Raw genomic sequence first — 288,358 nt, 5'->3', positions numbered from 1 at the left:
AATAGAGTCATTAAAAATGTCATCATACTTTTCTACTTTTGGGGTTTCTACTGACTTTACCCGCTTTATAACCTGATACTACTTGGGTTTGTGTGGCAAGGGTTTGGTAGCAGGGGAGCTATGAAGCTGGCTTCTGTGAGAAGTGCTAGAATCTTCTCCTATGTACAATAGAGTCAATACCAGCTGGCTTCAAGAAGAATCTGCCACTGGCCAAGGCTGAGCCCATCAACAATGGTGGTAGCACCTCAGGGAAAACATATTTAAGAAGGGGAAAAAAATCTGAGCTACAGCAGCCAGGGGAGAGAAGTGAGAATATGTGAGAGAAACAACTCTGCAGACACCCAGGTCAGTGAAGAAGGAGGGGGAAGAGGTGCTCCAGGCACTGGAGAAGACATTGCCCTGCAGCCCATGGTGAAGACCATGGTGAGGCAGGCTGTCCCCTGAGGTCCGTGGAGGTTAACAGTAGAGCAGATATCCACCTGCAGCCCATGGAGGACCCCGTGCCAGAGCAGGTGGATGCCTGAAGGAGGCTGTGACCTCATGGGAAGCTGGAGCTGGAGCAGGCTCCTGGTAGGACCTGTGGAGAGAGGAGCCCACGCTGGAGCCAGTTTGCTGGCAGTACTTGTAACTGCATGGGAGACCCATGCTGGAGCAGTCTGTTCCTGAAGGACTGCACCTTGTGGAAAGAACCCATGCTGGAGCAGTTCATGAAGAACTGCAGTCCATGTGAGGACTCTCAATGGAGAAGTTTGTGGAGGACTGTTTCCCCGGGGAGGGACCTCACATTGGAGCAGGGGAAGTCCTCCACTGGAGGAAGATGTGGCAGCAGAAACAATGTGTGATGAACTGACAGCAACCCTCATTCCCCAACCCCCTGTGCTGCTTTGTGGGAGGAGGTAGAGAATTTGGGAGTGACGTTGAGCCCAGGAGGAAGGGAGGGGTGGGGAAAAGGTGTTTTAGGATTTAGGTTTTATTTCTCATTCTACTACTCTGAATTGAATGGTAATAAAATTAAACTAATTTTCCCAAATCAAGCCTGTTTTGGCCATGATGATAATTGGTGAATGATCTTCGTGTCCTTATCACGACCCATAAGCCTTTCGTTACATTTTCTCTCCCCTGTCCAGCTGAGGAGGGGGAGTGATAGAGCAGCTTTGGTGGGCACCTGGTGTCCACCACAATGTCATAATACTTTTTAACTTCTGGAATTTCTACCTGCTTTCCCCAGTTCATAACATGATATTACATTATAATTATTCTAGGCATAAAAAGACTTGAAGATTTTTTTTCTCCATTTTCCCAGCTGTTAGTAGAATGTTAGGCTTTTCCTCAGTTATATTTTTTCTACTGATCAATCTAATAGGTAAAGCATGGGCATCTACTTTGAAGAGTGAAATCCTTCAAAGGATTTGAATGATAAAAAAGAAACCCAAATACTGAACTGATAAATATATAGCCCACCTGGCATTTCCTATTAGCATTGCCTTCTGCTGTGTTGTGCCTCCATATTCCAGAAGGCTGCATTGTTTCAGTTTCATAATGTAATTTTGGAGGGACACAATTCCAAGTCAGTGGGACATGAGCACCTAAGAAAATTATAACCCATTCAAGAGCTTTAGAAAAACCTATTCTGAAATGGAAAGGTGCCCTACCGGGAATACCAGAGACCCTCCTGGAAAATGGCATCTTCCTACAGGTTTCCAAGTCATTCTGTCAGCAAACAAATAACATCTCTAGCCTTTGTGAAAATAAAGTATTGCAAATGTTAGTCTACCTTAGCTTCAGTGTAGTATTAGGAGAATGAGTGAGAACCAAAGAATGAGGAGAGGATAGAAATAAATCATGGAGAAACCACATAAACCTCTTTTTTTTTTGAAGAGAGGTTTCTGAAACAGAGACAGAAAATGCATAGCAGCACTCCTGAGGTTCTCAGCTGGGTGTGACATTAGTTTTCCTCCTTTTGTGTTCAGGTTTCTTTTCTACTGATAACAGATTAGGTTTTTCAGAAGATAGGCATTGGTAAAATTATATGACTTTTTATCCAGATATTTTAGTATTTAAATTTATTTCTTAACTCTGGAAATTTTGCTTTAAAAATGGGTAGTGGATGCTTGATGTCTGACCTGTGGGGGTAAGTATAGAGAGATACAGTATTATTTGGAAAAAGATTTCAGTAATACTGAAGGATCTTTCAGCTGGAAGAAATTGGAGGACATGCCAATTATTTCTTTGCTATCTTTGTAAATCCTGTCTGTCCATTTATTTTTCAAGGATAAAAGGGAATCCATTGTAGGATCCTACCTGGGCTTAGTGAAATAATTATTAATTGTGGTATCAGCAGGTTCAACGTTCATCTGGAGAGAAAACATTTTCATCCTTAGTCTGCTTGATCTGAAATATCAGACGGTGCCCTGTCCTGTCACCACTAGTCAGTTTTGTGTGTGCATTGCTCAGCGAAACTGTCTTTCCATTTTATTAAACTTTTTTATTGCTTAATTATCCCAGAACCTCTCACCTATTGTTCTTTTCTAACTTTTGGGTTAATTCAGTGCTCATGAATGTGAAAAGCTACAGATACTTCTCTGTGCCGGGTATGGGGCAAATAGATACCATGAAAACATCCCCATGCATCTCTGCTAATGCATGGCTGTTCTGTTCCATTGCCTTCCTTTTGTCAATTAGACACTGCTAACTAGTAACTAGACGTAGGATGTAAACAAACATAAGGCCACATCATTATTCCCTTGCTCAGTTTTACTGAGGCTAATTGCTCTTTCAAGTCTTTAACAATTTTGCCTGGATAAAGATTGGGTTAAGTGAGATTCGATCTTCTGGAACTAAGAATAATGGAAGTAAAATTACTTCCATATGCAAACAAAGTAGAGATTGAATTCAGACTTTTACAAAATAGTGTTGGAATTTTTATTTTCCAGTCTTCCTTCCAGTCTTGCCTCATGAAGGACTGTTGAACAAATTCAGTTCTGATTCCTCATTACAGACTCTTCTCTTATTACCAGCACTCCTCTTTGCGTGTACATTCAGAGGACACCAACACCTCTTCTCTGTACACGCGGAGTTCCACTGGTCTGTTCTTTTTGCCCTCTTTTCTTTCTTTGGGTATTTGCCCCCTTCTCCGCCTGTCTCATTTATTCTCATGCTTCCAAGCTGCCCTGTTTCTGAGATCATGCAAACAAAAATATAAATCACGTAGGCTATTTCTCTGAGATGATTGCTGTTGTGATCCTCTGCATATTCTTCTTCAGGTTCCAAACCACAGAGACCTAGAAAACAAAAATTGTATTTCACATTCAGCATGTGATCATAAAAGTGGGTACCTGCACTGTGTGGGCTTTAGAAGTAGATGGATGCCCATTTTGACTTTCCATAACCTTAACAAAAAGATCAGCAGCCTGTCCCAGTGGCATCTTTCAGTGTTGTACATTCTTTTTAAGTGCACAGTCTCAATTGAGAGGCTTTGCAAGTGTGAAGTATTTCCAAATTGCTTAGTCCCCTGTGTCCACCGAGGTTCGCTTATTTTAGCGACTAAACAAAAAAGTTTGAGTCCTCCCCTAATAGACATCTCTATGTCCCCTGTGTCCACCGAGGTTCGCTTCTTTTAGCGATTTGAGTCAAAAAAATTGAGTCCTCCCCTAACAGACATCTCTATGTTAGATCACGTGTGCATGACAAGACATCTCCCAACTTCTATAAAGCCTCATTAAAGCTTCAGCTGCAATGGCTAATGCCAACACCCATTTGTCTAGCAAGCCAATTTACTGTAAACATGGGAGTAACACTGCTCTTGTTGCTTTCTTGCTCTCCAGCAATACACAGTATGAGTACACAATCTGGTTCCAGTTTGGTGAACTTGTGTGTGCAGCTTTGTGTAAAAAGTCCCCTTCTTAGATAACACATGTATTCCCTGAGCCCTAAGATTACAGTAGATATTGCTTGTGCATCTTGGGGTGTGAGAATGGGATATTTGTTTGGCAGAAGTTCATACTCTAAAGTATAAATCAGCAAAAGTTTTCATGAAGTGGCCCTTGTTTTGCTATTCGAGTCTAAACATAAAATGCCATAGGAAGAGCTGTGATGCAACTGTACCCATTAAAATACAAATGCAAGTTTTTCCTTATTTACAGAAAGAGAAAGATTAGTTTTCAGCTTCTATTTGGATATGTTGGAAAGATACAAGCATTATTCTCATCAGATTATATATGTATTTAAAAGATACAGATCACCTTATTGGGTGTTGAATAAGGATTAAGGAAATTCCAAAGATATAGCAATTAAAAATTAATTTAAAAATAAAAATTCAGAAAAAAAGTGGAAAAATGGTCATGTTGTTTTTAAGTATTGTAATCAGAAGCACAAGTTGTGAAGAAACTCAATTTACAAAATGTTATCGGTCCGAATTATTTCGGAACACAAATGTTAATCCAGCTAGCGTCCACAGTACCATGCTGTTATTCAAACTGTTCTTACTATTTGGTAAACTTGGTCAGTTATACTCAGATGTGAACTAGGTTTGACATCCATGTTTCAAAATTGCTTCTCCAATTTCATACATTTGTCTTAGTTGTTTAAAATTACGTTGGGACCAGTTTGCCACTTCACTTGTGAGCATATATATTCAGAAGTAGATTCATTTTCTTATTTGTTATTCATCTCTGATTGCTCACATTTAGGTGGCCACATTCCTTTATGAAGTAGCTGGTTTTCCTGGATAATACAGGTAAAAATATTGGAAAAAGGTGACATTCAGATCTGTCTTCATCAGTATTTCTTTATGATATTTCTGGATATGAATGTGCTGCTTCGATATTTTTACCCAAGAGTCCTTCAGGCACTGTCCATTAGCTTGGACAGAGCTGGACACTAACCGTTGTTGCTTTAGAAACTGATTGTTAATCAAATGCTTTAAAATGCAATTCATTTGTTTCCACATTGAGTAAAGAATATCCTGTCCATTTCTTTTGTATGTTGATCTTGTGGAAACTTTTGTGTTCATTTAGATAGCCCTCTTTTCTTGCCCATGGCCTGTTCACTCAGTTGTAGTGAATTTCTTCTTTAATGATAAGAAATAAAAATGGCTTACTCCAGAGCAAGGGGCAAGAACAGAAATTAGAGAAATGTAAGGATGTTGTATTCCATTTGATTTTTATGATAGAGTCTCTGATTCTTTGGGGGTGATTGCTCAATTTATACTTTTACAAGAGCCGAAATCAAGTGATTACTTTGAAAATATGTCTTGACAGACACGGCTGTGCAAAATGCAGTCTCCATCATTTCCTCACACTTATTATCTGTAGTTTGTTCTCTTCAGAAGAAAAAAAAAAATCTTCTGTTTAGGTAATGATATTTTTTTTACCTCTGATCTTTTTTTCAAGCAGAGACGGACAAATAGAAAATGGATCTATCTGTAGTTACCAACTTCCATCTCATGAAGCTCAATGATACAGAGCAGTCTATATGGTACGAAATTTTCTAGTTTGTCCAGAACATAACAGCTACTATAAAACACTTAACAACTTCTGAGACATTTTTGAAATTTCTTAAAATCATTTTATTATTTGGTTAAAATTAGCAATTTTAGTAGTACTTCCTTCTCCTTGTATTGCAACATACTTTCCATTAAAGCCTTATTGTTGCCGTCATGTTGGTATTTTCTGGTCACAGAACTAATTACAAGATAGAGGTATTCTTCCTTCATCCAATAACTTGCAAGAAAAAGTGATTTAAAGAGAGACACTTAGCATAGAAAACTCATAAACTTCCACCTAAATAAGCAGGTAGAGAACAGCAGATGGTTTTAGATTGCATTTGTAAATGGTGCAGTGTTATAGACTAATCAATACAGTTAATGTTAATTGTAATGCACTTTTGTCAAAATGATGCTTTTTCTTAAAGTTAATTTCTGATTTATTTCATTTTCCATAGAGTAATTCTGCAAACCTGGTGTCTTTTACATTTCATGCCTGCTAATGGAAAGCTGCATTCATTTGGGTATTAATCTGGCTCAAGTACATTAAAACTGATTTTGACATGCTTGATGGAGAAGTATATCAGATATTTACAAAAGATTTGTTTTTCACTTTTTCATGGTATTGCATTAAGTTACTTGGCTTGGTGTAAACCAAGCAATGTTTAAGAACTTTCAAAGTCTGAAGTTCTTGAAATTCTAATCTCATGCACTTGTACAGTCACATAATGCTGTTGGCTTTGGAAGCTTAACTGTTGAATTAGAAAGCAAATTGGATTTTTTGCTATAGAAAATAGCATGAATTTTTTTGCCATTTGATTTCTGAAATGCTTTAATTTAAAATATGTGTTTCTAATGTGTTGTTTAAGCTTTCTCATAAGATCTTTCGGACAGAAGCACTGCTGTATTTTCATTGTGTACAGTACCTGGGAGAGTGGAACATTTTTCAACATGAGAGTGCTGCCACAATATCAACTGTAGCTGTTCTGTGAAGTAAAATGGTTGCTTATTAAATAGGTCAGTTTATCCCACTCTGCTCTTCTGGTGTCTCAAATGCCATTTTGTAGGCCATTTTTTGTTCATAATACAATACAGTACAAAACATAGTAATATTATAAAGAGGCTCACATGAAAGACAAAAACCAAAAAAGCCAAAAAAAAAGGCAAAAAAATCCCCAAGACAACTGTCATAATGCAAGCAAAATGTAATTAACTCATTGAAAATATTAAAGACCTATTATGCTTATCAAGTATCAATGTTTTCCTCCATCCACAACACTGACTGTATACCTATGCAGCACATACAGAAAGTGAGTTTAAAAAAAAAACCCAAATGCAGTTAGTCTGGACCTATATCAGTCTAATGCTTGGCCCATTGATTTAGCACACCTGTATTTTATAACCACACTTTTATTTACATCTGCTCAGGCAGCTTTCCCACTATTAAAGTCTAACATTTCACAATCTGTATAGCAGCACATTTATTTTTTTCTGATAAATACTTGTTCAGAACACTTCCTTTTCTGTCCGTTTTTCTTGGAAGAAAATAGTATTATGCAAGTGCCTACATTCATACAGCGGTGACAGAAATAGAGAACATTGCTCTGACTTCAACATACTCCCTGAAAAATGAACTGAAAATACTCTCTTTGTGAGACTGCCAGTCTGACTTTTTACTGTTGCTTGTGCAAACAGTGGCTCTGACCAAGGAAGGCTCTTTCTCATACCCCCATCATCAGTCTGAAATCGTCTCATTAGCCTAATGAGGGCAAAGATGGGCAAGAGTTAACAGAGCTGATTTGATCACCAGGCATTAGAGTTGCTCTTGCCTGGACAGTGGTGGACAAATACAGATTGTGTACTGACAGGCAGGTCATCTCCGGATTTCAAGATGAAGGAAAAGAAAGGTTCTGTTCAGATTTTCACCTGACTTTTTAACACTGCGGCTCTCTGTGTTCCCTTCTGAAATCTTTTTTAATACATTCTGATACTATTTAGATTAAAAATGTCATTCACATTTGGATACAGCTAAACCTCCAGTGTCCCTTTCTGCCAGTGTTCAGTTATCACAAACATGGCTCTATTGACTAGGATGAAATAGGACTTTCTTATATTACTAGGATTATTGTTAAAATGACCCTCTGCTATTACTGGAATTGCTCCCCTTTGAAGTACTGAGAGATACAGTATAAAAGTTTCTGAATAGTTGAAATCTACAGTACATTAATAAGTAATTTTTCTCTCACTTGGGCTAGACCAGACATTTTAAGCCAGAGAGGGGCTATTGCATCCCACACCAGGGCTTCTGGGCAGGCGAAGATGTAGGGAATGACAGATGTCGAGTGAGGTGCAATAATCCTGAGACACTGTTTGCTTGGAAAGCTTCCAGATTAGTCTTACTTTTTTAAAGCCTCAGATCATCAAACTTGAGACCTGGGCTAAACAGAGCTTGCTTCTCTCTCAGCCAGTAAGTATGAGTTGTTCTTTTTTTCTGCCAAGGCAGTGACTGAGTGTCAGACTGCCCTTTAGGCTCCTGCAGCTGAGGAACATGGTGTGAAACTGTTATGTCTCCCTGACGTGGTCTCTGACACAGGAGAGGAGTACCCCTGACCCTCTCCACCTCCCTGTGAGGGGAGACAGCGGTGCGGGAAGGGGAGGTGGGGAAGGAGCTGGCTATGAAAACTTGACCCAAGTCCTCTATATTTGAAAGGCTTTGCTGAAAATCTTGGTGGGTCTGGATGGAAGGAGATTAAGTGCCAGATTTGAAAAGCTGGGTCAGAACTGCATCTACAAATCCCACTCTTTTTTTTTTTTTTTTTTTTTTTTGTTACTTCAGGCCTGATTTTACTGAAGGTGGGGAGGCAAAGGGGGTTGTAATGCCCTTGGACACAGAGTGTGTTATCAGTTATACAGCTGTACACCCATTCACATTCTGCCAGGCCTGTATTTTCTCCCTTGCCCATCTCTGTATGTGTCAAAACTAGTGACTCAAAGGTACAGATCAAAACTCATTACAGATATGTTGATTCCAGTCTCAGTTTTCCCACTGCTGGTAAGTTAGATATTCACAGGCCACTCTATGCCAGTGTATTCCTATGTAAAGTATATATTTTCCATGAACTTTTCTGGAATGGGGACAAATCCTGAGCACACTGGCTTGAAGTCAGAGACAATGTTACCACCAAGAATTTATGACTTCCTAATAAAAAAGTTGATTTCTGTGCTTTTTCTCAAGAAGATACTTTCCGAAGCATTTCAGGATTCAACAGAGATTAAATTAATCTAAATATGATAGCATGTAATAGAGGATTAGACTATCTCAGTGATGCAACTTCACAGCAGTCATTTCTTTTCAGACTCTTTAGGATTTTTCAAAATCCCTGAAATGTCTGCATTTTAAAATAATTTTCTGAAAGGAGTAAAGCAAACACATAGGACATCAGTGGCTTTAAATCTTTATATGAATCTTTGTCTACTGTCTGATCATGGTGGTATGGTGACAAGCTGCTTCATTTTTGCCCAAGTAATTAAATATTATTTCAGCCTTTTTGAGCTCAAGCTAATGATAGAGGATTGTATCCAGGACGAGAGCCTGTGTAGGAGCCTGTCAGAGATGTTTTGCTTTTTTCAAGAATATACAAGCACTCAGTTCACAGAAACATGCTAACTAACCCTTTTTTCCCAGCAGCAGCTTGTTACAGAGAAGTTTTGCCCGCAGTGCAGAAGCACTCACATGATGCTCATACCTGCTACTGTTCCTATTCTGGCCAAACTGGTCCACGGCTGCAAAATCCTCATGCAGATATTTTCTACGAAGGTTCCCTGAGGAAAGTGGGTAGGGAGACTTTTGACAGCGTCAGCCTCCTCTATTGTTCCTTCATGGATATATATGTCTCTCACAGTTGGAATTTCAGAGCTCAAAAATAAAGTAATAGTAGGAGAAACTGATGTTAATCTCCATAGGCCCCATTAGCTCAACAACTTGCTTAGTCTCTAATGTGTGATAGCAGGGTGCAAGAGGGGTTGCTATAGTGTCAGCTTGGCTTCCTGTGTATCTTTTAGTCTTAGCAGCTATGCAGAAATGCCAACATAACTCAAAAGTAATTGTTGTGCTGTGATAATCAGAATTGCTGCACTTTGTCAGCTCATTAGGAAGGCAAATATATATCATTTACAAAGGAACTTTTTGGCTGATGATTAAAGTACAGGACTGGAAGTCAGTTACCTAAATTCATTTTTCCATCTCTGTAGTGTTTGGGAGCTTTTCTATGTCTTCTTTTATGTCTCTTTATTTGTATGAAAACTTTGATTAGCCATATTGTGCCTCAGTTTCCTCTCAGGTACCAGGAAGATAATATGTTGGAAGTTTTTTATTGACAAATTTAATGTTTTTCAGGGACTTTGAGGTGTTCAGATAAAAGGGTCTCTTGAAGTGCAAATTACAGAGGCAAGCATGGCTGAGGTGGAAGTGCCCTATTCCTATTTTGGTGTCAGCAGCTGCCAATCTTTTAACTGATTTTTTGTGAAAGCCTGTCTGGCAGCACTGGCTAATGTTCTGTTTCATTTAATTTATGTGGACAGAACCTTGTTTTGCTGGGAAGCCATTGAATTGTTTCCTTTTCCCCACTAGAAATTTTATTTTCATGGAGTGTTTAAAGAAGTCTATAAGTGGGACATATAATACATATTGTATCTGAGCAGTATTGATATTTATTGAGGTGATTTTACTGCATGGAGGCAAATTTCACTAGTTAATGTTTCAGCTCTAATGCTTAAAGTGCTAAGGCTATACGTAGCTATCCTTCAGTCAAAAGTCATTGTCTGTAAAGATGACCTCAAGACATACAGTTAAGGTGTCTTTGTCCCTCCTGAGCCTCAGCTGTCACCTTCGTTGTGTGAGAACCTCTTTTTCCTTTCACAAGAGAGGTTTAGGAAGGGAGTTGTCCAGCGATTCCCTCTTTTGTACTTAGCCATCGTGAGTTCAGCCTGCTGTTTGCAGCTCCACACACACACTGCGGGAACGAGAGAAGAGAAGCCACTTGGCAATCAGATACTTCACATCATCCTCTGCCCTCATGCTGGCTTCTGTTTAATTGGTAAATTCCTCTGGTATTACCCCAACACAAATGAAAAAGTATATGCCTACAATAACTCTTAGAAAACTGAAAAAGGCAGATATTTTAAGGGGAAGGTCTTCATTAGTCTTCATGAACGAACTCCTCATTTTTAAAGCTTAAACAGCATTAGAGGTAAAAAAGACTTTATCAACCAAAAGGGACTTCACACCAGGGCAGATGATATGTAAATTAGTTTTAGCACGTTTTATCAGAGGCTTTTTTATCATTTCTGGATGATGTCAGGAGAGGTTGGCAACTGGGGAAAGCTATTAATCTTGCATTGTTTTCATTGTACCATATCCGTTTCTGAAAAATTACCTTTCATTTAGGTGCATTACTTTGAAGAAATAATTACAATTTATTAACCAAAACAGTGTACCCATACAGTCTTCTAGCTATAAACCAAACACGTTTATAGATTCTGCAGGGATGAGTTCAACTACATGGACTGTATGTTTCTTCTAGCTAGAGGTGCCCACCTTGTAGGAATAAGTCAGTAGGCTGTCCCCCAAGTTCACTGTCATATTTGGAAGGCAGTAAGTAATATTTACAGTTTTAATTTTAAACTGATATTGAATATCACTGACTATAATAGTTTCTGTCAGTAACAATGTCTCACAGAATGCAGCTAGTGATTTCCTACTAATTAACATAAAACCTTGCACTCTTTTACTTTTGTACCCCTAGAATTTATCAGGGAGGTGTTCAGTTCCCAGGAATCTGCCTTAACCTCTAAAAATGAGGGGGGCTAGGCATCCAAGAACTCTTGAAAATCACTGTATTTCAAAGCAAGCAGGGACAAAAGTAGCTTTATCAGCAGCGGAGATAAGGAAGCCTGGTTTCCAAAGGAATTTTGTCTTCCAGTTGATTTATTTGATCTAATTCAGCTGAAGCTTTTAGCTTGCTGGAACATTCTTAGTGTGCTTTTTTTCACTGCAGAAATTTGTTGCTGTTGAGTAATATCTGCAGCTTCTCCCTTGGAGGAGAGGGAACAGTCGTGGAGATCCTTCTGCAGTTGCTTACTTACTTTTGATAGTAAGGTTCTGCTGAAATACATGTCTATATACAAGAATTGTAAGGGGAAGGACAGAAAGATGTGCATGTATACTTGCACACATTTTGATCCTAAACACCCTGTAATCTAAGGAATCCAGGCTAAAAATTAAATCTGCAGCATTAACAAAAAGTATTCTATAGCAACAATAAGGTCGATTTGATGGGAATACGTTTCATGTGTTCCTTGCAATCTCTGCTGAAAAGCTTTAAATTGGTCTGGATAGGAAGCGCTTCCACCTTCCATTGCCCTTCCTTGCCTTGAGAGCACACAAGACCACAGAATAGATTTGTTCAAACTCTCCCATTTTACCAGGCCTTGTTCAGAGCCGAAAAGTGAAAGAGTCTGTTGTTACTCTGCTTTGTTTTTGCAAACTCTTGTAGGGAAAGTCAGAACTGTTATGAAATTCATTATAATCACAAGTGTCAGTGTGTGTGGAGTAGCTGTGGAAACTGTTGAGTCCTCTAGGGGATGTTTATTTCAGTTGTTTCATTTGTTCTAGCTATTTAGATTGTCCCTTGTCTGGATTTCGTTCTCTATTTGCTGCACCTTCAAAGCAAATATATATCTCAGAGTCTGAACAGCTGACAGCTCTCTTGGGCTTAACAGAAGAAACATATTTTTCTCCCCCCACCCCCCACCCTGTGAAGAACTTAAATGCAGTGATACGCTCTCTTGGGCTTTCGTGTTTCTAACTATATATAAACAAACCAGATGCAAGTTCTTTAGAGCAGGGTTTCTGTCATTTTGCATTTGTCTGTAAAGCACCTTAGTATTTATCTTTGGAACTAAACAAACAATTCAGTCTTATATCTGATAAAGCACAGCAAATAATAATGATTAATCAAAAAAATGGTAATCTTCAGTCTAGCTTTAAGAAATATCTCCAGCTGTCTCAGGATTACTAAAACCTGTTTCTTCTTTCCATGTAAATGAGTTGTTTACAGATAGTAAATTTAAATCACCCATGATTTTCATACAATTTTTGTAGGTTTTTTTAATGTCCTGTTTTAGAATGATCCCGGGTATTCTTGTAACCCCAGTGAGTAGGTGGATTTTTTCTTTTTAGTCAGTGAGATATTTATTTTAACAGTGTGTTCTGATACCTTTCTGGGATTCATAGGATTTTATGTTTAATTATACTGTTCAGTTACAAGGATTTCCTTGAGGACTTCTCTCTTCAGGCAATAAACACAGTCCTTCAGTGTTTCCTTACTAGCCCCTGAAAGTAATAAGAAGGAATGCTACCTGATTTTTATTTTTACCAAGCTGTTACATGACCATATCTCCCTCCAGTACATCAGCAAAAGGTTGCAAGGACTGCAGGATCCTGAAATTCATACACCTAAAAAGAAAATTTAGCTCAGTTTGTAAGTGACAGCTTGGTCTTGCTCTTATAATATTCTCTAATAAAAACGCCATGTGCTTCTGAACATGAAAGTGACGTAACCAGAGACAAAATTTGCATTTATAAAGCTTTAGTTGGACATCATTTCCGCCTTTCACCTGACAGCTCCATATCATGTGAATATGTCATAGAATCATAGAATCATCTAGGTTGGAAAAGACCCTTAGGATCATCAAGTCCAACCACCTTCCCTACTCTACAAAGTTCTCCCCTATACCATATCCCCCAACACCACATCTAAGTGACTCTTAAACTCATCCAAGGATGGTGACTCAACCACCTCCCTGGGCAGCCCGTTCCAGTGTCTGATCACTCTCACTGTGAAGAATTTCTTCCTAATGTGCAGTCTAAACCTACCCTGTTGGAGCTTGAAGCCATTCCCTCTTGATCTATCGCTATTTGCTTGTGAGAAGAGACCAGCACCAACCTCTCTACAATGTCTACAATGTCAATGAGTGATGAGGTCACCCCTCAGTCTCCTCTTCCTCAAACTAAACAGTCCCAGCTCCCTCAGTCGCTCTTCATACGGTTTATGCTCCAAGCCCTTCACCAGCTTCATTGCCCTCCTCTGCACCCACTCCAGCACCTCGATATCTCTTTGTACTGACGTGCCCAAAACTGGACACAATACTCAAGGTGTGGCCTCACCAGTGCTGAATACAGGGGGACAATCACCTCCCTACTTCTGCTGGTCACACTATTTCTAATACAAGCCAGGATGCCATTGGCTTTCTTGGCCACCTGGGCACACTGCCGGCTCATATTCAGCCGCTTGTCAATTAGAACCCCCAAGTCCATTTCCGCCAGGCAGCTTTCCAGCCACACTTCCCCAAGCCTGCACTGATGCATGGGGTTGTTGTGGCCCAACAACCCCATGCATCGGTGCATGTCCTTACAGGTGGATACACTAATGCTATTCACAGTCCGATATGTATCTGTGATAAACTGAGAACAAGGCTACTTCTGCCAGCCCAATATCTGAGGGCAGAACCAAATCTCTCAGTGACTGGTACCAAACAACACAGTATAACCTCAGGGTCACATCAAGCACCCTGACTACAAGGGATAAATTTCAATTTTCATTTCCAGCTAGTAGATTCAAAATCAGCCTTGTAAGGTATATAATTCCTTATAATTCCTCTAGTAGAGGTGTCCCTGCCAATGGCAGGGGGGTTGGAACTCGATGATCTTTAAGGTACCTTCCAACTCTAACCATTCTATGATTCTATGATAATTCTTGAGATACTGTCTCTTTTGTTAGATGTTTCTCCCAGACAGATACAACTACTGTTCTAAGACACACAGCCCTCAAAAATACAGTCTTTCTGTAAGTAAAATCAGGAAAGATTCCTCTATTGGTTAAACATCCAAGTCCAGTTGTTAGGAAGAAAGACAGGAGTAGTCATAACTTCTCCTTTATTGATAAATGCTGAGCAGCATAGCTCATAGCATATTCTCATCAATATGCCAATCGATCAAGTCATATATTTTGAATGTTTTTTTCTTAGCCAATTCCATTTTTAAGCAGAAGTTTTAATTTACTTTAATACCCAGAGCTGGTTGGTTTGTTGTTTATATTGAACACTATTTCATCCTGGTATCTGCCTTGACAAGTAAAAATGATTGCTATGAAATGGCCAGTTTACCTGCCTTAGAGAGATGAGTCAGAAAACACAGCCAAGTTTACATGTAAACTTTCATTTTCCAAGTATTAATATCCCCTGATTTAGGTGACCCTAAGATAAAAATCATCTAGAACGGAGATTGATATCCAAGGGCCTGTGTTGGTTGTTATCAGGTGAAGTTTGCCAGGCTCTGTCATGTTTAGAGCATTGCTTGACTGAAGGCTGCAAATTTGAATGAATCTGGACACACAAATGAAAAGAAGATGCTTATTTCTTTGCTGGCAGTGGCTGGCAAAGCTGGCTGCATCCCAGCATGCGAGTAGATTTTAATGTGGATTATCAAACACAGGTATTTTTCAGGTAAGAATGTTTAATTTTCTGCTTGAGGACAGTTCTTCAGTTTCCAAGCTGCTGTCCCCTGGTTTAGCATGACAGGTAGGGTGTACAGGCTCCTACTTAAATTTGTAACCTCTGCGCTTGTTGTCCAGGTCTGCATTGCCTATGGAGTTCATAAGCAAGGCTATAGCTATGTAGGTGGTTGTCCAGTCTGGCAGCCCAAGGAGCTCCTGATGAATCTGGGGGTCACCCTCTCTCACCAACCTGCCTTCCTCACGGTGGGACCACATGAGCTTGCTTGTACCAAGCCCAGTCCTGTGCCCACCTCCCCCACTGCCTCCTGACAGCCCCAAGGTGTGAGGTGCAGCTAAGGCAGCCTGGCAAAACAAGCTGAGATGTGTAGAAATTGAGTCTCACTCTCTTTCTCTCTCTCTGTCTTGGTACAGGACACAGTGCTGACCCTTAGTTTAAGTACTGCTGATGGGATCCCTAGCCATTTCCATCACAGGATTGTCTTGGTGAGACCAAGCTGCAGAAGCGCAAGTCAGAAACAAGGCACGAACCAAGAGTGGGATGATGAGAGGTCCACTGCTGTGCCTTGCTCTTTGGACCTCTTTTTATTCCTCTGTTTTTATTTGAGTCCGTTAGCTGGAACTTTTGTGTGTGCTCCTGGGAAGAAGAAAGGGAAAGCATAGACTGCAAAATCTTAGATAGTGGCCTTTCTCAGAAACACTTTTTAAAGTATTTTTTTGAGAACCCCAAGGTGGCAAAATTCAGCTTTGCCTACAGAGCTGAGAAGTCTTGAACCAGGCATTCCGACTGATAAAATCCATAGTTTCTGGCAAGCAAGCAGAGTAGGTTAGTTAGTATTTACATTTCTTTTCAAGCTGTTCAGTTTGCTCCTGCAGGTCATAGGAAAAAAATCTTTATAACAATCTCATTGATTTGCACTTCTAAATCCTGTTCTCAGAAGTAATTTAGGAACAAAATGACATTAACTGCCAAGGAGACTTATAATTCAAAATGTCTGCCCCTTTTGAAAATGGACTTTAGCTTCTAAATCTGGTACATTTTGGAAATCTAAACTAGGCAGAACAGAGTACAAGATATTTTTGGAGAAAGATGAGATTTGAAAGGCTACTAGATAAATGTATTGATAAATATGTAGGGTAAATATCCAAGAACATTTTACTTTTTCTTATAGCTGTCTGTGGACATACTTTCATTTTTTTGAAAGAGAACAGAAAGTAAGTGTTCATCAAGTAAATAATAACCAATGCTCTGGACCCTTAAATGTTGAAAGGGAAAAAAATCATCTGTTACTGAAAATGTTTATCAGCAATTAGTTCTGAGCACTTTTTCTGCTGTGTGTATGTCTCTGCTACAGCTATTGAAATGATGCCCACACAGGGTCTATGGAAATAACAACTAACCATCAGCTGCAGAGAGGACTTTTTCTTAAGGAAAAATTAGTTTTCTTTTTATTCTTTTCTTTTAACTCAAAGACTCTGGAAAAATATGGGGAAGAGATGTGTCTCTTCATCTTCTCTGCATACTTTTCAGCAGTTTCCACAATTTTTTAAGACTTTTTACTAAAAAATTACATTACAAGCCAAATGCTGCTTTTCGTAACAAATTCAGCAACAAAGACTCACAAAGTGAAATCCTTCTTTGTCCTGCATTACCTATAGTGTGTGCACTAGCGTGTCTGTTATCAGTACAGTGCACTATGCGACTGCAAACAGTAATACAATCAGGTTTTCATTTATATTAATGTGACTAAGCTCTGTGTTTGATCATGTTAAAAGATACGCACTTTCCAAATGTAATTCCCATATATTAATATATTACCTACAAAAGGCCATTGTGTATGTAGTGTGACTCACATGAGGATTCTGAATGAAAATTTATCAGTGAGATTGGTAAATATTCTCATTTAGTTTTAGATTAGAAGATTTTTTTTAAAAAGCAGAATTCACATGATATCTGTAAATTACCATCAGCAGCAGATTTCCTATCAGCATCTCAAGACAAAAGTCATCATTATTTATAAAACCAAATCCCACAGTCCTGCTCAGGAATACATCCATTATCATTGAGTGAAAACTGAACTTTGCATTTCTGCTATGGAGAAATCGCCTTCTTTGAGAATGGGGAACTTCAGCAAAATAAAATCCAGATCTCAACATTGTGACCCATCATGATCTCTGTATTACAATTAGGGCTGCAACAGTAATTGATTTTCCAGTGGCTGATATTCATAAAGCTCAAAGTAATGAACAGGCTTTTCCCCAGTAAAGCAGTGGTTAGAAAACATTCTCAAAATGCAGAAACCCTGACTCAGTTTCTTCCTTTGATTGGAGGAATTTGAACTTTCGTTTCCCAAAGAGGTCCATTTTGTATTTGTTTTTAATTGAACATGAACTGGAATAAAGACTTAGATGCAAGTACTCAGGTGCTGAGATGTCCTATTCTCTGTTATCACAACGTTGTGTTTTTCCTCACCAGGCAATTTTTTTGTAAAGTATCGGCACTGGCTTCAAAGCCCTTCAAAGAAAGGAAGGAATTTAACCTGAGCCTAACCACATCCTAAATAATTGGACTCCCCACTGAGCTATGAAGTAGAAGGGGATTATATGCACATACTTATTGCCATCTAGCTCTCCTGAGAACATAGGAAATTGCATTCTTCTGGACACTTCCTTATGATTTCTTTTCACATAGTACAGATGCTAAATGAGTAGTAATTGGAGCCCTGTTAGTAAATTGGAGCTCTGGAACATTTACTTAAAAAAATGCATCTGAATAGCAGTTTTTATTAATGTCACTTGGCAGAGAATGAAAAGATACTGATTTGATTGCTTATCAATATCCTGTAAACCTCCATTTACAGGTAGAGATTATCCTGCCTGTCTAGACAGAGTTAAAGGTTTTAAGAGGTAAAACTAGAAGAACAGAGAAAGCTACAGGAGATGGAAAAACCACAGTTTCTCTCTGCAGGAGTTATTTAGTGAGGAATGGTTTCACTAGACTGGGGAATTTTTGTCTGCCAGGCTAGACCTGGTTTCGGAGGAGATAATGAAACCTTAAAGATGGCAGGTTTTACCAGGAATGAAGATGAATAATAAGTTGTTACCAGCAGCCAGATAGGAGTGTCTGACAAAGAAAGGGATGCATAAACTGAAGGAAGCAGATTGCATGTATGGGCCCGAGTGGAATATATCAAAGCTTCAAGGAAAATTTACTTTGAGGGAGGGGGGTAATATCCAGAGAAGGTTATTTTATTTTTAACTCTCTGCTCTGCGTGTGTGCACCTTTGAAAAAGGGAGTGCTTTGTTCTGAAAAAGCCATTCTGAAAAAGCTTCCGTCAGCTCAGTAGTCACAAGTCCCTGAAGGAAGATGGGTTCACAGATGCCAGATGCACTTGTCATGCTACCAGAGTGGAGAAATGGGAATGTCTGGCCAGTGATCCATTTCAGGTTTCATCTTTTGAGAGAGTGGCCCGGTCACTGACTGCATGAAAGAAAGATGGAAATAGTCCAAAGTGAAGCTCTCCCAAACATGATGATATTCAGTGTTGTCCGGTGACCATTTTTAGCTGGTAACAAAGACAGCTGAAGAAATCTCTGTCCCCAGGCACTTGTTCTACAGCTTACTAGCCCATCAGTTTTGCAAGTCTTACTTTTACTGGAGCTGCACCATAGCCTGGAGCAGCAAAACCACCAGGCTTAGAAGAAACCAACCAGCCTGGACTGGGAACTTCTTTAAATCTCAACCACCAGGTCAGCATGGCCACTCAGACACACTTCGGCATTACAAAGAGGGAGACAGACTCCACTGTTAAGCTCTGAGGGAACAGCTACAGATGGGGAATGGGGTGGGCACCCTTTCAGCCCACTTGCCCAGTGTGGTTTACACCCCGCTGTGACCCTCCCATTGCTAACAGTGCACACTGGAGCTGGCCAGGTAGTGCAAATTGTTGCATGTGTTTCTGAGTTAGAGTATCTATTGGTTGATGGTTTTTCATAGATTTGGGAAGATATGGTTAAATGAGCATGGGATCAATGTGGACGCAACTTAGAATTGTCAAGAGAGTGAAGTTTTCTTTTCTATAATTTTCTTTTCCTGATTTTTTGCCTGTGTACCACAAATCAGCGTTCATTTACAGAAAAGCTCAGAACAAGGTTAGCTTTGAGGTAATTAGAATCTTATTCTTATCCACGGGTAGGGGAATGACCTGGGATGTACCTCTTATATTATATGAAGTACAACATAAAACCACTGAAGCAATATCAGATGGCTCTTTGACAACATATTATGTGGTGCCACTGCATTACTGAAAAACTACTGTCATTTTTTAAGGGGAATATTGTGGTGCAGTTTTCCATGAGATACTGATTAATATGCTATTGAGTCTATAAATAAGGTGCCAACCAATGACAGTTGTGACAGCATTTCTGCACTTTGCTAGGATGGGACCGAGATCAGTAACTCGGTTCACATAGGCCAGTTATCTACTATCTAACAGTAATGAATGGTGAAAGGCAGGATATGAGTTGCTATTTAGAGAGAAAGTGTTCAGAAAAAAAGGACAAGATGAGAATTTCCTCATACAACTTTAGCCATGTTACAAACATACTTAGACAGAAAAATGAGAGAAGTGTCTAAGTGCAAAACAAGCAATAAATCCAAAGATAATAAAAAGCAGTGACTGACAGTCCAAGGCCACACATTGCTTTTCACCACGTGTACAAAAACAAAAACCCACAGAGAAAAAGAACCCCAAACAACCCTCTGATCTTTGGTTTAGGCTTAAGGTAGTTAGTCCTGTAGGCTGTGTCTTTTCTTATTCAAGTCCATTTTTGGTCCAACTTCAACTGATTTACAATTGAGCACATAAATAACAGCATAAACCTTTTTTTTTTTTTTTTTCCCCTGTGTTCTCTATCAGATTCTAACTGTGAAGTATCTTTATGGACCTCTCAGAAGTTTGTAGTGTGGGTATAGTGAAGCTGCAGTAGAAACAGTGGTGGAATGACAGGACCCATTTAACGAATGAAGACCCTGGGATCCTCTGCTTTGGGAATAACTCAAACACATGGGTTTGGGTAGGCACCTCTCTGTGTGCAGTCTGTAATTTCTAAACTCTGTTTTTCCTAGGAGATTAGTGAAAGTCCATGCAGCCTTTTTGTCCCCACTAAAAGTGACGGAATCAGGTAGTTTCCTTAAAATTACAGCATATAGTAGAAAATCTAAAGCCAATGGAGACTATAAGCAAAACAAATCTCATACAAATTATTGACATAGACTCTTAAAATAATAATATTTTCAGTATCCCAGGCAGTGGTTTGCAGCAACTGGTATGTGTTTTTATGGCAGCTGTGTAGCCTAACCAACACTAGTTTATAAAAAGACTTATTTATATTTCAACAGTCTATATCAATAATTTGTGTGACATTTATTTTGCTCAAAGTTTTGCCCTGAGCCTTCTCTTCTCCAGTCTGATCATCCTTAGCTCTCTCAGCCTCTCCTCATATGACAGATGCTCAAGTCCCTTAATCACTTCCATGGCCCTTCACTGAACTCACTCCAGCACATCTCTCTCAGTCTTGTAGTGGGGAGCCCAGTACTTGACCCAGGACACCAGGGCTGGACAGAGGGGGAGGATCACCTCTCTCTATCTGCTGCCAGTGGTCTTCTTGCCACGGGGGCCATCTTTGGTTTCCTTGTTACTTAAAAAAACCCACCCTTTCCTTTGACACGTCTTTAAGAAAAATTACATTTTATGCAACTATCAGGAACAATAACTGTAAACTGTAATGGAATGTAGACACAGCATACTAATTTAGGAATTGTCATACTGGTATTGACACTGATTGATTTTTGGCACCTGTGTGTCTGGAGGATAGTCTGCATTACATAGCAGCCAGTACCAAATGCTTGTAGGATACCAAATGCTGGTAGGATATCATATGGTTCCTAATATGTTTTCAGAAGATCATCCTTGACAGGTCATCCCTGAAACTTTAAATTCCACCTTTTTATTTTTGTTTGGTTTTGCTGCTTGACCTTGTAGCTGGACAATTTTATTAATAGGATTATAGGTAGACTTCCTTTAATTTTGCTGGTTTATTAATCTTAAGAGTGTCCTGTGACAATCCATTCCACAGGCTGGTCACACTTTTGTTTTGCTTACTCGATCAATCTGTTCTTTATTCAAATTTGGATTTGCTGTCTCTCAGTGTATCTGGATGTCATTTTAGTCTTATCCTGAGAAAAGAAGAAAGAAGATAGCAATTATATTTCTTTGCACTATTCATTATTTACACTCTTTACTATTTCTTGCATCTCTTATGTTTTAAATGTTTTTACATTAAAAATCCTATTCTCTTTTTGAGATTTTTTTTCCTGTACAAATCATTCTTGTTGACATAAGGGCTTTGTTTTTGCAAATGATGTCAGCAGAATCATTTTATGGCATTTTAGCTTTGTGCTTAATGGTTGTATATCAAAGTATATAATCACTTATGTCTGATGATTGACTGATTACTGTTTTCTGCTGCAAACATGCACACAGCTATCTCTCCTTGCATTTCACCTCGCCGGTGAAATTTGGGGTGATTTTTTCTTTTGTTAAAGAAATACAAAAACTGTTTTCCTGCCTTTTTTTTTTTTATTTCTTACCTTTCCTAAGCAAAAATCCCATTCTGCTCTTCGTGATTTCCTTGCTGTTTACCAGAGCGACATCAATTAAAAAGATCAGGCATTATGAAAAGTCATTATTGCTTAAAGACTTTAAAAATCCATGCTTTTGTGACTCCCTTGTTACCTATTTTCATATAACCTCTTCCAAATTCGCTAAGCTGATACGAATTGAGATAAATTAGATCATTTGTAGCCTAGTCTTTACTGCCAAATTCAGATCAGTAGCCTCTGTACTTCATTGTCCAGAGCATGACATTGTATGTCAAATTCTCTTGGAGGATGAAATCTCAGATTTGCTCTCAGTTCAGACAGTTATTTTGCTTTCCCGGCAGAGGTAGTAGTCATTGCTTTCCTCATTTTCTCTCCACGATTGTCAACAATTAACTCCCATTTCTGTCCAGTGCTTTCTGTGCTGGAGAAAATGCCAGCAGGTTTGATTGCAGTGTTGCTTACCTCTTTCCATAATTTAAAAAATACATAGTTGAGAATATGCCTGCAGATGCTGCCAGCTAGGGTTCTTTGTTTCATGATGATGGCAAGTTACATCACTGTGCTCACGTTTCTCGTTTACAAAGAAGGTGGGAATTCATTTGTCTTAAATGACAATCTTGTTGAAATCTTGTTGAAATATTACCTTGATTTATTTTGTGCCAAATAATAATTTCCAATTTGAGCATCTAATGAGATGCACATAGGGGAGAACATTTTTACTTGTGTGGACTATGGTTGACTCAATATTGAAATAAATGTGTGACTCTTTAGTCTTTAGACTTTACTTTTGAACTTATCATAGAATCATAGAATCGTCTAGGTTGGAAGGGACCTTTAAGATCATCTAGTCCAACCATCAACCCAACCCTGATTAAAAAAAAAAAAAAAAAAAAACACAAAACCATACAAAAGGACCCCACACATTACTAAACTATGTCTCTAAACACTACGTCAACCCGTCTTTTGAATACCTCCAGGGATGGTGCCTCAACTACTTCCCTGGGCAGCCCATTTCAATGCTTGATAACCCTTTCAGTGTAAAAATCCTTCCTAATACCCAGTCTGAACCTCCCCTGGTGCAGCTTGAGGCCATTTCCTCTTGTCCTATCACCTGTGACTTGGGAGAAGAGACTGAACCCCACCTCTCTACAACCTCCTTTCAGGTAGTTGTAGAGAGTGATAAGGTCTCCCCTCAGCCTCCTTTTCTCTAGGCTAAACAATCCCAGCTCCCTCAGTCTTTCCTCACAAGGCTTACTCTCCAGACCCCTCACCAGCTTCGTTGCCCTTCTCTGGACCCGCTCCAGCACCTCAATGTCTTTTTTGTGGTAAGGGGCCCAAAACTGGACACAGTACTTGAGGTGCTGCCTCACCAGTGCCGAGTACAGGGGGACAATCACCTCCCAAGTCCTACTCACCATGCTGTTCCTGATACAGGCCAAGATGCTGTTGGTCTTCTTGGCCACCTGGGCACACTGCTGGCTCATCTACACTGATGTCTTAATTTACATCATCTACTTAATCTACAATCACTGCTGACTTAATCTGCATTTTTTCTTCTTTTTAGAAATATGTACATTGTAGAGTTCAGTTCTGCCCCTAGTACTCTTTAGAAAAGTAACAATTCTCCAATGAAAAGTGGAGCTTCAGTAGATCAAAATTCATTTGAATTTTTATCTGAACTTTCCAAACTACAGTGGTTTTGAATAGAATCTGCTTTCAAAAATGCCCCCAAGTTTGGCTTTGTAACAGTTGACAAGGTTTTGAACAGGAGAAAAAAAGCTCTTGTACATTAATTTGTCTTCTGAAACCTGGCAAATGTAGATTTGGAGAGCAAGGCAGCAACTACATTAGGCGTCCTGGCAAGCTGCTGGGTATACTTATTACTTTGGAAAACTGGGTAACTTCCATCTCAGTCAAGGATTTGGGAGAATGACAAAGCTGCCATTGTTTACCAAGACCTGGTCCTGGGCTCTGTTTGCACAAGATTTCATCGACCTGATTAAAATGGTGAGTCTGGTTTTTACTTGCAAGATTCCAGCCTGCTTCCAAGCACCACAGGTTCTCCAGGGAATAGGTGTGAATGGATCATCTGTGGTTTGAAAGGATGTTAAAAATTAATTGATAGAAAAACTTCCATGAGTTGTCTTGCAGTGTGTGTTGAGCAGCTGTTTTAAGGTAGGTGGATCATAGCTGCCGAGGCCACAGTTTAGATGTGGGTCATGTTTGAGGGACTAAAGTGCAGCTACTAGTAGGCTTTTGCATTAAGTACCGGTCCACACACAAAAAATGAAGGATTTAAGCACACAATTTGAATCACAAAATCACCAACAATCATGGAAACCAGCTGTTCCACTACAAGCCAGCTGCAGTTCACTGGCCACATAAGCAGAGTCAGTGAAGGAGGTGGAGGAAGTATTCACATTGTGCTGGAGCTAACCTGGTTTACAGAAGTGTTAGCACGGCTACAGTACTGAAGCATACTGTGTGGCTGTATTCATATAAACAATAAACAAAATAAAATTTTATTTTAAAATTACTTTAAAAATAAAATTATGATTGTATTTCTGTGTATTTCTTTTTTTTTTTTTCAGCCTTTGGAGTGTGTTTAGGACATGATTCAAGCTTGTCTTCATACACACAGACTGTAAACCTGTTCTCTACTTAAGTTAGGTTTGAAGCACTGAAAAATCATGAAAGACGATTCAGGACTCTGTAGCCCTCTACAGACCAGAGTCATAAAATGCCACTCTTTGTGATGTAAATTCTCAGAATTACCTTTTCTGGGAATAGGAGTATGCAGCTGTCATTTGTTTATCACCTTGAATTCAGGAGAAGGTGGACAAGAACCTCAACCAAGTCACCCGAAAAAAACCCTCCAAAAGTTAGGCATGGTTAATCATTCACAGCTAACTGTGGTGCACAACTTATGCCTTCAGAAATCAACAAGTAGGACGTACTCAGGAAATAGATAAACCTCATTCTAACCTTCAATCAGCAGATCTAGTGCCTTTTGCAATCCTGACTGAACAGAAATCAAACTACAAGAGGTGCTGAGAACACCCCACCAGTGACTAAACCTCTGGGGGAAATTACATTTCCTCGTGTTGAGTTGAGTTTAGAGTCTCAGCACCTCACCAACTCCTTGGAAGTGAGAACTTTGTGCAGAAACTTAGTACTCCTGTCATAATGGTCTCCTCCCCTGCCTGCAGAGAGGGGTGCTGATATTGAATCCTGACCAAGGAGGGTGTGAGAACTTGGTCTGCACTGGACTGACAGACACAGTTTCTCACTGTCGTCTCCTCTGCTGTCTCCTATCTCTTTACTTTTTTTTTTCCTGTAGTTGCTGTGGACTGAGCAGTGGGTGACAGCACTTTGTCTCTCTCTTTTCCTGTCTCTGTCCTTTACTTTCTGTGACTGACACCCAGGAGGATGTTGTGAGGACTAACAGGAAACAGAGGTGGGGCTGTCCTACCAGCAGCAGCAGAGGAACATCCATCGAGACTGAGAAAATACAGAAAAAGTAATAGCCTAGATTGTGACAGTTTCTGCATTATCCTGGCTGCAGCATTCAGAGAATTTCAGTGAGATCATTTCTTCTGTGAAATGAAAAGGGGGATCCTCCTCTAGCTTGTAAGCTATCACCGCAGATACACCAACTCCGCATTGAAATATATTGTGCAGGGCCAAACAGACCTCACTAGTGACTAGTGGTCAGTAAGGAAAAGCACTGTGAAAATGACTGGCATAAAGGAAATATTGTAAAACAGATTCATCTGTGCTACTTAGGAATAATAGTATTTTTTCACAGTAGCTGCTGGAGGGGAGTGCGATCTGTGCAGTTCTGCTTTGGTAGCAACACTGGAACAGAGACAGCATTGGAAGACTTAAGCTTTACAATGTCTGTTCACAGCACACCAACCTGATGCAAATAGAGAAAATGGGAAGAATGGCTGACAAGAATTCATGCTTCTGAGGAGATCATCCACTGCAGATTTTGAAAACAAAATTAATTGTCAAAAACTGGACATGTTGGGGAGGGAGGGGAAATCTTTTGAACCCTTTCTGGAGCCAAATTGCAAGAGGAATAAATCAGATGACTTTGAGGAAAATGAAATGCATGTTTTGTGTTGCTCGGGGAAGATGGAAGTGAGGCATTACCACGTACCAGTGGAGCTGAACGATCTCCACAGCAGATGTGAGCTGCTATGATCTGTGAAGATGCACTGTAACAGTGCAGATCAGGACTGAAAAACTCTAGTAAATAAGCACCCTCCACTCTATATATATATTAGAAGACCTGGTGATACGTGCTAAGTTCTGTGCTTTCCCCTGTGTAATAAAAGAAGGCAAAAGAGAAACATATCCATCTTGTTATTGCGAGGGGAAAGGCAGAGATCAGTTGCAAGAATGAGAGCTGAACTGGGATCTTGTTTGCATCCGCAGTTTGGAAACAGCCAGTGCCAGCTTATCCATTCGTTCAAGCAGAGTTATGGATCTCACAGGGCGTAAAATGTAGAGTGTATATCCAGGAGGAGACTTAGCCACAAGACCAATTATTTTTGTCCTCAGGGTAAAAACAACCTGAAGACCAATTTAGACCAGCTGGGAAATAGGCTATCACTTCCCTGGTGTGGTTGAGCGGATGGCATTTTGGTATAAAAATGTGTGTACTGTTAATTGGCCGTGAGTGCCTTCATTTAACAAGGACCCTCTCAGGGTACCACATGTAATAAATCAGCTAGGCAGGACCACAGAGGAAGTTGGAAGGGTTGGACAGGTACAAAACTCCTGGAGGTGTTTTTGTCAGTCCTGTGGAGTGCCACATGGTAAATTACCGAGATAAATATAAGTAAGGGTGTTAATTCTCCTGCTCTGAGGAAGGGTCCAGCATACCTAGATCATCTTGCACCGATGTTTGTCTAACATTTGTCTTCAAAAATCCTTGATGAAGGGTGTCATGCCTGGGGGTGAATGTGTAGCTGTTGCCCACTCATTGCCTGATATATTTTGTCTCAAAGTGTGACAACTGGCAGCACAAGCATCCTGTGCTGGCTCCCTGCAATGTGTATTCACCAGCCTCTGAACGTCTTCAGGACTCAGATCTCTGCAAACTGCCTTAGACTGATCTGTCATTTCCATAGAGGCAGTGCATCCCACTTTAACAGCTCTGCCGTGGTTCGTCCCATGACATCCAGCTTGTCCCATGAAACTAGGCTGTCTTTTTAATGAAACGAATTATAAATGTAATTATCCAGGCTTCATATGTCAGAGGAATAGATACAAAGGCTGGGAAAAAAAAAAAAAAAAAGATTACAAGTGAAGTAAATTTCAGCTTAACAATGAGATATTTCCCTTGTTGCACTACTGAATCAGGATGTAGACGGCCTCCCATTTCCCCACATTTTAGCAGAAGACCATTGTGTTTCAGGATCTGCTGCTTCTGTGCTCCAGAGAGTCATACATGTTTTTAAAATGCATGGTGCATTGCCAGAGTGTTTGTTGTGTGTATGTTTGGTTGTGCCAGCGCCATGCAGCACATTGTCAGGTTTTTGTTCTTGAAAAGGTACCACAGGTACAGATATTCTCTTGAATTGTCTCTAAAGGAAGGCTGTACCCTCACCTACTCCAGTGTGAGGGCACAGTGGGAACTCCACAGCTTCTGTCATAACCTAATGATTTGGTGATACTCAAATCCACTTTTGTGCCGTGAACTGAGTGCATTGCATCCTGTCGTTCCTTTTGGTGAATTTGGACAATGACTGGCATTTCTCTTTGTGTGTGTGTGCGTGTGTGTGTGTATAAGAACATAAAGTATATACACACATGACAAGTGTGGGTGTGTGTGAATATCTCTATAAATATATACACATACATATATATATGTTATTTTCCCTCTATCTTTTCTCTTGGACAGAGAGTCTTTTAACCCTTCCTCGCAGATCTTACATTTCCAGAAGTGTTGTCTCAGTTGTTTCAGCTGTCTGTTTTTCCACTGACTATTCTGTATTCTTCCCACCTCTCTCTTGAAGTGTGCATAGTGATCTAGGTGGAGTGTGGTCACACAGGGTACAATAGTTTGTGTGCTGTTACATAAGGACACTGTAGAGAGGTTGGTGCTGGTCTCTTCGCACAGGTAATTAATGACAGAACAAGAGGGAATGGCCTCAAGCTCCAGCAGGGTAGGTTTAGACTGAACATTAGGAAAGAATTTTTCACAGAAAGAGTGGTCGGGCATTGGAATAGGCTGCCCAGGGAGGTGGTTGAGTCACCATCCCTGGATGTGTTTAAGAGACGTTTAGATGTGGTGTTGGGGGATATGATATAGGGAAGAACTTTGTAGAGTAGGGTAGATGGTTGGACTCGATGATCCCAAGGGTCTCTTCCAACCTAGACGATTCTATGATTCTATAAAGGTTATTGTGGATATATCCCAAAATGCAAAAAGGGGCAAAACACGATGATAATTTGTCAACTGAAATTAGGATTGCTTGACAGTACACTGCTGGATTAATCAAGGTCTCCACATTTTTATTGTTACATTAATCCTTTTAAGTACTTCCCTTTGTTGTTTATTGAATAGCATCATGCTTATTTCATACTATGTCTCCAATTCACAGAGTAATTTAAGACTTTAATCCTATTATCCCAAATACTTGCAAGTCCTCATGGCCAGGTACTTTCTGTACATTTTCCAAATGTAATCTCTTCTGTAATCCACCAATTCAAAATAAACCTGGTAAAGTACAGGATCCATATCAGGTCCTTCTGGATCTGGTGTAAAATATTCTCCCCATTTTAGCAGTGAATTACTTACAGCTACTCACTGGGTGAGGCCATTTTGAACACCTAAGTAGCTGCCACATAGCAATTTCATTTAGATAAAATTACGTGGGGTTTGGTAAGAAAAACAAAACAAAAAAAAAAAAAACAAAACAAAAACAAAAACAAAAAAAAAACAACCAAAATAACCAAAAAGCCTGGATTAAAGTCAAAAGCTCCAGTAAAGTCAGAGTGTCTTGAAAGACCTGGCTACCCTTTCTGATCCACTGGATCCCATCAGAGAAATGACATGGGTCTGCCACAGTTAATTCTTCACAGCTCTATGCTGGCTGTTCACCCCAGCCTCGACACTAAGGCCAGTGTCTTAAGTGGTCATAAGACCACTTCTTATGGTCCAGGAGACTGTTGTAAGTGGCCTGGAGCTGGTCCACAGTTGGCATCTGCTTCTAAGGGAGTCACATTAGTTTGTTGTCCTCTTCCCCACCATCCAGCCTGCCAGGTGTCAGATCAGACCTACCCGCAGCATGAATATGTCTAAGGAGGTAACAAGAGTCAGGAATGCTGCTTTCAGTGCTTGTAAATTCTTATGCAGTAATTTGTTCTTGTGTGTTCCCATACATAAAAATTATACTAATTAATCTGGGTTCCCCAAGCTCTCTTTATTTAACCAGACAGGCATATATTTACCTTCCTCTTGATCACTTGAACCTTCCTTGTATCCACAACTTCTTGAAGACCATGAAGAGGGTAGAAAGGCTTTGCAGAGGGATCTGGACAGGCTGGATCAATTGGCCAAGGTCAGTTGTATGAGGTTCAACAAAGCCAAGCGCCAGGTCCTGCACTTGGGTCACAACAACCCCATGCAGCGCTACAGGCTTGGGGAAGAGTGGCTGGAGAGCTGCCTGGCAGAAAAAGACCTGCAGGTGTTGGTCAACAGCCGGCTGAACATGAGCCAGCAGTGTGCCCAGGTGGCCAAGAAGGCCAACATCCTGGCCTGTATCAGGAACAGCGCGGTGAGTGCTGCCATCCAGAGAGACCTGGACAGGCTGGAGAGCTAGGCAAGGAAGAACCTCATGAGGTTCAACAGGGAAAAGTGTAGGGTCCTGCACCTGGGGAAGAAGAATGTCAGGCACCAATACAGGTTAGGTGTGGACCTGCTGGAGACAAGTTCCAAAGAGAAAGATCTGGGGGTCCTGGTAGACAGCAAAATGACAACGAGCAAGCAGTGTGCTCTTGTGGCCAGGAAGGCCAACAGAATCCTGGGCTGCATAGGGAAGAGTGTGGCCAGTAGGTCGAGGGAAGTCATTCTGCCCCTCTACTCTGCACTGGTGAGGCCACAACTGGAGTATTGTATCCAGTTCTGGGCTCCCCAATTCAAGAGGGACAGGGAACTACTGGAAAGAGTCCAGCTAAGGGCAACCAGGATGATTCAAGGATTGGAGAATCTCCCTTATGAAGAAAGGCTGAGAGAGCTGGGACTCTAGCCTGGAAAAGAGAAGGCTGAGGGGAGATCTTATCAATGCTTATAAGTATCTGAAGGGTGGGTTGAAGGAGGAGGGAACCAGACCCTTTTCAGTGCTTGCCAGTGAGAGGACGAGGGGCAACAGGCACAAGTTGGAACATAGGAGGTTCTACTCGAATATGAGGAAGAATTTCTTCACGGTGAGGGTGACAGAGCCCTGGAACAGGCTGCCCAGGGAGGTTGTGGAGTCCCCTTCTTTGGAGATTTTCAAGACCCGCCTGGATGCAGTCCTGAGTAACATGCTCTGACATGCTCTGGGCAATCCTGCTTCAGCAGGGGAGTTGGACTAGATGATCTCTATGGTCCCTTCCAACTCTAAAAAATTCAGTGAAATTCAGACTAGGACTCGGGAGGTGATCGTCCCCCTGTACTCAGCACTGGTGAGGCCCCACTTCAAGTACTGGGTCCAATTTTGGATTCCTCACCACAAAAAAGACATTGAGGTGTTGGAGTGGGTCCAGAGAAGGGCAACAAAGCTGGTGAGGGGTCTGGAGAGTAAGTCTTATGAGGAGAGGCTGAGGGAGCTGGGGTTGTTCAGCCTAGAGAAAAGGAGGTGAGGGGAGACCTTCTTGCTCTCTACAACTACCTGAAAGGAGGTTGTAGGGAGGCGGGGTTCAGTCTCTTCTCCCAAGTCACAGGTGATAAGACAAGAGGCAATGGCCCCAAGTTGTGCTAGTGAAGGTTTAGATTGAATAGTAGCAAAAATTTTTACACTGAAAGTGTTGTCAACATTTAAACAGGTTGCCCAGGGAAGTGGTAGAATCATCATCCCTGGAGGTATTTAAAAGATGGGTAGACATGGACCTTAGGGACATGGTTTGGTGATGTTTTTTGTCAGTTAGGTTGATGGTTGGACTAGATTATCTAAAAGGTCCTTTCCAACTTAGGCAATTCTATGATTCTATGATTTTAAGACTCCAGAACCTACAGTTCAGGGTCTGCTTTGAATCACTTCTGCAGTACCTTAGGGGGCATTTCTTGGAGGAATGCTGACAAGAATTCAACTATTTAAGCATTATTTCTTTATTCTGTGCTTCTCCTAGCCTATGTTTCTGTCTCCTTGTAAAACCATTGCTCTAAGTAGCTGATCACACATAATCATTTTTATGAAGACTGATGCAAAAAAGAGATTAAATTTTTCAGACATCTCTGTACCATTAGTTATTGCTCTCCTCTGATTTGAATAATCAGCCTTTATTTTCCTCTGTCTTTTTCACACTTCTATTTTATTTGTAAAACCTTTTCTAGTTTCCTTTTTATGTCCTTTGCTGCTTGTAAACCATTTTGGAAATGACCTTTTCTGATTTTATCCCTGCATGCCTTACTGCTTCCTTAATACCGGTGTGATCAAATAAAGTGGTAGGCTTTTGCCTGTAGTACTACAACTGGAGCGTTACTTCTTGTTACCGTAGGCAAATGTAGGAGTCCAGATCTAAAATCCCATCTCTGTAAGATGTTGAGATGAAAGTCTCAACATCTCCAGGCTCCAGAACAAGCTCCAGCCTGTTTTCAGGAAGCACTAAATGTCATGATGAGTGTGATCTTTAAATGCTTAAAGAAAATTGTTTTGGATCACCTACATTTTTTTTTTATTTCCTACAGACACAATGTGGATTTACCATACTGTAGTTAAAAAAAAAAAAAAAAAAGGGGGGGGAAAAAAGCAGCTTCCTGAGCAATTTTGGAAAGTCAGCTATTAAATATCAAATGGAATAATCTTTACATTATTATTTTCTTAGAGTTGCTGTGAGTTTTTATACATTACTTTTCCAACACATATGACTATAGCACAACTGAAATGCAGCCAGCTCTGCAATGAAGGGCGATAGCCCGGCAGGCTGTTGACGAGGCAGAGAAAATGTTAGTGAAGGACAATGGGGCAATCCTTCTTTTCATGAGAAAAGTGTCAGTCATTCTTTAATGTCCTTGCAGAGCAGACAAGGCCTCATTTTTTACAGTCCCGTATTATCATAATGGCTCTCTGTTATACAGTGAGTAGTCGCTAACAAGGCTTCGCCCCTGCCCTTTCTTTTTAATTACTTCCAGGTTAATGCATCACATTTCATTCAGGTTCATTTGCCCAGGCCACATTTTTCCCTTCTGGATGCCCATTCTGGCCTCTCTGTCCCTCAAACACTGACAATATGAATATCAGTCTCAAAGCAAAAAATATCTCTGCCTATCAGACAACTCTGTAATTTACATTTAGATTTATTTCATTTCTCAGACTCTGCAAGTTACAGAGCTGGGAACATTTTGGCCTGCAAAACCTTTTTCAAATAGCTGAAGCTGCATTCTCATCCTCTTTTCAAACCATCAGACACCAGGTGCTGACCCAGTCCCATTAGCCAATTACTCACACGTCACACAATTAATCTTTCATTGCGATTCGATCAAGTTCATTCCCATCTCCATATTATTCTTTACAATCCCACTGTGTAAAACCTGCACATTTTTGTCACTGTTCATTTTGCCCTGGTCTGCACTGCTTCAGGCTGGGAAATGAAGTGACTGTAAATGTAATTTATAGAATCATTGGCTGTATGGAAACTCTTTTCAGGCTGACCTGATACGACAGGTTGTAATCGTTTCTTTGGAACCACTCTGGTTTGCCAAGTAGACAGGCTTTTTTCTTTAAATATCCAAAATAACAGATTTGTTTGAGCAGGATTAGGTGGTGTTCAGAGCTTTATTGCTGTCTTATCCTTTGTCTCTTTTGTTTCACACAAACCCTTTTTCTTGCAGCCTTCTGCTCATACTGAGCTTTGGAGAGAAAAGGAAGGGAATACTAGCTGGCAAAAATTAGGTACGGAAATTGAAATCTCCACCCTCACCTTCAGGTATTTGAACTGAATTCAGTAAAAGCCTTTGCCGTAGCTGGGGCGCAGGAGCATGTGCTGCCTCTTCTGACAGAAATAGACCTCTCTGTTCCCGTTTCCCTCCCAGTGTTCACATGCCATGGGCAGGGATCGGCATATTACATCTTCTCAGTGCAGGGTGGTCAAGTATCATGGTTTCGTTCCAGAGAAAGAATAGCATGTGGGCCACACATCTCCGTGTTAGCGCTGGCAGATCGGCTTAGGTGTCAGAGGATTACTCTGACTACGGTGTCACGAAGGAGGAGGATAAAAGTCCTGTTTTCTCAGGTGGACAAAAACATTAAAGGGCAAGAAGGGATCTTAAGAGATTGCTTACTTAATCCATCACCCTGCCATAAGGCAGGTTCAACTCTAATTATGGAAATCCTGATAGATTCTTGACTAAGCAGTTAAAAGACGTGCAATGTGGGGACTGCACATCCTCTGCCAAGGAGGGGTGCATACAGTGGAAGCAGAACGTAGAGTGGAATCACTGCCCTTCTCCATATGGCTAGAAATTTTCTTTATTTTCTGAATCACTGTCATTTCAGTTTGTTTGTGACTTTCATCCTGACCATCAAAGGCACCAAGAACAGACTATTCCCTTTCTCTTCGTGATCCTTTTCCCAACTTTATTTTGTATCTCCCTCCATTTTTCTTTAAGCCAACAGCCCCAAATCTTTCAGTCTTTCCTTCTAGGTCATGTTGTCTAGTTGTCTGATTATTCTCCTTGTTCTTCTCAGGATTTGTGCCTTGATTCATTATTGAAATACAGTGCTGGAAAAGTGAACACAGCTTTCCAGGGATGTTTTACCAGGGCTAAATAAAAAGACTTGGTTACTTTAAGAGTGTGTCATGCTGTACAAGTTTCTATAAGCCCCAGTATGATGATTACCTTTTTTTCAGACAGTGTACTGTTGTTCACTTGTGCTTCCTTTAATTCTACAAAAATCCTCACTTCTTTTTTTTCGAGGTAAGTAGCTACAGTTGTTTCTTCTTTTTTTTTTTTTTTTTTTCCTATTTGCACAACAGATTATTTCTGCCTACAACAGAACACATTCTTCTAACCAGCTTCATAACCATTTGGGACTGCTTTTGTGTAGTCCATGTTTTCCTGCAAGATATGGAACATAGTGTGAAATGACATCTGGATGCCAGGATACATGACGTTATAAAGTATTACTCTATGGCTTCTCCCTCATGTATGTTAGGCACCATGATCTTTCTTCCCTAGCCTTTTCGCAACTCCTGAACCCTTAGGAGTTCTCAAGGACAGTCATTGAAGGAATTGGAATAAAATTCCTGACATCCAGCTGATTTGAAACTTTTTAACTTCCTTATGCCTTTAAAGATCCCGAGCCTATGTTTCCCTGTTCAAAAATGAGATCTTGTCCCTTACCCGCACCTATGAACTGTGACACAGCCATTTGATCACAGTTTCTCTTTTTAGTGAAGGCATGCAAGAAAATTATTAAAGAGCTTTTCCTGAAGCTGTCTCTTGATAGCTTTCCTATTCCATTGAATATCAGACCAACACCTTTTGTGCTAACTCCAGTATTCTTACAAACCAATTTCTTGCTGTCTTCCATGTTCCTTGCGTGTTGAATCTCATGTTGCATTGCTGCTTTTCTTCTCTATTTTTTTTTCTTGTGCCTTCAGTGTTTTTCTTTTTGTCCTTAGAAGTCTGGCTTAGATTTGTCACACTGTAAAATCTTTCTGGCTCTCAAATCTAACTTACTCATATTTGTATCTGATAACCTTTCCTCTACAGATTTGTATCTATCCCCATGGTTTGTTTGCTTTGTTTTGTTTTGGTGGGGTGCTTTTTTAGGAACTGCCATCTTTATCTCTTATTTGCTTTGTATCAGATCCACAGATGATTTTACCATGCAGATCTCTGAATTCATTGAAGTCTCACTTCCAGAACTCTAATATTTTGTTTTGTTATTATTCTTCTGCTGGAAAGCATTATCCGCCAAATTTTGTTATGCCAATTCAGTTACCAACTTGATAGTGTATCTAGCTTTCCATCATCTCCTGTTTACTTGCATTAGGGTACAGTAACTGAATAGCTCTGGGAACTGATTTAACATTGTCCTTTACATAGAATCATAGAATAGAATCATAAAATCGGTAGAGTTGGAAGCGACCTTAAAAATCATCGAGTTCCAACCCCCCTGCCATGGGCAGGGACACCTCCCACTAGAGCAGGTTGCTCAAAGCCCCATCCAGCCTGGCCTTGAACACTTCCAGGGATGGGGCATCCACAACTTCCCTGGGCAACCTGTTCCAGTGTTCACCACCCTCGCAGTAAAGAATTTCTTCCTCCTATCTAATCTGAATCTCCCCTCTTTCAGATTAAAACCATTGCCCCTCATCCTATCGCTACTTTCCCTGATAAAGAGTCCCTCCCCATTTCTCCTGTAGGCTCCCTTCAGGTATTGGAAGGCTGCTATAAGGTCTCCCTGGAGCCTTCTCTTCTCCAGGCTGAACAATCCCGACTCTCTCAGCCTGTCAATCCTTTCCCAACTGCTCACAGATGAGAAAACCAGTACTCCAGTATCACCTCCAAAAGCTTACTCTGTTTTTACCTGAAACACAATTCTTGTTAGAGACAACTGGCACATGCGCATTTTTCCAACCACGCTCTAGTTCCTTGTAGTCACTTTTGGTCTGCCATGGTCATTCCTGTCAGTATTATTAATACCATACAGATGAGCAGCACAGGGTAGCAGTTAGTGTTAGCTTCCACTGGATGCCATGTCTGGTTGACAGATATGTTCCTCTGTTGCCCTTAGGAAAGAGGCAGCAATCACCACCGTTGCTCTTTTGATATTTTTTCTGGAAATGATGATGAATTACCAAGCCTTTGGAGTGCGCGGTTCTTCCTAAACTGCCAGTGAGATTGGCGTGATACCTTCAACAGGAGAATTAGGGCCAGCACATGGCGCCAGTAGGAGTCAGGTTCAAAATAAACAAAAGGAGATGCAGTGGGGGAGTAAAAGGGCTGAGTTCATCGCCAAAGGACGCTGTGTACCGGAGATATTTACCTGACTGGGCAAACAGTAGAAAGAGAGACCAGCTGGGTGCTAGACATGTTTACAGAAACGGATTGTTTCCATAGCACGTAACTCTTCCTGCAGTGGAGTATGTAGCCCGCTAGACATAGGTAAGTCCCTGCATTCTGCTGCTGCAGGGAACAGGGATGGTTTGTTACTGTTGCTTTGTTCCCATAACAGTATTCCAGTTGTCTCTGGAAAATCTCCTGGGTTTTTTGTTAACTGCTGGAATAAATGTTTTCTGCCTTCAGTAATACAATGATCTTTGCTTTGTCTCATTGCTTTTTTGTCTTGATGCCATGTGTCTGCAGCAATCTTGGAGGATTTTGCATTTTACTTTTCCCACTATTAAAAAAAACAAACCCAAAACTGTACCTACACTAGGCTATCTGATAGCAGCTGTGCCTTTCAGAGACCCCAAAGTGACACTCTTTAGCCTTTTGGAACATGACATTAGACGATCCCCCTTTGCTCTCCCTGAGACGGTGCAAATCTGCCACGAAGCCAGAGGCTCTCAGTGTGTTTCTGTGCCTATGATCTATGAAGCATCTTGGAATACTGTGGCAGGGGATTATGCAGTTCTGCATGTCGATATAATTAGGTGAGATAAAGGTGAAACTGGGAGGTCACCATTCTGAGATGTCCTTGTTTTTGCAGGATGAAAAATTATGTTCATAGGCTTTTCTGAGATAAAGTCTCTAAAATCACAGATAGCAAATCCTTTGCTATGTAACACTCAAGCTTTATCTTCATTTTATTTTTATAAAGAACATAGAGTCGTATTATAAAACTGTAAGATGGAGTTCAAGGAGTTGTTCTTGTCATCAAAAGCCTGAGCTGAAAATACTGCCTTGCATTGTACATTTTACATATATTATATTTCAGAGAGAATTTTCATAGCTGTAGAATATGAGATCGCAAACAGGTTTATACAGGTGACTGCATGCGGGTGCAAAGCCAAGACATTTGCAGAAGTTGCTTATTACAAGTATAATCCAGGCCACAAATAGCAGCTGTACCAGACAAAGGCTGATTCAAGGCACAGACGTGTACAGGAGGAAGAGCAAAAGAAGAAATCTCTTTGCCATGTGATTGCTTCAAAGTTTGTGCTGCTGTTTTTTTTCAACCTGCAGTGCCTGCTGCTTTGTTGATGGATTGGTTTTAAGTGAATCGTTGTTTTGTCATAAGCTTAACAAGTGAAGGTTGGTGGATGGGTCGAAGGTGGGCATTTAATTTCAAGAGCTAAACTGAGCAGAAAATCCATGAGACAACAGACAACACCATAGCACTAAGGTCCAGATTAAAACATACTTTCTATTGGATTGTGGTTAGGGCTTCAGCCTTCAGGTTGTATATCCAGCATATTGTCAACTGCAAGGCCCTAGGAAAGAGAATTGTCCAGGTATTTTGTTTTTAAGGTTCTGGAAGGAAAAAAAAGGTTGTGCTAATACCATTCAAGCAGAGAATTTTCTGGCAAGGGGACTCAGTTCAGCTCCTCCTATTGAGAGCGGGAGAGGCAGCTGCTGTTTCAAGTCTGGCAAGAAAGAACAAAGCACGTGAAGTTCGTGACACGCTGCTGAGCAGGGGCTCCATCTTCCCTTTATTCTAGATTCAGGTAGCACACTGGTTTCTCTAATCATTTGCAAATGTTCAGATTCATCTGCCCACATCTGAGCTGGTCCCCTCAGGCTCTCTTTCTAGTCAAAGGAGGGAATAGGTATGGCTGCAGACTGGTTTCTCTCTTCCCAACGTATGCAGTCGAAAGAGTTCAAATTGGCCTGTTCTGTACAGGAGGAAAACCAGGATGAGTGATAAAGAAAAGCGGGGATGAATGACAATCTCTGTTGGGGTTTTTTACATCAGAAACATCTGAAGTTAGGTGAGATGAAGCCTGTACAAGAGATTGTGTATTGTTCCAGGCAAAAAAGACCTTCCTTTCACTTTTGTTATTATCAAGAGCAATTTGTATAAAATGCATTTTGCCCTCCGTTATAGCTGGATTGTGTGCTGGGACCCTAGATTTCAGTGGCAGTGCCCTCCTGCAGCCCTCAGTCTGATGTTGCTAACAATAAGTATCTTCTGTCGTGCATGACATCTCCCAGGGAAGCATTGAGAGGTGTCATATCACAGACTTCTGGGCCTCATTTTTATATAATTAACTGGTTTGCCACCTGAAATGTTGTAATTAAGCTTTCACGTGTAAAGCAGGAGCATATGCCACTGTCAAACGAACTTGAATGAGCCAAGTCAGGCATTTCATGTTAATTTAACTTTACTGTGATTAACTTTCTTCCACTTGTTAGTGGTGACCATACACACAAACTACCAGTGGTGACTATTGCTTGCAAACAAACTTGACAGGTTTCTTGGTAAGGTTACATATTGCGCCGTGCACTAACAACTTGACATATGCTAAAGGTAGGAGTTAGTTCTGTCCAGCATGACAGTGATACGGAGAAAATTCCACTCAGAGATTTCTTACTCCTAGTCAGTAATGTATGTCTGAGTTAGCTTTGGATGTGCAGAAGATGTGCGCTAACATACTTTGATTTTATAAGAATGCTAGAACTGTTTCAGAGTGTGAGTTCCAAGTTCACAAAGTATCTAACCCTAATAGTACTCTATAAGAGGTCATGGCATGGGTCGAGGCATTGGCCTGTGGTCACCCATACTAAATAATTATTAAACTGTTCCCGACACAAGTTTGACCCATAGCAACATGTTCATGCACAGTTCATGGGGCCACACAACAGGCGACATGGAAACCATGTGTTCTGGGACATGGCCCTCAAACTGCTTGCCCATTGCTTTGTCCCTCTGTTGGTTCAGGCACTAACTGGAATGCTGCCTTGTAGACCATGTGTCTTCTGTTGAAGGACATGGACCTGTTAGAGCAGTTCTGGAGGAGGGCTGCAAAGACGATCAGAGGGCTGGAGAACCTCTCCTACAAGGAAAGACTGAGAGAGTAGGGGTTGCTCAGCCTGCAGAAGAGAATACTTCGGGGAGACCTTATAGCAGTTTTCCAGTAGCTGAAGGGCACTTACAAGAAAGCTGGACTTTTCACAAGGGCATGTAGTGATAGGATGAGGGGTAATGGGTTCAAACTGAAAGAGGGGAGATGTAGATTACATATTAGGAAGAAATTCTTTACTGTGAGGGTGGTGAGACACGAGAACAGGTTGCCCGGAGAAGTTGTGGATGCCCCATCCCTGGAAGTGTTCAAGGTCAGGTTGGATGGGGCTTTGAGCAACCTGCTCTAGTGGGAGGTGTCCCTGCCCATGATTTTTAAGGTCCCTTCCAACCTAAACCATTCTATGATTCTATGACTTAATGGCTGTGGCTGATTTATGGAAAATAAGAACTGTAGATGAGACTCATCCTGACTCTTGCTTGACATCCGTTCTTTTCTTTGAGAAACCAGTGTGATGGCAACACATAACTGTTATGTGAAATATGATTGCAGAATCATTTTTGTTGGTTAAAATTTGAGGCAGAAACTCAACTCGTCTCTTCAGCATCATATTTATTGGGCTGGCAACTAGAAAATAATAATTATACTTACAAACTGCACAGATTGGAGCTGGAAGCAATGAGACAATAAAGACCCACAGTACCAGCTGTATAGCTGCCTCCAGGCTAGAGCCACACTTTGAGTCATCCCATTTAGGAGCTGTCTTCAACAGTCACTGAAGTCAACAGGAGCCTCTGATTTCTTCTCAGTGGGTGCTGGATCAGATTGCTATAGTCTCCTTTTAAAATCTAAGAACAAGGGGGCAAAAGGCAAGTTTAGTGAGTTACACTGTATGGATAAAATAATACCACTTTAAGAGGAACCATTGCCTTTGGAAGAACATTAAATCTGCAGGGGGATAAGAGTTCAGGGCACTGCAATTACTACATAATAGTAAAATTTCATCAGCAAGCAAGGACAAAGCTTATTTCTGGGGTACTGCTTGATGTGCAGCATGGGCAAGATTTATAAAAAACAAATCCATGGTTGGAAAATGGACATTGTTTAGAAATAAAAACATAACCATTAACAGTGCAGTTTGCATGCAAGGTGCTTGAAGTTAAAAAGGTATTATACAACTCATCTAAAACTTTACAGTGACATGAGATACATTTGCTGTATACACGGACAATTTTTATTTCGTTCTGGTGACTTGCGCAACACGCCAATCATTTGGCAAAAAATTGCCCAAAAGTTCAGTTAGATGAATTGGTTAGTTACGAGCATTACCTATTCCTTTCTCAAGGCAAGTCACAGAGGGGTCAGGTTGTTCTGCCAGGAAAACGTCCTAAGAGGAATATTTTATTTTACCTTTGTCAGCACATTGGAGAGGATTTTACTCCAGTCACCTTTGTATATTTTATTCATTAGGGCATGATCCTGAAAGGCTACGGTAACCCTCTGCTCGGAATGATTTTGTGCAGTCTGAGGATGATGAGTACTTGTGAGGACATGGAGGGGACCTCATAGGATTAGGTCCTTATTTTGGCCATCTGTGTTCATATATTGGACTTCTTTTCTGAGCTGAAAAATGGGACAGGTTAATTCTTTGAGACAAGGTGCTGAAACTGTGCTAATCAAAGCATCCTAGTAGAAGGTGCAGGATGAACACTGAATCCTCTTGGTTTCATCAAATTAAAAGCAACTTTAATTTTATTTTAATATAGATTTGTGTATTTAGTATTATAGATATTGGAGAGGGAAAGGGAAGCAATGATCCTGCACAGCCTTTCTCAGGAAGGGCTTAATTTGTTCTTCCTGCTGGTCTTGATGCTCTACCTAAGTGCTATTCAATTAAAACTGCTTTTTAGTTTTTGGAAAGATTTACTGTAGTGCAGTCTTTATGAGAAAAATAAAAACTTCTCATCCCTTTTGTGGGGGATTTGGTTATCAAGGAATAGAAAATTGTATTCTGGAGCTGAAGTTAATGAGAGCTCATTCTGTTCCTCGTGGACCAGAGTGCTGGATGTTCCCTGCAGAGGGGACAGGGAGAAAACTGGCCCTTCTCCGTCATCACCCCGAGGCTTCAGCAGTTAATCTGTAGCAGGGGTTTGTAGGTTGGAACCTGTCACTCTTCAAGTGAAAAAAAAAATTCTGTTTCTACTTCAGTTACTCTTGCCTCTGGTTCTCCACAGTGTCAGTGCATTCAAGGATCGGTATGAAGATAGGACTCTATAGTTATCTTACTGTGATGCCGCAGCACGAAATGGCGAGGTGCCACCAGCTGCGCGGCAGGATCGTATTTTTTTCTGTCTAAGCATTTTTAATGCAGTGCCCAGGCACCTTGGAGATGAATTCATCATAATCAATTCCACTTTTAAAGGGGTGGAAAGCTCTTATCCAATTTTTCATTTCAAACCCCTTTTTGTGGTTCCTCTACCTCAGTGGTTGTCTTCCAGGAGGAATGTTGATGGGTTGTGCTCCCAAGATTCATTACTGAAGAAGTTGTGTGCAAAATTGATGGGTCTTGCATTATACTACCAAGGTGACTTGTTTGACTGGACTGCTTTGCTTTCCTATCCTCTCCATTAGCAGAAAGTAGTCATCATTAGTAAAAAATCCGATCAACAGACTGCATAATTGCCATTTCTGTCTTACTTAATGGAAAGGTTCTTGTTGCACTGCTTGTTTTCAAGTGTGTGCAACAACCTTCACATTAAAATGCCACAAATTAACCAGAGCTTTTACAAAAGCCATTTTTTTTGCTAACGGTTATAGACTGCAAAGTTTATATGGCTTGCTTTGGACTGAAAATTTCAATTAGAGGCTGAACTATATATAACAAAGCAGCCTAAATAATTGAGGATTTAAACACCTTCTGAATGTGTAGCCTGCACGGAGTCATCAGACTTGGAGAGCTGATGTGATAGCTGTCTTTAGGAGCCATCAGGAGTATGCACACGTTCTGCTGCCATTTTGGCACCTGAACATTTTAGAAGACAAGTCTTTTTTATTATTCTTAATGTATGGCTGTGAAAGTGTGGGGTTTTTTATTGTGATCTCATGATTTCAGCCCACATTTCCTGGCCATGGCCCTTGGGGCTTTCTCCACAGCCTGAAACACCAGGAGGGCAGACTGCCGTCTGTGCTTCCTTCTCTGTGTCGGCCACTCTAGCTACCAAGAGAGGTATGACCATTTTGTGGCCTCCTCTCTCTCCTCATGCTCTTCCTTCAGGTATCAAAGTGAATGGTAGCGGGACTGACACTTGGATTTAAGATGATAAAAACATTCTTAGGTTTTATGGGGGCTCATATGTATCTCTGTCAGTCTTTTCCTTCTCTTTATTCATTTGAGAGCGTTGAGAACCAACAGCCCAACAGCATTGCTATTCTGAGGATATTCTGATATATGTCTTCGAATAGACAAGACACCTGTGGCCATACCAACCCTGGATCACCCACCATCATTTCCTTCGTGACCTTTAAAGATGTCAGATGAGACTGGTTTCCCCCCCCTCCCCCCCCCCCCCCCAGTTGCTTCATTCTGCTCTAGCTGCAATTTCAGGTCCCAGAAGTGAAATCAGGCAGCACATTAATCAACTCTGCTTCCCAATCTCTGCGCTTCTGTCTTTCCATAGTTTATTTTTCTGGCTAACATAACACAGATTTTAAAATAGGGGTATATCACCCCCTCGAAATACATAGAAACTCTGGTACCAGCAGCGGAATAAGCTCATTTAGAGGAACTTTTTTCTTTTGGTGGAGTGAAATACCTTATCTGCCTCTGTCTGGATTACATCCAAGCCTTGTGCCTCCTGCAGTATACAGAAGACTGACGTCGCATGCAAGTCATCTGCCCCGTGTATTTTTGGTAGGTTGTCGGAAAATATTTCCCTTACTAATTCTTCAGCGTAGGCCGTTGCACGGATCGCAACAAGAAAAAAGCTGCATTGCTGAAATAAAAGGACAGAGGGGTTTTAAAATGTACTCAGGTAACGTATGAAACTTCACGGCTCTCTCCGTAACTGGGAGGGAGAGAAAAAGCATACCTGGACCACCTCTTGTTAATTCTTCACCGGTGTCGTAAGAGTGAGGAGAATGCTTTATCAGCGCGGTTTTCCAGTGAGATGCACGGCCCCGATCCGAATACTGCACTTCAGGTGTAAAACACACAATAGGGCAAGGTAGAAAGTATATTTGGAAAGGAAGAAAATGTTCTCGCTTCATGTGGCAAAATAATTTAAACCAAATTGATTAATCGGTGGCATAGTTCCTTTAATAGCAGAAGGTAATTTTAGAATTTCTTACATATAGGAATTTTGGCATAAAGTTAGACTGAAAAACTGACAAAACCTGCAATTCATCTACTTCTTTTTACTTCACGAATGAGCCAAACAGTTCCTCAAACTTTCAAGCGAAGTTATTTTTCTGCTGCGCTTCGGTTGTGTAAAACCCACACATCCCATTAAAAAAAAAAAAATAGGAAATGGTAGAGTAAGGCTTTATTTTGCTCTGGAGAAAACAACATTTTCATGTAATTGCTTTTTTTCTGAGCTCTTTCGCTTGACCCTGGTTGCTTATTATAATGTTTTAGGTGCCATAGCTTAGGGTTTATCGACCCCTGCTTGTTGCCCATTTGTTTTATAGTTACCGAGTATTGTAAGGCTTGGGAAGATTAGTGTAAAAATTATAATTTGGTCCTGCTCATTAGAAATGGACGTGGAAAAAGCCTTAGCAGCAAATGTCGTCTTTTCCGGCTTTTATTATAAAAGCCTAAAGGGCTGCAGTACCTCAAGCTGCTCAGCATTAACCCCTTCAGTTCTGGAAACTGTGATTTTGGCTGGGCCAGGCTGAGGGTCGGTCATACAAGGTGAAATGAGGAAAATAGTGTGTGGGAGGAAAACTGTTTATAACAAGTGCAGCTGAGAGGTGTTTTTTTTTCAACATGTGGCCCTTCAGTCTCCTAAGCAGTAGTGTTGTCATAGTTAATGGGGAAGCAAAAGTAACTACAATTTCTTCAGGGTACTGGTCCTTTACGGAAGTGCCCGATTCGGAGCTGTATCCCATCCGGCGGCAGCCACCACCTCCCGGTGCTGTTGTACTATTTTGTAATGAAGTTGCTACCATCATTTTTCCTTCTGGGTTTCCACAGACTAGTCTATTACCCGCGGCCCGTAAGCCAGGTGTCCAGCTTGGCTGCATGAAGCTGATCGCAAACATCCATCTCCTGATAAGGTCACAACATTAGAATATTACATATGAATTTAGACCACCGCCACGAATAAGGACGGTGTATGTATGAAGTAAAAATCGATGCAGTAATCAAAATTTTTATTCTGAGTGAAAGGGAAAGTCATCCAAAATGCATGTGAAGAATGAAGAAGATGTGAAAGACCTTTACAGGAGTTTTACCCGGATAAGAAAAGCCATGGGTGTTTGTGGCTTCTGCCTGCTGCTCAGGTAGAGAAGCAGTGGAAGGCATCCCGCAAGATAACTTCAAGTGTTTTTATCTGAACAGCCGTGTTTGAGGAAATCGGGAAGCTCTTTTTATAAGGATTTAATCTTCAAGTGTGAATTACAGAAAGAGAGGGTTTTGCACAGTATGCGAGACCTTCTTCAATACCTACCACAAGCTCAGCCTCTCAGTTCGAGGAATAGACTTGATAGTTACTAAAAAAATGGCTTACTAGCCATTAACTAGCCCACACCACTAAAGGTCTACCCCACGTATTTTTTAGATTGAATTAACTTTACATTTTAGATGGAATAAATGAATTAATTTTTAAATTTAGTTAGTGATTCACTCCATATAATTTAGAAGCTGATTTTTATACTTCGATACAAACATAAAAGCATGGAAATAGAATACAGACATAATACTTCCGAAGTTATTTTTTACTTGAACTCATTGGGCAATACGAGCATTTTTTGCTCTCAAAAAATGTCATGTGTATTTGTTTGCTTCTAAGGGAAGTTAAAGAAAGAGGAAATGTAGAAAGAAAACTTACTGTGTACTTCAACCAGACTTGTGTACTTGAACTCTGAATACATCAAATTATGATGGTACAAAGAAATACTGAAGAGGAAAAAAATTACACACTGTATTTACATGGATTTTAAGAAGTTGTATAGCCCTTTTATTCTCCTAGTTATACAAAAGAAACTGTGAATTAACTTGATGGTTGCTTGAAAGGATTAATTCAGAAACACAATCTCTGAGAAGGACTAAAAGCCATGGAATACATTTCTTAAAGCTTCTCAAGCTGTAAGAAAAGGTAGCTTTAGATCTATAATTTTAAATGTAAATATTTATTTTTAAATCGGAAGATGCTAGGCTGCTAGCCGCATTTACTTCATGGAAAATTTCAGCAGATGGATAGTTTTGTAACTTTTCTTTGCTTGATAAGCTCCACAGTAGCGCCCTGAACTGTCAGTTTTCCGTTGTGGACTGTTACCCACTAATTCAAAAGAACAAGTTTACTGCATTCAGGAAAATGAATTTGTACTTCCACCTTCGCTGGGTCGGTCATCCTGATGGTGTTGCAGAGCCAGTTCTCCGCTCCCAGCCCTTTTACTGTAGCATATCCTCAGCAACTGAAGACACCCAGTGAATGCTTAATTATTTCATTTTTTTTCCTTCAACATACATTTTCTTTGTGTTTGAAACACCATTTTATTTAGTCGAGCGTAATGTACTTTGCGGATAGTTATTTTTACTGCACCCTGTAAACAGAGGTAGTAAGTCCTAACAGTGGAGGTGCAGAAGACTTTAGAGGAGCAACTACTAGTAGCTGTATTTTCTAGTTATCCACTAAAGATGCATCGAGCCCCAATTCTATGGTTACTCTATGCAAATTCAAGATACCAAAGACGGCCCTGTACGACAGCTTTGCACGTTGTTTACAAGGAGAGCTGAGGAAACGGCTGTCTGATGGGCTTTCTCCGTATCTTTCCCTGACTTCCGTTTATACCTCTTATTTTTTTCGGCTAAGGCAGGAAACGTAATTCGAGTGTATAATGACAGTTACAACAGCCCTAGAAACATGAGATTGATTCCCACGACGGCTGAAAAACCCTCCACGCAGTATGTATAAACAGGCCCAGTTTCCGAGTTCTAATTAACTTTATTAATGTTTAGTGCAGGAAGTACGAAGGCAACTTAAACAAGGATATAAAAAGCACTGGAGCATTGAAACACCGGTTTCATGTAACTGACTCTTATTGAAAGACATATTTTTCAGCATTTTGTAAAGAAAAATAGAGTAATTTGGAAGAAAGATATTAGATACCTAATACACACTCTTATAATAAGGAAGCTTTAAGGAATGGAGCAAAGATACTAATAGTAGCTTCCTACTCGGTAACACAGGTAGCGATTCTTTATGATGTGCAATTAATAAATACAATAGCAAACACGTAACAATGTACAATGACAGTGAGATAACAGAGATGCAATTATGTGCAAGATTCCTATTGTGCCAGCAAATAAGACTTTATGGGCTACTGGAAAATGAGTTTGTGAAAAACCAATTGTAAAAATCTTTTCCATTATATGTTCCTTTTATAGAAACATATTAACTCACATGTGAAAAGATAAAAAATTACACTGGTATATAACTGTGAAGACATTTTCCCCCACTATGGACACAATTGCAAACCCTGCAATCACAGAAATTGTATATATTATTTTGGTATAATAATCAAAACTAAGCTTAACAGCAGCAATATATTAATCACACATAAAATATATTATTTGCATAGATTTTTTGTTTACTGTCCATGGATTTCCTTTTATTCACCAGGCTTTGGTGCTCTTTGATGAACTCAAAGTGGAACATGGCTGACTTATACGATACATACTTCCTATAACTGTAATTGCAAAGGATGCTATAACAATACTTTTTAGGTGCTAAAGTCTCTTAAGTATAGCAATAGCAGTAGGAAATATAAGAATATCCTTTCTGTTATTTACTGACCCTTATTCCCAGGCGTGATGATTTAACATTATTTAAAAGATATTCCTATTTTGAGCTGCTCTCAAAGCATGTGGTCAGCAGTTTGTCCACTAAAAGGATTGTGCCTTGGCATAATTTATATCTCTTTCTTCTGATATTTTTTGCATGCTCAGTAGGTAAAAACATATAACAAAAATCACCTTGCAGTTATGCAAAACTATAGCATAATTTTGTAGAGTCTTGCAAACAAACAGTTTAGAAATAAAGTATTCATCCATAGAGAAGTTGGGAACTCAGAAGTACGTAATGTCAATAATAGAAAATTAGTGTATCTTTAGAGATGTAGGCTATTAGAGCCTGTTTTTAAGCTTTGATTTAATCCTTTATATGATTATTCTATAGTGCTCGCAGTCTTGCCAGGAGAGCTTCTACTTCTGGAATGGCTTCTCCCTTAGAAGGAGACGCGATACGATCTATTTTCTTTTCTTTGTTGCCTTCTCCATGACAGGCTTCCTTTCTCCCAACAGCCTTGTTCCATGCCATAGAAGAACTTGTTTCCACATCATAAGTAACTTCTTTGGTGGCTGGGTTTCTTGTCAAGTTTAAACTGATACTGTGGTGCGAACATGACTTCTCTAGTTGTCCTTTCTGGTTCTCTGCAGAAGATAAAACAAATAAACCTTGTTTTACTATTAAAATACTCAGTTTCAATATTTTGTAATATAAAAAGACCTCTTGATCAGACAAAATTTTACATGCAGATGATGTACTAGAAGGAGTAATGAATACCAAGGAGGCAAGACAAAAAATATTATCACTTCAAAGGCAGTAGGCTTGGTCCCTTGGAAATGATATAGACTTTACATGATTTCATTAGATTAGCATCCATATTTCCTACAAAATCACACATAGAACCTGACAGCATCCTCCTTTCTTGCTGGAGTCAAAAGAGAAAACAGAGTACTCAGCACTTCTCAGTGTCTTCCAAAGTTTTATCTGGGTAATTACATTTTCTACTTTTTTTTTAATTGTTCAAATTTTAAAATTTATTTAAAAATCTATTTCAATTTAATTATCCATTGTAATAATTTTTCTTGCCTTTGTGATCTTTTAGGCAGCTAAGTAATTTTCAGAATTTGCATAACTTGCTACTTTTTGATGAACGTCACTGGCATTGACTGTCACAAGAAGTTCCACTCAGTTAATATCCAGGAGCTTTGCTGGATTGATGTGTATTAATAGACAGATTTCTTTTTTTGTTCCCCCCCCAAATCGAGTGACTGCTCTCAAAACCAGCATATGAGTGGTCCTTCTCATAGATCTCAAACTTTTTAAAAACAGGCGTACTCAATATTCATGTAACCTTGAGCAAAGCTTGAAAACGGCTTCAACAAACTTGACATGACATTTAAAGTTTTTTGGTTATTCGCTGAAAGATGTTCCATCATCCCAATAGTAATGACTTTGGAGCACAGGCAGTCACTCATGACAGTGTGTTTTATGTGAGTGCTGAAAATTCCTACCGAAAACAGCTTGTACATTAAAAGGCAGCTGCTGAAGATATTTACTGCACTGTCATTCCCTGACCAGGGGCTCTCGGTGATGGATGAGGATTTTACACACTTTCTTGGACAATCTCAGCAAATTTTCTAAGTACGATCACCTTTTGGCAAGTGGAGGAAAATAAATACCTTCTTTCTATCATCTTCTAAATCAGATAAACAATTCTTAATTAAAAATTGATAATAGCCAAATTTTGCACTTAGATGAAAAATGTAATTTCTATTTTATACTGTGGAAAATAATTTGACCCTGAAGATGCAGCAGCACACATTTCAGTTTTCCTGAATCACAGGAGGCCAAAGATTGGGTATGAACACATCTTTATAATTGCATATAATAAACCCATCATACATAATTAAAATAACCCTGGAACGTACACTTTTAAATATCCTGTTCTATTTAAATGTTTATATTTATTGATTCTGAGCACATATTTGCAGGCTGATAAAAGCACGCTACCTATACCAATACACAAAATACTAGCTGCACCATAGCCCTTTTTGTTCACATTCAGTTTAGGGGCAGTGGGAAAAATACTTTGTGTTTTGAAAATCAATACATTTTTTTTAAAGTAGGGAAAAACCTATTGTCATATAATCAGAGATTAAGTATAGATGTTGGACTTTAAAAAGGCAGAAATAAATTAGGCACTGAAAGTAAGCTTCCCAAGTCTACCAACACTCAAATATTAATGACTTTGCAGTTCAGTGGAGTCTTTACCCCAAAATACTCAAGCATGAGGAATTAATTAGGTATAATGAATGAGACTGAATAACAGAGGTGGTGAACACTTATGAACTGAGGCCTCAAAGTAAAATCCAGCAATATTTTCCCCACTGTGCGAGGGGCAGAATAAAGTGCCATAGAGTGAGATTTAGAACAGCAAATAGTCTAAGCAGGGAACTGCTGCAAGTAAGGTATGAAGAAGCAGTAGATGTTGGGATCTATCTAAACTCTTGTCCCGCTTTGAAACTGGGAAACTGATTCAGCCTTCCAGAAATGTGTGTCCCATAACTTGCTGCCTACAATTTGGAATTGTTGTGTGGGGACAGTGACCGAATAAAGCTGACTACAGCTGTGTCTTTTTCCTCCCCTTAAAACAGCAGCAATCAGTTGATATTTGTGACTTTCGAGGCGTAGACTAATAAGTGAAGCATTCAACTTGAAGGATCTGAGTCCTTCCCTTCGGTCAGAGGGGTCCTGCAACAACAGGAAACGGGATTAGGGAAGTGCCTTCATCACTGGCCAGTTTATGTGAGTAGTCCTTGTTTCATCTGTTGTAACTCCTGTGCAGGGAAGATGCCACGATTCACTGGAAAAATCACAAAGTGCCACGTTCTGAATACATAACACTTTAGTGATTAGAGGCACTTCCTAAGTAACGAGAACACTTTGGTCTCAGCTATGCTACAAAAAATACTGAGCAGCTAATGTCAATTAAAAATAAAAAAGATTTGAACATACATATTTTATCTAAATCCATTTTCATCATCTTGGAGTTGTTGCTTCAGCTGCTTCCTAAATCAGGTGGCATCTTTACCATGTATCTTCTTTCAATCAAGGAGGAAGGTCTCCATCTAGCATTGCTATGCCGAAGTGGATGTCCAGCATTAGCAGATATGCAGGTGGGCAGTTCCCTGCTTATCGTAAACTGGCTGTTGTGAATCCCATTCCGAAACACTGAGCTTTGCTAGGCCTGGCTCAGAAAGCACACGTATTACTCACAGTGCTAGATTTTACTTTATTAAATATGCACCTAAAGAATTAACTGCTGTAACACTTGAGATATATATGCTGCTGGTGGCATTTTTCTTATCAGAGTGAAAGATCACTTCCATTTAAGTCAAAGTTTAAAATTAGTTAGGTACCAGCAAGGTAAAAAGGAGAAAGTCTCACTAATTCCTTAGAAATATTAATGACTACCCTGTCATTATTATTTTTTTTTTTAATAAAGCAGGAATTAACTTGTGTTAACTTCAAACTCCTAAACCACCCTGCACTGCTTCATACACTGATTCAAAGCTTGCATGTGTTGGTGATTTGGTACCCTATCCGTTCCACGGTCACGTCTTTAGACTGTTACTGCACCTCTCTCGAATCCTGTGCTATAGTGGTAAACCTGAAGAATCACAGAATGATATGGGGTTGGAAGGGACCTCTGGAGATCATCTAGTCCAACCCCCCTGCCAAAGCAGGTCCACCTAGAGAAGGTTACACAGGAACGTGTCCAGTGCAGAACGTGAAGTGCATTTTCAACCTATAGCTGTTGTGGTAGGTGGTTTAACAAAGCCAGTGCACCTTGCATAGAAATTAAAAACTGTTAGAAGCAGTTTTAAACCAGTTATAAGAGGGAATTTCCTCTGTTTCTGAAGGCAATATTTGATATGGCTGCCTGCAACAGCAAGAAGATGGCTTAGCGATATTGGTCACTGCTTTAATCCCACGTTTCTATGACAAGGGTACCCACAGAAAATCTACAAATCATATAGATAGAAACAGCATTTTCTAAACTACTTTGAACATTACATCATGGACACACATAAATTTGGTTTGTGCTTTTGGGAGTGAACTATATTCGAAACAAATTGCAGAATAAAATACATACATTTACACACACACACCTTGGATCAACTACAATTTTAAATAATTTAATATTATAAAGTCACTAAAGGTTACAAGAAAACTACTAATGGAAAGCCACTTCTACATGTAGTCTAGCTAGGGAGAAAGCTTACATTTCTGGAGATGCACTATTTGTCCACCTACTGTAGCAAGGTGTACCTTCCGGCAGTAAGCAAGACAGAAAGAAATCAGACATTAAAAACCACTGGATAAAGACAGAACTCATTAATTTGCTGTATACATTTGAAGTAGTTGAGTCAAGTTTCTAACATTTGGTCACTTTTAGCAATCAAATACTGTCATTCACCTGTATCATAACAATCATTACACAGATGAAAAAAAGCAAAAACTTTGAATTCATATTTAACTTTTCTAAACGTGGGGGTGTGAAGACATTTACTCATAACAGTTTTGACTTTCCTGCTACTGAATGCTTCCAGGCACAGGTTAGGCAGAGCTCGCACTGCACATACTAAAGTCTCAGTGTCCGGGTTCCATGACATTTAAATCTTTTTCTTTCCCTTGCTCAGTATCTAACTCTTGTGGGTCCTTCAGACATATTAAAATTCCATTTTCGCAGATACGAATTTCCTGAACATTGCTGTTAATCAAAAACATTTCAAAATCATATTCACATAACCTAGAGCCAAATAGCTACTATCATCTAGACACAAGTCTTTTAAAATTACTTTGATTAACAGCAATGCTCAGGAAATTCAGTTGACAGAAAATTGTGCTTAATAGCTTTCCATAGTTTAAACGGTGTCCTAGCAGAGAATAACTTATAATGATATGCTTATAATCTATTAAAGGCTACATTCTTTATATTCAGAAAAAGGAAATTGTGCACTACCATGTGAACAAAAAAAAAAATCAGTAGTATGAGACCTGCCTGCTGTGAACCTGGGGAAGTAAAATATGATCAGTTGGAGATTTTTAAATCCTGCATAATATTGTTATATATTACCTTTAACAGAGAGCAAAAATGATTTCAAGAGGCTCACTAAAGTACAGATACAGATTTTTTTTTAAATGACTAATAAATATTTTTTCAAAAAGGGCTTTGAAAAGCTTTATTTCATTGCACAGTTTCTTAATAAAAGTCTTGATAATAAGGACATATTTAGTTTCTATGTAAATACTTGTACACCCATTGAAAAATAAAGTTGCAAATACAATAAGGAGAACTGCATTACATGGCATTATACGCTTGTATTACAGTCATACATCTCAATGTGGAGCATGACAAAACTGTAACATAAGAAAGAACAATTGCAGTTACAACCTCATTACATCTTTTACCGAGTTAACAGTGAAAAATGCTCAAAACCCCCATGGAATATTGCCGATCTCTCAGGCTTGAGTTCCGTGTGTTACATCGTATTCCTGAAGCGGTGTCTATGCTAAGATTTTTCTTAAGCCCATGCATACTCACCAATCTTACCACCCATGCAAATTATTTTTACATTATGAGTCATGACTTGCCTGTGCTAGAAGATATTACGAGGGCGTGCCCCTGTGCCAAATGCTTTTGGCTTGGTAAAAGTTAATGTCCCTGTCCGTAATCCTCATCACCGGCTCCCCAGGGGAGAGCCAAAGTTTGCCTCTGGTTGCCTACACCCGATGCATGGAAGTGAAAATCCGATGTGCTGATTCTGGATGCAGCTGTTCAGCATTCCCACAAGCTGGAATGCTTGCAGCAGTCCAGCCTCCATGTCTGGAAGTCCTGTCCATCTTCCACAAATTACATTGACGACACCATCGAGCGTGTCCCAATGCAACCTTACCAAGTGTGTTTAGACCATGGTCACATTCCATGGGCCTTGTGAGGCTATCAGTGCATACCCCCATATGCTCCATCTAAATAAACAGAAGCCCTTGAGAAGTTTTTCTGGAGATGTTCCTAAAGGGTTCTCTTGCCAATACCAAAGTATAAAGCATTGCTGGTGCTTTGCTGAAGATATAAGGAAAACAGAGAAACAGTTTCTAAGCATGAACTACTTTTTCTGATGTAAACTGAGCAATACTGGTTTATGGTTCAGCTGGTTGAGATATACTTAGATAGACTCTTGTTTCGAAAGGCTGTATATGGCCACTGCTGGCAGATATTTTGAGGACCTCTGTTTTTAAGTTCAGAACAAGGTAGAGGTTCTGAATTCCCACTTCAGCCGCATCTAGCTTCAGCTCCAAAGTGGACAGGTGTATTGGGTGTAGGTAGCAAAGTATTGGTAGCAGAGGGGCTGCAGGGGTGGCCTCTGTGAGGAGAAACCAGGGGTTGCCCCTGGACATATCCAGTTCCAGATGGCTCCAAAGGATCCACCACAGGGCACGGCTGAGCCCATCACCCCCTTGTGCCATTCGTTCACTCACTGATGGGACTGATTTCTTAGTTTTGTTTCCCAATACCCAAATCAGTAGTCACACACGCACACACATATATATATATAAATTGGCAATAAATTAATTTTCCCCAAGTTGAGATTATTTTGCCCTTGGCAGTAACAGGTAAGCAATCTCCCTGTCTTTATCGTGACCCATGAGCTTTCCTGCTCCTGTTCTTCCTATTCCGCCCCCATCCCTCCCCGCCCCGCACCAAAGCGGGGACTGAATGCGCAGCTGGGTTGGAGTTTGGCTGCCACCTGAGGCCAACCCACCACAACAGCTTAGAGATAAGAGGATTCCACCTGTCTTTTGGCATTCCCTATTTTAATTTTCCAATTAAAAAAACCCACAAATTCTGAAAATTGTCATTTTGAATTTACAGATTCCAAACTCTTGGCTTTTTACGAAACGTCAAGAGGAAAATTGTTAATTCTTGTTTTCCTCTCAAGTAGGATATGAGACTCTTGTTTCCTGCACTGACCCCCCATTCCTATTAGAGCTTAAGATAATGGACAGTTGTGGGCCCCCATTTTTTTCAGGCACCCTTCTTTCCTTAATGTCATTCATACAGCCCAAAGTTGGCCCTCTGAAATTCATTCCCAGACTTTGGCATTGGTGTTAAGATATCACAACACCTAATTATCTTTCCTGAAAGCCTGCCTTCCCACCCAAAAGCAGAATTTAGACATAATATGAAAGACTGCTATAGCTAGAAGGTCCACGTCTATCACATAACATCACTCATAAAAAAATGGGATAGCCCCTTGCTAGATAGTGTAATGGAAAATACTTAAAATACTTTTAGTGTCACTTTTTATTAGTTTCATATTTTTCAACATTTTCTGTGACTGACAAAGGTAGGATTGGAGAATGTCCCTGAAATGTTAAAGGAGTACTGTGTGTTGTTACGATTTATTTCAGTTATACCCTGCGGCCCCAGCCCTAACACCTAAAGGAGCAGTAGCTGTACTCGAACGATCTTTGCTTGATAAGTACTTTCTTACACCCTAGTATTTCATGCTAAATGCCCACAACTTGACAAATCTACAAAGCAGACAATAATTAATGAGGCATGGAAAAGTGTTACTGATTTTTGAAACATTTTAAAAATATTTTTATGCACATTTCATTTAATAGTTGCTGCACTTCTTGAGTGTTGTGTTAAAAAGGTGTGAAACACAAGGTATAAACACTAATCAGAAAGCTCAATTTAGATGAGAAAGTTTTCAGAAGCAGTGAATGTAGGTTTTTTTGTTCTTTTCAAAGGCAAGAAGAGAGTATGTCAGCACTAAGTGAGGCTAGCATAGAGAAATTATAGAAACTAAATTTCCAAGAAAATCAATTACAAACTGTGTGCAAACCAATTTGTGGCAAGAGAAACTATGCTGGACCAGCTCTCTTTTACATGGCCCTAAAGCAAAGCCTTTAAAAATTCTTTTAATCCCTTACCTACCTGCATCTTCTCAAAGACTACTTTAAGTTGATCACTCCATTCAATCTTTTTCCTATCTTTTCCAAATGTACTTTGCATTTGCATTGAGTTGGGACCAATTTCTCTGTTTAAACTAATATATTCTCACCTTTAATATGGCAATGACTTTTGTTACAAGAAATGCAACTTTAAGTTACTGGGATTTAAATGAAAGACTTGAGTGCCTGTCATGATGAAAAGAGAACAAAAGTGTGGATCAGACAACTGACAGAAATCACCCAAGGTTTTATGTGAGAGAAACAACCTGGGAAGGTGTCTGACGGCTAATTCAGACTTAGGAGTTTGGCATCCTCCCCTATTTCACTCTGAATTACAGTGGATCTTGTGTCTTCTCATGCATCTTTCCCTAGAGGAAGGCACATTTGGGAGTTCCTAGGAAACTACGAAATGGAAACTTCCAAAATAGAAATGTACTTTGTGGCCATTATTGATTTTTAGAGCACATGGTTTGAATCATTCTTAAAAAAAAATAAATGTGTAAGTCTCTTAATTTCAAAATGGATAAATAATTTGGTACAATTTTAATATTAATAAATAATAAATTAATCTTCTTAATTACATTAGGATGAAGGGGGTAAAAAGATAAATCTTGATCTACGTGGATACTCAGTGGCAGTGGGTCTTCAGGCAGTGGCCAGAAATGTTATGCAGCCAAGGTATTTATGGGATTTCTCCCAAGGCACAAACAGGATAAACATCAGCTTTTTCTCTTCTTTAAGTCAGGAAATGATCAGGAAATTACAATGATTTAGACTACTTAAAATTCCTGAAATGTGGTTTATTACTTTTTTTTTTCACTTTGTTCACAAGTATATTGTAGCTTGCTGTTTCAAATCCTCTTCAGAGTTAAGAGAGAGTCAAAAATGATGACTGTGTAAGTTAGTGATCTGTGACAAGATACACAGAGGTCCATAGTCTAAAGCTATCCTCTGTTCAGCTGATGATAATTTATGTAGATCCCACATACTAAACTGTCACTGATGCCTTTGAGCAGTAGACACATTTAGTTTCCAAACCTGTCTGCACAGTATCTACCTATAGATGAATACTGCTTTCAAGATACACTTTGATAAAGAATTTCAGGAATATGCACACAGACTGCTGCCATCAAAGGAAAGCCACTGGCAGCTGCAATGGGTAATGATAAGTAGTATGTTGGTGAAAATAACCAAAATGGAAAAGAAACACAATTTGCAAAAAAGAAAAAAAAAAACCACAGTAGGAAACCTCCTGCCTCTGGAAAATAAACCCCCTCAACAAATCCAAACAACAAAGCAAGTCTTAAAGACTGACCTCATATGTAAAGAGATTCCACTTACTGCGGTTCTAAATAAAACTGTTGTTTCTGTTAAGCATTTACTATTTAGCATAAACATTTAAAACCCCCTACATAACTATGTCTAGTAATTGCCTTAAGAGCTTAACACTATATTATTTCTTGTCCACTATTCCTGATATTCATAGAACGGTTAGAGTTGGAAAGGACCCTAAAGATCATCAAGTTCCAACCCCCCTGCCATGGGCAGGGACACCTCCCACTAGAGCAGGTTGCTCAAAGCACCATCCAGCCTGGCCTTAAACACCTCCAGGGATGGGGCATCCATAACTCCTCTGGGCAACCTGTTCCAGTGCCTCACCACCCTTACAGTAATGAATTTCTTTCTGGTATCTAATTTAAATCTCCCCTCTTTCAGATTAAAACCATTACCCCTTGTCCTGTCACTACACTTCCTGACAGAGTCCCTCGCCATCTCTCCTGTAGGCTCCCTTCAGATATTGGAAGGCTGCTATAAAGTCTCCCTGGAGCCTTCCCTTCTCCAGGCTGAACAACCCCAGCTCTCTCAGCCTGTCTTCATAGGGGAGGAGCTCCATCCCTCTGATCATCTTCATGGCCCTCCGCTGGACCCGTTCCAACAGGTCCATGTCCTTCCTGTGTTGAGGACTCCAGAGCTGGAGTGTTTATAAGCTGTTCCGTAACTATTCTAATAACTGCTACAAACCCATACAATTTTTATTTCCTATTTTTAGCCCAAACTTCTATTCCTAGGTTTATATCTGCTATCAGAGCATTGATAAGTTGAATTGCCTGAAGGTAGAGCACAAATATTTTGTAACGTCAGATCAAACCAATGTGGGAAACTTTTTGGAAAGCAACGGACACGTTGAACTCATGAGCTTATGAACTTTGTGTAACAGAAGAGATACCGAAATATGGAACGAGCTACTACAGTCCGAAGGTCAACATGAAGGAGGAAATCACACGCTGATACTGAAACTGCTACTCCTCAACAGATGCTGAATGTGTGTTAGTAAAAGATTGACTTGGCATAAACAGTAACATAGTGTAGATACTAAGTTACAGCTGTATTTAACCAATAATAGTTTGCGTGTATAAGTTTAGAAGCCAATGAGCACAGAACACGGAGCTAACCCACGTTGTAGTAAAGTATATAATGGTTTAAGTGTTTTAATTAAACGGCTTCAGCATGATCATATTGGTCTGTGTCTGAGTCCCTGCTTCAGCACGATCATATTGGTCTGCGTCTAACTCCCACTGCAAACCAATGGGGAAAAAAATTGTCCTTCCTCATCACAGAGACTTGTTTTTAGGAAAACAGCTTTAAAAGGAAGGGAGCCTGATAGCCTATGGTGTTCTTGCAATGCTGTTGGATAATAGTGAACAGACAGCCCGAGCTGGACAGTGACTAGTGATCTGTGAGGGCAAGAAATAGCAGTTGAGTAGAAACTTAATTTTCTCACATATCTTTAACGGGTACCGGAACGATGTCCTGGGGCAGTTCTTGCCCTCACAGATCATAGTCACTGTCACAGTGGGCTGTCGTTCACTATTATCCAAAAGATTGCAAGAACACCATAGAGCTCTCAGGCTCCTTTCATTTTAAAATGTTTTTAAAACAAGTCTCTGGAGGGAAGTAGGGCAACAGAGAGCACTGCATGCTGTTGTTGCTATGGTAGGTAAGAATGTAGTGATTTACTAACCTGGAAAAGTATTTATGAGAACTCCAAATCCTAAGTAGATCGAAAAAAGATTTACACAACATTGATGTCAGCTTAAAGATATCCGTCCTTCTTTATAGCATGGGTGCTCCTCAACAGGACAGAAGCAGTCCTGATTGTGAAGTTTAACTTGTGTAAACTAACATCCAAGATTGCCTCCAGGAATATACTGGAGATGGGATGAAGCCAAATCATCTTAGTTCATGTAAGTTTACTTGTTCAAGCTTTATTATTACGGCCCTTTCTTTCCTCCGACAAAGCTCTGCAGAAAGCAGTGCAAAGCGTGCTATCAAGGAGGCTGAAACTGTGTAGCAGTAAACAGTGTTTTCAAGAAGATCCTCACACAAAACTAAATACTGGGAAACAAAGGCAGAGGAAAAGTGATTCATCTTCCCCTTGCTCTGCAAGACTGCATATATATTCCTTTGACAATTCTTCTCTCTCTCTTTATATGAAGCTCTAATTAATGCTATGTGCTTTCACTTAATTATTTCCTCTCTTTGGGATGGACTGTAATTGGGCCTTGCTCATGTGTGGAGAGAGACGGGATATAAAAAAAAAAAATGTTTTTAGTCTGCACGTGATCCAGCCATATGTGTATTTGACACCAACAACTGTACTTTGCAAGTGTGACAAATTGCTTCGAAAAGGGACCAGGATTTCAACTGAGTCTAAAAGAGGAATTTCTTTTTTAAAGACTGATATTACTGACTATTCCAAATATCACTGAATTATCATACGAGACAAATTTGAAACACATTGTCATGTGTAATTAATCCAGTTGTGAATTCAAAATGCTGTGTTTAACATTATTAATGGTATGCATTTTTCACATGATTAACATATTTACTGCCCTATATTCTGACAGTTAAGACTCTCAGCAGCCACTTTGGTATGTAAAAACATCAGAAGCCAACTATAGCATTTCCAGTTTCCTCTGTTCCTAATCAATTGCATGCAATTACTATTTAGTGATAACCAGCTAACAGAAGTTAATCTTGCTATGTAAGAGAGGATTTTTTTAATTTCAAGAAATCTAAGACAAAACACATCTTTGCACTTAACAGAAGAAACCTCTCTCTCATTTACAGAGGAACTTAGAGAGAAAATTTGTGGAATATGAAAAAAATCAGAGAGACTGAAAACCCAAACCCTTTACACTCCCTGTGAAATCAAGGCAGAAGGCAGCAAGACCTCCCAAGCCACTGAAACAAAGAATTCTTACACACAGACTTGGTTTTCCTTTGTCTGTTCTGACTTATGAAGCAGCCTTGCAAATGTGTTTAGCTCAAAAAGGTGATATTAAAAAAAGTTGGTTAGAGATCATCACCGTATATTAATTATGCAAAAGAAGCCAAACCAAATCTAATCAGAAAGAGCAGACTCCAAACAGGAAAAAATCTTTTTTTTTTTTTTTTGACAGAGACAGTTAAGAAAACATTTATGGTAATGCCAGAGCATCTGCTGATTACAGTCAAAGCTGCAGGATGCCAGCATTAAATCACTGAACCGTCTTGACAGCTTCTGGGTACTCGAGTTCAATTCTAATAATAATTTGCTGCGAAATTTATCCAAATCTGAAAATTAGCCAGAAAATGTTTACAAAGAGTATAGATAAGAGTAAATAAAGCAGACACAAATTGATTTGCATCTGAAAAAACATACCTAAAATAGATGTACAGCATTCAGACATTCCAGAGCTGCATGTAAATTGGTAAATCTCTAAAAAAGACTAACCACTTTAAGAACAGAATATAATTTTATCAACCAATTTCTCTTGATTGTGACCTATCACCTTTTTTTTTGTTTAGAATTGTTAGCGTGCTTGTTTGTTTAATATAAACACAGATTAGCCATTTCAAGAAGGCCTGCACCATTTAAAATCAATTTTTAATTCCTGACACCTGAGGATTCTACACAGAACAATATACTTCATTGTAAAGCTTTAATTGATGCATCTATGTGCTACAGAGGGTGATTACTTGAATAATAAGAGACGTGTGATCTGGTTGCTAAGCAAATGTGAGTAAGAGAAAAAGCCCAAGAAACGACGTAACAATGAATCAAGGTGTGATGACAGGATAATTATTCTATGAACTGTCATGTTGAAGGACTTGCAGAACATTGACCTGCACATGATCACACATCAGAAGATTGCCTGAGGGGTAATTAAAATAATAATATACAAGTCCAGTCAGTCACAAAGAGAAAAATATATGCTTAACGTATTTCTCTGTAGCACACATGGTCAAATGCATTCTCATGTTAAATGTAAATGCTTGAACAGTGCAAGGATTCAGAGGACAACAGATTACAGCAAAGACCACTGAAGTTTATCTGAATTAGCATTAATGCTTTTCTTTCTTCAGTTACTCTGGGCATTCAACTAAATATTATTCATACTATGACACAATTAAAGCATAAAAAACCTGTGAACTGACTGTCTGAAGGAAGTTGGAAATAAATTTAATCCTTTCAAAATATGTTTAAGGTTTTAATGTAATACATTAAAAAAGAATTACTGTTGGGTAACAAGTACTGTTGTGGTGGGTTGACCCTGCACAACAGCCAAACATCCATCCAGCCTCTAGCTCACTCGCCTTTTCCATGGGGTGAGGAGAAAATAGAAGGAAGGTGAGAAGACTCATGGATAGAGACAAAGACAGCTTAATACGCACAGCAAAAGCTCTGCGTGCTAGCAAAGCAAAATAAGGAGTTCATTCACTATTTTCCACTGGCAGGCAGATGTCCAGCCACCTTCTGGAAAGCAGGGGCTCAGAAGCTTGCTTGGTAAGACAAACGCCGTAACCACGAACATTCCCCCATCCTCCCCCATCCATTGCTGAGCGTGACAACATATGGTACAGAGCACCAGTTTGGGTGAGCTGGGCCGGTTATGTTGCCTCTCAACCTTTTCCCACCCCCAGCCTCCTTGCTCGTGTGTTTTGGGGGTGGAGGGAGAGAAGCCTTAATGCTATACAAGCACTGCTCAACAACAGCCAAAACACTGCTGTGGGATCACCGCTGTTTCTGTCCCTAATACAAAGCACAGCGCCCTGTGGGCTGCCATGAAGAAAGTGAACTCCATCTCAGGCACAGCCAGTAAAACTGCAGATATTGTAACGACTCTGTACCTAGTTGCCATTGTATATCTAAATTGGATGAACTCTTTTCCCACGACAGAGTTAAGACTTTCAGGGCAGACTTTAACATGATTCCATTTCTCTCTCACAAGCCTAGACTTTATCTCCAGGAACATACCCCAGGTCCCAGCAATGGATTCTGCATATCCTTCTTACGTGTAAACGTGAAGACACACTTGAACTGCCTTCAAACCAGCCATCATCAGCCTTGCTCTTGGCAGAAACATTCTTCCCGCTGTCTGTGCTCTTCAACCTGCTTTTTGGGTGAGCTTTGCCAATAGTGTGGAATCACTGATGGTTTCTTCTTTGCAACTATACTGATTATAGATGCCTACTCAGTGTAGACAAAAAAAACCTCGCAAAACAACCTATTTCCAGAACCAAGCTAGTCTGTGATGGTAACCTCTTGATTACTCAGAAGAAGAATAAATTCAGAAATCTCTCCTGTTATTCCCTATGTAACTGAAGATACTGGAAGACAGACAATTAGGAGAAGTTCTGTGGATACTTTTCAAAAATTTAAGGCTGCTGGGAATATCTGAAAAGATTTTTTTGGAACACAAAGCATACAGTTTACATGTACAAAATTCATACAGACTAGGATGTCCATAGGTTACTCTCACATCATATATAGGCATGATCATAGCACAATTCTAAAAAAGAAAATTCTTTTTCTCCCACCATATTCTAGAGACGCTAAAAACACCTTTTAGGAACCATACTACATAAAATAATTATAATGACACTTCTTCCTAGAACGAATATGTTCTGTAAACAAATTGTTAGCGCATCAATTAAGTTACTCATACTAAATATGCTAGAGTTATATTCTCAAATCTTTTCTAGCATCTTCATTAGTGCTCATTTCAAAAGAGTAATGCTATACTCAAATAGCTTTAAATGCTAAGAAGGAAAACAAATGCTATTGAAAAATCTCCCGATGTTCAGTAGCTCACTGTGGTCCAAATAAAATTTATTAAAATGCAAATCTCAAGCACATTAGTATTAATTTCAAAGTAACATCCTATAGAAGAAATATAATTTTTAGTGGCGTAATAAAATAATACCACTTACAAATCTAGATTCTCAACATTAGCCAGCAGCATTATGAATGACAATTCAGCAGGCTCCAAAGACAGCCGTAAAAATCTTGGAGGAAAAGAAGTAGGATGGATATTTATATATTTTCACTCCAGAAGCATCTTAACTGAGGAAAACTCTGGGGAAGGGAGTGGGGAAGGGAGAATATCCTCTACCTCTAAGACTTCAGCTATTGCCACCAAGAATTTACCTCACGTCTCTTAAAAATGTTTTCTTTTTCTGAGCTTACTAGCCACACAGATTTTTTCCATAAGTTAAGATTAAAATCAGGACAGTTTCAATAAACGGAAGTGAATGTATACATTTAACTCTTTTGTTATCTAAGAGCATACAACTTAAACCAAAGCTTTGATTACATTTGTGTAGGTGCATTTCCCTTTCCTTTAAATTAACAAACATTTTTGTTGTGGTAATGAATGCTCTAAAATATTCTCAGTTAAATTTCAAACCAGAAACTAGATATCTAACTGGGCTTATAATAACTACAGCTATGAAATGTATATAATTCATTGACTGTGGATATGTACCTATTGCAGCTACAGAAATAAAAGCTAGGTCTTTGCTTCAATGTTGTATAGAATTATTTGAAACAAGAGCATGCCTAGCCCTGTGCATCCTTGTGCCTGACCAAAGGCTGTTGAGCCCAAGGTGAGATTCACTGGACCGAATGGATTTGTGCTGGTTGCCTTAGGCTCCCTTCACAGTCAATGAGGAGAAACAAGCACTTCTAAACTGCGCTTCATTTCACCCTGATGTAGGTACTTCAAGCAGGTAAAGAGAGCTTACGGTAACTCACTCAGATGTGAATGCCTGCACTCCAGACATCTAAAGGTAACTTCTGTATCTGGAACCTTCCATTTTTGACTGCAGCAAAGTCTGCATAAAAGGCAGACTTCCTAGTCTGGACAGTGACAGCTAATTGTAGAAATAGTATATTCTCTGCAAGGGAGGACAGGGTGCATTTTCGGTGATTTTAAGGCCTGATAGAGTATCGATCTCACCACCTATTTAACACAAGCTACAGCATTTCACAAAGCTTTTTCTGGCTGCATAAAGAATAGAATTGAAATTAATTATATTCTGGTTGCTACAGTGAACAGCTTGGATATAAACAGGGGAACTTTGTTTTGTATATAACTTACTGACATGAACTGTAGATGTGAATGTTGCCATTATCAAGTACACTGCTCAGCCATTAGTTATCGCAATTTTTTCCTTTTAAAAAAGCCTTCACGTTCACTGACCTTTTTCTTAGGTAGATGTAGATCTTATAGTTGTTTAGGTTCCTATCTTTCACAGATTTGTGATACGCATACTTTTCTGTAGCTTTGCAAGTTTCTGACAAGCTTGAAACATACTCTGGATTTAAAATCAGCCTATAAAAAATAAATGATTCCTACTTCTGTACTGGTGTATGGAATTCTACCCTTCACATGAAAATCATCACTGCTTTGAACTGAAGCTGGCTTAGATTTAGTCCTGGCCATGCAAAACTGATAGACTCCAGTAGCGTACATTCAAACTTAAGAATCTCACATCCACGGAGGACTACGTGTTTTAGCCTTTAGGGATTAAAATATAAATATGGTGTTTTGCCTGACAAGGCAACTCTGTGATTTTTAGATATCACTCAGTCCTGACTGTTATAACAACATATATAAGCAGTTATAAACATATTTCACGCATATATTAAAGACTATTTGCCTCTCACTTGTAAACATGTTAAATATGATGTTAGATTTGAATTATTCCATAAAACATAAAGCTAAAGAATTAGTAAAGAAAAGCATTAAGGTTCCAACATGGGAAAGGTAAAAATAATTATAAAAAACCCACCACATAAAGGTATTTTTGGTATGAAATAAACAAATACATTTACTTAAGGGTCAATGTTTTGAAAAGACATTTCTGATTAGTCTTTTACACTATATTCCATCTTTCATTCAGAAAAAAATAGAACTACGCCCATCAAAATTAAAATAGAAATGCCCTCATCAGATTTCCCTCATCAGATTAGGCATAGCTCCATATTCCTTCATGCATGTAGGAATGACTGTGATACAAAAAGATCCAGCTGAAATGTATTGCAAATTTAGGAAACACCTTTTTTATAGGCAAGTTCATAAACTATTTGTAGGTGGCTGAGGTTGTTTTGTACTGTACTAACTACACAAACTACATAATTTTTGAGTGTAACACAACGTGTGGAATATTGTCTACAGATCCTATGCAGCCACTAGCGCTGTACTTCACTAAAATAAAGTCTTTGTAGAGTACGGTAGCCCCAGTGCAGAATCGTTCTGCCTGACTCCGCAGGACAATAATGGTAAAGAGATTGCACTGTCAAGGGACTAGTCAAGGGAAAAAGGCAATCTTCAGAGCACAATTAAAAGCACATACTTTAGATATCTATTGCCTTCTTTCGATTAGAGAGAGAGCCTAGCTTAGATTAGTTTTAAACAGATAGTGATGGCAGGCAAATCAGATCCCATGTAATTAAGCAGAATATACCTACATCAGACCGTGAACTTTGTTTACCTGCTTTACATATGTCTAAACCTGCCTGAGAACTGCCAGCTGTGAATGGCAATTTCTCACCAATATTCTTTAAAAATGTTTTTTTCAAACAGAAGTGGGCTGAAGTAGCTGAATGGAGTATATGACAGACAGACACCGTTGAGAGTAGCACTGTGGATGATAGCTGGCCGGCTGTAGAGGCTGCACCAATACAACTTCCCAGCCAGAAAGATGGGTAAATCATAGAATTATAGAATCATCTAGGTTGGAAGGGACCTTCAAGATCATCAACCTAACTCTGATAAAAAAAAAAAACAACCCAAAAAAACCACCATCACTAAACCATGTCCCCCAGCACCATATCAACCTGTCTTTTGAACACCTCCAGGGATGGTGCTTCAACCACTTCCCTGGGCAGCCCATTCCAATGCTTGATAACCCTTTCAGTGTAAAAATCCTTCCTAATATCCAGTCTGAACCTCCCCTGGTGCAACTTGAGGCCGTTTCCTCTAGTCCTGTCGCCTGTGACTTGGGAGAAGAGACCGACCCCCACCTCCCTACAACCTCCTTTCAGGTAGTTGTAGAGAGCGAGAAGGTCTCCCCTCAGCCTCCTTTTCTCTAGGCTGAACAACCCCAGCTCCCTCAGCCTCTCCTCATAAGGCTTGTTCTCCAGACCCCTCACCAGCTTCGTTGCCCTTCTCTGGACCCACTCCAGCACCTCAATGTCTTTTTTGTGGTAAATCTTGGAACCGAGAGTCCTCATCTGCCCTGGGAAGACATTTCTGCTGTTCAGAGAATAGCGATTCTTGACTGCTTTAAAGGTGACAGGAACATCATTAGGAGGGGACTGTACTTCTTGTGTTAGTTCAGTAACAACAGACTAGTTTCAACTGCAATTCTGTTTGTAAGGATTTCATTCTTAATCAGGTCATAATGAGAGGATAGCTTGTCTTCTAGACCTAGGAACTTCACCAGTTCTAGTTTCAACCAACCGTTTCCATTTGTAGTTGTCCTGGTTTGAGTAGTTTGCTTTTAAATGGTGCTTATGACTTTTTAAAAAGGACAGATTAGTAAAATACCTAATGGCAATAAAATTACAGTGAGATACAGTTAATTAAATATATATTTATATAAAACTTTGACTATATAGGAATTGGCATTAGTTGATAAAGTGTCTTGGAAAGAATTAATGTAAACAGTTATGACGGATGAGAGTTATGGAAGATCATTTTAGTTGCACCTCAAAGCATATAGGGAAAGGAAGGATAGGGAAAGGCAAGCTATCCAAATTTATGACTATATAAATGTAGGGCTCAGAACAGCACTTAAATTTTGTGCAGACTTATTTGACTTGGAGACATGAAATCCACTAAATAGGAGGTTCCATTACACTAGGGATGCTGAGTACAGTTTAAGAAAGCCTTTACACTTTCCATTTTGAAAAAAAAAAAAAATGTAGAAAAGATGCAAATGAAGAAGTTATACAGCTATGAAAAAAAATCTCTTGATGTTGTGTGCTTTTTGACTGATGCTTTATATTGCTTCTCTTTAAGTCTAATTAAGTGTCCTTTATTATTACCAAAGCATGAGGGTTTTTTTAATTGGGCTGAAATAAGATAAATCTAGGTATAGCATCAGTTAAATATTTTATGCTCAAAAATACATTAATTACTATATATATTAAATTAGAAAGAAAAAATATAAAAAATGCTATTACAGGGTAAAGCAGAATGTTCACTAATGTGAAATCACCATTCTTGGAACTGTGATTTTGTTTAAATGTAAATATTTGAAGGTTAGAAGCTACAATTATAAATGGATTACCAAAGAAAATACAGGCACTATGTAGAGAAAACAATTAGCTTTCTCAGACAGAGTTTAAAGTCTTTTAAAGTCTGAAGTCTTCACGTAAAATGTTTCATTGAATAATTGCCATATTTCAAAAAAATAACAATGAAATACAACAGCTGACTGAAGATAAAAGTTCTCATATTTCATCCTCACAAATTGAAGGAAATCGTATTTTTATCTTTGTAACTACCGTACTAACAGGTTTTATTCCCATTAATAGGAAACATCACATTTGTCCTTGTTTGCAAATTTGGTCGTCAATGTTTAATATCCTGTGTTTGATAATTCTGAATCATTTATTATCCTTTATTATCCTTTTTACCACAGAGAAACTCTAGTTTATAGTAGGATCTATACCATTGCAAGTAAGACTGTGGTAGCTGTATCACAATTCATTGGTAGCCAGAGTTTTCTAACAAAAGAAATTCAGTAGTAGGAGGGAAAATTCCTTATTTAAGACTATAAGGAATACTCTAATAGGCAGTAGCAATTAAAAAGATATGCACTAGTACACCTTTTAGAAACAGGCGTTTGGAAATGTCTAGGGTTAGTTAAAGACATTAGACATCTTCTTGTGGAAAATAACCCTCCAGAGAAATTAAAAAAAACGCAAAACACACCCCGCTCTGGATGATATTGCATATGAAGAATCTTCAATTCTTTGAAGATCAACTTTCATCACTGGCCATGGATCAGTTTACTGTAATTATCACTGTTGTACCTGATAACTTTCTATTCAGAAAAAAAAAAAAACCACCAACAACCCCTTATTCTTTTCATTCTCCCTGCATTTATTGCTCTTAAGGAGTGGTAAGAAAAAATAATTTTCCAAAGTAAACAAAGCCACACATAACCACTTGCTTTCTTTCCCCCCAAAACAACAGTAATGTTGTTTGAATAACTGCTCATTTAAAAATACTTGATTTTTTTTTTTACATATATAGCTTTCAGTTGATTTCAGTTAAAAGAAATACCAGACACTTATTAATGGTGCATTACTATAATATAAAATTAGGGGCAGTTTAAAAACCTGTCGCTTGATGCAGTTACTGTTTCACAACGGGAGGAATAATTTCTTGTAGAGTGACATGTTCCCTTATGTCACTGCTATTCTTCCTTTACAAAAGCTGTTACTTTGATGGAGAGGACAAATGCCTGCCATATATTACTATGCAGTCCATTACAATGGGTTCATTCATATTTATAATACAATCTGTGATGTTGATGCAATCACTTTAGACTTCACTGTTATTTCAAACAAATCCATAACTGAGAAAAAGGCAGGCTGTTGACAGGAGTTAATGTGGGGTTTTCTCTGTTTACAATTGCTTTCTAATCTACTAAATGGCTGTGAAAATTGATGCACTGTTAGAAGTGCTTTTATACACTACTACAGATAAAGGGCTGTTATACTGCAGTAATCTCTGTAATGCTAAATTGAATTTTCGACAGTGGTTTTTTTTTATTTTTCCAATTTGAATGTGACAAGGTAGGCTAGTCAATTTATGGTAAGCTTAATTCCATCAATGCAAAGCATTTTTCCATCTTTATTAATTGAGATGCCTATTATTGCTAGGGAAAAACAAAAAACTAGAGATAAAACTTGTAACTCTCAGAATATGCACTTTGGGAAAAATCTAATGGCCAAAGCATGGGCCAGAGGCACTAAATTTTGTGAGCAAATTTGTGATATATTGAAGCTACACAAGTGAATCCTCATAGTAAAACATAGTAGCACAGCTTGCACAACTGCTCAGCTTGCCATGAAGGTATACAGATTCTACTGAAACATCACAAAATAATAATTAGGATTAGATGATTTGCCAACAAATTACTTTCCAGTGGGATTTTAGGGAAACATGTAAAGATAGTGTTTTAGTTACATGACCAATGAAATCAGAGTCATAAGAAGTCCAAAGAATGTATACATTAGTTTACCAGCCTGAAAAGGAAGTCAATAAGAAAAAAAAAAAAAAGCCTTATAAGCTTCAGATTCCCCTGATAAAGAAGGTGCAAAGAAATACCAAGGCTGATGCTGATATGAAACAGAATTAAAGACTTCGGTACTGTAGAAGAGTGCCCTAAAAAGATTCCTGATACACTTCTCTGAAATGTCTGGTGTCTCATTAAAACCTGAACCTGAGGAATGCAAGACAAAATGTCTTTTTATGTTAATCAAGGAGCTGCTAATTTTCTATATGAATATGAAAATATTAGTAAAAATTAATGAACAGAACTTTTACATGGCTTCCGATAGAAAGAAATCCTTTATATTCAAGACATTTGCATGTCTAGTAACTTTTAAAATTTGCTTGCATCTTTTAATTATACAAGATTTAATAAAGAGGCATAGTTCGCTCAGATAATACAAAAATTTAGGTTGCAGGAAACCTCTCTCGAGGTCATCTGGTTCAAACCCAGTTTCAAAGCGAGATACAGTTGTTAAGTTGGATTATAAATTTTTTCAAAAAAAAAAATAGGCTGTTAGATATAAAGATTCAAACTTCACAATTCAACCCTGGTGACATTTAACCACATCAGCTGAATTCAGTAGTCAAATATAACACAAAAAGCGCCTACACATTTTGTGCAGGACAGTATAATAAGTCTATGCAGAGTAGTAAGTAAAAGTCACTCAAACAGTCTATCAACTAAGGGACACGAATGTGTAGTAACCAGGCTTCATGAACAATAAAGCTCACAGAATATTTTATTGCTCTTGTGTTTTTTTCCTATATGACTTATTTCTTTTCTTGAATGCTCACTTTTTCCCCTGTCCATTTTTAAAATAGAAAAGGCTTAAGAGCTAAATTCTTTTAGAAGATGACAGAATCATAAGAAGGTACTTCGGTAGTTGCTTTAAAATTTACTGGGAACGGTCATCATTTATAGCTATCATTGATTGTTTAAAACTACTGTATTAACTGCAGTTACAAATGGAATTTCTTCCCCTATCAAATTAAGTAATATAATACACAAAAGGGTTCTACAGAAAAGCGATTATTTCACTTGAGCAGGTTTAAGAAAAAGGAAAGTCTGCTGCACACCCGTCATTCTCCAATATTATTTTCTTATATTAGATCAGCTAATACAACCTCTTAGGAACAAAAATGTTCCTTCAGCTCATTAGTGGGCATTTTTTAAATGCTGTTAAGTATCATTTTATCCCAACTTGTAGCTATCTGCAAAACACCACCACAGAAGCCATCTAGTTTAGCAGCCCTGCTCACTTCAGATACTGTCATTCTTCACAGCGATACCACAAAAGCTGTTTATGTTCAAGCCTATCATTTCATTAGAGGTTCTGCTCTGAAAGACTGCATTACACAATATTGCTTTCAAATTTTCAAACATCTAAAACATTCCTCTAAAACTGTATTAGCACAAAAAAAATTATTTTAAAAGATAGCTTTATAATTTGTGAAAATTACAGAAAATCAGGAGTTATGCTATTTGAGACATTAATTCAGATTAAACTCAGCCTTCCTTTGCCTAGAGAAAGTGGTATCTCCTTTGGTTAGTCATAAAATTGAGAAAGTTGATATAGGAAGTGTCCCCTTTGGTGTGTCAAAAAATTTATCACATAGAAGTTCAAAATAGGGCTGAATGAGCTATTCGTAAATATGACTGAAAGGTTTTATGATGTGCAACTCAGTCCAAGATAACGTGCAACATTGCATCCTTTAGATATTTCAAGAATTGTGGAGGTTTTTTTTCTCCCTACAATTAAAACTGATATCGGATTTCTAACTTAGAATCGCTCTGCTTACAAAGACATTTGAATAAAGTCAACAATTACAATTATAGGCGTGCTAAGATGTACTAGTACATCACAGGTTTCCAAGAAGAACAGTGGCCATGAACGTCCCAGTTACAAAGACATGCTGACATTTTAGAAGGCTGACTCATGGCAGAAAAGCAGAAATTAAGTAATAAAAACATCCTGCACAACCTAAGAGAAAAAAGATGATGGAGCATGAATAACCATATGTCTTAAAGACAACACACATTTCGGATAGCAGGCATAATGAAAGTGGTAACAACTGAAGACAGAGTTATTACCAGTATGGAACACTATATGGGGTGTCAGGATTAGCTGGTCATTTAGTGTGTCACAACTTGTAGCATGATTGTGGAAGGCTGGATTTCTTATTTAAGTACAAAAGTGAGGATGACTCAATAGAAAATGTTACTTCTGTGAAAGCACGAGCATCTCCGCTCTGGCAGGCTGATGTGCATGTGACAGCCATACATCTGTAGAACTAGACTAACAGAAGCTCTACCTTACCATGGACTAGAGACCCCTTAATAGGAAACTGTCTTAAGCTGTAACAAACCTGGCTGACTCACAATTTGTGGAAATTAAAATGAGCTACTTTGAATAATGCATATAACACAAAGGATTTACTCACCTGGAGCAGAATTTGAACATATGCAACAAAAATAACCATGGACAATTAGAGAGAAGTTTGGCAGGGTATTTCATGAAGATACCTACTTGTATATCACAGAAATAGAACAAGATTATAAATGAACTATAGTTGCCAAGAAGTTTTGAATTTTCAGTTAACCTGTCAACAAGAAAAGGGTCTTTCATGAACAGTGGTTTCATATAACTCTAAGATCCTGCTTTCTCTAGGAGAAGAGGTGGAAATACAGCAGTCAGGTCATTTGATCCTTCTTTTCACCATAGTTAGGAAAAAAGTTAGTCCTCCAGATGGCACTAAGATAAGATAGGTTGGAAGGGACCTTAAAGATCACCCAGTTCCAACACCCCTACCATGGGCAGGGACACCTGACCAAAATACTACGTAATAGGCAGTAGAAATGAAGATTTACTTTCTCAGAAAAGAATACTTAAATTTTACTTATCCCCTAGATATATCACAAATAAGAATCATCTACAGAATATGAAATTGGACATTGGGGTAGAGAATCATCTCCCATCCCTCTTAAGACTCTGTATGGGTGCATTCACTGAGGAAAGCCTTGCTAGTTAGGGACAAGGGATGATAAAGAATAACCAGGACAGTTAAACAATTATAAGTGTATACATTTTTAAGAATTTTTAAAATAAAGCTAAATTGAAAAAGCATCCTAAAACTGGGAAGGCATCTGCAGATGGCACCCCATCTACTTCATAGTGCTAAGCAGAGGAATGACATTCTTATATAGTCATGTTTCGATATAGGGAACACCATGCAATAGATGAGAAATCTCAGTAAAGTTTCCAAAAAGCTTTCCTTCAGGACTAACATTGACTTTGGTCCATCTATACAAGCAGGATTACAATAAGAGGAGTTATTTTTTGCAAGGACTGATCAGATTTTAGAGAATGACAAAACATTTGGATGGTGACAGCCTTATCCTAACACGTGTAATTCACTGTGGAATCTCAATTATCTTCCTTCTTTTAAAGTACTATTTTTACTTGGCTGCATATTCCCTCTATTTTTATTCTAACATGAAAATGTTAGTAAGAACATCAAATACAGTACTAGCAAACTGATTATGTCATGCAACCAATCAGACTGGAACCTAATCTAAATTTTGCTGCAATCCAGTGTAAGTGGAAACGTCCTCTAAGTACCTGGTTTTTGTACCACTCAAGTTGCCTTTGGAATGTTTGTAGCCAAAACCTGCAACTGTTACCTTATTTTAGCCTTTGTGAAAATCTGAGCTGTGGCAGCACAGCTTTGATAGCTAAATCTGTTTCAGCTTTTAATAAATTACATTTCCTGAAATGCTATTCAATGAAAACATAAAGGAAATGATGATGTATGGGCAAATATAATTAAAATCACAGTAAGATTTCAGTATGTAATATTTGTAATGTTTAAAATTAATGACATTTACCCAATGCTAGTGACAAAACTGTAAAATTGCTTCGTACAAAATGTTTTTTCAGAAAGAAATAAACCAAGTTGTTTTGTAAGTACTCATATCTCTCTGAATTTCTTCTTTAGTAAGAAGAGGGCTTCTCAAGAATATTTTATGCCAGTCAACTCAGTTTCTTAACGTATTATGCTTTATTTTACTTCCACTATTTCCAAAATAAAATATCAGATGAAGCCTGTCTTCTGTGACAGTCATCTTTTTCCCTATGTATCTTGCTTGCACAAAAGAGAAAAAGAAATTAAATACAGCTTTTATAATTTCTATTTCTTGTAATCGTGTCTTAAAGATAAGAAAACGGAAAGAAAAAACCAATCACAAATGTCAGGGCTGTTTTTTTCAGATATACATTGGTAATATTAAAAAAGCCACAGTTTAGAAGCATATAATTTAAGTCCAGATTGCCTGATTTACATTACTGACTCCCTCATCTAGCTTGGTTGAATGCTGAATTTAAATAGAGGTGCTCGAAGTCAGGAGGGACTTACATATGTGCTTATATGCTGTGCTGAATACACACCCCATTGCAGCAAATCACAAGTACAGTATGTTTAACAAGCGTAACATGGCAAGCATATTTATCTAGCCACAGCAAAGCCAAAAATGACATCTCCTCCATGCATTTTTGCATTAGCAGAAATCAGCAGGCAACGATAACCTTACTTACTACCTACTTTTCCTTAGAAAGAACTAGTTAGCACAATAAACCAAAACCAGGGTATTTATTTTGAAGTTGAAAGGAAAAGGTCCAAACTGGCATGCTTTAGCTGTTTGTTAACTGGTTTTCTCCTAATGAATTGCCCTGTTGCTCTGCATCACTCTGATTGCAGTGTAACAGCTTTCATTAGTCATTATAAATACGGCTTTGTGCCACTTTATTTACATTCTTATTGCAAATAGCTGGAACTTCACATTTTAATAAATCAGGGTATTTCTGCACTTGCTGAAAAATAATCTGGTAATGCCTAATACACGGTTTTACCCTAAAGAACCTTAAACCTAAATCTTAAAGGTTTTGGGTTTGTAGGGTTCTTTTTTATACAACTTTGCCACTGGCATAATTCCACCACGGCCAAAATTCTTGCCAATAACAAGGCTAAGGGAATCAGAATTTTTCTGTAATTAGACTTTGCAAACTGGGCTTCTCTTCTGGTAGAACTGTCACAAGGGGAAACTGATATTCAAAGCTTAAAATATGATTATTGCTTGAAAATGAACTAGCACTGTAAATACGCATAAAAATGAGCTTAGGAAAAATCTGAATCACAAATATGAACAATAATAAATATTAATCAGTAATAGGATGGTTTTCATAACATACAACTATTTTCTAGATATTTTCAGTAACTTTTCATTAAAAGGCTTAATTTTCTTCTTAGCAAAAAAGAGGACAATAATTATTATCTAAAGTACTGTTTGATGGTAGAAATTATTTGTAAAATAGGTTTTTATTAACTATGTTATTTTACCCAGGTCAATCTAAAGTTAATGAATTTTGGATATAACTGACCTGCTTTGAATTCTAGTGAGTGATTTAGGTTCAAAAGTCAGTGTGTTTATCATCCAAAAAGTGAAAACTATAATATTTTTTTCCTTTAAATCAAACTGTTTTCCTAAAGTTGAAAACCAAAAGTAACAAAGCCCATATCTACATTGAACAATAACTGTTACAGAGAATATTTGTCACTAGTAATATTCTTCAAACCCATGACTTTGGTACTACTGAAAAATTGTCTGACACTAATTAATATATATGTATAAAAATAATGATGTCAGATACATCTTATACACACACAGATATTACATGTGCATATACATTACATTCAGCTTTTTTGACTCAACAGGCTTTAGTATAGCTATTTATGCCAACACCAGTTTTATTGATGATCTACGCCAATACTTTGGGACAGTGACTCTTCGCAAAACCCCAGCTGGCAACCTAAACTCAGTTACAGAAAGGCATTTCACCTTTTAACTAACTTATTCTGCCAAAGAAAGATTTGTCAAGTGCATTACAAGGATTCCGAAATAATATTTACATACTATAATGGGAAGAAGTACAAAGATGTGAAAAGACATCTATAAATGAGGCTTAGTCAACAAAAAGGAAAAATAAAATATAATAGATCCTTTGAAAGATAATAGTTCCTTTGAAAGAGGAACAATGGTATTTTCAAATTCATTTTTAAACTTCCTAAAATAAGGAATTAAACTTCTTTTGTTCAAATATTAAGATCTTTTCAATGAAAAGGTAAACAAATTCTCCTGTATTTAGCACGTTCCTCTCTGTGTAGCTAAGTTTATATTAATCTCCTCAAATTCAGGCTGTATTCAACATTTCCTGACCCATGCTGCTGTTGAAGATTAACTTTGTACTACGGTTTTCCAGGCTACAAAATTAAAGCAAGTAGAAAACAATTTTAATTTGATGGATGGGATTTTAGGTATACTTAGTTTGTCATCTGGCTGCTTTTCTTCCCAGTTACATGTCGGCAACACAATCCTCAAAGGAACTTCTTTCCCCTCATAACTGGTTACGAACCATACATCACAAGCGTGGCACCTACAATACATCTATGTAACCTCTTTGGCAACATAACTACTTAATTCCACAGCAGAACTTATTCTCAGCACTATTTTTATATTCTATTAAATATTTGAAATGTTTGTCTAACATTAGACTTCCAGACACCATCTACAGACTTTCTCTTGAACGCTAGAATTATTTTCTATCCATTGAAGGTGAACACAGTGCTAACGCTGGTCAGCTGCTGTAGCTGTGAAGCTAGTTAAATGCTCATTTATCAAACTCTCATATTGTAGCTTTAATGGAAAATATTATGTCTTCATCTCGAATGAAATTATCGTGCAGTTATTGCATAATAGATTCCAATACTTTGCACTAATATTGAGATCAGTTTGGCATCACTATACTTATTCTCGAGCATCAGAGGATTACCTACAGCTCAGAAAAATAACTGGAAAACAGCCTCCTGCCATCAATACACCATACATATTCTAGAATACATAGGACAATAAGTGTAGAAAGATGGAAAAAACACATGGATGGCTAAGTTCTTCACTACACTCAGTAAACATGTTGAATGTGATACGCTGAAGAGCATGCTGGGGATAGGTTTATAATATGTTAAAATGAAGGAGAGCTTAAGTGTCTTTTAGTGTGCACATTAATTATTAACTATGAAATGGTCTCAAACTCAAGTCAGCCAAAATGTTCTGCATTTCCCAAATGCCACTAAAAATGCATCTTTTTTCCACTTTTGCTATTTGAAATCTTTTAAAATAATTTAAAAGTATACTATCCATCTTCAATGCTGGTCTAGTGGAAGACTAAGCAGATCAGTATGAACAGCTACCTATCTTAACCACTTAACGTGGGAGATCAGAAATTCTATCAATTTCAGAATACTCAAGAAATCTGAACCAGTGTCAGACAACCTATACATTCTCTTTTCTTAGATGTAATTAAGAAATAAAATAAAATTGTTTTTCTCCAGAAGACTACATTTTTCTTCTTAAAAAAGAACCTTTTCAAGTAATTGGATATAGCACTTTACTCAGTCTTTAAGACCGAAATTATTACTTAGTGCTACTTATTAATAAAAATAGGTTGGAACACCAACATTTTAATTTAGACTAATGCTAGAAATATTTTATATTCTCAAAAAAAAAGCTTCAGAAAAGGAAAAATGAATAGAGGTTTTATTAACACAGCCCACATTACTTTTTGCATAGAAGAAAGTTCCCATAGCAAGAAGTACGAGGAAAAAGCAGGCTCAAAAATATTGGTATATTTTTAAGAAAGCGATATAAAAGTAATGAAATCCCATTATCTCAATGTAGATAAAGTACAGAAAAGGTAGTAAGAAATCAACTTGATTAATTCACAACACCTTCCATGACGTGAAATTCAGAAAGGTAAAGCACAAGCCATGGTAATTGGATAGAATTAGTAAGGATGAATATACGAAGAGAAATGCAATTGTGCAAGGACAAAATAGAAGCATCAGAGCACAGAACGAGCTACAACTAGCAAAGAAAGAAAGAAAAAAACCCATCACTCTATAAGTATAAGGAGGAGGAGACAAATAAAGACTTAGTTCATTACTCAAAAGGGAAGGAAAGCTTTGAGTGGATGAGGCTACCAAAGCCAAAATGTTTAATGGCTTCTTTTACTTCAGTGTTCACTGGAATTATATTTTGAACATAATTAATACCAGTGACAGAGTACTCATGCACAGCTAGCTCTGATATTTTCTAAGAATCCCCTCTGAAAACCTGAGTGAGATAAAATCAGACCCAGGGCATTAGTTAAAATCAAAGCAAATTGCAGCAACACTTGACAATATTTTTAGAAGAGATTTAAGAAAACTGGAATAATGCAAAAGTCGTGACTGCAATAATAACAAAGGAGAGAAGTGTCAAGGAATCGCTCAACACAAGTCAAAATGTCAGGCTGTTTCTAGGAGCCATAAACAGGAGCATCATCTCTTAAACTATGTGAAATCATGCTTTAGTTCTCCCGTTCATCATCTTCAGCTCTTTGTCCAGTTTTAGACTCTGAACTACAAGAAAAAGGCTGACTTTTCCTTTTAGATATCAAGAGACTAATAAAAATCACGACTGTCTGAAAAACCTAATCTACAAGAAAAGACAGAAAAAAAATATTGCGCTGTTTAGTCTACAGACAACAAAATACCAAGGAAAACACAGGACAATAAAGGCACTTCAAAAGGCCACCTAAGCCCCTTTCTTATTCCCAAGATCAATGTTGTCTTCTACAGTGAGATATTCTATTCAGTAATAGTTTTTTGAATATATGGAAAGAAGCAGAAAAAAAGGAACAAAAATGTAAAAAAGAAACAAACATGCTGTTCTTTTTGTCCAATGTGGATGCATTTGTCTAATTTTTTCTTACATAGCTCCATCAAGAATGGTATCTGGATCCTCAAACTGTGTGAAAGTGAAATACATTAAATAAACTCTTAACTATATTTTTTTTTTTACCATTCTTAAATCTAGTGAAAGGAAGAAGAGCTCCCCAGTATCAGAAAAAGTGAATTTATTATTTCTTCTGAGTAATATATTTTGTTTTACTCAGAAACAAGGAAAATCCAGTAATACAGCAAGATCACTAATGAGGTATAAATGGATGTGTTGAAAAAACCCCCAAACAACTGTGGTTTACCTGTCACACAGAACATGAAATTTCACTTAATTCTTGCTAAAGTATCAACGAGAAGATGACAATGTGCTATCAGTTAAATTATGCTTATGAACCAACATTTTAAAGTAAACTTCCTTCTGGCATTCATTCACAGAAATCCCACAGTGAGAATAAATAGAACTGAGAGACAACCCTAAATTTAATTGCTTAAACAACTCTTACTTAAAATTCTTTTCTTCTGTGAAGTTGGACAGATATAAAACAAGGGCATAAGAACACAGTTGAACTGCAGCGTCCTAGTGAAAGTATGATCAAACTATCCTTAAGCCTTATAGTCAACGCAGTCTAAGTTGAAGCATTTGCATTTGTCTGTTTTTTCCTACAGCATCAAGGCTAGGATCTTTTTTGTTTTGTTTTGTTTTTTGTTTTTTTAATTGTAGAACAGACATACACAGTGACATTCGAAGAATTTATAAATACTCCAAATCAACTTGAGCGAAACACAAACAAAATAATATATTAATTTAATTTGCAAATGATTGCTGTAGTCACATTAGAAGTCTGAATGAACTTAAAAACAAGGAAACAAATCAAAACTATGTAAGAATTGTTATCAGAACAAGCTTAAAAATGTATTTATGTGCAAAATAAAGTACAAAATGTACTATTGTGCCAGTCAGGCTCTATCAGAGCTAAGGGTAACTCTTCTCCCTTTTTTCCCTCCCTGCAGTTTTCTTCCTGGCTACTGTATTTCCTTCTAACTACTATATTTAACAACCTGTTTCATTTGGCTTCTAAAATGTAAAGTTCTGTAGTGGTGGCTGTGGAAATTATGAAGAAGTAGCTCAGTGAATGAGCTGCTGAGCTATGCAATAAGCAAATATTCACATAACATTTGGTAGAAGTGAAGGCTTTAATATCAGAATGGTAGTTACACCCAGACATTTAGATCTACAGATCAGGCCATTCCCAACTATTATACTTCAATGTTTAGTTTACTGAATAGTTATTCTTTAAATGTCTGTAACTGATTCATAGTTTAGGATTACCCATCCTAGACTAGAATTGCCAGTCTCAAACTAAAATGACAAATTACTTTTTAACTCCCTCGAATAACCATCAGGATGATCGGGAATGATTATTTTCCCTTTCTGGTAGGTTTTCCCTTAGCTTTTCTCCATGAATTAGGATAGGACTCTTAATTTAAATTATCTATAGATCAGGTGCCTGAGTATCAGCCCTCTTCTCTTTTTTTACTAACCATACAGCACATTCAGACCCTTTTCTAGCAACACACAAATATACATTATATACATTAATCTCATAGCACTATTAGATATCACATCCTACAATACTTTTCTAAAGCTAGTTCTTTTTCTCTGGAATATATCTTCACGCAGAGACAACATGCATTACATTAACATACTGAAACTGATATGGAAGCAGATAATTAATATTATAGTCATATACTTGAAATATTCATTCAGATCCACCTCAAACCACAGAAAATTTGGCACGGCTAGGGCAGTTTTTGAGATCTATACCTATTTATAATGCAATAATGTATATTTTGAAGTGCTACAGGTATTAACACATTATAAGCATACACACATACACGTGCATGCATACAATTGATGAGCGGATGAGTAAAAGTCCATTGGCGGTACTAATAAAATGTCTTAATATAAAACTACTGTGATAGGTGTTGCAATTTTTAGGCTTGCAAAGTTTCAGAACACAGAATCTTAAATAGCATTCTAAGAATGGAAAGTGTTTATAATAACCTCTCTGTTCAGGAAAACAGAAAAAAATATGGTGAAAGGGAAAATCGGAAGGTTTTAGGAAGATAGAGTGATGGAGATTGTTCAGTACCTTGGTAGGATTTAGTTAGGCATCAGTACCTGGTTAAATGTTTTCAACTGCTTTAGAAAAAGGACACAGCCAACTTAGAAATCACATTTGCCCAACTGCAATTCAAAGAAATAAAATAAAGGAAATAATTTCCCTTCTATAAGGGAACATTCTGCATTATTTACTTCTCTTAGCTTACCAATTTTCTCTTTTGCATTGGTCTTTTGCAAAGCAATAATGGACAGAAAACCATGAAAAATATAATAATAAAGCCACAGAAAGTAGAAATGGAATACATAGATTAGGTATAAATGCATACAATTAAAATTTCAAGCTAAAATGCGTCCCCTGAAAACTTCTAACCCAAAGTATTAAGCTGTAAATATATGATCTACTGCAATATAGCACAGCCTTACCCTTCAAGGTAGGTGAATGGGAAGTAAAATTAAAAAACAGAGAACGGGCAAAAAATAAAAATCTTTTTAAATAAAGAAATAAAACTTAACCTAAAGATTCATGGACAATGTTACAAAGGCAAACACTGAAAGGTTTCTTTGCTCCCCTCCCCACCAAGGTGTTAGATAACTTTTAAACACCTTAAAAAGTGATTCGATTTGTCTCAACTTACTGCTAGGTAACAGCATTATATAGCAAATAGCTGTAAAGTTTGTTTGTTCACAGTTGCCTGCATGGGTGCAGTAACGTCCATTTTGTGAAAAGACCGTACCAGCAGGGAGAAAGGTGGCCTGTTTACCATCTCCTGATCAGATCAGAGCAGAGCAGGTCAATATGAACCTTCCGGAGATGGGGCAATCTGCTTCTTTCTTGAGGAACTAATCACGCTCAGCTTTAGCCAAGTTTCTTAATGCAGGATGGAACAAGATGAAGGAGAGAAGCACTTTTTCAGAGGACGCTGAAGACAGGACACAAGTGGGTTCTGAAGTTTTTAAGGTCATCCAGCTCACCCATCAGTTTTGATTTTTCACTACATACATAATTATTTTCTTCTTTTTTATATTCTTATATACTGGGAAGAAAAATAGGGAGCCTTTGGTGTCTTTTGGTGCACTTCCTTCAAAGCTCTACCTGAAGAGCAGTCCCATCATTATATTCTAATCGAAAAACATGCAAGTTCCTGGGGCTTTTGACATGCCAGCTTCAGAAGCAAGAAGCACCTTGGGAAATCTAAGAGGTGATTTGGTCTCAAGCTATATCAAGTCAAAGAACAGTCTGATGAGATATTATGTAAATGTTAATGAAATGCTCTCCGAAATGTTAATGGTCTAATGCAGGTGACCAGAAGGAGAGTCGCTGAATAAGTACACTAAGAAAAATCGGTAGCTACATATTAGCTTCATAACAAGTTGCCAAAGTAGTGAAATTACATTAACGAAAACAAGCTATTCATTTTACCTATCTGTAACTAAGCTCAAATGTCATACCTTATTTAGCTTAGAGGATATGTAAATTTAGATGTTACCTTTTAATGGTTTCATATATATTTAGTATAAATACTGGGTTTGGAAATGATGACTATTATATAGCTCGTGTGCTCAAAGAAGAGAGCGCTCACAATATCAAAGGAAAGATGAGGAATTTCTAGAATTTGTACCCTTAAGGTCAAAGGCTGCAGTATCAGTGTTGTATTCTAGTGGCTTACTCAAATTTTGTTAAGAGGACAAAGGAGTCTAAAACCGCAAGCAGAAAACAAAAATTGTGTATTAGTGGCAGAGAGAAATACCAGTTTAATAACTGAAGTGATTCTTCTGAATTTTTTCTGGGGGAAGGTGGGAGGTAAGGGTTAGAAACTGAGAGCATAATGAGCATACCATGAGTGTGGAGCAGCCAGTTTTAGCTCTAAGTCTCAGTAAGAGTCCTCAGAGAAGTGCCAGCTCTATAATGAGCAAGCATTCTACTCAACTGGGGAACTCAGTGTATTAAACAAATCACAGGATATAAAAATACACTGCTTGTGGAAACAAGCATAAAGAGATCAGCATTAATGATGAAGTGTAGCAGATAAAATAGCGAGACAAGGAGACAGAAGCACCACTAGTTTAGATACATCATTAAGCGCAATCACCTTTGACACAAGCAGTTTTAATATTTCAGTACTCCACCTATGTCAAAACCCGTGAACTTCAGCGTGTTGGAATAGTGTCTTAAAGGTTAAAGCTAATTAACCCAGATTGTCTTCTGCAAGTTCCAGACCTGTTCCTTGTGGGATAGACCTTCCAGGGTTTTTTTTACAGCTTAAATTGATTGGATTTACAGTGTTACTCTCTAATATAAATGTGGCATAAAAGTAGAGAAACAAAATGCATCATTTTCTATCAGTGAGTTGTGTAGGGCTTTCAGACAGTATTTCTCGATTTATTGCAGATGCTCAGTGATCTGAAGGAATTACACCTGTGCTCTCATGCCTTGCTGTGGTTGCATCTAGGTAAAGTGTAAGATGATGAACAGACTGTATGAAGTCCAAATAATTTAGACCCCCAATTCTTCAGAAACTCTTGCTTCTCACAGGTTCACTCAGCTGGAACCTCAAACTTCAAAATTGTTCAAGAATCAAAAATTCACAGAGAAACAACTAAGGTTTTCTGGACATTACAGTACAGAATAATTTGAGATTACCTCAGATTTAAGTCTCAAAAGCCTTATCCAATAGTCCTGTTAGGTCTCCAATAGCCATCATTATCTTTTTGTTTTTAAACACAAAACCCAGACTATTACGAAGGTTCGGAGTATCATAGTGTTACTCTACAGTCACAGAAGGTGTAACTGGGACAGAAACTCTATCAGGGGAAAAGCTTCATCAAAACTCTAAACTGAATGAAATCATGCTGTTCAAGGCAAAGAAAAGGAAAAAAAAAAATCACTTTACCCATGCAAATCCTTTTCAGGTCATAAAACATCTATTAAATTAATGCCACAATATATGATAAACCCATTTTCAGGCTAACCTCAAAATTGTATGCTATCAATAAATTGCATCTCAGTCTGAAAGTTCTGATTTATAAAATGTTTTGACAAACATACACCTTTAAATCATACAACTTTACCTCTGAGGAGTCATGTCACTTCCTTTTCATGTCAATTCTTTGCACTGCTGCATTGCCACAATCTGCGGTGGCCACTAGAGCTCAAGTCAGACGGAGCTATCAAATCAATTATAACAGCCTGCCACTGTCTTACACCGACAACAAATGATTGATAACAAAACCTGCCTACTTTCAGTTCTCATCTGACAGCAACAAAACAGTCCCTGCCTGCTTTTACTGGCATTTGTCATAAATCAATAGCAATTTCATCACTCAGAAAGGTGCTGTCAACTCTACTCAGTCCATCTGGTTTCACTTTACCGTTATAATTTTTAACGCATAAACTATTCAGGAAGGTTAATGTATAAAACTGGTTTCTTTTAGAATCTCCTAGACATTGGCACCAGAGCAACAGTTACAAAATATGAAGCATCAATCATTTTTAAAGATAGGAGGAGGAACCAAGAGAATCATGCTCTGTAATCTCAACAATATATCTACACCTATCTTTGCTGGGAATTCTCTCTTTACTTGGTAATACTATCATCTGATCCAAGAAGAAATTGCTTTTTCTGACCTGTTATTATGGCCTTACAGTAATTATACGTGCAAGTTAGAACAGTGAATCATTTAAATGAAACTCGGACTTTTCAAGCATGAGGTGATAGATAAGCTCTGTATTCTTCCTACCATGCTCAGCTAGGATGTCAATACTATAAAAGAAAGAAGTAAATCTTTAATATTCTACAAACATGAAAAAGAATAATTATAACACTTGAAAAAATCATAAGTAGCTACAAACATAAATTTGTATTATATTATAGAATTCACTGATCTACTAAGTGGCACAATGAATTGTGTGGCAACAGAGATGCTCCGTATCTTAACACATGGATCTGCTTCACAACAAAGTTTCCAGAGCTGATCTGAAAATGATTTTATTACTGTATGAATCGAAATCTTCATTTGCTTAAAGCACTTTCAACTTCATTGCAGTGTGTGAAGCTCTGAACCATGGTAATTATCAGGTTATAGTGTACACTTAAGAAATAAAGGCCTTTCACACACACTTTCCCAGCAAACCACTGTTCAGCTGTTTTTGGGGGCAATGCTGTTTTAGTCGTTTATACTGGCATTTTGGGACACATGCCATGTTATATTTACATTTGGAATATCAATGATATTCTACAGTGGTACTTTATAGTAAAGTTACTATTTGGATTAGTAATACTCGCATTGACTAAAACAAGTCCTTATTGAAATCACATAGAAAGTTTATTTCAGATCCATAATACTAATATTAGGTAGTTAAATCAGCAGAAAAAATGCTCCATTAACCCCTAACTTTTACAGAAGAGAACAGTACAATATGCACTCTTCTGGGGGAGAATATTGATCTATCAACTGATGATTTTATTCTTCTGTATAAAAAGAAAAAAACACTTTCACAGACATTCACAGGAATCCCTATGCTAAACTGTAAAGGATTCATGAAAGAACACAGCAAAATGAGTCCAAGTAACTCAAACTGATTCCTGGCAGTTTTTGGGACATCCAACTTTACCAAAAAAAAAAAAAAAAAAAAAAGTGGGTTGCAAAACAACCAAAACCAAGTCATCTGCACAGGCTGACTGAAAGTCCCTTTTTGATGTTCTTGAGGGCTGCTGCTTTTTTTTATTTCTTTTTTAACAGAATGTCTTTTGGGATCTTCCACCTGTATTTACAGCAAGGCTAAGAGATTATAACCAGTTTCCACATGACTTGCCTCTCTGAGTTTCCTTCCCTAGATACTTAGGATGAGTGGTATCAACTAACAGCCTTCTCTAATATTTTGTTTTTAACAGGTAGACTAAGACATCAAAGAACCCAAGGGTTTTAAAGGAATAAATGACGTAGAAATTTAGAACACCACAGGTATATTAAATAAGGTGCCGCTCTCTTACATTATGGAAAGTAAAAAAAAATTCACCTGCTATCCAAGTGAACACTTATGCCTAAAGTGTGAACTTACCACTGCCAACGTACTACTTGAATCTTTAATGTGTAGCCAGTCCAAAAGAGTAGTTTTGTTTGTGGGGTTTCCCCCCCCACCCCGGTTGTGTTTCACTGTGGCAGGTATATCAAAACCCAGCAATTAATTTCAAGAAACAAGCAGGCTGATGAGGTGATGGAAGATGCTAGCATTACAATTTAAAACCCAAGAAAGAATGATCTCATTTTTTCATAAAATGTATAGACCAGGAAGGACATTTTTGTTTAGGATGCGAGTCTAACCTAAATGCTACCTTATATCCTTCTGTTAGCGTAGGAAAATATGGTAGGCACATTAGAAACATAAGCTGTGCTCTTCAATGCTTATCTTAACCATAACTAATGTCTAAAAGAGAAGAAAAAGAAAAAAATACAAATAAATAAATATCCAGAAAACGACTGGTTAGTACTTGCACACCAGAGCTTAATTCATATTGATGATTATTTGAAAGAAAAATACAAAACACATTTTCCTGAAACTGTAGATGAATTTGTCTTTTTTTTTTCTGCCTAAATTGACGCATCATCCTTTTAAAACAATTTCTCCCATGAAGGACCCAGAAAAGGGCAATGAGAGAGATGATCTGGAAAGATATGAAGCGAAATTAGAACAGTAACTTTCCTCAGACATCACTATGTTCATTTGAATCCTGTAGCAAAACATGAACCTCCAAAAGAAAAGAAAGAAAGGGACAAAAAAAACCTGCATAAAGTAGTAGTATTGGTCCTACGATCTATGGAACTATGACAAACACAGTATCTTTTATTCCCAAGGTATTCAAGGTGCCTTGGGATTGTGTTTCTCCATAGATGGATTAAAAAAATCGTGATTTATTGTGGCATGTTTTCATGGGTTATTACAAAAAGAAGGGTTGTATGAAAGATGTGAAAAGAAAGGCTGCAGGCATGTTTTCTTTTGATTTTACTAGCACATCACCTACATAGAAAACCCTGCACCTCACAAAACAGGCCCACAGATCAATCTAAATCTCCTTAGATTTTATGCCCTGACCTGGGTTATCTAAATTGTAATAACTGAGGCCATAAACCTTGCAGCTTCCCCTAAAAAAGTTAGTTGATGATCCAATGCAGTGGCTGGATGTCTTGATTAACTCTGTCAAAACCATTTCTCATTCAGACTTAAGTTAGACTCTCAGCCCATCGGGACCGTTCCATTACTCATAGATATTCAGAGCATGAACCGGTTGGGAAAAAGAATAGCTAACCTGGTGGTGACTAGGTGACGCATTTATTTTATTTCTAGAAAATTCACAAATATTCTCAAGCAAAAGAAAGAAACTGAATCTGTGTTTCTCATATCCTGGCTAAATGATGAAGTAATCTGGGTGTTGAGCAAAGGCAGTAACATCCATCTCCTCCTTTCTCTATTGCTTTTCTTCCTTTCTCTCAGAAAAGCAAATATTTCACGCCAAATGGAAAGAAATTTCAGTTTTCAGTACAATATAGAAAAATGTACTTTTGGGGTAAAATTTATTTTTTCTCTTTCCCTTTGTCTTCCCACCAGAAAAAAAAAAAAAAAAAAAAGGATAATAGGTATGCACAGCTCCACTCCAGACATTTCTCTCAGGTAATACTTTCACAAACTCCTCACCGAGTAACCCATTCCATAACTCCCCCCGTTCCCCAAATACATCTACAGTGGCAGAAGTGCTTCTTCTTGACGGCAGTCAGCCTGCTGCTCAACGACAGACTCAAGGAAGAGCTACCATGTTTATCTTCAGCCTAGGATTTTTCCTAAATCTTTCAGGGTATCCCATTACAACTTTAACAATAATGCACCTTCCCCCCCTCCAAAAAAAAAAACCAACCCCAAATGTAACCCAACAACCCCCTCATTTTATAGGCAGTTTCAAACATTTTCCTGGAGTTGCAGGAAAGAATTGAGAGAGAATTGGATTGGATGTTATAAATAGATATACGTGCACAGGAAGGAAAGAAAAGCAGCAAGACAAACATGCTGCCTTTTAAGCCAGTTTGTGGTACAACAGTAATACAAAACTCAGTCACCTGAAAATATAGTAACCGGTTTTAACTGTGAACCAATTTCCACCTTTCAGAAACAAACATAAATGATGTCCTTCTTCGATGAAAATTTTCAGGTTTGGATATAATTGGTTATTTTAAGGATTCTTTCTGGTATGTAAAGACACATGGCTTAAAAACTCCATTTAAAGGGAAGGACAACACAGATTTCAAACTACAGATAATGCCCACTTTTGCAGGAAAAAAAATACATGACCGTGCTACTACCATCAAAGTTCATTGCTATGTATTAACAAATAATAGGGACAATTTCATTTTGATGCCATTTTCATGGAAGGCAATTAGAGTGCCTGTGTTACTAGTAAACATGTTCATTCCTACATAAATACTAAAAAAAAAACCCCAAATAACAACTGCATCATCACTAGTTTCCCTGGAGTAGTACCAGTGTTAGTTTGTTTTCCAAATTTGCCTTTTGGGCTGTGTCTGTCACTTCTTTTTGCCAACTGGCAGAAAGAAACACCCACGACCAGAAAGTTTCGCTAAACGTTTAACAGCTTTTGAAACCCGGCAGCAGCCTCTGGCTGGGCCCCTTTTCCGCCGGGAATGAGTACTTTTTGCCAGCCAAAGCTTTGGAGGGTGGCTAACACCCGGCTGGCATCCGCAACCCCCGGGGGGGGGGGGGGGGAGTGGTGGCAATCTGTACTCGCCCCGCGGCCGCTTTTGCCATCGCCATGGCAACCCAGGTTGCCCAGACGACACAGGGGCATCTCGCAGCTGATGCTCCCCACGGATGCTCCACACGGCGGATACACTTGTTCACCCACACTTCACATCTCTCCCCCTTTATTTCCCACCTTAATTCATAAAAAACTCATTTTCTTCATCCTTTCACACACCCCCCTCCCAGCCCACAGTACATCCAGGTCAATTTTAAAAACCAGGAACAACTGAAATACCTTTCTTACTCTTTCCCTTACACTGCCATAAAAACACCTGGAATAGAGCCAGACAAGCAAATGCAAAAAGTCCTGTCCAAATATGCTAATTTTTTTCACAGGTGGTTTACATTCCTTTCACAACAACTGATGGGGAGAAGAAAAGATTTATTCCTAAACAGTGGAGCTGCTATAGCAATGGAGTAAAGGCAGCTATAGGGGTGGGCAATAGTCTGCATGGTTAGCCAAGATAAGAGGAGGCTCTAATTTAATTATCCCAAAGCACATGGAGTTGTTAATTTGAGCTGAATTTGAATTAACTGAAAATATTGTACCAGAAAATAAAACATGTAAATAAAGTGTTTCAGAAGCACTCTTCAAAACTTTTAACCTAAACAAAACAGAGAACTTCACGCTGCTTTCTCCTGTTGGGCCACACATTTAAGTCAGGAAGCTGCTGCGAATTGTTAAACCTTTTAAAATGTTTTAGACTTACTACCTTTTTGATAACGCTTATGAATTTATCAAATGCAAACTCCACTCTGGATAATGGCTATAAATGGTCCTTCAGCTGATACACGTTAATGCAGCTGGGCCAATGAACTGGCTAGTAATTAAATACTCCCCACATGAAACTAGTACACTTGAAGTCTCCAAGCATCAGTTTGGCTATGATGTCAGCTGCCACATCTTTTGACATTGACAGCTTCCTATACACAAGGAAAGAGTAAAAATGAAGATGCTTTACTGACTTCTTTCTACAAAGTAAGTGCTTGCTTTTTTTTTCTCTCTGTTTTTTAACACGCAGTGAATGGCTATTACCTGAGCAGATCACAAAAAAGTGACTATTAAAAGATAAAACAATCTCATTTCTAGTACCACTGTTACTGTGAAATAATTTCTCTATTTCCTTTCATATTCAAAAGTAGCAAAGGAATAGGCACAAACCAATCAATTTCTAAAAACAAACAAGTAAAACTATAAAAAGCTTTTCTTTAAACTAATAGTCTCCTTGCCTCAAGTTCTGCTTATAAGATAATTATTTCTATTCTATTAGAAATCAAACTGTTAGGTCAACTCTGATTTTGATAGAGAAATATGCAAATTTTTATCATAAATGCCAGTGATGGCACATTAATATTTTATATATAATCTTGTTGCTGCTTTGGAAAATAGTCTTATTAACCTGCTTTGAAAAATAACATTGGTTAAACTATTGCATTTCTTGTTTCCTTAAACTGCTGAAAATATTTCTTTTCTACTGATGAATTACAAGTCATATTAATTGGAAAACTAACTTTAAAATAAAGAGTATCCCAGAAAAATCACTGCTTCTGTTTGATTGTTACACTGTGATCCAGTGATTTTCAAGGTTCACTCAATTTTTGGTTACTAATGAATGGAATTTTATTTACAAAAATGTAAAATGAAAACTCGTACAGATACTTCCCATGAATACAAATTACAACAGAACATCTCTCGTGCATTGATCATTAATGAGGTATTATATGCACTCCAATCATAAATCCCAGCGGAAAGTTTAACTGATGGAAGTTCTGTTCTTCAGTTCACTTAATAAGGACTCATTTACTGAGTAAACTGAAAGGTATTTCAACTTTCTTTGGGTGAATTTGTTCACTTCCATGCACCTCTTCTATACAAGTATAAGAACTAATACTAAATCCAACACGGCACTATTCAGGTCATATACCTCAAAGGTAAGAAACTCCTCAAAAGCGATGGGTAAAACATCTGTTGAAGTGTCTGTTACTTTCATTAAAAGAAGGAGGAAGGATTTCAACATGTACTGAAAATGACATAGGTTCAAAGCTCCGCTCTATCTTCTTTGATACACCAAACAAGAACATGTTAAAAGGGCCTGTCAGAGCAGGTCCAGAGGAGGGCCAACAAACATGAGAGCACCACTCCTATGAAGACAGGCTGAGGGAGTTGGGGTTGTTCAGCCTGGAGAAGAGAATCTCTGGAGAGACCTTATAGCGGCTTTCCAGTACCTAAAGGGAGTCTACAGGAAGGGGGCGGGGCGTGGGGGGGACTTTTTACAAGGACATGTAGTGATAGGACAAGGGATAACATTTTTAAACTGGAAGAGGGGAGATTTAGATTAGATATTAGGAAGAAATTCTTTACTCTGAGGATGGGTGAGACACTGGAACCGATTGCCCAGAGAAGTTGTGGATGCCCCATCCCTGGAAGTGTTCAAGGCCAGGCTGGATGGGCCTTTGAGCAACCTGGTCTAGTTGGAAGTGTCCCTGCCCATGGCAGGGGCGTTGGAACTTGATGATCTTTAAGGTCCCTTCCGACTCTGACCATTCTATGACCTGAAATAGCAATTATGATACTTCTAATACTACTTGATGTGAGAACCACCAAACTCTTTTAGTCCCCAAGAGATGCAAGAGAAGTTGATACTACAGAGAAGCACTGCGCTTCAATACAATGAAAAAATTCAAGGGCAATATTATTTTTTAGTGTTTCTAGTTCTTGCCGGTATACCTCACGCAAGGGTATCACCTATACCACTAGTTCCAAAATCTGAAAGTCTTGTTTAGGGCAGCAATACTGCAGTGTTTTCTAAATATAAAGCACCTTGAAGTGGACTTCTCCACTAGCATGCTCATCATATTTCAAGAAAACTATCAGATTATAAAATTTTACTGCACTCAATTTGGTTTTTAAAGGTAGACAATTTGATGGAAAGCAAATTCCACATTAATAACAAAAAAAAAAAAAAAAAGGCTGAAATCTGCAACTGAAGCCAAGAGTGTAAGGCAGTGGAGTGTGCCCTTTACTAATATACACATTGGCAGCTTAAAAAGAGCTTTACAAATCTCATATTTTCCTATTGTTCTCCTTACCTTGTTCAGTTTAGCTTGGACAAAACTAGACCTTGGAAGATTAATTTTAGTCAAACTTTATTTCCATATAAAATGCATTTAGTATTCTTGTTAAAAAGTGTTCTTGACCCAATAAGTTTTCTTATCGCTTGCAGAAATGTATTACTTATTGGAAACATTTAAATACCTTTCACTGTGTCAGTGCAGGCTAAGGGAATAAAGATTTGCAAACTGAAAATATGAAGTCACTCTTTTTTTTTTTTTTTTTTTTAAAAAAAAGGCTAAATAAAAAGCAGAGAAGTGCTAAGCATAGGAGAAAATACCCTGCAACTACTCACTGTACTAGCATTGTAGAGGCACAGATGAAGACAACCTTGTTGGATTCTATGGCGCAATACCAGAGCTAGAAGTTCTTAAACCACATCTTACAGCAATTTCTGAGCAAATCCAGATTCAGAGTGACACAGTTTTGGATGGGAGATTTGAGTGTAAGATGCTTGAACCCCTCCCCACCACCTTTCCCTTGGATCTTTAAAAGGATGTAAACAGTACGACTATTCAATTTAAAAATATTTTATGAAGTGTGGACGGTACATTAAGTTACTGCTGACCTGCCTCTCATTTAGCTTTCTCTTAAGCAAGCTAAAATATAATTTTTAATGCACCCTTTTGTACTTCCAGTTATTAGAAAAATAACAATCAAAAGCATACTGCATTTTGTGTTCTATAGCTTTCCCAGAAAAGATAAGCTGGAGACCCCTTTGCAGCCCTTCTGGTTGCTTAGTTCTTCAACACGCACAATTTCACCAAAGCTTTATGACTAATGAGAGTGTAGAAGATTTCTATAATAAGTAATATTCTCATTTAGGCCACAGTGCATTTTATAGTTTATTGGTACAGGTCAAAAATGTCCTTTTTATTAGGCTAAATCTGCAGTTACAGACTGAAGCAGGAGTAAAATGTTTTATATACTACAGTTAAGTGGTACTGTTGAATGTTCTAATGTACTATAGCACTGATAGATGAGTAAGAAAGATGGGCTTAGAATAAGGAAGCGACAAGATGTGGCTGGGAACAAGAAAAACTATCACTCATACAGCTTCAGAAATAACTAGAAAGAAAGAAAAAAAAAAAGATCAACGAAGGAAGATCAGACACCAAACTAAAAAATTAGGATATAGCTAGTAGTATCCTCAATTCAAGACACTGTCATTAACAGTTTATTTTTTTCAAACTTGTAATAATGAAGACAAACCTTTTTTAAATTGATTGTCATTGGAAAGTGGAAAAGGAAAAAAATAATTCCACTTCAGCATGCTTTGCTTTCTGTCCCACAGGAAGCAACTATTCCAAATAATAAGATTCATATATTTTGACCCACTGAAACAAACCCAACATTTTATAACAGGAGATCTCGCTCCATAACAAGCTTTCAATAAAATGATCTCAGAGCAACTGCTGTGAGGTGGATAAACAGAGACTGGGTAAACTCAGCAGAGAGTAATTGGCTGTGTCCTGTTTCCAGTCCGCGGCTGGCAACAGAGAGAGAACAGACTTAAAGCACCAGGGCAAGCTTGGAGACTGATTAGTCAGGAAGCTATTGCTAAAGGCAGCAAGAGTAGGAGCTATCCCAAGAGCTCTCTCACAGCAGTTTTCTCTGCCCTGTGAGACACAACTGGAAATCCCTTAATGCACTCTGCCCTTCATTTATTTTTGCTACTGGACATTTGAGAGCATTTAAGAACGTTACTTTTTTGAGTAGTTGCCTGATGATGGATCACATAGAATTAAAACGATTTTATATTTCTTCAGGAAAGGGGAAGACTACCATCTACAGTACAATTATAAAACTAGGGATTATATGATAGCAAAGTATTTTTTATTCTGTGCTGAATAGCCAGAACAGTGTTTGCAACTACTTACGCATCAATCCTGATTTACTCTTTATGCTGATATTTTGAACTTATCTTGCATATCAGAAAGGATCCGTAACTTAAAGCCATGTACAGACTCATTTACTTTTAATAAAGCTAGTCTAATGAAACATTAGTACACTTAAAAATATTTTCATTGCAGCTAGCAGTATAATACACAAAAACACACTTATAGGAAAGGGGAAGAGCTCAGTATCAAAGTACTAGAACTTGGAAGTAGGAGAAAGTTGGCTAACCAGACTTAATGCAAATGTCTACATATATGTAATTCTTTAAGAGAATTACCCCAAGCCCCCAGGAACTTGCATCATTCATTGCCTAGAATACAATACACTAACTTAAAGAACAGCTATCCAAGCTATCGATTTATCTTCTGTACTGAGTGTGCTGTGCCATGTTTTATTAACTTTATTATAGATAGAGAATTAAAACATGGAGAAACCTCTTCAGGTCTCTCAGCCTCAAGCACTTTAAATTAGAGGCCTGAACTCATTGAATACTAACGATTTAAATAAGCTAACTCCTATGTAAGATGGGTATGTCCATCTTTCTAGCCAGTATAAGGAGCCTAAGCTCCCTAAATTGTGTATCTGTATTTGCTAGGTATTTTATCTCTTCAAGAGATTAAATGCATACATTAATTTTGGGAGATCAGTTAAAAATGCTTGATACCTGATATCCAGAGTAATTAACATTATAAAGCACTTTACGTGTTTAATGCTTTGATCCTATGGTTTTCACTGCAGTTGTAGGTGTTTGGTACATCTGTAGAGCAGACCCTGTAGATCTCAGCTTAAGAACCAAACAATGTAAACTGGGAAAAAACCCAAACAACCCAAAACCAAAGCCAACAAACGCCCTCCCTGCCAGAATGGTTGAGGACCAGAGGAAAGGATAGGGCACTCTACCACCTTCTAGCATTTCTTTAGATGTAGGTCTCATTTCATCTCATTTTTTAAACACTGACCAAAATTAAATAGAGTCCTCTCCAAGTTCCTCCATCAGCCTAATTGCCCAATTTGGCACCATGTTCCTATGGGTTATCAGCAGGTTTGGAATCACTGGATTGACTCACCCAGTTCTTGAGCTAATGGTGGTGGAGTGAAAAATTAGACATAAGTCTACTTTATCGTGGAAAAGATGGATCAATGAAAATATTTATATTTTAGAATGTAGGAAGAAAAAGTATATTAAATCTCCCTTCTCTGGTAATGACAGCAATAGAAGGCACCCACTGAAAGAAGAATAGGTCCTCAGATAAATTTCTCAAGAGACAGTTCTTATAGGAAGAGAAATCAATTTTGGCACAACAATTAAAGTATTTGAGGAGTAATCTCTATTTGCCAAACTGAGGAAACATGAAAAAAAAAAAAAATGACCAAATATAATTATGACTACAATAAAAAAACAAACAAACCCCCAACCTTATACAAACCTATAAAAGCAACAGAAACCTTTATGTATTAATAGATCCCTGTTTCAGACCCTAGAGAAAACAACTGGAAGATCAATGTAGCCCATCAGTATCCACCTTGAAGACTCATTTCTCTGGCTAACACACCTGTAGTACCTCAAACCACTGCCTCTCAGTTAAGGTACTCAATTCTGATACTAATTTCTTCTGCTGTTAATAACTTCAGTTACCAAACTAAAAGACCAGTAAAATTTAGATGCCAAAGTCAACCTGGGTAATGAAAACTCTCACTCAGCTGCATTTAACCCTGGTCATCCAGATTCCATTATTCCCTCACGGAGAGTATTTAAACCATGTTTTCCGTATCCCTGGAAAGTTTCCTCCTGTTCATCAGCCCCTCTGCTCACAGAGTTTCACTATAAATAACAAATGCTACCAAGTCTAGTGATTCAAACATTCTATACTGAATGGAAAAGGCTGATGATGATTCCTGCCACAAAAATCCATTGACTGGTAAAACCCATACCACGACCCAGAAGCTCTAACCATGAAAATACCAGCCTATCAACTTGTGTTATGTTAAGCAGGCATTTGCCAACAAATAGTTTACATGTGGTTCTGTTAAGCTCTTTTATCCAAGATGTTTATAGCAAAACAGTGGTGATTTCTTTCCATTCTATGTGACAAAAATCTATAATATTAATACAATCTTCTCCATTTCCCACTATTTAGTATTTCCTATTTCCAGTAGTATTTAGTATTTAGTACCTATTCCAGTAGTATTTAGTATTAATTTAGTATTTCCCACTAAACTTATTTTTTAAATAAGCCAAACTGTCAATAAATCGAGTAAAACCAGAGGCATATCCTATTTTCAGATTATTTAAAATGATTTCCCTCTTTCTGTTTTTATGAAAACCAATTATCAGAAAATGCTGTCTTTCTAGCCTGTATAGGTTCCCAAATGGCAGGGAAGAACCCAAGAGACAAAGTGATTACAGATACAAAAATATATAACCTATTAAATTAGTTCATTCAGATTTTAGAAATGGAAAAGAAACCTATGGAAACATTCATTATGACAGTGAATGCTATTTTTCTATGGTTCAAGGGTTGTTAAAATTCTTGGACATAGCTCCTGAAACTGCATAGATTGATTAGGTGCTGTACACAGATATCCAAATTTGTTTCAAAGCCCCAAAACTGGGTTGATACCCAAATTCATTCCTAGCCTAAAAGCTATCCTAGCTATTATTATCCTGCCTCAAGTAGACAAAGTAGTCTGTCCAGAGCTAATTCAAATATCTGTATGTGCACTGTATTGTAAAGTACCGTTACACCTATCTCTTTTCAAATACAAAGAAACAAGCTTAAAGCCTAAGAAACCAGATAAAAAGAAAAAAAACACCCTCTGGAATAATTATTTGCCCATGCTGAAATTCTGCTAAGATTTCATTCCATTTCCCTGTTTATGACACTAAGTATTCTTGATGTTATCTTTTCAATTTCTTATTCTATCATTTTGCTATGCCACAAGGAGAGAGAAAATCAAGGACTGCAAGTTTGAATACAATGTAGAATAAACTCACTCTTAGTTTTTTAAACCTCAGTTTTTAGATTTTTGAAAACCCAAGGCAAATATGGTCAAACTTGTTGGGTCAGATAACAGTTTTCCTTTGATTCCTCTATATGGAGTTAGATAAATATCATGAGACAATAATACATGAGGAAAAACTCTTTCCCCCAATAAAATAAAAAACCTCACCATTACAAATAAGTCTTCTTTTTAAGATATCATGAAAAAATATTGTAACAGAAAGACCCTGCTACTAACAAGGCATAGTTAAAGTCTTTCAAAGAAAGAGTGAGTATATATAAGCAATCCTGTTTTTTGCAAACCTCAAGGAAGTAGAATCTGCTAGGAAATCATACGGACTAAGTAATTTTTCTGTTTGGTTAAAATGATCTTGCTTTAAAAAGTTTGGTGGTTTTTTTTTTTAAACATTACCATGCCAAGAACAAAGGTCAAACTACTTTACAGCGTATGCTGAAAGTGAATAAATTCTTGGTTAGCCTGGTATCTTCCAAAATCCAAATACTCTTTCCTGAAATTACTTAAACTATAGCTTCTCAGCTTGGATTTGTAAGCTACAGCGACATAAGAAAAGAGAAGTTACAGTTCCGACTACTTCACACTACTCCCAATCATTCAGTGTAAGTCTGCCCATCATCTTTTCTTCTGCCATTCATGTGATCGCTGCATTTGCCCCTCATATTTCCTTCCTTTATCACTCATGATCTCTAAGTTTCAGCCACTACGAAAAAGTCTCCTGAGGCTTCTGATTATTTTCCTGGGTGATTGATGTAGATTTTGCCTTAGGCACGTAAGATGGAAATACACAAGACTCATCTATTTTTGGAATGAAACAAAGATGATACTGCATTTATCAAGCTACTTACAGACACAACCACCAGTTCTGGTTCAACTTAAATGCCAATTTCCTTTCAGAGTATTCCAAAACTTGAAAGTAAAAGCTTCCAAGTGTTCCTAGCCCAACAAAGGGAAGAAGTCGCAAGATACCCTTGTTTTCCCTGCATCTATTTAATGTCCTTTATTTGTACCTTTGCAGAACATTGGCTTATAATGAAAAAAAATCAGGCAGAAACATAACTCCAGTATTTCTTTTACACTGTACATTTTTGGTCTGTTGCAACAGCCACTTAGGAAAAAAAAAGAAACTAAATTCTCCCAAAGGAGGAAAAAATCCCCAGAACATGAAGGGAATGCATTCACTTACATTGCAAAGAAAGACGAATTAACAAGTGTGCTTAGAGAATTTCATGAGCAATATTTTGTGCTTTCCTTTACATCTTTTGAATTACCGACTAAACAGCGGTGCATTAACCAGACATCACTTGAGCCACTAAACAGACCCAGGTAAGGGCTGATACGATGTTTGCTTCCATCTCAGGTTTTGTCCCCAGTGGAGTCTTCTAACCAGAGAAAAATAATTTCTAATGTCCATCTGATGAAATTTCCCTACCCAATATTTCACTTTTTTTTAATTTTTAAAGAAAGATAACCCCTTTAAGAATATATATGTATGTAACAATAAAAAGAGAATTACAGTTGCTCTTCAGTCAACAGATACATCATTTATTCTATTTGGATCAGAGTTCTTAAAGCCTTTGAAGAAAGAGGCAGGAGTTCAGATGGTACTTGTTCTTAACATTCAGAAAACAGAAGTGAAAGAGTCTGGTAAATTTATACTTAAAATCTTGTTTAACAAATATGGAAGAGACTTGAAAAGTACTCTGAGAAGTGACAGAATCTCTTTGCTATACACGTCAACTCAGTAATTGTCTTTGAATGGGAAATTCTGTGTGACTAAACAATGAAAAGACAACTACAGGTAAATTGTTGGTAATTTACAGCTCCCTTCACAGTTTTAAGATTGTCCACTGATGCATATTCAGAAGACTGCTTTGAATATATAACTTGCCTGCCGTAGCTTTTGGAAATCTGGTTACCTAGCTAAATGATTATGAAGCTGACATTTAATGTATGTGCAATTATGGAATGTACAGTGTCACTGCTTTCAAATGTCACCTCTTTGCCACAGTTCTTACCTTGCAGAAAATGTCCTTGCCTCCCCTGAGGGAAGCGGTCGTATTCAACTAGTACCAAGGAACACTGGCAAGATATTTACAAAAGCAATTAGCTCTTCTGAGTGCCTAATTTGACATCTTCAAAAGGGTTTCAACTTTAGGAATAAAGTCAAACCTCTAGAGAATAAGCCCCATTATAAGGTCCTCCTTGTCTCAAGGTGGCACCTAAAGTTTTTACTCTTAAAAAGCTTTGGTTCTTTTTCTTGTGTGTATTATGTTCACATATAATTCTTCACAATAAGACACAAAATGGAGGATATGTGCTAAGGTTAGCAGTATGTGTTTGGTTTATACTAAGGGCAAGTTAACAAAGGTTGTTTTTTTTCTGTCTATACTAATATTTTCACAGTACTACCATGCAGTTACTACTAATTTGAAGTACCCCTTTCTATTCTTAGCAGAGCTTGTATCCATTTTGCAGCATCTCAAATTTAAAAATAATTTTAAAATAAATAATTAAACAAATGAGTGTTTTATACCTCTCCTTATGTCAGTCTTAACTATAAAGGTTGATTTTACTGACTTTGTTGGAAAGGCTCTGGAGAAAAAATAAAATCAAAATTTCTCATTTTTCATCCAAAATTCTTCTCACTGGCTGTCATGCCTTCTGAATTGAATACTTTCTCCACACAACATTAAGTTATGAGAAAGGGAGATCACTAGAAAAAGATCCTAAAAACTTTGCATCAAAATTAATCTTATTTCTAGGTATAATGGAATGTAAATTCTCCAGGGTCATCTCTGTGAGAGACTGTATGCGTATACAACTATGGCAATGCAGAAACAGTTCTAAACAAACAAATAAAGATGAGTAAATTCACTTTCCTTGTCCGGATTTTTTTTTTCCATACATGTAAAATTGACTCTTGTGGTCACCGTTTCTTTGAACTCTGCTGTCTGCTCTAGGAAAAAACTCTTTATTATAAACAGCGCAGATGGTTTCAGGGGAATTATTCCTGTTAGAATAAGCAGCAATTGTACTTGACCTATGAAGTCAATATTGAAGTAAAGCTTTGGTCTTAAAATGTGAACAACAGAAATACATTTTGGTTTTTCTTTTTTTAAATAGAAAACCTTTTAAATGTTTTCATTTCATAACAGTGCCTACAGATATTCCAAGTCTTCTGCCAAGGAAACTTGTTTATTGCGTAAAACTTCACAAAGCCTTACAAAAATTTTCTCCACCAGAGGTACAAACACTGATGTTTTTAGATCACATACGGAAAGAAAAATAGGTAAACATACATAGTGCCTTCAAAACAGTACCGAATTGTCTAGGTTGGAAGGGACCTTTAAGATCATCTAGTCCAACCATCAAACTAACTCTGATAAAAAACCATCACTAAACCATGTTACTAAGCACCACGTCAACCCATCTTTTAAATACCTTCAGGGATGGTGCCTCAACCACTTCCCTGGGCAGCCCATTCCAATGCTTAATAACCCTTTCAGTGTAAAAATATTTCCTAATATCCAACCTGAACCTCCCTTGGTGCACCTTGAGGCCACTTCCTCTTGTCCTATCGCCTGTGACTTGGGAGAAGAGACCGACCCCCACCTCCCTACAACCTCCTTTCAGGTAGTTGTAAAGAGTGATAAGGTCCCCCCTCAGCCTCCTTTTCTCTAGGCTGAACAACCCCAGCTCCCTCAGCCTCTTCTCATATGACTTGTTCTCCAGACCCCTCACCAGCTTCGTTGCCCTTCTCTGGACCCGCTCCAGCACCTCAATGTCTTTTTTGTGGTAAGGGGCCCAAAGCATAAGGGTACCTACCATGAAGAACTGGTAGTGCTTAACAATGCATCTTTACTACTAACATGTACTGGGTAAAAAGTTATCTTCACAATTTTCATTGTTTCTCCAGTGTTAGGCATTTCCAAATGTTCACTACACACAAGTTGTGGAAAAGACAGCAACATACACAGACTTAAGGAAAAAAAAAAAAAGGTATACTTCGGTTGAAATGTCAATCATCGTTTGCTGTCATATACAGCAGTGATGAAATAAAATAGTGACCTCTAAGTGGTTGAGCTGTTGATTTCAAGAATTAAGATGAGCCTGAGCTCATTGTCAGCTATGATTGTCAAAAATAAGGTAGCAGAGACACTAATATGAACCTCAGATGACAGTTCTATTATGAATAAGAGATGAAAAAACCCAAGGAACATGAGAAAAGGGTTTTCTTCTGCTTAATTGGGAACAGAATGACATTGCTTGACAACGGTTTTATTTAACAGAGGTGTTTAAAATGCTTCAGGCTAAACGTGACATGAAAATTATTCTATTGTTTATAGATTTCCTGAACAAACAGCTATAGTAATTAAGACTATCTCTTACCATGGAAGTTTGATTTGAATACAGAGACAAGACCTTATTATTACCTCTGCAGGTATAGTCCACAACACAATTATGGATTGCAACAGAAAGATTTCTTTCAGTCTTTGCAGTCACAAAAAGCAAGCTGTATTTTTTTCACTTTCTTTTTATTATACCTTTTCTTTACTCACAGCATTTTGAACACTTGTAAAGAAAAACACTTTCTGCCACATTTGAGATATATGTACTTGCAATTAAAGCTGCATCTTGAATTTGTATTCAGGCATTTCAGATAACATTACCTTGGCTAATGTTACTGCAAATAAATGCGTAGCCATAGCAGCAGAGAACTTGATGCAGGCTGCAAAGCCTGACCAAAAACTTAGTGAATAATGCAGCTTTCTGTGCTGCAGTGGGCTCTGTGCTGCCTTGAATATGCTGCTATGTGTATTTTAACTTAACTACCTTGAAATAAATGTGCCAGCTGCAAATACGCCTTGACTGTTGTTGTAAATAACTGATAAACTCAGATCAGCCATAGCTATTAGCTGCTTGAAATGATCTTCTAATGTGCAAAATCCTGATCATCAAAAATTAAGTGCTTTCTTCTGCTCCATAAATAAAATAAAGAAGCTCCCCTGTTAGATGCTACCGAATCAAAACCTTACCGAACTACAACACTAAAACCGTACTAATACGCCACTTGTGTCATACGGTGCTCCCTATCACAGCAAAAGCATATACCAAAATATTTACTGCAGTTTATGGCTCTTTGAGGTCAAAGCAAACTGTAACCTTAACAAGTAGTTTTGAACATATATGTGATGCAGTTGTGAATTTAAAAATACAAAGCACCATGAATGGAAACAAAGGAAATAAATATACCAGTCATATCTATGTCAACAAAAATCTAGTGAAAATTCTTTATATTGATAGAACATTTCCAAGATCTAGCAATTCTAAATGTATATTATTTCTATTAGTTATGCAGCAGAGCTTTTCCTCAGCAAGAAATTACCTGACTTGATGGGCCTTGTCACAAGCAGAAAGAATACAATTGGCAATTCTGATCACAGAAATAGTGTAGATTTAAACTAGACAAAAACCACACACCATATTAAAAAGAGGCAATCTGTTCAATAAAGAAAGAGCACAGTAGGACTGAAAAATCAAGTAACACACCCAAGAGGTTACTCTGGGATGCAGCATGAGAACCAGTACTCCTTTTTAATCAGCTGAACACTACCAGAGCCTTCTCGGGAGCTCAACAGATCATGAAGAGAAAAATGGCCAACCAATGCCTAGCATTCCACTAAATTTATTATTCTTCCTTTTATTACTTAAGCAGCTTATTTAGTTAAAGGAAACAATTTCAGTTCTCAGTTCTAGAGCTAAGTAGCATTGGCTTGCTCCTCCACATTACCTTGGTTTATAGGGCTTGGCTCAGCCTTACGAGCAAATGATAGCTTGGTACCTTGAGCAATATCGTACTGAGGATGACAATGGCAATGGTTAGAGAGATTTCCTTCCTTCTATTTATATTACAGCTATGGAAAATGTGTGCATTCAAGCAGCTATTCTTTGTAAGACACAGAGTCACTACTCTTTAGTTCCCATCTGTGCTGGGGTCTGATTTGTATTCCACTTTTTTAGAGAAATATCTTTAATCATAAAGACTAAACCAGTTTTTATTCTTTTGCTTGGCTTGGTTTTGTTTGGAAACAGAAGAGATCAGCTAGAACTTGATGGCATCGGCCCACCAGAGATTGCTACAGTCTGAACGATTCAGAGGACAGACATTTCAAGTCATAGCTTGTAATTCTTTTTGACTGCGTGATGAGTCAAAGAAGTTCATCTTAGGTAGGAACCAGTAGTGTGTATTAATAAAATATACCTACTATAAGTGAATCCGTTTGTCTCATTAGAAGCAGCAGTAACCAAACCAGTTAACCCAAACAGCCAGGGCCAGTACAGAAGGAAACAACCAAAGCGCTTGAATTGCTGCTTGAGGACTTTATCGGTCTCCATGTATTTTAATCTAAGAGTAAGCCAGTGGCTTTTTTGCCATACAAAATTTAGCATCCATTTGAAATTTTATGTGGGGAAAAAACAGGAAATCAATGAAAGACAAAGCCAGTACTTCTGTCATATCTCAATGTTTCTAAAGTGAGCTGAAATCACAGACTTCTTGCTTATACGTTGTATATGTAAATAAACCCCTACATACACTATTCATCACTTCTTATACACATATATGTATTAAGAATAGGTTATTGCATATGTATCCATATTAAAGTGCAAGAAAAAATTATATAGAGGATAATACTTAAAAAACCCTGGCCTTATACATTGTTGAACTCAGAAACAGAAAAATTAAATAAACTTTATCAATATAATTCTTGCTTTGACTGGTCACATCATTAAGTTCAATGAGGTTATTATCTAAAAATAAACTTTGATACTCAGTGCCTACTCTGATTTCCCCAATAAAAAATAAATTTTTAAAGCAAATTCATAACTTACCTACACAGATTTTAAATAGCAAAAAACCCAAAAGTTCTCCTCAGAGATGAACTTGGAGCAACCAATGACCACATATTTTTATCAAAAAGCCAATAAGGCTTTGATAACTGAACTCATCATAATCTGCACCAAGTTTAGTGCTCTGTTTGGCTCAAGATAGTAAATTGTAGTATGTAGATACTGTGACAAGTGTCAACAAATCAAAAAAACACTAATGAATTCCTTAAAAGCAAGCTCAGACTTGTATTATCCTGTTCCTGAGTGAACAAAACAAGACAAGTGAAAGAAAAGCTGAATTCATTTTAAAATGTCTTAGAATCAGATCGTCTCAATATGTTCTATGGAAAAACTGTCTTTGGTAAAACCAACAAAAAATCCAAGAGTTTACTTTCACTTTTCTCTCCAAATCAAATGTCTGAATTTTAAACTTCAGTACCCGACTATATCCATCTGATGTACAAATCAGTCCCCAGGTTAGACCAAGATTTTGCAGAATTAAAATCTTGGGGTTTTTTGTTTGTTTGTCTGCTTTTGGTGTTTTGTTTTTAACCTGAAACATAAAACATGGCCCTAATGTTTGTCCAAATGCATTTAGTTTGAAAACTAGAAGCTACACTGTCTGTCCACAGACAGCTGGCTAGCTAGCTAGAATGGGCTGAAAAGAAGCAACATTCAACCTAATTGTTCTTATAAGTGGAAATTTTATAGGATAAATTCACACGTGCTTTGTAGTCATTATTCAAATATCAATGTGTTATGTGCTAGACAAGCACCTGTCAAATATACTTGATTCTTCTCTCAGCCAACTCCTATAAGTGAATTAATTATCTTTGAACTGTCCTTCCAGCTCTATTTTCTTTAAATTTGTATTTAATACTGCCAAATTCTGCTTTTTTTTTTTTTTTTTTTTTTTTGCTATAGACACTCAAGAAAAACATTTAAACAAAAGGTATAATAAATATAATCACTTTGATGGCATCTCCTTTTTAAACTCTGTGGTGCATTTAAATACCAACGGGTAATGCATTCTGATTACAAAACTAAGAAAGAAGATGGTTTTTTTCCTTAAATTTCAATGAAAATTTTTCTTTACTGGCTGTACTACATATATAAAATTTTCATGAGACAGCTGTTTACAAGCCACTGAAACAGCCACTCTGGACTTCTCAAGCTGAATTAAGACACAGCTAATATCATAATATTCTGTAGATTGTCTAACAAACAAAGCTAAAAAGCACCCACGCCCTCTTTGTAACTTTTCACATGCGAGAAAGTCCTACTGATTATGGTGAGATAGTTCGGGAGTTTATGAATAACATATGCATAAGACTCATGCTTAAAATTTGGAGAAATATTTTGCCACTCAGTAACTGATTCATTTAATATTACTTTGCTGATACAACATCACTTTTGATTTATACTTGTAAAAGATCGCTTAAACCATTCTTAGCTATAGTATCAAGAAAACCAAGATAAACAGAATGAATCCAATAAGTTCTCAGATTTGGTATTGCAAACACATTGTAACATTTAAAATGTTCTGCAATCTCTGCTTTCTAGTATAGTTTCATAATCCATTAAAATATCCTTGTATAATTGTTCTTAAGGATTATAAAAGTACTACATTTAAAACCATAACCAAATTGTAAATAAATAAAAAACCCATAAAAGACAGAACTGCTTTGCAAAGTAATCAGTAAGTATAGTTTCAGGATGTAATTTTCAGATGATTCTTAAAAAGCAGGTTCTAATACAGCTTCAGTATTCCACTAACGTAGAAAACTGAAAAAAATCACAGCAGTCTTTTGAAAGGACAGATCAAGTACATAAGCTAAGAAGAGCATGCAATTCATGAATATGGTTCATTACCATGGTTACAAGCTTTCAGCACAGGCCGCTGTGTGGTTGGACTGAGATTTTGTGGTACGTCTGCAAAAGCAAGGAAACAATGGAAATAAAACACACCTTTGAAAGTTACTGTAGTATTGTAACAACATTACTAAGCAGAATCATTTAGAAGTTAGATATTTCTAGGCGTAAACTGACAGTTATATACCAGTGAAATAATTTGATTCACTTATGGGGCAAGATGACTTTTACTTCCCCCATTCAACTATAAACCCTAAAAAGTTAAAGTACCTGTGGCTGTATCAAAAAGTCTTGTCATAATCATAATCAGGCTATGCTAAATTCAGTAAATTAATCTCCCAAGTGCTACTGTCATCAGCAAAGCAGCATGAACATCCCTGAAAGCTGTCATTGTAAGAAAGAATTAAACCCGATAGCATTTAAGTTCTAGAGCACTGGACCTATAAGGCTTTTAACTTTCTCTGGAAAATAAAATGTAAAATAGAATATTCACCTTTAGGTCTTGGTGTCCTTTTCCTTCGGTCTCGAAAAGCTGCACCTGATTGCAAGGCTTCCAATAGGCTATCCATCACTCCAGTCTCCTCACCTTCTGTAAAGGAGAGAGAAGGAACCTTCTAGGTTACCATAGCAATATCAAAACATAAATAATAATAACAATAAACAACAACAATAAAAGTTATTAGTGGTATTATTAAAACTATTTATTTCAGATTTAGATTGGGGTTTTAACATTCATTGGTCTTCTATACCTTGAACTTTTCTTCCATTTATATCACATTTCTCTTTCTCTATACTAAGAATCAAGCACAGTTTTAAGTGAAATGTCATTTCACTCATATTTTCATTTCAGTACCCTTTTGCAACTGCAAATAATCAGATTCATGTCATCTTTCAAGAACTTTCCCTTAAATGATTTGCTATATTAGACAAGAGATCATTTCAGTTATTGTTATAAAAAGTTAAAATTGTTTCTCAGCAGGAAGCTGAGTGAACGATACTGGACTGGATAGGATACAGAATGATATCCATAGGTAGCTTTAATCAAAAGCCATTTTCTCTTCATATTTAATAACCTCTGGCCAATATTAAATAATTAATGTAGGTCAGGAAAATTCTACTCATCGTATTACACATGTATGTATAATATCCCCTGAAAAAATTATGAATGTTACTATGAGATTATAATTAAATGCAAGCATTAAATGCCCTATTTTTATTTCCTCAAATAAACACATCAGAAAATGCTAGATTTTTGAACCTTCTTAACCCCTGTGTCTTTGCTTGGGAGGACAAAGAACACAACTCCAGGGATTTACTATATGATGAAAAATCACCACAGAGGAATAAAGAGTTACACAATAGAAATCTCATTATGCTTCACTGGGCAAAACTCCCTACATCAACACACACCTTGGATACAGTCAGACACATCACACAATTTTGCAGTTATTGCAAAAAGTGAATATATACATCAGGATCTAATCCAGCTGTTGGGGAGAATGAGATGCCATGCCCCTAATTTAAGGAATTCTGAAAGTGCTGGAGTACAAGTAAGAAAGAAAGGCAACCTTCTAGACATGAATATGGGGGGAAATTATTAGGGAAAATGTTGTTTTCCAACACTATTTCTATTTATTTACTGCTTTTAAAGAAATTCTGTCTTTCATTAAGCTTTAGAGAATTCTAGCATCTTTCTAAGGCAAGTGGTTTCAAGGGCAACAATAAGAATTCAGACAAAAAAAGCCCAAAGCTGCAGAGAGGGAGGTCTGCCAAAGTACCGTCAAATCAGCATGGGCCAAACCATGAATATGACGTTCTAGAACCATCATTTTTACTTTCATTATTCTACTGCTAAGTCAAGAGTTGAATCTAATTTAGCTTCTGAGAACCCTATCTTGAATATCATTTAAAAGCAGAAAAGGAAAGCACACCAAAAAGAGGTACAAGACTTTAGGAACCGAGATATGCAAATCATTCTTTAAAAAAAAACATAAAATCATCTATTGTCTCAAAATTAGAGCTTCCCTGTCCACAAGTTAAAGAAAAATGTCCTTCAAATATGACTTACTGTAGGGGGGTTGGACTAGATGACCTTTAAAGGTCCCTTCCAACCCAACACATTCTATGATTCTATGACAGTGGTAATCTCCTCATAAAATAATAAGTCTCTCTCTCTATATATATATATATTAAAAAATTCTATAGAAATACACATATAAACATATGCAAAGCTCACATCAGATGTTCCCTAACATTAACTCAAATTCAAATTAGATTTTAATAAACATTTTTATAATTTTCTCTATTCTTTATTATTTACAGAAGGACCAAAAACTTTCACTTTAAAAACTGGCTTTGTGCAATTTTATTACAAATTGCACATAGTTAGCACTTCTGTTCCTTTTGCTTGCATTTTTACCCCCTCCTTAGTTTCTGCTAATTCTGCATGTATATTTGTGTTTAGAAAGTGAATTTGTCTTAATTTTTTCAATTTCTTAAAAATATCCTCTAAGGATAACCCTCTTCCTTCCCTGTAGTGCTTGATTTACTGCTCTCCCAAGATGCTAGTCCTTCAAACAACAAAACTGTAATCTAAGGAAACCCTTAGAATCATAGAATTGTTTAGGCCAGAAAAGACTCTTAGGATCATCCAGTTCAACCATAAACCTAACACTGCTATGTCCACCACTAAAACATGTCCCTAAGCAGCACATCTACACGTCTTTTAAATACCTCCAGGGATGGTGCCTCAACCACTTCCCCGGGCAGCCCATTCCAACGCTCGACAACACTTTCAGTGTAAAAAAATTTTTCCTAATATGCAATCTAAACCTCCCCTGGCACAACTTCAGGCTGTTGCCTCTCATGCTATCAATTGTAACTGGGGAGAAGAGACCGACACCCACCTTGCTACAACCTCCTTTCAGGTAGCTGTAGAGAGTGATAAGGTCTCCCCTCAGCCTCCTTTTCTCCAGGCTAAACAATCCCAGCTCCCTCAGCCTCTCCTCATAAGACTTGTGCTCTAGACCCTTCACCAGCTTCTTTGCCCTCCTCTGGACCCGCTCCAGCACCTCAGTGTCTTTCTTCTACTGAGGGTCCCAAAACTGGACACAGTACTCGAGGTGAGGCCTCACCAGTGCTGAGTACAGGGGGATGATCACTTTCTTAGTCCTGCTGGCCACACTATTCCTGATACAGGCCAGGATGCTGTTGGCGTTCTTGGCCACCTGGGCACACTGCTGGCTCATGTTCAGCCGACAGTCGACCAACACCCCCAGGTCCTTTTCTGCCAGGCAGCTTGCCGGCCACTCTGCCCCAAGCCTGTAGCGCTGCATGGGGTTGTTGTGACCCAAGTGCAGGACCCCTCACTTGGCCTTGTTGAACCTCATCCCGTTGGCCTCAGCCCATTGATCCAGCCTGTCCAGATCCCTCTGCAGAGCCTTCCTACCCTCAAGCAGATCAACACTCCCACCCAACTTGGTGTTGTCTGCAAATTTATTGAGGGTGCACTCGATCCCCTTGTTGAGATCATTGATAGATATTAAACAGAACTGGCCCGAATACTGAGCCTGGGGGACACCACTTGTGACCGGCCACCACCTGGATTTAACTCCATCCACCGCCACTCTTTGGGCCTGGCCCTCCAGTCAGGTTTTTACCCAGCGAAGTGTAACACTTAGTTGTCTATACTCCGTGTTACCAAACTAGTTAACTTAACAACTTTACACAAAAGAGGTATACACAGAAAGAAATAATGGATAATTAGCAAATATTTTATAATTTTTTGTAATATTTAAGTACATTTTTTTTCTGTACAATACATGGCAGATATAGAATAAATATGAAGACTGAAATACAGATTTTTCTCTTGCTTTGCATTGGGTATAATATGGTTTATTATGCTAAATTTTCCTTTCTTATGACTGATGGACTATCAAAGGTATTAATATGAATTGGAACATACCTGACAAAAAATTACTCAGATTATATACTCAGCTTCCTGTTTTTTTTTTTTTAATTTTGTGGTGGTGGGTTTTGTTGGGTTTTTTTGTCTGTTTAATTGTTTTTTGTTGTTTTTTTTAACTTTCCTTTCTCCATCTAATGTCATGCAATTCTCTAAAACACTCATGTCTGGAATGAAAACACTCAGTGAATAGTTTCAAACCAAAGTGATGCTTGAAGAAATTTTGAGGCCAAGCCATTAGTCACATTAGGGTACATCAATGTTGTTATAAGCATTATAACATGAAAATGTTGTAAGCATTTTGAGTAACAGTAATGCAAAAAAGACTGAATATCACAGTACCCAAAATGATACCATAAGTGTTTACGGAAAAGAGTTCATAAGCTTTGTTTTAGGAAGTAGAAATAACAGAAGGAAAATTTCAATCCTATTTCAGCATGTCATTTCTTTCCTTTTAAGCCTATCCAAGACTATTACAGCTTTCATAGTTATTTCAAAAACTTAATAGTTTTCAGTAGAAAAAAATCCTGGTGCATAATCTGCTATACTATAAAAAGACCATCAAATAAATAAAAAAGAGCTTTTAAATAATGGAATAGAAATACTGCAAAACCACAGCTTTTTGTAGCATAGCTGTAACACATTTATGGGTACTATCTGTTTTTCATACTTGTCTGAAATATACTGTAGTCACAAACTGGATTATAGATTAGTGCTTCCATTGGTATGCAAAACAGTTAACAGAAGAATAAATAGAGAATATAGGAACTTGAATTAATAAACTCCTCTAGTAGTTTTCCTGTATGCTTGGATGTATTGAAAAAAGTTAACCACTGCAAATAAAAGCATTCATAGTTACAATCTATGTGCGCCAAACGTGCAGAAAGCCTGTTTTTCAAACTTCTACATGGTTAGGCTCCAAATTCTGTTTTTTGATGCCTACGCCAACAGTTGACTGCGACACCAGCTGTGAAGCTACACAACTAACTACCATGTCATCACTACTATCCATGTCATCTATAATATTGTCCAAGGTTCTATGACAGAAAGTTTAAGAAATGAAAGTGTACCATGGAGTAGTTTAGAAATCTTTTAAATTGCCCTGGGAGAACTGCATACAACATTGCTACAGTGATAGTATAAGAGTTGCAAATATTGTTCAATATTAATACTTCCTATGGGACCTTTAAATCGGCTTTCACAAGCTGCTGCAGAGTGCTGTCACCAGTCCCAACTGGCTTCCTAATTAGTCAAGTGTATCAATCTTTTGAAATCCTAGACGTAGTAATTCCAGTTGGTTTGCAGATAGCTACACAGCCCACAATAATTCCTTTGAGAAATATACCCTTTTATGATCTAAATGATCTCTTTTCCTTCAATTGCAGAAAGGAGATTTAAATACTTTTTAATATCATACCTAATTAAAACTCATACAACTGTCTTTTAAATACCATCTAAAGCAGAAGTAAACTTGCCAAAATAGCTGGTAAGTTTCGCCCTTGACATTTCAGTGCCAAGTCAGATATAAACTACCTAATTTCATTAATTACATCTTTAAAAATCTTAAGAATATTAGAGACCCTTCTCCTTTAGTGTGCTGAGTACCATAAGCTTTACAGTACAACTTTAATATGTCTTATGATGACAGAAACAGATACTGCAGTAAGTAATGACTCCTGCATTTTATGTACTTATTAAAGGACACATGATATCCACCATAATTCCAAGAGCAGTAGTCCACTGACATGATAGAATCACAAATATCATTAGCAATATGGTATTAAAATAAGAGTGGTGCAACAAGATTACTTTGGAGGAAAAAATGTTTCATTTTTAAAGTTCCCTTGCATCTGTCCAATACAAACTAAAACATCACACTCAACACTAGGACTCCAGAAGTTTACTTTACGAGGAAAAAAACCCATATAATAATATTTCTATTTCGTCTTTCACAGAATCACAGAAAGATATGGGGTTGGAAGGTACCTCTGGAGATCATCTAGTCCAACCCCCCTGCCAGAGCAGGTCCACCTAGAGCAAGTTGCACAGGAACATGTCCAGACGGGTTTTGAACGTCTCTAGAGATGGAGACTCCACCACCTCTCCGGGCAGGCTGTTCCAGTGCTCTGCCACCTTCAAAGCAAAGAAGTTCCTCCTCATGTTTAGATGGAACTTCTTATGTTCAAGTTTGTGCCCATTTCCTCTTGTCCTGTCTTTCAAGGAATCAGTGTTATTCAGCTACTCCTTTCAAAAAAATCTGGTTTTGTTTGGTTTTAGGTTTTTTGGGGTTTTTTTTGTTTGTTTGTTTTGTTTTTAATGAAAGACTAAGGAGCTTCAGAAAATCCAAACCAAGAATTCTTTAGCATGGTTTCTCAAGTCTGTACACTTAAAAGAGATTTATTTACACAGACTTCAACTGTCATTTTCCACTGGGATCTATTTATGGCATTGCAATTGCATACAGCTTTTTGTTACACTACAAGTAACGGAAAGGACCAGCTCCAAAAGCCAACCTTGGAATACTAAGCCTCATCTGAAATTAAAACTGCACAATTTGGACAAATGTATACATTAAAAAAGGACCTTAGTGTTTCACAGCTGCAACAGGAGGAAAAGGGTGCAAAAACTCAAGGGCTACTCATCACATTATCTGAATTAGCAAAGACTTTAATTACCTTTATATCATCTTTGAAGTAACTCCATGGCAACACTCAAGCTTTTATATAATTTAAAAACAAACTTGGAGTGCTGAAGCTACTGGATTTGTTTTTCTTGTCTGAATAATTAAGTCCTGATGTCACAATTCAGTAATTACCAGAATGAATCTTCTTTTATTGTTTGACTAGGACAGAAATTGTTATTTTTTCTCTTCAGCTCAGCATATAATTCAGGTCAGATATACTGTACCCAGTTTTTGATCCAGTGAAATTTAATCCTTTTGCAGCCTGCTTCCAGGTTTAGCTACATCATGTCTTGTGCCTTAATGTATAAAAATTTCTGAAGGAAGTGAATACCAGGCGTGGGACAATGACAGCAGAGATTTTTCCAGACTATTCACACAAGGCAAAGAAGAAGAAAAAACATATGTGTCTTTTAATTTTGTTAATGTTGTATGTTTCCTTTCAAGACATCATAAAAAGTCCTGTATGTCTGTTTATATAATGATTGATTTTGACCAGTACAGCCTACAAAGCAATGTTTGGCTGACTAAAGGTCTCCATCTGAGTAAAAATTGAAGGACCACTCTCTGAACAACGTCAAAAAAGGAAAGTTCTAGCAATGGTATAGTGCTGATGTAGTCCAGGGAGCAGAACAGCAGATCACAGAGAGGGAGATAATTTAAGCAAAAGTAAGCTCCAATGTTTTGGAAGTGCTTCCATCTTTTCAGTCTCAAAATCTCAGGCAGTGAGATTATGTGAAGTATTCATAGTGCTGACACATAACAACTTCTAGACCTCTGAGCCTGATACGCGAATAGGTCAGGAGACTTTCTGAAGGCTCTTATATTGCCAACATAAAACCACAAATCAATCTTAATGTCCAGAGAAGGGAAGGTCTCAAAATGTTTAACAATATGTCTGCCTAAACTCAGACTCTTCACTCCAATGAAATTCAGATACAATCTTACAAAGAAATTGTGAGTGGCAGTTAAGGGTATCTTTATCCAGAAAATGCACAGCATATAACAGCCTTTAACTTGAAGTTGCAGTAAGGCTTTGAACTTTTCCTGGTAAAAGCCATAGCACCAACCAGATAATCTTCACTGACAGGTGAGTGAAGGAATACATGGCTATCACTTTGAGTTTCAATAACGGTGCATGGACTGGAGCTGTGACTCCTAATAAAACACAGGGGTTCCTTTGACCCTCATCAAGTCTTGGAAGAACCTTATAGAATCATAGAATGGTTTGGGTTGGAAGGGACCCTAAAGATCATCTTGTTCCAACCCCCCTGCCCTGGGCAGGGACACCTCCCATGTAACCATGTGACCTTGTGATGAAAAGAAAATTTCTAATGTACAGATGCGAAGCAGAAATAGTTGCCAAGTGTGCCTTGGATGGACTGGCTGAAAGGACAGTTCCCTCTAGATTTAAAAAGTGTTAAATCAAACTCTGGCCAGAAATATCACTATTCATTTATCTTTCCTCAGTGGTGACTTCAAACAAAAGACACATACCAACCCTTCCCAAAAGTGAAACACGTGTATATACCTCACAGGAATCACATAAACAGTCTCATTCAGAATCAGAGGAGTTACATTTCTTACCGATGCCCAACACAAAGTAGTAAACCTTTGCTAGTGCTTCAGAGCCCTAGGCAAGCGTACTAAAAGAAGGTATTACTTCCCTTAATGACTGATGCACCTATTCCATAAATCTTCTAGCTGAGGAGAGTGGGTTTCATGCCATCTTGTTTGCTCTTGCTGAAATTGTTCCATCATTGACTTGTCATAAAGTGTTTTTATGGTACAGAAATAGATAGATTTTGACTCTGAGCATATGAAACTGTGCCCCAAGTTCCAAAGTGCTCAAAACAAGTGAAATGCAAACCAAGCACCCATCCTTCACAAACTCTGAAAGACAGCTGTCCCTTTCAAATCAGTTGTTGAAATTAAGGTTGGCAACTACACCAATTTAACTTCCATAAGGTAACTCATACCATAAAACCCCAAAGGTAAACTGTGATTTTAGAGGTTGTTCTGTACCACAGAGACAGAAAAATGCTTCAGATACCTATTTCTGCATCTCAATTGGATCCCAATTTACCATTCAAGTAATGGGACTGATAGTGAATCGTCTTAATATTGAACTTTTTAATAAAAATGTAAAAATTTCTGATGTTCATTGTGAGTCTATAAATCCCATTCTTTCTGTGACAACAGAAGAAAGCCACTATAAACTCACTTTCCACAGAGATTATCCAGGATCATTTATATTGATTCCAAATCCCATAAAGAGTTTACCAGAGCAAGCTTTTTTGTGAGAGATCCCTAAAAAGTTTTCCTGAGGTAAATTGGACTTACAGAAGAATAAACAGAATGCCAAGCCTTTGAAATGGTGTACCCCAGAACTTGATACTGGGGCCAACACTTGTAACATCTTCCTTCATGACCTGAATGATGGGACAGAGTACACTCTGAGCAAGTTTGCATATGGTGCAAAATTCAGGGTAATCGTTGACGCACCAGAGGGCTGGGCTACCATTCAGAGGGACCTTGACAAGTTGTAGAAATGGGCAGACAGGGATCTTAATGACATTTAACAGGAGACTTGCATGTGCTGAGGCGTAGAAAGCCCTATATATCAGCACAGGGTGGGGGCCGACTGGCTGGAACGCAGCCTTAGAAAAAGTAATTGGGGATTCTGGTGGACATCATATTTGACCGTGAGTCAGTATTGTACGTTTATGGCAAAGACGACCAAAGAAAAGCACTGCCAGCAGGTCAAGAGAGGTCATCCTTCCCCTCTGCTCAGCACTGGTGAGACACACCTGCAGTGCTGGGTCCAGGTCTGGGCTCCCCGGTACAAGGGAGACACAAACATACCCAAACAAACCCAGTCAAGGGCCACGAAGACGATGAAGAGACTGGAGCATCTCTCTCATGAGGACATGCTGAGAGCTGGGATTGTTCAGCCTAGTGAAGAGGGGGCTCAGGGGTAATTTACCAATGTATATAAATACCTGATGGGCGACTGGGTGGGGTGTAAAGGTGACTGAGCCAGACTCATCTCAGAGGTGCCCAGAGACAGGATAGGAGGCAATGAGCACAAACTGAATTACAGGAAATTGCATTCAAAAGTAAGATTGCTTTTTGTTTTCCTTTTGAGAATGGTCAAACTCTAGAACAGGTTGTCCATCTCCAGTGGAAACTCTAAACAGGGTTACAATAAAAAAGAGGTTACCTATCCACTAAGTCCACAGAAACAGTAAATAACAGTCTGAAAATGAAACAATTTATCTGTGTACACAAACTCTCACCAGCTCAACAATACAGGATATTCTAGTAATGTATTACATATTGCATTACCTGCTAATATTTTCTAAAAGCCAGTTTAAAGACACAATCTTTTTATAACCCTTTTTCTATTCATTAGGAATACTCTGCCTTTTTAGTGGGAAAACAAAACTTCTAAATTAAGCAGAATACTAAGTTTTAGTAATTTATATTTAATCATTCGTAACTACAACAGACCAAGCTTACACACAAGATTAAGATTTGATAGGACATCTAATAGAACCGTTAGCTACATATGAAGAAGTCAGTCAACAAGTTTTACTGTTAATGAATGATTTTTCTGTTTTCTTTACACAGCACAGCTCCAACTCCAATGACACTGACGAGAATGCAACCAATCTATTTTTCAGACTAACAAAAAAAATAGTATTTCCGTTAGCGTTGTTTCACAGAGGGGAAAAAAGATCATTTGTTACTGAGACGTATTTAGAAAGCAGTTAGAATCACTCTACTAGTATTCTTAACTGAACGTAGCTTCTTATAAGAATATATGCAGCTGAATATAAAATACAAGTGTGGGTGTGTATGAACACGTTGTCTCTTGGTTACCACGTACCTCTGAAGGAGTTCATTGAGCACAGGGAAAGACATTACTATTTCCATTCAAATTTATAAACAATCGATAAATCAGCAAATATACACACTGATCACTCACATTGACAGCTGTGCTACAGACATGAGTGGCTGAAGGAAATTTAAAATTTATGTAATTTCTCACTCGTGGAGTGAGAAAGTTCTGAGCAGATTACATGACTGAGCTTTAGTCAAAGGAAAGCCAGACCACTTTGGGTGGGCAAGACCCTTTTTGTTCGGGTGGTTATAAATGCACAAGGGTATCCAAGAAGATCAAATCAATCGTCCACCTACCCCTGCATCCTCCGTGCACTAGTACCCAATAGCAAACATTTATACAAAGGACAGGATAAATATGTAGCGACATTTCTAAAATGGTCTCTTGGTCTCCAGCAGTTCATGATTCAAAGACTTTGTATTTGCATTTAATAGCTTTCAATGGATAGAAGCTGCCAGAGAAATCAAGTAACTTCTGTCAGCAAGCTTCAGAGCAAGAATATTTTGGTATGCAGTAACAAGGCTGTACTTCTGTACAACCACTGAGGTATTGTCGTGTGAAGATAAGCGTCACAGTGAACAGCATAGAAATAGAAGCAGCAGCAGACTCAGTTTGAAGGAAGAGTCAGAGACATGACCTTCACTTCTGTGAGCTTTCCAACAATGACAGAGGAGGTTCTTGGCTCTTTTACAACCCTGGACTAAGGGAAGTAAAAATAAAGCATACCCTCCAATGCTTTGGTAAAGATATTTATTCCTGCCCTCCTCTGCAACTTGAGAAAAGAAACTTCTGATGATTCAGAAAAAAAAAAAAAAGAAAGAATAAAAGCATTTACACATAGCAGGAGTGAGAGTTTAAAGAGGACTCTGATGTCTACTCCTTAGGGAGGAGATGTGAGGTAGTATTTGGAGTAGGAAATGCTTACTCAAATCAAAACCTACTATCTGCATCAATGTTAGAGCTCTTAATTTAATCTCTGGAACCATCTTTGGGATTATTTTTCATGGTAATGCCATTTTAAGTTTACAGCATTCTCTTCACATTTATTTAGAAATTTTACTACCACAACATAAATGACAAGTCTTATGAGAATATTTATCTACAGACCTTACTTTAATGACCCTTAATTTTTTCAACAGTTCTGTTTGTTTTGACTATTTCTCTCTCTTCCAAATACAGCTGCTATTTATTTTTTCAGGAGCTTTGTATAAACTTCAGTTTCACAAATGCCTTTCAGCTGCTATCTCTAAAGGTTCCACTTCTAAGTAAAATTTTCAGAAAGAAAAATAATTGTTTCTTCTAAACCTCTTGTTGTTTTGGAGCTATGGCTTAGTACAAACGAATAGCAGCTGCTGCAGTCTGAGCCCATGGGTTGCCAACAAGTGCATGAACTACACCTCCATGCTTCAGAAGATTTAGCACCTTTGAGATCTTGTTAGAACATTACTTGTGACTATTAGTTGTTGGGTTTTAATTAATATACATTCAGATCAGTTCTACTTTTTTTGTACTAAAAGCACCTAATTCCCTGAACATTCTACAGTGTGAGACTTGGTGAGGTTTTGCTGTATCTCATCTTTTGCTGTGGCTTCTGCAGATGTATCACACATAGTTTTTCAGGCCAGATTTTTTTTCAGTTGAGCATTCCTGTATTTGATTATCCTCTGCATCATTTTCAAGTACGAATGTGACAATTATTCTTGAGGGAACATCTGTTCTCAGTAATTTACCCAGATTTATACTTTACTGTCAAAACAACACAATTGCAGCTGAAAAGTAACCTCCATACTTAGTGACACATCAGGTAACATTATCTTTCCAGTGGATTTGTGGTCAACGTTCCTCATATATAGGACCTCATTTATTTATTTTTCTTAACAGGCATAAAGCGAAATTAGATCTATTCTCCAAGCTTGTCATGAGCATACTGTCAACTGCCCATTAACTACCCCTCTACCCTTCTACTCCACTCCGGTGAGGCCCCAACTGGAGCACCATCCCTGGAAGTGTTCAAGGCCAGGCTAGATGGGGTTTTGAACAACCTGCTCTAGTGGGAAGTGTCCCTGCCCATGGCAGGGGGGTTGGAACTCAATGATCTTTAAGGTCCCTTCCAACCGAACCGTTCTATGATTCTAAGTATTAACATGAGTAAGTATTGAATAGGCAAGTCTATAAGGTCTCACAGTTCTTTCTGCTTGTTGTTATTTACCGTAAGAGGAAGAAGTTACACTCCTCACAGTTACAGAACAGATTTATTCCCCACTGGCCTCATAATAAAAGTGATCTTTAAGAATAAAGTTAAATAACAAAAAGTGACCTCAGGAGTCCTCTTGGTGAAGAGGGTCCAATTTGAGGGTAAGTGGAAGCAGCCATGGGACAACTGGAAAGAATAATCAGCACCAGGGAGGTACCAAGATGAACAGAGCACTTGAAATTCCAAAAGGGGAAACTCCCTAGAGAAGAGAGCCCTTACACAAAACAGCTGTTGGATATTAATATTATACCCTCAGGATTTCTTCGTCTATAGCATTATCAGATCTTTTGTCCCCTTCACAGTAAATTTAGTTGCATAAATCATATATCTAAAAGCCGAAAACCTAGCAGTATTGTCCAAAACCTGTGTTTTTCAGTCAAGTAGCCCAGCAGATATTTTGAAACAACAAATTATCAACATATATTAAAAAGTACTGATGGCATCTCAGTTGTAATGGAACATGAGCAGATTTTTATAATCTGCGACATTTGCAGTCCTTTAATCCCCCCGGAGGAAAGGAATACTATTAAGAAGTATTGATTCTACTCTCCCAGTGAGAAGAAATTAATAAAATGAAGGCCTTACGAACTTAAGCGAGACAGGGAAAATAGGGTCTTTGACGGTACCTACTAATATAAGCAGGTTTGGGGATTTTTTAATTTATTTCAAAGGCAAGCATCTTATCTGTTGGAATCTGAATTCTAATTACCTAATTACATTTACTATTTTCCTTGCTTAAAACTGTCAGTGCTGGGATCTGTGGTGTCCTTTTGTTTTGCAGAACACTACAGAACTAAAGAAAATATTCACATTTCAAAACTTAGCAGACAGTAATAAAGTAGTAAATGTTTGAAGAACCAAAGCCTTAAACACTCTTTGCAAATTTGTGAGACATGACTGTGTTTTTCCAAAACCAGATAAACAATATAAAATCTCTGTAAAAATAAATGCTGCAAAATTGACTGCAAATAAGGTCATAACTGTCTAAATGAACTGGAAACCGGATTTAAAAGAAGTTAGTTATGATAAAAGTGAAACTGAGTAACACAACTGAAAACAAACTAATATTCTCAATTGGAAATCAGATGTTTAAGACATTGTTTTGGCATCACTTCACTGCTTTTGCATAAGAAAGGGCAGCCTTTGTAAATAACCACTGATGAAAGTGGCTTGTTACTTAAATAGTATTCAAAGTAAGATACAATGAAGATGCCACAATGATGGAGTTCTCAATTATATTACAATAAATTTAGCTGGTGTTATCACAGTTCTAGAATTCTTTACACTGTGATAAGATCAAAATAATTGATTGGTGTGTTTTCTACTGAGAATCTGAACAGCATGAGAAAGTATGTATCTGAATGTTAATAGTATGCAGACAAGTGGCATTTACATAAAGATCCCCTTCCAGTGGCTATTTACCTTTGGAACGATAGGATGTGATAGTTTGAACTGGCTTCACAGAAGCAAGTAAAGCAATCTTATTGACAAAGCATCTTACAATGAATATCACTTTGTATCCCAGAGAGTTTTTAGAGGACAGATTTTATTATCATAAATTTCAAAATACCAAATATCATTCACTTCCTAGAGATTCAAAATTTTTAATGAATTCCACATATTTTTCAAGTTAGGATGGAGGTGAAAGGAAAATATAGAGTTGATATTTTTATTCTGTAAACTTAAGATGCTCCTTTTATATCTGTGAACCATTTGAGCTGTGATCATTAGGACACAAAAGTGTTACTCTCTAAGATGTAGAGTAGAGATTGAGAGTTTTAGCAAATTACTATTTACAGAGATCTAAATCTGACATTGGCTTCAGGTCCAAAACTCAAAATAATTCTTGCAAGAAATTAAGTCAAATGATTCCATGTAAATAACAAAAATTTATGGTCTCGTTAGCAGAGATCTAAGTTTATATTATAAAGCCTACCTAAAATGTTGTTTTTCTAAAAAGATACTGTACTACATATTCATAAAACACTACATATATTTTAAAATCTACAAAATATTGATATAATTATTTATATCTGAAATATATAAAAAAATCGAACTGAAAACTTTATAAAGGTTTATTATACACTATACATATTTATCTAATTTTAGAAAATGACCATATCAACACTGAACTTGATGTAACAGCATTTCAACGGCAGTCTGATGATGACAGAGTGTAAGCTTCAATCTAGATGGTTAAATTGTCACCTGTATACCAAAGGCACAACATGGGCTAAGGAAGACTATTACAGTTTGTGAGAAGGCTGGTATACTTTAGGATCACCTCAGATCTCACGTTTGCAGTAAATGTCAGTTCCTAACGATGGAATTGTTGTATTCACCCAGAAGGATTTCCCCCCTTAAAATAGTTTAAAGTTAAAAATCAGGAGTTATCTTTAACTCAGGATCATTTTCCTTTTGTTTTAATACATCCATATAGTGCTAGGCAAAGCCGGTATGATACAGTCCTAATGTGCTATAAACAACTTATTGGCTCAACTCACATATTTGGTAGACGTTAATGAAATCATACGTATTTCTTTAAGATCTTAGGGTTTTGTGACTGTAAAAAAAAGTCAGCAATGCCCCCTGAAAAGCTAAAAATTTTGCAGCATTATGTAGGTCACTTTTACGCAAAGAAATGAATCCACCTTATGCAGCAGAAAGTGGCACCGTAGGCAACAAACCCCTACATTTCAAATAGCTTCCAAAAGCAGATGAAAGCTGAAGAAATACAAAGAAAAGGACTTCAAGAACAAAGGAGAATCTAGGACAGGTTAAATGTCTGTGTTGTAAATGAGACCAGTGGTTAACAAAACACGCTTAGGATGATAATATAAATCCTGTTTAAGCACTGGATAGTAGCTCAGGCCTTGAACATTATGGGCACAGGCTGAAAGTAGAAGCTCCAGAGCTGTAAGCAAGTCGCTAATGGCCAATTAATGGCCACTGAAAAAAAGCACAACAAGCGTTCTCAAAAGACTGCTTTTACATTAAGAATAGAAGCAGCAGTTGAGCAAAAGAAAAACATGCAGCTGAAGGCGCTGCCACGATCTGAGGAATTAACACCCCTTGAGGGATTTTGTATCGTGTCTATCCCTAGATTACAAGAGAGTCAAAATTGTCTAGAAACTAAACCACCTTACAAATCAGTAAGAGCCCAAACTGGGTGTAGGGAAGGGAAGAGAAAATGGTAGAGAAGAAAAAAAAATACCCACTTCAGTTCTAGTTTCCCTTGCAGAAGGGCTCTCGATTTTGTCTATGTCTTCTTGTCAACTAAGGCCGTGACTGGTAGCCATCATTGCCAACTCCACAGCATGAGCTCTATGGGATTTTATGTTCACGTCCAATTAAGGACACAGATGTTAAGGACTGACTGCTTTGAATATGTAGTGGTAGTGATTGATAGTAAGAACTAATTTGTAGCGCTAATGACAAATAATGCATAAGAATTACTAATTAGCACAACCAGTGCTGTTAATGATTGTCAGTCCAGTAAAGTCAGGTTGATTTGTTGGGTGTTTTTTTAAAGTTTAAGAGAAACAGTTAAGAAACTCTGAAGTGGCACAGTGATACACAGTCATCCCTAATCTTCACGTAATTTTCAGTTAAAAAGCAGCGTTACTGAAAAATGTAGAGTGGAGATGCAGAGTACACTATGATCTCTTCACTGAAAAGAAAAAAATCTCAAAGAACCAGTCAGTACATATACTCTATACTTTTCTGTTCTTCGAGTATGTACCTGTTGAATCCCAGAAAATATTTTCTAGGATGGTGACATCAACGAATTTTCAGCTACTTCATTCAAGCAATAATTGAACTAGTGTTCCTACAAATCTAACATCTGATCGAGTCACCACATAAAGAAATGGTATGGAGCCAAAATCAGTCACTCCACAGTCACACTCCAGGAAGGAGTGTTTTGGTATTTTGGTATTTGGAAGGACCTGGTTAGAAATTTGTCAGCAGGTCAGATGTAAACATTTTGTGACTGATTTACAGATTCTTAATGAGAAGACAGCCTTTCCAATGAACTAGTATCAGCTCAGAAAAAAAAAGGGAAAAAAGGAAAAAATAATTTTTGAATATTTATGTTACTCTTCCACCAGAATCAGAGCAATATGAGAGAGCAGTGACTAGTGGTGTCCCTCAAGGGTCCATCCTGGGACCAGTACTGTTTAACATTTTTATCAAAGACATAGACAGAGGGATTGAGAGCACCATCAGCAAGTTTGCAGATGACACCAAGCTGTGTGGTGTTGTCGATACACCAGGGGGACGCGATGTCATTCAGAGGGACCTGGACAGGCTGGAGAGGTGGGCCCAGTTGAACCTCATGAGGTTCAACAAAAGCAAGTGCAGGATTCTGCACCTGGGAAGAAACAATCCTCAGTATAAATACAGACTGGGGGATGAGGTATTAGAAAGCAGCCCTGAGGAAAGGGACTTGGGGGTGCTGACGGACGAGAAGCTGGACATGAGCAGGCAATGTGCTCTCGCAGCCCAAAAGGCCAATCACATCCTGGGCTGCATCAAAAGAACTGTTGCCAGCAGATCCAGAGAGGTGATTCTGCCACTTTACTCTGCACTGGTGAGACCTCACCTGGAGTACTGTGTGCAGGTCTGGAGCCCTCAATATAGAAAGGACATGGAACTGATGGAGCGGGTCCAGAGGAGGGCCACCAAAATGATCAGGGGGCTGGAGCACCTCTCCTATGAGGACAGACTGAGGGAGATGGGGTTGTTCAGCCTGGAGAAGAGGAGGCTCCGGGGAGACCTCATAGCAGCCTTCCAGTACCTGAGGGGGGCCTACAGGAAGGCTGGGGAGGGTCTGTTTACAAAGGCCTGCAGTGACAGGACGAGGGGCAATGGTTTTAAGCTGGAGAAGGGGAGATTTAGATTGGATATTAGGAAAAAGTTCTTTACTATGAGGGTGGTGGAACACCGGAACAGGTTGCCCAGGGAGGTGGTTGAGGCCCCTTCCCTTGAGATATTCAAGGTGAAGCTCGACGAGGCCCTGGGCAACCTGGTCTAGTTGGGGGTGTCCCTGCTGACTGTGGGGAGGTCGGACTAGATGACCTTTGGAGGTCCCTTCCGGCCTGGACTAATCTATGAATCTATGAATCTATAATATTATGCCTCTTCAATTAGTAAACAAAGTTTTGGTAAGACTGCCAAAATAAAATAAAACAAAATAAACCCCACATTTCATATTGTTGTTGCTGTCCTTCCTGACAAACAAATCTACCACCACAGGTGCTTTCCACTACCAGAATTTGGGTTTTCTAATGGACTTTTAAAATAATGTTGCAAAGAAGCACAAGAAACCTCACAAGGAACTGTGCAGAACAAACACAACTCATCCGTAGCCAGTGAATATCAGACTCAAGACATTTATAGTTTCAGGTGATCCTAACATTATCTGTTCCCACCTGCTCCTGTTTAGATCAGTCATTCCAGACTGAACTTTAAGCAGCTGCTAACAAGAGCAAGAAATCTCTTTCTGTACACTTACACTTTTAATAAATAAAAAAGGCTACTAAGAAACTGTTGGGGTTTAACCCCAGTGGGCAACTAGAACTACGCAGCTGCTTGCTCACTCCCCTCAGTTAGGATGGGGGAGAGAATCATAAGAGCATAAGTGAGGAAAAAAACCCTCATGGCTTGACATAAAGACAGTTTAATAGTTAAAGCAAAAGCCGCACACACAACCCAAGCAAAACTACAAATTCATTCATTACTTTCCATCGGCAGGCAGGTGTTCAGCTACCTCCAGGAAAGCAGGACTCCATCACACATAACAGTTACTTGGGGAGACAAACGCCATCATGCTGAACGTCCTCCACCTTCCTTCTTCTTCCCCCAGCTTTATATACCGAGCATGATGTCATACGACATGGAATATCCCTTTGGTAGTCAGTTGGGGTCAGCTGTCCTGGCTGTGTCCCTTCCCACCTTCTTGTGCACTCCCAGCCTACTTGCTGGCGGGGCAATACGGAGAAGCAGAAAAGGCCTTTACTGCCTCGCAACAACTAAAAACACCAGTGTGCTATCAAAAGTAATTCTCATTCCAAATGCAAAACATAGCACTATACCAGCTGCTAGCAAAAAAGTTAACTCTATCCCAATGACAGAGAAAAAGCAGCTATTTAATCAATTACCTAGCTGACCTGCAGATGACAAGTACATAGTTCCAGGCTACATTAACTGAAGCATATGTTTAACCACCAGAGACCTACATACACATGTGGGTATGTGACTCAGAAGTCTGTAACGTTGGCACCTGTACTCAGGAAAGCCTGAACATAACATCATGAAGAATAGGACTTGAGAAGAGCTTTAATTTTCCCTGAAAGACTATCAATTTTCCATCCAAAGCACTATCAGTCATACATACAACATGTCCGAGAGAAGAATATGTAACCTCTTTTGAAACACTTCCAATCATGCATGAATAGAGATACCAGTTTTAACCTTTCCTAGTCTTCTTCAGCCTCCTCTATCTTTAAAAAGATTGTCACTGGTAGTTTTCTGATTTGGTCTTGAATTTCCTTCTAAAGAATTAGAAATTCAGTGCTCAGAGGGCAGCCGCCTGGTTTCCCATCTTAAGAGAAAGCTTTCGACTCACACCTCAAGACATGGATGTTCTTATGAAAATAAATCAAAGACTTTTGATTTGAAGAATCTCTGAAACTAAACACACCTACTCTGGCTATTAGTGAAACGTGGAAGAGACAGATAATCATTTATGCCAAAGGTGCCGACCAGGGTTTGAGTGTGGAACTGTTTAACAAGATCTGCTCAAGAAAAAAATGAAAGCAGCTCACGATAATTTACACAGTAAGTCATGTATCATTCTGAAGGATTCCAGAAGCTCAGTCTGGGATAAAATATAGCAGTATAGAGGATCATCAGACATCTTTTTTAGTAACAGAGAACTCACAGTGTCTGCCGTCTCTTTTGGTACAGAAGACAACACAGCATAAATGAGCAACTTTAAAAACGTGTGGCTTGGGCTTCTTTTAAGGTGTTTCAACAGGGACCTATTGAACTAACAGTTGACACTCAAAGAAGGGCTTATTCTCATAAAAAAAAAAAGAATATGTAACCTTAATAAAAAGAAAATGGCTTTCTGATTTGGAAAATGTCTGTTCTTGGGTAACGTAAGGGGTTCTGAGAGTAACCGAACTTATACTTGGTCACATAAGGTTCAATATATTCTAAGGGAAAAATACAAAGCAGCATTACGAGTTCTAAAATAGCTTAAGGAAAACAGGTAATTAGAGAAGCTCTTTAACAAAACAAAAATGAAGAACCTCTTTGCTGTAAACTTTAATTGGTGAAAATCATTTATTCTGTCTTTTATCATAACACATTCAGATAATGAAAAAATAGCAGCTTTATTTCTGCTAAAGCATTAGATAAAATGTGTTTTCTACATTACTTACCTGTTTTCATGTCTAACAAGCGCTTTTTCTTTTGTTGCCTCTCTTGTTTTTCTTTTTCTGCTTTTTCCTTAGCTATTTTAGCACGCCTCTGTTTTTCTTCTGCTTCCCTTCTTCTCATGTTCTCCTTTACTGCTTGCTATGAAGAAAAAAAAGGTAATATAGAGTTCCATTAAAACTGAAGTCTTAGCAAAATCAAAGGTGAACCTTAAAGAAAAAAAGCTTTAAAATCACATCTCTTAACTAACCTTAATTTATCAAGCCAAATAAATATTTTACATTCCATGTTTAGTACATTTTATTCAGAATGGTAAGCAAATTCAGAATAAATACATTAAAAGCATACTAATTAGCCCTAAATGTTGTTTATAAATTCAGCAAGAAATACTGCTTAAGAAAACACACATTAATGTAGGAAGAACTCAGACTAAACCACCTGGTTTCACAAAACTTTAAGTATGTTGCTATTTGTATTTCTAGAACAGTTTCAATATTTATTCTTTCTCATGCTTCCACTATGCCAAGCAACACAAAGTGACTTTGCTGGGCATTTTTCTGAGTCTTATCCACATGTGCATTATTTCACTTGGTTTATAAATTCTTGTCTTCTGGTTAATATCTGCACAACTGTTTATTTCAAATTATAAATAAGTACTCCAAAGCTTTCAATGAAGCCAAAACAGAACTAGGAGTTTCAGAGTGTTTAAATCATTATTTTGCATATTCAGACGTTAAGCAAAAATACTGTGTCACATTCAATATTTTTTTAACAAAGCTATCATAGGATTACCTTTTCATCATGTTAGCTATGTACACTGGTAAATTGTCAGTGCTCTAGTGTGGCTTGCATTAAATGTAAAGTGCCATGTAGTTGTTCTTCATTGCAGAAAGTTTCTTTTTTCAGAATGCATTTACACACAGAATCTCATCTTTCACAACAGATCAAATTGCCCACCCCACCCCCCCCCCTATAAAATGGCTAACATCTTCACAAGATCTGAGGCAGAGGCCGCACATTTGCAGCGTTAATTAATGTCTCATGTTGTTTTTAGCAGGAAAATGCCCAGCCTGCACTCAGGAAAAAAAAAAAGTAAGAACGGACTAAAGAGTACTATAAAGCATGGATGAATGTGGATTACAGCAATATTTGCATGAACACTGTTTGTGTAGCATCACTGCAGTACTTAGTGACCAAAGGAAGTATAAAAAATATATATAAAAAAAAGAAAAATCACAAATCTTGTAAGGAAATATCTGTCTTTGATAACTGAAGAAGAATAAGCTTTCAGTCATGAAAAATGACAATGAAACGGACTTTTTAAACAAAGCAAAACTGGACTTCCACAGTGTCCTCTCCAGAGTCACCTCTATCAATTCTCTTGATACTGGTGAGGGAGTGGAGAAGCCTACTGCAAAACATGAAAATTCTATATTGGATTAATTTTAACAAATTATTTGCTGATTTTTCAGACTGAGTATTCTGTAAAATAAACTGGTGGGCAAAACTCAAATGGGACTCGGGCACAAGTACAATTTTGGCAGAAATGACACACTTTCCTAACAGAGTGACCAAGGCAATTTCTACTTTGCATCTACTTTTTCCCCCCAAATAATTCTGTTAGTAGGACTCAGCCTCAGACTGCAGTCATCCAAATGTATTCCTATCTGTCTGTCTATTCTATTTCTCCCTAATCACACTGATGAACTGCACTCTATTTAGTAGCTCACACCTTCATATCCAGTGTAAACTGGACACTTTGGAGTATCACACATTGCCTCTAGCTTTTCTCTAGCAGGACAGGGGTCTTCCATAAGTTCTGTGTCATAACTTAAAATTTCAGGCTGATGATGTCTCAGATACCATTTAAGACACCTCTCCAGGATACTAGGCGCTTCTGTTGTTAGGTTTCCTTTGAGATATCAGGTAGACAACTCTCCAAATTCCACTAAGTGTACTGAATATGCATCTCCCTTGACTAGAACATGAGATTAGACACTTAAGCTCACATACAGATGCCAGTGTTTAGAGGCCAATGCCCTAGAGTCAAATCATATCCTACATGTTCTGTGTTTTAGACACAAAATGTCAGTGTCTAAGGTTCTCCAAAACGTTTATACCAAGAATTGTCACAAACTTGACTGAATTGAGCACATATTTCTCTCTCACAGTTTGCATTTCAAAGTCTAGATGTCTTAACACACCCTTGCTCAAAAGGCCTAAAAAATGAGACATGCTCTGACCACATCTGCTATATACAAGCAGCATTGCATTCAGCACACAGTACCGTATGCAAAGTTAACTTTCAGAAGAATAACCAAAGTATACACCTTTTGCATAGCATGCCAAGGCCTAGAGTTTCCAAGATGGACACATTCTTGGGTTCTCTTTTGTGCTTTCCAGGATCGTTTCCGACTTTCATTCAAGTATTTGCATACTATAAAAGAAAAATGCTCTAGTGTCTAGGGAACAAATTCTTACTTGGTTGCTCTTCTGTTCCTTAAGTCATGTTTCTGCTGCAGAGCAACCTAGCATCGACAGAAGCAAGGACTTTCATGGAATTGTCAGAGTTGGAAGGGACCTCTAGAGATCATCTAGTCCAACTCCCCTGCTGAAGCAGGATTGCCTAGAGCACATTACTCAGGACTGCATCAAAGCAGGTCTTGAAAATCTCCAGAGTAGGAGTCTCCACGACCTTCCTAGGCAGCCTGTTCCAGGGCTCTGTCACCCTCACCGTAAAGAAGTTTTTCCTCGTATTTAAACGGAACTTCCAATGTTCCAGCTTGTGCCCATTGCCTCTTGTCCTATCACTGGAAACCACTGAAAAGAGTCCGGCTCCATCATCCTTCAACCCACCCTTTAGGTACTTATAAACATAGATAAGATCTCCCCTCAGCCTGCTCTTCTCCAGGCTAAAGAGTCCCAGCTCTCTCAGCCTTTCCTCATAAGGGAGATGCTCTAATCCCTCAATCATCTTAGTTGCCCTACATTGGACTCCTTCCAGTAGTTCCCTGTCTCTCTTGAACTGGGGAGCCCAGAACTGGACACAGTATTCCAGTTGTGGCCTCACCAGGGCAGAGTAGAGGGGGAGAATGACCTCCTTCCACCTACTGGCCACACTCTTCCCTATGCAGCCCAGGATTCCATTGGCCCTCTTGGCGACAAGGGCACATTGCTGGCTCATGGAAAGTTTGCTATCCACCAGGACTCCCAGATCCTTCTCATCAGTAGTGCTTTCCAGTCCTCTGTAGGCCTATGACTAGCACACTGTCTTGGACATAAGAGCTGTTGACACAAGGCCTCTTCCCTCCCTCTCCTACAGCTGCAGGAAAATTCTAACCATTAGACAAAAACAAGGAGAGGAAATACTAAAATTGCTTCATCTTATTTCGGAAAGCTATCCTTCCAATGAAAGGAATGAGCCTCTTAGCAGTACCTCTGATGCTGTGAAAGCACAGAAGGAGGTCAATAGAGATGTCTGATACCTAAGATGTTCCACTGACTGTACAGGAATTTAGCTCTGGGAGTTAAAGCACTGAAGGTAGGGTGCTTCACCCATTTTTTGGATCTGGCCAACTAACCGTACTCTAGATTTGGTGTTCATAGAGTGTGAACTTGAATAGTGGCCACAGCCACCAAATGCTACTGAATTCATAGTGCAGTCTAAAGTTGGTTATGTACCTGAAGTCTATGGCTCCAGATTTAAACATGTTTTTTAAAACTTTTTAAACATTTTTATTATTTGAGAACAAAAAACACATTATAAGTAGTTAAGTACTGTACGTAAATTATCAACTTTGCTTGACAACAAGGATGACTGAATTTCACTTTCCCACACCTACTGGTGACTTAAGCAGTGTTTTAATTTTGGGCTTTTTAAGAATCCAATGATTTTTCAGCACTAAATTTAAAAGTCTTTTGAGCTTAGTGTTCTAGGATATGAACCATCTTAAGTTTCTGTCAAGTCCAATCAAGTCCAATGCTAAACAAGTCTGAAAGATCAGACCTTGGGTGTCTCATGCTGAGCATCTCAAAAATCTTTTCCCAAAAGTCTCAAAACTGAGCAAGTACTCAATATTTAGTTTAGTGTCATTGAATGATAAGTGGTTTCATGCCTTATCTACACACCTTTTTCATATAGCCTTCAAACTGTGCTCTGCAAGACAGAATTATTAATTTTCCTCAAGGTTTCTTCCATCATGCTCATCAATAATATCTAGCTGTTTCGAAGCAGTAATTAATCTATCTTTATAACACTGCTGTGAGCAGGGGTTAGTCGCAGTGCTAATTTTACAGACACCGAAAAGAAATATGAGGAAATTAAGGTAAAGCACAACCACTTCTTTAAGTCTCCAATTCAAGATGAACTTAAGCATTTAAAATTCTTATTCTACAGCATTTAAAGGGGAGATGTGGTTTAAACATCAGGAATTAAAGTAATACATCTATTCTGTAATATTTAGCCATTTTGAAATCAGACTCCTGAGTTTCAAACTAGGTACTGATCTAGTTAAGAAACCATAAACAATGTCCATGTTGAAAAATCTGGCATATGTAACTTGCCAAGCAAAATTATTGTGATTGAACTGTGCCTTCTAGGTTTTTAGCTGTTAAAGTCTGAAACAGCAGAGGCTTGGTAATCTTTACATGTTCCAATATGTTTGATAAATATGTGTTTCATTTTAAGTCATGTCCTCAAAATAGATGGATATAGGAATTTCAAACCCTTTCTCAATATCTATGAAAGAAGTATTTTTCCCTATCTGCACCCTCAGACATGTCTGAAATCATTGAAAAAAAAAGCAAATGACCAAGAAAAACCTAACAAGACTGGGAAACATGCAAGCAACTTATTTAAGTGTGTTGTAATGATAAGTGTCAGGATGCAATGAGGAGTAGATGGTAAAATGACTAATTGAATCTTTCTACAGGTCAATAGGCATGAGTTGGATCACTGCTCCAGACTTTGTCACAAAGCTCATGGCTCAAATAACATTCCTGCAGGAGTGGAGCCAGCAAGTTAAGCTATGTAATCATAGGTAGCCAGATGTGACATGAGACACCTTTAATAAATTCATACACAATTGGGGATCTGCCTTTTTATTATTGCATCTCTTCATTGAGAAAGAGTTACTTACTAGTCAAGTGTTCAGAATCCAACAGAAAAACCTAGTTTTGCAAAGAAAGCTTAAACAACAATCGAAAACAACCACAATCTCCACATAAAATCAACAAACTCTCCCTTCACCCCTAACTTCACCAAATCTGAACATAGTCATAAAACACCAAGATAGCGATCCTCACTAATCCTAAATAAGAGTTCTACAAAAGTATTTTGAATTTATATACCCATCAGCTTTCCCAAAGTTTTTTTTGTTATTTTAAGTTGAAGGATATACCCTCAACATATATTGAGTATGTATTCTGAAGTATATCATCAAGTTAATCATCCTTCTTCCAGAAGAACTACACTGACAATGGTAAAAGAACCTGCAATATTTTGGAGAACATCTGATTATCCTGAAATTTCCTAAGACGACTGTTTATAGTTCTATATAATCAACTCCAAACATATAAAGAAATACCCTGGTGAGAAATTTCCACTTCATTTTTCAAAAAGGTCTTCTGTTAAAACTCTTAAGTCATATTTTGGTATAATTACAAAAAAAAACCCCAAACCACCAAACATAACAAGACCCCCCAAAAAACCCTATAACAATACGCATTTGTACTCATAAAGGAAATGCATTTGGACTCAAAAAATACCTAAAGAAAAATAAAATTAGATTTCCCAAATAGCTTAAGCTTTTATGATGACCTAGTACATGCAAATGTTTGTATACATAATGCAGATGTTGCCCTGTGGTAAGGCCAGAGCTACATCTCCATATCTATGACTATTTTAGATGACTCCAAGGCAAAGCTCTGATAACTAACAGTGAGTCCAAATTATGCTTATAAACTATATTCTGAGCTCTGCACAAAAGGAGCTATGCAACAATAACCTGGATCAGCCTAATGTCTGTTTCTCAAATAAAATTCAAATATTTAAAATAATAATACAATAACCATTTTTAGCTCCTATCCCCAAAGATCATCCTGTTTAAACGGAAAAAAAAAAAGTAAGCATTTAAAATGCATAAAATCTAAAAGCCTAGACATTCTATTGTCACAATAGGTCCTTAGAAAAAGACTGAGTTTGAAGAAAATATGCTATTTTTTTAAGCCAAAATAAGGAGATCTGAGTTTCCATAGCAGGGATCCTGCTTACAGACACAAACCTTGACACTGATGAAGTGCTGCAGGCAAATTAAAAAATTAAATTAAATAAAATCTTTGGTCTGGATTTTACATGGGAAAAGAATGCATTATAAATATAGAATAATTGTTAGAATATTTATTTTTAAGTAAATAACAACCATCCTTTAAATAGCAAATGCAGTTGTATTTAAAAAAGGGTAGAGTTTCAGATTTTTCCCCTTCGGGTTATGTATGCATATAAGAGGCTCCGTTTTAAATTACATTCATTGTTATTAGGAATTTTCAATTCTTTCAGAAAGAAATAATCCACAAATAGTAATTCAAAACTCCATTACCCTTAGGATATCCTAAGAATTTAGGATGTGCAAAGTAAAATTTCTGATATGAGTAAAGAAATTTGGTTTTAGTTTGTTCAGTAACTGAAAGATTACAAAAATAATTTCCAAGAAACATAAAGCATAAAATAAAAAGACTGTACCATGAACATTGTCCTGAAGTTGTTTAAATCCGTTAAAAACTCCTCCACTGAAACTTTCTTCAGATCAATGGCATAATATCCCATCACGTTCTGATAGAGTTTTTCCATGTTCTCATGCATCCGTGAAAGTTTCTGAAAATCTTCTTTGGCGTGAACTAGAAAGCTGTGCACTGCTGTTAAGGCTGCAAGAATACTCAGCAAATCCAGTCAAACCCACAGTTTTTACTTAACATTGATCTGTATTTCACACACATTTTTCATTTGTATCAAATGGAAGTATCAAAAAGAACTTCTTCCATGTCATACATGCTTCCCTGTATTTACGGTGTATATTAGGCCTATGAATAAATCAGGGTGCTTTCATCAAATTTTCTCAGCTGCTTTAAATTTAAAGATTATTCCATTAGCATATAATTTTGTATGAAGTATAAAGTATGAGACTAATCTAACTTCAAGCACCTATGTAGTTTATTTAGTATCACTGTCTCCTTATGGAAGCTAAAGATTTAGATACATAAATTACAATTTATTTGGAATTTAGGTACAGATATCAGTAGTCAACCTGAATACTTTCATACATCAAGAGATAGCATAGTTTCTACTAAAATTAGAGTAAAAATAGAAATATTAATAAACAGTATTAAAAGTAAAAACCATGAAAGATTCAAAAGTTCATCTTAACTGCTTTTTTTTTTTTTTTTTAAATGCTGTTGTAGCAGCAGCAATACATTCATTTCTATTCCTGGTGGCTGTATCAGGTATTTATGCTTTTTCTAAGGCTATTTGCAATGTCAATACAACTTAATTAAATTAGCAATGAAAACAATAGAACTACCTCTACAAGAGATAGACAACTTATAAATAGCACCACAACACTGCATAACATAAATTAAATTAAAAAAAAACGGTGTTTATTCAAGAATTTTGATAATATAGTTTGTCAAAGAAGCTTGAAGAAGAAATACCGTGTGTAGTCATTTCCTTATGTAGGACAACTTCATGAAGTGTTTACTTTAATGGAATGGTACCTAAACAAATATTTGTGTTCCGTTATTTTCCTGCTCCAGGAAAGACTACAGAAAACAAGAAATGAGAAATTTACCTTTACTTCTAATTGCCCACCCAAACTATTACAAAAGAGAATTTACTGTGTTTGTATACTACAGATACACACACTATGGTCACCTTATTTTATGAAGCATGGGATTTTTAATCAAGTTCATTAAAATGTAGACAAATGTAATTTTTATCCACCATGCTGTTTTAAATACACAGTAACAATCCACTGCTGGGTGACAGCTTTTGCCCTTCAGGGTTTTTGCAATGTTTAAAAAACATGTTTTCTGTTTAAAAAAAATGTTTAAAACACATGCATTTTAAGACATGTTTCAAACTGAAAACCATTAACTGCTTACTTAGCATTTTTAAAGCAATGTTAACAAACCAAAAGGATGTTTAATAGTGAAATTCAAATGGATTCAGCCTCTAAACAAAACTAAAAGAAGAGTTTAGTTTAGTTAATGGTTTTCTTTTTGTGATTTAGACTCCATGCCAAGAAATCACACAATAATGTTCTCAGACACATGCAGGAAAGGAGACATAAAGCACTTTCACAGCATTCAAAGTAGTCACTATGATGGCTATTAGCTGGGTCTATAAGGGCAGAATAGTCTCCACTAAGACAGTCTTATAGAGAACGTCTAACAAAGCCAAGATTTTGAAGATTTTAAACAATAGATCCTCCATCAGCCTCCCAACCACTTGATTTCAGACCACCTCTTTGTCTGAAGGCTCCTTAGCCAGTATGAGCTTCTTTCTATGTTTCTATTGACTTGGTAAGATGCAGCTCATGAGCAACTTCAGAGCTCAAAGAGAACTGATGTTGCTGGCCCACTTTCTCTTCCATATCGGTTTGAATCTCTCTCCTCTACTTAGCTCCCAAGACCCACAAAGCTTACAGGAAACTACCCTTCAGAGTTGAGTTTCTTTAAAATTATTAAGGACTTTAAAAAGCTACTGGTGGGACAGTGTGGAAAGTTGAGGAGGGGTTAGTATGTAATAGCTGCCCAAATATCAAATAAAGAAAGGATTATGAGAAACAAGGCATGACAAAACACAAGTTAGGAACTTCAAAAGAAATCTCAGCAGTTCAAAAAAACCCCCTAACAAATCAAAACAACAAACAACTTTAATAAAGAAAACCAGTAAAAGTAACACTGAGTGAAACTAGAAACAAGCATTTCTACAACCTATTTTTGATCACACAATTTAGGATACTTATTATTTGTGATTCTTAGATCATTAACAGAACTTAGGGAAAACTACACTATTTTTTGCAATTATGAGACTGTTTATTTCCACAGAATGGAAGGGTAAAGGAAAATTAGATACACTTTTTTTTTGTTGTCACTATGTATAAGTGCCATACACATCAAACATTCCAATAACTTTCTTCAGTTTTCTAGGAAGGTGAAAAAAAAAAAAAAATATCAATAATATGTATACCTCATCTTCTAAATGAATGATATGCCAGAGTATATCCTGAAAAGGAAACTTGAGGGGGTGGGGAGGCAAGAGAGATAAAATTTCTGTGATATTCTGCAACACATAGCTACAGTTACAGTTATGTTAATAGAGCCCATATAGGCTGCTTAGCTTAATACTGTTAAAACTGACTCCCCTTGAATATGTGATGCACAATTTTAAACTCAAAATACAGCACCCTGAAAAGATGTTTTACTATCCAGTATTTCAATGCCAGAGCTGATGAATCCTGAGATTTTTATTTTCTGCCTGGTGCATCATGGGATGGCTTAAGCTCTTGGCATTCTACTGAGGCTGTGCTTCAATTTAGGTATTTTTAATAAGTCCCCTTCCTATTTGCCTTAAATATGGCTTTTGTTAGCCAGCACTAGCTAAACTGCAGACAACAGGGAATACTACTGAGTACAGCAATCCCAACTGTAATTACTATGAACAGGTTGATATATATGCATTATCAGCTACAGAATTCATTGGCTTTGGATGAATGAAGACAGAAGTAGAGCAGAGCTGCAACACAGGCAGGAGTAAAAGGAAATCAAGAAGTTAGGTATTTGTTAACTTTTTCTGAAGTGGCTTCACTTCACGGGCTGCCTTTTTGGCCTCATGGGACTACAGATCATCATTCTGCTCATTAATGGAACAGGAAAGCAACACAGGGCTGAGACAAGTAATATCTGTGGCAAAATTTCTAACTGCTGTATGTTTAGTCTTGCATATTCATGGCAGCTCTTTCGTAGTGAATTGCTTGTCTGAAGTTTATACTGTTTTTAATACATTGTGCGACATAAAATACTAATATAGTGCAGGGTATCAAGACAAGTAAAAGCAGCTGTTACCCTAGAGCAGACAATGAATGATGTTCATTTGTACCAAACATTTCCTTAAAAGACCCCATATTCACCACATGTGATTTTTTCACAAATTAACCTACACATTAAATCTAGACAATACAAAAAAGGAATATGATTCTGCATAAGAACAAAAGAGTAACAGATGCATAGATGCTACATATATTTTAGCAGAATCTTCAAAACGGAACTGAGACTGCCACTATGGTAACCAGCAACAGTCTCTGTAAAAACATGGCAATTTTTTCGAAGACTAGCGCAAAGAGACTTTGAGGTCAGTTCAGGATTTCAACAATTTTTTTTTTTCCAAGGCCAAGGGTGTGAATGTTTAGGGCTTTGCTGAGGATTACCCCCACCAAATTCTTGGGAAAATAGTTGTAACCATCTGAAAAATAAGTGTAATAGAGACTTCCTTTTATACATATATAGCAGGTTCAACAGTAAAATTCTGTATCTGAATATAATAGTTCAAGAAACACATAAAAATGTTTAGATTTTTAAATGAGTACCTTCTGAAGAGTATTTCTCAAATAATACCTTTTCCTTGACTCACTCACTCCTACTTACCTCTATGTTATAATACTAAAACAAATTGGCATGTATCACACAGAGCTGCTGCATCCAGTCTGCATACCCCATATATTATGAGCAAAACCAGTGCTAGCTGTAACACACACCTGAACTTCAGACCAGATATTTAAGATCTGCATAAAGGAATTATACACTTAAGCTAAATTTACACTGTTTGCCAAAGCCCTATCTCATTATCAGTCCACACAGTCAACATCTTGACGCTCTCCCAAAGAGCAACATACAATCTTTTTTCACCTAATGAGCTCACATGCTAAAATCTTCCAAAGTCCTGAGGGTTTGAGGACATCTTACAGGCTTCAGTTTGTTTATGTTGCACAGAGGGAAGTTCCAACTATGAGGCCAATTAAGTAACTGACAGTTTAAAGGCAGCATGTAATCTCTTCCTCGCAGCTAAAACGGGTTTCTTCTACCTCACTTGAATCAGGCACTGACTTGGTTAAGTGCTGTTCCTTCCTTCCCTTTCTGCAACATCAACAAATTAGCTTAAATGACAAGGAAAGAGGAATAGAGAACTGAACAAAAAGAAAGGACTCTCTTCCTCGCTGAAAGGCAGTAACTGACTTGTCTCTCAAGTATTAGTTCCACAAGCTTCTCTGAAAATCACCACCAACGCTACGATCAGTGGTAGGCTGAAAGTTGTTGAGAGTTTCTCAGCTGCTACTTAGAAAATCACAAGATGTGAGCTGGCCTGATAAGGAGCATGTTGACTAAATTACTTAATTAAGCTTTTAATATGCAATTTAAATACTCTCCAAAAGCCCATTAAATTCTTATTTTTGAACGTACAAGTGTATTTTGTTCACTATGCTTTTTATTGAACATTTCACTCAATGGATTTAATGCCCTAGATCAGTATCAGTTCCATACTCTTTGACTTTCCTAATTAAAGCAAACAGAACTGCCATAATAACTATAATTTCTTTTCAGCTAGTATACATAAGATGACTGACAAACTAGCACAATCTAATATATAGGAGAAATATTCATAATTATAGACTTTGTCAATAAAAGAGTGCACCAACTGTGCATATATCTGACTTCCTAAAGAAACAAGAATGCTAATCAGTTCATTAGGGGCCTTTGGGTTGTGATATTTAGCGACAGGATGTAGTAGCCTGCTTGTCCATGGAGTCTAATTGTACTTAGGATGAAAAATTATTTCCAACAAAGCACCATCCTTCCTTTCTCAGATTTCCTGCTGGTTTCTTTTTATGAGCCGCATGCCTTTCAAGACATCAGCATCATTCAGCTTTCCTTGTCATAGGAATAAAAGTAAAGGCAGGTCCAGGCTTCATCACGCTGTGCAGGATTATCTAACCTTTACATCAAACCTTTTTTGCCTCGTAATTTATTGAAGTTCCTGTTTTTCTAAAAGTGAGCTTCTTTAATTAGTGTGTTCGCAGACATTACTAGAAACCACATGCAACTTCACTGTTTTGAAATTACTGCCTGTCTGTTGGGAGGGGAAGTCAGTGAGGGCAAACTATTCCTATTCATAATATTTACTGTTCAAAATATTGTATCTGAATAGTCTAATACAATGAAATAGGTAGTATGGCTGGTTTTACCTGTACTGATTTATTCTGAGTAAGATCAGATATTCATCTCCCCTGTTTCTGACAGCAGTCAATACCCAAAGATTAGGGAAAACAAGAAGGAAACTTGGTAAGTAAAGCATGATAATTCAACTGATATAGTATTTAGTTTCTAACAGTCTGCACACTAGTGATTTTTCTGAGCTAAAGCTGCCTCTGGACTACTGTGTTTAATAGCTCCAGACATTCTATCTTTAGCTAACGAAGTCTTATATGAAATTCATTTACACTTTCAGCCTCTACAACATCCTAAAAGTAGATGCTACAGTTTAACTGTTTGTCATGTAAGAAAAGATTTCTGTTTGTATGTTTTAACCTGTTGGACAGTATTTTACATGAGATGAACCCTGGTTATTTATAAGATACAATGAATATGTTACTAACTTTCCTTCTCTATGGCATACAAAATTACAAGTATTTTTACTATATTTTCCTATTTTTTTTAATTTTCTGCCTTAAGAGTCCTAATTTATTAAAACATCCCTGATGCAGAAACTATTGCATACTGCTGATCATTGTCACTATTCTCTGCCACATCAGTAGCTATATAATACACTTTTTGAGATGGGGTGATGGAAACACTCAAGATATGAGTATTACTGATTTTTATAGCAACTTATTTATGTTTTCTGTTTGCTCTTGACTACAATTATTCTAACATAATGAAGATTTATATTCGTTCCAGATCTATTACTCTGTAATCACTGAAGTTCACTTGCTCTTTTGTCAGCATCTGCCATTATCTTCTTTTTGACATGGCTTTTTGGGGTTTTTTTTTAGATATTAATCCAGAAAAAAAATCATTCCACTTTTGACCTAAGAAATTTCATTTCTTGGAAGTCTTTATTAATACACCTCATTGAAATGTTCACGGAAATTCAGTTATGTTCTATCAACTGTCCTGCCTTTATTTGCATACTGTAATAGATCTGCAAGGGATAGTTTCTCTTTACAAAACCCACGCTGACTCTCCATCATCATATTTTATCTCCCACGTACACATGTTGGTCCTGTTTTTATTTAGTCTTCTTCATTTTTCTTGCTAGAGAAGCCAGACTTGCAGATCCTTCTTGTAGCCCTTTTAAAAACCTCGAGTGCTTCTTTTCAGCTTTGATTTCTTTGGTGTCTTGGGCTAACTAACCCATAGTCCAATAGGTTTATATTTGAGTTCATTTTAAAATCTTCTCAAGTCTTTGGTGACCACTGGTGATCCTGGGGATTTATTGCTATTTATTTTATATTTTTCTTTAAAAAAAACTTTTACTGACTCCTCCATTTGAGATTATCCTTCCATTCAAAATGTTGCACAGTGGGGTCAACCAAAGTTTTCCCTAAAGAAAACTAATGCAAAGAAAAAAAGTTACCTTTATGGCTATGGCTTATCTTCTTGGCACACATTGACAATCTACGTCTTCTCTGGCAAGATTACAGCTTCTGAGATGCTTGAAAAAGATGACACGTAGATCCTCCTTTGCATTTCCTAAGATGATCACTACCTTTTTTAAGTGTTTAGTAAACTGCTCTAATGCTCTTCATATACAGGAATGGAATTTCAACCCCTAGAAAAGTTGACGTGTTTACTGACAATGTCTGCCTATTTACCTTATCTGACTTCTATTATATTTTAACTTTTCACACTTTTTCTCGCCAACTGTGACTTATTTTGTCTTAAATACAGTTTACAAACTTAGATAATATTATTCCACTCACTTCCTGACATGAAGTTTCTGAAATGCCCTATATGTCAGTAACACAAAGGCAAATGAGGAATCCTACACAATATTTTTTTTTATTATTTTAGATATTTGATATTAGCATAGGAGTACCTAGTTATTCCTCAACTTACTTTTCCCGTGCTCTCCTTCTTAAGCGAAGCTACTTTTTTCAGGATATTCTTCACTCATTCTCAACTGAATTTTGCTAATTTCTTTCATATCTGTTTTATAGGTATGGAAGTTTTATAACCGCATCTCCAAAGTAAGCTGCATACTAAATTATCTGTTACTTCAAACCCTAGTCCTCAGCTTAAAAATGCAAAAGGTTATGGGGTATTTTAAGTGTCAGCATCATGACTGTTTTGGATTAGATGATCATTGTAGGTCCCTTCCAACTGAAACGGTCTATTCTATTCTAATGGATTACAAAGAATTTGTCCTTCTTCATAGGTTAGATTTTTTAGTAAGTGCTTCCCATTCCTAATTTCCTAGCCTATACATAATTTTCTTAAAAAAGCACAGACTTTGCATAGTCCTAGTAATATTTCTGAGAAACCTATCAGGGATATATTTTCCTCTAACTTCCTAGCAATAGTTTATCTCTTGCCTTCAGGACCCCTCTCCTAGTTCTCCTATTGTGCTATTGGCTTCTTCAGCGACAAAACTTACGTTACCTACTATAGAGACTCCATGCTGGTGGGCTGCAACATATCTCTCAAAACCACATTGAGCCGGAAAAAAAAAGCCAGCAACAACAACAAACAGAACAACCTCACCAACAAAATACCCGACTGTAAAAAAATTAGTAGCAACATTGAAAGCTAACAGATAACCCTCAGAGTCCAGAGAAGGCCTAAAGCTAAGTTGTAAACACTTCGGTTGCAGCTAGTCTCCTGAAGAGGTAACTGGCCCTAATGCAGCAAGAACTGCTATATCCACTTGGCCTCAAGGTCCTTTGCCATCTTTTATTTAATAGTATGAGATTAATCAAGAGGACTTCATCCTGAGTGCCCCTATCTTTGTACATAACAAAGTAGTCTTCCAGCTAGGTAATAACCTAACTGTGCCTGCAGAGGAAATTTCAACCTGCCTCTCTACCTGCTGATATTTCTGCTTCCAGGTTAGTCTCAGTGCCAAGCATAGACGACCATCATCTGGTAGGGAGGTTTAAGTGAAAGAATGGTTTTATTCTGCTTTAAGTATCTTCATGTCACAAGGCTTTCTTATGAGGGAGACAGGCAGTGAAGTTGGCTGCAGGATTTGGAATAAATAGTGGGAAAAGTAATTTTGAGAAAAATAAGACCAGAACTCAGTTTTCACATGCTATGAATCTCATTTGTGAAATAAGAGAAATTCTTTGGTTCTGTGATTGCATGTACAAAAAAAATCACAGTGGTAATGCATCTACTAGAAAACAAATAAACACAGGGTGACAGACATATTTTTCTAAGATATTCTCACATAAAAAAATCATTTAACACCAAAGTGAAATGCTTAACATTCCTATAATAACTACTTTTCCTTAAGTTAAGAAACTTATACACAGTGTAAAAGCTGACATCAAGCATTTTTCTCCTCATTCTATCCACTACAGAGGAATCCTTTAACTGGGCTGTTCATCTATTCAGTTTTTGAGGAGAAAAAAAGTTGTATTTTTCAAAAACATATGCTACAGACTAGACAGAAGTTACGCAAAGAAATTCAAAGTTTAAGGTAATGCAGTTAAATTACTTCTGTTGTTTTTTTTTAAAAAAGAATACTCCAAAGGATATGGACATTTTTGCTACAAACTTATCGTGCTTATCTTCAGAAACTGGAAAAGTCTGCAAATCCTTCTCAAGCTGTTGGAGTTGCCTCTCCATATGCTTCAGGCTCTTCTCCAGGTTTTCTGCTGAGACTAAAACACAGAATATTCATTCTGTTAACACCTTAAACAAGAAACATTGTTTGTAAAATGCATGAGTTAAAACCTTACCCAGATCAGCATGCTATGTTTTTAATTCTGAAATAAAAGCACACTGAACTAATCACAATACGAGGGGGTCACTCTACAACGTTCCGTTCCCCTCACTTATGCGGTTGCCGTATGTTGATCAGACGTATGCTGTTTGAACACTGCATTTTGTTTTATTTTTATGCCTAAGGTTTTGCACTGCAATTAAGAGCCTGGTTTAAATAACCTGAGACATACATATGCCAGTCTGTCTCGTCTGATTAACCAAAGGATAAGTTTTGAAGCAACTCCAAGAACCACCAAGCTTTCTTCAATCTCATTCTGTTAAAACAGAAAATACGAACATTTGTATGGAAGAGCATGAAGAAACTAAGACCCTCAAAACACAGAAAAAATGGGGCTATTAAACTCCTACGCATAAAACCTAAGACTCTATTCCCTAGTTCGAAAGCACGATGCCTGGTAAAAAACACAACAGAATTTGTCAGAGCGAAAGTGCTTGCCAAGTTGGAGAGAAGTGCAAGCACTTGAGAGGGTGCGGCAGAGCAAACCAGGGTCTTCGGAGAAAGAAGAGTAGAGATGAAACATCAGGGATTTATAGAAGGATGTAGAAAAAGTGCAGATTTTCTTTATCAGAAAAAGAGAAATAAAAGTTTCATCCATTTGAAGCAATGCATGGACGTTGAATACTTGATGTGTAAATAGCTGATTCAAATATCAAGACCGTAAAAGTAACCTGAGGATAACTTCTGTTAGCATGCATTCTGTCTTGGATTTATATTACTGGAATCATTTAAAACTTATTTCCTGATTGTTTATGAAGTAAAATTAACATTTAAATATGTTCTGTAGGAACAATGTATATAGATAAGAACATACTCTGAATTTTAGACTGACTTGATTTTTTGTTTTCTTTTATTCATTATTTATTTCACAGTACACTGTAACTAAAAGGTAAAGCTACCTTAAACTTCATCTAAAAACATCCCTGGAGAAAGCCTGTGGCCCTATGATGTTACTAGGATCTGTTGATCCATGACGTCACCCACTCAGTGAAGTTATGTGATGGAAATTAAGATACACACACTGAACACATCTTTCTCTCATAAAAGCCTGACAGAGTCCCCAGACAACTAGAGTAAAAGGTTGCATAGCAACTACAATCCCATTCACAGCAGAAAGGTTAACACAACTATAAAATGATCAATGGCAACCTGTTAAAATGCTAATGTAACTTAAAAAAAAACCAACCCAAACAATTTGGAGACAATCAACTTTTCTAAAAAGATTAAGGAAATATAAATATATGTTCATATTATAATTTATAACTCATCATTTGGTTTATAATCATAACTTTTAAAACCCTCCATTTAGTCAGAAACACTGTATTCCAACTGTATGTTAGACTTGGCAGATGTTCACTCAGCAATTGGTAAGCCCATATCATCACCAGGTAGGTCAGTTGGCTTCAGCAGTTAAGAAACTGTCTTGTTTGGGAAGCAGAGCTAAAATTAGAAGCTGTCAATGTTGACTACAGATGTGTTTCAGTCTTCATGGGCTCCAGAAACAAACCTGATTTTAATATAAAGTCACATTTCTGCTGTCATAAGAAGCCTTTGAGGGTAGGAAGACACACAATTTTAAGACTATATTTAGTGACTATTATTCTATTAGAAAGCTGCTAAGAAACACAGAGTATACTACCTTGTGCTTAATATAACTATCGATAGGACCCTTCACAATATCTTTTGTCTTGCATAAAAAGAGTTCACAGTATAAATTAAAGTGACATACTTAGAAAATATCAGAAAGATGAGACTCAGCAAATACACAGGTTTTAAAACAAAACACCCCAAAAATCCTCAACCCACCAAAAAACTCTATACATCAATTGCAGGTAGCAGCTAAGTAACAACTACATTCTTTTACCCAGATAATAAAAAACCAACCAAACAAACAAAAACTGTAAAAAAAACCAAAAAAAAACCCCAAACAAAAAGCCTCAGTACCTAGAGCTGATTACCAGCTTGTATACAAAAGACTTTTGAATTCTTGCTTCCAGCAAAGCCAACTTTTATTTCTATTACCTCAGTTCTTTTGACCTTGAACAGGTACATATTTGATCAAGAATCTTTACATCTCTATCTTGTTCTGTAGGTTTTTGTTTCCTCTGTCATGATCTGAAGTTGTTCCTGAATATAAAAATTCAGCATTCCTTTGATTTCAGCAGTGCACAACTATTAGATGTATTTTCCTCTAAGACTATATTTCTGGTGACAGCCCCAAGCAGAGGCTAACTCACAATATGCTGGTGTTCATTTGGCACTACTGTCTTTCAACTTCCAATTTAGTGAAAACAGACTAAAAAAAAAAAAATCAGATCTGTAAATACTAGCAGCTCTTCAACAAAAAGATGAAATACCTGCCAACCTTCCCTCGTGGTACAAAATCTAAAGGGAATAGAAGAATGGAAGAAAAAAAAAAAAAAATCCTAACTTTGACCCTAATCTTGGGAGGATTTAGCTATAAACCCAAGACAAACTAAGCAAGCAATTCATATGACAGTTCGGACACAAAGTCAAAAACTGGGATTTTGAATGTTAGTGAGCTCACAAAACCAAGTTGTTCATTGAATACAATGCATGTGCACCTGAACAATCTCTCAACTATACCCTCTGAACTTTCATGCCCCTTTTTCAACGTCTCCTGACATTTTTATAAGCAATAATTAGATTTCCTCACCTTCTGCCTTTCATGGTTAAAACAACTTTGTTCTTAAAGTGTCCTCTCTTGATTCAGGTTTTCTAATACCGTGATTATTCCAGAAGCCAGTGCAGGACCTTCTACTTGGACTCATTAAATTTCATGAGGTTCACATGGGCCCACCTCTCAAGCCTGTCCATGTCGCTCCGGACCACACAGCTTGGTGGTGTTGGCAAACTTGCTGAGGGTGCACACAATCCCATTGTCCACATCACCAACAGAGATGTGAAACAGCACCAGCCCCAATACCAATCCCTGAGGACTGCTACTTGCCACTGGTCTCCACCTGGATACCAAGCTGTTGACTGCAACTCTGAGTGTAGCCATCCAGCCAACTCCTTATCCACCAAGTTGTCCATCCATTAAATCCATGTCTCTCCAACTTAGAGACAAGGATGTCATGTGAGACAATGTCAAATGCTTTGCACAAGTCGAGGTAGATGACATCAGTTATCTTCTACCAACGTTATAACACCATCATAGAAGGCAACCAAATTTGTCAGGCTCGATTTGCCCTTAGCAAAGCCATGTTGGCTGTCACCAATCACCTCCTTATTTTCCATATGCCTTAATGAAGAATTTACAGTTACAGTTTACTTAATAATTTACAGTTTACTGAATAATTCTCTAAAATTGCCAACATTCCTGATGCAGCATTTAAAAGTAAAGTTAAATGACAAAATATAGCCTAAAAAACCCAAAAACACAACCAAAAACCCCTCTGTATTGTCAGATGGTTATAGTACTAACAAAGAAATATTCCAGAGGCAAAATATCAGGTTTCTGTAAACACCAGCAAAAGCCTGAAATAGGTATTAATACTGGAAAAAGATCTAGTTGGATATACTCAGTGTCACAGAAGACTGAAAAAACAATATTTATGCTTTTTTTTCTCCCAAGGTGATGTTTTCTCTTGTAGCCTACAGCCATTTTCTGGCTCTCACCCCCCTCCATCCCTTTATTTATTTAATTTTTTTTAGTGTGTGTGTCTAACAGGTGTATACAATGCTCTTGTTGAACTCCTTTTTTTTTCCCCAGAGGTCTGACAATGCCATTGCCTCTTGAGCCCTCAGACTTTCCCTTCTGTGGCCAAAGCAGACTCCAGCTGCCCACATGAAAGAAGCAGCTGTCTAAGCAGGATTTAATTAATTTTCTCCTATTTTGAATTCAAATATGAGCACGCTAATGTAGTGTAATCGGTAAACAACGCGTAAGCATTTTTATACCCACTTCCCTAGTAATAATAATTCCATGGTAATAATACACAAGCCCTGGCCTGCTAGACTTGTTGTAAGCTGCTTTTGAGAATCTCCTCAGTAAAATGCAGCCTGATGCCACGTGTCTCTTTTTACGATGTTCAGTTTAAGCTCAGAACTTGAAAATATGGGCAAAGGTGGAAAACAGAAACTCCCGAATGACAATTCACTGATGGTCGGTTATTCATCATTGGATTGCTATTGAAAGAAAGAAGCGGCTGCTAAGGCAAGGGGAAAAATGGCCAAGCAACAGGATACGGCACCTGCCACAGCACAGGGAAGTAATATCTCCCAGTGCCGCACAGTACAGAGGGACAGGCTGCAGTGGTGGACTAAGAGCTGCCAAGAGACAGGATCATCTTATAAAAGAAGAAATCAAATTTGGAGGAGGGAAGAGAAAGAAGACCCGTGCATCATTTGCAGCTTCCCTCACTGAAGAGCTCTTGAGCTCATCACCTCGACCCTTGGGGACCCAGACCATGAAGTACTGTGATGACTGCAGCGTACTGTATATTCACAGCTAATTTAGGATATGATTGTTAATAACTAACTCCTTTGAATATGCAGTGATAGTGATTAATAATGATTAAGACTGAACCATTAGCATGAAATGTTAATGAATATCAGCCTAGTTAAGTTTAAAATAAAAGTTTAAAACTGTCCGGATTTACAAGTCCTCTAAACAATCCCATCACTGCCATCTCTCCCTGAGACAGATATATAGGTAGCAAAATACACAAACCCACATACACATGTATATATAGGCACTTGCAATACTTCCCTACTCAGTAAAATTAAGCTTCAAGGTCTATACATATGCACAATGTATTCAGCTTTTCTATTCCATTGCTCCCTCTGCCATTTTAAGGTTCATCTTGGAACTGATTTCTGCATAACCCATTTGATATTTTTTATTTTGTCTTTTAACAGGTATCTACATTCTATTTGTCTTAATCTCACTATCACTTAGAATAGTGTATAGCAATGAAATCTCTCAGTAACATCCTGCTATTTATACCCAGATGAATAAATATGAAATTAAAATTATTGACCAGCTTTATCTGAATCCTGATCTGTCTACAGATCAAACTGTCTACATCTTTAAACAACTGGGGGCTCAAGGACTTTACCAGGGATTGGCTATGATACTGAACTGTTGGATCACTGGAAGATGATAGAGAAAGAAATCTATTGTCATGGACTACTGACATACTTCAATTTCACGTTAGAAACTGATGCACTGGTTTGGTAAAAATGTGCAGCAAATACTCAAACTCTTACTTAATATTTGATTTGCTAGTTCATGCTTGTAAGCTACGTATATATTTCAATGCCCTAAAGGAAACAGAACATTTCACTTAGATTTCAGTAGTTCATTGCATAATTGTATCTTAAGATTACTCACCACATAACAGTACTGTGCACAACTTAGAGACACTAACAGTGATTAGAGAAGAGATTATTTGCAATAACAGAAGAGATTATTTGCAATAAATACGTAACCGTTTGCATATGTTCTATCAGCTTCTAAACCCAAAATTTTTATATTGTGAAATGCACTCAGACAAAAATAAAGTAAAATAAACCAAGTAAAATAAACCACAAGAAGGTGTGTTTAATTACTTCTTTTCAACCAGGCTCAATTAATTATACAATGGTTCCAACAGGAACATGGCAAGTCTGTAGTGTGCTAATGTAGGACTTGTGTCCCAATAAAGCAAGAGTTGTTGATCCATTACAGGTATAAAGCAGGGGTGTGAAAAACATCAATAAACACAAAATTGTAGAAATATTTAAAGGTGTACTTAAAACACACCACCATGAATTTCCCTCTGCAAATATTTAATTCCCTCTCGTATGGTATCTTAAATGCTTCAGTACTGTATTTTTATTACTTAAATGGTACATTTCTGGTAAATGAAGATATATATTTGTAGGCTGAAATTTTCAATATTAAAACTCAAGTTCTCTTCAAATAATTTCAAAACACAGTAGACAAAATATTTTTTCAGTCTTGTATGAGAATCTCTTTCACACAATTTAGATTAGAAGACTACTTTAAGCTAAGTACTGTATTCATCAGCAAATACTTTCCAACTTCCTCTATTGCTTAGTGCTCTATAATATTGTAAAATTAATTGCTAAAAACATGTTTTCTCAGTCTTGACAACAAAAACCAAGAAAAAAAATTTTTTTTTAAATTTTTATTCTTTCTAAACAATGGTATATCAAAACCCTTTTACCATATGGAATTATTTGTCTGTCATTACTTTGTTACACTCCAGTATTTATTTTAAGGCTAATACCATTACATTACAGTTAATAGGAGTCTTGTTTGAAAGCCAAATCAAATTGAAACTTCAATTCCTATTACTGTTTATCTTTTGAGCCATAAAATTTAGTATTTGTTATTTTGAGGCCCATATTTATATAATCATTGTTATGAGAAATATAACTCCGTCTTAAAGCACATAGTTGCTTTTTTCCCACCAAGGAAAACACGTCCCAGGAATGCAATTCTGTAACCTTACTGTTTTAATAGATAGGCACATTGATTTAATTTCCAAACTAATTTCTACTTGCTGTAATGTAATTAAGTGAAATATTTTTTCTCTTCTTTGTTACCTGCACACCCACACTTTAGTCCTCCTGATTGTGATAGTAACAATATCTTTTAATTTTGTCTCATCACCTTATTTAAATAGGACATTTCTATTGCTAGTAACAGTAAATCTTTACTGAAGTAATAGTAAATCTTTAGAAATGACAATGGGTACAACTGTTTCCCAAACATGCAAGTTCATTTACAAAATTAAGTACAGTATTCTTGTTCATACAGTTGTTTCACTAATTCTCATTTTATCCAACTTTGACTGCAATTTTCCATGGAGCATAAAATGAAAAACCCCTGAAATTAAGTTCACATTTCTTTTAAGATTTTTTTTCCCCACTTGATGTAAGGAATGTTTAGTTTATTTAGCTGTCTTTAGCTAAAATTAGCTTAGACTAACTTACAAGAGTATTCAATAGCTCTTGCAAAGCATGCATTGGCTTCTTTCCTTATAAACCATGGCATAAACATGTTTGATACCTCCCCTTGGGTCCTGTCTTGATAGGCAACCAACAGGATCACAGAGCAAGAAACTAGAAGTTCTCATTGGTGCAGTAAGAGTGATTTTTCACTCATAGGATAAATCCTGTCTTTTCACTGTAAGGTTGATTCTTGAAATTCTGTGGCTGTTACCACTAGATTTTGAGTTACAGTCCTGCATGTACCAGAAAGCTGCAACATAAGCCATTTGTCATTTTATTCTCTACCATTCATGGAAAACTTTGAATAGCTACTTTCAGTTCTATTTCATCAACCTATGTATAAAAATAACCTTGGTACTGATTGGAGTATGGAGTAAGTCGTAAAGTTTGTAGTGTTTTGTGAAAGCACAATAAAATCACACACAAACACACACAACAATCCTGGCTACCTGAAAACACACCCTGTGAATTTGCTACACAAGACAACACAAAAAGCCCAAGCAATGCATAGCAGAAAGTACGTATTTAATAGTACTGAGAAATACACTTTTAGAAATTCTGTAATAAGAAAAAAACACTTTTTGACATATAGATTGCTTACAGCATAGATTCCTTAGAGCATATATGTTAATATTGTTATCTCACACTTTCCTAATGTTTTTAAACATTGTAGGTGAGGGTGTTGGTTTTTAATGAATATACATTAAACTTCACATTTACAATTTGTTTCCTAACTTTTTTTAAAAAACTGAAATTAATTACTTATAAAAGAACTGAATAATGCTTCAAAAATGAAAAAATGGATGTTACTTGTAAAGCAACGAGTTAATGACTTCCAGTGGAAGGAAAATCTGCAGTCTTATATTGATATATGAAAAGAAGACTCTATACACTGTCATCTGTAAGGTCTCTGTAAATTAGAGTCAATCAAATAAAAGAGCAGACTGGATAAATGTAATATAAACCTTTAGAATACAATAAAATAAGAAATCAGTAAAGTGTACTAAATTACTAAAATATTTCTTGTTTGGAATACTAATAGAAAAGTGGGAAAGTCATTATGTTTAAAAGAAGAGACAGCTTTAATTACATGAATCTTCAGGAACTGTCATATCAGTAAGCTCATTAGCTACAATGAAAGTTCCTCCTGCTGATCTAAGAGTACTTAAAAAACAGGATTTGTTATACTTCAAAGCAAAAAAGGTATCTTTAATTCATGCACTGTAACAGTGAATTAAGCCTACTTCTAGTATTACAAAAGTAGAAACTGAAACTTCAGCACATAATAGAAAAAACAAATTAAATATCCTGAAGTAAACTACAACTGCACACGTCACATGTCCCTTGCTGCTTGCCTGTCAAAGTTATATTTTTTAAATTAATATCTATTTTTCTAAGGCAATAATTATTTTACCTATTGTGAATGTTTTATCATTTATAAAATACTATACAAGACCTTTTAGCTTCACAACTAACAGACCTTGTCACTGCTCTTAAAACTCTTGCAAGTTATCTTAACAGCTTGCAGTACAACAATTACTAGACAATTTTTAATGAAATGAAAGGAGCAAAATGTTTTTTCTACAAAAGGATAAAAAGAAAATTAGTTGCTATACACTGTAGTATTCTAATGTTCACTATTTTGAATCAGATATAACTTGAGAGAGAAGTTTTAAGAATGAGCAAGGACAAAATAAAAATGATATAAGGTACTCTACAAATATACTGGCTGATACAAGGACAGTCATGACAAGGAAGAATTCTAAAAAGCATCCTTTAAGTAACTTGTTTTAAGAAATTTGTAGAAGACTAAGCAATTGCTTGACAGTGATCAAACCAAAACCAATAAGGAACCAACATGCATAGCATAATTCCATTTTTATACAGTGTGCTCAACTTAAATTTTTCTGTTAATATTGTTCAAGTGGCATTTACACATCTTTCTACCACATGAATTTTGATTTATAATTTAAAAGGCACTTGCAAATAATACCTTTATGCCACATATAAAACATGTAATTATTATATTTTCAAAAATGAATATGCAGACAACGAATAAAAACAGCTCAATAAAAAAATAGCTTGCAAGAAAGGTATGGGAAAAAAGAATATTCTTATCAAATGTCATTGATTTATTCTTGGGAATTACTTGCAAAAATTACTTCAGAGCGGAAAGTGCAGTGAAACCATGAAGGGAATGACATTCCACCACCACTACAAGGCCCTAACCTTTGCTAGGACAAAAGGTAGAGAACAGAATTTTGAAACAAATACTGGAAGAAAATAAAACCAATATGCTTCACAGAAAAATTGAACATTATATTAGTAGAATACAAAATTAGAAGACAGCGATGTGTTTCCTCGCCCAACAATTTTGACCAACTAAGTAGCATATATGTAAAGAAAAGCTTCCTATCAGATGGCATGAAAAAGCCAGGCTGGCTGACTTCTGTATTATCTGCACCTGTAATCCCTACACATAACCTTTGGATCCAGCAGTTTACCAAATTTACTGGAAATCTGAACTGCCTCCAATAAATACAATCCAGGATGGATTATTCTTGTTAAGCACCGAGTGCTATTTCTCAGAGTGGCGGAGAAACTCTCAGCCCTCAATACCTAAATTCTGTTCTAAAACAACCGGTATTTCTTCGGGAATAAGTATATTTGACTAGATGATCATCAAGAGGAAAGATTTTTTTATTACTTCCCCTCTATCACTCTCCCTAACAACCATCATGATACCTTGTAACATCTGACGTGTTTCCCAGCTCACTGTAGAAGCCTCAAAGCATATCATTCACCATCATTCTTGGTCAACTTGTCTTCATCAGCATATCAATGAGTTACATCAGACAAGGTGAGTCTAGTATGTTGGATAAGGCTAACTACAACCACAGATTCATAGATTTTTTTGAACTGGCCTTTTGGTAAGCTCAAGCAAAAATAACCACTTCGTTAAAAATTTACTGTGCAAAAATTAGTGCATATTAAATCAACTAGCTTCATAAAAAGATACTTCTGCAAAAGTACTAAAAGTTTTAAAAAAAACTCTGTGAGCTGCAGTCTTTGGTAGCTGCTGGATTTTCAAAAATTCCAGTGCAGGAGGAGTTTTTCAAAACAAATGCAATTTTGCAGGTAGGGAAACAAGTATAAACAAACACATTGAAATGCTAATCTGTTAAAGACACCCTAAGCCTCTGTCTTTTTCGCACAGTAAAACTGAAATGCAAAATACATCTCATAACGCACTGAAATAAATTCAGTATATAAACTTGAAAACACGGTCATTGATTTCCATCCTACAACATGCTGAGCGAGATCAAAGATTCATCTAGTCAATAGCAGATACCTAAAAAAGAACAGAAAACCTGGTCTAACTGATAATTTTACCGGCTACTCTTTGAATGTTCAGTGTTTCGTATCTCAGAAGCTTTCCAGAAGACAATCAGCAGCTTCACGTAAGACAACAGTCTACACTGAAATAACGATTTCTAATAAGGAATGTTTTAATTTTTCTGGCTGATATACAAAATTCAACCACAATGCAGCCAATAACATACTAGTAATGAAAAAAAAATAATTAAAACCAGTGGCTTAAATTAAAACCATAGTGGGTTCTATGAAAATAATGCATAAAATATTGATTTTGTATACAGCAGAAACTCCTATTACCAGTACAGTAACAGTAAAAACAGAAGGGCTTGAAGCTTTTGACAGCTATTTAAAAATACTTGAACTTCTAAGTGGTTATAATGCACCAACTAAAATTGGAAACTTTAAGACCCATGATAACAGAACGTGAACTCTATGTGAGTGACCACTATCTCAAGTTCTCTGTAAAAAGCAGGTTTTGCAAAGCTGTAGTTTGTGGCAGGGAGACCGAGTGAGGCAGGAGAGTGACACTGTACAAAGCAATACAGATAAACACTGATATTTTCCAAACTGACATAAACTAAAAAATGATTAACGGAGACAGCCCATCCAATATTCTTTTCCTGCAAGAGTATGACAGTACCGAGGTGTCATCAATTTCTAACTCCATGCTTAGTCAGTTTAAATTACTTAAGCTGCGATAAAATATGAAGAAGAACCTCTAAATTAAGAAATTAACTGCAAAAAATCTGCTGCTGCACATATTGAGATTTACCATATTCTATGCTGCTTGATGAAGCAGTAAAGAGAGGAAATTATTTTTCCAGACTTTCAATGCTACTATTGCATGAAAAACACACATGGGGAAGATAAAACTGTTTTGATCTGTGTTTAGAAAAAAAAAATAAAATTAAATGATGGTATGACAGCCTTTCTGAATTAAAAAACACTGAGTGTTTCTACTACACTTACCGTATAAAAGATTGAAAGTTGGAAATAGTTTAAGATCCGTTAATAGAAAAAAGCTTTTAAAAGAAATCTATTTTGGGCAGTGAGTGTAGAAGATATGTTAGAAGAAACTTAATGGAAAATCCTGTAGTAAATATTAGAGGACCAAACACTAAATATTATCTTCAAGACCACTCACAGCAGCTCAAATTACTGATCTATGCTATTGAGTATTACTGTCCATTTTTAAAATAATGTTAGCATAAAATAAACACCATCTCCCATAAAATGCACTGCAATGCAAGCAGAATCAAAACTTTTAGTGAGTTATACGAACCTTTACTAGCTTTATCTAAATGCTGAAAATCCTCAACAAAATTCAGGACATCCTGATAACTTTCTTCACACACTTCTACAAGAAAATGGAGCAACGTTGTTTTTTGATCTGCCGACTTTGTGTCCTTCAGCTAGAGAGAAAAAAATAAACATCAAAACACTGAGAATAAGATTACTTCTGACTATTTTGATAATTAGTATGTATTATTAACTGTGAACCAAAGAAAGTTAAGAATTGTTGAACTGGCACAGTTCTTTTAAAGAAAACCCTAAGCAACAGGCTGTTTCATTTCCGCCCTTGCTAAAACTCCCCAGAAAGATCACATTAAATATTTTAATTCTGTGCAATATTTCAGTTCTGTACTCAAAACCAGTACACATTTCTCTTTTAAAAATGTAATTATTAAAGCTATATAGGAATTTGAAAAACTGTGAATAGACCCATGAAAGTGTGTAAAAAAAATAAATAAATCAGGCTAAAGCAGCAAAATCTTACATGCTGCACATATCCACTCCATGACATGATTTCCTTTTGTGTGAAGCTAACTCTAGCCTAAAAAATATTTATGCAGCAGAAGCTACAACCTCAACCTGCACAAGTTCTTGTTATCAGCTCTCAAAAGGATAAACAAGAGCTCATAGGCTTCATTGTTTAAAAACTTTGACTTTAAAAATTCTTAAGCACAAACTTTTCTTTCCAAACACTTTATTCATATAAAATTATTTTAAGCCCAGCCATCTGAAAATTTGCAGCTGCTTATGCAAAACCACTAGCAATTGACAACCAGCAAACATTCAGTTATACATTCCTGTCGCAGCCTCCCGTTTGAGCTAGTCTTAAATCGTCGGAGAGGTTTTCAGAAATAGAAAATGACATCCTATGTGACAGAATTTCTTCACTACTTAAAAACTATTTCTGCATAAAACAATTTAACTGGAAACATATACAAGTATATAGGCACATACAAAGTATGCACACCTACTAAAAGGGCTGCCACAATTGCACACAGACTTGTACGTCCCAGTATCAGGGGAAAAAAATCTTTAGTGCGGTATTAAAACTAGCATTAACCAAGTAGAAAACTCATGCTAATTTGTTTCAACTTCAAGACTGTTCTTTAGTTTGGTTACCATGAAAAAATAGAAGTAATTGGCAATGCTCAATGGTACAAAAGTAACTACAGCAACAAGGCAGAAAGGAAAAACTACCTTCATTTCCAAACAGGGTTCAAAACCAGTCACAGAGCTGTATGGGGATTACTTCTGAATAAGGAACTGAGAGTAAGCTCAATGCCAATTTAAATACACATACAATATTATTTATTTATTTATTTTAATATACTACCACAGTTTTCCCATGGTTACAAATTTCTTATAAAGAATTCTTTTCACACTTCTTGTGCTTCCGAATATCCTCAGAGATCACCTAAAGGGCATTTTACTGATCTGATTTAAAAACTAAATTAGAGTATATTGTCTGCTTTTCCCATACTGTGTTTAAATTAAAAAGGAGAATTTTGGATGGTGGTTATCAGTGAGGTTGATATTTCATACTTCACTGTAAAATTCAGTGATTATTTTTAAAGACCAAACTGATACTATCTTAATAAATACAATCAGATACACATTCTGGAAAAGTGTATGTTCTCCTTCAGGTGAGTGGATTAATAGTAACGTGAGACATAATTTTCAATATAAACAGAAAATGAAACACACATATCAAAACAAAAAAAATCTATTTTATGGTCATTACTGCATACAGTGTTATAAGTTACTTTTGCACTAGGAATGTCAGTGGGAAGTGTCTCAATAATTGAAACATCAGACATAATTTCTACAAAGTGACACAGCTTGAAATAGATATAGTTAGTTTTAAAAATAAACCAGTTATAAGCATGCATATAATTTTAAAATATCAGTATTTAATAAATTATTATTAGCATACCAATATCATATCTCTCTTCTGAGAATATGCACTCATGTTCTCTGATGCAGAACTATTACAGTTCAATTCTACATGATGCAGGGAGAAGGCAAAACATGGAACTGTCTCCTGCAAAGTGGATAGTTCATATAGTTCCCTATGCACAGTTGAGCACCAATGAGGAAGAACAGATAAATTGTATATTCTTCAAATATTTCAGAAACCAATATCTCTGAAGTACTCTGAAGGACCGAAGTCACTGCAAATTTCTTAATTTCTCAGAATCCCTACTGAAAGCTGCTGTGCAGACCACCAAGCAGCCTGCAATTTGCAGCTTTCTAGTTTGGGGCCTTGAAGGAATGTTGGTTTGGGTGGTTTTTTTCCTGTTTTAATACTAATATTTATAATAGTTGAACCAGCTTATTATTCTCAGAACAGAGGAGATTAAGTATTAACCAACAAACTACACATAGTTAAGAAAAATCCCCAAAATTGCACATATATAGTTTTACCTCTGTGTTTCCAGACAAAGTGATCTGTCTGTGTAAGACACAGTTTCATAACCAGTGAAGGCCTGGCACTCACGGACTTCCTAAATGAGGCCACAATTGGATGAGGTGAATTAGGAATTGGTGACTGGTACCCTGATACACATTGGACTGGATAGTCCAGCGTTACCTCTAAAACCCAGCTGTTCAATACTGAAGCAAGCAAGAAAAATTGTAATCAAAAATATCAATCAGATCTCAATTCTCCATCAAATCTGCTGATATATTGGAATGTCATCATGTATCATGAAGGAAGAAAACTGTGGCTGATGTGTTGAATACTTGGGTCTTTTTCGTTATTTGGGATGATATAAAAATAGAATATTCTCAGATGATACTGGAAGTATTAATTCACTACAAAGGTAGTGAAAAGGTAGGGTTACGAAGATGATTAAGGGCCTAGAACATCTCTCCTGTGAGGAAAGGCTGAGGGACTTGGGTCTTTTTAGTCTGGAGAAGAAAAGGCTGAGGGGGGATCTGATCAACACCTATAAATACTTAAAGGGTGGGTGTCAAGAGGATGGGGCCGGTCTTTTTTCAGTGGTACCCAGTGACAGGACAAGAGGTAATGGGCACAAACTTGAACATAAGAAGTTCCATCTAAACATGAGGAGGAACTTTGAGAGTGGCAGAGCACTGGAACAGGCTGCCCAGGGAGGTGGTGGGGTGTCTATCTCTGGAGTCATTCAAAACCCGCCTGGACACATTCCTGTGCAACCTGCTCTAGGTGGACCTACTTTGGCAGGGGGGTTGGACTAGATGATCTCCAGAGGTCCCTTCCAACCCCTTATCATTCTGTGATTCTGTAGGATAGTAAATGCAAACTAGCAGTGATTGTCTGTCTGAAAACCTCTGAAAATCCTCTCTCTGTCAGCCTTCAAAAGATCAAGTAGATGACCATAGGTTGCACTTGACCTAGAATATCTAGTGGCAGATCTGAAATTTTACAGATGTTCTCTAATGTGACCATAGTTGCTCCGTCTCCCATCAAAATCTGTAAAGTTGGTCTTCCTTTCCCAACCCCAGAATGGTTTGTCTTGGAAGGGACCTTTAAAGATCATCTAGTACAACCTCCTTGCCATGGGCAGGGATGTCAATACACTCATATTCAACAACCATTAAGGTTGCATTATCTTTCCCCATAAAAGTTTTTAAGCACTGTGGTCTGGTATTTACAAGCTAGCAATTTGAAATGATGACTAATCAAACACATGTGGAATCTTTGTCATTGGAACTTTGTTTTTTTTTTACTTGCACATTTCTTATGTAAATGAAACATATTGAGTACTATGACATGTTTACGAATAATTTCTGGAAGGAGTAAACCAGCATCACCACTTCTAATCATATAAAATAATAAAATATTAAAATTGCACTGTACTAAGCATTTTGATCATGGGGAGCAAATTACCTTTTCTGGCGCTTACAGCTTTGTATCTGCTTCACCTACAGACTATTGGTAGCGATCAGCATTTTGCTTGAGCAGAGGCTTGGACTAGATGCTTACTCACATCCCTTCCCCCTGAATTATTCCATGATTCTAAGAAACATGCACAAACTCCCAAACTAGTTAACTAAATACTCTATTCAAAAAATTATTTATATTAGCTCTTAATTTGGCCTTACAGTGACTCTTTATAAATTATTAGCATACCTGGATTTCAAAAGCTTTCCACAATCTTCCCCATTATCAAGTTCTCAACTATCTTTGCAGTTAGAAAGCTTTCTTTACTTTTAAGCAAACTTCTTTTGTTACCAGCAGAGTCAAATAATTCCATCTCCTACTTTAGCCTCATAGAAAAGAAATGTTCAAATGCCTTCTATAAAGAAGGCATAAATAACAAAAGGACACCATTATGTCCACCTCATGTTCCTGTCCTATCATTTCTAAACTAAAAACACCCAAATGCTATTTTCTCAGTTTAGAAGTGTTACACTTAACTATCATCTGGATTCGCACCATTCAGTCTATAAAGTATAGATAGCTTCTTGTATATGTCTTATATAAAAGTTGAAAGAAGAAACAGAGAAATGATGAAACTGAGCAACAACAGAAGAGAATCAGATAAGGAGAAAATTTATGTAAAAGAAAAAACAACTGTATTAAAGCAGATTAAAATGTGACAGTCTTCGAAGTGCTCAGACATATAAGATACGACTACACTACTTTGATCACAATGATACGGTCTTTCATAACCTTATTTAGTTTGTGGGGGGTTTTATTGTTCCCTCAATATGGAATCTTCTAAAAGTTTAAATGTAAGCCAGTCTCAAGATGACAATACAGATTAGCTGTATTGTTCAAACCATAGGCTGGTGCTGAGAATTATGGGGAAAAAAATTAACCACAGGAAAAGCACCAAAACAAGGTATTTAAGTAACGTAATAAAAACAAATGAAAAAGTGAATGCAATGTTCAACACGGATCTTTCAAAACTCACTTTACATAAGGAGCTGAGATTATATCCAAAGGTTTGTGCATTCCGAGAACCTGCATTCATGTAGTTTCCCATTAACAATACTAGTTCCAGCAGCTTGCTAAAGCTTTTACTCTTCTTTATCTCTTCACAGGCAGCACTGACAGCCATGATGTCAGGTTTGATGTTGTTCACCTGCTCCTCAAACTGAAGCTTAAAAAGAATAGCACTGAGCCGTGGCCGTAGTCTCTTCACGTTGCTCATCTGATTGAAAAGAAAATAGGAGATTTCCTTTAAAATTCATGCTACACTTTGGCACTGTACAAATGCATACAATCTGTAATGATTTATTGGTGTGACAGGCTTGAAGAAGCAATATATCTGCTATAACTGATAGTAAATGAACGAATGAATGAGAGACACTTGGGTAAGCAACTGAAATCCCATCTTGTGGTTAATACGAACTGCCCCCATCCTTTCCCAATAACTAGTATGTGTAAGCAATAAAAGATAAAATGTCATCATATATCACATCTGTCAACTCATATACCAAATCCCATAAAACTAATCCAAGTTTATGACCCAGTACTTGCAAAGTAATAAAAGTAGTTCGCAAATTTTGTATAACTCAGGATGTACCAAAACAAGGTAAATCTCATTTTCTGGTGCAAATATTTAAAAGCTGATTTCAATAAGAGCTTACTATAAACTTGCAGGAAAATAAGTTTTGAAAAATATCAGCTATGAAACACTTAATATAGCATACGTTAATATATACTAGTAATCATACCTCACTATCCTTCTGGACCTTATACAGTTAATTAGGTAAAGCAGAAAGCTCCAAGGAAAACAGTAGCTTCTGTAGGTCATATCCAAAAGACTAGACTATATCTTCCCATATAACTTAGGTCACCAAATTCCCACCCCAGAGACACTTTGCACATTATTTACTATACCCAAACAACCAGACTCCAAATTTTATTGCTTCTTTAAATCAAGGAACATTGAATGCATTCAATAAACTAAATCACTCCACCTCCCAAGTGTCCAACATAATACTCATCCTTCCAACTCTATTGTGGAAATCTTCAAACATTTTTTAGGTTTGGCATCACATACAATCCCAGAAGATTGCTTTCTTCCATTCTTGCCCCTTTTCTCCCTACCAAGCATTTTACGTCCCTTCCTTTTATCTTTTTCCATAGCAGAAATTCTGTTGTTTTCCTCCCTGATCTGTGGTTCTGTTTGCACGTGAGAAACAGTAGTCTCAAATTCTTCCATGAGCTTCTTCCCTCATTTTTCCCTATGCCTGTTTTCTCACAAATTTGATGAATTCTATAAGAACTTCTTCCCTATACTTCTGTTTTTCCCTCTCAAGGCAAGGTTCAAGCCAATACTGCCTTGATAATTCCTAAAATCCTAAACTAGCTTTTGTTTTGTTTTTTCTTTAAATAAAAACCATACATTATGGTTTCCAGCTATCAATAATTCTCAGTGCAAGAAAAGAAGCAATAATGGTGGCACTTCTCCTACAAAGTAGTAAGTTTTATACAGTGGCCTTAAAAGTTTACCTTGAAAAAGGAAATATCTCCCTCCAAACCACAGAGATACCTAAGGTTTTCCAGAATATTTCTCAACCCATATCTAGCCTATCAATGTGAAAATAGCTCTGACAGTGCAATGTTCACAAGTGGTTTGGTGCTGGTTATCCCACAACTGAGTCGGTGAAAAGGATAATGGTGACACCCCTTCATCCATTTCAGCATAAAGTCAAACAAGTTATCTTAAAATGGTACTGAAGGCTGTCTAATCCAAAGGGCTTTATATAGAAGTAGAAGAGGATGGAATTTACAATCTATTTCATTGGTTTTACTGTGACAGCAGCAGAAAATAAAATCAGGTAGAGTTAACATTTTATACTACTAAGCCACTTCTGCAGTGTCTGCCTGGCAGCGCAACCACCTGACGATGTCGCATTGAAGTAAACATACCATTTGCATTTAAGTTCAGATAAGAAATCTTGAAGTAAAATAAGCAATCCTTTCCAATAGCCACACTTTGGTTTGCATCACAGAGCAGAGCACACAAACAGGATGCCTTGCAGATGAAACTAGGTTGAAAATCAACTGCACTACTGAGCTTTAGTCCACAGACTGCCTCCAGCCTGGTCCTAAAGTAAAAGTCTAAAATGTATATAGTTTAAACATTAACTCAGTACAACTGTAGGCAGATATTGTGGACTCATCATAGACTAAATAGCATCCAACAATGTGGTAAAATTCTTACTTAAGTATGGATAAGTAAGGATAACAGGACCTGAATTTAAATAGGGCATTTCACAGTGAAATAGAAATGGAAATACTTAAAACCCACCTAAAAGGAATATAGTGCTCTTAAAACTTTACATCTCCTTTAGGAATAAATACCTAAAAGAATATTAAGGTACTGGACAGAGGCAAATGTCACAAAGCCATTCTCCCAGCTCCATCAGGAAGAATCAGTAGTAACCCCTTTTCCTCAAACAATTCACTTACTAGATTTATATGAGCACTGCTACTTCTCAGCATATTGAGAAGAATATTCTTAATTTTAAGTTTTGTTCTCCGTTCAGGAAAACTTTGAGACTAGACTAGAAAAACCACAAAACTCCACTGAAATCATCCAGATTTCTAACATCTGTCCCTACTCAGGGTGCAATAGAGACAATCATTAATATCAATGCATGGGAATTAACAAAATAAAGTGTAAGTGGTATTGATTTTAAATTGTTCCAAAGTCAAGATACTACAGAACCAGCAGTTGATGCATCATTTATTGACTCTGGGCTTCTCAGACAGGCAGATTCTTGAAACTGAAATAATCAGGTACTTTAGATCACAAAGATGTGCTGCACAAACATAAGCAAGCACATGTGCATGAGAGGTGCAATGTTTTCATCAGAACCAGCTGAACTACAACAAATTATGAAGTTCTGTACATAAGTCTTAAGGACGGATGCAGAAATATGTAATCTAAAAAATCAGAAACAGCAGTACATGCAACAGATATACCATTTGGCTTTTTTTTTTATTACTGCTTTTTAAACACTCTGAAATCCATAGTTCATGTATAACACATGTTGTTGGCACTATTTGTTTACCTATTTGCTAAGTCAATAATTGAGAAGGGAGGAGATGGAGAGTTCCTTTAGCAATATGTGGCTTTCTCTGATACATGTAGTCTACAAAAATACTCAAACTGTAAAATACATAAACCTTATCCCAAGAGATGCTAAGAATTTAGGTATCGCAATGTTTAAAGGCTTATGTTCATGCGCTGTACTTTTTTATACTCAGTATATAAGTACATAAGCCCGCTTATGTCCTTATAGTAGAATCTTGAAAACAGACAATCCAAATAACTAAAAAGGGAAGTTGAAGTAGAAAGCTAAAAAGAGCAGACTACACACGTCACAGAGAACTCAGTGTATGGGTAATGAGTTCTATTTTTCAAGTAACGGTCCATAAGAATAGTCTCACTACATGCAAGTCCAAATGGGAAGTGACAACTGAGTTGAGCTACCCAGTAGTAGCTCTCTCAGTCCTTTATCCAACAGCAAAGGGAGTTTTTTCTCTCAAATAAACCAGAAGGCACCTGCAAGAGCATGCCATCTGGTAAATGTGTAGTTTCACTGCCTGCTTTGTTGATGTCAAGTAAAGGAACATGTCTCAGAAGTTACAACACTGACATTACATTTTGATCACTGAACGTGTTTCATTCTTACCACAAGTTCGCAGAGAAAAACACCGCAAGGGTTCCATTTTCACAATATACCTTCCTTAAAGGATCAACTGCCGAGACTGTCAAACCACCTCAAAGTGTTCCCATCCAAAGAGAAAAATATCAGTTACAGCCAAGACGACTAAACGAGTAAACTGGAAGGGCATCCCCTGTGGAAAACGTATGGTTTTCATCACTGTGGCGTCAGTGGATGCTACAGAGTGCATAGATAAAAAGTGTGAATTCCTAACACTTATCTTTAGATTCAGGCACTCAAAAAGCAGGAAAAAAACATTTTACATAAGGAAGAACTGATACCTCAACAGACCTTTTAGCATGTTTAAAGAAGAAAAAAAGAAGACCCTGCTCAATTTGAAATGAGAAGTCAACATGCCCTAATCTTAGTGAAGGCCACCGGCATTCTGGAAAGACCAGACATTATTTCAGTGTATGGGAAGTCAATCCACGATAACGAAACAGTATTTTTATTGAGATGTTTTTATGGCTATGTGGAAATAGTGCATCTTTCTTTACCTTTGACACACTCTTTTTCCCAAATAAATGATAAAGTCAAGAACCGTCAACTCAAAATTAAAATTACTTACGAGAAATCAGAAAGTCTTTATACTGACAATGTTGATGTGTGCACATGCAGACAACTGACGACTTTTCAGCCTTACTAGCACTGATAGAAGGTACGTCCTGATAATCTGCTTCTCCAACTAAAGTTATAAACATCTTGAATTTGCACCACTGACTCAATTTCTTGCAAATTCAAGATTTTCCTAAAGGATATTCAGGACAGAAGAGAAGGGAGTATACTGTGACACAGGAACAACACCTACCAATGACCTCCTAGCTGCACACAAGTAGCCTTCTCTTGTCTTGTGGATGACAGTGCACTGACGGACAGTGCAGAAAATACCTGGTACTGTTTTTGATTGCATCATGTTCAACACAGATGGACCAACAAGGCCAGTCTGCAGATCTAAGAAATGGAGGCATTCCTTTTGAATACTCCAGAAGTCACCTGCCTTATGAAATACATCCAAATTGCCAATGGGAGCTACAACACAGCTGTCAAAATAAGCTGAGTTTACAGTCTTCATGCTGAAATTCACAGATAGGTATATCCTACTATGAAAAGAAAGAGGTGATTTTTTTGTCTTATCCAAAAAATACAATTAGATTTACTGACATCTTGATTAGAATGAAACACAGAGACAACATTTGTTTCTTCAGGTTGAGTTTAGACAACAGTATTTTCCTAAGAAGGAAGCATCCTGGAGTGGAAGGGTCTGAATTTCCCAAATTCTTCTATTTTTAGCAAACCTAACAGATGTCAGGAAAGCTACTTTCATTAAAAGGTACATATGGAGCAGATGTCACTAGACTGAAAAGCTTTCCTCATGGGAAATCAAGTCAAGAGTTTAATATAGGTAAAAATCATCTGTAAAACCTCTAATTCAGCCAGATAGCAAAAATAAATTTATACCAGAAGTCATTGAGAAATTTGAAATATAATAATATAATATCAAGCCAAATGGAGAAAAGCTTCTAAAAGTCAAACGCATCTAGTTGTATTCCAGACGGACAAATCTGATCAGCTTAGCTCTCAAATAAATGCCTTACCTTCTGTCTGGCTACTACCAGGAATGCACCTCCTAATGAAAAATAAGTCTATAATATTACTTTGAGTGTCCCAACATACAAACCATGAAGGTACAGACAGAGACATGATCAAGGTCTGGATGGAAATGATTGAAAACCATGACAGCAGGTTTAATACCTTCCATCAGGTTGAACCACCATAAACAATAACTCCAACATAAAAGTGGAATTTGATGCTATGTAATTGTTTAAGCAATACACAGTGGTAACAGACCCCAGAGCGCTGACTGTGATGTCTTTGATGTGACAGACATGGCTCGTTTCAAAAAAGCCCAGATCTCTAGCACATTCATATTTAGTATAGTCTTCTCTATTGACCCAACAAGGTGTCCAAGTTAATTTCCTAAGTAGGAAGGTACGTGTCTATGATGATGACAGTACTGGTAAGGAAAAAGCATTCCACTGTAGACCTTCTATAGTCCTTTTGATAGAGAATTCAGTAGTGACTGTCAAATTTTAATCCATATGGTTATTTAGTGTATTGGGAACCATGGATAATCTGTGGCAAAAACAGTCTGACATGAAGTGGCATATAAATGAATGCTATAGAAGACAGTTTGCATTTCTTGGAGAAAGTCCCCCAGTTCTACAAAATGATCACAGGGAAAATAAATCCTAAAGCACTTAGGCTCCACAGGAGCTCTATTGAGCTCTAAAGTCTGAAGCAGGTAAAATATCTGCACAGTAATTTCAAGCTCCAGGGATCTAAGAGGTACCGACCAGCCTTAAGATTCTTTCAGCACAACTGCCCTACATTAGCCAGTCATTTGGATGCCTTGCTCAATTTAGGTGGCGAAATTCCAAGAAACCCTTGAAATTGAGAGTCAAGATGTACTGGATCATGCTCCTTACTGGGTCATACAGGATCATGTACTGATCACAGTCCTTACTCAAAGCAGAAGTGTTTTTCTTAAGATGTTCAAATCACAATATGAACATTAGAGGATTGCTTACATTTCCAGTGAAGCAAAAGCATCAAATCAGACTCGAGCCAAGCTCTTAAGACATTTAGAGGAATCCACAAAGTGAATGGCTGGAGGCAAAAGATGAGGATCCTTCAGACAAAAAACCTTATTGATCTGAAGTTGTAGAGACAAGGAGAAAACTGAAAGAGATAGCCTATGTGTATGCTAGAAGAAACAATGACCAACCACTTCCAGCCATCTGAATCGACATCAGGCAACAATAAGACAAATTTTTAAACTTATTCTTTAGATTAGCTACTCAAAATAGTTTTACTGGAAACAAATGGGGATAAGAGTGAGACCTGCCGGTACTGCATCTTTTACATGAACATTCCTCTATGATTCAGCATCACAATCTTTCAGTGATACGGACGAAGTAACATAATCCAATCCAATGGCAATTGTAAACACTCAGATCCGTGCAGATCATGATGGCCACTTCCAGATGATATTTCTGGAGCCTGGTTCTCCACCCTATCCAGGTTCAAAGTTTGAAAGACACCTAAAGATTTTTTAACTGTCACAGATGGCTTTAACAGCTAATCTTTCGAAACACTCCTGGCAAGGCTGGAATTACTGACAGAGAACACTGACAAGGCAGAGCAGCAGATCATTAGGGGACTAGAATATCTCTCTTATAAGGAGAGGTTGAGGGACTTGGGTCGTTTTAGTCTAGAGAGGAGAAGACTGAGGGAGGGATCTGATCAACACCTATAAATATTTAAAGGGTGGGTGTCAAGAGGATGGAGCTGGTCTTTTGTGGTGTCCAGTGACGGGAAAAGAGGTAATGGGCACAAACTTGAATATAAGAAGTTCCATCTAAACATGAGGAGGAACTTCTTTACTTTGAGAGTGGCAGAGCACTGGAATAGGCTGCCCAGAGAGATGGTGGAGTCTCCATCTCTGGAGACATTCAAAACCTGCCTGGACACGTTCCTGTGCAACCTGCTCTAGGTGGACCTGCTCTGGCAGGGGGGTTGGACTAGGTGATCTCCAGAGGTCCCTTCCAACCCCATATCATTCTGTGATTCTGTGACTTACAGCAGACAACAGAACAAGATAAGGTTTACAGACAGAAATTAACACAATCAAAACATCTCACAGCACAGGTGCGCTTCACCACTTCAGGATTTTAAAAAACCTGAAATGTCCCTAGGTGTGGCTGTGCCCAAGGATCAAGCGTTAGGCATGGCAGAGTACACCTCTGCAGATACAGTGATAGTATGATATTTTCCAGACAACAGTGAAAAACATTAATACATTCTGAGTTATCCTCAATGAGGACATACAGGTGAAACCATCAGCTGAATATGGAATTGATCATTTTAAGTGTCTGCTGAATTATTTAAGGCAAACTAGCCTTCATCAGGCCTCACTCTAATCTTCAATTTACTCTAGTGAAATCTTTCCCTTTGGTACGAACTCATTAAAAACACATCCATCAATGAACAAGCTGTGAAGCCACGTGAGGATTGCTTGCCAAATTCTATTTGGGTTAGCTATCAGTGTATTTCATAAGGTCTGAGCATTAATTATTTCTGAAACAATATTTCATAATTCCCTCAATTTTATCTTTGACTAAATAAAAACGATCAAGGAAAAAATTGGTTCTTTTTTTTCCCCCCTGCTCCTGGACAACATGGGAACATATTTTCAAATATCTCAATTTTTTAGAAAAGAAATAAAGCAGGAGCTATCACTGATGGCTCTTGAAACACTATTCTCAGATGTGAGACTGCCAGTAGAGTTGCCTACTCCCGAGGTCAAATGTCCACTAATAGCATCCTGACAAGGATTAGCAACTTTTTATGTCAAAAGTGTTTATAAAGAATGAAAAAAATTATTATTTTCTTCTTGTTTTTAAATGGAACTGTATTTATGGATTTAAAATCATGTTATCAAAGGTGTCCAGGACTATTTTATACCACTAAGGATTACAGGCACTGACGAGTCCACATGCTTCCTACTGGATTCAGCTCTCTCCCTGCAGTATAACCAATACAGTACTACTTTTGGGAATGGTTCGTGGTGCAACAGGCAGTTAACATGCATTGGCATGGACAGGCCTGCTGCCTTAGCATTGCTGTGTGGGCAAGACAGTGGGGAGAGGTGGATGTGTGCTGCTCTGGAGTTGGTAGGGAGCTATGGTTACAGAACATTCTTAGCTGGAGCAACAAGAAAGCCTAACCTATCATAACAACATGCAACTCTCTAAAGAATCTATATCAACTGCATTCCAAAATAACTTGAGGATAGTGGGGGCAAAGATCTGGAGCCACCTGATGTGGAATCAAACACTGCCATGCACCTCTGTGATTCCAAAAGCATATGGAGATGTCAGGCCCGAGAGGTGCAGAGATGCCTGCTAGACACTCAAGTTCTGAACAGCTGGAACACGCTTGTATCCAACTTCCCTATGATGTGCTGCTCTGTCTTCCCCATGATGAAAAAGGGAAGATGTGCTTTGTAACCATTATAACTTGCCTTAATAAATCTATCTTCCTCTGTTTCATTCTTGAGTCCTCAACTATCTGACTGGATACTCAGCTCATGAGATCTCTTGCTGTCTCCCAAGCTGTGCTCCGAAATTGTTTGGAAATGTGCAATTCTGCACATGCCAGAAAACATCCCCCATGGCTATTCTAACAAATTAACACTATGGACAATTAAAGTTCAATGTCCAAAAAGCATTCTCAAGCGCTTTTTAGTTGATTAGTACGGACACAGCCTTAAAATGTCATCTAGTGATTTATCTTCCCTCCAACTCCTAAAAATAGTGGGATACAAGATGGTTCAGAAAGTTGCTTTCAAAATATTGAAAAATAATATTGAAAATATTGAATAATATTCAAAACCAATTGACGAGAACTGAAGTTGGATGGCTTCGGTCACTATTATTCCCTGAATTATTTTAATACAAAAAAGGAAAGGCCACCAAGGACATGAAGGACAGTGTATGCAAAACAAAGCTTATAGATCAAAAATAATAAAGGATTTCAGGACCTCATACAAAATGTAAAACTATGTGGATCATCACCCGCAAAAAGTTATTTTAATCAACCATTATTTGGCTTCCTCTCAAACCACCTCAAACCCATAGAAAAGTGTGCATGTAAGACACAGCAGCACAAGGGTCAACATAATGAGCCAAATTTGTTCTCAGGACACCATTCCCAGCAGGTTGTAGCTTATGACATACGTTATTCTTCTTATTATTAGCCCACCAGCAAACTTTAAGTACATGTTTTAAGCATAGATTCCAAACAAGGGAAAGAAAACGGTTGGCAGCGACCTGGCCTAAGATTTACAGGAAGCTGAAGTTAGGAGATTCTAAGATAAAGATAACCTCATGGTAACTGATGACTCCTGATTGTATAAAAGATCTGTCCAAAAATGAGCTTGCTGTCACCAGTCAAGAACTACAGGACATAACAGAGTGTTGAGAAAGTCCCTTGTCCTCTGTGCTGCACATCAGCGATCCTGGCCAGACTGCCGAGACACGCACACCACGGCACTCAGAAGAATGTGGGTACAAAACAACGAGTGAGTTAAAATTATAAAGATACTAGCAGGTAAAAAAATCATTTTACATCAAGATTTTGTAAGTAAAAATCACTTTTCCCTTTCCATAAGTTCTCACACTGAGATGTTTCTTTCTGTGCTTACTTTTACATGCAAGCGTGAAACCTAAAAGCTTTAGGTTACTGCAAACTTCTCCTTTTTATTTATCCTTCAACTTAGAAGACAGTTCAGAAAGTTTACTTCAAACAAGCAGGCAGTAAGATGCCCTTATCAGTTGCTTCATGACGCTTGCAATTTTAATATCTCAGAGAAAAACCTCAGAGTCAGTTCTAATTAATACCAATGAATAATAATAGAAAATAATCTTTAGTACTTGAATATTTTACATTCAAAAAGCACTGAACAAATGTTGACTCTCACATACCTATTATAGCTTTATTAAAGATAATTAGGAGGAACAATGGTTTCTTTTTCAACTCTCCACCTGTCTCTCAAATAAGCACATATATTTTTTCTTAGACTATGTTTCTTAAAAGGCTCTAACCTTGCTTGCCTGAAATTAATACCACTGTATTATTGGATCACATTCTTAATTATGCTATATTTGAGATAGTGATCTCCATAACTTCTTTTTGTTCTTATTTCCAAAAAGTCCTACACAGCTGTTAACCATGACTTAGAATAGCATTTAACTTGGACTTCCTATTTATTTACAAGATAATCTGTTGTTAAAAAAGGTTCACAAGAGTTCTTGTTGAAAAACTACTCTACAAGACATGTTTCCCAATAAACCAGCTGATTCTAGAAACTATTACGTTTTGCTTTCTTCAACCTATCTCTATTTTTCTTTTATTTTGTCATCCCTAAGTTCTTTTCCTGTCAAATTTAACTGCACCTCCATGGTCCAAATCCCTTTATTTTACCTGTTCTTTGTACTTAAGATTACCCACGGTGGTGTTTCTGCTTTTAAGTTTCCCACAAGAGAGTATTTAAATGAACATTATTTTTTCTGAAGTTATTAGCATCTTCACTTGGCAGCTAAATGGGGGCTTTAGATGGCCTGAGCAAGAGATAAGAAAAGTAGGGCTGTCCCCAGGTGAGTCAACAGTGGACTCATGCCAGAGCACTGTCAGTGCCCTCAGTACCAAGAAAAAACCGTACTCTACTGGAGTGGAACTGAAGCAATGTTAGATTAGCTCACGCAGCCACGGAAAGCCCCAGTTGCTCATCAGAAGCCACACAATACCTTGAGAGTTATACTAAGAGGGGAAAAACAAAGAGATAAAAAATAACCAGCACAGCTAAAACAGCCATGCATATTGGTTTCTGTCTCAGCTGTAACTAACTGAACATGCTGTGCGGTCATCAGTGTTCAAAAGAGACATCATGCTATGCCACCCAGACAAAACCATTAAAGTCACAAAGAAGCTGAAACTCAAGATGACCAAATAACAGCTAGAACAGGAGATAATATAATTATGTGCAGGTAAATATGAGGAACTCTTCAACTTCTGCCAGGACTTTGTACAGTATTTCATGAAACTATGAGGGGGGAAAAAAAAAAGGGAGTGGAGCTGTCAGGGCTTCAGTAAAAGGACAGAACACCACAGCTGATAAATCTATTCAAAGGTAGGCCTTGACCTTTGGAAGAAGCAATTGAGAATTTCATACACAGACAGGACCACATAGTTTTGAAAGAGACCAGTCTTTTAAGAATTTCACACAATCAAGATAAGGAACTTTTACTAACTAGACAGTAAGGGTGAGAAGAAAATTGAAATAGAAAAAAATGTTGAAAATTTGTTTACATGAGGAAGATAGAAGGGCAAACCCCAGCAACGACCTCATCATCAACAGCAGAATGCAAGGAAAAGATAAACCATCAATGCTGTAACATAGCAGATAAGCAAGAACACAGCTAAACTTATATTTGGGTAAGAGTCATTGGATATATTGATACAGCAAAGGGATTGTCTAAATGACAGGTGAGAAGTAGTCTAAAGAATATGCAATGGACCGACTTTTGAAGTAAAAAAATTCTGAGAGAAAGAAGTTACTGCAAGCATAAATGGGGATAACAGCACACGGACAAGTGTTTCTAATTGTTGAAAAAATGAAGGAGACAAGATAAATATTCAGCAAATACAGAAAGATGAAATGCCAAACTGTTTGCAATAAGAAGAAAATGAAAACTTAAAATTTTTAAATCTGGATGATAACAAAATCTAGGATCACCCAAAAAGTGAAGACAAGAAGTAAAAGAAAAGTAACTGCTATATGAATCAATGGGAATTGTGTTGAATATCCTTCTCCTACAGAATATTTCCTCCTCAATCTTTGTCATGCAAACAAAAAAACCTACCTTACACTGCTCTAACAGTGCAGAAAATTCTTTACACATGTCTAATCCTCTTTTACAAATGTTTTGCAAAAAAAAATAATATATAGCATAGTTCAGCACAAAAAGTGCAGTCAGGTAAATATTAGTTTTGTAGCTAAAATACAATTGCCCAGGCCTGATTTAGAAATGTCAAACAAAAAATGCAAGTTAAAAAAAAAAAAAGGCTTCATTTGTAACAATGATTTCCAAAGTCCAGCTATTTATTTCAGAAATCTCAGTTGTTACTTAGTAAAAATATCTTCTTAAACTGGCATAAATCACTGTTTAGATAATCTTTTTTATTTTTCTTCTGAAAAAAATCTAAATTATTGCTTGACATCCCAACAATTATTTTTAATTTATTGTTTCTGTGATTTCAACTCTTCTTTCAACGGAATACTCAGAAAACTTACAAGATATGTGATGTGAGTTTAACTATCATATTATTACAATATTCAAAACTTTACCAGTGGTTTCCAATTCATTCCTTGACTGTGAAGACCAAAAAAGGAAGAATTACAGACAAATTCAAAAAGTAATGCAATAGTTCTCCAGTGTTTTTCCATTTTGTTTGTGTGGTAGAAAGATCTTTAATCAGTCTCAATTTCTTCTTTGCCCACTAAATTTTAGCAGAACAGTTCAGTGTTTTGGCACCTTTATAATCTCTTATGCAAAAGACTCAAAGAAATAGGCTGTATTGTACACCTTAGGTACAATGAAATCTTCTAGGGCAGGGTAAGACTACATAAGAACAAAGGCCTTTGGAGAAAGATGTCTGAAATGCAAAGCACCATTGTTGACGGGAAACGCTTTGGGTGTTGTTTCCAATGAAAGCCAAATACATACCTGTACGCAGGAGTAAGGCTGAATGGTGGCATGGCAATAGTTTGTCAGTGAAAATCCATTAAACAAATTATTGCATTTAAAGTATCAGTCATGATTGATAAATCTAACTAGTAACTATTCTATCAACTTAACTAAAAACAAATGAGACCGCCATTAATAAATGATCCAATTCGGGGGTTGTATGAGATGATCCTTGGAGGATCCCAAACCATTCGATGATTCTCTTTAAAACATTGTTTATTTGATACAATGACAGAGACTACACCCAAAATTAGAAAAAAAAATCTGTACACCAATACTTTTATCTCAGTAGGAAAAGCTGCAAAACATATCCACGTTGCTAAATCTTTTAACTCCTAAAGCAACATAATACTTACACTGCCCACTGCAGAAAGCATCAGGGTAAAACAAAACAACAAAACAAACTAAAAAACAAACACCACCAAAACCCCCAACCTTCTGTCAACAGTCTCCTACCAAGAAGATCATCTACCTGAAACCCCATTCATCTCCGATAGGTCTCACATTGCAAGGGTGCAAATGACTACTCCACTACATCCTGGCCTGTATCAGGAATAGTGTGGCCAGCAGGAGTAGGGAAGTGATGGTGCCTCTGTACTCGACCCTGGTGAGGCCTCACCTCGAGTACTGTGTTCAGTTCTGGGCCCCTCACTACAGGAAGGACATTGAGCTGCTGGAGCGTGTCCAGAGGAGAGCCACCAAGCTGGTGAGGGGTCTAGAGAACAAGTCATATGAGGAGAGGCTGAGGGAACTGGGCATGTTTGGTTTGGAGAAGAGGAGGCTGAGGGGGGACCTCATTGCCCTCTACAACTACCTGAAAGGAGGTTGTAGGGAGGTGGGTGTTGGCCTCTTCTCCCAAGGGAATAACGAAAGGACCAGAGGAAATGGTCTGAAGTTGCGGCAGGGGAGGTTTAGGTTAGATAATTAGGAAGAATTACTTTACTGAGAGTGGTCAGGCACTGGAACAGCCTGCCCAGGGAGGTGGTGGAGTCGCCATCCCTGGAGGTATTTAAGGAACCTGTAGACATGGCACTTCAGGGCATGCTCTAGTGCCCGAGATTGTTGGTTTGTGTCTGTTTATGGGTGGGGTGGGGTGTGGTTGTGGGTGTTTGTTTTGGTTTGGTTTTGGTGTTGGTGTTCTGGGATTTTTTGGGTGTGGTTTTTTTGTTTGTTTGTTTTGTTTTGTTTTTTTTTGTTGGTTGGACTCGATAATCTCAAAGGTCCCATCCAACCAAAAATATTCTGTGATTCTGTGATTTCTAAACACTGAGATAGTCTTCATCATTAAAAAGTTTTACAGAATATATCGCTTAGTATCAGTCATAATCCATGAAACCTCCAAGAAAATAGTATGAAGGTGAAATTACTTTTGGAGGAAATTTATTGCACTGGGTAAACCAAGTACAAAACATCAACTATAGTAAAACAAAATGCAATTGAATAATTAAATTTTGGCAAGCACAAGCATACTTTATCAAGAATTTGAGCAACAAAATACAGCATTCAAAACAACATCAACCTAAGATGATACTGTAAAAGTAATTTAAAGTGCTTAATAAGATGAACAGATTTAACAGTTTTCATAAGATACTTCATGGCTGTGCACAAGCCCCAAAAAAACCTCAAAACCCAAACTCCACAGTAATAGGTGATAATATCTGTGTTCTGAAACATCAGCCTGGAGTAAGTGAAAGAAAGAACATACAGGAAAATAAAGTAGTTTATCTAAAGAAAACCTAAAGCCTGACAGAGAAGATAAGGGTAATAGAGGATTTATTTTATACTTACTGCTGAATGAACAGAAAACATAAAAGTGTGAAGTAATTTAAAAAGAAGAGGATAATTGCAGAAACCACAAAAGCCACCCATAAAGTCACCAGAAAAAACAAAACCAAACCCAAACCAAACCAAGCCATGCTCATGAAGGGAACCTGAACTGTTCAGAGTCATGCCCTCAATGTCTTTAAGTCAACAACAAAAGGTAATTAACTTTGGCTGAAGTAAAACATAAAATACTGTAAGAGTCACAGCAGGCCAATATCTCAGTAACTGTCTAGCTGTTTCTTTCAGAGTATCAAATCTTGACTTTGAATTCAAAGCCAGAAGGAAAAAAGGTCTCCATTTTAAAATTTTTTATTATCACACAAGTAGTAATTATCAGTTTATTCACTACTTAGGCTCTTCCTTGGGAGTCAGTTTAGTTTTTCCCTTAACGAAAACTTTAGTGCCAATTAACACAGGATCTCCAAATTCTCTGAACTACAATAATTACAAGACACTACTTACCTAAAAGGTAAACCTTAAAGTCTTGTATTGCATGTTAAAATTTGTTTCTCCTCATGTGAGAATAGCAAAAAGTGACGCATAAACCAGCAATTTTAAGAAAAAAAAAACCAAAACCAAAAAAACCAGCTAGACTGAAAAGATTCATATTTGTATTAACAGCAGTTCTTAAAGAAATGAGTAGAAATTCCCAGCCCACTCCCCAGCAACAATAAAACAAAAGACATAAGAGAGGCTGATGGAGACTGAAGAACCTTGATGAAGAGCAAACACAAAAGACTCCATATGCAAAGAGTAAAAAACTGACTTATTCGAAACTTGCCCCCTCCAAGAGAAACAAAGAATGTTTCATGTTAAAAACTGATTGTAGCTTGTTCTCTGAAATCAGCTCTACTAGATGTATAGAAGGTGTGACATTAGAAAAAATGTGCCCAATGATGGGTTTGGGGTTTGTTGGGGGTTTTTTTAATGCTTTGCACAGAAAACTAGGGAAAGCTCACACTTGCACTGTTCGGTGGGAATCTGGTTGTTCCTTCAGAAAAGAAACTCCACCAACTTTTGAGATATAAGAAGTCTTATTATTTAATGTAACATTTTTCTGACTTATCACATTGCCTCTTTTTTTTTTTTTTTTTTTTAAGACAAATTTATCAAATCTGTTGGGCCACATCCAGCAAAACCTGACCTATGGTACTACTGATCTAGCTCTTCTCATCAGACTGACAGTCCCATCTAACTGAATTGGTACATCTGAAAGAAACAACTAGCAGTTAAAAACATCTACCAATGATGTCGCACTTTGCCAATCGATACAAGTCAATTGATGTCTTAAAACAGATGATTTCAAATTTATTTATCCTTGAATACTACCAGATTTCAAAAAACACAGCAAAAGGACAGTGGAATAAAATTAATTATTGCTTAAGAGTCAAGAAAATTGGGTATTAACTTGCTTTAAAATGTGCTTTAAAATATACTCCATTTGCAAAATAACAAATAGATATTGCTGAAAGGGGAATAATTAAACAATTAATGTGACTGAACTAAGTAACACAAATGTGTATGGGAGTGTGTTCAGAAATGTTATTACTCATCACAGCACATGCAGCAGAATAGAGTTAGACCATAGGACGCTATATTGATACCAGGAAGTTTCATTGATTATTAAGCAGACAACTTTTTGCTCGCAAGCTAAAGTACCTTTTTAGAGAAAACTGATCAGAATACCCAATTCAATATTTGTATAATAGTAAGCACACTGTTAGCAATATAGAGACAATAATATGGCATTAAAACCACTGCCAATAAATGCTCATATACTACAGGAGTCTTTCTGAAAGAATAAAAACTAGAGATTAGTCTTTAAAATACAAAATAACACCCGTTATGATGGTCTGATAACAGCAAAAACAAAAAAATAAGCACTTTTTCCCCATAAGCCAAGTTTCTTTCCAGAAGACATATTAAGTATTATAGATTTCCTGACCAACTAGAAAATGTTGATACACTATATTTCAAATTTATTATTTTTATTGGTATGTCCAATTGTAGTAAATCTGACATTTTTTAAGAGCAAAAGACGGACTTGTCAGTTGAGTGAGGCTCAAATATGAAATAAAAACAGCAGAGCAAGCTTTAATCTACACGTTATTAATTTTTGAATGTCTTTTTTTTTAATCATTTATTCTTGATAATAAAGTAAAAAAAATATATTTGCTACTTAACTTTGAATTACTAAAATACAATCAACATGCATAACCCTGCATGTAATTGTCCTATGTAAGCATTTCTCCAATGAGTCAGTTAGATACATAGCACTGTTGGAATGATTTGGCACAATCAAATCAGTGTCTACTCCTCAGCCAGTCCAGTTCATGGTCAAATTTACTGGTGTAAATCCATATTTACTGGCACTTTGCCATAATTTGTCAGCCTCAAATGAAGCTGTTGAAGTTTAGACATGGGCTTATCTCTGTCATCCTGGCAGACAGAGTTTGAAACAAGGTTATCACGGAGAAGCATTGTGCTCAGTCTACTTTATTCAGCACAGGATGTCAACAATATACCCTTTCAGTTTTCTAATATTAAATTTTCTGGAAACTCACGAACTGTTAATATTACTTAACAAAAGTGCAGCATTTCTAGAGCTCAATTCCAGAACAGACTAGATTAGTTTTTCGTTAAAAAAAAAAAAGTTCATGTTTACATAAAACCTAAATATAAAACCCAAAAGTGTTTACATAAAGAGGTTCCAATTCTGACAAGCACAGAAAGACCTGCCATCTGTGGCACCAACTAACACAAGAAAAAAAAAAAAAAAAAACAAAACAGAAAACAGAGCTGGACAAAGTCTCTGTAAAATATTCCACTACTAATTTTCTCTTCTTTTCCTCTGTTACTTATTACAGTGTCATCTAAATGTCTGGGCAGCCTGATTTATATTAAAAGACTCTGATACAGGTAAAAATGCAAGTGATTGTCTCATTTTTTTAAATGATACTCACTCTTCCTAACCAGGGTTTTTTTTCCCCTCTTCCTTTTGCTCTTTTATCAACTCCTCTCCACATTTTAACTTCTAGATCAAATGAGCCAGGAATTCTAGCAACAGCTTTTATTCATTACATAAGGAAATTTCATTCCCACAGCACTACCCATCTCATATACTGATTGAGATATGGGCCTCTAAAGAAATATAATCTTAGGAAATGCACGTATTACAATATATTACTTAAATTTTGAACATGTGAGACTCCAGACTAAACCTAGTACATCTGATTTCTAATTTCATCAGATACTTCATTGGCATTTCAGATGAAGACTAACTTCGAGAACAAGGAAGAATTTGGAGAATCTAACATAAGTGTTTCTCCCTACAGCATTTGAAGAAATTTGTGGAGGGAAGATGCAAGCAAGAGGAAGGAGCTAACCTTCAAAGACAAGAAGCCTGCCATATCATAAGTCTGGCTATATATTCCTAGGATGCCCAATTAACGTCTACTGTATATCAGTTGCAGTATTATTCTATGTTCAAGAAAGAGAAGTAATATACAAGTGAGAAACAAAGAAACAAACCCACAAACTTTCAAAGCCTAGAACCACAAAAAATCTAAAGAGCATTTAAGAAGTCAGAAGGTACAATTTAAGTCAATGAAAGTTATTTTTAAAAATAATTGAAATGACGCTTCAGGGTATTGGGGTTTTTTTTGGCTGTGATTTGTGATTTTGCTTTTTTTTTTTTTTTTAGAGAGAAATTAATATATTGATGAGTCTTAACTTTACCTTGATTACCAAAACTGAGTAAATAGAGACTATAGAGATTACCACAACTGAGACTAGATAAAAGGAAAACATTTTTTACAATTGGGGTGATGAAACAAGGGAACAGGCTGCCCAGAGAGGGGGTAGATGTCTCATCCTTGGAAACATTCAAGGTCAGGTCAGACAAGGCTCTCGGCAACCTCATCTAGTTGATAATGTCCCTGCTCATTGCAGAGAGGTTGGACTAGGTGTTCTTTAAAGGTCCCTTCTAACCCACACTATTCTATGATCCTGTGATTAAATAACGTAGGAACTCTCACTTATGAAAGTATAGATTTAAATGAAAATTTCCACGAGAACTGAATCAAATAATCATTATCACAGCTTCCTCCTAATTCTCACCACCAAAAACGTTAAATTCTGTTTGTCATGGTAGATTTAACCGCTAATCTGTTTCTCTCTTTCTAAAGCTCTGTAATATAAACTAGGCTGAAAACAAACCTAAAACTTAGCGTTGTGAAACCTATCTTATGAAACTATTGCTATTTTCTGCATTAAATAAACAAATACTACAAGAAAACAAGTAAAAAGGTCTGACTGTAGACCTTTTGTGTTCTTTCCAAGCAACTGAGTTTCACCTCTCCTAAAACAACAAAATACGTTTTGACTGGATTTTTCTTATTGAGGGAGTATACTTCTTTTAAACAATCTCAGAGACCTATTAAATGACCTTTTGAGATAAGCGGTGATAATTTAAATCAAATCAAGTATGGTTTTGTCCACTCCTAATAGAGCTGAACTATGAAAAGATCCCTTGAATGTCTAATAAAACCAGAACAAGAAATAAAAAGCAAGATATTTTATTAGCTTTTGTAAGTAGGAAATTTGCACCAAGAGAAATTGATAATTTGGCTTCAATCAGAAAACTACGTATGAAAACCCTGGAAAATAAATTAAAGTGTTAAAAACAGTGGTGTTCTTCCTCTTTTCTTTTTTTCTTTCTCCCAGACTGTAGTTAGAAGACTCCCAAGAACACAGAAACCAGCATTACATTAGATGTACAACGACTGTCACTCTTGTTAAAGATGGATCAAAAAAGAACAGTAACAACTTTCAGCAAGATGCACCACTTCAGAACTAGTTTTGTTTTACAAGTACCTATACTCTAAGACGACTGCCTATATCACAGCTGTAACTGGCACCAATTCAATGCAGTGAAGTTTCCTGACCAGACCAACATTCTTTAGTTGATTAAGAATAGTGATCACTGCTCTTATATCCCACACCTGTACTCCAGCCATTCCAATATTTAAGTACACATAACTACCAACAGCAGGTTCCTACTGTTGCAATGACATAGAATCATAGAATTGTCTAGGTTGGAAGGGACTGTCCAGATCATTTAAGTCCAACCATCAACCTAACACCGTCAAAAACCATCACTAAATCATATCCATATGACAATTCCACCACTTCCCTAGGCAGCCTGTTCCAGTGCTTGACATCCTTTTCAGTGTAAATTTTTTTCATAATTTCTAACCTAAACCTCCCTGGTGCAACTTGAGGTCGTTTCCTCTCATGAGGCTCCTTTTCCTGAAGCCCACAGATACATCTAAAAGAATTATTTCCTCCCAGGAAAATCCTCCCATACGAATCTAACAATGATCATTTTAGCTTGAAACACTAGGAGTGGACAAAAAAATAAAATAAAATAAAAATAAATAATCAAAGACTTGTATAGATATATGTACCCAGGAAAAGAAATAGCCTTATTCTTTGTTTGTCTGGATGAAATCATTAACTACTATGAATTATGAGCTATGTAGAAATTATATCCAAACTATATTTCCAAAAAAAAAAAAAAGCATCAACTGCCAGCATTGAACTAGCAGTAATTTCTCTTTTCTCTTCTAGTCTTCTTTTTTTAATTCAACCTAGGAAATATTATAAATGTATCTTCCCACTGGGCATGGAAAAGCGATTACAAGTACTGTTGACAGAACATACGATAAAACATAGGAGGAAGGAGGCAGAATAGAACTACAGGTGTTTGGGTTTTTTTGTAAACTACATTACTTTTTTAAAGAAAGAGAATCCCAAATCATTCCAACAGTAATATTCGAACAATCAGGCCTTCCACACCCATACACATGTCCACTAAAAGTCAGATTAAAAGGCATCATGTGTACTCTTCTCCCAGTCTGGAACCTCTTCATGTTTAGGAAGAAGCAGGTGGTATTGTTTCTATAATATTATATTAAAACTACATTTCAGGACAGGACAAAAAACCATGATAATAAAACAGAACTCACCACGACTCCAAACTGCTCCGGCTCAGACAAATTATTATACTCACTCTTGAACTTGGACAATGCGTTCAATTGCTCTTGTTCAGGAAGATGTTTTATTAAATTCTATCAAGAAAAATAAAATAGGGTTAAAAAAAAAAAATCTCAGATTCTATGTTGCTTGTATTATTGTAGGCAAATAGTATTACATATGCATCATTACCATACATCCCAAAGACAATGCTCCTCCCTGAAGACAGTAGAATTTAAATTGACAAACACAAACTAATATAACTGAGAGTAAAAAAGCAAGTGATTAAATACTGCTACCTAGCATCCTTTGTTGATTCTACATACTTTTCTAGTCTTTTTTTAAACACCATTTTTAAAGAAATAATCTGCTTGATAGGCATTATACAAACAGAACACCAAGAAGCAAATAGAACAGGGAAGGCAGAACAGGAATTTCAAGTGTAACTTATCCAACCAAAGGGTGGCAAGAATTGTTAAACTAGACAAAAAGTATTTATTTTCTAGTATTTCAAAACAAAAGCTTAAACCCATTAGACACTACTTCGCCTAAAAACTTACCAGAAGTAGGAATTCATAGGTGGGACTCAGCTTCACCTGAATACAGGAGTCTACATGGGTAGCTTGGACACTTATACAAGTGAATGTCTTGCGAACACAGGTAAGGGAATCTAAACAGGTCACCTTCACCTGATCATCTGAAGAGTCCTCAGACTCCCTGAAGCTACCTGAACACTTAGACACTGTATTTATGTATAAACGCCTATATTTAGGTATCTGATTCCCAACCTACAATCAGATAGGTTGGCTAAAAATGGCGATTCTGAGGTGCCGAAAGAAAAGGTCTTCTCAAACATTTAATTATGGTATATAATTTGAGTCAGTAGCTCAGTTCCTTCCCAAGATGACTAGTATAACTAGTAGGCAATAGTCAGGGTCCCTCTAGCCTGCTCTCTTTCTCATCTATGGCTCCTGTGTTCTGGTTACACAACAGCTAAGCTTCCATCACAGTAAGAAAACAAGAGAGAGATTGTGTTCTTTCTTAAAAAGCTCTCTGGTCTACTGATAAGATCACTCTTCTGAACTGAAATAAAGATTCAATCAGGTCTAGCAAACACAGCTAACCCACCACCTACCATACTTCAAGAAAGGATCCAAAAGACTAGCATTTCCCCATTACTCGATGGAAAAGGCAGACACTTCAACTAAATCAAAGTCTGTTTTATTACTCTACAAGTAAATAGTTTTGGTGATATACAATCAACAGAAAAGCATTTACTTAAGTTAGTGAACAGCATCTCCACCTGAAAGTCTTAAAAAAAACCCTAATTTTATCTACAACAGACCTCAATTTCTTCTTCTACAGGAAATTCAGCTAGTTAGGATATACAAATTATCTCTCTGGGGCCAGAGAGATAAAAAGTCATAGCTGTGCTTTGCCAAACTAAATACCAAATTTCTAAAACAACGAGGCATTTTATTTTACCACTTTCAAAGGAACATGGGTGTTAAGTGCTTTTTCAAGTTTAAACTCAGATGGTCCACTTTTCAAAATTATTACAGGGTTGTTTTACCCAGAAACAAGAAACTTGGATGAAATCATTTGATAAAGATAATGACATCCAAAATTGCAAAGTAAATTTGAAGCCTAAGTTCTATTGAATTTTCCAGTTGATTTAGGCCTGCGAGTGCCTAATCACTTTACAAAAAAAAAATAATGCAATCTATACTCTTGCATCATTTACATGCTAAAAAACCCCAAGTATATGGGACCTGCCACCTTGCAACAGTAAGCCTTGTGATATATATTACTGTGTTCATACAGGATACTGAAAGCGTAGTAGAAGTGATAATGATGACTTTCACTCAAATCACAGCAGCTGATAACATCACTGTCCTCTTGTAGGACATTATTTCTCACTTCAGTATTGGCTCTTCAACTGCTTTTATCCTTTTCTGAAATAAAATTGCTCCCTCCCCTCCAAAAGCAAGCACAAAGAGAGTCAAACTTCGCCAAAAGTACTTTAGACTCAATTCTGATGCCAAGAACTATATAGAGAGGTTACTGGATACACTGACTTTCAATATACTCTACTGTTAATAACTATTAAATGAGCCACAAGATTATCAGTACAGTGTCAGAAAAGTATCTCTTATTATTGTTAACAATGCCTACTGCATGAAGAATAAAGTGGGGCTAGATTGTGTTAGCTATTTTAAATAAACAGAAAAGTAGGCATTCTTTACACCAAAGTATATACTATTGAAATGGAAATAACAGTCCACAGGAGATATCAAAAAGAAAAAAATTCTCAATAAAAGTAAACATTCTTTTCTTAGCTTATTGCAACTGATGGAATATTTACCACATGTTCACATAAAAGTATTCCATTAATTAACTACTCTTAACAGTTTAATGGTCTTTGTTCCCAGAGCCCAGATGCAAAAAAATGTTTTGCCTTCTTTACATATAGACATTATCAAGATGTCATTTTTTCATAATTTTGATACATAATATTTATTTAGTATATACACGTTGATTCTTGATATTGTTGAGGACCCATTTTCATTAACAAGCTAAATTTTCACTGCTGAGAAACAAGCTAAGGTCAAATAGCATGAGAGTCTCAGAGCAAGCATGGACTGAGACACAGTCAAAGCTGAATGTAACAGCGCAGCATATTCCATTTCTCAGCTTTTCATACCGTTTTACGGAATATCTACTATTATTCCAAATAAGAAATACCAAAGAAAAATCTCAATTTAGGTGTGGAAAATATCAGTGCAGAAAACACATAATATAAATTCAGCTGCTTTCATAAAAAAAAAATTAGCTTTAAAAGTATAAAAAAAACTCTAGTCCACAGAAAAAAAATATATTTTTGCAGTGATTTATTATCCAAAAGTTTATGTTAAGAGGATTTTTAGCTACAGGTTTCTACTTAATGAGAAACTTACCCTGAAATATTAGGATTTAAAGTGTCATTTTCCTTACCTGAATCATGGACTCTGACAGCTGTGTTTCATCTACTTCCAATATCATTGTTTTGATTTCCTCATAAGGCACTCGGAAAGAGCCAAGGAAAATTGCTAAAAGAAAGATTCAACACATAATGAAGAAAGCAAGACAACAAGCTTTCTTTTACTTACAGAACACCAATTAAACAGGCCATAGCATCTACAGGTTAACATACACTATGCAAAGATAACAACTTTAAATGTATTTTTAATCACTGTTCTCCTACAATTCCCGCCTTCTCCATCCAATTGTTATGCACAACATCCAGCATCACAGAAGACCTCCATAAGCAGCCAGTGAGAAGTCTGTTCTGCAGGATAATCATTGCCTTTATAGTACTTTGCACTGAGGTGACAATTCCACTTTTTTCCTCTATGGTCTTGTCAGAGATTTGTCATTAAAAAAGCACCATGAGAAATGAAAACCATATAAACAGTTAAAAAACAAAATGCTCTTATAAAACCTGTTTCTTCACACATATCATCTTTTCACCATGATTCAATCATTTCCTATACTATTTCTGCCGGTATTTAGGAACCTAATCTTTATAGAACTCTTCTCTGACAAAACTTCATCATCTTTATTTGCATATTATTGCAGAATACCGAGTACTGCCTTCTTTCTATAAAGTACATGAAAGCTGACCAGCCATCTTCGTAGGCGTTATTGGTTTTTTTTGCTGGGGAGATGGGCTGGGGAGTTAGGGGGGCAGACAGTATTCCTTGATGAATATATTGAAAACATAGATAATCAGATATACAGCTGTATGCTTGTACTTCGACACATACAGAAAAGAATAACTTTAGTCTTAAACAGGGATAACCTTTATCTATTTTCTGGGTCTTTTTACACGTTTCAGTTATATCAACTCACATGCTTGGGCTTAACACCAATTACTGCATATATGTACATATTCTCACATGCTTTGAATAAAAAGTGGTTATGGGGCAGTCAGACAAGACAGAAATATATTTTTATGGAACATTTATACAACATCACTTTGTGATAAAAACAGAATCTACTTACACAGATTCTGTGCAATCTTTGGGTCCAAAACTTTTAATTCTTTGATTCGTTTCTTAATGGATTTCTTTTCTTCAAAATCCTCCTCCTCTTTTTTTACTGTCAAAGTAAACACAAATACACTCACTGTTAACTCTTAATATTTAGAGAAAACATTAATGAATACAGAAAACATATTTGCTATCAAGTGTAGTCAATTCACAATTCACAACAAAGGACATACCATAGAATACATATACAAAAAAATACAGAGGTTTTACATTTATTGCTTCTATTCTCAAAATTTTTGCTCTTCAGTCAAATTTGTCAGCACGTTAGCCTTCTAGAATAAGATTTCTTTTTAATATGTAGAAACTGAATAAAGATGCTAACGTTAATTGTATGAATGGTCTGAGGTCATGAAAGTCACATATAAATACCGCATTCGGCCTGGCCAGGTTAATATTCTGAACTGGATTTTAACAATAAGAAATCTTAAAGAAAATATGTAAATATGTCTCAAGATTGAGCGATAAAGAGCCAACCCAAAATGTAAGTATTTTTGTGACAGCTTTTGTCTAAATATATGCACCAAAATTATCAAAGACCACTGGCATATTAAAAAATTATCATTACCTTAGAACATAAATGATTATACAGCTATTTTCCTTATCTCCTTCCAAAAGATGTATTTTTAAATATACGATGTAATCACCTTATTAAAAAATACCACAAAGACAAAGTGATTATATAAAAGTACATTAATATTACTGGAATTTTTGGCTTATTCTTTTTTATAAATAGGATCTCCCAAATGCATTATGTAAGCTGAATTTATTTCTCATTATGCACACACTGTCATAAGAATTTCACTTAAAAAAAACAGCATAGGCTTGATAATGTATTAGTAGGAACCATTCCAATTATTATGCAAACAAGCAAAAAAGACCAAAACCACACAAATCTTTCCTTAAATCCAATCTGGTTGTCCTTTATTATGTTCTTCCTTTCTTTGCTGCTTCCCCCCCCCCCCCCAAATCTTCACTGTCAAATGTTATTCACTCATTGTATTACTATTGTTTATCTAATTCTCTATTTCATAAATGAAATTAGTTTCCAAGCCTTTACAGCATGATTGTTCCAAATTAAGTTATACATGCTTCAAATATTTGAGAGTAGAAAACATGTTGTTATAAAAGTGCATGCTACTGATTTCAGAAGCAGATGGATATAGATGAGAAGTCTTGTCAAGAAGATATAGGATTAAAATTCCTAACTCGCTGACGATTCTTGACAAAACTAGATGTAACATGAATTATCAGGTGTATTTCCCTAAGTTGAAATTACTTCTGTAAATTTTAAGAGAGATCTCTGTCAAGCTGGATGGGCTCTGAGTAACCTGATCTACTTGAAGATGTCCCTGCTCATTGCAGTGGGGTTAGACTCGATGACTTTTCAAGGCCCCTTCCAACCCAAATTATTCTATGATTCTTAATTTTTTTTTTCTAAGCACAATAAATTTTGCCTAGGATTGGGACACCAGTGAAATGATGTCTTGAGGTCTTTGAGCTTTGTTGCCTAGGATACCACTGATGAGAAAAGAACTTAAAAGCTTCCACACGGGGATTGAAGGAGCTGGATTCTAGTTCCTTCCAAGTCATTGGAGACTTGGAATCACCTGCCAAATCACTTTTAGTACTATACACCTGCTAGACAGCATGATGCTTCTCCTGAGGACATGCCACAATGGAGAACAGAACCTGGTATTCTGAAAAACAAAATTACTCATCTAAGACATAAGCAGTCCTTGGAAGAAGGACCAATATCCAAGGTTCCAGCAAATGGGTTACAAAGCCACAATCCTCCCCTTGTCTTTCTCCCCACCTTACCCACAACAACCAGCTGGCCTTGAATTTCTTTTAGCACAGATTTAACAGAAAAGTTAGCATTCTCCTGTCCCAGGAAAAATGACACGCTTTGCTTACTACGCATGTGAAAGAAAAAGAAGTAGGTTTTAACCACCAATATGAGAACTCAATACCCCACGTTCAAAAGGAACAGAATGACATTTGAGCTACTGGATAAAAAGGAGGTTACCACTAAAGCCTCATTATTTTTTTTTTTTGTTATGCTTTAAGAAGAGCCCTTACTGATCCCAGAATGGCATGTCAGGTGCTACAGATCTGAGGATCATGCAATTGTTTTCTCCTGCTCTTACACACTCTAACAGACATCTAAAACTTCTTATCAGCTACATGCTGAAAAGAGTCTTAAAAGATCATTTTGAGTTGCCTGTCTTGTCAACGCTAGAATTGCAGATTCCACTAGAAGACCTGGGCATCGTTGTAGCACAGGTTCCATGCCATCTTCACGCCTTACTCATCTGAATCATAATGAGAATACATTAACGCTTTATGGCTACATTGGAATTATGCAAATCATCATTTTACAGGAAACAGTAATTTCCTTAGTAGTCACAATAAAAAGAGAGAAATTATCTGAATTTATTAATTTACTTAAGCTTGCCCTGACAGCCTTGAAATAGATACTAATAGGGGCTGAAATAGAAAAAATACAAATGCGTTCGCCTTCTCCAGCACAAGAAAGCGATATTTATGCATTACAAGTCTTATAACAGAGATAATACACAGGTACACAAACATACAAACAAAAAGAATCAGCAGTTAAACATGCTCTATTTTAACTCCCAACTTTCAAAACAAGAAACAATGCTGCAAATGAACTGGCTAATTCCCTCTGGAATTTTCACCCAGGGGGTTACGGACAATGGTACAGCAATCCCTGAGGCATCATAACCCTAAGGAAAAACATAGAACATATATAAGGAAAAGCATAGAACATATTTACTCTAGGAGCTCATGCAGGAACTGTATGCAGTTACACAATGATGCAACAAACTAAATCACTGCAAACTTACATGATACTTCTTCAGGAGAATTCAGGTCACATCCTTATGTAGTTGGCAGCAATAAGAAGCAGAGGATACACATTACTTGTCTTCCCTATTGGAAACATTGTACTTTCCAATGAAAACTCTGATACCTCCTACCGCCTCTAGAAATTTTTACCTCATTTGCTTATTAACTTTTAAGGGAGCAAATAATAAAATAAATTTAAAAAAAAAAAAAAGAAAACAGGCAAAACTATTATCTGTTTCTAACAAGAAAAAAGGGAAAAAGCCCACTGGGGGGAAAAAAAAAGAAAAAAATTAATAGAAAGATCTGAATAGGTGAGGGAAATATCTAGACTAACAGGAAATCAAAGAAAATAACCAATTAGATTTCTATTTGGGGAGGGCACTGGATGAGAGAGGAAGGTATACAGAGGACAGAAAATGGGAAACATGTACTTACACTGGAAAAAGAGAAAGCAGCCCAGTGAAAGTGGGCAGCTGCTACAGAAAGGAGGTGACTATCAAGAGAAATGGATGTAAGACATTGTCGTGCTAACAAGAGAAGAATCAAACCAGGGGATCTCAAAATCCACAGAAAGCTTTAACGGCTCCAGAAGTTGGACCATTGTATCAAACAATTAACTTTTTCAAAACCAGATGCCTTATTTCAGGCATTATACAACTAAAAAAGAATATTACATATCAAGAACCATGAGTCCTTTTAAATTATGTCTATATGCTACATCTATCACACGGGGGCATACACATTGCCCCAGCATCTGAACTGGATAATTTTTAGTCGCTCCAACTGCTCTGCCCTCTCAAGCTGGGAAACAAAATGCTAGAGCACTTTGAAACACACAGAATTCAACTCACACCCTTCACAGTTCCTCTTATCTCCACAATCCCACACCCTTACTAACATGACTCCAGAATTAAGATGTGGTTGCCAGTGTACAGACGGACAGACAAATACCTCAAAGAAGTTTTAGCTATCAGAAAGATGGTTTTTACTGTCATCCTCAAACACGCTTTCATATACAAATTGAACTGTAGTCAACTACCTCCACATGGGGCAATGATCTGACTGAAATCAGAGTCCTGAAGGGAGTGGTGATGGGACTGTTTTACAAATATAACATCACAGTTGGAAGCCTACAGAATAGCATTTCATAAAAATGCGGATTGAATCCTACGTAGCTACTCCGCAGGTCTCTGAAACAATAACATTCTTGGTAGGTGCCACTGAAATAATCCGTACTTTCACGAATTGCTATCCCCTATTTCCATTTCTGTCACAGGTCTTGATATAATCTGCTACCCAAAAATTTTTTGTGTAGGAAAAGTCATGTTTGTGCATCTGTATGCTAAAGAAAAAAAAAAAAAAAAAGATCTTCTGAAATACACCATCCTGCTGAATAGAAACAAAATACCCTTGAAATACAGGCTTCAGAAGAAACATGCAGATCTGAACATTTATTTTAAAATGTCTGAACTCCTAGTTCAGATGAAACTTGAAAACTACATTACACAGAAATCTACAGAACACTCAACGGAGGTATTTTGTCACTAAGTAACAGAGCGTACAGAAAATTATACAAGACCTTGCACCTTTCCTACCCTCTTAGCAAAGGCAACAGTCATCTTGCAGTCTGTCTTCAACGAAAAATGAAAGAACAAGCCTGGGGTCATGGGCTCAAAGGATGTATCCATACCGAGTCTCGTTATGAAAGTAGATGCCTACCTCATCTGTTTAGAAGTCTAACTCTTAGAAGTAAATGATAACTTGTGCCTCATATAGTAGAATATTCAACTGAAAGAGCTGCATTCTTTATCTCCAAAAAGTTTTCTGGAATCAAAGGAATAGATCTTTAATAGAAGATGAGGTTGCAGCTAAATAACAAATGCTGCACAAGTTCTTACTTATTCAAAGCAAAAACGTGGAATAACTTGCGACAAATCACAGAATGGTTGAGGTTGGAAGGGATCCTTCGCTCAAACAGGGCCACCTAGAGCCAAGTGCCCAGGACAGTGTTCAGGTGGCTTTTGAGTATCTCCAAGGATGGAGGGAGAGTCCACCACCTTTGTGGCAACCTGTGTCAGTGCTCAGTCATCCTCTCAGTAAAAAAAAGCCTTTCCTGGTGTTCAGGAGGAACCTCCTATGTTTCAGTACGTGTCTATTACCTCTGGTCCTGTAACTGGGCACCACTGAAAAGTGCTTGACTCCATCTTCTTTACAATCTCTTTAGGTATTTATATACATTGAGAAGATCCCCCTGAGCCTTCTCTTCTCCATGTTAAACAGTCCCAGCTCTCTCAGCCTTTCCTCAGAGGAAAGATGCTCCCATCCCTTCATCATTTTCATGACCCTTAGTTGGACTTTCCCCAGTATGTCTATGTCTCTCTTTTACTGGGGAGCCCTGAACTGGACACAGTACTCCAGGTGTGTCCTCACCGGTGCTGAACATGTCTTTTGGTTGACAGAACAGTTTTTTGAAGACTCAGATTGTTTTAACAGTTCCATAACTACTGTCCCGCAATATGACATGCAACGAAGCAAAGAAAAGCTTAGTCTCTAAAAAAAGACACCGACAAGCCTGTTTCCTAGACTGTGACACTACACAGGTGCCATCAGCTCCATTTCCAGATTTCCTACCAAGTTGCAGGGCTCACCAGTAGAGTTATTTGTGACAATCTGCTTCAAAACAGCAGAGAAATTATGAACTTGACCCAAGTCATTCTGCAGTATCACTGAAGACATCTATTTGCTTTTTTTATAAAAATCAAAGATAAAATGGGGACACCGGGCACAGCCCACAGCAGTAGGAAGTACACCTGAAGGCTGAGATGCCAGGAAGCTGGTAAACGTTCTTTGTCCAAACAGGGCAACCAATTTTGTATCAACACAAACGTTAGCCTCAGGGACTGTCCATCACTCTAATAATGTCACACTACGTCCATCACACTAATAACGTAATCCAGCCCTTTTATGGGGTATAGACTATGTTTCAAGTACTATGAACAAGCTTTCATGCTCCATCTTACTTTACATCTACATACACTTGAAACTTGAAAAATCAGTAACAAGCTATTACCTATGGTAGGAATATAAATAACGTTTCAGTTTTACTTGTCAGCTTTGAACTGAAATATTTTCCATTATTTTATATCAAGTTGGATTGCAAACTCTTAGAAAGTACAGGTACTTGCTATTCTTCTTTGTATTCACTGCTATAGATATGTGGAAAATGCAATGCAAAAGTGCCAATGTATTCCAAGTTCCTGTTTATTCAGGCCTCTGTCCCTTTTGACAACTTCTATTAATCAGTAACTCACATCTGTGGAACGGTAGTTGCTGCAATAACAAATTTCTTAAGTTTTATGTTCTTTTATCTGAGCAGTTTGTAAGAGATTGTCACTTCTTACCTCCTTCAAAGACGTGTCACGCACAAATGCGCTATTTTTCCTATATTGACAACACTGCTGTTGAATCAACTCGATTCATGCATACATCATGATAACTCACTCAAAACAGAGAATTTTATCACAAATAGTTACTCAAGGGTACATAAGAATTGGCATCATTGATAACAATGTAATCAGGCATTTTATCTCTGACAGGCTATTGCAAGGTAATTCAGAAAAAGTAACTTATGCCTCTATAATCAGCTATTAAATACATCCAATGACTGATTTTATAGATACTTTTCAACACAAAATTTCTCTATGAATCAGCCTATTTTTTTCAATATTTTAATTTACCACAAAATACACATCCTATTAAACTTGTATAATTATATAATCTGCATGAGAAAACAACTAAAGCACATATCATATGTACAAGAGTTGGAGAGTAATTTATATATTATAAGTGTAATATACTGACACATTTTCTTATAGCTGTGTAAAAAAAATTTTAAAAAATTTGGAACATCTTTTCAGATGGTTTTAGCACTTACCACCTTTCATATTACTTAATACAGCCTTTTTTCTGTATGTACATCACATTAAATGAATATAAATAAATACTTCAGCTTAGAATCTTTACAGTTGCCAGTACACACATCCTGCCCATTGAAATACTGTGCAACCACAGAACGAATAGGTGGAACAAGAAAAAAAAATTACGATAGGTAATTAAGATGGACATATGGCTATGTCTACTTGCAATTAAGGACCTTATAATAGGCAAAGACCAACCTATCATGTGACAAGGACCAGCACACTGGCAAGTGACTAACAAAATGGACTTGTGTTTGTGCTTCTACCTTTTCCCTCCTTTTTTGTAACGGTGAACACAGCAGTATACAGTTAAAGAGTATTGCCTTCACAAAATTAGCCAGGTAGCTAAACTAAGTCACTAAGTTTTTTAAAGTAGAAATACTGTCTTCATTTCATTTTGAAAACCTACGTGTTATCATACTGGCTAAATAGTTTCTCATTCATAAACCAAAGATATTAAGCTTTCACTTTTTTAAATGGCAGCTGATAAAATTCTGAAGGGGAAAAAAAAAGCAACTCTGAAATCTTATTTCTTAAGAAGTAACTATCTAAAATTCTCTCAGAAATATGGCATGTATAAACCAGAAGAATCTTTTTCTTAGTTAAAATCTGAACACCTGCTTGGCTCCACACTAGAACTGCAAATTTTAATGAAGATTGATTCAACTCCTGGAAGGACTTAAAACTTCACTAATTTTCCTGGGAGGAGAAAGGAAAAAGGGGGGAGCGAAATGAGCTTTCTGCTACAACGGAGTTCACTGAAAAGGGAAAAGCAAAACGTAGTGGTGTTCCCAGCAGTTATTTAGAGCCTGGTTCCAGATGATGCATAATTTTGCAGTTTTCAGACCTCCCCATTTTAAGATGTATTCCTATCATTAAGATTTAGCTGCTTGGACTTACAAGGCTGATCTGTCACTTGATGAAAGATATCAAAAGCCAAATGAAAGGACCCGAGTGCAGTTGCACCCGAGGTGAGCACAGATGATCCAAGAAGCACAACTATGTTACTTATTACCCTGTGAAATGGAATGACAACTGTTCAACTCCACTTTTTTGGGTCCAATATCCGAAAGGAGTTAGAGAACCACACAAAAGTATTGGACAAGGAGTGAGCACAGGTCAGATTAAGTGGAACAAGGCAACAGAAGGAGCAAGACCCAGTTAAAAAAGCAGTTGGAATCATTAACTGCTGCCTCCAGAAATCTCTTCATAAGAATAACTATGCCCTGCTGGATCAAAAGTCAAACTGTTTCAGGGATCAATAAGATGCACAGAAAAAAGTACAAGAACAAGTCCAGCATACACTTCTTGGCAAGTCTCCATATATTTGCCTTTCAGAGGTGGTCCAATTCCAGAGCAAAATCTTTTCATTTAATAATCCTCAACATACTGTTCTTCCATATGTTTCTGCACTTGCTTTTTAAACCTAGTAAATTTTAAACATTGATGTTAGTCCTTCAGCACAGAGTTCCCATTTGTAATTATGCATTGTACAAAGAAAGAATTCCTTTTATTTGTTTTGATAGTAGATCAGTTTTGCTGTACCTCTACTATACCTTTTTATTAGTGAGAGGAAACAAACCCACACAAAGTACGTAGGATGTGAGCACAGCTTGAACTTATAGAGTGACATATTTTTATTATTATTTTTTTCTTTCCTATAAGTTACAAAAATCCTATCCGTTTTCAGTCATGACTGAGACAGAGAAGATTTTGCCAGTGTATCAGTAATTTATTGAATTGTTAACTACTTCTGCCTTTTATTAGTGATTATCTACAGCATGTCCACCATGGCATCAACTTTGCTAATCGTAGATCCTCAAACCCCAGAAATCTTTTTAAAAACTGTCATCGCATTTGACACCTTGCTTCCGTTCCTCTGGTGCTGCCATAGGTTCAAATAATAGTTTACACAGCACAGTTCATAGCTCAGCTCTTTCATCCTTCAGTTCCCTAGAAGTCTGGGGTGAATACCAGCTGGTCTTAGCAATCTGTTACTGTCCACTTTATTGACCTATTCTAAAACTTCCTCTACTGACCATGCAAGTTGGGATTCATCCTCCAACACAGTGCAGACCAGTTGGGAGGAAACTTCACTACTGGACAAACAGAAATAATTCTAAGCTTCAGCATTTGGAAGTAGGAAAGAGGGTTGTTACTCAAACTTTTTATACACTAGTATGAAAATGTTGACACTTCAGCTCTAACTCAGCAAAGCAGTAAGGATTAGAACAGCATTTGAAACATACTGAAGTCCCTGAGATTTAAATACAAGCATATACTCTTAAGTAAAATCTGAATGAAAGAGACACATATAGCATGAAGTACAACGGAAAGACAAGTAAGAATACTCTTCAAAATAGGAAAAAAAAAAAAAAAAAGACTGGTTTCAGATACAAATAATGAGAACACACAATGACCATTGATTCCATTACTTTCAAATGATTTAACTGCCCTCAGAGGTTTAGATAGAGCAGCTCTAAAATATTTCTATTATTGCATATACTGCATGCTTACCAGTTAAGACATAATACGTACATTTTTATGTCCATAAATGTAACAATCTCCTTTTTTGTCTTGGTTTTATGCAGTACGTACAGGACATAAACAAATTCACTTCTTTGTACTACTGCCAATTTTTAAAGTCAAATACTATTCCATCCTAAAAGATGAAAGACATTTGGAGGATTACAGTTCTAGAGTGAGTTCCAGCAAGGTACTCAAGAAGTTCACTATATATTTACAGTTCAAATACCTTTTTGTAAATATGGAATACGTTTATTGTTCAGACAGCAATCGCTAACAGACAAAGTTGAAAGACAGCATCTGTTTAAAGATTTAAGTGCTTGCTAGGAAAGTGCATTTCACAGAAGTGAAATAGTCTGTTCAATGTACATCAAATAAGTCTACTTAAAGGAAGCCTACAGGAGAGACTGGGACAAACTTTTTAGCAGGGTCTGTTGCGATAAGACAAGGGGTAATGGTTTTAAACTGAAAGAGGGGAGATTCAGACTACATATAAGCAAGAAATTTTTTTATGATGAGGGTGGTGAAACACTGGAACAGGTTTGCCAGAGAGGTGGTAGATGCCCCATCCCTGGAAACATTCAAGGTCAGGTTGCTCATTCAGGGGCTCTGAGTAACCTGATATAGTTGAAGATGTCCCTACTCATTGCAGGGAGGTTGGACTAGACAACTTTAAAGGTCCCTTCCAACTCAAACTATTCTATGATTCCGCAAATCGCAGTATGCAAACACAGCAGAGCACTGATGGTAACAGATGGGAGTCCGTTCCTCACCTCAAACACTCAGCTTTATCTTGGCTATCATTTCTGAAAAAGCCAGCGCAATAATCAGGCTGCTTCAAAAACTTCAACTCACTAAAATGATAGAAAAATTATCAAGCAAAAAACCCAAAATAGCAGGTAGTTTTCTACCAAAGTAGCAAGTTTAATCAGCTTGTGGAGTAACCTAACGAGCATCAGAGTGGAGCAGACCACGTAACCAGGAGCAGGGCAGTAGACATCAGCCAGGCCTCTTCCGTTCAGCATCAATGAACTGACACATCCGCTCAGTTGCTCACAGAGCACCATGCCATGACCCTAGTTGAGCAGAAGCGGGTACTGCATCTGAAAGGGGCTGTTCCACCCTTTTTCCTGACAACTTTACACTGACCAGCATATTTTTATCTGTACAGTGAATCCAGAAGCTAGTTTACAGTTGTGCCAGTTCCCTGCCCAGCCACCTGAACACTCATGTCAAACAAGAAGGAGCATTGGACCCTCCCAGCAGCACCAGATTCACCTGTCACTGAAATATGGCACAAAACAAGTTCACAAAATTGGCTACCATATTAAATTATAAACAAAAATTACACATTATCAATTAAACATTTGGTTTTACTTAAGAGTTGTTTCAGAACAGTACACTAACACCTTAATAAAATATTTTTCATAGTTGATTTGATCTTTGTTATCGTAAGATTTAAGATTAAAAGGTACCATCTCTATCTACAGCTTAGCTGAAGACCTACTTCTGACAGAAAAATGATTCCATTAAAACCTCATCTCCTTCCTTTAAACTATGGTTTTAATTTCACTTCATAAATTCATGCAGTGTTGTATAGTCTTACCAGTACTCAGCTCTCAAAATCAGTGTTTTACTACATATCCTTATAGATGAACAATACCTCAAGGTACTCACAAAGAAGACAATTTATACTAGTTATTATGTAAAAGTCATTTCATCGCGGAACACGTATTGCACTATACAGTATGCTTTTGTAAGTACTTTAGCTGAACACAGATTTTCAAAGGGTACTCTATGTGTTCTGATGTTATTTTTAATTCTTTTATTAACCTCTGATCTCAACTTAAAACAATTCAAGATCTTTCCAGCAGGGAAACACTGGATCAGGCTTTCAATCTAATTCATCAAGTGCCTACACACAAAAAAAAGGGCACAGCAGCAAAAGAGACGGGGGAATGCAAGGGCAGGAATGAATGATCTGACATAAGAGGGACAAAAAACTTACTGAGCTACCACTGTCACCTCATAGTGCTGTCGGTGCCTCACATACCAAAAAGCCTAACTTGACAAAGGATCATTAATTTGTGGGAAGAAAGAGCGGTATGTGGGACTCCCAACTGAAAGGGTAGAGGGGAGAGAACAGCAAACTAGGATTACTAGGGAGGAGCTGGCATATCCTGAATTAAACTAAATGAGAAAGCCACTGTCATCAGTGGACTGCCAAGTTACACAGACAGCAGGAGGCCAAGGATACCTGAGGTAATAAACAGCACTTTCTCACACCAGCCCCTGAAGTACCTCAAAGCACCTAACGCACCCTGAAGTATGCCTGGAGATCTAGATGGGTCACTTACACCAGCCTAAGACATCAGACACTGGTACACAACCAGGCAGTGCAGTATCTCTAGATCTCCAAGATGATGGCATTATGCTGACTGACAACCTGAAAGTAGCACTGGACTTGCAGGTCAAATCCTTGGGTTTGAACCTTCAGAGCAAAACTGCTTACCCGTTGTTACAACCCCCAGAAGCTGGGAAAACTGGGAGGCAAAGCAAGAAACAGCCAAGTCATTGGGGATCTCCCATCCTACAGTCTGCAGCCCAGCCTCTTCCTCACACACCACTGCTGCACCTCCTGCTCATAAACACTTACCTTATGTGGCACACGGGAACAGAGGAGAGAAGATGAAGGAGAGCAAGTCAACCCCTTACTTGTAAATTTTTGCAACAGTAATACTAACTATAGTGTCATCTAGTAAATGTGAAATAGGAACTCATGGTCACTGCTATATGAAAGCACAACATATACATTTTTCATATTTTTTCCTAAGTCTACCTTCAAAATACTGAGCTCTTTTCCTTAAAGATGCATTCACAAGATAAGCGTGCCTGAACCTCTCTGATCCAGTTGATTGGAACCAATCTGCAGTTTAAATTTATTCATGACTGGTTTATACCTATTTCTCTCGGTTTAAACACTTCTTTTCTCTTCTTAATGCTCTTCTAAAAGAATAAGAAAATATCTTAGCACTACAACATGATCTTTGCTTTTTTCTTAATTAAAGATTTCAAATCCATTTAATCTCTTCACCTGATGATACCAGCAGCTTCTATGCATCTGTGATTTAATCTGTCTTGAGTCTGGGACGGAAGAACAGAAAGTCACATTATAAAGCGTGACTTGTAAACATATTAACGACAATGCTTCCCTACTGGAAACTCTTCTGTGAAATCCAGGATTTGTTCTGCTCTTCTTCCCTTGCTTTTTTTTTTTTTTCTTTTTTTGTAAACAACTGATACATATAGATACATACATACATCTACATAAACCCAAGTAAAAAATCACAGATTTTAGCACTAACCTGAAGCTTGTGTTCACACAAATTTCAGGCATAAGCACCTCCAAGTTTAGGCTCCAATACCCTGACCACGAGGAAAGGCAAGTTCTACGCTATGCTCTTACACAATATAAAACACATAAAAAATGTTTTTTTGCTTTCTTGAGACACTTGCACTCACACTCTCCATTCTCAACAACCACCAGTACGCGGCAACTTTATAAGTAATCAGTTAGCTACTATAGGTCTCCATAATAAAGTATTAGCAGATGATGCTACAAGGGCTAAACAAAGATAGTAAGAAACATTTCAGTGACTGCTACAAAACTTTAACATAAACATTACTAGGTGCTCTTCCAACCCCCAATGTGTATTCCCCCCCCACATCCCCCTGCTTCCTCATAACATCAGACACAGACCCTTTGGAATACGCAGAATGCTGTTAAATACCAGTCAGGCAAATACAGTAGCATTTAGAAACATGAACAAGAAATTGAACATACTGAAATTTCTTTGTTATGTGTCAAAAGTTCTGTTTAAATACAGACAAATGAAGTCACAAATTAAGGTTTGTGCAAAAAGTCCTGTGGTTCTAACTTTTAGATCATATAGGTAGTATAAATATCCTGAGATGGCTTGAAATGCACCTAACTAGAACAAGTTCTTTCAGAATTGATAGACTTAGAAGTAAAGAGCAAGATTTGCCAATCTTATTTAAGTATTTGGCTCTGTTCCCAAATTTAATTTGTGTTTCTACTGCTCATCCAGTTTCTTACCTGTGACATACCAATCTTCTTCAATTTGAGAATGCCTCCAAACTCTGTCATCACAAAGTTCAGCCTTCCCTTAACATACACAACAAATCATTGAGGCTATTTAATAAATACTTATTCTCAAAACTGATCCTTCAGAAGCTCTACTAATAGCCTCGTAGTCCAATGCATTCTTTTTTGGTATTCCACACCTCCTCTTGAACTCACCTGTTTTACAAGTCTGCAGCTAATCTCACTTTTTATTAATATTGGCACAGTGGCAATCTTACTACAGTCCAGAGGTTAAATCTATCACATTCACTTTGCTTAGAAAAATTATCATCTTCTCAAAAGTAATTAAATTTTGTCAACTCTCAGGCATAATTTACTTTTCATATGATGAATCTGACACACATACACCTTTTTTTAAAAATAAAAAACAACCCCACCAACAAAACAACCACCTACCTCTATAACTTTCATTACAATTTTGTAGAAAACCTGTTCAGTATTTCTGCATATCATTGATAGCCCTGGACTAACGAATCTACAACACAAAGTCCTCTGTGATTTTTGAAATTAACTTATAGAAAAGGCACTAAGCCTTTTTTCCCAGAAAAAAATAAATATAAAAAAGTCTTACTATTCCCTTGCTATAACCACTAAATGATACGTGATTCCCTTGCAATCATCACTAAAAATTATATACACCGTTCCTAATAAAAGCAATGAAATGGCTTTACATAATTGAATAAAGATAAAAAACCAACAATAATGTGCCATAGTATAAGTTAAATTCAAGGTCCTTATGTGCACAAGCACCCCGGGTATTAGGCTGAAACAAAATATGGCTTCAGCCAACATTTTTCGTTGCTAAATCAAGAGCTGTCAATCAGCACATTTGTTTGTGTGGTCTCATTAGAGTACATTGCCTCAATCTCAACAGTCATAGTAAAGAATGCGGAGAGCGTAACTGAATCTACTTAACCTTCATCAACCAGCATTCATGCACCCTCATTAATTTTTTTCATCTCACTTTCAAGCATGACATGGCTCATACCAGAACAATAACTTGCTGATAATTGTTCGCGACAACAGCTGGACAGGAACAGTGCAGAGGTGAACTTTCTTATAGATTATAGGGTGCCTCAGTGAATTACAATTAGTTTAAAAAGTCATCTGTCCTGTTCAGCAGCTTTGAAAAGAAGACATTTCATTAGCAACTGAAGAAATCCTAACATATTTTAGGCTTTAATGATCCGATTGCATTGTATATTCTAACACAAGAATTTCTCCAGATCACGCGACAAATATGGAAATGCGTGAGCTCACAATTTGGTAGAAGATGTAATATTTATCAAATTGTCACGTGACATAAACTGAAGCTTAGCTTGCCATTCATTATTATCTAATTAAAATGCTAATAAAATAGCAAGAATAATTTATACAACTCACAAATTACAAACCATCTTTACAAAACTCTCTGATGGTAACTTTAATGTACTCCTTTGAAAGAAAATCAGTGTCATATTTAAGAATATAACAAAAGAATTCAAATGAAGTACACAATGCTAAAATGAACCACAAAGGAAAGCAACTGTAGATATAATCGCATTTCATAACAAGCTAAATGAAGTTACAGTTCTTGGTTTTCTTAATATTGTTCTTTCTGTGGGGTAAGAAAAAGCTAATCCCTAAATCATCTGGTCTTCCCCAAAACTTTGAATACAAATTGCTGTAATTGAAAAAAAGAAAATACAAGTGGAAAATCCAACATACATCTGCCTTTCTGTGACAAAATACTATACTCACCTAGTCCAGATTATGGTTATTACAATGCACTGATAGTAAAAAAAAACCTAACAAGATTACTTATAAAAAAGTACATTAAAAAAATCCTTTAGGTGTCTATCTGTCAACAAACTGCTGCATGCTGGTAATGTTCCCTGTCTCTTCTACAAGAATCTCTTCAGTGTTGCCCTACCTCTTGCTTTTCTTGCCCCAAAACCCAAACTTTTGGAAGTCAGAGGATAACTTTATCTACATTTAACTCTAGTTTCTGAGGAAGTTGTTGAAATGGAAGCACTCTATTCTAGAAAAATCTCCATATCTAGAGAAACATTATTTCTTAAAAATTATTCATAGTTAGAAAGCTGCCTTCATGATAAAAACGTGTGTTTTCTTTTTATTATTGTTAAGTGACAGATATCTGCAGAAACTACTCGGTTGTGTTTTTTTTTAAAAAAAAATTAAGTTTGGTGCTGAAAGAAGAGCTATAAAAAAGAAAGCAGATCTTCAATAGCAACTCTGGCTTCAGATGCGGAAAAAAAATTGCAGTTGAAGGCCCATTAGAAACCTATATCCTGCCCAAATTATTCACTTTGGAGTAAGTTAATACATGGGACTGCAGCAACAGCTAGCGATGTGAATTTATACAGAAGGTCATTATCCAAGGGAAAAAAAATATTTTTAATGAAAAAAAACCCCCAGATTTAAATTTAAATTTCCCACTGCTATAGGAAAGAGCACACGTAATGACAGTACGGGAAACAGAACCATGTGTTTATTCCAAAAGGATGTTGGATAAGTATCATTAAAAACAAACAAAAATAAAATAAGAGAGCACAAGACCTACTTTTCCTTTCTGCATCAACCAACCAGTAGTAAGTGTCCTTCAAGGAGGCAGGAAAGATTTCAGGTACAACTTAAAACAAGTTGTTTATCAATTAATTGTTTTCTGCAGTACCCACCTTCCAAAGGCAGCACGAGTAAAAAAGCACATCAGTACTGCAATGCCAGTATTACTTTGAGGAAAAAAAAAAAAAGTTATTTGTCAGTAACTGAAAACCTTTGCGACCTGTTATCCAGACATACATCTGCAGTTACCATTTCCAGCACAAGAGCACAAGTATACCATAGTATTTGTGCCACTGCCATTTCTCAAGGTACGTAGTACGACACCACGTTCCGTGCTACGTATCCTTCCCCAAAGCTGGGCATGTCGCCGTACGAATGCAATGCATGATCTTTACTTACATCCTCGCAAATTCAGAAGTAGAAAGGTTACATACGTACACCTAGATAACATGTCCCAATGAAGTCCAACTACTGACAAGTAGTATCTCTCTCTCAAGTAGTTGTTTATGTAGGCGTTCATACTATGGGCAACGAGAAGTTCTACTCACACACCATCATTTACCTGGAATAGCAGCCTGGAGTTTAACGGCATAAATACCGCTCTTTCAAAAGCAATATAACGCTTAGAGATACAGAGCAGCTGACAAAAGCATAAATGCACTTGAAGCCACTGACAACCACATTATTATCATAAAGATCTCTCCATGTGGCAATCAATGCTTATTCATCCTAAAGCCCACCAATTTCCCTTGTAACACTGCCTGATGCATCTGTAAACGAAGCTTTCTGGGACCTTACAATCCAGAACTTGACACATTCATGATGGATGGGTTGAAAGTGTTTTGTTTTGGTTTAACTTGACCAATTTAAGGCAAGAAGACAGAGGTGTTTAGAAATCTTTATCTTAGCTGTCCGTGGTGGTTTTCTTTGTTGTTTTTTTTTTTCTCACCTTTGCCCTTTATAAACATTTTACTGTCTACTTGGGCACTGCTTATCAATAGTTCTTGCACTTCCCATGCTTTCTCTGGGAAAAGTAAGTTCAAGAGGTTCTTGCACTTCCCATATTCACTTTGGAAAATGGGGCTCTGAAGAGGTCAAAGCTAATAGTGTTTTCTGGAAAAGAGAAGTTAGATACAATTCCATCTACCTGTTATAATCATTTTCTCTGCAAGGGCTCCATTGGACTTGAAATGTGTCCAGAGATGCAAAAACATATACCTACCACAATTTTACCACTTTAAAAATTAAGCCTTTGTTTTGCAGAAGGAAAATAGGGAGCTGCTCCCTTTTCAAACTTAATTCAGCAGTTGGATCCAAAATGTCTTTTGCCCAGTCAACCTAAACAGAAATGTGGCTGTGTTTACACTGCCCTATAACAGGAAGGAGGGAGGCTATGCAGCAGTTTCCCACTTCAAAGTAGAGCCTTCAATTTTTTATGACTACTATGAAACAGTTCACACTAACGTAGTAGATAACCAGGACTGTACTGTATTAGACACTGAAGAAATACAAAATTCTACTTCCAAAGCTTTCCAGTTCTTTTAGCTGTATTTCTTCCATAAAGTTCCAAGTACTTGAAATAGTCACTAGGTTATAAGTCAGAAAGATAGACTAGTGTTTCAAAAGTTAGGTCCCCAAATATTGGAGAGTTTGTGCCACTGCAATTTCCAAAATGAACTATGTTCAGTACCGTCTCAAACCAAACACAGAGAATGGTTGTTTTTCTACACTATCCACTTGCAATAATAGGACATTGAGACTAGAAATCCATGAGCTTATTCTAGCTCTATAACATTGATCTTTTTGTCGTTGATCATCAGTACCAACATAATCCATTCACTAGTAAGTGGCTGGGACATGCACTTTACATACAGAATTTGCCTTACTATTAAACCACCTTTTCAGTTTGAATGAGATCTAGAATATACTGAGACTTCACATTGCAATTCTACTAACTAAAGCTATTTCACCATAAAAATGATCCACAGAGTTGCCACCTTGCACCTACTTCTGAAAATAGATGCAAGCACATAAGCTACAAATAATAAACAAATAAAAACGTGGCTGTTCAATGTTTAAAATAGTCCTTTTTTTTGTCCACTTAACTTTAAATCAACACTAGATCTAAGACCTAGACTGACTACACATGGCACTCACAGACATAATTTATGCTTTTGTCAATGGATATTCAAAGCTATTAGTATAAATGTAAACAACAAAATACTATACTTGTATACAAGCATAGTTATTTCTAAACTATGACCTTACCTGATGGTTAGTAGAAAAAAAAAATCCTTTTTTATGGGTTAGAGAGGTCTACAACACATTACCTTATAAATTTATTTTGAGAACTACCACAATAAAAGCCTTTTCTGACACTTTGCTTTAAGATGACATTGTTTTGTTAGAAAATATAAAGGTAGTATTTCTGTAATTCATTACAGGTATATTTGAAACCACAAGTTAACTGTAATAGAAAATACATTTTTAAAAAGTGTTACTGTTGCAGAGAGTTGGGGAAAAAAATCCATACCTAAAACTGTGTAGCCATTACTTTCAATACATAGTAAACATCAGATTTTTAACCAAACATTTGAAACAGGTCTGAAAATCATGGTTCTAAACAGCAACACAAATAGAGAGGAAAAGGATTCTTAACTTCATAGTCTCTTAAACCATAGCATCCATACGTATATATAAAAAAACCCGAGGTTGCAAGGTTTCCAGAGAAGCACAAATTAGTACATTATCCAATATGATGCCAAGATCTGTTTCTAGTAAGAATGTAAGATGAGTAAAGTTTGGAATCTTTTTTAAATATACAAAGGTCAAAGTAATATAAGACATTATACAGGCTGAAAAAAGATCCAAGAATCTGGTTGCTATGGTGAAGACAGGATGAAGCAGAAAGTCAAAATGGCATGCATAAATAGTTTTAAAAAAGTATTTGGATACAGAACAAAAAGATGTGATGCAAGAACACAACGTGAGACATTAAACTGATTTCACACAATATATATGAAATTTAAGAATGTATACAGAGACAAAAATATACATTGAAACCTGAGAAATCTCTGAGCCAGAGACATTTAACTGACCATTACTATATCTATTAGAAAATTACAGTGCCAACCATAATTCTTGACCTTCATTAAGTTTTTGTTATGAGAGTAACCTTGTTGACTACAGAAGGGCTGCTTACATAAAATTTACAAAATCATATTACATTGATATGACATAATCACTAATCAATAAATAGCATGTCATTTACTTTGAAACCCTTTTACCCCATTTACTTTGATCTAAGGTGACAAAATATTCAGAACAAATAGCAACAGTAATAGCAATAGTTATATTTTTGATCAACCTATTCTTACAAGAATACATAATCTCCTCATAGCGTGAGACTGAGGTTTAAAATAAGCTAGAAGTGAGAAAACAGAGCTGAACAATAGAAGTTACAAGTAGAATAGTTCAAGTTTAATAACTATATAAGTACTGAGATACTGAGATTTACTCTAGTACAAAAAACGTGGTTTCATAAAGCATAAATTTGCTTCAGGAAATTTCCCGCTCCTCCCCAACAAAAACTGAAAATAGCAACTAAGAGAAAAATACAAACACAATTAAGGCAAATTAAAAAGCAAAGAAGTTTGGTTTGCACTAATTTTTTTATTTTTATTTATTCCTATTTTACGTATCTACCTCCCTAAAGAAAACTATATTCCACCTTAATTAAACTACACTTTTTAGCACTGTGAAAGTAGACACTATAGCAACTAAAGAAAGCAGACAGTTTGCAATGGGAATGCACTAAGTGCATTGTTATTGTACAATGAGCAGCTTCTAGATTGAGTATTGATGTCCAAGAAAGAGGGGAGTATCTTTTCTCTCTGAAACCCAGATTATATTTGCATGCATGTACAGCTTCCTCAGAAAAATCTCTGTGAAGGAACTTGATTTGGCATATGAAGTTAAATATATATGTAGCAATCACATTACAGGTGAGCTCCTAGTTTCACAAGGGAACATTACACTTGGCAAAAATCTGTCAAAATAGTTTCTGGCAAAAAGTTGAACAAACCAGAACATTTACTTACTGAAAGCAGCATTAATATATCTTTCAAACTAGCCAGAAACCAATAAATAACAAATCAATTCATTTCTAAGTGTAATAAGCAAATCTTAATGAACATCTAATCTCTAGAGCACAACGGAGTACTTGAAGGATAAACAAGTTACACAGCTCTGTAACTAAAGCCAGTGTCAACCAAGGTCAAAAAAAATCCCCATGTGGATAGAGTTGTCATATTTAATAAATAAATCCAGGTATTATCAACAGCATTAACTTGTTCACAGGTAAATATAAACAACATAGTCCATGTTCTGTACAAAAAGCTTAATTAAGAATAAAGAACTGCCTTGCACAAGTCTGTACTCTAACTCCTCAATAAGCCAGATTAATAGCTTTACATGTTTTGCAATAGGAATTTATTAACTAACATGAATACTAAGCTTTCAGTCACACACTCCATATAAATAGTAACTTTCTGACAACAGCTTGAGGACTTCAGACCAAACATTAGCAATTAGTTTCTTTAAACTGAATGGGTCCCTCAGCCTACTCATTTTATTTATTTATTTTTAAATAGGAAGCTATATTTTTCTCCCAAATTTTGGTACTCCCTTTTGAAAGTATATTTTGGTGCCTGTAGGGTGAACCAGTCTCTCTTCTCTCAAACAGCATAGCAACAGTACATTGACACCAAAACCAAATCGAATTAAAAAAAGCAAGATACTATTGAAAAGGGGGCTTAAGCTGGTCTCAAATCACAGTGTCTTGACATCAAAATAGGATCCTGCAGCAAAAATTAAAACAATTCTTTTAACAATTCCTACAAGAAAACAAAAGCTAAAAGGGGACAATAAAAAAAAAATGTAATAAACGAAGAATCTAAATTTGGACTGCTTTATTTAGATGTAAAGGTCAAACACTGACCATAATGCACAAGATGCTCTGAAAAAGAGCAAAAACATTCCTAGTCTTATTAGCTATCACAAAACCTCTTCCTGATCTATCAGTTAGCTATATAGTAGCATTTAAGTATACTTAATAATTATTTAGTTACTTAAAACCATTTACTAGCTTAAAGTAACTATTCAGGCAGTTATTGGGGGCAGGGGAGGGGGTGGGGGGAGGGGAGGGGGCCAGGGCTGGGAGTATTACTTTGCTCTTAATTAAGGTATATTACAGCAATCAGCAAAAGATGTTAAGAAAGATACTCACTCCAGAAGGGCCTGTACTTCAAAACCAAGAACAAGTTCATGATCTAACATACAGAATGGACTCCATATTTGATGTTTCACGCCCAAAAAGCATCCCACAACTTTTGGGCTGAGCATAATCACCAGTATTACATTCTTAGCTCAGTTTTGTGAATATGCTCAGATTAAAGTCAAAGACCTGAAAATTATGTCGAATCTTGGTAGAAAATGACAAGAAGGTAATTCAGTCACCCAAACTGGATTTCCCACCTTGACCTCCTCACTCGTCCTGATGTTTTGAGTAATATTGCCAAAAACATTTAAATAACCAAATGCTTTTAAAATTAGATACCAGTTTAGACAATTTAGGTTGGCTTAAGCTCGTAAATATCAGCAATTAATCTTAAGGACTTCTGCCTTAATTTTTGCTAGAATGTCTGATAAATAATTTCAATTTACTTCCAATGTCTTTAAGTAATGTTAAAAAACTAACTAGTGAAAGAGATTACATATTCCAGAGGTCAAGGGAAGGCACATTGGTTTTTTTGGGGGGGGAAGGGAGAGAAGATGTTATTTGTTTTGTTTTGTTTTCCTTGGGGGATCAGGGGTGTTAAACAGCTCCGAAATGGTAGGTGTTACTATAAGCCTTCTACAGGGCAAGAGATCTGACTGACCTCATAGAGCCAAGCTGGAAACAACTGGATTTACAAACATATTCTAGTTTGAGAAGTTTCTACTTAACAGGCTACAGTTTACATCAAATTGTAAGATCACTTTAGACACATATAAAGGTTGCCTAGTCCATTAACGGTGGCTGAAATAGGACATTAGGAATTCTTAATGAGCTTTTAGAAGTTTCAATGCATTGCGTGTCAAGCAAAAGATTACACTATTATAGGGTATACTGTCTAAGTATGTGATTTACACCATTAAGACTCTGTGTTCTCATCATATTAAACACTAAACTCTCATAGTCTCAAGCCATAACGAGACTGCAAGTAAAGGTAAATGGAGCATACCTTCATTTAGATTATATGCTTTAATATTCCCTGTAATAAACCAATTATTCAAGGCTGTTCAGAAGAATGCCCATTTTAACTATTGATTTTGGACAGGTCTAATACAGAAAAAAAAACTAATAAAAAGTACTGAGAAAAACATACAAAATGACTTAATGATCTTTTATTTAATTTTATGATCTTATGGAATGTCTAAAGTTCTGCTTGTCTTGAAGAAAGACTTGAAAGAGAAAAAAAACTAACAAAGCAAAAAAGAAAGCAAGTACCTTCTAGTAACTATAATCACAAGTTCATTTATCAGAAAAACATTAAACTACGAACTATAACAGGTAAAACTTCTATATCCATAATGTACTCATGAAGGTGTCTACAGTATGAGGAAATCGCATCACATACCTTTAAGACACCAGATTATTCAGGTACCGAACTGTTTTCTTTTCTTTGGGATAGAGGGGCACTCTCTTACAAAGCTCAGTAAGAGCTATAGCTTCCTATTGTTAGACTTATTAAATAACAGAAAACAATATTTTTCAGTAACAACCAAAAGGGAAACAAACCACTGGAACTCCCCTGACTGATTGATATTAATACCTTTATCAAAGTATATCTGAACGTAATACAGAGAGTGGGGGTTAGGTTGATATGGTTAATTACAGAAAATGCCAACATCTCTTCTTTAGATTTCCAAATAAAAAAAAAGGGGGAAAGTAACATACAGTGTTCCCTGTGCTGCTCCTGACAGTAGTGCACCCTTCCAACTTTTTAAAAGATGCAAGCGGCTTACATTTTTCTTCTCTCCAACAAAATCAATGTGAAAAACTGGTTATGTAGTAGAAGCAGAAAAACTTGCTTGATTACTGCAAGTCTGATATACTGTAGTACCAGAACCTAGATATTGAAATAAAAAGCACATATTTCATTCTCAAAGGAAGCTTAGACTAGCATTGCTCTCATACATCCACAGGCTAATTTTAAATAGTACTTGCTTCCTCCTGTCTCTTTCCAGAAATCTATGTTAAAATACTTTATAGTTTAAATGAAATACTGTCTTCATGTGATTTTCTAACTACAGCTTATCTTCACTTAGAAAGTATTTGTATTAAGAAATACAAAACCACAAGGTAAAAAATGTTTCCAAGAAACTTTAGTTTTCTATGTTTCCATGTTTGCATTTGTACTGTACTTCCCTTTTGCATCAGTTTCCCCATATTTTCGAGCATATTTTGCATGATTGATCATAACATCACAGATATGAACATCTGGAGCCATGAGCAAGTTTTCTGGGAAAAATTAAACACTAAAAATTAATAACACTAAAATGACATAGATACCTTAATGAAATACAATCTAACTGCAGCACTTCAAAATAACAAATAAATTTACTTATTAGTCAATACAGTTAGAGCACCATAAACCCCACAAAAAAAGGTACATGCTATTTACTTATACTCAGCTAAATAGCTAATAAAATGCTACGATTTTCTTTAAATAAAAATATTCTGTTAAAAGTTTTCCCTAATATGAAAGACAAATATATTAAAAAAAACCAAAACACAAAGAGGAATCAGCTGGGAAAGTAGGTTCTGGGTTACAAGATACAAACTTGCAGGAAATAACATTGACCTCACTATTCCAAAAAAATCGCAAGAAGTCTTCTAGTTGAAAGTATGCCTATTTATCTTGCAATTCCAGAACTGCATTTCTTCAACCTTATTGCATTAGTACAAAAGATGTTACTGCCAAAGTTTGTATTTCTTAGAGTTTTCTCTCATCTTTCCTCAAATCTGTAATAGATATTCAGTAATACAGATCATTCACTGTACTATGACACACTCTTGTGGTACATTAAGGAATGAAGTGATCAGCCAATCGTAAATGGAGAAAGAGATTCAAACCGAGAAAGCACTCGCTGCAAGCAAGCTTTAAGATACAGCTTTTCAGAATATTATATTAAAAAGCAAGCGGGAGAGACCTGCAGCGTTCATTCTCACTAAAACACTGTTACATCTCACATATTATTTGACAGAGACTAAATGATGGTGATAATGGAATTGCAAGTGAATTCTCATCTTTATTGGCCAGAGAACACACAAATACCACAACATACTATAAAAATGAGTTTAACTTCACTGGAAATTATTTTCTTTCATGTCAAAAAAAGGTACGTATTTCTGCATTAGAAATAGATAATAGAAAATCTAATATACCTACCAAAGCTGGCATATCAGAGAAATACTGTGAATCCAGTTTTAGGCTAAATATTAAAAGACTTTCTAATTAGCATGCATTTAAAACTGTCCAGAAAACTTGCCATTCCTTCAGCAATTCAGGACAATAAAATTCGTTATCATTAAAGCTTCTTGAATTCCTGGTCTTCAAAGTCTGTGCTACAGTTTGTGAAACTGATGATGATGTAGATTCTTTTACAGAAGTTCTGAATAATCAGTCAGGTCATATGCACATTCAGTTTTTTTACATATCTTTTATGAAGAAAAATATAATTTATCACACAGTAACAACAACAGTAATAGTATTTGGTTCCTATCTGGTCACACATCTTCGTATTAGCCTCAAATTTTTAAATGCTGGAGAAAAAAGAAGGGAAAAATAAGTCTGCTTTGGATCAGCTTTAGTCCTTTCCACATTGATTACATTGACATCTCTAAATGCTGTGAAATAGGATTTTATCCCTCTCTTCCCATTACATTTACATATGCATAACAGTTAATTACCGAGTCACTAGACCTCACTGACTTTTGAGGAATTAGTCTAATCTCATATGCATCAAAATTATGTGTTAGTTCTACATGTAAACAGTAACAAAGTATTCATTCTAACTGACCTGAATATATAACTATCGGAAACATCATTATCAGTAAATGTGGTTCTTGTAGCAGAATTATACTTTGATTATATCTATATTGCTTTTTTCACCCCCCAAAAGACTGAATACAAATATTTCCCTAAGTAAACAGAAAAATCCAACTGGTGACCAAAGAATAAGCCTTATCCTCAGAGAATGGAGTCTGGCAAGTACCAAGAGCTGTAGAGACAGTCCAGAACAAACAGTGATATCAGTACGAATGAACAATTTTTTGTTATTATTTTTAAGGAAGTTAAGCCTTATATAATTTCCATTTCACCCTAAAGGTAGGCACAAGCTCCGGCAAAATCAATCACAGTATTTTCTTAACAAATCAGAGGCACGATAACCCCTCGACACAAGAAACTCTTTGTCCTTAGTTTCTCTTACTCTTTTCAGGCTGACTTATTTTTGCCACTGTTCTTTCAGGAAGGCTTTTATTTAGTCCCAAATATGCCTCACACTTTGAGTTTTGTTCCATAGTAGCAGCAGTAACCTGAAGATCAGAACTGTCTGCTTGCAGTGAATACTGGTATTATGTTCTCAAAAACAATTTTTTTTTGTTCAAGTGATTCAGATTTTTTCCATTTATTATAAAGCACGTATCAGCACAGCTTCACTCACCATTTGTACCCACTTGCTCACTACCTCTCCTATTATTTTGCTGAATAAGGATGACTCACAGGTGCACTCTGAGAGTCAGCTGGTAGCAGTGAATGGATTTCTATCTTCCCCTTTTTCAAGTTTGACCGAGTCCAATCCTACATTTATCACTACTGTTTCTCTTCTAGAGAGCATTAAAAGAGCAATTTAGTTCATACTACTAGATTACTACTGACAATAAACTTTCTGTCTTGGCTTTTTGCAGTTAGGATGATTTAACACAGTTTGTTTTTAGCTTTATCTATCCAGGTTTGTTTCTTTTCACAGCAGCGTTATAGATCTGTTGAACTCCACATGACAAGATTTCTCCTGCTATACACAACTGAGCCTTGATTCCCAGTTTTTCTTCACGCATTCCAGTTACAACTACCCTCCATTTTGTCACCTTCGATGGCAGCTTTCACTCAAACAACCTTGCTGAACGTTTAAGTTGTTTTTCCGTCTTCCCACTGTTTCAAATAGACGACCTGACATTTTGGGATCTTACACTGAAATGCCAGCAACAAAAACCAACATTCTGCTGCACGTGTATCAAGTACATTCCAGCCACATTTGAAGCACCGCAAGGCATTACACCGCATGATCAAGGAACTGTGAAGATAAGCAGTCACCCTAAGTAGGCTCTTTCTAGCTTGTTACCCTCGCCAGCAATACAAATACATTTACAATTTTAGAAACAGGCATTTCTATATCAAAGGACAAGTCAGATTGCACAGCAGGAAACATTTAGTCTTTACAACTGTTAAGCTGAATAATAGAGCAAATAAGGTTTCTAAGTTTCATTACTCAGGTGCTGTTAGAGGTGAGTAAGGTTGTAGAAGAACTATCTTGTGAGTTAAAAATAAAAGTAGAGCACCAGTAACTTGTAAGAATAGGAAGAATGGGGAAGCAAAGCCATAAAACAGAAATAAAGAGTTGTTAAAGGCTACAGAATATGTTGCTGTTCAGTGTCTTCATTCTCTTAATTTAAATGAAACTGAAAGCAACAAAATGATCCAGAAGAAAGTATCTGAAAACACAACTACTGTTTCACTGTAAATATTTAACTATTGTGCCAGACAATGATGATGATGATGATTATAATAATAAAAAATCCTGCAAACATGTCCTGTCACATTAGGAAAGTTTTCAGAATGCTGAGCTAAGCTATATGCTGTGTAAAAGAATATTTTGTTCAAACTCTGATTTAATCCCCCCAAAAATTCCTGCCATTTCAGATCAATTAAGTTCTCTCCATTCTCATATAACCTTCAAAATCTGATTGTTATTAATGGGGGGTGGGGAAACCCCATCTACAGGACATTTACAAAATACACATCCTTTACAGTGATGTTTGTTTCATAAAACATAATGAAAGAGCCCCGTTAAAAAGTCTGTTTCTGGGCTGCATAGGGAAGAGTGTGGCCAGTAGGTCGAGGGAGGTCATTCTCCCCCTCTACTCTGCACTGGTGAGGCCACAACTGGAATACTGTGTCCAGTTCTGGGCTCCCCAATTCAAGAGAGACAGGGAACTACTGGAGAGAGTCCAACGTATGGCAACTAAGATGATTAAGGGATTGGAGCATCTCCCTTATGAAGAAAGGCTGAGAGAGCTGGGACTCTTTAACCTGGAGAAGAGAAGGCAGAGGGGAGACCTTATTAATGCTTATAAGTATCTAAAGGGTGGGTTGAAGGAGGATGGAGCTGGACTCTTTTCAGTGGTTCCCAGTGATAGGATGAGGGGCAACAGGCACAAGTTGGAACATAGGAGGTTCCACTCAAATATGAGAAGAAACTTCTTTACGGTGAGGGTGACAGAGCCCTGGAACAGGCTGCCCAGGGAGGTTGTGGAGTCCCCTTCTTTGGAGATTTTCAAGACCCACCTTGATGCAGTCCTGAGTAATGTGCTATAAACAATCCTGCTTTGGCAGAGGAGTTGGACTAGATGATCTCTAGAAGGTCCCTTCCACCTCCAACAACTCTGTGATTCCGTGAAATGATCAAGGCAAGATATTTACAGACTAGAAGAATCTATTTAGAATGAAGAAACTGTGAGAAATCTATCATTTAGAGATCAGGTAGAGAAGAGCAGCCCACAATGCAATTCTGTTTCACAAATGCTCACACGAAGTAATCAACTTACTGTCTTTTTTATAAAACCCCATTGTAATTAAGAAAAGATATTATGTATTAGATAAAGTCAGATCATATTTACATGGAGCTAGTAGGCAAAGAGGAACATGTTGTTGTCCTGGTTTGGGGTGGGGTCAGGTGACCCAAGCTGAGCAATAGAGTATTTCATCCCATCTGCCATGCTCAGTATAAAAGCTGAGGGAGTAAAGGAGTCAGGTGGGCTCTTCTTCAATGTCTGAGGAGGACCAGCTTGCCAGTTTGTCTACCTTCAATCCCCATCAGTGAGTTCTGGAATCTAGTTCCCATTTGTCACCGAGTCCAGTCTTGAGCTTTCCCAGTACCTGTTTTTGACATATTCCTGGGAACTTGATACAGTTTTTTACATATATTTATATATAGTACCCATTTTATTAGTTCCAATATTAATTTTATTATTAATATTTCATTAGTTTAGGGTTTTTTCCTAAACTCAAAAATCTCTTTATCTCTTTTCTTCCTCTCCTTGGAAAGAGAGGTGGGGGAGAGCATCTGTTCTCTTGTCATTGGGCAACCTGGCCCAAAACACAACAGAAACCTTGGTGTGTAAGGAAAGAAAATGTCTATAACCACCTTTTGCATGTGAATAACATAAAATACTGTTCCAGCAGAACCAGATCAAATGCAAACAGAAACAAAAGCTCTGCCAAATACACTGCTATATTCTGCACAGAATACCAGTGTCTACCCAAGTGCTGTCTAACAACTTCTAATTGGAAGCAACTCCTCCACTGACACATAATCTCCTTGTTTGATTTTATTATTTTTTAAAAAAAAAACTGAATTGTCCTTGAAATGAATTTTCTTTAAATCAAGCCATTCACTGATATACTAAATGGTAGATTTTATACAGGACAAAAAGTGTTGTTCATGGAAATTTAAATGCTAATAAATTTCATCAACAGCAACTTTGAAGGTTTGCCAAATAAGGTTTGTTAAACGTTTGTTTTCTTGCATTTAAATTATTCTTAGCTCACAGTGAAACAAGGCTACAATAAAAGCACTGTTGTAATGAAGATTTTATTGCACTCAAATATAGTGTTACCTTTAGTCAGATATAAATGCTTCTAACATTAGATTAGAAATTCATCAAAAGCACTTAGTGCATAAACATGTAACAAAACTAAAAAGGAGTTAAAACCCGTGAAAATAAGTTTGTAGTAGGCGTATAGCGTTTTATACCTCGTGTGCGATACAAACACTAGCAAATTGCATTATGGTCTAGACAAGTGGTCTGTGTGGTGGGTGAGAAACTGGCTGACAGGCTGCACCCAGAAGGTGGTAGTAAATAGCTCCTTTTCAAACTGACAACCTGTCACAAGTGGGGTCCCCCAAGGATCGATACTGGGTCCAACACTGTTTCATATCTTCATAAGTGATCGGGATGATGGGATCAAGTGTACCCTGATGAAGTCTGACAATGATACCAAACTAAGTGGGGAGGTAGACACCTCAGAAGGGGGAGCAACCCTGCAGGAGGACCTGGATAGGCTGGAAAAGTGGGCTAACAAGAACCTCATGAACTTCAACAAGAACAAGTGTCAGGTCTTGTTTTTCAGGCCACACCTGGAATACTGTGTTCAGCTTTGGTTCCCGCTCTACAAAAAAAGATGTGGACAAGCTGGAGAGGGTCCAGAGAAGGGCCACAAAGATGATCAAAGGACTGGGAAGTCTGCCATATGAGGAAAGGCTGAGAGAACTGGGTTTGTTCAGCCTTGAGAAAAAAAGGCTTAGAGGTGACCTTATCCTCATGTTCCAGTATTTAAAGGGTGGCTACAAAGAAAATGGAGGCTCCCTTTTCACAAGGGGACACATGGAAAAGACAAGGGGTAATGGTACAAGTTACTTCTGGGGAGATTCCAACTGGACACAAGAGGAACATTTTCAACAATGACAACAATAAGCCACTGGAATAATTTCCCCAGGGAAGTGGTGGATTGCCCATCACTGGACAGTTTTAAGATTCAGCTGGACAGGGTGCTGGGCCATCTTGTTTAGACCGCGCTTTTGCCAAGAAAGGTTGGACCGGATGATCCTTGAGGTCCCTTCCAACCTGGTATTCTACTATTCTATTAAATTAATTGTTGTAAGATCCTTGCTGGTATAGGGACAAACACACAAGTTGTTTACATGAGTATTTTTCATTAAATAAACAAAATTTTTAGATTGAGGAGGGGCACTTTGATGACCTCCTTTAACTTGCTCTTTAGGTTCCAAAGCTGTTTTTCCATTCCATTGGTATTTATAGTTTGGGACTTATGATACAGAGCAGACTTTTTTCCGCTCTGGATACATGAAAATACTATCTCCCTCCTCTAAGATTTTACTTATTCACATTGTAAAAACATTCTCTCCTAGAAATCAATAAAGGAACACTCTTGTTCCTTCTAAAATATCAAGCCCTTGAAGGCTTTTCCTACCACAGCGTTGCAAAATGGGAGTGTAGTGCTTTTGTTAGCCTGAAAACACTGTCGTATTTTCATCAAACATGAATTGACTGCAGACCAATATTGCATTTTGGGTAGAAATCAGCTATGAAAAAAGAAGAATTGCTTGTTTGAAATAAAGAGGTAAAGGTGAACTACAGGAACTACTCCTTCAAGGCACTTCACCGAGGAGAAGGGAAAGCACTCAGTCTGTTTTGAAGCTGACAGGAAATAGTAAATAGTTTGTATGTATATAGAAGGTAAGAACCAATAACCTAATAACAACGCATACTGCAACTCTGCCATAAAGCAAAACAATTAAAATAAATTAAAATGAAGGTCAAATTAGTATTTTGTGAATGCCTCTTTTCTACGGTCCTACTAGAATAGTGATCTGATGTTACTGATGATTCTGATATACTCAGATTAGGGTACTGATTAGGAAAGAATTCATCCTAAGAAACTGCTGTAGAAAAAGAATAAAGGGAAAAAGATACCACAATTTATAGCTCCAAAAAGAAACAAACTACAAACTAAATATTATTGTCAGATTATTCCAACCACCAGCATGTTAATACCCTCTTCAGGTTTTTGTTTGCCACATATTTGTGGGGTTATCTCACTATGAAAGTCACGTTTCAGGATGTTCATTCACATCCTACTTCCTTAAGTACATTTAACAGAATAAATAACTAAAGGTTTCTCCTATCCGTGGTAGGACATAAAAAAAATAAAAAAAAATTAAATTTATTTTCCCAATTTGAGTCTGCGTTGCCTGTGACAGCAACTGGTAAGAGATTTCCCTGTCTTTGACTCCATGCACAAGCTTTTCCATTTTGTAAGAGAGTGGCTGAGTGGGCATCTGGCTGCCAGCCAACGTCAACCCACCACAAGAATACTATTCATGGATTCTTATATACCAATCTGTACATAACAGATGTATTTGATACAGACATCTAAATAAGAGAAGAACAGAGATTATTCTTTCTGTTAAGAATATAAACAACTAATAAATTTACCACTGATACAATAGTAAATATACCATCTCTTCCTTTATAGAAGTGATTGGTTGCTGTCCCTCGTAAATGCCTATAACTGACTCCTGCATTCTTCAGAAAAAAAAATATCTTTCTTTCCTGTTTAATCTTATATGCAAAAATCTTTTAGAATAATTTGATTAAAGCCTAATTAAGGTGATACTGCAAGGCAGCCAAACTTAAAACACATTAGCAGGCTTTACTTCTACTCGTACACAGTCCATAATTATAACTTCAAAAGGTAACTCAAGTTACTCAGTGCTATATTAGTCATAGAATCATAGAATCATTCAGGTTGGAAAAGACCCTTGGGATCATTGAGTCCAACCATCTTCCCTACTCTACAAAGTTTTTCCCTACACCATATCCCCCAACACCACATCTAAGTGACTCTTAAACTCATCCAAGGATGGTGACTCAACCACCTCCCTGGGCAGCCCGTTCCAGTGTCTGATCACAGAATCACAGAATCACAGAATCTTAGTGGTTGGAAGGGACCTTTGAGATCATCGAGTCCAACCACATTAAAAAAAAAAAAAAAAAAAAAACAAACAAAACACAAAAACACACAAACAAACAAAAAAACACAACACAAAACCAAACAAACAACAACACCCCCCCAAAAAAAAAAAAAAAAAAAAAAAAAAAAAAAAAAAAAGCAAGCAGCATCCATCAACTAAACCCCACACACAACACCCCACCACAAACCAACAATCCCGGGCACTAGAGCATGCCCTGAAGAGCCACGTCTACACGTTTCTTAAATACCTCCAGGGATGGTGACTCCACCACCTCCCTGGGCAGGCTGTTCCAGTGCTTGACCACTCTCTCAGTAAAGTAATTCTTCCTAATATCTAATCTAAACCTCCCCTGCCACAACTTCAGACCATTTCCTCTGGTCCTGTCGTTATTCCCTTGGGAGAAGAGGCCAACCCCCGCCTCTCTACAGTTTCCTTTCAGGTAGTTGTAGAGGGCAATGAGGTCTCCCCTCAGCCTCCTCTTCTCCAAACTAAACATGCCCAGTTCCCTCAGCCTCTCCTCATAGGACTTGTTCTCCAGACCCCTCACCAGCTTGGTGGCTCTCCTCTGGACACGCTCCAGCACTTCAATGTCTTTCCTGTAGTGAGGGGCCCAAAACTGAACACAGTACTCGAGGTGAGGCCTCACCAGTGCCGAGTACAGAGGCACGATGACTTCCCTGCTCCTGCTGGCCACGCTATTCCTGATACAGGCCAGGATGCCGTTGGCCTTCTTGGCTGCCTGGGCACACTGCTGGCTCATGTTAAGCCGGCTGTCCACTAACACTCCCAGGTCCTTTTCTGCCAGGCAGCTTTCCAGCCACTCTTCCCCAAGCCTGTAGCATTGCCTGGGGTTGTTGTGGCCGAAATGCAGAACCCGGCACTTGGCCTTATTAAACCTCATCCCATTGGCCTTGGCCCATTGGTCCAACCTGTCCAGGTCCCTCTGTAGAGCCTGCCGACCCTCAAGCAGATCAACACTCCCACCTAGTTTGGTGTCATCCGCAAACTTACTGAGGGTGCACTCAATCCCCTTATCTAGATCATCAATGAAGATATTGAACAAGACTGGCCCCAAAACTGAGCCCTGAGGGACACCACTGATGACCGGCCGCCAACCAGATTTTGCTCCATTAATCACAACTCGCTGAGCACGGCCATCCAGCCAGTTTTTTATCCAGCGGAGGGTACACTTGTCTATGCCATGATTCTCCAGTTTCTCCAGGAGAATGCCGTGAGGGACGGTGTCAAAGGCCTTACCAAAGTCCAGGTAGACAACGTCCACAGCCTTCCCCTCATCGAGAAAGCGGGTCACATGGTCATAGAAAGAGATCAAGTTGGTCAGGCAGGACCTCCCTCTCATAAACCCATGCTGGCTGGCCCTGATCCCTTGGCTGCCCTGCACATGCCTTGAGAGCTCACTCAGGATGATCCTCTCCATGATCTTTCCCGGTACCGAGGTCAGGCTGACAGGCCTGTAGTTTCCAGGATCCTCCTTCCGGCCCTTCTTGTAGATGGGCGTCACATTGGCCACCCTCCAGTCATCTGGCACCTCTCCTGTTGACCAGGATTGTTGATAAATAATGGAGAGAGGCTTGGTAAGCTCTCTTGCCAGCTCCCTGAGAACCTTTGGGTGAATGCCATCCGGCCCCATAGACTTATGCGTGTCCAGGTGCATAAGCAAATCATTAACTACTTCCTCTTGGATTACAGGGGAGTTGTTCTGTTCTCCATTCTTATCTTCCAGCCCAAGAAGCTGAACTCCCTGGGGGTAGCTGGTCTGACTATTAAAGACAGAGGTAAAGAAGGCATTAAGTATCTCAGCCTTCTCCTCATCCTTGGTTGCAAGGTTTCCCCCCGCATCCAGTAAGGGATGGACATTCTCTGTCACTCTCTTTTTGTTGATGTATTTATAGAAACTTTTTTTGTTGTCCCTTATATTAATGGCCAGGTTGAGTTCTAGCTGGGCTTTTGCCTTCCTGATTTTTTCTCTGTATGACCTAACACAATCTCTGTACTCCTCCCGAGTTGCCTGTCCCCTCTTCCAAAGGTGGTAAACCTTCCTTTTTTCCTTAAGTCCCATCAAGAGCTCTTTGTTCATCCAGGCCGGCCATTTTCCCCGCCCTTTAATTTTGCACTTCATGGGGACAGCCTGCTCCTGGGCCTTTAGGATTTCCCTCTTGAAGAGCGTCCAGCCTTCCTGGGCTCCTTTGTCTCTCAGGACTACCTCCCACGGGACTCTCCCAACCAGGGTTCTGAACAGGTTAAAGTCTGCCCACCGGAAGTCCAAGATGGAGGTTTTGTTAATCCCCTTCCTTACCTCACTATGAATGGAAAACTTAACCATTTCATGATCACTAAGCCCAAGACTGTCTCCGACCTCCACGTCCCCAACTAGCCCTTCTTTATTTGTGAACAGTAGGTCTAGCAATCACTCTCACTGTGAAGAATTTCTTCCTAATGTGCAGTCTAAACCTACCCTGTTGGAGCTTGAAGCCATTCCCTCTTGTTCTATCGCTGTTTGCTTGTGAGAAGAGACCAGCACCAACCTCCCTACAATGTCCTTTCAAGTAGTTATAGAGGGTGATGAGGTCTCCCCTCAGTCTCCCTCAAACTAAACAGTCCCAACTCCCTCAATCGTTCTTCATATGACTTACGCTCCAGGCCCTTCACCAGCTTCGTTGCCCTCCTCTGCACCCACTCCAGCACCTCGATATCTCTCTTGTATTGAGGTGCCCAAAACTGGACACAATACTCGAGGTGTGGCCTCACCAGTGCTGAGTACAGGGGCACAATCACCTCCCTACTCCTTCTGGTCACACTATTTCTAATACAAGCCAGGATGCCATTGGCTTTCTTGGCCACCTGGGCACACTGCTGGCTCATATTCAGCCACTTGTCAATCAGAACCCCCAAGTCCATTTCCGCCAGGCAGCTTTCCAGCCACACTTCCCCAGGCCTGTACTGATGCATGGGGTTGTTGTGGCCCAAGCGCAGGACCTGGCACTTGGTCTTGTTGAATTTCATACCATTAAGGTTCGCCCTTAAATCCAACCTATCTAGGTCTCTCTGTAAAGCCTCCCTGTCCATGTGCAGATCAACACTCCTGCTTAACTTGGTGTCATCTGTGAACTTACTGATGATGCACTCTATGTCATTATCAAGATCATCGATAAAGATGTTAAACAGAAATGGTCCCAACACTGAGCCCTGGGGAACACCACTTGTGACCGGCCATCAGCTGGATTTAACTCCATTGAGCACCACTCTTTGGGACCGTCCAGACAGCCAATGCTTGATCCAGCAGATCGTATGCTCGCCCAGGCTACGTGCAGCTAGTTTTTCCACTAGAATTCTATGGGGAACAGCGTTGAATGCTTTTTGAAAGTCCAGGTAGATAATATCCACATTATTAGCGGAAGTTACTAGACTATCCTGTTGGCAGTCTTACAGATTTATTATAACAACATGATTCTATAAGAAGCGCAGTTTGGAGCAACTTCTCTCTAAATCCTCCTTCAGCTTCTGTGTAAAACCTCCTCCAGGGGAAGAAAGTATGAGGACACTGGGCTCCACATAGTCCTTCAGTGGCTGACCACAAGTTCTATTGCTTATGCTGGGTAGGCTGTGGCATGTCAAATACAGCACTAAACTAATTCGTATTGTTGATTTGACCTTCTTGCTAGCATTTGCTCTTTTCTGGTTTAAAATGTTTGAAACTTGGCTGGCACCACAGCAGTTTAGGCCTTGATGGTTTTTCTTACCAGGGTATACAGGGGAGGAAAAAAAAAAAAAAAAAAGAAAAAAATTTGAAAGAACTATATTGACCTTTTCAAGACAAGTGCCAACAGAGATAGCACTCCCACAGACGTGCTTTATTTCTGAATAATCAAGTCTGGCAGTAGCTCTGGTGTGATGGGATCAGACACTGCCATCTCCAATAAGATTAGGATGAAAATCTGTCCCAGTTGATAAAAAAAAAAATAAATACAGAGAGATCATGCAATCTTTCTCTCTCGAGTTTACTAGATCAGTTCCTTTTAATATCTAGAAAAGAAAGAAGAGTCAATTTCTAATTTTCCATGCCACCTCCCATTAACTGCAGTTATCTGCATATTGTTAAAAATAATGAAGAATTTGGGAGAGGTTTCTTGTTTGGTTGAGCTGCAATTTCTAATCCTCATTTGGATTTTAACACTTTAAATATAACAGATTAAAAAAAACCTCATTCATCGGATCGAGTCAAACCAATTTATTAATAGGATATTTACAAACCAAGCATACTAATTATAAAGCATGTATTTCAGAAAACTACTACCTTTCTTATATTTCGCATTCATTAAACAAATTGTCGTTTTGTACTTAAACGCTTCCAAAGATTTCTTTTTGCTTAGAAGTTGCTTTCTTGTACGCTCCATACAACCTCCTATGTCTTGGAATCACCTTTGGCAAACCACTTCAAGCACCGAAATGATGACTTTAAGAAACATGTAGCTGGTTCTCTCTTGAGTTATCCTGAGCACATATTCCACCTATTCTTAAGCCTCACTACTACAGTCTTACTACATTAATTACACTTATTCACAGACTTCCACCAACTTATTGCTCTATCTTCTCCACACCAATACTCTTAAAAGTATCCCCACAAATGAAGTACATTTAAGTGTTTCATTACTTCTCTCTTTCCTGTAAGTGACAAGACCAAGCATTTGCATATAAAAACTTACCTTATTTCAGCATTGTAAGTCTTAAACATAGTAGCTTGAAGCTACTCCAAGCAAACAGGCACTCTTATATCCATGGTTAAGAACCTAATAAATGCCCTAGTGGGTCTGACCAGTGATCCCCCTTGCCCAGCACAGTTAAGAGCTGCAGTAAGATGTTACTTAAAAAGACACTGTGCTAGCCTTATCACTACTTATAATCCATTCTCCTCACTTCCCAAAAGAGAAAGCTCCTCTTCCTACAAACGCTAGACTGGGAACGTTACATCCTTTCCTATCTCTTTTGGACCTATTACCCCTGAATTTGTCTAGTGTTCTATGAAACTGCTGATTGGATGAAGTTGTCACCAAGTGGTCCCACTAATTCCCTAACTTCATTTGCAAAAAATCAAATACACTTTTCAATATCAGCTGAAGTATCCTTTGCAGAAAATTCAGAATTCTAAAAGAACATGTGAATAATGTCCTGTCTTACATTCATCTAGCTATATTTAGCTACATTTTCCTGTTATCTTCATTTGGGCGTTTCCACATTTTTAATGCTACCCTTTTCCCTGTGATGCTGTCTTTAACTTTTCTATTGAGTCACACGCATTTTTTTTACCCCATAGCTTTTGTTGGGCTTTTTCTAAATTACAATACAAAGTTTACTCAAATCTTTAATGTGGCATTTTCAGAATACCCTCTGGGTTGCTAGTAGGCATGGGTGTCGTGCTTGCTTGACTATCTGCCTCTTTTATTCAGTTCCCTGTCCTGACATTGAATATCTGTAAAATAGATTTAGTTGGATTGTTCTCTCCTGGTACAACATTAAGACAGTGATCATTCTCTCTTCCTCTCCTACTCTGACCTCGGTCCTGTGCATGACTTAAACCCATTCCCAGAACAGTTCCCTTTCACACAGGTTACAGGAATATTTGAAACAGTAATTTGTTGCCTCCAAAGCTTTTATCTTCTGGAAACATCCTGATAAGGAATCAATTCAACTCATATGCCATATGCTGGTAGTTAAATCTCCCACTTTATTGCCACAAAATTTGCAGCTTCTCTAATCTCACTCAGCATTTTCTCATCACAAACATCATCTGATCCGAGAACTATTAATACAGTATAATATTATACTATTAGAAGGAATTTACACTCACAAGGTTTTGCACAGTAGGCTTTTCACACACACACACACACGACTTTCATGCTGCTACACTTCATGCTACCTTTTATGCAAACTGCCACTCCCCTGCCTGTGTGTCTAATCATTGCAGCAAAGTTGGCAGCATATTAGCATCACACACCAGCGATTACTCTCCTTCCATCGGGCTTCCAACACATCTATTATAAAGCAGTTGTCATTCGATACCAAGCATTTTTGTTTGTTCATCTTATCTTTTAGGCTTAAGATAATATGAAAGTACATACAAGGTTTGCTCCAGCTCCGCTGCTCAATATTTCACATACCAGTTAACTTTAAGTCATATATTCACTTAACGTTTTCAAAGAATTATAGTAGCTAAGAAATTTCTTTGATAACATTGTGCCAAAAAGGCTTTTCACAGATTTTCTTCATTGATCTGCAACCACGAGTATAATCCTGATGAATCTTAAACACTTGATATTTTTTATTTTTTCTTTCTCTTTCAAGTCTCTAACTACCCTTCATACCAATCCTAATTTTTGCCTTTAAAAATAAAAGTTATCAGAAAACCAAAGATCATTCATACAAACCATTCACATTCATCACCTTATTTTCAGCATTTCTCAATTACTTTCTCTGTTCCCCACCACCACAGGTAGGGAGAGAGCCATGGAGCATACTTTACTTCCACACTGACATCTTTAAGGCAGTGATTTCACTCTTTACTTCTATTCTTTTAGCTGCTGACACAAAGCTAAAGATTTGAGGGTTCCAGAATCTTTTGTTTTGTTGTTTTTTTTTTTCTTGAGGCATCTCACAATAAAAGCTCATGTTTTCTTGCAAATATTTTAAATGTATGTACACTTTTTAGTCACAATCAAATCTTTTCTCAAGTACTCACATTGAAAATATAGGTCCCTGTATGGATGAAATATTTCCAGATTCTGAACTAGCACCCTCCTCCCACATTCCCTGTGTAGCAGTACATCTACAGGGTTTTCTATGATAAAGGACTTGGTTTTCTATTTTGCCCTCGCCTACTTCTTTCATATGTATAATCTTAGATCTCTTTAAATTACAGATTTATCCTAGGCAAGAGTAAATTCTGAGCCAATAAATAAATTACATTTTGTCTTCAGTACATTGCAACAAGAATGCCATTAGCAATCAATGCACTGATACTTCTTGTTGTTCCAGCTCAAAGTTTTAATATTTGTAAGACACTTTGCTCTCACAAAATGGTTCAATTTCTCAAAAGTGACCAAAACAGCTTTATAACAAGTAAAAGAATAATAAAGAATAAAATATCCTATGCCACCCATATCCTTTATGTGGACTCATCATTATCATTATTAAACAAGCTGTACAGTGAAAATATTCCCTCCAGTAAGTTACCAAGACTGTTGTCAGTTGGTCAAAGAAGTGAATATTTTCTTCTACTCCTCTCTCAGGGAGAAGCATCTGGAGTACTTTTTCAGTTTTGGGCTCCCACTTCAATAAAAATATTGATATATTGGAACAAGTACAGCAGAAAATCATCAAGTTGATTAAGGGGCTAAAACGTAAGACGCAGACAGAAAGGCTGAGAGAGCTGTCAAGTCTTGAGAAGGACAAAGGGCAAGGGAACTCTTACTGTCTCAAACTACCTAACAGAAGGCTACAAACAAGAGGGAACCAGATTCTTCTCAGAGGTGCACAACGAACAAGAGGCAACAGACACACAGTTGCAAAAAGAGATATTCCAAAAAGATGTTACGAAAAAAATTTCACCACAATGGTGACAGACATGGGAACAGGTTGTCCATCCATACATCTCCATCTTTAGTGTTTTCTCAAACTCCGCTGGACAAAGCCCCAGGAAACATCAACTAGGCTGACTCTCTTTTTACTAAGGTGACTGGACCAGATGACCTCCAGAGGTCCCTTCCAAACTAAATAATTCCATGATTCAAGAACATGCCTCTGACATGTTTCCACACATCTCTACCAGAGTGATTTTTTTTCTCCATGTATAGTCTTTGCTCCACCTTGCTACTCATTATTTTTCTTACACTGAAGCTAGACCCTCTTTTACTATTATATTCTTGCAGTAATGTTACTTTCATACCTCTGTAACATCTACAGTTGTTTCAGTTGTTTCAATACCCACTCAGAATCAACATTATTTATAACTTCTATCCAAACATCTGCTAAAGCTTCAAATCTATTCTATGCTGTTCTGTATTCCTTTTTCTAGTAGAAATTCCTCAACGGATTATTTACATACACATAAGACTTCCTCTTCTGGATCAACACTGAAATACTTTTGGCACATCACCTGGCAAAACGCAGCAACTGAACATTTGAGTACTTCAATCTCATTTTACTTAATCAGAATAAAATTCACTTAAAACATCATTGAACACTCTGGTCCCTGCTTCCACAGCTAGATACCTCTTCTTACACAATGACTTCAATGAAAAGAGTGCATAAGCAGCCCCTTCAACAGAGTGGAAACCAGCTCATTCTTTGCATGCTGTCATTTGGCTACAGAATCATTTTTGTCTTCTCATCTTTCTGCTTTTAGAGACAAAGCTTTAGAAATAGTCCAGGAGACTGCTCCCAAGTCAAATCTAGTGAACAGCTCACTGATTCTACTTTAGAACACAGGATGTTACATCTCTTCAAGACTGAGAAGTGAAGAAAGCTGGATGTCTCCAATTTCTTTGGCAAGTTTTGTTAAGATCCATAAGTTACCATGTATAAGCTACAAAGAAGTATCCACTCTCTCCATGGTCATGAGAACAAAAGCAGTTACTCTGCTGTCCTTTGTAATAGAATTCGTGCTGTTAGTAAGAGACACTGAGATGCCCGGTGCCATCTACTTATGTGTTTAAGCATTCATGCAAATTTATGTAAACCACTCGAAGAAGGATGAAATTTAGTTCCATGTTACCCTTTAGACACCTACTTGGTGTTCTAAATAAAATCTTTAGCGTTTCCACTTCCTTTGAAAAATTAAGATGATGGTACACTTATATCACCCATGTGAGATGAGATATATTTCAAAATTAAAAAAAAAAAAAAGATTAAGCAGTAATCTCCATCTATAAAAAAAAAATATGAAATTTGTCCCTGCAGGCTATAGTCTGCTAATCACTCTCTGCCCCCCCATTTGGTGTAAAAGTACACTTCACCGATTTTTCAACTGTAGATCCAATAACTCTCTTCTGCTAAGTTTTGTCAAAGCAATGTATTCAGTCCATCCAGTTAAACTTTGAAGGGATGTTGATCTTGTTAACTCTAATGTTCTCACTGTCCGTGGAGACTCACAATCCTCTTCTGAGCCATTAACACGTTCCTGTTTGGCCTGAACATCATCTTTTCTCCCAAATTTTACTGTTTAATTACACATAGGAAACAGTATTTCCTCCAGTGGCTTTTAAATCTTCCAACCTATTAATTCAGGGAATATTCTTGGGAATTCTCCTAACATAGGTAGCACAATGATCTTTTAGACTTAGAATAAGAGATTCAAGCAAAAAAATGTCTATGGTCTGTGAGGTTTTCTTGCCTTTTTATCTTTGTACAACATTCTTAATATCATTAAATATCAACAGTAGAAAATTGTAGTACTCGGTAGAAATATTGCTAGAGCATAAAAGCCTGCTCTCACAAAAGCAAAATAAAGTTCTTGGTTATGGGAAAAAAAAAAAAAAATACTATTGGATAATACACACCAAAGCTTACAAAAAAGTGGAGAAACTTGAGAATGCCATCTTAAATAAAAAAAAAAAAAAATCAAAGCAAAATGTATACAACAAACTAAAAATATAATAATGCCTTTTCCACTTGAAAAGGAATTAGTCATTGCACCCCTTTGACTGCCGCAGAGTACTAAGTCTCTGATATCAATCAAGGCTGGGGGTTGGGGGCCAAGAAACGTGTCAAGAGCTAACAGTGGAAATATAGGCATTTTATATATGGGGCAGAATAACCTAAACTATTAGTGAGGCAACTTACTTCCAGAAAGGCAGAAAAGGTTTAAAGCCAGGAATACTTTCAAACATTTTGCTCTTCCACAAGGCTTTAAAAGCTGAAGAAGCTAAGCAAAATATCAAAGGACATCAGTGTTGCTACAGGTCCATCAGAAAGTAAAAAACCTCATTAAAAGACTCTCCTCCCTCATGGAACCAGAATACATCAATTATATGCATTCTGAGGATAAACACATCATCTTCTGGACTCTAAATTAAGTCACAGTAATTCATAAAGGTATTCAGACAAAATTTTATAAATATTTTTTCAAACATGACTCAATGAAAGTCTGTATTATCCACAAGCATTTCTTGGGTTTTTTTAAGTAAGGTTTTCCTTATTGGTCACACAATTTTTGTCACCCTCTAAGTAAAATAGTTCACTGGGATTTAACAACTCTGGGATTTTCAAACTTTTTTTTTTTCCCACGCATTCCACTTAAAAAAATAGAACATTAATTTATAATCTGAATTTTTTGGTATAGTATTTAAGCCCTGAGAATTTTAAAGATATCTCTGAAAGCTGAAAATTAAAGCAATCAATTACTTACCCCTTTTTTGACAACAAAAGGTAAGTTCCAATTTGCAAAGCATGTCAGCATTCTCGTACTTGTCCTCTTCCGCCTTAACCCAAAAACAGGATTCTGTCATTTCCTGAGGTCTGATCTACAAGCAAGAGACAAAACAAAATTTTATAAATTAAATTATTTTGATACTATGCAGAGACTGTGCTCTGTAGAAGTTAAAGCAAATGAAATACTTAAGAGCTCTGTAAAACACGTGCACTTTTGGTATACAACTCATCTTTAGAGTGATTAATCTATTTCTCATTGAAGATAATGCTTACAGTAAGTGCTTTTGGACAAACTGATTCTATTAATACAAAGCAACACAGACATCACACTCTGTTATCCAAGGTCTAAATGTATCAAATTATCTTTGGTCTAGATTTAAAACTCAGTAAACTTTAAATAGTCTCTGAACACAGCAGGTTTAACTAGATATTAAGTACCTTACTTTTTAGATTGTAGCTTTGATCGCTTCATAAAACTCTGAAAATCTTTCTACTGACTTTTTTTGGTCTAAATAATTATAGTTTCGAAAACTCAGAATACTGATAGTCCTGGTATACTTGATCCTGTCACAGTGGAGAAGAAAAAAATAGACTATTTTTTCAACCGTTAAATTTACATAAGTACATTTACACTAAGGACAAATGGAGAGAGCTGTAATGCTTCTTCCCACAACCCCTACTAGACAGATGCAAGACATTTGTTTGGAAACTGCATAGCTATCAGTACAGTGCAGTGACTGACCCAATGTAAACAGTTTACATCTCAGAAAGTCAACAGATACTTGTCCAGATGATTCATGAGTCAATGAAACGCAGTTTTCAGAAAACAATAAAAACTAAAGTATTCATATATTACATCAGTCAGCTTACCATCAGCAACTGATGTGTTATCATACTACATTAGCATAATAAATATCTAAGTATATAGCATACTATGTAATATCCTACATAATTTTAACTAATGTATTAATTGCTCTATATAGTCATATTATTGACAATCTATTTACCCTAAGCTCTATGTAAGATTTTACATCAAGTATTTGCCTCTTCCCTGGAAGTGTTCACGGCCATGCTGGATGGGGCTTTGAGCAACCTGGTCTAGTGGGAGGTGTCCCTGCTCACGGCAGGGGGGTTGGAATTCAGTGATCTTTAAGGTCCCTTCCAACACGAAGCATTCTATGATTCTATAAACAAGTACTACCTTAGACCAGTTGAGTCTTTTCATGGTAACCTCAGGTCTGAATTCTTTTTTAGGCTTCATTCCAAATGGCAAAGTACATGAAGGTGGAGACCACTGTGCTCCAGCCAGGCCTGGTAGAGGTGGTGGTGGAGGAGCACCACCAAAAGCCAGGGGAATTCCCAAACCATTCAGAAGTGGCGGCGGAGGAGGGGGAGGCGGCGGTGGTGGTGGAATTGCTCCATTAGAAGGCAGCGGTGGAGGAGGCGGTGGCAGAAGTTGATGTGGTCCTGCAGCTTCTAGTGGAACGATAGATGGATCTCCACGTGTTGATGGTAGAAAACCAGGTGGCAAGGAGCCATACTGACAAGAAAAATAATCTTACTCAGTTTCACGGTTTTTATCAACAAAATGCCATAACAATCATAGTTCATAGATGAAATCCAACAAGTCAATTGAAAGTCACTGCCATTTTTCTTGTACAGGAAAATCAAATATGATTTATAATGAGCCCAACGTGCTTTTGATTTCATAACCAGAAGTCTCAACATTCAAAGCAAGCATTCAGACCAAGGGGTGCACGCCAAAAATGACCAACTGAAATGCTATATCCCACTTGTCATATTTAACTGATCATGATCTAGGAAAGGTCTGATAGGTATCTTCGTGAAATTTTATCTAGACTACCATAATTTAGCTCAAATTAAAAAAAAAAAAACACAAAAAAACCCCACAAAAACACCCCAGTCTCTAGTGTTCTTACTTATCCTACAGATTACAGAGAAACATTCCAAGGGCATAATAGCAGATTCTGAAGAGATTAATAATTCTGTTGAAAAATAGCTATTTTCCAATATAGGAGCATTCTCATTCTACAGAGCTGAAAGTAATGACGAAAATTCCTTCCAAAAAATATAGCTGTCTTACTATATAGAATAAAAGTTGGTGTGTAAGGACATCTATACTGTACCAAGATAGGCTCATTAGCACTTCAGTAAGTCTAAAAAAATATATATTTATGTCCACTATTTTAAGAACTTCTATCATGGGCCTTCGAACATTAATAAATAGGTACCTGACAAAAACAACAAAAGAATAAATAAGAAATACTTTATCTATTGGCGCTAGCATTAATCAACTTTTCAACTGATAATTGTGAGCTGAAGCAATCCTTTTTTTTTTTTTTATAAAATGGAAAGAAATACAATAAGCAGAGGATTTAATATTTTTTAAATGAGATAGCAGAATATCAATAAATAAAAATAACTACATGCACAATATTGTTGTTTGAATTTCTGAACATGCATGTTGTTCAGACTAACAAGTAGACATTGAACAATTAGGCTCTAATAACAAAAGAAATGCATTAAACAAATACCAAATACAATGAAAGAGTAAAGGAATGACACCAGGAGAAAAAAATAGTCCTCAGAGATGGAAGTAGCCATGCTAAGTAGCAACTGATGCCATACGGAAACCAAAGATTCCTCTTAAGACAGATTTCAGAGTAGTAAGGTGCAGTAATCAATTACTTCATATTTACAAAACATTTCAAGTATCCCATTAACAGTGGGATAATTCATGGTATGATAATTAGGGAGCATAATAATATGTCATGGTCACTGTCTGCACATATTTGATACAGTGAGCAAGAGGAAAGGTAAAATAGGAGAGAAAACCGATCTCACTCACAAAAATTATTTAAATGTGTTTTCAAGATACACATAAAAATACTTTCTTAATTAATTATTTACAGCTCTCACTAAAATGATTTCTTTAGAATGCAACAGTTTTTGTAATTGCTTTTTTTAAAGCCTGTTTGACTTCTATGTTAACAGTTAATTCTGACCAGAAACCTGAATTAGAATGATATTTTTTAAAAAGACCAAAGCAGAGCTTATTTTCCTCACAAAGAAAATTAAACAAGATCAAAAGTATAAAAAAACCTATATGATCAAAACATATGTTGTATAACCTTCCTATATGCATGCCTTCCCAATGCTGTCTTTCTTTAGCCATTTTTAGACCGTACTTCTTATTCCATGAAATAAGACACAGGAAAAATCACTTGGTCACACAGTGTCCTTACACAGATTTTCAGAGCTGAAGCAGTTAGAAGTTAGCTCAAGTATTACTCTCAAAAATCCACACTATTCCTCTCCATCACATTTTAAAATATCTATTTATGCTTGAAAATTGAAAAATTATCAGGAAATGGTCTTATCCAGCCACAGGTTATTTCTTTCACTGCTGGATATCCATGGTAAGGCTTCAGCAAAGCAAACTGCGTAATGAATAATTTCCTGTGGAGGGATAAAGATCACAGTGATGAATGCTAATCTAAAAGCATAAGACTTATTACCCTATGTGGTTAATTAGTTTGGAAATATATGACACTGAAAGCAAAACCCAAATGAAACATAAGAAACTAGTTTAATTATCAGAGCTCAGGCACAAAAAGGATCATCTGGGAACTCAAACAGCTAATTAATGTCACACTACAATTCTCTGTATAAAACAGAAATAAAGGAAACTAACAGTCAATAATCAATAACAAGGATTCTTGGAAAAAAACCCTCAACTGTATTATCAGAATGGGCAAAAGATGCAAAATGAAGTCCCTTTAAAAAACTACACTTCATACATTCATTTAAACTGTCTTATACCTGTGATTTAAAAGCTTGCAATTCTGCTTCAAGTTGATTAATTCTTTCTTCTTTTTTTTGCAGTAGGGCCTGGGTCTCCTGATGAACTACAAAATCTTTTTCAAACTAAGAAAAAATGAAAAGAAAAAAAAAAAAAGAAAATTTTTGCTACTAGTCAGTTCTGCACAGCTTATTTAGATTACAAATTTTTATTTTGTGTTTGCTGAAACTCACGTTAACAATACTAAGGACACATACAACATATCTGCTATTGTAACTTCCATGTATCCACTGAGTGGAAGTACCATCTCTATCACCACTGCAAGTCTTTATTATATGAAATGGCTTAAGGTACTTAATGTATTTCAACTTGGAATTAGACAGAGTAGCTTAAAAAATTGATGTACAGTAATGCAGAGTCCATAGATGCAAACAAGTCAGTTCTTATTCTCCCACTGTTTATCTTGTTGAAGAAACTGTTCAAGTAAAGCATTCAAGTTTATTTTAGGGAGATTTGATTTGGGAGACATGAAACCTTGAAATAAATAGCAGAAAGACTCTCATTTAAGGTTAACTACTTTACACCACTTTGCTTTGCTTTCTAGTCCACAAGAAACATCCAAATTTCCACTTAAACAGAGAACTAATGGTAATTTGAAGTTAAAAACTATACCAAGTTCAGCTACATCATTCATGAAGCTATTAAGTAATCCCCTGTGTCCACCTTATGATCATGTAACTTAAAAATTACTTACTTTTCTGGAAAGTTCAGAAGCCCTCTCTTCACATTCTTCTAATCTTGCTTTATCTACACAAATATCTTGAAAAAAATAAACAAACACACTTGCACATATACAGGGAACACAAGATTCTTAATCACATGTACAACTTCAACTTGGGTTTTGGAGCATATAAAGAAGTATGATACTGTAAGCATTTCTAAACAGAGTACTTACCTATTAAGTGGCTGAAATTTATATCTAATCTTTTACGATACGTGAAATCTGGGTCTGTTCCACTTCGATGTAACACTATCTGGGACACACACTCTTCAATTAATTTGAAATACTGTGGACTAAAAGGCAGAGATGAGTTTCATTACAGCATATTTATTTATTAATGTATACTTAAAATCTTGTCTATGAACACGGTAAGGTCAAAAGAGTTGGGCTGACTTATTTCCAAGGGTAGGTGCAAATCCCAAAAGTCTCAAAGGACTAATACATCTGGTAGTTTATTACACAAGTACAGTTTACACAAAGCCTGAAGAAACAGTGGACCTAATGATAAATGATTCTAATATTATAAACTCTCTATTTGTCCCGCTATGGAAACACAGGAAGGAAGGACTTCCTCCTGCTTCCTCACAGTAAAGAGAAGGCTCTTCCTTCAGCTTGATCCCTTCTGGTTTTGTGACTTTTGTAACTACGGATGTATTGCAGCCCTGCTTCAGGTAAGAGAAATGAAAAACACCTTGTTCTAAAGTGCCGAGGGCTATGACAGAACATCCAAGCTGGAATTCAAAGCCTTTCAGGTGGAAGAGGTGTAGCATGGGTGTACCCATGTCAGGCAAGCACTCTTAACCTTTAAGGGTACCGCTGTGTTAGACCTTGTCTGAAATGCCAGGTTAGGCAGAATGCTATGCAGAAAACTTTCCTTCCCTGTTCAGTTCATATCTGGTCCCTCCAGTGTTCCCTCAAAAACAACACAGGCAGGTTTGAGAAAGGAAAATATTTGGCAACTTCAAACATCTAATATTTTATTAGCTTCTTCTCTGTACTTTTTCTGACAAATTTTCCAAGACACACTAATATGTTCACACTGACTTATAATGTATATTGAGAATGCACAATTCCCAACCAAAAGTTACTCTAAATTAAGTGTGTTTTCAGATTTCTGTATAAAGTGCACTTCTGTGCATACCTGGTTTTGTCCTTTGACTAAAATACACCATAAAATTACAATGCTACTACCATGATGTATAACCAGTTAAGACACCTGTCCTCATCACATAGATTTGCAGTCAATAAGCTTCATATCTGAACACAAATAGTTTTTCTATATTTACATATAAAATTTCATCATAAGTACAAGAGACAAAAACATATAGATAGCATTCTTATTCAAAGCTGATACTTTTGAACATGAGTTCACAAAGGATTACTTACAAATTGGAATCCGCACTGAAAAATACTAAACTATATTTATCATTAAATTTATGGAAGAAATACTCTATTAATGACTAAATTACAAGAAAATTGATAATTAACATTTAACATAGCGTTAAACATACCGTATGAAATAGTCATTTCTTATGAGCAAAAGATGTTGTAGAATAGAAAGAAAATATCCTTCAGCGCTAGTGTCCTTAACTGTATTCCACACCATGTTGTAAACATCATTTACTTCAGTAAAAAAGTTAAGGAGAGTAATAGCAAGGAAAAAAATATTTCAGTCAAATGTTGATTGATAACTTCTTTTAAACAGAAATTATACCAGAAAAAATGCCCATTATACACTTTATTTTGTGCATGTTTCTCTTGCTGATATCAAAAGGATATTCTAGTTCAGATCTAATATCTTCTAAACGATGAGAGAACTCGATCATGTCTTCTTCTTTATGCTCGTTGAACACTTTCAGCTGAATATCTAGTGCTTCATTCTTTATACATTTCAATTGCTGCATAGTAGAAAGGCTTGCAAAATTAGCATTTCCATACATAAATAAACCTTTTTAGTAACTTCCAAAAGTCTATGTTTAAAATTGCAAGAACAGATGAGTTAAGTTAAATATTCAAAAGGTAAACATGGCTCATGCCTCACTTAACAAGTGTGTGCACAACATGTTCTAAATCAAAGTCCTAAAATGCTGAGGAATCAGCATAAAGTTCAGAGAGCACACTTCACCTTTTCTTTCTTATTTTAAAACTGATTTTCATATCTAGCTGCTCATGCCCAGACTTAATAAAATGCCTTTGAGAATAATTTATTAGAACTTGTTCTCCCATTTCCCCTCTCCAGCTCAAATAGTCCAATAATTTAAAAAGCAATGCAAAGAGAGACTACAAGACGCTTACTGGCAATATCTCTTTCAATCCGCTGCGCATAAATTCATTTCTGATGTGAAGCCTAAAATCCAAATCATCAGGAGATGTAACAAGAGCATTGATGAGCTGCATGCAGGCTACCTACAACAGAATAAATATTAAACCATTTTATTTCTGAGATTTCAATATGCATCACAGTCAAAAAGACATAACTAACTACTAACTAGACATTATGTAATGTCTAATTATCAACCTACTGTAGTCTTATAATTAAGATACTTAATTTTCTTATCAACCACATGAGCTATAGACACCAAAAATTAGTTCACAAATTTCCATTAAAATGAAGTATTTTCTCACTCCATTGAATTTTGTCATTTTATACAAATAGCAAGTTCTTTTATTAAATGAACTCCAGCACATAGTAAATACCTTGATAAGCATAACTCTCAACATATAGAAATCAATGTAAATATACATTTATCTATACATACAGATAAAAAGTTAGTGACATAACAGAAATGGTAAAGTCTGTGTGAACAGCAGAAAACTCATTAGAAGACAAAATACTGATTAAAACTAAACCAAGCCTGAGGAACAGAATGGACCTTTCACCCTTCTTTTTAAAAATCTTCCCTCTTTGAATATACTGTGTGTCATACAATACTTGATGGGGATTAGTACTTCAGTTCAAAAGCAAGCATCAGGTCAACTATGATGCCTGTATCAGTCTGTGGTTAACTAGTGAGTAGTCTCTCCTTCACAGAATCCAGAGATTTATCTGGAAAATAGATAGCCAGGAACAGCAGGAATTCACAAAACTTCAGCTGATTGAACATGAAACTGTATTAAAGCTGACTAAGGAAAAAAAAAAAACAAAAAACCACCACGTTTGAGGGACAACTTGCAAAAAGCATCTATGATTAAAACATCTTTTTCCTCAAAGATAACAGAAGAATCATAGAATCATTTAGGTTGGAAAAAACCTTTAAGATAATCGAGTACAACCATTAACATAACACTGCCGTGTCCACCACTAAACCTTGTCACTATATGCCACATCTACACATCTTTTAAATATCTCCAGGGATGGTTACTCAAAGACAACCAGAGTATCTGCAACATCAGTAAGAGACCATGGTGAAAAGGAGCACCCAAAGAAAACAAAGGCCACAGCACCACTTGATAAAGCGTTCTACTGCTGTGCAAAAGGAGTTCCCGAAGTAGAACAGGGACACAAACAGGTTCAAGGGTTGGCAGAAGAACTTTAAAAAACCTAAGTCAACAACCAGAAGTCACAACAGAGTATTCACACAAATGTTTTGAAGAGAACTGAGGACAAAATAACTTTAGTACTAGCTATTGCATTTAAGTTCTTACTAAAAAGTATGTTGACACCCAAGAAAAGGAAGATCGCAGAAATTATATTGATATTTACAAGGACATGTTCAGAAATATCTGGGCAAATATGGACTGGTAAGCTTGACTTTTCTACAGTACAAATATCTTGAAAGTAAAATAGAGAACAAAATTATTGAGTAACATGAAAAATACAACATGAATAAATGAACAATATGAATAAATGTGACATGGCTTTATAAAGCAAAATCTTTATTCACAAACTCACAGAAGTTGTTTGAAAGGCTCAAGGAGCATGCAAGAACGGTCTGATTGGCCTAAATCTGGAGTTCAGAAAAGTTTGTAAAATGTCAAAAATATTTAGAAAAATTTAGAGAACAGATGTTAAGTAGCCAAATTCCAAATTACTACAAAATAGTGTTGAATTTGAAGTTTAGGAGTTTCTTTTTTTTAAAAAAAAAAAAAAAGCTTAGGGGTCAAAAATTATTTGGCTGTATTAAGGTTTGTTGAAGTAGTATTTCCTTGCTACTTTTTTTCTTACTGTAAACCCATCTCCTTATTTTACGCTAGTGAAGTGTGCAACATGTAGAAAATTAATAAAAATATCAATAAAATAAACCATGCATAAGGCTAGAAACTGCAAGGCAATGAAAGCCTGTTTATGTCCTTTTTCCATATTCTTTATAGGGAGATCAATTACACCATCACCTAATGAATAACAATAAAAAACCTACACATATTAAATACTAATATACCTATGGTGTGTTTTCTTCAGGAAGGTACTGGCACTACATTACTAGCAGTCAATTTTAAAAGCACTCAGTTAAACAGGAGTATAGGTAACAGGACCACAACCTTGACCATTCTGTCTTAAATAAAATATGCTCCCTAGAGAAAGATCTTTCAGATATGGGCCTTCTTTAAAGTTATAAATAAGAAACAATCCTCGGTTATTCTTCTCTGAACAACCCACTTGGAAAGCTGCTAAACTGATAACAATTTGGGACTTTGACCATCACAGTGAATTCTTCATCTTTGTAGTGTCTGTCAGAACTATTCTTATGACACTTCTCCCTCAAATCTATTATTTCTCTAAATTTATGCAATACGATTCCATATATATGTCTACAGTAATTTAGAAACCTAAATGAGAATATGACTTGGTTTACTTACAATTTATTTCCTCGAAATAGATACAAACAAAGCTTTGTGTTACTCCTGAAGCCTGTTTCTGTGCATGTACTGTTTTTAAGAGTTATTCTGTTTGTTACTGCTGAAGCATCACTCTACACTAGGTAACAAAAATTAGTGCTAACACCCCAGAAAAGGAAACTACAAGCACCAAAAGATAAATAAAAAGAAATTCTTAAGACTTACCTACATCCCAATGCCACACAACAATAAAAAAATTTTAAAACCACCTAAGGTGCCCAGTCCAATTCTCAAAAGTGGACTGAATAAAACCTTCCAGCAATTGTCTTAACAGCATCTGACAGAGAAGATATTCGGACTCTCCTGTTGCACAACCTAGTATTTTTGGACACTGAAAAAGCTCCTGATATTCAATAATTGTCTATCAAGTCCTTCACAATCTTGCTGAGAACATGTGGCCTTGTAGTCCAGTTACTTTTCCTAGCAACAAGCTACAGGCTTTGTATTAACTAACCATACATGCTTCCAGACTCGTCAGGCTTTATCGAGACTTGGCTTGCCCATCTGAAGCTCTGGTTCGGCTTATTTGGCTGCAACAGGATTTGTTTAGTAACAGAATGACAACCACCCCACCACTTTGAGATTTAGCTTAGCCTTGTACAAGTTTGTGGCACAAAATTTACTGTTACATACACTTCTATAACTCGCAGATAGCAATATGTCCCTAAATAGAATGCAGCATAGAAAAGTAGAGGCATGAGATGCGAGCAAACACATGCGCTAGCACTACTGAGAGTAACATGATTAGACCATTAAGACTTCATTTAGACTAACAACAAATCCTTGGCTTTAAATGTAAGGTATATTCCTTAGCCCCACAGGTTGCAGTGTCACAACAAGGGGGAGAATCTGATCAGCCTCATAATTTGGATGCAAGAAATGGTAGAAAATGCAGGCAACCAAAACAGTTAAAATTTAGTGCAACAATACCTTGCAGGATATATTCTCTTATTATCTAAGTACGGGCTGTATTCTTTATTCTTAAACCTTTTTGTATTTGTTTTGGTATGGGGCCACTTCACCAAACCATCCACTTTGTCAGTATCAATATTTTTCTTCAGCAGCCATGATGGAAATTTTTACTTCCCCTAATTTTGAGCCTCTTTAGTTGAAACCTGTTACACCATCACTGATTTATCTCTCTGGAGACCGAGTCTTTGATTCAGTTGCATTTTCTTGATTCCATTAGCTCTGCCATTCAAAACCAGTAATTCAGTACACTGACAGATGCCACCAACACCTGTATTCCTGCTAACATCAGCGAGGCATTTCAGTGACTGTAGACTTCATTGGACAACACCACCATACAGACAGTAATAAAGTACAGTACTGCAAGGTTACATTTACATTTCAAATAAAGTCCAACTCCATGTTGTTCGATTACATCAGAGTTGGAACCTTTGTTATTGTTATCAGCAGTTTAAAACACAGTATATTTTCATGCCAAACTTTCTGCGAATGGACTGCTAAGAAAGGAATCAGCATTTATCACACTTGATTTAAACTATCAATGAGGAGGCAATCAGAGACTGAACAAAGTACGCTACTGTGAAAATCCTGATCAAGAGCAAGTTACAGCTTTATCTTTGAGGTAGCAATGCAATTTAGATGAAAGGACGTCTACAGATGTAATTGCTGCCAGAAATAAAAGGTATTTTCCTTTAATTTGCCAAATCAACAAGGTACATGTGCACATGTACTATTCACATAGAACAGAGACAAGAAAGGATAATGAAAAGCAGGAAACACATCAGTCAAAAGTACTGTTTTTCTAGTACTTTGGTCAAATTTGATCAAGTGGGAATTCAAATTCAGTTCATAACCAGAACGTACTTTAGCTTTCCTGGAATAAACAAGACAAAGAACTACTGGATTATGTCAGCAAACTATTTCTATGGGAAAACAAAGACAAAGTAGTAGTGAAAGTTCCCAATGGAGGTCTACAAAAAGCAGAATGAGAAAAAGTTCTATCAGAGGAAGAAAACACTAGCCTAAGCAAGGCACTGTTTAGACATCTACCTTTGAGTAATTTGCTTCAAGAAAACTTATAAAAAAAACCCAAAACTACAAAAAAATCAAAAAGTAAAGTCTGTCATGGTATTTTTTTTTAAATTACAAAGATAGAGGTACATGCCTTTTGTTTAGAAGTACCTGATTATGACTTTGTCATCCTTAAGTAGTACTAAATCTGTTTAAGAACATGCTTTAAAAATTCTGAGCATTCAAATACAGATTGGTATTTAGAATTACTAAATTACCAGAAAGCACTATTGACTTCATATCTAACAACAGTCAAGCAATAAGTTTGTTTCCTGCTTCTAGTGTGTCACTGGTAATCAAAGAAACGGAGTAGAAATAACAGACACGGTAATTTCTTCCAGAAAAAGAGCACAAACTGGAACACAGGAAATTCCATCTCAGCATGAGGAAAAGCTTCTTTACTTTGAGGGTGACAGAGCACTGGAACAGGCTGTCCAGAGAGGTTTTGGAGTCTCCTTCTCTGGAGATATTCAAAACCTGCCTTGACACATTTCTGTGCAACCTGCTCTAGGTGAACCTGCTTTGGCAGGGGGGTGGGACTAGATCTCTGAAGGTCCCTTCCAACCCCTACCATTCTGTGATTCTGTGATAATTACTTCTTTATCTCTGCTGGTGATCATAGAATCATAGAATGGTTAGAGTTGGAAGGGACCTTAAAGATCATCGAGTTCCAACCCCCCCTGCCATGGGCAGGGACACCTCCCACTACAAGCAGGTTGCTCAAAGCCCCAGCCAGCCTGGTCTTGAACACTTCCAGGGATGGGGCATCCACAACTTCCCTGGGCAACCTGTTCCAGTGCCTCACCACCCTCACAGTAAAGAATTTCTTTCTGGTGATGCCCTTGTTGATGCAGCCCAGCATCCTCTTGGCTCTCTTTGCTGCTGCAGCACTCTGTTCACCCACCTTGAGCTTGTTGTCCACCAGGACCCCCAGGTCCCTTTCCACAGAGCTGCTCCCCAATCATGTAGATCCCAGCCTCTGCTGCACTCCTGGATTGTTTTCCCAGTTGCAAGACCATATAGTTGTCCTTACTGAACTTCATAAGGTTCTGTTTAACCCACTCTTCCAGCCTATCCAGGACTTCCTGCAGGGTGGCTCTCCCTTCCAAAGTGACCACTTGCCCACTCGGTTTGGTGTCATCAAACTTCATCAGGGTATGCTTGATCCCATCACCCAGATCACTTACGAAGCTATTAAACAGTGTTGGGCTCAATATTGATCCCTGGGGGACGCCACGTGTGACAGGTTATCAGTTTGAAAAGGACCACTTGTCTAGACCACAGTTTCTCTAGGAGGAGGCTGTGAGGAACTATGTTGAAAGCCTTCAAGAAATCCAGGTAGACAGTGTCCATCGCTCACCCCACATCAACCTAGCAGGTTACTTAGTCATAGAAGGTGATCAGGTTTCTCAAGTATGATTTGCCCTTGGCGAACTCATGCTGGCTTTTCCCAGTCACGCGCTTTATTTGACTTGTGATAGCCCTCAGGAGGGTTCATTCCATAACTCTCCCAGGGACTGAAGAAAGACAGATGGGCCTATAATTTCCTAGATCCTCTTTTAAGCACTTCTTGTAGATGGGGGTGACATTAGCCTTCTTCCAGTCTCCTGGGACATCCCCTGTTCTCCACAACTTCTCAAAGATTATGGAGAGTGGCCTCGCAATGACATCAGCCTGCTCTCTTAACACCCTCAGGTGGATATTGTCAAGGCCCATAGATTTGTAGGGGTCAAGCTCTTATAATAGTTCACAAACCAACTCTTCCTTCAGTGACAGTGGATCTGCATTTGCATCAACCAGGATTGTTGTTCTCAAGGCCTGGGGCCCAACAGTGATGGAAAAGACAGAGGTGAAGAAAGTTCTGAGACCTTCTGCCTTTTCAGCATTACCGGTGACTAATTTACCTCTCCTGTGTAACAGCAGGCTGATATTTTCCTTCTGCTTCTGCTAGTTGTTTATGTACCTAAAGAACCCTTTCTTGTAGTTTTTGACAACTCTGGCTAGTTTCAATTCAAGCTGAGCTTTTGCTTTTCTAACTGCATCTCTGTATGCCCTGGCAAAGCCCTTGTAGTTCTCAATGGGTATTTGTCCACTTTTCTATCTCTGGCACATGAGAGACACCTGGCTGTATTCATATTCTCAAACTATGATCATCAATCTTTTCTTGAAGCAAAAACATTTAAGTATGCTTTCCATAATTTTGGATTTTATGAAAGATAAAAGGGAGAATATCCTTTGCTTTCAACAAATGCAAAAAGTAGATACATAGAGCTTTCACTAAAAAAAACAAAAATCATCATATTGAGGCTTTTCATATATTCAGCCTTCAAGTAACAGAAACGTTAGTCAATTCAAAATTGAAAAGGTCAGTTGTTAGTGTCAAATTGAACTGCCACAAAGCAAGCCTACATACATCAAGCAGATAATCAAGGCAAGTGTGCCAAGTAACTGACAGCTGTAAGCTTCTGTCTCATTAAAACACTGTCAAATTAACCACCAGGTCAATGTCATTGTTATAAAAGTTTACAACTGATTCACACCAGGAACCTTGATTTTTCTGGTCTTAAAAAAAAAGAAATCTAGCAACCGTTTGTGGAGTCTGAAAAAGGAAAAAACTTACAGCAGAAAGAACACATTCAAATGGAAGTTTAAAAAAAAAAGAGAAAAGAACTTTCATTAAAAGCTTCTATGTCTACATAAAATACAATAAAGGAAACAGCAAAACGTTACCTGTTTTCAAGAACTTTAGGATAACAGTCTCATTAAAGCCAAATTAATATATTTAGTTTAAGTACTGCAATTGTAATATTTGAGTAAATTCTTGCAAAAATACCTAAAGTAAATTTCTTGTAGTAGCAGATCCTTATGTCTAATCTGGAAAATGCAGATTCAAAAGCCTTGGACAACAAGAAATTTGTTATCTTACAGTCTACTTTCCTTCTGCAGTCCAGTTCTAGTTGTAACTGGAGCTCAAAGCTTTTTCTCCCTCTCCTTGCTAATCTTAACTTTATGCTGAGCCTTACACAAAGCCTCCCAGCCAGTGCCCAAAGAAAAAATTATTACTCTACAGTTCTCCTTACAGCCCCTTTCCAACTCAACTCCAGCCCTACCAATACAGGTCTCCTTTTTGACCCTTAAAAGCTATTACTATCATTTTCATACATGAAGAAAATACACAAATCTGAATACAAAAAAAGGCAAATCTTTATTCACTAAGCCAGAATCAAGATCTGTTACATGAAACCAATATCATCCTGATATAGTTTTAAAAACAGTCAACAAATGAGATATAAGAACAAACAAAATATCCTACATTTCCAACCAATAAAGATTATTGCTGGGGAGAGAACCTTCGTGACCCTGAAGTCGACTGACTGAGGTTCCTAAGCAACTTTGATTTGGTTTTGATTCAAAAGTTTTTAACTCGGTGTAATAAATCCATGTTGACATCAACTAACGTTTACAAGATTTAAAATAAACAAACAAAAAAGTCAAATTAAGGAATCACCCTTTCCTCAGTTATCACCTCACCTGACAAATTTGACTAAGTATTCCTACTGCCAGAAAACCAAACAGTAATTCAAAGACGAATTTATCCTATCACAGAAACTGATTCCCTCTATGGTTAGGACAGCAAGATTTAAAGTAAAGGAAATAAAAGTAATATTGCTATCAGGTCTCTTGCTCAGGACAGAGAACACAAGGATACTTATGCACACTACAACAAAAAACAAACAAAAGAAACAGAAGACAACCATTTCTGTGTCAAATCAAAGTAACCAAATTTAACTGACTTTATGCTGGACAGTAATTTTCTGTCTCCTTCATCTTTACACGATATTACCTTGACCTCAGTTTAGCACTCCTAGAATATGTATTCTAGAAGGTACCTCAGAAAACAAAGTATTTTGTATTTTGGTAATTTGGGTTAAAAAAAAAAAAAAACACAAAAAAAACCCACAAAACACAGTTTGTTTACTCAACAAGTTATACTACAAACTAATATCTAGACTACTAAAAAGGGTTAGAAAGCAACTTAGTCAGACTACAAATAGAAAAGGTAAATAAGCAATTGTAATTGTAAAAAGTTCTATTCTAGAATGAAGAGGTATGAAATCACATAATAGGAAGCTGAAGATGGGAGCATCAAGGGATGCCATCCAGAGGGGCCTTGACAAGCTGGAGAAATGGGCCCATGTGAACCTCATGAAGTGCAACAGGGCCAAGTGCCTCAACCTGCATTTGGGTCAGGGTGATCAGGAGTATGAGTGCAGGCTGAGTGATGAAGGGATCAAGAGCAGCCCTTCAGAGAAGGACTTGGGGATATTCTTAAATGAAAAATCATGTATGAGCTAGCGACGTGCGCTTGCAGCCCAGAGAGCCAATAGTATCCTGAGAAGTTGTGGCCACCCCATTCCTTGAAGTGTTCAAGGTCAAGTTAGTTGGGGCTTTGAGCAGCCTGATCTAGTGAAAGATGCCCCTCCATGGCAGGAGGGTTAGAACTAGATGATCTAGAACTAGATGACTAGATGACTAGAACTAGATGATTAGAAGTCCCTTCCATACCAAACCATTCTGTGATTACAAGACAGAAAGAGTGAGAAAGGAGGAACAATTTTTCAAGAAAATTCCACTGTTACTGGCATAATTCAAATATAAATGATTCTCCACCTTCAAATATTTTTTTATTGTTAGCTTTTCTGCGAGACACAAAACAAACGGCAATCTTTACTGTCAGACAGGGACTATTTAATACAAAAGGTGACAGTGGGGTAACACAATCATTTTTTTCAAACTTGAGATTCATCTTTTACCATTTCTCTAATATTCACAGAGAATGACAATTATGAAGAGTGTTCAGCTAAATTACATGAAAATCAATGAGTTAATATTTACACTCTTAAACCAATGATTTATAATGATCATTCAAATGCACTGTAATGCTTTATGTCTTTCTGTGGTAAACTCAACATCCAACAGAAGCAAATTGAAAATAAGGTGAAAGATTTCTTTCCTCGGACTCTCTGGGTGCAATTTTATGAAATCATAAAGTGGGCATGAGGGACAAATTTCCTGCTGATTTAGACATTAACTATAAGAAACAGTTGCCTAAAACCTTGCTTTTTTGCCATTATTGATATTTAAGTTTCAGCAAATATCACCAGAAGTGAGATAGTCTTTTTGCATCTGAATATATGACTTACGCTTTATTTTAAAAGGCTGTATAAATTTAAATTCCAAGGTCCGTAGAATTTGGGTGAATAGAAATCAACAAATTAACCTGGAACACCGTTGTGTTTCTCAACACTGAATCTTCCCACAGTGCATTTTAAAAGATAACATTATGAGCAACATTCCAAAATTTGACCTTATTTGAAACAGCATCCCTCCTCCTTATTTTAACGGCTTATTGAATACAGAAAACGAAGTAACACTATTTTTACTCATTGCAGAGGTTTGTGAAAAAAATGTGCTTACTTGCAGCTGAACTGAATTATCCTGAAGACCTTCCACAATAGGAGAGAATCTGTCAACATTCTTTTCCTCTGCTGCTGCTGTTATAGCTTCCAAAATTTTTTCAAGGCTGTAAGGAAAGAAAAGCATTTAACTCAGGAGAGATATTTAACCTTGCTGTTCATTTGTTATCTGAAGAGCCATGTTGTCAAAGTGTTCACCTGCCTCAATTTCTTGTGTACAAATTTAGGAGGTTTAAGCATTACTTGTTTCCTTTGGAGACTTTTGTAGACAAAGAATGATTTACTGGATCACAATGGTGCAGATACCTTAAAAATAATGCTAAAAAATATTAAGCAAAGGAGTGGCTGCATAACTACTTCCATCTAATCAGTACATCCACATGTAAAAAAGAAAACTCATATTGATATGACCATAATAAATATCACAGACAAAGGTATTCTGAAAACTGACAATATAGTACAGATATTACTTTCAAACCCAAGTTGAAAATTTTGGCATTTCATTCAGGTATAACTATAATTTTGGATATCGTAAAATTACCTTGCTATTTCTGGCTAAATACAAGAACTTACATGTTTTCCTCTCCAACAATGCACATTGCAGAAAGGAGTTTAACTATATCCGTCATCATGTTAGTTTGCTTCGGATCAATTGCTTTGATCAGCAACAAAAGGCTTCTCTCTTCTCCCAAAATTCTTTCCAATCCATACTAAACAACAGAAAAACAGTTGTTAAGGAGAGTTGGAGAGAGTCCAAATGACTGTATTGAATATCTAGTAAAAGACAACAACAGTTCCCTCAAATAACTGTTTTAAATGACATTTAAGTCGGTCAAATGCTTAGTTAAAAAAAAAAAAAAAAAATCAGAGATAAGTCCAAAAAAGGTGACTTATTCTGTAATAAGGGCATACATCAGCATCAAAAGTTTACACTATTCTCTGAGTATATCTCTGCAGAGAGGAAGTGGCAGCAGAAAGAACTTCAGACCACAGCTGACCAACACTCTACTTGTCCAAATTGCACAAGCTTTTACCTACTGATTGTGTACTTTATCTGATTTAACTATAGTAATTTAGATTCCCAGATTAAATAAAATCACATACCTTATTATTCATGAAGGCTCTCAAACACTGTATAACCTTATGCTGACTCCTCTTCACAACTTTGTCCTGGCTGGATAAATAGAAAATTTAGTGTAATTAAATGCTGTTTACATATTGAGGAAAGCTGGCGATTTTATATGAAACCGTCCTTACTTTTTTGTCTCAACCAATCTTTCCAAAACATCCAACAGCAGCCCCAGACCTTCTCGGCCAAAGTTTTCAACCCAGCTAGGGAGAAAGAAAAAAAGACATTTAAAAAGTTGACATCTTGAAGACTAATTACAAGGAATGAGAATTGTCAGCATAAATAAAAGCAAAAATAAATAAGTGTCAGCATAAATAAATAAATTAATCAGAATCAGTTAAAAAAATTACAACATTCACTTTACTCGCACTATATAGCCTCTCCACTGTTTTCTGGTTTGTCTATTTACATGCCACTGTACACACAGGATAAAATTTATTTATCATCACTTTTGAACACTAAACAGAATATTTAGATACTCTTATAACGGTGGCACCTTAATTGTGACAAATAATAAACTATTCTGTTGGGAATAACACAAAGTAGATGCAATAGCTCTTTTGAAATACATAGTTCTTCCAATCCCATCATAGGATGGAATTAAACAGTTCTTCATATCTGCTTGATACAGAACTGCAATGGACTTAGGAAGAGAGAACCAGATCAGATGATTTTATATGTTTTTCCCCTAAAAGTCTAGGGGAAAATGCATTTTCTCCTTCTTGGATGGGTGTTTCGTTCTGAAACAGATTAGGCAAATAACTGTCAATTGTTATTGGTATAACTGGCCATATCTGACCTAAAGATGATCCTGCTAGACATTTCTTAGCACATTTTGTCTCAGACAAAATCGTGTGCAGCCACTTTGTCATACGTCCAGCAGCTGAGGCTGCTGAGAATGATCAAGTGCCTAAAACACTGTTGCATTATTACTGACCTTTACTTCCAAAAAAGAACAAAGATTACTTACACTATCCAGAGCAAACACTCAGGTTTTGTCAGTCTGACAAAATGCCAAGCTATCAGTGCTCCTATTTTCAATTTATTAAAAATGTCCTCTTAATGAAAAGAGCTAAGTCTGCTGCAACTATTATACAAAAGGTAGATAACTAGTTATCTGTAATACTATGTACAGCTGTATCACAATCACTTTTGATGAATTGTGTTGGCAACTCTAAGCTAAAACTACTACATTTATTTACCTGAAGAACAGCGACCAAGATCAGTGGATACGTTTTCCTTTAGAGGCTTTATTTTTATACTGGTGGAAGATAAATACTACTTTTTGCAGTAAGCCACAGATTCCAATACATTATTTTTTATTTTTTTTTTAAGTACCAGGATCAAACCACTCAATATCACTTGATTCTCCGTGAACTAAAAAATACGTTTTACAAAAATGACTAATGGAAAACAATGTAGAACCAGTTCTTGCATCAGAAACTGAAATGTCAACAAGTTTAAAAGTTAAGGTGATTGAAGTATAGTATTTGGAAAAACAGCAAAAAAACCTAAATTATATATTGTCAAAAAGATCACAGCCCACAAATGTGAAGATTGTCAGGCAAGATCCAATCTATATTTAATTCTCATCCTGTTAAAAAAGCATTAATTTATTCTTAGTCATTATACATGCACAAAATAAAAATCCAAAGTTTTATCAGTTATTTCTCATTGTCCATATCATATGAAGCTGGAGTTAAAAATAATCATGGATTTATAGCAGCTGGACTGGAGTTCAAGATTAATGTGTCAAAGCAAGTTCTGACTCAAAGAACTCGCTGCTGATAGGAAAATCAAGGGCATTAATATCTGCATCCAATGAACATCAACTATTGTTACTCATTAGAAAGAAGGGGACACTGTTTAAAAAAAACTTTACTTGACAAATTTTTAGTATGAAGAACAGTGTGCCACTGTTAATTTTTCGCTATTTTTTTATTTAAGCCCTATGGGAGAACTTAGTTTTTACTACGGCTATTTTAAAATACTCTTTTTAAGTCTAGTGAAGTCTATCTTAACAGCCTTTTTCAGCACCACTCAATACACCAGAAGACTGTTTCAGAACCCGTGTGTTCTATTGGTTGTGATCCTTCTTTTGATTTGTTGACTAAAACGCATTCATGGACAAGTAGTAGAGAGGAGGTTTTTTTATGAAACTGCTGCCTGTTTAAATAGCTCTTCTCTGGTGTTTTTGCAAGACACAGGCAGTCTCCTTCCAATTCAAACCTCTCAAATTCAGATCTATTCTTAGGCCATAAATCCATTAACTTAATAACGAGCTTCACTCCAAGTATTAAGAGTTGTTTTATGTTATCTGTTACATTCTGCTTAATGTTTCAAACTGAATTTAAATATTAAAAAATTATGATCAAGGTAGGACTTGGATTCAACTGTCCAATTTTCTACCTACCATAGTTTATATTTGACTGAACAAAGTTAAAAGCCAGTGTTGCAATCCAGAATTAATTGTACTAATAAGTTAAAGAAACTAATCTCTTGTAAGTATCAATGCAATACTTAGACATCAACAATGCATCGTACCCTTCTAGCATGCTTTGAAGGACTGACATAAAATACGCTAAGCTTAAGAAAATGAAAACTTTTCATTTCGCCATGGATGAAAGCACTTGCTCTTTTCCCCATACTCATAACATTTCTACAGATTTCTAATCCTTTCCTTACTCAAAGCAAAAGATTTATGGAAAACGTACTTAGTGGAAAATTTCATAATATTTAGTTGCTGTAAAACTTCTAAGTTTCTTCCAAACAATATCGATCATTGGACTTTTGGTATTGATCAGATACGCTATTACAACATCATAGTCCAATTCAACTTGCATTCTCTATCAAATCTCTGAAGTACAGACCAACACTGTTCTCCTATAGCTGGCCTCCACATTCCTTACTTTGATGCCATTTCTCCATTTTCCTTGCCTCTTCATGTCTTACACATTGTACCGTGCTGTCAGGCGGAACTAGCACCTCACCAAGATCATGGGTTTTGGTTTGGTTTTCTGAGGCAGATGGATTAACTTCCCCCCGGTATGTGGAGAAGGGGCAGTAAAGGGGATCACATACAAAAAAATTAAACTATCCAGTCATATCAAGAAAAGAGGGGAGAGATTGCCCTAAACTTAAATTGCCACATATTTCATGCGTTTTGTGTTTCTATTTCCAGATGCATACTAATAAGTAAAGTTTTCTTTGTTAAACCAACTTAAGTAAAAAGAAAATAATCTATGGGGTTGTGGGTTGTTGGGTTTGGTTTTTTTTATTTAAACAAAGAAGCAGCAGCAACACTACATCAAAAAGTAGCTTCACATTCATGGAGCAAGTATATCTTCTGTAAAATCCTGTGTCAGAAGAACTCAGGTTAACGTAAAGCGTGTTTCTTCCCATGCAAGCAATTCAATTCAAAACCAAATTAATAGAAGGAAAGAAGCAAATACCCACATAAGACCCACATCAACAACTCTGCCATGCCAGATGCAGGAAGAAGTTGTCTAATCCTTCTTTAATCACGTTCCATCAGAAGCATGCCCAACATTTCATTTACATTATTTTAAACTAAACCCAAAACAGTTGCCCAAAATCATGTGTTCAACCGTTGGCTTGAATAGGAACTCTAAAACAAAAGGTTGTAAGTAGAATAGAAAAAAAAAAAAAACTAATAAAGCCAGCATCCACAAATCAAGTTGCATGGATCACATCAAAATTAAACATAAAGACGGATATCAATGTTAGGGTTATGATTACTGAAGAGTTAGCCTTTTTTTAAAAAAGTATAGGTGAACGTATGTGCTCTCCACAGCAAAAATTACTAGAAGACAGCAAGGAAGAAAGCCTAAAGCACTTGGGACAGAAGGAGGAGCACATAATTAAAAATATCTATGTTTTCTGGCTAACAAACTTACACCAAGGTGCCTGTCTCCCATTATTGATTACCACGACAAAGTTAAAAGATTAAGGAGTTGAGAGAATATTTCAAAAATTATGAAAAAAACCCATTTTGACTATTTAGCACTAGAAAACAAACAGCATTAAATTTGTTTTTCATTCTCTTAGTGCTACCTTTATTACTTCGTACAGATCAGTCAACTCTGCTGAAAAATAGGTCTACAGAAGATACATAATCAATGAAAAAAGAGAAAAAGGTACAATCATTCACTAATGCATACACATTTGTTAAATGGAAAACCTTGAAACATGCACATCTATAGATCCATTAATTTTAATCCGTTAAGAAATAAGAATATAATTAATCTTTGCAATATGTGTTAATGATGTTACCTGACAGGATTACTAGTCAAGGACACACGGAGAGATTCCAAGCAAGTGACTAGTCTTTCATCTGTTGACCCAGATTTTAATTCCTGAATAAACTCTTGGGGTGAAATCTTCCGACTGTTTTTGAGACTTCCCTGAAATACAGAAAAAGCATTACTTTTTATTTGGTGCATACAGAACTTGAATAGATTATTAATGGCTAATCTTCATTTCTGTTCCTTGAAAAAACAGGGAAAAAGAGATATAATTTAGTCCTAAACTGGTAACTCTTTGTTGTCCATCTACTATATATGCTAAATGCTGACTAAATTTTTGTTAATTTATGAACAGATTTATAATCAGCAGTCAAAAGCAGCAGGCATCAAATGTAGAAACCTATCATGTATATTCAGTTAAATACAATTTTTGTAATGCATGAATTGTGTTTATGCATTGCAAACATCTTAATTTTCAATAGTCAGCAGAAGAAAAAAAAAAAACAAGCCAATTCTGAGGTGCTCTGAAGAGACCAGAGAGCGTATGTCCAGAAGGGTGACTGCAGTCATAGGAGAATACAGAGGGAAGAACCAGTGCACCAGAAGAGTACTCAGGATGTTAATGCAGTAACTTGAGTTCTTGCAGATAATGTTGTAAAATGCTTTTCCCTTAAAGGTCCTTCAGATGAGAAGTATATGAGACTGGGATTATAAAAACAGACTAGCTCTAGCCCTTAGAGCCAAAGCAAAACAACTTAAAAATTTTTTAAAAAGAAAAAAGTACTTTTTTAGAACCACTAAAGTTCTAAAGATAAATCCCAGCTCCTCATGTGTTGTATTTGCCACCTGTAAGCATGCAGTGCAACACAAATATGACTATTGATGCAATAATTTAAGGACACTTACTCAACCTTCGAGTTTGGATTTTGCCTTGCTTTTTGGGTTTTGCTCTTTTGGACAGGTGGGGAGGCAAATGGGGACATGGAGAACAGGGAGACAGAAATGAAAATGAAGTGGCAAGGTAATGCAGCACTGCAACAATAGTTTTGTGCAAATAAAATATTTTCTGTTCCAAGCAATATAGGTTGAAAGACACTGACTTCAACTCATCATTTTGTCTGTGGTGTCAAATGTTGCTTAAAATAAATTCAAGTTACGAATGATTCTTCTAAAGGATATATAGCATCCTTTGTTTTCAACAAAGCAATGGTTACACTGAACTAATAAAGCTCTATAGTTTGCAATTAAAACAGCAAATGTAAGAGGCATTGACCCTATTCTTAAGAGTATGCACCGCCTCTTTTTTTTTAAGTAGCGGCAAAGACAAAATTTGTAGACAGTGGAAAATAAGAAGTCTACTCCACCTAATATCCATTTATGATATGAAGAAGGATAGATATATTTTCTACAGAAAATATCTATATTCGAAATAAAGAGGCACACAATAGGGTATACAACCTATATTTGACTTAACTTCATTGGAAAGACTTCTTTTTTGAACAGAAGAAGCACAAGTTATTCTGTCATGTAGCACTAAAGAGAGTTACTAAATAATATTTGATTATCTAGTGGCTTAAATGAGGAACTGAAGAGAATTAGACTTGCAGTGCAATAACAACTTGAAATTATCCACTGTAAATGGCGAGGCAGACTCATTATTTTATTATACAGAGCTTCATACAGATGATGTTTTCTCACTTCGGTAGATCCTCAAGAAGTATTGAAAAATAAACTTTTCTCCTCCTGAAGCAGAAGATGATGAAATAGTTTCTAGTGGAGAGGTGAATTTAAAAACTGGGAAGAGTAGCTGACAGACCAGACTGCTGTGCTGCCATTCAGAGAGACCTCAACAGATAGGAATCACAGAATGGTTTGGGTTGGAAGTGACCTTAAAGATGGTCATCTTTAAGGCACCCCCTGCCATGGGCAGAGACACCTCCCACTACAGCAGGTCGCTCAAAGCCCCATCCAGCCCAGCCTTAACACCTCCAGGGACAGGGCATCCACAGGTTCCCTGGGCAACCTGTTCCAGTGCCTCATCACCCTCACACTAAAGAATTTCTTCCCGATATCTAATCTAAATCTCCCCTCTTTCAGTTTAAAACCATTTCCCCTTGTCCTATCGCTACACTCCCTGATAAAGAGTCCCTCCCCAAAAATGGGGAGAAATGGGCAGGGGAATTTCAGGGAGTTCCACAATAGGAAACACTAAATCCTGAACCTGGGGAGGAATAATCCCAGGCACCAACACATGTTGGGGCCAACCAGCTAGAAAATAGGTTTGTAGAAAAAAAAAAAAATGGGGTCCTGGTGGGTTACAAGTTGACAATAGGGAAGTGCATCACCAGCTGGTCAAGGGAGATGATCCTTTCCCTCAGCTCTGCAATGGTGAGACACATCTGGAGTCCTGTGGCCAGTTCTGGGCTCCCCAGAATGAGAGAGACATGGACATATTGAAATGAGTCCAGAAAGGGCCGTGGCCATAATTAAAGGGTCACCTGTTACACAAGGAGAGGCTGATAGAACTGGGATTGTTTAGGCCCAAGAAGAAAAGGCTGAGGGGAACCCTATCAGTGAAAGGACAAGAGGCACAAATTGAAATACAGGAAATTAGTTAAACATAAGACAATCACAAACTTCTCCCCTCATTTTTTTTTTTTAACCATGAGGCTGGTCAAACACTGGAACGGGTTAGCCAGGCAGACTGTACAGTGTCCTCTATCAGAAATATTAAGAAACAGACTAGACAAGGTGTTGGACAAGACAGTCTCAAGAGGTCTCTTCCAGCCTCAATCATTCCATTCTATGATTCTCTGATAAGGGAACACTGGGCAGCTACTGGGGGCTATACTACCTCTCTGGCAAAGGTGTATTTCCTCAGATTTGAGAAATATATGGTCCAGATGCCAAAAAACAGACTACTGCCAGGAACCACCCTGAAAACATAGTACCTCATATACCATGCGATAACACCACTCGTAATACTTGGAATGTCACTCCAAACATGCCTCTGAATTGAAGGGGACCCCTATTTGCTTAAAATAGTAGATCAGATGACCAGGAAGGGATGAGGGATGAGGGGAGCCTTAGAATTAGAGATCTAGGAAACCCAGAAGGGAAAAAAAAAATCCATAACAATAAATGTTCCCACAGACAAAAAGAAACTCAGTATTTTCAGTTTTCTTTCACGTGCTCTGTTTATTTCATAGCCGCATAACACTCAAGTCAGAAAGGCCCTGCAGCAAGGGAACTTTAATCTCTTCAGATATTCCCTGGGTCCAACAGTTAATAGTATGCATTGGTAGTGCCAGGAACAGAACACTACCTCCTTAAAAATCATCTAGTTGGCAATCTTATTCCACAAAAAATTTATGCTCTTCTCCAAGATTATATAATTACTTGCACTTCCATAAGGCAAGAAAGCTCAGCTCCCTTACAGCTTTGACACAGCTATATCTAAAGAGGAATGAAAAAACAACTGGAGAGAATCTCCAAGCCAAATGTAAAAGATCCTAAACAAAACAAAAAAAGCATTCATAATATTAAGAACTAAATATCAGACTTGATAAAACATGAAAGGTAAAAGCTACTAGTTGCCCACTATCAATTCACTGGTTAAAGGGAACTGGCAACAAGGGTCTCTGTCTGGTTATTCACAAGCTTATATACTGAGCACATATGTTCTGTTACAACAATCCCCATACATTTTAAAACTAGACAATATATACTCCTCAGGCACAATCAGGGGAATTAGAGTTACGACTCATATTTGAGTTACAACGTATAAGGAGGAAATTGTTACAACTGTGTTGTAACAGGGAACCAGGGCCGTGCATGTATGTATATGCAGCGTATACAGTTCCCCATGCACCACTGGATGAGATAATGGACTGACTAGAAACAGGATGACCAAACTTCTAGCACCCTTCATGCCAAAGTATTTAACTAAACGTTACAGGAGTTCTCCAGTTGGAAATTTCAAAAAGTCCCAGAAATTCTCCTGGCAGTTCCTGCTGTGCATAGACTAGTTGATAAGCAGTACTTGTTTGCCTGAGCATATGGATTAATACCCTGGGTGGAAAATCTGTCATTTCCAGTTACTTCCCCCAGCAGTTCCTGCTGTAAAATTGACCAAGCTGGATATAACTAAGATATTTATAAACAGTCAGTAAAATTACTTTCTTTTGATGCAGAAACAGTCAGCTAGGACAGTCATAGGGACAGTACACATAGTTAAGATGGTTAGAAGATCTTTTTGGAAGTAATTTAATACAATCAATAGCAATGTGGGCAGTGGAAAGGTCACATGGGAGAAGAGCCCAGCCGGACTATAAGCATTCACTAGAACAACATTTCAGAGAGTCTTATCTGACCCATCTGAAGACAGCATCACAAGCAATGGACACTCACAGCGATATCCAGACAGTAACCAGTCATCCCATCTCAGACTCAGTTCCCCACCTGAACATTACCCTGTGTAAAAGCAGCCAATAAACTGTGAATGTCTGTAGAACATGCCCACAGTACCAAGTACCACTCATTCATAGTTACGCCAAGGTTCTGCAACATAATAAGAATATGATACATCTGCCAGTGCTTAAATAAAACGAGAGCTGCATTTGGTACCAATTGTGAAACTGATTATATTAGCTACATTTCTGCATGGGAAAGCTGCTTAAGTTTAAAATGCTCGAGTTAACTGAGAAACAGGAAATATCTTGAGGCATCAGTGCCTCTAGAAATTTAATTGCTCAACTGAAAAACAACTGGTCTGTGAGCAGATGCAGTATGAAGTCAGCATTAATTAATTCAGTTAAAACATTACAAGGGAGTAAGCTGCACAACAAAAACGAAATCTTGTGAAGAAAACTCACTTTAAAAACCCAGTTTGTGTGTGTTCAACATAAAGAACAGCAACACTTACAGGAGAGTAACATTATAGCAATGCTGCTTTTATTTCTACTTGAGTATTAACTCCGTAACGTGGAAATTTGTTTTTAAAATTGTTCTAGGCTGGAACAACAGGTCTTATCATTCTGAGAATGAACAGTTTTCTGCATAATATGCCTTTAATTTCAGAGAGTTAGAAGAGGCTTAGCTAAGAATCACAGAATCATGGAATTGTCAAAGTTGGAAGGGACCTCTAGAGATCATCTAGTCCAACTCCCCTGCTGAAGCAGGATTGCCTAGAGCACATTACTCAGGACTGCATCAAGGCGGGTCTTGAAAATCTCCAGAGAAGGGGACTCCACGACCTCCCTGGGCAGCCTGTTCCAGGGCTCTGTCACCCTCACCGTGAAGAAGTTTCTCCTCATATTTGAATGGAACCTCCTATGTTCCAGCTTGTGGTAAGAAGTAAAATTACTGAACAGAACAGAACCAACTTTCTATGTCAAACCAGGATATTATGTGTTTGTATAGCTCTTAAAAATGTGACCCTGTTTCTAACCTCAAATAATCGTAATACATACAAACAGCTACAAAAACACAGAAAATACACTGGACGTCACAATGTTTAACAAGAAAGAGAACCACACTGCTTTTAGTAGATGAGAATTCACACTCACATAATAGCCTTCAAATGCAACTGTTACTCCCTTCTCCAACTGTTTGCTGATAAATAAGACATGACACCACAGCAGAAAGAAATTTAGAACTGAGTCATAGAATCACAGAATTGTCTAGGTTGGAAGGGACCTTTAAGATCATCTAGTCCAACCATCAACCTAACTCTGATAAAAACCATCACTAAACGATGTCTCTAAGCAATATGTCTACGCATCTTTTAAATACCTTCAGGGACGGTGCCTCAACCACTTCCCTGGGCAGCCTATTCCAATGCTTAATAACCCTTTCAGTGTAAAAATTTTCCCTAATATCCAATCGAAACCTCCCCTGGAGCACCTTGAGGCCATTTCCTCTTGTCCTATCACCTGTGACTTGGGAGAAGAGACTGACCCTCTCCTCTCTACAACCTCCTTTCAGGTAGTTGTAGAGAGTGATAAGGTCTCCCCTCAGCCTCCTCTTCTCTAGGCTGAACAACCCCAGCTCTCTCAGCCTCTCCTGATAAGACTTATTCTCCAGACCCCTCACCAGCTTCATTGCCCTGAATGCCTTCGTTGCCATTGAATTTCATTCAAGATTTCCAAGCTGTGATGGTTTAAACAGTATGCAATATACATCTCCAAGATAACATTTTTAAGAATAAGGTTTCATCTAAACACTAAACATTACAAGAAAACAAGAAAGTACTAGCAGAACCGCATCCAAAGGGTTACAATCCACTACAGCTTTTTTTTTATGCCAACTTAATCCTTAGACTGTCCAGTACACAAATCCTTGCTCTTCTCTAAAACAACCAGTAATTATTACAATAAGTAAAAAACAGACACTAATTGGGTTCACATGCAACGCTTTCGTTATCAGCTACTACATAGCATCACAACATGAATTCTGAAGTCAAGTATGAAAAAGGCTAATCAGGAAAATAAGGAATTCTTTGTAAACAATGCTAAAACATAAAAAAGGTTCACATCAAACTTTTCCAAAAAGTTTTCTCCAGAATCTTTCCACCTCAAGTAACAGCCATACCTTTACCAAAAAGAAATGTTTTTCTGTGTACAGAAGATACACCTCAAGTATGAGATAGTGCCTTTTAAAAGTGTTTGTGTCTATGAGAAAAAAGAAGTAGTTAGTCAAAAGAATGTAACATGCAGGCATTACTTTTTCTCACTAATAGGAAATAATGTAAACATTAAGTAACTTTCGATGTTGTCAGAGAATTTTACTTACAGACTTTGAGGCAGTGCTAATGTATTGCATCACCATTTCTTTTTTGGTATTAAAATCCTTTTCTCTCAATGGCATCTTCTTGTCTTCATTTAAATTCATATCTTCCTAGAATGAGAGGAAAAAAAAAGGTGTAAAAAGTTTTAAATGTCATCCAGCAACACAGTTGTTTAACTATAAAAGACTGACTTTAAAATATAAAGACACAAAAATATGAACTTGAGCAACCAAAAGCTGTTATACAAACAACTTTTCATAAATTAGATGTTATTCAAAACCATAAAAATCTTCGTCGATCTTCCCTAGCAACTCAGACTAAAAAAAACAGTCAACTATGCCAGGATGAACAAGTGCATCACAACCATTAGTAGCATAGTCTCTTCTTAGAAATCACTTGGTTTCACACGCAAGTGTGCACTAAACTACAGAAAAGCATTATTTAACACTTCCTAAAACATTTCCAAATTTCTTCTAAATTTCTACATTTCAAACCGGTCTCTTAGAACGACCTTTTTAATGATATAACAATTTGTTCCATAATTCTGTTCCTCAGTTCCTAAATACTTAATCCTGGGTAGTGAAATCTGCTTTGCCCTGAGAGTAGCTCACAAAATAACATTCACCTTTGCAATAGGTAAGGCCCAAATTCTTGATGATTTCATCATTAAATCAACACCTTTAACAGTTATCAAAACACCATCACAATTCATTCATTCCAGCATAAACCCAGAGGTCAAAAAGAGCAGAGGCAGAAGAACCACATTCAAAGCCATACAGCAGCTATTCATTGACATTTCTGACACAGGGACTTCTACTGTTCCAGCCTAGAAATGCTCTGATCATTGTAATCAGCTCCACATCTGTGAGAAATGACATTTCCTATAATGCTGGAGGTAAAACACACACACACACACACACACACAGACAAAAAAAAAAGCTATAAGAAACAATTTAGGCACACACACTTGAGTACAGCATCACTACTGTCACCCAAGCTTAGCAAGAATTACTGCAGTTATTTTCAGCTGACACTCACAAGGTGAATCACAGAATGATATGGGGTTGGAAGGGAACTCTGGAGATCATCTAATCCAACCCCCCTGCCAGAGCAGGTCACACAGGAACTTGTCCAGGCGGGTTTTGACTGTCACCAGAGATGGAGACTACACCACCTCCCTGGGCAGCCTGTTCCAGTGCTCTGCCACCCTCAAAGTAAAGAAGTTCCTCCTCATGTTTAGATGGAACTTCTTGTGTTCAAGTTTGTGCCCGTTTCCTCTTGTCATGTCACCGGGAACCACTGAAAAAAGATTGGTCCCATCCTCTTGACACCCACCCTTGAATCTCCATTAGTTTCAGGATAAGCAATGCTACAAAATCAGTGGGTAACCATCTTGGTATCAAAGCTATTTCACCTAGTCAGAAGTCAATGACAAACAGCAAGGAAACTCATAACCTTAGAACTTTAAGGGAAAAAAAACCTAAAGTCGAAAATTTTATACTATATTGAAACTTAAGTTTCCTTGTCTTTCGCCAGTTTTCATATTGAATAGGATAGAATCAAGCACAGTTCCTAGAAACATTTAGAGTTTTGTATAAATCCAAGCTGTGAGAAGACATCACAGAAAATGCTTGACCCCTTAAACCGAACTTCTTGAAAGTACAATTAGGGCAATTTTGTGTAGATTCTGGATGTTTCCCCCCACAACTGTTACTGTTTCTTTTCCTTAAGGACTAGAAAATTTCCTCACTTCAGTCTAGTTGCATTTAAGTTATTACTTATTATTTATTAAATTATTGTTAGTTATTTTGTATTATTTATTTCATCCTATATAGTGTATTTATAGTCTCAAATGTATATTTCATACAATAAATACACTATTTTATTATTTGATTTTTTACTGTCAAATCAAATAAGCACAGGGTGCATGTTGTAAAAAGTTATTTTATTCAAGCAGTAAAAATACAGTCTTTTGCCTCCTTGGCAGCGAGCTTGCATATTCGTTTTACTTCCTACATCCGAGAGTAAATGCAAAACAACTTTGTCTAAACAAGCTGGAAGAAAGGAAACCACACATAGTTCAATATTTTCTCATAGCTCTGTTCTTCAAAATAGTGCATTCCTTTGATCAAAAAATTCATAGAGAAACTATTTGCTTATGCCCAAATCAAAATTCTAGCAATGCATAAGGACACACATATTCCTGAATACTCTGAAATTTGTCTCATACCAAATCAAATGTCAGGGACATTGTCTTTAAAGAGCATGCTGCATTTTCTAGATTTTCTTGGATGAAAGCAAAACATGGAACTACTATGATTTGCTTAATGATGGGAAACCTACTGTGATCCAAAAATGCTGCGTTGACTCAAATATCCATACTAAAATAAAAATTAAAAAAATCCACAGTAAATACACATACATTAAAAACGCTGTTGGGAACATATATTGTATGCAAAAACATCATTTTCTTCCAAGACACATAAATATAAGTGGAAATTTTTTTGTGTGTGTGTATACACCATTTGGAAAAAAAGTAAGATATTTCAAGTTACCTGTCTTTATCAAAGCTCACAAAAGTCACTGCAGGTTTTTTTAACATGAAAAAGAAAACATATTCAACCACAAAAGGTAGTGTCTTCAGCATTTCAAAATAAAAAACGTAATCAGAAAAATACTACAACTTTGCATTCTCAACAACTCTTTCCTTAGCTTAAAAATGGGAGGGAAGGAGATGAGAGAATCGAAATCAAGCCAGAATGCCAAAAATACGACAATATTGATATTCCCTTTAGCCTTTCATTTGTTATCTTATCTTTTTACAGTTATTTCTCATTTTCCATAACTTTTATTAATTGCCTTCTATTAAACGCACAACAACATATTTATGACTATTCTTATTACCAGGTAACGCATCTGTTGAGATACGCACATGACAACCAATACTAAAGTTACTAAAAATCAAGTCCAGCTTGACATTACCAGATAAATTTGGGTTTTTTTCTGCAAGTTCCAATAAATGTCTTCGGAATGTTGTGCCTCCTTTCCACAGGGATACAATTGTATAGCAATACTGGCTTCAAATGAAAATACACTTTACATTTATATTTAATAAAGGTAGCTGTATTTTATTTAGTACTTAAATTGTATTTTTAAAGCCTACATAACAGAAATGTAAAAACACTGAAACCACCAAAGTATTCCATTTTAAGTCTCACAGAAGTATATGGCTACGTCTTTCTTGATGTTTTCTGAGAGTTATCACATCTTCTGTACCTTGCCTGCAATATGCCACACGTTGTTTTTTATGATAACATTGAAATGCATGTATATCCTACCTAAGGGTGAGGGAAAACAAACAAAAAAACACTTTTCACATCAGCCTGTAGCTACTGCAAAGTTCATTCTTCTGTTTAAAGCAGTTTTTTAACTTTTTCAAGACTTGTTGTTTTATGTTTTCTAAAAAATAATTTCTGAACTCAAATAACAACCAGAAAACAAAGGGGTTGCTCTTCCTAGGGAAAAAAAAATAAATCTAACTTGTAGTCACATGTAAAAAAAGAAAAAAAAAAAAAAAAGGGGGAGCAAAAAGCACCTATCAGTACAAACTATATTCCACAATCCTAGATGTAATGGCTGTCTGTCTGCATGCACAGTAAAGAGTAATTTCTTTGTTGTTGTTTATAACAAATAAAACATCATTAAAGCAACTGATTTATATAGATTAGAAGTATTCAGTAGTACAAGGAGCACATCAGATGTGGCTTACTTTATAAAATACTTCAACACCATTCTTTTATTTCTTCTTAAATCATTTAAAGTCATTCTACAGGTGAGCAATAATTCTTTGGAAAATAAGAATGAGTTACTTCACATGAATATATTCCTAGTAGCATTAACAGAAATGAAAGGAACTAAATGACAGTTAATTACTAGCTTTAACTGCGGGGTTTTATGAACTCTCATAATTTTTGCCACCAAAACCACACAGGATGCCACTGAATAAGAGATTGGGAGAAGAAATTATAGGGCCACAAAGATGATCAGAGGGGCTGGAGCATCTCTCCTATGAAGACAGGCTGAGAGAGTTGGGTTTGTTCAGCCTGAAGAAAAGAAGGCTCCAGGGAGACCTTATTGCAGCCTTCCAGGTACCTAAAGGGAGCCTACAGGAGAGAGGGACTCTTTATCAGGGAGTGTAGCGATAGGACGAGAGGTTGGAACTCAATGATCTTTAGGTTCACTGATGATGATCTTTAGGTTCAACGATCTTTAAGGATCTTAAAGGACCCTTCCAAACCAAACCATTCTATGATTCTAAGAAAGCAGTATGCATCCAGGAAAACCCAAAGTATAATGTGATGCATCCAGTGAAACTTCAGAATTTAGAAACTGCTCCCTTCCATAGTAACCGACTATTTTTTATTTTGTGCAGAAATAGCTCTAAAAGCTTGGCTACAACATTCAAAATGTTCACCACCCCACTCTGCCAAATCACTTAATTTGATCAGAACAGCAAACTAGAGGCTACAACATATAATTAGCTATGTAATCTTCTGTGACTAAACTAGTTTTATTCCAGTCTATTCAAGTGTGGATAATTTGAAGAATCCTTTCTGTATTACATGTTATAGCTAAAATAACACTGATAAAGTAGTTTATCAAAGACAGTTTAAGTGCTTGGTTATTCAATGAAACTAGGAAAGTATTCAAATCATCCAGGATGTCATCATTACTTCAACATATTTTTGCAAAGCAGTTATAAAATTGGAATTAATTGCTTGAGAATACATGTATATAAGCACCTCTGTTTACCTAAACACATAGTAGTACGTTTCTGAGGATTTATTGAAAGTTTACATTTTTTGTGGCATAGCCTCAATATCACTTACTATCCCAGAATCTCTGTGGGACAGTAGAGAAATACAACCTATGCTTATATATCAGGGGGTGTGTGCAGGGTAGCATCTCTTCAAGTTTTATAAAAAAACCTCTCCCATTTCCTAACATTTGAGCAACTACTATTCACAGTAAATTTCTTAACAGAAGTAAAATATCCTAGACACTGAGGTATACCAAGAAAAATGGACCATGTGAGAACAAGTACAAATACAAAAGTAGGTAACACAGTAAATTAATCTCCACCTTCATCAACTTAACCATGAAGATGCTGAATTCTATCTCTCAGTCATAGCTCTCAACAGTTCTACAAAAGCATCTTCAAAACTAAACTAAATTTATTGAGAACTAGAAATTACAAATTCCATAAAGGTACTTTTCTCTCGTAGCATATTTAATTTCCTCCTATCCTAGCCCCTGGTAGTCCCTTTGTCTTTCAAGAGTTACTTGTTACTTGCTGTGAGGCAAAGAAAGAAATAATTATCTAGGCATCACTCTCCTCGTTAATATTCTCCTGTGCTCTTCAGACTGCAGTCACTCTCTTCTCCCATGGCCATTCCATGTCTAGTTTTCAATTGTCCAAGATGTCATCATCATCATGAAAAAAACCTCAACCTACTGAGGTGCTACCAATGCTATATGACCTTTCCAGCAAGTGGCTGCTCTTTCATAGCACAGCAATGACGACAGCTAAGGAAGGAAGCAAATTTGAGACTGCATGTGCAGACAAATGCTGCTTTAGAGGCAAGAACCTTAAGTCTTCTTTTGTGCCAGAGCCACATGGCATATAAGTTCAGAACAAAACCCTGCTGTGACATCCAAAAGCATAAAAATCCCTTTTACAAAGGGATTTTACGGTTATGATAATTTCAGGTCATCTTGAAAGAAAGCAGGTTTCCCCATTTCTCATTCCTTCTCAAAATCTGTTGCTTAATCTCACTTCTAATGATCAGAAACCTTTAGTTCCCATTTTAAAAGTATTTAGAGCAAAATCTTGTCAAACTAATTCAAAGACTTTGTCCCCTGGGAAACACCCTAAAAACCATGTAATTCCAACTCATAACAACAACAATATTAATAATTCAGGTAAATAACAGAACACATGCACAAAAGAAGGCTCCACCTGTCAGCCACGTTGCCATTCTTTAAGTAAAAGAAATCAGCATAAGACTCTTACCATCATTTTTTCAAACAGCGCTATGATTTCTCTTTCCGACAGGGGTTTTGGACCAAAATCCTCTGCATCCATAGGTATGGATGACAAATCTGTGGAATGTGACATCTTCATATGCGGCAGAGGAGGTCTTTCCTTTTTACTTCCTGGAATTCTTATACTGGCAAATCTGTCCAACTGAAAACAGAAAAAGCATAACATCACATGCTGCTTCCATTCTACCTAACTCTATTAAGATGGGTGTTCTTGGAAGATAAACACCCTTATTTTTCTGTGGTAACTTGCCTGTCATTTAACTGTCTTATTTTAAAGGGTTTTCCTACAGATACATATAACAGTCAGTTGCCTTAGCACTTGAGTTAACAGACCAAAATCCCATTACATTATGGAGAAATCATGCAGAACATGAGAATTTTATGGAAAGTTTGGAGGAAAAGATATCTACAAAACCAATTTATGAAGAGTTCTTCCCAACCATTATATGTAGAATATGAAAAAGCAGGGTTTTTTACCAAAAGCATAGTTTTTAAATGTTTTTGTTACTCAAACAGCTGGACTCCTGAGATTGTAATACAATATACAGATATGCAAAGAAACTACTTGTTATTAGAAGACAAGTTAGCATAACTAAGACACTGTTCTGCTTTTTTTATTATTATTATGTTATCTAAAACTTAGTGCCTTTTTGTCCTCCAATTATTTAGAAATTCATTTAGGAGAAGCATAAAAACCACCAGTTCCTTTATTAAAGTTAAGTAGGATACACTTATGGTTTCATGAATAATCCTTATTATCAACTTAACTTGTATAACATCATCAACACAAGACAACCACTCTGACTTTAGCCTTTCAAAAAGCCCCACAAAAAATTCTTTGGAAAAGTGGTTTGGGTTGTGGGGTTTTTTTACTGGTTAGATATTTATCAACTTTTCAATACAGGTTTACTCAGGGAAGTTTTAAACATTTTCACTGTTAGAGCTTGTGCATTTTAATGTATATGGGCAAGGACCAACAGAACACAAAAGCAGCTGACATACTCAATGAGATGTGCTAAATCTTAATCATCTTTGTAGCAGCCTTTTGAACAGATGTGAACAGCAATATTACACTTGTCAACACAGAAGAAAGTTACGGTAGCATTTGATGTATAAGAGATTCTGGACAAGATTTCCACCATATCAATAGACTTACATCTTTGAAATGTTATGCAAAAATATTCTGAGGCTTCAATATATCTTGAAGATAAGTATCTTGAGATATGACTTAATAAGTACATCAAAGTTACTAAACTAAATGACAAGAAAAGTTATTATAGCGCCTGTGGAATTAAGATCAGAGAGAGCAAAGAAAATTAGTAGCAAAAATTGGGTACAAGTGTTCCACTCTACTCAGAGCAAGAATTGACTATTAGACATCCATGAAGAGAGGTTTAGAGGAAAAACAAAAAGACTTTAATTCTTCCTGTTCAAAATTGAAAGGGAACAGTTTTTGGAACATAGAAATAGATTGTAAGCCACTCACAAACAGATGGTTGTATAACATGCAAAAGCAGAAAATTAATATAGCATAAACATAAAAGAGCTCAGCATGGATGATGGGGCCCTTCAGCGTCACATCAAACCAGCAGGCAAGGAGGAAAGCGCACTTTACATGAATAATTACATAGGCACATGAATAATTACATAGGCAAGACCCAGGAAGGAATAGAATGCAACAAAAGCAAAAGGGAGGGTAGCATCATTAGAAGTGAAGTATAGAGTCATCAGTGGCAAAAACCATCTTGCATCTTGACCAGACAGCAATTTCCCTTCCTGTCTTTAAAATCAGAAGACTATGGCAAGCATAGGAGGATGAAGCCAGATTGCAAACAGCAATGACTAGACTGGAATCTTAAAAAAAAAATAAAAAAATAAAATCATATTATATGAGATTTTTCTCCTCAAACAATGGCTTTCACAGAGCACTGATGACAGGCAGCACACCCGCTCCAAAGAATGAGTTCGCCAGTAGCTTCTCTGTGCCCCGCTGTTCCCTATCAAGTGTGTAACCTAAGCAGCAAACCACTATATTTGAAGACCCTTCATACGCAGAATTTAACCAGGGGCAAAGCGCACTTTGGCTGAAATAACAGAATTAAGCCCATGGTTCAGTAAGCAGAGAATGGACTAAATTAGGTTTAAGAGAAGTGTGCCCTACACCCTTACTCATCCCTCCCGAAAGATCTCAGCCCCTTCCTTACAGTCTATATTCCCCAAATGTCCCCTCTTCCTTCCTCTGCTCCACACAGCAGCAGCAACAGCAGTTCTGGCCAGGCAGAACCACCCCAGTCTCTGCCATGAAAGTCCCAGAGCTCCACTTACTCCCCTGGGAACAGGCAACACCAGTCCAGGGATGAGGGCCAGTTCACCCTTGAAAAAGTGTATTTCACTTCCTTTCACTTGTTCACATTTTTATTTTAAGCTTTGTTTTTAAGCTCCTCTTGAATGTGTATAGTAGATGTTTTGCAGCATTACAGATTAGGTCATAACATTCATATTTCACATATTCACCAAATTCTATACCAGTTATTCTAGAGGAGGGAAGCACACTCTTGGAATACATTTCATCAGGCAGAACATGTAAGACAAAGTGAGATACTAAGATTATAAGCACATTTAAACATGTGTCAAACAAATCACTTTAAATAATTTTAAACAACACAGCCTAAAAATCAGATTTCCATAAATTAAAAAAAGGAAATTCACAAGACCTGCACAGCAGCACAGTGTGGGTATTCTACATAGGCTTCTCTTCTGAATTATACACTGATAGTGCTTCAAAAAGTTAATACCTCTCAATATTCCATACATGCAAATAATTTCATGGTCCACAGAAAGCACTATGAAGAAAGAATGGAAATTTCATTGCTTGGTTGTAATGAAATCTACCACTGATGCTGCTGGCGATCCAAGCACATACAGGAGGAAACGGCAAAAATATAGTGCAATAGTCTTCCACCTTACATGAAAGACATTTTACATCAGGCTAACCAATAGGGAATATCTGAAGTTAGCTTTGATACAAACTGTCACTGCAGTTTAAAGAAGGTTTGACTTTCTGTCTTTTCTAAAGATGTCTGCCCTCCTTTTGTATTTATTTTACCAATAAATACAAACAGATCCATACAGGAACAGTGCTTTAGGAGAGTATTTTTTTTTAAAGGGACAAACTTTTCCCTTAAGGTCTTTGTAGGGCCAACATTAAAATTAACCAAACAATAAACAGTGCTTCATACAGTCTTGATACTAAGTATTTCCACAGTAAAGTCTCTCTGAAATTCTCCAAAATAGTATCTGGTTTGATGCACTGATGGAACTCAGAATAGATTATCCAGAGTTAAAAGTACTAAGGCAATGAGGAGTGAGAAGAAACTAAGAGTGCAGTTAAACACTTCTGGGCACCCAAAGGAGAAAGCTAGATTATTTTTTTTTTAATACACTAAACAAAAACATAACAGGGAATCTCTAACCAGGTCATTAATTCAAACTACAATCTATCTACAATCATCATAGCACAGTGTTACCGAAGATGAGGAAAACTATACTCCAGATACGTAACATGAAAAGAAACAATACTAAAACAATTAAATACCAAGTACAAAAATACTGTAGAAATATTCATTAAAAAATATTATCTTCTAAATTGTAAAAAAATTTAACTGCATAATATAAGCTGAATAGTAGTCTTAAGTTTAAAAATTATGTGATCTTGAAAGGAGAAATGAAAGTAGCTAAAAAGAAAAGTTGACTCTCTAAAGGAAAAAAACATTGAAGGTAGGAAAATTTTCCTACCCAAAGGCAAGCCTAATTCTAGAAATAACGCATACACTGCTCTTTTGTTAGCAAAAAAATAACTACGACAGTCCTAAGTCTTTTCTGGTCTGAAGGCAGGGGTTTTGATCTGGTTGGTTTTGGTGGGAGAGAAGAGGAATAGGGGGGCAAAGATAAACAAAAATTAACTAGGACAGCAGAGAGCTACTGAAGATATCACTCACACAGTTCTCATTCCAAAGACTAGATCCCCCAGCATGAAAGGCATGAGGAGTCTTTTCTCATAAGCTTCAATTTAAAGCAAAGATGTATTTGCATATATTTCATATTTTATGTCTTTATGCCTCCTACCACCAGAGACTGGAACATCTATAAAGCCGTGCTCTTTATTCTACCAGTTTGTATTCTCCACAAGACAAAAATGGCAAGGCAACTGAAACAAAAATCTTAACATCAGAACTGAAACAGTGAAAAGTAAACCATGGTCAGTACTTGAACGTGAGTTACCATGAGACCACTTTTCTGTAGTGTATTACGTTTATCAGCCTGAACATTCTCAGGGAGCTTTCTCTATCACGATAGAGGTAGAAACTTTATTATGGCCCCCTTTTACTTTAATAGAGTTTAAAATATCTTACGGTAGCATTTCTTCCACTGCTCTGCTCCATCCCAAAGCTCTGAAACTACAGCTTCAGAAGTACGGCAGCCAGACCTTACTGACAACTTCTAGCAGTATATGAGGTGCAAAGCAAGTTACTGTATCCACACAGTATCAGTGGTGACAGCATCTGCACAGGGAAGTTTTCTCAGTAATCACTTAGCAGACAAGATATGCGAGAGAACAATGAAGTTCTCACATGACTTCAAATAAAAAAAAAATGGTGCATGCAGTGCCAAAGAGATCTGAGCTGCATCTTTTTATTACTAAGCAGTCGCTTTTTCTTGTACTACTAAAGTTTGTATTGTCAGAGCAAGATTCAAATCCCGTAGGGATTTAATTTCTAATGAATATTTTCAAACACAGACACATTAAAAAAAATTAAGAAAAAATTGAAAGAAAGCAACTGACACAGGTAGGACATATCTAAAGTTTGCTTCAATGCCCGTTACCTGTAGGAAGGACAAGAGGAAAGGAGATACATGCAGCAGAATGAAGACTAAAGGAAATACTGTCTCTCAAGGCTATGTGCTAAAAGCTCCTCTGCACACAAAAAGAGCACAGAAAGACAATGCTGGGTGGTGGAACCCAAATAATACTTTGTATCTCTTCCCAAACTCATCACAGGAACCATTAGCCCATCAAAGGCTTATCTCCACAAGCCCAGATGAACACAGAGGCGTAATAGCACGTGGGAGGAACACAGATTGATTCAGAGGAAGGGACATGCTGTCCAGGCTCCTCCCAAGGATATCCCAGCAAAGCCTCTGCCCTGTGGTCCAGGCCTGACACTCTCCCTACGAGTCAACATGATCAGCTCTTCAGAGCACGTATCAGGTGTTACTGCTTAGGGGTATAAGACACATTATGGGATGAAGGGGAAAAACATTTTGGGATTGTGCATGACTTATTTTGCAATGTTTAAGGGAAGTAAGGAAAAAGGATAGATTTCTATGATTTGGAGAGGAATGAGCAAAGGAAAATGGGAAGATAAAGGGATAAATAGGGCCAGTCGTGTGTAAATACTTGACTAGTTAGTATGCTTGTCTGGCCATGCCCTGTAGCCAACCAGCACAGTACATCCTATCTTACTGAATTTTATTTCCAATTATTTTCCTGGGTGAGATGCTCTACTTTGTGTGCACATGTGTGTATGGAGGCCACGTGAAAGCAACAAGGTCAAACCACAAATCACAGGGACCACAAACCAGCAGCTAGAGAGACGAGAGCGAGTGACAGCAACATGAGTAGGACCTCAGTTGTGTCCATGGAGCCAGAAACCAGAATGAGTGAGTGATCACTAGCAACTATAACACTGGACTAGCCAGTGAGAAGGTCAAGTGGCCTGGGAGCAGGGGAATACATATCTTTAAGGGAAGTGGACAGGAGGAGCTAGCTAGAAGAGGGAAAAAGGAAGTTCTGGACAGCTGCCAGAGAGACCACAGGCTCAGGGATGTGTGGAGTTGCCAACTGGAAAACGCACCTGTGTCTGCCTATAAGGGGTGTACACCGGGGGAGTTCACTTCTACTGGGGTGAGAAGAATCCTGACCAACTGGTGGAGATTTTTGTCTGTGTGCACACGTCTCTTTTTCTAAAGTCAAGGCCACAAGAGAAGTTTCTTATGAGAGGGCCCAGGGGAGACCCATCAGCTGCCAAAGACCTTTGTGTGTGTATGTGCCCACACACACGTGTGTCTGTGCCCACACACACGTGTGTCTGTCTGCATGTCAGCAAGGAGGTCCGTATCAGCAACTGGAGTGAGCCTGCAGCTTCAGGGGCTCGTGTGACCCAGGTGCCAGACACAGGGAAGTCTGGGATCTGAGGGCCAGACCAGCTAGTGACTTTGTGAACTCACCTACTGGAGGGATTCACATTGTACATGTTTCCCACTAATGGATCTTCATCCTCATCAGCCAAAGAGGGTAACAGGATGACTGACACCCATGGTGCTGTTTCTGTTGATGTGTGTGGCCTGCCATGCATATACATACATGCTGCATCTATGTCTTCACGCAGGTGCCTCAGCCTCACTACTGGTTAGACCTGGAGGACATGGAGCTACAGCAGCCTCGCCTCTGCTGGGTTACAGGATTCATTTTCCTCCCTTAATCTTACCTTCTGTAAGGGAAGGAAAATGTTATTTTTAACCCAACAGGGCTCACACATTCATAGCCACCTTGCCAGCAAGATCAGATTTTCTCAGCATAGGAACAATTTTTCTACTTGAATTACTAGAATCATTCATAGACCCTTAAGATCGTCTAGTTCAAACAACCTTAAAACCCACAAACTTGCTATCAAGCATTATACATTGATCTCCTTCACTGTTTGAAACTACTAATGGTATTCTAGACGTGGTATTCTATTCTGAAAATCTGAATATCTATTCTGAAAATATATAGAAAGCTATGATACATAGTACTAAGGAAAGAGATAAAATTACAAGTCTAGGTAAGCAGCATTCACCTCCTCAGAGTTGATTTCAGACTGATTGCAAATTGAGTATCTGAATTTGAATCATTGATAGGAAGAAAAATAGCTGCAAGAGCCAAAACGAAGCAACCATCACAGGACGAATGGTGAAGTTTTATTTGATTCTTATTTCATAAGCTGTTATTCCATTGAGAGCCTATAAAATAAGAAAGTGGTTTTATGCACACACCATGGACCTGAAAATCAAAGTTACAAAGAGATCCACAATAAAAACCTTCTGGCTCATCACACTTTCTGATCAGGTCCCTAGAAAGCACATCTATTTGTGCTCTCATTCTGATCTTAGTGGAGATTTCTTATACCATTCTCTGTAAAACTGTAGTGTCTATTGAACTTACACACTTGATAACACAGGAATCAATGGATTAGTTATTGCTAGACTAATTGCTGGCTCAACACCTTATTAAGACATCACTTCCTAACAGAGCTGCTATGCATGCAGGAGTCCAAGATATTACTTTCCTGCTGTCCTGCCTCCCTCATGTGTGTGTCGTCATCATCGTCCCTCTCCCCTCCCCCTTAATTAACACATCAGGTCCTCTATTTCTATATTAAGAAATTCCTCAAAAATAAAATCCAACATGTACATGTGTAACCACATTCATGATCACTGAAAGAATTCCCTAGTTCTGCCAGTGCTTCACTTCGGCTGTGATTCAATGCCTTTCTCAGGAACAGAGGACAACCAGTCAGACGAGACTGGGACATCCATGGAAAAACCTGATGGCATCGGCTACTACCAAGGGAATGAGACTTGCTAAGGGGACTGTCATAGGACTACTCAACTTTAGGCTGTTAATAACTAGAGGTCAGGTTTAACACAAAACTGACATATGCAGGATGCCTTGTCAGCCAATAAATTCAGTATCATCCTTATAAACACAGATGCTCTATTTAAAAGCAGAGTTTTAATTGCTTTATATTGTTGACTTTGAAAGAAATGTAAAAACCAAATACCACAATAAATTCTCAATCATATTCCACTAATATCTCTGCTTTGTGAATGTTCTGGGAACCAGCAAGTGAAGCTGAACCAATTAGCATGGCTGGTCTTATTTACGATCACAGAGAAGAAGTGGGTAGGGAATAAGGGAAATGTTTTAGCAGCAGAGCTTACCTACATCAAGGACAGAAATTTACATCATCTGGGTCTTACCTTTCTTCACCATATTCAGACTGAAGCCCTCACACCCAAACAGGCAATGGAACAATAAGAACAATGCCAAAAAAAAAAAAAAAAAATACTAGGACGTTTTTGTAGAACAACTACCAACAGTGTTTAATGAGACATTTACTGAGATAATTTGGACTATGAACGTTGGTATCAATGCAACTTAACAATAGCTGTTTATTGGATACAGATGAGATTCGTAAAATGAGGCTACAAATTTATTTTTGACTTTGCTTATAAAGTGTGTTTCCTATTGCCCATATTTGGAGCAAAAGCTTGCGTGCAACATCTTGTAGATCTCCAGAGTTGAAAGTTACCATGCACGCTCTCCGCATGTCTAGCCAAGAGGATTTTATCTAAGAAGGGATGCTAACCATACTTAAAGTGGTGGACCTAATCCAATATCTCATCACTGGCTGAGCAACGTAAATTTTGTTAAATACACAAACACTATGAACATAAGCTATATTTCTTTATAAACACTGTTTATATAAATAGTGGTGGGACCTCAGCATTTAGAAAAAAAAATAGCAGCTGTACCAAATTAGCAGGTAGCAGATGGAAGAATTAGTTAGGTTTATGCAGAATATGAAAGTGGGCCTGTCATAACCCACAGCAAAAGGAGTTTGCAGCTGAAACATTATCTGAATTTGTGAAGAAAAAAAAAAAAAAAAAACAACACTTCAAAGAATTCACAAAAAAGCTATCCTTTTTCAAAGATAAGCAGTAGCACAGAGCACTGGCCTTGCCATGGAAGATACACTGAAAAAGAAAACAAAGGACTAAAGTTCCTTCATTCACCACAGTCTTTGATTCCTTGACTTTTTGTTCCTTTTTCACTCTTGGAGACAGAGATTACCAGATTAGATACGGCATGCATCAGCCTGGACCCAAGGTAACATACTGACTCAACAGCTGCACCATACCATGCGGATCTGAGGTTTCTGGCACTAGGTCTGTGATTCCTGCACTTTGATTTAGCACAAAGAACAGTGATTCCTGGAACACGTAAAGCATATAAATAAAGTCATGCAAACTCCTCTCACATTAAGGTTAAAGCCATCAGCTTTGATGCCCTTGAAACAAGAATAAGAACCACTACTGTATCTTTTCATATTCCGTTTCTCCAGCTGTACAAAGCGCATCAATCTGCACCAATTTCCTAAGACAGAAACGGTAAAACATTATCCTCTGTTACCATCCCAAATCCCTGTGCAAAGCCCTGGGATGTTCCTAGAGAAGAAAATTAACCTGAAGGCTCCAGATCAAAATGCTACAAAGTAACCATTGGTTTGGATCTTTATCTTCACATGAACAGCAAACCTTCCACATAAGGCAAGTTTACCGAGTATATATTACTACTAGAGGATGTCACTGCGCTACAGAAAAATCTTTATTCTAGAAGAGTAGGCAACGCAGTATCAGAAAAGTCCTGACTACACAAATTGTGTTGTTTGCTACAAATGAGGTAGCACTATTTCTAATACCTCATTACAAAGAGACAGGATTACAGATAATTGTTCTGGTTTAGCCAGAACCGCATTACTAGAAGTACTCAACAGTCTTCTTTCTTCCCCTTCCCACTTCCATTCTCATGAAGAAACACACATATGGACTATCAAGACACTGGTGATGATTACCAGGCACACTTTATTAGAGTTCTGATATGAAATATACAGGTACACAATCTTCATTTCCTGGCTGAGGGCCTAAAGAGCATTGCTTGTAGCTTTGCTCTTTCTCTAGGTGTCCTTCTCACTCTGCCTTTCAGATCTGTAGGACAAAAAGTACTGCCACCCTCAATTTTCAAGTTCACATGTTTTTGACTGCCCACTATTTATATACTCAGTAAAGCCAATTTCACATCTGAAAAGTCTGCTCAAGTACTAAAGCATAGCTCAATCTCGCAGACATTTGTGCCAGTCATTTTAGTCACAGAAGCCAACAGCTCAGTCATGAAAGTATGCTCTAGCACCCTGATGTAGACAAATGACAAAGAATTAGTAGAATACTAACAACGTAGGATTTGTTCAACTTTGTATTCTCTTTCCTATGTCTTCATTTGAAATAACTGTTATTCGTAGTGGATGGGGAACACACAGGAGAATATGGGCTGCATCAATATATTTCAGTATCTTTGAAAGTAAAAGCAAATCACTATTTTCCCTCACTTCATATAAGATCAAAGAAGTTATTTCCAATGATTCTGAGTCAAAGACCTCTTAACATCCTTTTCTTCCTCGAAGCTCCAGAAGATCAAAAAAATTATATTCTTTCTTTGACAGTCAAATTACTATACAAGATTAAGTTCTTACTGTATGAGAAATTCCACTGGTAGCAGTAGAGCTTTTAGTAAGAGAAAGACTTGAATAAACCAAAATACACAGAATCCCTTCCATTAGATGACTTCTTATTCCTAATTCGCTCAATCTCCTAGAGATTATTTTACCTTTCTTGAGAGTAAATCATTTACCTAATGGCAGAAAATTAAAAGTTACAGTGTTTAGGCCTGTGCACAGTCACATCTTCAACACCTAAACCTATTTCACTGAATCCTGTATAAAGCCTTTCTTATCTTTACAGCAGTTGCTATGAAATCAGTCAACATAAATTTATGTTATAAGGTATTTTAGTATACATTTCAATTTTGTCTACATAAAATAGACAAAAAAATTTTAAGTACATTCTGTTAATAAGCAGGTTTTTTAATCTTTGTGAACCTTACAAAGTAATGTGGAGTACTTGAGATAAAAAACAGGCTTGCTGCCACAGTGATCTTGCAGGTAGATAATTTCTCAAATACCTACTAGCCATTCCTCTGTGGAATATGAATAAGACTCCTGTCTTCATAGTTTGTAAACAAACAAGATAAAAGTAGCACGTGTTAATTATGTAAAAAAAAAAAAAAAAAAAAAAAAGCTGTTTCTGAACTTAACGGGGATTCATTGTCTACTAAAAGTAGACAATTCATCAGCATCTCAGGAATAATCCAATACAATTCAAATACTGAAAAGCAGTCTGCATTTTAGACTCTCCAAGTGTTGCCAATCTACCTAAATTAAAAAAAAAGAAGTTCCTGATTACCATTATACAACACTGTATTTGTAAGAAACAGACTGGGAGTAATAAAATATAAATATTTTATAAAGCATAATGCAGCAGAGAGCAAGTTAACATGCAAACAATTGCCCATGAGAAAAAACAAAATATATTATTTCACTGAAAGCTACAAAAAAAGCTATGAAAATCGATCTCCAAGATAAAGCCTCAGGGTTTATTTGAGGGTTTACCACCTTTGGAGAAAGGGACAGGCAACTCAGGAGGAATACAGAGATCTTGTTAGGTTATACAGAGAAAAAAATTAGGAAGGCAAACACCCAGCTGGAACTCAACCTGGCCATTAATATAAGGGACAACAAAAAAAGTTTTTATAAATATGTCAACAAAAAGAGAGTCAGGGAGAATCTCCATCCCTTATTGGATGCAGGGGAAAACATTGCAACCAAGGACGAGGAGAAGGCTGAGATACTTAATGCCTTCTTTGCCTCTGTCTTCAATAGTCGGACCATCTACCCCCAGGGTGTACAGCCTCCTGGGCTGGAAGATAAGGATGGAGAGCAGAACAATGCCCCCATAGTCCAGGAGGAAATAGTTAATGATTTGCTTATGCAACTGGACATGCATAAGTCCATGGGGCCAGATGGGATTCACCCAAGGGTACTCAGAGAGCTGGCAGGAGAGCTCACCAAGCCTGTCTCCATTATCTATCAACAATCCTGGTCAACAGAAGAGGTACCAGATGACTGGAAGATGGCCAACGTGACGCCCATCTACAAGAAGGGCCGGAAGGAGGATCCAGGAAACTATAGGCCTGTCAGTCTGACCTCGGTACCGGGAAAGATCATGGAGAGGATCATCTTGAGTGAGCTCTCAACGGCAAGTGCAGGGCAGCCTAGGGATCAGGGCCAGCCAGCAGGGGTTTATGAAAGGGAGGTCCTGCTTAACCAACTTGATCTCTTTCTATGACCATGTGACCCGCCTTCTCGATGTGGGGAAGGCTGTGGACGTTGTCTACCTGGACTTTGGCAAGGCCTTTGACACCATCCCCCACAGAGTTCTCCTGGAGAAGCTGGCGAATCATGGCATAGACAAGTGTACTCTTCACTGGGTAAAAAACTGGCTGGATGGCCGTGCCCAGAGAGTTGTAATTAATGGGGTGAAATCCAGTTGGCGGCCGGTCACCAGTGGTGTCCCTCAGGGCTCAGTCTTGTTTAATATCTTTATTGATGATCTGGATAAGGGGATTGAGTGCACCCTCAGTAAGTTTGCAGATGACACCAAACTAGGTGGGAGTGTTCATCTGCTTGAGGGTCAGAAAGCTCCACAGAGGGACCTGGACAGGTTGGATCAATGGGCCAAGGCCAATGAGATGAGGTTTAATAAGGCCAAGTGCCGGGTCCTGCATTTCGGCCACAACAACCCCAGGCAACGCTACAGGCTTGGGGAAGAGTGGCTGGAAAGCTGCCCAGCAGAAAAGGACCTGGGGGTATTGGTGGACAGCCGGCTTAACATGAGCCAGCAGTGTGCCCAGGTGGCCAAGAAGGCCAACGGCATCCTGGCCTGTATCAGGAATAGTGTGGCCAGCAGGAGTAGGGAAGTGATCATGCCTCTGTACTTGGCCCTGGTGAGGCCTCACCTCGAGTACTGTGTTCAGTTCTGGGCTCCTCACTACAGGAAGGACATTGAGCTGCTGGAGCGTGTCCAGAGGAGAGCCACCAAGCTGGTGAGGGGTCCAGAGAACAAGTCATATGAGGAGAGGCTGAGGGAACTGGGCATGTTTAGTTTGGAGAAGAGGAGGCTGAGGGGGGACCTCATTGCCCTCTACAACTACCTGAAAGGAGGTTGTCGAGAGGTGGGTGTTGGCCTCTTCTCCCAAGTGAATAATGACAGGACCAGAGGAAACGGTCTAAAGTTGTGGCAGGGGAGGTTTAGATTAGATATTAGGAAGAATTACTTTACTGAGAGAGTGGCCAGGCACTGGAACAGCCTGCCCAGGGAGGTGGTGGAGTCACCATCCCTGGAGGCATTTAAGAAACGTGTAGACATGGCACTTCAGGGCATGCTCTAGTGCCTGAGATTGTTGGTTTGTGTCTGTTTGTGGGTGGGTGTGGTGTGTGGTTGTGGGTGGTGTTTTTTTGTTTTGGTTTGGTTTTTTGTGGTTGGACTTGATGATCTCAAAGGTCCCTTCCAACCATGAAGATTCTGTGAGAATATTACTTCCCAGAGAAAAATCAAAGACTTTGTAGAATGATCCACTTTAAGAAAAACTATGCTTACCTACAGAATAATAATACAGACAATGAAATACGCAACTTCAACAGCCAGAAAAAAATCTGTGATACAGCTTTGTGATACAGAAACTTATCTGCTAGTCTAGAGAGAGATGTGTGAAGCAAGCATTAATGAGTTTTACAAGCAACTGTTAGTTTGTTAAACATGGTATTTTAAGTTAGCCGTGCAGCCTAAGTAACTTTAATATTAAACATGCAATCACAGGTATCTTAACAATACTACATATGAACTGGCACAATTACCAGTGTAAAGCTCATTTACCCGTGATTAGAGCGCACTTCAAAGCCATCCATAGATTTTTGCTATTTGCACTGAGTACGGTACAGATATTAACAGTTTAGTGAGAGTTTGCAAATTAATTCCACAATTAAGACATTTTCTTGTATCAATAAGGTTATTTCTATTGCATTAGCAATAAGGTTATTCGCTTAGCAAAGCCAAAGCAAAACTTAAGTTGTCTTACCACATCATCTGTCAGTGTCTTGATATTTAAGTGCTGTAAATCAAACAGGAAACCAGTCATGTCACAGTTGTGCAATTAAAAAAACAACAAAAAACCCAAACAAAAAAGCAAGTGTCAGTTATAGTTACTGCTATTCAAAATAAGATGCAAGTTAAACAGTAATGAATCACAGCACTTGAAATGAAGTCATAATTTCTTGGCAAGTTGTACTTTGTTAGCTTCCAGTGCACAGCAAGTTATACAGGGAATACAGTGTAGATTAAAAAAACATTTATCTGTAATCTGAACCTTGAGAGAATAATGCCAGAAGAATATAAACCAAGCATATCTTGAAACAAGTTGTATTTTATTATATATTTTATAGCTAAATATACTAGAATGAAGACCTGCTCATAATTCAGCTACTAGAATTGTGTCTTCTCAAAATGCCTGTGGGGACACCACAAAGAAATCGGTCCAGAGATTTTAAACTCAACAAAAGAAGATGGAGTTCCTCAACATTTCAAAACTATCTGCCAAGCTGCAATACTCCAACAACTAAGACTGTTGACTACTCTCAAGCAATGACTATGTAGCGAGCAGAGCATGAAGTTATGAGTAGAAACTGACATCAGCATTTATTAGTAGCAATATCCATTGACAAACACATCAAGTGCTAGGACACACAGCTCTTGCACAAAACCAAAGAGCAGCACTGAAGAACATTGTCAACTAGTGAGTCAGTGCTGCAGGGATCCCATTTATAGTTTTTATGAAGAGGCTGAGAACAGACTTGGCAGGGAAGTGGGAAGAATGTGAAGTCACGTACTTAGTGAAATAGACTCTTATCCTATTCTTAGGCTCACCGCACTGCCTAGTGTACAAAGCTCAACAGCAGCTACAGCAATTGTAAGTGGCTATATCCAAATTAATCAGATTTGGAAACTCTTGCTTTGTCTTCAAAAAGTCAACAATACTTAGATAGCATTAGTTATGACTTCTTCTCTGGCTCTTCCCTCAGAAGTGAAAAACAGTTTGTGTTAAGTCAAATACTATCCCATTACAGCTCTACTCTGAGTACTGTCAAGAAACTGAGAAAGAAGCATCTGATGAATGGCTATGAAATTAAAAAAAAATAAAAAGCAAGTGAAGTGTGAGGGAACACTCAGTACTCAGTGACGTAGTGTGAGTTCTACCACCAGTAATAAAAAAAGATTTGAGCTAGGTCAGCACTGAACTTTTATGACAAACCCATTCCATGTTCTAATGGATGAGGATTTCTAATAAATGAAAACAACAAAGTGAAAATATTTGAATCCAGTCAGGAGAATGAAGATCTCATTGCTGTTCTCCTGCTGCAGGGATAGATCAGACTTTTGCACTACACACTGGGGTTTTATGACTTGTTCTTCCCATTCTGCTAAATAGTTACAGTTACAAAGACAGCATAAGCATTAATTTCTGTCATTTGCAAGAGCTCATGACTTTACGTTTAGCAAGTTGTTGATATACCTCTATCTTTAAGTGATAAAAATTGTAGGAGAAAACACTAACATGGTTTTACACTGCAACTTGGTAGCAAAGAACATAAAAATTATTCCTTTTTCATACACACAACTTAAATCACCAAGCCTTAAGCAATACACAAATACCATTGTGAGGCTCCTCTAATATGATAGGAGACTGAGTAATCTGCTTAGAACGAAAATCTGCATTACATACTTTGAAGTGGAAGTTCAAGATACCTGTCAAAATCATGTACATTCCACTAAATAGACACAGGAAGCACATCACCGGGTTCACTTCCACTTAGGAACAGGTGTTAGATGTTCTGCAACTGCTCTGTTCAAGACACTGTCATCATCCATGGAATCAAGGCAATATTTTTCAGATTCAGGTTTTGTGCTATGAAAAAGTCAAAAGTTAATGGGATAGCTCAAGCCAATGTTGTGCCTTTGAATTAAGCTGTGAAATTCAGCACTGGAATTTACTGTGGTAAATAGTGAAGAGCTCCCCGTTTTGTATGTCATCACACCTCACTGACCCAGGTCATCACATCAACTAGTGAAAAAAGACTACCATGCAGCCAATTAAGGACACCATAATGGTATAAGAAACTCAATATACAGATACGAGTCTCCAAAGTCTTCAGCTTACTGGCTACGTACAGTACAGGAGTATAACAATACTAACATAAGACCTCTTTCAGACAATGTTGTGGGGTCTGGTTCAAAAGTAACTGCTACAAGGAAGTGAGCTTCCTTAACCAGCACTCATCCATCAACACCAGTGACATTGCATTTGGTTATTTCTTTACAAAGGAGTAGAAACCCCATGCGAACTACAAACTAATGTCTGGATCTTTTAGCACTCTAAGATTAAGGGGCTGAATGACCTGCACTAAGACATCTCAAAAGACTTATTCTGTGAACTTCATGTTACAAAACTTCTCAGCCAGAGGAGCTGGTTGAAACACAAGAACTGGGCTGATCTTTTTCCTTCTCCCTCAACACGTCCTTCTCTTCTGGCAAGGCTGTACAAAGTAGAACCAGCTGTCAACTTCTCTGGTCCTTTGTATCATTCAAGAATAGGCAGATATTGAACACTACATGTGGTCTTAACAAAAATCTTATCACACTGGATTAATGGCATTAAAATTAGAGGAATGCTGTGACTCAAGAACAGTATATTTTAGTTCTTGCCTGGCCAAACAAACAAAACAAACACATTTGTAATCATAGGAAAAAAATAACTAGACCACAGTTAGGTAGAGGTTGGCATGCTTTACTACCACAGGAACATATTTCTATTTTCAGGCCTGGATATATCAGTTCACAGAAGTAAGACATGTTCTGCTCAGATGAATAGGTTGCCTTAAACATAGGCCTGCAAGTGAATAGATCTGGTTTAAGCAATATTCCTGTAATATTCAGTTACTGCTAAAAACATGATCTAAGCTTACAGAATACTGCTTTGCAGTGGATGAAAATACTAATATGCTGTTCTGTACCTTCCATGAACTACTCCAGAAAAATAAAATTATTGCTTTTGAGAACGTAGGAACTATGTACAAGTAGTCCTCTAGTCTGTTTATTATGTAGAAAACATATGCTAAATTAAAAAACAAATTAACAATATTTTAAGTACATTGACATCCTGTTTTCTAGTTGAAGAGATACAAAACCATGAGACAATTAAGGAGTTTATTAGGATGCTTTAGAAGTCCAGATTTATCAGTAGCACCTACAGTTGGAAAAGCAGAAGCATCACCATTGCCCAGTCTTCAGTTATACAAACACATTTATAAACAACTAACATTTTGAAATTACATTTTCCAAAATAAGTTTTCAGTCTGGGACATGGAGGAAGAGATCATTTTGTTTAGCAATTGAACAGAAGCAGTTCAGTTAAAGCTAAGTCACAGTAAAAAAGTAGCGTAGAGATGTATCATTACTGAAGAAAGCAAGCAATCTGACATGGAATCACCCTCTATTGAAGATTATGTCCCTCGGGCATACTGCTAAACAACTTATTTCACTGGACACAGGATATACACATACATTCAGTGTACGGTACAGTGTTCTTGACAAGCTGTCAAAAGGCCCGATCTCAAAATAGCGAGGATAGAGACAGTCTTAGATGGAAACTGAAAGATGCAATAGGACCCAACAGCTGAGGTTCACATCACATGCACAGCAACAAGACGACTACCCACAGAACAGAAAAAGCACTGTGTCTCTTGAAAAAGTCATATATAACAAAGCCATGTGTGATGCAACTTCTGTACCACCCAGCCAGGAAAAGTAAGCCAAATACTATTTGGTTTTATATATAGTCACATTAAAAAAAAAAAAAAATAGTCTTATTATCATACAGAAGAGGATGGTCTTATGTTGCACAGCCAAACGTAGCACACACTGAAAGTTAATCTGCAAGACAGAGTTTAACAAGTAGAGTTATTGTCTATATAATTACTCCAGTCAACTCTGGGTAGAGACAGTAAAATGAAACAAAGAAATAAGAAATGCCACTTAATTGGCTCAACAATACCAGTGTGATCTTTTGTGTTATTACATTTATTTCTCTTAGAATTTTGTTTATAAATATGCATATGAAATCTAACGCAGTACAAGCAGACAGGACCAGAATGCAGGAGAGCACCATCTTCTCACATGGGACTCCTGTCTCGTGTATTGAGTGTTTTTTCCACCATCACTACAGCTCAGTGTGGCCTGGAAAGGAATACCCTACTGCAATATAAGGTATAGTCTGTATCATCTAAAAGTTTGGGCACTCTACCAAAAGGGGCAGCATCTCCATTCTCCACAACTGCTCTCTTCACTAACACATAAGCACAGAGTGACGTTGCTCATCCGAGTTTCTGAATGAAAATAGCATGCTTGGTATGTGACCTCAGATCATGCCTGGCAGGGATGGACATTGTTAGTATGTCCGAGAGGCAGACAAAGTCTGATTTGTTGATCATAAGTGGCATTAGAAGATATGACAAACACTCATCTCTGGTGCAATACACCTCTGCCCTTATGAGAGGAGTTTTAGGCATGCAAAGTGACAGGCTCTCAGGCAGCTAAAGGAGAACTTCAACATGCAGGCTTTTCACCACACTGAAGTACTTCAATTTACAAGAAATGAGAATCCCACAGCCTGGTATCTAAATCCTTTTTGGATCTTCATTCTTGCCTTCCTTGCAGAAGAAAACAAAGAACACCACGTATAACCCTCCCCACCTCCCAACCACCGCACACATGTATAGCTTCTCTGATACATTAAGAGGAGCTTAAAGTCTACGTGTAGCTATGAGAAACAAAGAAGAAAATAAAAAGGAAAAAAGTGAGAGTTTAAGCAAGATGCAATGAGTTTTAGAACTGTCCAACTTAAGCCTGAATGCTGAAACTAGAAAAACAAAGACTAAGGATGCACATATAATCACACAATCCCCTCTGTACCTTTCTAAATTACAAAACGAGAAAAAACTCATCACACACTGCCATTAATTCTATCAAAAAAAAATTCAACACTAGCTGTTTTATCCCCAAAGGCTATTCTCCAGCAGAAACACAACCAGGAGACTGAAGTAGGGATTGCAAGGAAACCTGTAGACTCAGTTAGAGAGATGTAAATTGGATGATTACAGTGGATGCTATTACTTTAGGATGTCCTTTGTCACAATATTCCCTCAGTAATTTTGCTACCTCAGTCTGTAAGCGCCATTTAGAAACTGCTGTATAACCCCACAGCATTTCCTACTTTTAATTTCCAATATACTACTTCAGCATTTATTTAATAGCTTTCTCACACACACTCTGTTGCTTGGAAAGCAGTCTGAAAAGCAATCAGGGGCAAAATTATTTTAACATGACAGTTTCTACACAGTGATATTCTTTAGACATTGATGACTTAAACTCAAAATTGGTGCTTACAGGTAAGATTATATAACAAAGTGCTAGAACACAGCACTAAAATTTAATTTCATAACCCACAGTGTTAATTCATGCCAACAAAAATAACAGCATGAGGAATTTACAATTTTACAAAGCTGCAATAAAGTGTTTTAGGTAACATCTGTTCAGCAATCATTTCTTTAAAAGACTAATTTAGATTCAAGGTCTTACACTGCAGCATAACTGCAGCAATAATTCAGTCACTTCGTAATTAAAGATATTGACACAGATCGGTCTTACCTTTCTGCTCTGTGCCAAAGAAATGGAAGTGCTTTTGCTCTTAACTACATCTTTCTTTGATTTACAGACACCGTTAAATGCAAGTGTTAATTTGTCTATTTTTAACAGATTGGTGCAAACAAGAAAGCCTTCTTGACTCACATAAATTTCATAAAGAACTTAATCAAAAACATCACCTGAAAGTCACTGAAGACAAGTCAATGGTATACTGAAGTTAGCAGAAACACCTCGAACTTGAGCTAGTAATTGAAGTTGATCTTTTGAGGTCTAGTGTCTACAAGATGTAGGCCCAGTAAAGGGCAACTGGAAGTCATGTAATCTAGTACTCACTTCCATGATTTCCAAAAATTTCTACGGAAAAAAAAAATAAAAGAGAGGAAGTGGCAAGCAATTGCTTTTACCCCATCCCCCAGCAGATTTCACAAGTTTCCTGCTCAGTCTATTTATACACAGAAAACAGGTATAATCTCGACTGTCCTTCAATTAATTTCCTCTTTTTACCAAGCCCTAACCCCCAAGGGTGAATGTAAAAGCTGAAGTACCACATTACCATAGAATACCTTTTACCCTTTTAAGTGTCCCACTCTTCCAAAACCTTGGACCTGCTGAACAAAGCCAAGCTAGTATGCACTTCAAAATTAACCATCACTCTCTAAAGGAAAATTTTTTAATGATTCTGTAAAAGAACAGACAGAACTGAGGACATGCAACTCATTCACTTCTTCTGAGAAGCTAGTTTATTCAGAAAGGCACTACTTCAAGATCACATTTGATTGAAATCAACTGCTATAACTGTTTAGCCCAAAGACTCTTTCTCTCCCCTCTAAACAAAGTGGCTTTAAAAAGAGAGATTTTCCTCCTGCTAAATAAGAATTTTCTTTGGAAGAAAAAAAAAAAAAAAAAAGCTACGTGCTAATGATGTCAACTTTGTCAACCAGCAATCCAATTTCACCTCAAGGTTTGCCAGGGAATCAAATTCTTTTTCAGATTAGCATATCTGCTGTGACAGATCAATATGTTGCATTGATTAGAAGGGTCCAACCTGGAACATATTTTCAAGCCTTTTGCACTGAGGAAAATTAGACTAATACAATCTGGATGACTTGAGTTGACTGATTCTAATTGCCAATTTCATCCACATTTGACAAGCGCACAAGAGATCAGAAACATAATTCAGGTGACATGTAGAAGTATGGCACTCTAAGTAGTCCAAACACAGAAAAGGTAACAACCTATATCGAAGAGTGGATTACAGAGAATTCAAAGGGGTTAAGGAAGTTTTCTGTGTTCTGACACAAAACTAACTTAATTAATAAAAGTATATTGAAGATGTATTACGGGAAGGGTTAGACATGAACAAGTTAACATAGATAGACTAGAATAGAATCGTTCAGGTTGGAAAGGACCTTTAGGATCATCAAGTCCAACCATTAGCCAAGCACTACCAAGTCCACCATTAAACCATGTCCCTAAGTTCCACATCTACATGTCTTTTAAATACCTCCAGGGATAGTGACTTCACCACTTCCCTGAGCAGCCTGTTTAAATGCTTGACAACACGTTCAGTGTGAAAATTTTTCCTAATATCCATCCTAAACCTCCCCTGGCACAACTTCAGGCTGTTTCCTCTCATGCTATCAATTGTAACTTGGGAGAAGAGACCGACACCCACCTTGCTACAACCTCCTTTCAGGTAGCTGTAGAGAGTGATAAGGTCTCCCCTCAGCCTCCTTTTCTCCAGGTTAAACAATCGCAGCTCCCTCAGCCTCTCCTCATAAGACTTACGCTCTAGACCCTTCACCAGCTTCATTGCCTTTCTCTGCATGTGCTCCAGCACCTCAGTGTCTTTCTTGTACTGAGGGTCCCAAAACTGGACACAGTATTCGAGGTGCGGCATCACCAGTGCCGAGTACAGGGAGACGATCACCTCCTGAGTCCTACTCACCACACTGTTCCTGATACAGGCCAGGATGCTGTTGGCCTTCTTGGCCACCTGGGCACACTGCTGGCTCATATTCAGCTGACAGTTGACCAACACCCCCAGGTCCTTTTCTGCCGGGCAGCTCTCCAGCCACTCTGCCCCAAGCCTGTGGCACTGCATGGGGTTGTTGTGACCCGGCACTTGGCCTTGTTGAACCTCATCCCATTGGCATTGGCCCATCAGTCCAGCCTGTCCAGATCCCTCTGCAAAGCCTTCCTACCCTCAAGCAGATCAACACTCCCACCCTACTTCATGTCATCTGCAAACTTACTGAAGTCTGTGCAGCCACAATAGGAAAAGGATTCCAGGAAATAGGAATGCCAGGAGCAAGCTGTGACCTTCCAGAAAGGGTTTGGCTAGGTTTTGGCTACAGTTTGATATTGCTTATTGGCTAACTTCAGCTAGCTACGTATGAAGTATGGTACACCTTTTTGAATCTGTGCTCAAGTGCCAGACGTTCAATTACTGAATAGAGCACAAAGAGGCCTTAGAATCAAGAATCTACTGTATGTTATTTACTACAGTATCTATTCTGTAAGCACATAATACAGCTCAGAGCAGGTGGGCTCACAGCCAGCTAAACAACATATGCATCACCTAAATATGAGCATGGGATGCATCTGCTCAGCATGTGGTGGATACAAGACCTGTAGAATATGTGTTTGTCACAGCTTTAGTACTTGCAAATTTCATAAGATCCAGGCAAAAAATGGTTACTCCTGGGTATTTTTTAGTTACAGCACATCTCATGGACACATTATCTTGTGGGCAACTATTAGCCGTTTCAAGTTTCCCAGTTTCTTGGTATGCTAACCAAAATTTTGTAAAAGCAGGGCTAAGGAGGAAAACTTTCCTATGCCCCTAAAATTCAAAGGCTCAGCTTTTCACTACACAGTTTACATCGGTAAAATAAATAAATAAATAAATAAATAAATCTAATTCAAATAAAAGTAACAGCATTTAAGAGCTGAAGTCGGTTCTGTTCCCCTCGTGCCTTTAGCTGTCAAACTGCGACTTAAGAAAATAAAGCTTTACGACGAAGAGGCATGACCCGACACCCCCACCCCCAGGCTCTCAGGGGGGTCCAGGTCAGTGCGAGGCCCCAGAGGCGGGGGGAAAGGTGAGCGGACAGACCGGTCGCACGGTCGGGCCCCCTCGGTCCAGGCCCGGCAGGGAGACGCCCCCCTGGTCCGGGCAGGGCCGCCGACAGGCCCACGCCTCAGGCCGCCCCAGCGGGACTAGGAGGCGGCTTGGGGTCAACTTGTACTTACGAATTTGGGCTTCCTGCCGTCCGCCGGCTCCTCGGGGCCACTGGCGCTCCCGGCCCCCAGCGGCACCTTCCGACGGAGCCCCTTGTTCTCCCGCCCGCCGCGACCTGGCGGCGAGGATGGCGCACGGTAAGACTGCCGCGGCCGCCGTGGCTCCATGACGGCGGCCCGGAGGGGAGATGAAGGGAGATGGCTGCCCGGGGATCGGGCCCAGGCCCGGCGGCCCTGCCCGAGCTGGACGCCTGCGATTAGCGCGGCTTAGCTGGGCTCGGCCGGGCAGGGAAGGAGGGGGGAGCTGAAGGCTAAAGCCGCCACCGCCTCAGGGCGGCAAAGGATTTAGCGAGGAGCCTCTAATCCCGGCACCGCCGCCCTCCGCGCCCGGCGGCCGCCCCCAACCGCGGCACCGGCGACGCCCGGAGCGGGGAGGGGAGAGGAGAGGGGGCAGGGGCGCGCGCTCCCAACGGCCGCTCGCCGGAGCCTTGTCAGAGCTCAGGAACGTCCCGCCGTCCGAATCGTCCCGCCACAGCCGGGTCCCGCCCCCGGCCTCCCCGCCGCTAGCCAATCCACGCCTGCAAGGGGAGGAATGCCGTCTTTCGATTGGCTGGATGCCTGCCAATCTCCGATGAATCAGCTGGCCTCCGCCGAGCGCCGGCGAGGATACCCAGTCACCGCACCTGGTGTAGTCTGGACTACATGTCCCAGGGAGCAGCGCGGCCCTCGCCGGCGGGGGGAGACGGGGCTGCGCGGAGAGATCCGTAGTCCCGAGCGGGAGGAGAGCATCCCCGGGGTCAGTCCGGGAACGGGGCCAGCCTCTGTGGCGGATCTGTGAGTGCATGTGGGCTTTCTTCAGGGCTTGGGCGCGTCTTGTTTTGGGCCCAGGAAGGTTTTTTTGCTGCCACGTAGCCGCGGCGGTCACGGCCCGCCCTGATAGGGCGGTTTCCCTGTCAGCGATCAGCGAGTGAGCCGCCAAATTAACGTCCCCTCTGGCAGAGAGAGTGAGTGAGGTGTCCTCTCCCCCACAGCCAGCTGTGCCGGGGTAGAACGGGTCTGTGACAATCAGGAAATAGAATCCTAGAATGGTTTGGGTTTGAAGGGACCTTAAAGATCATCGAGTTCCAACCCTCCCTGCCACGGGCAGGGACACCTCCCGCTAGACCTGGTTGCTCAAAGCCCCATCCAGCCTGCAGAAGATGGGTAAAACCCTGTGTTCTGAGGTAAAATCACCTCTATCTAAGAGGTTAAGATACAACTTCACCTCCCTCAGCAACGTTGCTGCTGCTCAGGTCCTGCCTTTTCTGGTAAAGGTGAACCTGCTTTGGCCAGGGGGTTTGGACTAGATGATGTTCAAAGGTCCCTTCCAACCCCTGCTGTTCTGTGATTCTGTGATCTGATCACTCCCAGCCAAAGGACAAGATGAGCCCATCGCTGGTTTGGCCTAGGATGCCAATTTCCAAAACCTGGTTTGGTTAAAAATTCCAGTTCTCTACATAGGAGTCCCTATTTCACAGGTGAAAACCAGTTCCTCTATTTCTGTATAAATTTGTGATGTATTCAGAGACCTGATTTTTATACATTTATATATTAAATTTACTATTTTTATAATATTAATATTTTATATCTTTTATATAAAAGATATATTTTTATATCTTTAATACTTTTATAACATATATTTTACACCATTTTGCTGGTACTGGGTTAGGAAAGCAGAATAACACCGGAGAGACGTAGGCCCAAGCCCTATTCAAAACAATGGCAGTATTTCCATCGACCTCTTCAGGTAGGATTTTTTGTGACCAACACAGTCTCTGTGGAGGAGCTGTTAACTGTACAAGCAAGGCCAAAAGAACAGGCGTACCTACATGCTGTATTTGCTTAATGCAAGCTGTTGTTTTCTGTAACAGAAAGACCCCCAAGACTGAGGTTTATGGGGAAATACACAGGTAAATAGAGATTTCATTATGCTGTAGACTAACCAATTGTATATGCTTTAGAAAGTAATCGAATTCTCATTACTGCAATCAATACCTTGCATTTATCTCAAATTAACAGTAGTTAAAATAATGATGCAAACTGGAGACGTATAGAAGAAAATCTGTTTCCGAATCTCAATATTAGGTATCATTAAGAAAAAAGAACGATAACATTCATATCTCTAAACAGATATTTTCTAAAACAGAACAAGTTTCTTTTTTTCTTCTGTCATTCACGAAGAAAGATGCTTAGCTTTCCATATTCTTTCTGTCGTTTTGTGTTGTCTTGAATGCGGTGAAAATAAAATGCTCCCTCCAATGCTTTTTCCACATAATTTGAGGGTCATTCATTCCAATGCAATGACATCAAAAGAATAAAAATCCCAGTCCTTCAGCGTGACTGACACAGGCAGTGACCTACGAAATGTAACGACTACCACTACATGGAGCTGTGGTGGAATGCAGCAGAATTCAAACTGGACCTTTGTGGGACTTGGGTTTAATGCTAGGGAGCTGCGGGGCTAAGGAGCTGTAATTATTTGTATACGTTAAACTGTTTGTCCTTTGGCACATTTCTATAGATGTTTTGTAAATTTATATTGGAACTCTTTGTGGAGAGTATAATTATCACAACACTGTTTAATGTCATGGTTAATGATTTCCTGGAACATTTGATTAGAAAATTAATCAGCCTATGTATGCGTATGATAAAGCTGTTTAAAAGGACCTCCTAATTGCACTGTGGTAGAACACAATGGCTTGTGCCAATATATCACTTTCAAGGTACTGTATTGCAATAGTAGAGAAACACTAAGGGGAATAATTTATCAGACAGTTTTGCTAAGCCAAAAGTAAATGTTAGTACTTTTGATCAATTATTATTATTTTATACTACCCCTCTTGTGCTTGTTAGGTGCTTCACAGAACAAATACACTCTTCTAGCAGGTTAATTGGCCAAGATTAATCATGACTAAGGGAAAAATTGCAAGAAAGAAATTAATCAGTAAAACTATAATTGTGCAGAGATTATACTTAGCATGCATATTGTCTGGAGCATTGTTCTGGTTTTGGCTGGGACAGAGTTAATTTTTTTCATAGTAGCTTGTATGGGGCTGTGTTTCTGATTTGTGCTGGAAACAGTGTTGATAACACGGGGATGTTTTAGTTATTGCTGAGCAGTGCTTACACAGAGTCAAGGCCTTTTCTGCTCTTCATTCTGCCCCACCAGTGAGTGGGCTGGAGGTGCACAAGAAGCTGGGAGGGGACACAGCCAGGACAGCTGACCCCAACTGACCAAAGGGATATTCCATGCCATATGACATCATGCTCCATGTATAAAGCTGGGAGAAGAAAAAGGGAGGATGTTTGGAGTGATGGCGTTTTGTCTTCCCAAGTAACTATTACGCGTGATGGAGCCCTGCTTTCCTGGAGATGGCTGAACAGCTGCCTGCCGATGGGAAGCAGTGAATGAATTCCTTGTTTTGTTTTGCTTGAGTGTATGGCTTTTGCTTTGCCTATTAAACTGTTTTCTCACTTTTACCCTTCTGATCTCTCCCCCACCCCATCGGGGGAAATGAGCGAGCAGCTGCGTGGTGCTTAGTTGTCGGCTGGGGTTAGACCACAAACAGGCATGCATATAGTTTGGCAATTTTGCATTATTTTTGTTCTGGAATGAGGATTTTTCAATTATAAAAATGTGATACATAGCAGATGGGTAAAGTTAAACGTATGGATATTTGCAAAAGTGGTCCTTTGGACTGATGGATTTAATTAGACTCTTCCCATTCTTTTCCATCTCTTTTTTTTTTTTTTTTTTTAATGTACTGTGATTCAGCTCTTAAACCAAAAAAAAAAAAATACCCTCCTAATATTCATTGTTCCAGGGAGGCAGTTTTTCAAATAAATCCCCGTGCACAGTGTTTGCAAGCTGGCTTTTGACTGAGTTGAGGCAGCTTTCCATATTTCATTTGGCGACGCCTAGTTCTTGCCCATAAGAAGAAGATAGAACAGTTAATTAACTGTTCTTTAATTGGTTTCGTCCTCCTAAACTGTCACATAAAAGTTATGAAGGATTTTATGAGCAATGTTGTTGTGTTTATACAGCAAGCATACAAGTTTAACTGTCTTTATTACTTACACTATTTAAGTATTCTAACAAGCAAAATCGTCCAGAGCCAGCGTTCTGTGGCTTGGCTTCACAGAAGAAAGGCAAATGGCAGATAGACGTGTCACCTTCTTTCTCTCATGAAAAACACCAAACGGGACATTCTATCCCGAATCCCTCAAACTTACATAGCCATTTTTAAGTCATACCAATGGAATATGTATCTTATACCTTTCCTAACATCTTACTCAAACGGTTAATAAAGTAGTTACATCAAGTTATAGGACTGTCAAACTCATAATGCTGATAAAAATTACATTGGAAAAACATGGCCTGTCTTCGTGTCTTACAGAGACAATTAATGCTGTTTGATTTTAACAGTTATTTCATATTGCAACAGCAATCATTAATAATTTAAATTTATTACAGTATAATATCCTTAAATGTAAACTATGGATAAGATGTTACTTAATTTTTACAGCATGGATGGTTCGTGAAGCCTATTATTCCATTATTAAGGTAATGGGTAGATAAAAACTCAAATTGTTCGTCTAGTCTAGTCTAGTAAAATTAAATTTACTAAGGAACCCAGCTGTTAACAAGTTTACCATAATAATAAATGAACAAATTTATGTTACAGTTATGAGAAAATTCATGCTCTGTTCAAATAATAAAGTTTTATTGGAGAAAATGTAATATGTTTTTTTTCTGTAAAACAAGCAGCTAGAATTCTAGTGGCTTTTTGGACATCATTTGTTTGTCATTTAGTCAGCATCACTGCCACTATACTAGTATATGTCATCTCTGCTGTCTGTTTGGGGCATAGACTAGGAAAAATGAAAATTCAGAGCTAGAACTCTGCTAGAAGATCATGGTTATTGATCAGAAAAAGGAACCAATTTGAAATTTGCAGCCTAATAAGACACTGGCCTGAAGCTCTTGCAAGGGAAAAAATTATTAGACATTTTCTAATGTACAGTTATAGATATGAACTTAGTTATGGACAGTTATAGAGTTATGAGTCTAATAAAATGTGACAAAAAGGAAGTTTGGGTTTAATAGTCTTTTCATAAAGAATTGAATTTTTCCTTTGCTTACGCTCGTCATCAAGAAAACTTTTTTGTTATTGATCTGCTTAAAGGGAATCTGAGAACTGAGTTTAGGCTAAACCCTAAAAAATAGTCATTTTCTTTGAGATTCCTTGGGTTCTTTTTTGGTAACAAGATTGTTTTACTCATGTGATGCTTTAAGAACGTATGATGTTACTTGTCTTACAATGCTTCTTTTTTAAAATCCTGCTCTAACTCTCATCTGCCTGAGTGCCCAGTGCACTACATACAGTTGGAAGTACTCAAAACACTAGTTTACCATCATTCATTGGCACCTGTGTGTGCTAGTTACTATTTATATAATACTTTTGAATATTTTAGGTGGAAGTAGGGCCATATTATAAGAAAGATAATTAAAGAAAATGCTGTCTTACCTGGAATATTTGTCTGTAGAGACAAGCAACTTTGAGCCATTTGAATCACAGACTTGATAAAGTCAGACCTCTTGGTACATGTATTTCTTGTCTCTTAAAAATCTCTGAACTAATATCTTCTGATAACAGTTGGTTTTTTCCCTTTCTCATAAAAAAAAAAAAAAATTTGGTTTTATTTCTTGCAATTCATTTCCGCTACCAACAGAAAGGCTTTTGGAAA

General features: G+C 37.5%; 1 protein-coding gene across 1 annotated transcript; it reads right to left on the bottom strand.

Annotated features, from left to right (window-relative positions):
* Positions 1 to 47,238: 47,238 nt before the first annotated feature.
* Positions 47,239 to 282,644, bottom strand: DIAPH3 (diaphanous related formin 3). Its single transcript, XM_074160602.1, has 28 exons — positions 282,584 to 282,644; positions 273,651 to 273,683; positions 259,707 to 259,880; positions 253,639 to 253,743; positions 246,875 to 247,005; positions 242,710 to 242,784; positions 242,557 to 242,626; positions 242,026 to 242,162; positions 241,454 to 241,559; positions 231,395 to 231,505; positions 230,879 to 230,997; positions 230,611 to 230,727; positions 229,274 to 229,392; positions 229,073 to 229,137; positions 228,339 to 228,443; positions 225,697 to 226,035; positions 224,473 to 224,587; positions 181,963 to 182,058; positions 180,913 to 181,007; positions 177,912 to 178,013; positions 156,919 to 157,158; positions 152,007 to 152,136; positions 140,113 to 140,237; positions 131,045 to 131,209; positions 124,311 to 124,446; positions 104,551 to 104,646; positions 104,058 to 104,117; positions 47,239 to 47,498 (listed from the first exon to the last, which is right to left on the bottom strand). The coding sequence occupies exons 3-28, from the start codon at positions 259,815 to 259,817 to the stop codon at positions 47,239 to 47,241; spliced, it is 3,330 nt and encodes a 1,109-aa protein (XP_074016703.1). The 5' UTR covers positions 259,818 to 259,880; positions 273,651 to 273,683; positions 282,584 to 282,644.
* Between the last annotated feature and the right edge of the window lie 5,714 nt (positions 282,645 to 288,358).

The sequence above is a fragment of the Numenius arquata genome, chromosome 1 (genome assembly GCF_964106895.1).
Source record: "Numenius arquata chromosome 1, bNumArq3.hap1.1, whole genome shotgun sequence".
NCBI lineage: Eukaryota > Metazoa > Chordata > Aves > Charadriiformes > Scolopacidae > Numenius > Numenius arquata.
The sequence above is the reverse complement of the archived record's forward strand: the minus strand, read 5'-3'. Positions and strand labels throughout refer to the sequence as shown.

Bases quoted from the DNA above. Each gene is read 5' to 3' on its own strand.
- DIAPH3 (XM_074160602.1), bottom strand. From the start codon at position 259,817: ATGAAGATGTCACATTCCACAGATTTGTCATCCATACCTATGGATGCA. The intron at 242,785-246,874 runs GTAACATCATTA...CTTTCTCCCTAG, and splicing joins TTGACTAGTAATCCTGTCAG to CTGGGTTGAAAACTTTGGCC. The intron at 229,393-230,610 runs GTATGTTTAACG...TCTGCCTTTTAG, and splicing joins AGAAATGACTATTTCATACG to TCCACAGTATTTCAAATTAA.